The following is a 288,358-nucleotide window of genomic DNA, read 5'->3' on the forward strand; positions in this document are numbered from 1 at the left end:
GTTGATGACAAAGCTGATCCAGATCTACAACCCCCTCATCGACCGACCCCAACCTGTTGGACATGGAAGATAAATGAAGATGGATGATGGTATAAGTTGATTACCAATCAACCTCTAAAATCTTTAGCAAGCAGCAAAGGATCCGAAGATAACAAGGGTCTTCTACGGAAGCCAAGGGTGCTCCTGAGAAAGAAAATCCCTCACACTCACACGCTCGCAGAGGAAGCAGCTTAGAACTCTCCGGGAGAAGGGGAAATGACCGAATGAGGCCTTGTCCATAATTCTGAAGGTAAGGAGAGCTGAGCCCACTTCCTCAAAAACGCCTCGGAGAGAAACGAACCTAGACAAATCCAGCCACAGAGGACCAGCCAAACAAAAAGGGTGAAGCGCAACTATCTGATCCGAGAGAGCGCGTCCAGCCAGTCCCCAAACCGCGCGCCCTTAGAAAAACGTGTCTGGACAACAAAACCCATCACATGAGGAAAAACAGCTGGTATCAGCTACAAATGATATGGCTAAAAGCGTGAAGGTCGTGGATACATCACCCAAAGACTTCTCTTCCCACTGTCCAACTCATCTACAAGCCCAGCTAGACCTTCTCTCTACAAGTAAGCACTCCTGCTCAGAGTAGTTCAACAGCGAAATTATTTGTTTTGGGCCAATAAAACCCAAATTCTACCAAATAAACCTAATCTACAAGTCCGGTTACATGGTTCTTTAAATTCTGGTAAAGGATCGGAGAATCAGTTGAGTGAAGTTAAAGAGAATATCCCCATCCAAGGAAACCCTGGAAAGCGTAGAGTTGATGGCAATGACGAAGTGGCGATTCCACAGTCCAGAGGATGATCTGAGCATTCTTCCTGCTGTAAAGTTCTCCAGCCATGACATAATCGACTGAATTAAAGGCTCCCAATAGAAAGCCAAATGACATCACAACAACTTAATTGCGGTATTGCAGAAACGATCCATTCTGAAAGATAGTCTAAAAGTTGAAATGGATCTTCACAGAGGGTGCGTCGATGGAAAAGTTGAAGAAGTCCAAAGACACCCTCAACTACCGATTTGGTGAAATCCAACTAAGCAAGATTACAGGATCAACCGGATCGTTGGCCATCACAACAATCCGACTGGAAGGCAATGGACCCAAGAGCAATCTGAGGAGGCTCTCAGTTCAAGGAGGTTCGGCTTAACTGGAAGGCTGACCCAAGAGAAATCTGAGGAAGTTTCCGGTTCTGGAAGGAGGTTAGGTAAATCTCACCCTGCAAAAGCACCTGTTATATAGTGCTATAGTCTAGTCCGCTGCCTCTAAAGGAAAAGCCGAAGCTCAGTTTACATGCGACCTCCTGCTCTGAGTGGTACCAAACCAAAAGGTATCCAAACAGGGCAAAGGGGGGTAAGTAAAGCAAACAGTTTGATCAATAGAGGCGAAACTGGCGGTCAGGTTGGGCTACAGGAAGAGAGAGAAACCCAGACTGTAATAACCAAACGACAAACCTGATGATCTGCATGATCCAAAGCCGGACAAATGTCGTCCTGAAAAAGCGGGAACCACGGAAGATGGTTGACTAAAGTGCCTGGGTAAAGGTGAACTCTCCACCATGCTGAGGAAGGCTGCCACGGTGTGCTCTGCTCGGAGGTTCACCAAAGAGAATTTAACCGTGGCCCTCATTCAAAGAGCCATGCGGGTCAATACAACAACCAGAATACAAGGTATTCCACAACACCTCCATATAAGTTGGTATATGATGACAGCCAGCTTTCTCCTAGAGTGCCAGCTATTTTATTACATAACAATCTGTAAATACTTCAATTTTCAGGGAAATTCATAAAGGGACATCAAGGTGATCAGGGATGGAGGTACCTTCCGCCAGAGGGAGTAGAGAGATCTTGGTGGTCTCGGCATACTTCCCAGGTGACGTGGACAAAATCCCTCCTCCAGAAATAGCCTGCGCTCGGGAACAGCCTACAGCAACCGACACAACATCCCCTTCGTCATAGGGTGCGACGCAAATGCACATCACACCGTATGGGGAAGTACCAATATAAACACCAGAGGTGAGTACCTGTTACAGTTTCTCTCTTCCAAGAACATTGACATTTGTAATGTTGGTGACAAACCCCACGTTTGAAAACTCCATCTATCGTCAGGAAGTTTTGGACTTGATTCTATGTAGTCGGTCTATCCTTCTGATAAAATAAAAAAGCTGCATGTTTCTGAAGAAATATCAATGTCAGACCATAAACAACATCATCTTCGAATGGGAAGGGGTCTAATCGATGGAAAAACGTTTAAAGATCCTCAAGAAAACTGATTGGGAATCCTACTCAGCTATCCTACGATCCGAAGAGTACATCATAGAAAGTCACATCAAGTCCATATGCCCACACCATTGGAAGATGCGTCCAAATCCATTAAAAACAAAATCCTTAACGCCTACCAAAGAGAGCTGCGTCCAACTAAATCACAACTCAGTTCGGTAGAGACGTTCCATGGTGGAATAAAACTCTTGAGAAGCTTAGGAAACTGCGTAGGGGAGTTCAATCGTGCTAAGCATGAACCAGCGATTGAGCCTATACAGAAAGGCCCCTGACGAACTACAAACAAAAGAAATAAAGGTCAGCCAAATGAGCAGAAATCGTGGATTCTAATGTGTGAGAAGCACAGAGACATTACACCCGTAGTGGCCAGACTCCAAAAACTTTTTCAAAAGACCACTCCAATGGTGTGGGTAGCCCTCCGAAAGATGAGATGGTTCGCTTCCACTGCTATGAGCCCATAGCGATACACTTGGAGCGAATTGTTACAAGAATCCACTTCCTGATTCAATCCCTGGAGTTGAGCATCGGCGACCAAGGCACTGGAATTGCAAGGTCCTCAGATCCACAAGAGATCCAATCATGGGTTTCTAAGGGTCTAAAAAAAGACGCAATAAAGGTTGCAAAAGGAAGCTTTCACTCGGGCCAGGTTGAGGTAGGGCTGGGAGATCTTTTCGAGCCATTAGTCTCCTGGCATGGATGGAATATTTCCAGCGTTAACGATCCAAAAAAGAGGAGAAACACTGGTTCTCCACCCTTTGGTTGAGATTTTTAAGGCGGAGTCTGATTTTAGGGCACATACCTAACGATTGTCAAATCCAATGTCTTCATTTCCGAAGGCAGGCAAGAGAGATAAACCATTGAACTCCCAAAGCATTCAGGCTGATAAGTTTATCCTCTGTAATGCTCAAAATTATGGAAAAGGTACTATGCGAGTACATAAATCACAAATTTATGAAAGCAATGCCTTTGGTCAAAAAACCAATTCGCTTATCAAAGTGGAAAATCTACGATCTCGGCACCACATACGGTAGTTCAAAAATCGAAAAACACTTAATGCAAAAAGAAATTGCTCTTGTAGCATTTCTTGATATTGAGGGCGTATTCGATAACGCTTCTTATTCGTCTATAGGGCCAGCAATGTTGAGGAGAAAATTCGACCCATGCATTGTTACCTGGTACATGCTATGTTAGCTAATCGGAAAATCTCCTCTGAGCTTAGCGGTTCATACATCACTGTTAAAGCAACAAGGGGTGTCTGCAAGGCGGGAGGCTTTCTCCTTTGTTGTGGTCACTGGTGGTGGATGAGCTTCAGACAGCTTAGAGAGAAGAGGCTTCGAAGTGGTTGGATATGCTGATGACGTTGCTGTTATTGTACGAGGCAAATTCGAAAGTGTTATCGTGGAAAGAATGCAATCTGCCTAAATCACACTTTCTCCTGGTGTCAAAAGTATCAACTAGGCATAAATCCTACAAAATCCTTCCATTATCCCTTTCACCAAACGGAGAAAGGTACAACTGAAACCCCTTTTCTGTAATCAAACACAATTAGTTTATTCAAGGAAGCAAAATATCTAGGTGTCATACTCGACGCAAAGCTTAATTGGAACTCTCATCTCCAATCAGTTGTGCAGAAAAGGTCTCATTACACTTTGGGTTTGTTCAAACCCTTGGTAAAAAGATGGGGCCTAAAACCAAGTATGATCATGTGGATATATAAAACCATTGTCCGTCCCAGGACAACTTACGCTTCCCTTGTCTGGTGGCCTAAAACTAATGAGGCTGCTGCAAAGGGCTAAGCTCAACAAAATCCAACGCACCGCTTGCATTGCCATCACTGGTGCAGTTCGTAGTACACCCACTTTGGCCCTAGACGCAATGCTTCACCTGCCCCGGTTAGATCAATTCATAAAGCTGGAAGCGGAAAGTGCTCTAAGGTTAAAGAGAATAAAAACACTGCTGTCGGGAGACCTTACGGGTCACCTCAGCATATTAAATGAATTTGCCATAAATCCCGCAATAGGAATTTGTAGTGACTGGATGGAAACGGTAGTCAATTATGACTTACCCATGATGTGTGTTCATTCCTTCCCGCCAGGAGGGAAGGAGGTGGACCAGCGTTCCAACAGGTTTCATAAATTTCTTCACAGATGGTTCGAAAATGAATAATCTGACAGGATCCGGAATCTATGGCCCTACAACAAAATTTCTGTCCACTAGGACAGTGGCCTCCACAGTATTTCAGGCGGAAATATATGCAATATTAGAATGCGTGTTATTATGCCTGAGGAGAAAGTATAGATTTGCAAAATATGTATTTGCTGACAGCCAAGCGGCACTTAAGTCGCTTAATAACTACACTTGGAACTCAAAGCTAGTGTGGGAATGCATTCTGGCTTTGAAAACTTATCCATACGCAATCGAGTCTCCCTATATTGGATCCCAGGACATACGGGTATAGAGGGAAACGAGATTGCTGATGAGCTAGCCAGGAATGGATCTAATGAAAGGTTCATTGGCGCTGAGCCCTTCTGCAGGATCTCAGACTGCTCTGTAAAAATGGAACTGAACAAATATATGGTCAGTCAAATCACATCAAACTGGAATGCATTCTCCCCATACGAGCCAATCCAAAAGGCTCGTAACGATTAACCCCAAGAAAACCCAACAACTATTAGGTCTCAAATAAAAGGGATCTCAACATCTTCACCGGTCTAATAACTGGACACTGCCCCTGCAGATACCATCTACAAAAAGATCGGAGCAATCCAAACCTCAAATTGCCGCTTCTGTGGACGAGGAGAGAGAAACATCAGAACACATCCTCTGCTATTGCAGTGCACTCACCCAACGTAGGTTCGAAGTTCTCAGCAAGCCCTTTTAGGGCCTGCTGACATATGGATCTTATCCCCCAAGGACGTGGTTGGCTTCATAAAGCTAGTCTCGCCAGAATGGGGAGTCACATACTGTAACTCAGGATCTCTATTCATCAATAATAGATGGTCTTGAGTTCAGTCGATACCAAGGTATCTCAGTGACAAACATGTTACTGAGATAACTTATGTATTTCACAGTAAAAGGGTATATCACAATAGTCCTAAAATCTGGACGCAGTGATCTTTACCCGACAAACGAGGAAAAAAAAATATGTCCCTCTCGGCAGCATGTCGCTTTCAGGCATATGACATTTTCGACCAAATCATTTTGATTTAGTAGCCGTTTCGGACCAATGGAATTCAGTTAGATGACCAAATAGCTGAATGACATTCGGCCAAACGACGAGAGAGGCCATTTGGTTGACAGTCTTCGCCCGAAAACCATTAGACCGACGGCCACAAGGTCGAAAATTCGTTGGTTGAATATGTCATTTTGCCAAACAAAACCATTGGATCGAAACCCATCTGGTTGGAAATGTCCTTTGGCCGAAAAAGTCGTTAGGATATAAGGTTGTTTGTCCGAACTGGTTGACCTTTTGGCCATACTACCTGTTCAGCAATGACATTTTCAGCCAAAATGGCTCTTTCTAACAAACCAGCATATCAGCCAAATGTTATTCTTGGGCATTGGACCTATTTAGCTAAACGATTATTTCAGCCAAACGACTTGCTAGGGTAATGTGATTTTGGTCTAATGGGATTTGACAAGATAACTTTTTGTTTTACGTGTTATTCGGTTAAATAGCTTTCCGCCGAATGTCTTTCGACCATTTTGGACAATTTCCCGTGGAATTCAAAAAAAAATCTTCTGAAGAATACAGAAAATTTTCCGAAAAATCCATAGAAATTCTTTCCAGACTTCGAAAAGAATTTCCGTTGAAATTTCGAACAGTTTTCCATGAAATTAAAAAATTTTACTTAGAAATTCTGAAGAAATTTAGTAAGTTCCAAAGAATTTTCCATAGAAATAAAAATAATAGTGTAAATAAAGTGTAAAAGTGTAAATTACAAAAATCTTCCTGTGAAGCTTTTGAAGATTTTTCTTGAAAATTCTAAACAGTTTCCTTTGAAATTCAAAGAATTTCTAGTTAACATTCACATTTTGAAATAACTTTCCTATGAATGATGATGATGATGATGATGATGATTGTTACCATCTATTGTAGCAAGGCACCTGCCGATAGCACTGGCTATATATCTGACAAATAAACGATTTGATCATGATCATACTACTGTTTGTATTTCATCAGACTCCTGTATGAAGGGCCAAAATGGGTGGGGTGGTTCCATAAGCAGAGACACTTATGCGAATCCACGGGATGAATAGAGAATCTCCTTCCAGAAGAAAGTTCGTACATACAATAATATAATCTAGCCTCGTTTCAGATTGACCCAATAGATGGGGAGAAGAGCCTGCCTTTAACCACGAGATGTTATCAATAGGAAGTTGGCGATTCCACCTTCCTATCCAAATCGCTTCAATCAAGTGCCCTGATGGTATTTTTGACGTAAACTACGTCTAAGGGGAAGACTCGGATACAGGGTGACAAATGAAAATGTCCAAATTGAGACCGTCACGAAATCATGGAAGATTTCAAACGTTAATAGCTCCTTTATTTTCAATGGATTTTCGAGATTTTATAATCAATCAAATGGGAAACCTCCAGCAATTTTTCAAGTCCATTGAACTATTGATTATCAATGTAAAAACATTGAAAAATTCCAATTCTACCAACCCAGTAAAATTTCAGAGTTTGTTACGACCGTCGTCTGGTGCCGTTGGTTCTTGCGCTCTACTTTTGTGCGGTGAGTCGCAAAGAAAGTACAACAATAGAACCAGAGCAATGACCGCGGTTTGAGCAAAAAGTAGTGTTTATGAAAAAGTGCTACAGATGCTGACATGTTGATGTAAGCAAGAGGTGATCATTGAAATTGATTATCAACTATAAACAATTTTTTCATATTTAGGCAGCCCCTATATAATAACACTTCAAAAGTCACACAACAGTCGGAGAAAAGTAAAGGCATCATCACCACTGCGGAATAATAAATTTGGGGTTTTAAATGAGAATTTTAAATTGTCATATCCAACCATTTTCATATATTGAGTTACGCTAATTTTGTTCCAAACACAAATGAATTGTGTGCGATCGAACATGATTTGCGGAAAACTACACATTACACGTGGCAAAACGTTTACAAAACGAACCTCGCCACCTCCCAACCCCATACATCCAATGGTTACTCGTGGAAGTGCAGATGACTCTGTCGGCCTCTATTAATAAAAGTATCACGTCAAATGTCATGTTGGTTCTCTTTGTAATTACATCTGGCCTGGCAGAAACAGAGTAACAACCGTGGTAGCCAATCATGCTCATAAGAGTGGTTCAAAAATTTGACTTTTCGCTCCCTATGCTTAAACGGTGGCATCACTTGTCTTTCTAGAACTTCCCTAATTTTCAGCAGAATTGGTTGTAATTTGACTTAGTACGCGCGATTTGAAGTTTGAGAATTACTATGAAAACAGTAACTCTTTGGAAAACCGTTTTGCTATGTTGCTCATTAATATATAAAATTTATGAGTACGTTAACATAGGAAATTTAGCGAGCGAATAAATCGCTTTTGTTGCGAAACAATTTTCTGTTTGCAAGAAATCGGGAAATTCAATTGAGCACGTAAAAGAATAACATATCAATAAAAAGCATTTTTGCTTTCATTATAACTTTGCTTACGAAATCGATCGGTTCATAACAACAACTGTCTTACAGATTTGGAAATCATTCTTCGAAGTCTTCAAGTTGATTATATTTAGGAGAGATCCTCGAGACCGCATCGTGCTTTCGTGCTGTGTGCAAAGGTTCTTTCTCTTTGCGGAAGGAAGTTTTAATACTACCTGAAGCTATTTTAATTTCAACTGTGCTTCTTAGCGCTATTTGTACCCACTGATCCTGTTACGATCTTTGCAAGGACCCGTGCCTTCGTTTTACGTTGGACCCGTTTGCGGAAGTAAAATTCCGACAAGCGGTGGTAATCCTGCAGGGACACCGATCTGAGAAAAACCTCTTAGAAGGTCAGCGTCTCCACGCTCAGCCATGAGCATTAATAAAAACAAGAGGAAGGGGAGTCTCTGAATTCTCAACTTTCCTCTCAAAGAAACAAAGGTTTCAAGACCGTCCTGCCAAAGCGCGGAAAAATAGAAGGAAGCTGGAGAATTCAGATAGTCCTTCTAATTCTAATATCGGAAATAATTCTTTTCCAATCGAACTGAGCAATCAGTTCGACTTGATTAATGATGAAATTGAGCAAATCGAATATACCTCTAGCCCAGGTGATTCGATTCATGCGAAAAAACAAAGGATTCCGCCAATTGTGGTATCTGTTGCCGAGTTTTCTGGCTTCCGGAATGAGATTTTGAGTAACCTTCAGGGGATCAAGGTTTCATTTCAGATTGCTAGGAAGGGTGACTGCCGCGTTTTGCCGGCATTGTTACATGGATGCTAAATGCATGATTTGTGGTGGAACCTCTCACGCCAAGGACGCATATCCTGTGAGAGAAGATTCCAATAAATTTAAATGTGCAAATTGTGGAGGCAATCATAAATCCAATTTCTGGGAATGCCTTCACGCAAAAAGTTTTGAATTCCGTGCAAAATTGATGACGGGAAATTCAATCGAATCCCAGATTCGACGGGTAGAAATTTTTCAAACGCTCAAATTTCGAAACCGGTTACCGGTCGAGCAATTCATACCCACCACAATTCACAAACAAATTTTGCCGCTCGTCAACGGGTAGCAAGCACTTCAGTAAATTCCAATTTTTCGAATGTACCTACGTATGCAAACATCGCTGCTGGTAGACAAAATTTCTCTTCTCAAAATGAGGTTTATACCCATGTCCCAACGGAAAATAACGGTCATGTTGTTGATACAGGTAGTATGACTGCTTCCTGATTTTGATTTTTATCTGAACAATTGCATCACATGATTGATGCAATGTTCAAAGCAAATACCATTCCTGAAGCTGTTCAGGTTGGTATAAAGTACACACAAAAAATTGTTATCGGACTCCGTTTCAATGGATCTAAATAATTGTGAAAGTTCTAAATTGGAATGCCTGCTTTCTAAAGGGTAAGGAAGATGAATTATTCAACTTCCTAAAAGTTCATAATGCATATTGCCATTATAACAGAAACTTATTTAAAAACCAGGACTCTCCATTAAAAGAGATCCAAATTATTTTATCTACAGAAATGATCGTCTTGACAGCGCCTGTGGTGGGGTCGCCATTGTCATTAATAGACGTATCAAACATAAATTATTTTCTTCGTTTGAAACCAAAGTTTTGAAACCTTGGGAGTTTCTGTTGAAACAAATTTTGGTCAATTTTCCTTCATTGCAGCCTATTTGCCTTTTCAATCAAATGGGCAGCAAAAGAATTTGTTGAAAGCTGATCTTCAAATTCTGACTCGCAACAAATCAAAATTCTTCGTAATTGGTGACTTCAATGCCAAACACCGTTCATGGAATAATGCTCAAAGCAATTCCAACGGCAAAATTTTATTTGAAGATTGTTCTGCGGGATATTGTACTATTCAATATCCCAATGGCCCTACTTGTTTTTCTTCCGGTCGAAATTCTTCATACAATTGATTTAGTTTTAATGGATTCATGTCAGCTGTGTGGCCAATTGGTAACTCATGCTGACTTTGACTCTGATCACCTTCCCGTGACATTTGAAATCACACAAGAAGCCATTTATAATCCAATCAGCTCTACTTTTAATTATCATAGAGCTGATTGAGATTTATATAAAACGTATATCGATAGGAATTTTGATGTTAATATTCCTTGATACCAAAGTGAAATTGACAATGCGCTCGTATCTTTGACAAATTTAATTGTCGAAGCCAGAGGCATTGCAATTCCTAAATGTGAAATTAAATTCAACTCCATTATTATTGACGACGATCTTCAGCTACTGATCCGTCTTAAAAATGTGAGAAGAAGGCAATACTAAAGAACTCGCGATCCCGCGTTGAAAGTTATTTGGCGAGATTTGCAAAATGAAATTAAAAACGTTTCGCTATTCTGAGAAATACCAACTTTGAGAATAATGTCTCGAAGTTGGATCCCAGTTCGAAACCCTTTTGGAAATTAACGAAATTCTTAAAAACCTCAAAAGCCAATTCCAGCGCTTAAAGAGGGAAATAAAATTTTATTTACAAATGGCGAAAAGGCTCAAAACTTGCTCAGCAGTTCGAGAGTGCCCATAATTTTAGTCTAGGTCTCACTAGTCCAATTGAGGATCAGGTTACACGGAGCTTCGAAGACATTCTCAACCAAGATAATGTTTTGACCCTTCGTTGAAACTAATTTGGATGAAGTGAGATCTATTACTATAAAACTAAAAAATATGAAAGCCCCGGTGATGATGGTATTTTCTACATTCTTATCAAAAACTTCCTGAGAGCTCTTTATCCTTTTGGTTAATTTATTTAACAAATGTTTTCAATTGGCATACTTTCCAGATAAATGGAAAAACGCCAAAGTTGTTCCAATTTTGAAGCCGGACAAAATCCAACTGAGGCTTCTAGTTATCACCCAATCAGTTTGCTTTCTTCAATAAGCAAATTGTTTTTTAGATTATTTCAAACAGAATGATGGTTCATATTAATGACAATTCTATTTTTGCTGATGAGCAATTTGGTTTTCGCCATGGGCATTCAACCACTCATCAGTTATTAAGAGTTACGAACTTAATTCGGCTCAACAAATCTGAAGGATATTCGACTGGAGTTGCTCTTCTTGATATGGAGAAAGCATTTGACAGTGTTTGGCATGAAGGTTTGATTGTAAAATTGATGAATTTTAATTTTCCTCTGTACATTATTAAACTGATCCAGAATTATTTATCAGATCGCTCACTGCAGGTAAACTGGGGCCCATTTTGTATAACATTTTTACTTCTGACTTACCTGATTTACCACCAGGGTGTCAAAAATCTTTGTTTGCAGATGACACAGGTCTCTCAGCCAAAGGGCGTAGCCTTCGTGTCATTTGTAGTAGATTGCAAAAAAGTTTGGATATTTTCTCCACTTTCTTGCAAAAATGGAAAATTTCTCCGAATGCTTCAAAAATTCAGCTTATAATTTATATTTTTTTTCTAGCAGACATATTGTCACTATGAATGGAGTTCCAATTGATTGGTCTAGCGAAGCTAAATATTTAGGACTTCTGCTAGATAACAAATTAATTTTTAAAGTCACATCGAAGGCATTCAAGCCAAATGTAACAAGTTTATCAAGTGACTATATTCACTTATAAACAGAAAATCAAAAATTTGTCTTAAAAACAAACTTTTGATTTATAAACAAATTGATGCTGTGCCAATATGGATTAGTTGCTGCAATATCAGATAGAAGGTACTCCAGAGGATCTAAAATAAATTTTTTGAACATGATTCTGAAGTTGCCTCCGTGGTATAGTACCAATGAACTTCATAATAATTTCTATTATTGAGACATTGCAACAAATGTCCCACAAAATAATTTCCAATTATATACCAAAATCGTTGCAATCGTCTTTTGCAACGATTAACTCCTTGTACCCTTTAGTATAAAATAGGTTAAGATTAGTTTGGTTGAAAACATTGTAATTCCTACATGGTTCAATTCAACCAGAGGAAAAATTCTAACTGCCAGAGACAATTGAAATGTATTAATAATAACTACAAATATAACATAGCAAATAAGGATGATAGTGTTAAGAAAACACGGAACACCTAGTCTAAGAGATGAATGCATGTATTAGATAATTAGCAAATAAAAAAAATAAAAAAGGAGAGATCCTCCAGTGCCGGATACATAAGTCATTTTGACAAAAAACTTTAACTATCCGGATTATGTTTCCTTTTAAACCTTATAGGGTTACTGCTCCTGGACTTCATCTCATAGTCCTGATATTGGTCCTACGAAAACAAACCAATGAAGAGGTATTTGATTTGTTTCTTATTTTTGTGATTTTTTCAGCAGTGAGCACGCATGTTAACAAAAAGAAGCGACGAAATTGTTGCCGTATTTCTTTGTTTCGCGATGAGATGAATATATGTTCAGTGAGATTGAAAACGGAACAGTTCCCCTACATAAAATATGGCCATTGATGATTCATACAAGCTATATTTGATCATTTGAACACGTTTTACGACGATGAATTTTGGAGAAAAATTTCACGGTTTAGAAAAATGTCTTCTTGTACCGGACACTATTGCATCAAATGTTCAAATATTGTTCAAATGTGACTAAGTTCCTGTTACATGAGTAAAGACATCATTCAGTATAATTATATTTTTCACGTGCTTCAAGCTGTAAATATTAAAAATTGTTAGTAGAGCTTATTTGACTATTCAGCTAAATTTTTACTTAATCCAAATTCTCACCTTTTTGAATGTCCTCTTCAATTTTTGTTTCTGCTAATTTCTGTGGCTTTCTCAGGAAGAAGAAACAATTGAATTGAAGTAAGTGTAGCAAAACAGGTGTAAAAATGGCTATGAAAAATCTCAATGTCCGAACACCACAATTACATGGTACATCTAACAAATCGTCATCATTATTTAAAATATGGCTAATATGGACCATCTTCAAATAATCAGAATGCATTAGATTGATTTTAATATTGTTAATACTGTATTTAATAACGCGAAACATGAAAATTTTAAGCATTTTTATTCAATTTCAAATTTTGTACAAAACTTACCACATGAGGATCTGATATCCCATACCGTTAAAAGTCTTTCAATAGCTTCCTTTTGTATTTAATAAGTTGAAGGAGGGAGCTCTGCAAGCATCATTTTAAGAAGTGTCCGGTATTGGGAGGTGTCGTGCTCTGGGGATCTCCCCTAAATAGTTAATGAGCCGCCTCACGAAACGATCTTTCACATACAGGGGTGATTTCCATACAAACATCGAACTGCTCGTACTCAGTTGAATTACAACCAATTCAGTAAAAAAATAGGAGGTTCATCAAAACAGCAAATATTATTATTCATGCATAGGGGAGCGAAAAAGTCAAAATTTCAATCACTCTAAGCTCTAAGCAAATTAATTATTATCTTACGATCTGCTTTACGTATTTTACGTCGGGCGGTCGTATCTCGCATATAACCCTTCTGATTTTTTTTGTATATAATTTCAATATAATTTGGTAAATATATATATAATGGAATTTCATGTCCTCGACGAGAAAGGACCTTTCTTCAACGCCAGTTGATTTTAGATTTATGCCTCGAAATGGATCGAAATGGTTTTCAAAAGCTCTTCAAAAGATATTCTGGTTTAGATCGGAAAAATGTTTCATTCTGGTTCAAAGATCGAGAAATAGACTTCTTGATTTCTGAAAAGATGAAATAAAAAGACGGATGGCAGTATCATACATAATAACATAATTGTTTTGATTAACATGAATATGTATTCTGACTTGAACAACTTTCCTATGAAACTCCTAAAATATTTCTGTGGAATTTCCGTGGATTTTTTTTCTATAGAAAAAATACGAAAAATTTCTTTTGAAAAATTCTAAGAGTTTCTCGTAAAAGCTTCTAAAAGTTTCCCGCAGATATTTCAAAGAACTTTCTGTAAAAATTTTGAAGAATATCTGTTGGACATACTGAACAATTTCCAGTTAAAATTCGAAACAATTTTCCGTGGATATTTTGGGAAAACTTGTTAGAATTTCCTGTGGAAGTTCTTTAAATTGTTTCATAACTATAACTAAAACATGCAAAATAGGAAATGCTGTGTTTCTTTTTTCCTCATTAAATTAATATATATTTAAAATAATAAAAGTAAGAAAAAATTATAAACAAAATAAACCGTCAGTCTCCGTTTCAACTAGACTAGCAAAAGTTGCATAACCTAAGACCACTGATTTGGCTAGTTACCTCGTCAACCATCAGCCCGTATCGGTTCACCTCTCATCGTGTGCTCTCCAGTGCACCGTAGAGCAAACATGCACGACCTCGGTCAGTCCTCTTGCCTTCATGGTACGCGTAATCTCGCCTTAATATGGTCGGTGGATAGTTTGCCCCACAAAATGTTCACCAATTATTTCACCTTTATCGAATCGGAACGGGCCACGATCCAACCGAAACGGCAATGGTGCAAAGTTGAACCCAAACAGATCGAGAAAAACAATCTCGATCTGATCTGTCTGGGGAGGCAGACACCGATATACAGTTGGGCACTGGATACTGTACACCGGTCGTTAGTCCGATTTCTCGGGTGCACAAGGTTGACCTCAGAAACTTGTTCGGTTAACCAAGCCGTCCTACTGGTGACATTTTGACGTTCTTTTGTCTTACTTGCCGGTGGAGATTGTGCACCAAAAAGTGTGTCATAATACGTGCCTTGAATAGTTGATTGGAGTTTACTTTTTTTTTTGCGATCGTTGGTGGGATAGAAAAATCGCCAATCTGCTTCAATAGGAGTGGATCTCACTGTTCGCAACCAGTGCCCCTAACCACAGTAAATGAATCATCACCGGGGTGGTCATCATGATCATTAAGATTCGTTAGTTTTGTCCGTACATCCCATGTTTATGACGACTATACGCCTATGAGGAAGTGAGACTGGTGTTTATACGGTATATTATTTGTGTCTCTTGGGTTAGCCTAGAGGCTGAATTTTCTTCAAATGTGTTATTACATGACAGAGTTGTATAATAAATGCGCTTTATTGCTCACCGCTAATAAATTGTTATAGAAGCCCAAATGAATTGATACGTTTCGAAAGGGTGCTTTCGTTTATGTAATTTTCGACACATATTCGCGCAAAGACTCCATTTGAGTGACAGAGATACAGACGTCACTGATAGGTTTAGATGCTTTGTAAAATAGTATCATACACAATTGAAACGAACATATAAACGATCCTTATTTAGCTGAAGAATAAAAATAGAGATAATGATGTGATAATTTCATTCCTTTGAAAGAAAATAGTCCTAGATAAAAAAAAAACTAGGAGAGGTTATTTGGTTTGGCGTCTAGGCAATCCTTTTTTTTTTAGATATAGAGCAGATTGGGGATGAAAGTGCGTTTTTAGACTACGTTTTTAGATACTTCACGACATGGGTGTTCCGTGTTCAATTTATATATCATGTACTACCATCCTTATTTGTCAAGATATTTTATTTTTAGCTATTAAATATTAATTTGTACATTTCAATTGCCTCTGGCAGTTAGAATTGTTCGCCTAGTTGAATTGAAACATGTAGGAATTACAATGTGTTTTTTAATTAAGCTCAGGGCCGGATTAATGGGGGGGCCGTGGCCCCGGGCCCCCACAAATCTTATGTACCAAAACCAACCTTTTTTGTACATTTTGGGGCCCCCACATACTGTCGGCCCCGGGCCTCCTTCCTGCTAAATCCGGTCCTGAAGCTAAATTTATATTAATATATAAAGGGTACAAGAAGCTAATCGTTGCAATACAAAATTGCATTACCTTTTGTATAGCATTGGAAATTATTTTATTGACCATCTTTTGCCGGTTCTCCTTATTAAAAATACTATGAAGTTCAATGGTACTGTACCAATTTAAGAATAATTTTCAATGTTTTATGTTCAATCCTCCAGATTGATCAGCAAAAATTGAATTGTCCTTAAAATGAGCCATAATCCTATTCAAAATAATCTCTCCATTTAATTCCCAACGTAGTGGCATACTGATTAGAAACTATACTATAGATAACTAGAAACCTCAGCTGACTATCATAAGATGAATTTAGAACTGTTTAATTTAAAAATTAAAATTCAGAATAAGTGTAAGAAGATCCTCTTTTCGCAACTCTATATAATAGACTCTGAGTCGAATGAATGAGTTGGTGGAGTAGTCGTCCGCATATGTCATTCTATGTTTAGAATAATCATGCGATGTTTGTCAAGAATCTATGACAAAAGGTCGAAAGGACAAAAGGTCGAAAAGACAAAAGGTCAAAAGGACAAAAGGTCGAAAAGACAAAACGTCGAAAGGGACAAAAGGTCGAAAGGACAAAATGTAGAAAGGCACAAAAGGTCGAAAAGGACAAAAGGACAAAAAGGACAAAAGGTCGAAAAGGACAAGAGGTCGAAAAGGAAAAAAGGTCGAAAGGGACAAAAGGTCGATCAAGAACAAGTTGATAACAAGTGTATTCCGAAAGAATTTATGAAATGCATTTAACTTCGAGTAGAAATAACACACTCATCACATTAATCAAAGTTGTAGAATGAGCAATTTTCAAAGAAAGAGTAATTACTATGAAACAATATTATGAATATCTAGAAAGTTCTGTTAGAGATAAAAATATTGTTGATTTAGGAAATGAATAAAACCTGTATTGCGTGAGACAGAGTTGTCCTATACAGTTGGAAAAAAAAAGTTGCTCTTTTATTTTAAACTATTTTTAGCAAATATATAAAATTCATTCAATGAGTGCAAATAATAGATGAAAATATAGGTTTTCTGAATGTCGCTTCGATCTGTCAAAATAGTGCACTCCGCAGCCACGCAGGCGCACGCATTGAAAATACACCGGCGTGTAATATACGACGGTGTATTTGATGTGCGGCGTGCACCATTTTGACAGACGAAGTGACATTTAGAAAACTCAACATCCATCTATTAGTTGTACTCACTGAATGAATTTTATTTATTTGTTAAAAATTGTGAAAAATAAAAGAACAGAGTTTTTGCTAACTGTGAAAAGCAACTCTGCTGCTAGATTGACTCTCCGTTTCAGTTCCGTGTCCATTTCAACCTTTTGATCTTTAGTTTCTTCCGACTTTTTGGCCCGTTCGACGTTCTGTCTGTTTCGACCTTTTGTCCCGTTTGACGTTTTGTCCTTTCGACCTATTGTCCCTTTCGACCTTTTGTCCTTTTCGATCATTTGTCCCTTCGACCTTTTGTCTTTCGACCTTTTGTCCCTTTCGACCTTTTGTCCTTTCGACCTTTTGTCTTTCGACCTTTTGTCCCTAACCCGTTTGTCAATATTTGAGAATGGAAGTTGCTTCTTGAAGATGAATATTTTAAGCTCTGGTTCAATGAACATTTTTCATATGATGAATTGAAAAGTTTTCTCTGCCATCTTTCAATGAATATGTATTTTGAGTGGAAAGCGTAGAGGATGACACTCATCCGATTGCATTTTATGAATCTATGACAAAAGGTCGAAAGACAAAAGGTCGAAAGGACAAAAGGTCGAAAGACAAAAGGTCGAAAAGACAAAAGGTCGAAAGGACAAAAGGTCGAAAAGACAAAACGTCGAAAGGACAAAAGGTCGAAAGGCACAGAAGGTCGAACGGGACAAAAGGTCGAAAGGACAAAAGGTCGAAAGGGACAAAAGGTCGAAAAGGACAAAAGGTCTATCAAGAACAAGCTAATAATAATTTGGGTGTATTCCAAAAGAATTTATGAAATGCATTTAACTTTAAGCAGAAATAACGCACTCATCTAATCAATCAAAGTTGAAGAATGAGCAATTTTCTAAGAAGGAGTAATTACGACAATATTATGAATATCTAGATAGTTCTGAAATAGATAAAAAAGATTGTTATTAACAAATGAATAACGCTTGTATTTCGTGAGACAGAGTTGTCCTATACCACACGCAGGCGCATTGAAAATACACCGGAGTACAGTACAAGAAAACTCAAATATCCATCTATTAGTGGTACTTATTGAATGAATTTCATTTAATTGTTAAAATTTTAAATACAAAAGAACAGAGTTTTTGCTAACTGTGTAGGGCAACTCTGGTGCGAGATTGCTTCTCTTCGTTTCAGTTTCTTGTCAATTTCAAACTTTTGTCCCTTTCGACCTTTTGTCCCGTTCGAAGTTTTGACCTTTTGTCCCGTTCGACGTTTTGTCCTTTCGACGTTTTGTCCTTTCGACTTTTTGTCCCTTTCGACCTTTTGTCCTTTTCGACCTTTTGTCTTTCGACGTTTTGCCTTTCGACCTTTGTCCCTAACTTGCATTTTATTATGCTGCGCTTATCATTAGGGGTATGACTATTATTAGGAGATATTTCCGTTAAACTTAGTTACACCCATTTCCCCTAAATACACGCGACGCGATTCCATCACTTGGGTACTGCGATTATGTCGTCGTTGATATGGAAGCGTAAATGGAACATTGCCTGCAGCGAACCAACGATAGAATCTCGGCGACATCGATGAAATCGCTTAGGACAGGGGCAACCAAATATTTTTTCAAATATTTTGCAAAAAACTTTTATTTTTTTTTTTATTGTCTTTATTAATGAGGTTTTCGGCCCTTGACCGGTTCACCTCATAAACAAGAAAACTGGTTGTCATCAAGTGAACCCCTCCCCTTAAACAGTGGACGTCATTTTTGAACGACCCCAATCCATCGTGTTAGAACCTCTTTTCATCAATATAATTGATGGAAAATCTGTGGATAAGAATAACAAGAATCTCAACAAGGAAAGAACATTAATAAAACGTAATTTTATTTATTTCCATGTAAATAATTGACCTTTCCCGTCAACAATTCTATCCCGTTTCATGGTTTCAGTCGATTCTTTGGCTTATTTAAGGTTAACTTTTCCAAAGAAGCCATATGACGCAGTAAAGCTGAAATAATAAATATGACAGTTGTGCGTTGTTTCCTTATTGAGTGGTATGCCCTTGAAAACGCGAGTACTTTTAAATTTAGATTCCGCGAGGAGTGTCCTTAAATAATACAAAGAATAAAAAAAATTGACGGGAAAGGTCAATTGTCAAATCTAATCAATTCACAGTCCTTTTTGATCGAAATTGATAAAATGACGGCCTCACACCTCGGGAATCTTGTTCATTGATTTTGTTCCCATGTGCTTCTAAAAATCAAACTCAAAATGTTATAACACTGAAAACCGTAAAAAAGAAAAGTGCAGTTTTGTGCAAAGCTTAAATTAGTGCAGCTTGTGAGTAAGCAAAAAAAAGGAAATTAAGGATTTTCGTGCTTGTACGAAGTATCAAGCTCAGGATATGCTCCTGGAGCATTGCCTCATACACTCTATTGCAAATCTCAAGCATCTTTCGGAGGAATTTGATGGCGATATTAGGTGATTGTTCGGGTAACAAGCATTCGAAGGCATCCAAAGACCGCACATCCTCCAAACTACATGAAGTGGGAATGTCCTGGGAGATAGAATACCAAGGTCATAAAGACAGTAAGTCAAGTAATGGCAGAGGAAGGTAGGTCGCTTTAGGGCACACTAAAAAGTGAGTACACCTTCTTGTTTTACTAATATATTACACATAAATCTGCTAGGAATATTTTCCCTTTGTATACAATGATGCTAGGAATATTTTCTATTTGTATACAATGATACTGACTTTTTAACGTCCTAACACACATTTTGATATATTGTCAAGCATTCCCAAATATTGTAAATCGATCTCATTTGCTAATACATTCCTACATTGCCATATTGATACAGAAATATTTTCAAACGCTTATTCATACTGTCATATATATTCGTTCAATTTCTTATGTCGTCAGATATTTTCATAATATTTCATGTATTCAAAAATAATCGTATATCTTAATTTATTTTGAAGTATTTTAAAATATTTTCAAAAATTATAATTTATTTACGAATATTCCCATATATTTCCACATGTTTACTTTAATTTTCATTTAAGATTTGCAAAAAATAAATCACAATCTCATTTTTACATTGCTTACATTTACATATCAAATTATACTTTATTTTTTTACAAATATTTCCATATAGTATGAAATTATGTATTTCAAAACTATGTTCTCTTATACTAATGTATTTTTGATATATCTTCGAGTATTCTTACATAACTAGTATATTTTAATTTTTTTTTAATTCTGATTGTGGAGCGCCTGCGTCAACTGAGTTTAACTGTTGTGGTGTTCTTCATTATTTCCTCATATTTCAGCATACTTTAGTGACATATTTTTCTTCTTGGTAGCGCTGCTATTGACTCTTTCAAAAACCGAATTCTGACATTGTGGACATTGATGTTGAGAAACCAAATCCAGATATTATCTTTCAATACCTCGTGCAAGGTTGATCGCTATCATAGAGTGGCGACAATGATTAGTGTAGTCATAACAAGCTCATGCTCGAGCTCATGATCATATTTCCATGTCATAGTTCATTATATTTACATATTTTCATATTCTTATGTTTTTCCTTCTTATATTTTTATAATTCGATATTTTCATATCTATATAAGTATTCATTCATCATCTTCTTCAATAATTCTGTATTACAACTTGATCTTGACCTGCTTTTCAGCTCAGTGTTTTCCTGCTCTTTCCTTGGTTAATGATTAATGGAGCTTTTCTATGTCCGCCAATTGCTTGAGTATGTGTCTTGTGTGGCGGGTGGAGTGAAGGAGCTGTGCCCGAGAAGCTATTACTGGAGATTATTTCCCACCCATATATAAATTTTACATTTCCATATTTTCATATATTCTATTAAATTACAGCATTATTATGTTTTCATATTTTCATGATCCTTCTACAATATTTGTACATTCAGAACCGTTGCCGAAACTGTGTGTAATTCTTATGGAACTTTTAGAGAAATGTTTGAAAATATTTTATATAAGTTGCTTAATATAGATATTATATATAAATTATCAATATTATCACTATGTTCAAAAAACAAATCAGCAGTGGCAAGAACCCTAGTGGATGTACTCTAAGAGAGTAAAAAGTACACAGAGGATTTACTCGTTAACGTACATAGAATCGTACTCGATAATTCAATCGTGTAGGGGCTTTAGGGGCTTAACCATGCAGTAAGATGCGCGAATATAAAGGAATACCGTGTTGAAGGTGGACAGGTTCGATTTATCCTGGAGGCCGAGGTCCAGTAATAGCAGAATTCTACAACCGAAAAACCACCTTATTACGTAGTGCTTATACAGGAAGTATTTAGTCTGAGAAAATACAGGAAGTAGTTATTAACGATCAAATTGATGTTTCAGCGTAATATATTGGAGAACAGTAACCTTCCAGGATTATCTGCCATATCAATAATTTACATAGTCCCTACACATGCTTAAATTTCCCATAAAATATTACTGATTTGACTGTAAATATAGGTATGTGATGGGGTTGGGAGGGTGCATAAGGGCATCAATGAATTTACAACTGGACAATGAAATGGTAGCCAATGATTAGAGTCAAGGAGTCAAGGAAGGAAAATATTAGTCGTTCGCGTCTATTACTTTTATCTCCAACAGTTGTTAACCAGTTGACGCGCCCTTCTTCAAACAAACCATCCCGTGGAAATCTTGCCAAGTATAGCAAATTTCATTATTCTTTTTGTTGGATCATTTTGCTGGAAGGAGATTCTCATTTTCCCGTGGGTTTCGTGTAAGTGTCTCTGCTTACAGGTCCACCACCCCCATTTTTGGCCTTCATACAGCAATATGTTGAATTCAAAATCATATTGAAATTTGACCTTACTGTCAAGTGGAACCGCATGCAGAGCAAGACTCTAGCCAGGATGGTGGCTAACTACATACATACATACATACATACATACATGTGCTTCTAAAAATCAAACTCATGCAATTTCGTCGCGAAAAGTAAAACAAATCTTGGCTAATTTATAGGCTGGTTTTCAGATCGGACTACCGGAGAATTCCGACAGGATTGTATTTTAAATCGGGCCAGTTTTCTACAACGTAATCCCATAAATCGCGCCCACACATATGGAAGCGAAATTTGCTGACAAGCTCCTGATCTGTAAACACGCCTTAAAGTAAGTACGTGAGGAAATCCGAACAAATTTTCCTTCGGTTAGAAACTGTCTTAAACTCGATTTTGTTCAACGGATTTATAAATTATTTTTTAATGTCGTCGTTTTTTACAATGGATGATTTCGAAATATTCAGAATCATTCAAAAAGACTGTAAATGATTCTTAATGTTTCGAATAACTTGAGAATTAATCAAGCAAATGGAACCAAATCTGGCATGTGGAGGTTTTGGAAGGGAAGATATGTTTCTGTGAAGATGCAAAACCCTTCTCCCTTTTAGAAAGGGGTGCTCCCATACAAATGAACCAGACATTTCTGCATAACTCGAGAACTATTCAGAGAATAAATCAATTTTAGGCTTAACAAAGTTCGTCGGGTCTGCTAGTAAGTAAATAAAAGGCATGTGAATGGTGTTGTTATGTCAAACGAAAGGTTTCCTTTTCTGCTCCTTAGAACAAATGTGAAAACCGTAATCAAATACGTGTTAGTGACAAAAATTGCTTAATCCACAATAGGAACGCGTGTGCCAGTTGTAAAACTATTCTAAATTTTGGCTCCTATTATTGTAAATATCATTGTTTTCTTATAATATAACCACTAGTGCGACAACTGGTGCAAAGGATGCTAAAAAAATAAGCAAAATCAATTTTTACAGACAGATTATGACTATTGGAGAGTGCATTGTTTCCATCTAATAGATAATGATTAGTCCCAAATCGATATCTGTGATAACAATATGATGTGCCACTTAGTGTATAATGCTACTGTGGAACTCTGCTGTACATAATCTACAAAGAATCTGTTTTTAGATGTCCATAGTTCGTTATCGTTGTAGTTGCTAGGCCATATCACCGTGCGTCCATTGTGAATACTTGTCCACATGGTGAATCCAGTGATCGTTGCTTCGTTCGGTTACCATTAATCGAAGTACGTTGGAGGAATACCTCCGAGAAGATTTTGTCAGACGTCGCATCAGGCAGCCGTGTCTGTCAGGTGTGTCCCCAAAACGACACCGTACGGACTGCGCTTCTGGCGACAGACGAGGGTTTGGTGGAGGGGCTGGGAATCGAACCCATGTCCAGTCGCTTATAGGCGAATTTGAGTAAAGCTCATCGATCATTTCGACATCTGGTGGTCGTCACAAGAACCACGAAAAAAGTGTCCTTGGCCAAAAAAGTGCATTGGCAGCATATGGAGGGAGTACGATTTTCGCGTTTTCCGGTTAATCCAACCATTTATGAAAGCTGAAATAGTCGCAAATTAGAAGAAAATTTTGTTTTCTTTGGGATGAGCTTCCATCCGGTGGGTGCTTGCATATGATTTTTCCGATTAAATAGCACATCTCTTGCAGTGCCTCCACCGCACTATCTTGGTTATGTATTCTCGGATTTTTTTTATTCGCGGCCTATTTTGGTGGGATTCGTCTTCAACAGAAGCTCAAAGATTGTAAGAAGCCATTGCCAGTGGAAAACATGTGACCATATATCAAAAAGTGAAGTAATTTTATGAAGAAAATTTGATTTTGAATGTAAATAATCGCTTCTGACGACTTTTCTCCCGAACTCTCGCAGCGCACTCTACCACTGGATCCTTCTCGAATTCGCCTTAAGGCGAACGTGTAGCCAACTAAACCACGACATCCCCTTGTTCACTCAAACATTTAATGTGGCAACTCAGCCAAGCAAGCCTTTGGCACAGCAGAGTGTGATTGATTCGCACTCTATACAAATCCGCCCAGCCCGTTGTTGGGGGCATAGAGTGTGATGCTTTCGATTAATAAACAATGTGCACTCGCTTGACTGTGGATATACAACAGTGAAGCAATGTGAAGATTGGACAAATCAAGCATCCGAAAGATATTCAATTTGCAAAAAAGAGCTAACCGCGGTGGAGGTTGGTACTCGAATTCTGATGGCTTTTCCGCAAACGTGACTATAAGTGGTTTTGTTGTGTAGGGGTTATCACGCCTTTCTATAGAGTAGGAGGTTGAGGGTTCGAGTCCCTCCAAGACACGTGGATTCTTTTTCGCAAATTTTATATCAATTATTTAACCAAGATATTTAAAAAACATAGTTTTCGTACGGCCGAGTTGCCGAATAATATGCCATTAATTCAAAAAAAGGTTATCTTTCGACCCGAAAATCGCTTGTTCTCGTCTCACCGAAACGAAAAGTACGAATCCTGCAAATTATCTTAAATTGTTTTCAAAGTGCCTTTACAATAAGAATTTTGATAGCGGGGTCCAGTTCTTAACTTGGACGACTTGGACTTTTCGAATCAGTTGAATTATTTGAATTCACGATTAAGGCAAACAACCTCTTCGAATGTGACCTAAAAGGACATCTTAGTATTCTAAGCAAAATAAGTATCAACTCACTTATCACAAGCAATGATGATTGGATGAGGAGAAAATACAATTTTATCGATGCTTTGATGTACACAGGATTTTGTTTTTACACGATTTTTTTTCGCTCGTATTTTTGATCGTGTGACTTCAATTTACCACCAAACTCTTCGCAACATGTTTCAAAAATTGCAGAATAAATCGAAGAAAAATCACATGATAATTAATATGCGTTAAACATTTAGGATGAGTGGAAAATTGAGAAAATGTAATTCGCGTAAAAACAAAATCCAGTGTAATTAATCTTGAGCGAAATATATGGGCGAACGGTGGACCAACTCTTCGCTCAGGATCAATTGTATTTTACACCGATGGTTCAAAGCTGAACGATCAAGTTGGAGCAGGCTTAACTGGCCCAGGGATAAATAGCTCGATTACCATGGGCAAGTTGCCAACTGTTTTCCATGCTAAAGTTCAGGGCTATTCTTGAATGCTCTAATTTATGATTAAGCCGAAATTACAGGCATTCAAATATTTGCATAATGTGTGACAGTCAAGCAGCATTGAATGCTTTGAAATCAGCAACATGCACATCCAAACTCGTTTGGGAATGTGTTCAGTCACTCCAAACCTTGGGTAGTCGTAACAAAGTGAACCTGTATTGGGTTTCTGGTCATTATGGCATTGAATGCAATGAACAAGCTGATATGCTGGCCAGACTTGGTTCATCTCGACAATTCATAGGTCCCGAACCATTTTGTGGTGTATCTGCGTGTTCTCTTAGAATAGAACTTAAATCTTGGGAACATTCTAAAATAGAGGACATCTGGAAAAACACCTTGATTGCGAGGCAATCTAAACGTTTCATCGCACCAAACGCATTTATCACTCGCAAAATTTTAGATCTTTCAAAAAGATCTTAACACATATACAGGTCTTATAACAGGCCATTGCTTGAGCCGATATCACTTGAATCTGTTAGGAAAACTTCAAGATGATGTATGTCGTTTCTGCGGCACACATGTAGAAGACTCGGAACATCTGTTATGCCATTGTCCGGCAATTTTTAGAAAGAGATTACAGTTCTTCAATAGGGGGCTTATAGAACCCTCAGAAGTTTGGAGAACAAGTCCCAATATGGTAGTACGATTCATCAGAACCATAATACCGCATTGGGATAACGCTGGTAGTCAAGGAAATGCAATTGCTCTAAATAGTAATGATGCGTCAACTTGACAAAGCTAGATCAAATGGGGCATATATCACAATAGATCTAACAAATGGTCGCAGTGATTAAGATACCCAACAGGAAAAAAAAAGGCAAACAAAGAAAATTCGGAACGAAACGCGAGTATTGAAAACCCATAAGAGTTAAACAACGTTAATATACAGGGCAAGTTTGTGTCGCCAGTGCGTCTTTACTTCATATATAAGTGCAATAGAACAACTAACATGATAAAATAACTATGCGAATTTGAAGAATTAATCAAATTTTTTATTCAAAGTATCAAATCCACATTCAAATGAACTAACTGAGTGAGTAAAATACCAGGTCGATATGTAGTTCATTAAGGATTGACTGGAACTGTTCTTATCTTTATAGAGATATACGTATATTCTTATTATTATTTCTCGTATATGTTCTCTAATTGAAAACATCAATTAGCTAGCACCCTAGCGATGACAGGATTTCGCTTATTAACTGAACTAATTGTACACATTGATGTTTGAAAAAAAAAGTATCACTGATGGTCATCCCCATCAAACATGTGCTCATTACGTACATATACAGAAGTCGTTACCGGGTCTACATTACGATCGTTTCTGTTTTCTACTTGCTGGAACCCACTCGGGACCCAAATCAGAATCAATCGTAAATTCATAAAACTGGAAAGATTTCAACGACCGATATGGCAGCGAACCTTCTTCAAACCGCTCGCGCCTTCACGACTGCGGGGAATGCACACCTACCTACCATCGACGAGCTGAGAATAACAATGCTCGAAAGTGTTGCCAACACTATGCTGGCGGCAGGTGGAACGAGGCGGGGCGATGACAATGGATAGAGCACGATTCTTTCTTGGGTTTCACTTGATGAAGGCACCGATACTCTTCTTTTTAGGTCTTTCTGCATTTCACTTTGGTTTGTGCCATATTAGATGAAAGAAGAAAGTTTGATACATGGATAAGGGTTGCAAGGCTTGATGATTTGAAGCAGTGGGACTGTTCTTCTAAAGAATTGAAACCTTGGGCTTTTGGTCATCTTTTTTTCTAACTAAAAGAAATGACAATATAGATTTTTTGTATGGATGTAGCAAACAAATTAGTTCATTGAATGTACATCTTTTATTCTACTCCGGCTAATATTATAGTGAAATTTCTATCCAATGTTGACATGATGGAAGAGAATAAGAAATAATGGGTTTTGTTTTCAACACTAACTATTTTTCCATTTCTGATAACATATTTTTTTACGATCAACCATCAACTGTCCAGTTATTAACTTTGATACTTCAAATATATTCTTAAACAACATTAATGTACATTCCGTTGCTGTCCACCATTTCAGAATATCCTCTGCCATCAAAAATAACGACGAAGATGATGACGGCGATAAAAGCATACATCGTCATTCGAGAACATGGAACGGGCTTCTGCTTCACTCTGTCGCTTTGCTGAAGTTCGTGCTTATTGAAATGTAAACAGACGGTGCCGCAGACTGACAAACGAACAGACAGATAGATTTACCCACATAGCTGAAGAAAAACCTCGGCAATCAATGGCACGGCGGTGGCAGCAGCATCTAACGGTATGAGGTCAAAGTGGCCTCTACCAGGAGAAAGTTGTCTCTAATGATAGATGATCGATCAAGGGTTCCTTTTTCCCTTGGTGCTGCTTCATGGCGGCGCGGCACCGCCAATGTCGCTGGTGACCCACTTTCCAAGTGATGCACTAAGTGGCACTATTCTCAGACGTATGGGTATTCGAGACGGAATACAATGGTGAGAAGTTTGCCCTGAGGGTCTCGGAAAGAATGGGTTCGTTGTGGAAAAGTGGAACCATGATTTGAACTTTGGAATAATGTTTGAAGGAAATTGTGTATAGATAGCCGCGAGGTAGGTTTGAGATTGAGAGCTACCGGTAACATTTAGGTACAGTATCAACTTCGAATGAGAGCGTGAATTGCATTTACACGCTGATATTGTTTTGCTTTTTATACAGCTACTGTATTTTATTTAGGTTTATTTGTATGTAGGTTAGGGTGCCAATTGAAATCGTTTCATGGCTGTCTACAAACTGTATTACTTTGAGAAAAAAGACTTGGATAGTTAAATGTAGATGAATTTTCCCTCGGGAAGTAGTAGCGGCAAGAGCAGCAGAGCAATCGAGCTGGCGGATTTCCTTGAGGAAAGCATCACTGAAACGCATTTAAACCTGGATCGAACGTCACCTTTCCAGACATGAAAGCTCCGCGCTTCGACTATTTTCATCAATTTATAACCATTGCAGCACATTCTGAAAAAAAGATTTTTTTTACAGATTTTTATTTTTTTATCCAGGGCAAAAAAAATTTTTTTTTCGATAACTGTAGAATGCAATGGCCGTTAGAGCCAATTTTCAATAGGAAACAACTAGACCGTCGGCCCCAAATCGGATATTGCTATGTAGTATATCTGTTTCTTTATCAATAACAATAAGGCAACGTGCACATGAAATACATTGAATTCTCACCTAATAATCAAGAACCATGAGAATAATTATGCTCAGCTCACATAATTTTCAAATATAAACAATTTGGTGACTTCAAAAATGAAATTTATATCACATTTTTGAAGTATTAAACTAATAAACAGCATCACCACCATGCACCCATTCCAATAACATTCAAAAACAGTTAATCCTATGCCTGTTCCTATTTCAATAATACTATTTCCATGGGGCCACTAACTCTAAACTTTTGACAGTATTCAAAAATACTAACAAATACTAGCGAAAAATTACGTCGTATCTACGGTTAACTGATCGAAGAGCCCCAGTAGGGAAAGCATAAAACAAAATGCTACCAAGTCGATACAGTCCACACAGTTTAAGGCAACACATGATTTCAGTCTTCTTTAAATTCCTAAAAAAAACTGAAAAACTATTTCTATTACTATTACTTTTTGAGCAACCATTGGGGCCCACGTTTTGATTTGATGGTATTAGAAACATAAAATGCGATTTGAAAGTTTTCTAGAATCTGTGGAAGGTAGAAATCAGGTGTTTCATATACGGGGGAGCACTGTGTTTCATCAACTAACTGACAAACGCAATAATAACCGAACTAGCAACCGTTTCATTGTTTGACAAAAACCGTGGATACTAGAAATATCACGAAATATTATTACGAGACAATGAGTGATATTATCGCAAAGTGCAGAGTTACTTGCCCCTTGACTATTTCCAACATAAGATGCTCACATTCTTACTCGTGTGTGTACATGCGTAATTGTGGGTAGAACCGACACCAATTTCTGATTTCAAGTGATTATCGGACAGAATTTCGACACACTTTGAATAAACGTTTAATTTCTTGTGTTTCTAGTCATTTTGTAACTGGCGGAAACGTGTAAGAGTCATAATAAATAGACAACAGCGATGATCACAATTGCACAGTGTTGCTTTTTGCCTATTTTGAGCGCTTTTTTAATAGCACCGTTTCTGTTTATTTTTTGGATGTAGTTTGTTTGGAGAAAACGGTAGATATGAAAAAGGTCTTTTTTGAGAAAATCTGTAAAATGAATAATCCACCTAAAAGTGAGATAAACATTTTGCTTAACCATCGAATCCAGATTTGAACCTAGTGTCTTCAGGAAAGTTGTAGCGGATGATATTTCAAGCCACTTTGCTAAAGACACCCCATACCTCAGACTTATATAGCACCAAATATGTGATATTCTCTGTGGAAAGTCCCTGAAATCAGTTTTTTGAGAATAAGCAAAGTTGTTTGGCTAATAAAAATACACGTTTTTGTAGAACATTGCTAAGCTAAGCTAATATCTTAAAATTGAAAAGCTATTTGAGAAAATGTTTATTTTCTAGGGGTGTTCAAGAATCGTGTAACTTGTCCCGGCGCAAAATGGCGCATCTCGCGGTTGAAGCTTGAGTTTACACGAAATTAAACGTTATAAAAATTTCAAATGTCCCACTTTTTTCCTTACTTGTACACTAATTTTACATAAATGCTATAGGATCGCAATAAAAATTAACCTTTGATAGGCCCATAGTACATTTCAACACGATGAGCTGAGTTGATGTCTGTATATGTGTATATTCGTGTGCATGTGAAGACATTTTATAGAGCCATTTTTTGGAATCTAACAATTAACAATTTTTCGCAGAAAACTGCATGTAAACTCCCTTCCCCATTCCATGATTCATGCTCGAAGAAAGATTGGGTGCGTTCTAGAAAAAAACATTGTTTTCTAGATTAATCGCGATGCTCGAAATATTTACTTTGTTTGTCAATAGCAAACTACTTGATATGTCAATAGAAAACTTATTTTCACAAAATACTGCAAGAAGGTGATGTTTGGAGTTATAGAAAAGTTAAAAAAAAACAGAATACTACACAGATCGGTGAAGCTCCCTTTCTCGTTGACTATAATCCGCCAATGCGCCACCGTTCATCATTCACAAGTTTTCAGTGAAAATAATGGACTTAAATTCCTCATGCATTTCTGTGACCGATTGTTATTTGCTAATTTCCAAACAGTGTGTCTATAAAATGTCTATACATACACACATACACACGAATATACAGTATACACACATACATATTAGTGCGCCATTTTGGGCCGGAACAAGTTACACGATTCTTGAACACCCCTAGAAAAAAACAACATTTTCTCAAATAACTTTTCAATTATAAGAGATAGAGCTTCGCAATGTTCTTCAAAAACGTGTATCTGTGTTAGCCAAACAACTTTGAAGAAGATGGTAAAAATGCCTGAAACATAGAAAAAAAAGTTATGCTCAAAAAATTGATTTCAGGGACCTTCCACAGAAAATGTCACATATCCCGTGTTATATAAGTCATAGGTATGGGGTGTCTTTGGCAAAGTGGCTTGAAATATCATCCGCTACAACTTTCCTGAAGACGCTAGGCTCATATCTGGTTCTGATGGTTAAGCAAAATTTTTACCTCACTGTTAGGTGGATTAATCATTTTACAGATTTTCTCAAAAAAAGTACCCCTTTTCATATCTGACGTCTTCTCCGAACATACTACAGCGAAAAAGTAAACAGAAACGATGCTATTAAAAAAGCGCACAAAATCGGCATAAAGCAACACTGTGCATTGAGGAGATGAATTATGTAAAATTTTAGCATCGGTGTATAAACTTTTTCGACAATAATTTGTTGATTTTCAGTATTGAATCCATCCAGTCGTGGCTATAACACCAGTTGTCGCACTAGTGCATTATACATCAAGTGGCACATCACATCACCACAAAACGTTTTATGATCAGTGAACCATGTTCATATGACAGTATAACACCTTTAATCTCATCTAAATCAAGCAAACCATAATTGTAAAAAATTATTTTGCATAACTTTTATCGTCCTTTGCACCAGTTGCTACACTAGTATATGTGTGTGTGTATCTTCAATCTAACCCCCACTGTCCGGCAGTGGTATTATGGAAGAAAGCTGTCTTTAATAAAGTCAGCTTTAGCCCGGGAGTTAGAAGGTGCTAGCTTCATTGCAGCTCCAGTGACCCATTTCAGACTGCCTGGTAACTCACGTCCAGTCCGAGGTCACTTTCACTAGCGATAAGCCCTGCCTGTTTATGCTACCATTATCAATTGGATAATGGATCCATAAACAAACTTCCGGATTTTTTTTAATCCAGCGCGCATTTAATTTTGGAATCATATAAACATATATTGAAACAATCTCACCAAAATGATCCAATCACTTCCACGAACAATTTACTTCACTCTTTCAAAGCTATACGGAGTAATTCGATAAATAATGTATAAATAACCATCTATCTCTGGTATTATCACACAGCCACATATATTTCACCAAAAACATCCCCGTATACACAAACGACTTCGCGCACTCAATTAAGAAATACACTTTATTAAAGGTAAATTCCAAACTTCAAAACACTTTTCTAGTACATGCAAAATATAAACATCAGCCGAATCTGTTTCTTGCGAATACGAACAAAAACGTGACAGCAAATTCAAAACCAACCATCCGCGCGCATGGCTTGCTGCCACTTCATGTCACAAGACCATCTACCTGCACCAGTTGCTACACTAGTGGTCCCAATTTTGCCAATCTAGGGAAAACAATGGGATTAGCTATAATAGGAACCAAAATTAAGAATAGTGCCACAACTACATGCGTTCCTAATATGAATTAGGTAATTTTAGGTACTATCACGAATTTTAATGCGGTTTTCACATTTGTTCTAAGAAGCTAGGATAGGATGTGACAAGTAGTCAGTAAAAATCGTACCGATTTGCTGTCACAATCGTACCGGTTGCTGATTGGTTGAAAATGACAATCGATCACTTCGATTAATGGCGGCGCGTTTTCCGTAGGGCAGCATGTTGTTAGTTTGGCCGTGTTGCAGATTTTTAAAGTTGATATTAAGCAAAATACATAAATGTTTGAGTTCCAGTTTTTTGGTAAGAAATAAATTTATATTGAACTGCAAACGCCATATAAATTATTCTCAAGAGTTGTACAGGTTCAAAACTGTTGATTTTAAGCATTATCATTCACCTTTCCGTCATTTTCGATGTCAAAGTCATTTTTTCAGTAGCGAAAACTTTTCTCTGTTAGTCTTTTACTTCTCTTACATAAATAGTGGATGGAACGGGAAGAAAAACATCAAATTTTGATACATGATTTTTGGAAGATTTTGTACCAAATTACTTTGGCTGCACTGGCGACCACCTCGTCAGAGCAACCGACTAAAAAACAACAAGGCAGTCTCAATTGAGTTGTCACATCCTATCCTAGCTAAGAAGCAGGAAGGGAAACCTTCCGCATGGCATATCAACACCACCCACATGCCTTTTATTAATATAAAAAAAACTTAACTATGGCGACGATTGGTACACCCACCCTAACTTATTTAAAAATTTGGAATACGGACAAGGACAATTGAGACGTTGTTAGATCTAAACCTATATCAAACTATTGGAAACCGCGTTATTTTCTGAAAATAATTACAGTGTAAATGTATTACAGTGAAAATGTGATGTGCTCTATTTGTTGTGAAGTGGATTTCAAAAGGATACATTTGCTTTAGCTTGAAATTGAGTGGAAATCAATGTCGTGAAAAGATATTCGACTTCTAGTAATAATCAAGTAGTGCTTCAAACCAACAGTTCAGAGGTAGGAAAATGAAAATAAATGTGTTTCATAATTTGAGTCTTGTGAACTAAAACATTACTCAGGCAAAATTTTAAATATTATTCTAAACATTGGAAAATGTATTCCATTCGATGTAATATATGGTAAATATATTGATTTTCAATTTGGATTATCGACGGTTGACATGTAAGTGCTGCTACGGTGGCGACTGCACAAAATTGCAGTTCGTAGCGCGCGTCGGAGGGAAATGCAAAAAGGTATTCGCAGGGATTTGTTTTTGTCTTTATTAGCGAGACCTTCAGCCCTAGGCTGGCTCGTCTCGATTCGCAGGGATGACATCAGTATCTATTATTATTATTTATTCAGACTAAGGCCGAAGTGGCCTGTGCGGTATATAAGAGTCTTCTCCATTCGGCTCGGTCCATGGCTACACGTCGCCAACCACGCAGTCTACAGAGGGTCCGCAAATCATCTTCCACCTGATCGATCCACCTTGCCCGCTGCGCACCTCGCCTTCTTGTGCCCGTCGGATCGTTGTCGAGAACCATTTTCACCGGGTTACTGTCCGACATTCTGGCTACGTGCCCGGCCCATCGCAGTCGTCCGATTTTCGCGGTGTGAACGATGGATGGTTCTCCCAACAGCTGATGCAATTCGTGGTTCATTCGCCTCCTCCACGTACCGTCCGCCATCTGCACCCCACCATAGATGGTACGCAGCACTTTCCTTTCAAAAACTCCAAGTGCGCGTTGGTCCTCCACGAGCATCGTCCAGGTCTCGTGTCCGTAGAGGACTACCGGTCTAATTAGCGTTTTGTAGATTGTCAGTTTGGTACGGCGGCGAACTCTATTCGATCGGAGCGTCTTGCGGAGTCCAAAGTACGTACGATTTCCAGCCACTATGCGTCTCCGAATTTCTCTGCTGGTGTCATTTTCGGCAGTCACCAGTGAGCCCAAGTAATTCTTCTACCACCTCGATTTCGTCACCACCGATGCAAACTCGCGGTGGGTGGCTCACATTGTCTTCTCTTGAACCTCTTCCTATCATGTACTTCGTCTTCGTGTTGATGACTAGTCCGATTTACTTTGCTTCCTTTTCAGTCTGATGTATGCTTCTTCTTTCTTCTCAAAGTTTCGTGCCATAATATCAATGTTGTCGGCGAAACCCAATAGCTGAACGGACTTATTGAAAATTGTACCACCTGTGTTAATCCCTGCTCTTCGTATTACACCTTCCAAAGCGATGTTGAATAGCAAACACGAAAGACCATCACCTTGCCGTAACCCTCTGCGGGTTTCGAAGGGACTCGATAATGCCCCTGAAACTCGAACTACGCACATCACCCGATCCATCGTCGCTTTGATCAACCATTTCAGTTTATCCGGAAGTCCGTTTTCGTGCATTAGCTGCCATAGCTGGTCCCGATCGATTGGATCATATGCGGCTTTGAAGTCGATGAATAGTTGTATTCGCTGCATTTCTGCAGTACTTGGCGAATGGCGAACATCTGGTCCGTGGTGGAGCGTTCGCCCATAAAACCCGCCTGGTACTGCCCCACGAACTCCCTTGCAGTTGGTGCTAGTCGACGGCATAAAATTTGGGAGAGTACCTTGTAGGCAGCGTTCAGCAATGTGATTGCGCGGTAGTTGCTAAAATCCAGCTTATCGCCCTTTTTGTAGATGGGACACACGACACCTTCCATCCACTCCTGCGGCAAAACTTCCTCCTCCCAAATCTTGGTAATGACCCAGTGCAGCGCTCTAGCCAGTGCCTCACCACCGTGTTTAAATAGCTCTCCTGGTAGTTGGTCAACCCCAGGGGCTTTGTTGTTCTTGAGCCGGCCAATCTCCTCCTGGATTTCCTGGAGATCCGGAGCCGGTAGAATTATGTCCTGCGCGCGTTCTCCCAGGTCCATCACCATACCGCCATCTTCGTCTGCCACATCGCCATTCAGGTGTTCTTCGTAGTGCTGCCGCCACCTTTGGATCACCTCACGCTCGTTCGTAAGAAGGTTCCCGTTTATGTCCTTACACATATCGGGCTGTGGCACGTGGCCCTTACGTGAACGGTTTAACTTCTCATAGACCTTTCGTGTGTTATTAGCGCGGTACAGTTGCTCCGTTTCTTCACGGTCTCGATCTTCCTGCTGGCGCTTTTTCCTCCGGAAAATCGAGTTTTGTCTGTTCCGCGCCTGTTTATATCGTGCCTCGTTCGCCCTCGTGCGGTGTTGCAGCAATCTCGCCCATGCTGCATTCTTCTCTTCCACTAACTGCTCACATTCGCCGTCATACCAGTCGTTTCTCTGATCCGGGGGCACCGTGCCAAGTGCAGCGGTTGCGGTGCTACCAATGGCGGATCGAATATCTCTCCAGCCATCTTCAAGAGATGCTGCGCCTAGCTGCTCTTCCGTTGGAAGTGCCACTTCCAGCTGCTGCGCGTATTCTTGGGCTAGTCTACCGTCTTGTAGCCGCCCAATGTTAAGCCGCGGCGTCCGACTTCGACGCGTGTTGTACACCGTCGAGAGTTTTGAGCGCAGGCATACTGCAACGAGGTAGTGGTCGGATTCAATATTCGCACTGCGGTAAGTGCGGACGTTCGTGATGTCGGAGAAGAATTTACCGTCGATTAGAACGTGGTCGATTTGGTTTTCCGTTTCTTGGTTAGGTGATCTCCATGTGGCCTTGTGGATATTTTTGCGGGGAAAGAAGGTGCTTCGGACTACCATTCCGCGGGAGGCTGCGAAGTTTATGCATCGTTGGCCGTTGTCATTCGATACGGTGTGCAGACTATCCGGTCCGATGACCGGTCTATACATTTCCTCCCTTCCTATCTGTGCGTTCATGTCGCCGATGACGATTTTAACGTCCCGCAGTGGGCATCCATCGTATGTCTGCTCCAGCTGTGCGTAGAACGCTTCTTTCTCGTCGTCGGGTCTCCCTTCGTGTGGGCAGTGCACGTTGATGATGCTATAGTTGAAGAAACGGCCTTTAATCCTCAGCTTGCACATCCTTGCGTTGATTGGCTGCCACCCAATCACGCGTTGGCGCATCTTACCCAGCACTATGAAGCCGGTTCCCAGCTCGTTGGTGGTGCCACAGCTTTGGTAGAAGGTAGCCGCTCGATGCCCGCTTTTCCACACTTTCTGTCCTGTCCAGCAAATCTCCTGCAGCGCCACGACGTCGAAGTTGCGAGGATGTAATTCATCGTAGATCATCCTGTCGCAAGCTGCGAAACCTGCGACTTGCAATTCCATGTTCCAAGCTTCCAATCGTGATCCTGTATTCGTCGCCTAGGTCTTTGCCGATTAAATCGAGTCGCATTATCTCTTATATTGTTCGTAATGATTGGTTTTCTAGGCGGCTTATTGGGCCTGCGCAAACCTCCTGTCTCGTCGGAGGGCCGTCGTGTCAGGGCTGTTTAGCGTCCCACCTAACACCAGGACTTGGGCTTGTGCGCTTTGAGCGGCACACGGTCGCTTTGGTGGAGCCTACTTGCGGATACATGCAGCTTTTTATAGAGGTTTAACAGGGCCCACTGTCAAACCCCACCACATCCTAGGCAAGCCCCACAACTCGCAGATGGCCTGGAGAGGGATCGTCAAGCCCTTGGACATAGTCCCTGCTGCCCTGGACATCAGTATCTGTAATATGAAATTTGATATCTAGATTCTGATTTTGTTTTTTTGCTGGAAAGGCGCATTCGGTTCTATATTGTCCAACGTCAACCTTGCGGTCGTGTCTTGTACACAGCCCTTTTGATTTTTTCGGTATTTTTAGTGCAAAATCCATAGAAATCTCAGATGATAGCCGATTTGACCCCCGATAGAACATTTTATAAATGGCTATACTTTCGTGTAGTGGGTGCTTTAGAGATACTGAAATTATTGAAAATAAGCCTTTTTGTATGAAGACTCCGTGTTCTTCCAATGTTTACATTATACCCCGTTGATCTGGCAGCATAATACTTTAAATGTGTACATTACATAAATCAATGCAATATATAAATGTAATTCAATGAAAAAAAATAAGCCCGTCCATCTAAAGTGCTACTTTGGATCTTTTAAAGTGATTGTTTTCAAAATTTTCGTTAATGCACAATAAAGACATCATCACTGCTAGGTGGATTAATCGTGGTGTTTGGCTATTAAAATAAATAAATTATTTATTTCCTTTAAAACCAAGCCGTTTTTTCTTCATTCGTCTCCATGTTTAGCCAGCTTTTCGAGGGTATCCACAACCAAACCACAAAATTGATGTGTCCGAAAATGTCAAATTTGCAAAATTATTACTAAAATGTTTCGAATCGACGGGTACAAGTTAATTTTTTCGCTAGTAGTAAGGTTGTTCGTCTCGCCTTAAAATTCACTAAAAATCTGCAGAATTCTCATTTTACGTGATAATCAAGTAAGTCCTAAGTTTTCAGATTGAATTCACTGGACACGAAAATTTCACCAGAATTTTCTGGTGGATTTGCAGTTACATGTGCACGTAAAATGTATTTGGAAATTCTGGTGGAAACAAAGTTCAAATTATTTAGAGTGTGGTATATTAATGTTACTGAAAACTAAACTTACCGCTGATAGGGTTGTACTAAATATAATCGTTAACGTACCTGCAAAAGAGAAAAGATGTTGTAATGGTTACATCGAAGAAAATTTATATGTTGTGACAAATAAGGTGATTGATGATCTCCGTATAAGTAATAGATTCAATATAGTCTTTAATAATCGGATAATCGAATAATAAATATAAATATCCACTTTAGTCGTTCTGACGTCGGATACAGGGTTTGAAACGAAAAGTTTCAAATTCGAGACTGTCACAAGATCAGGAGAGTTTTCAAACTATTATAGCGACCTTATTTTTCGATGGATTTTCCCAAGCAGCTAAGCCATATTTTCGCTTCAAAAGTTTCATATTTATACTTCGTTACAAAGCTCTTAAACAGATCTACGCAATAGGCTTGATGACGTAATAATAGCTCCTTTCGAAATTTAGTTATTATTAGTCTTTAGAGTGGCTCAAAAAACACTTTTTCAAATTTTTTGATGGGCCGCCCTCTTATTCGGTTCTGTTTGGTGCCCTGATGCTCTGGACAAAATATCAGCCAAATCGGTCAACGTTTGGGCGGTGCTAAACTCATTGGAAGTTTATATGGAAAAATGTATGCAGAAACATCCCAAAACAGTGATTTGCAGTTGGACGGCACAAGTAACGATCAAGAACCATGATATTCATTCAGTTCTTGTAGAATTAAATACAGAATGTTATGCTGAAAACCGCGAGAAGATTAGAGTTTATTAGGCAAAGATATTAGCATTTTACTGGAGTGTAGTAGGGGTGAATTTATTTCTTTTCAAAGGTAAAAGAAACGAAATTTGCTCAAACCCCACTTCAGAGAAATGCTAATAACTAAGCCGGGCAAACTCCAATCTTCTCGCGGTTTTCTGCATTACATTCTGTATTAAATTCTCCAAGATCTGAATGAGTATCATAGTTCTTCATCGTAAGTTCTGCCGTCCAACTGCAATTCACTGTTTTTGGATGTTTCTGCATACATTTTTCCATATAAACTTCCAACGAGTTTAGCACCACCCAAACGTTGACCGATTTGGCTAAAATTTTGTCCAGAGCATCAGGGCATCAAATAGAATCGAATAAGAGGGCGGCCCATCACAAAAATTGAAAAAAGTTTTTCCCATACTAATTTGAGCCACCCTATTAGTCTTGTAAAAACACATTTACGCAATATTTAACGAACAACACAGTTCGGTACCCCGCCACAATGGTCGGATTCGTCAAATTTCACGACATAAATCGATAACTCGAAAACCATCAGTGCTAGAGTTCTAACGTCTTCAGAAGAAATGATCTACAAGAAGAGATCTATTTTTGGTGTAAGTTGTCATTAGGGTGGCCCTTCGGTGATTTTTTTTTTTGAAATTTATTTTTTTACCCTTCTGAGTTAGGAGTTCATATAATTCTACAAAGTTGTAGAGAATTTAATTCTAAGCATTTTTGCTTAATAAACATTGATGTTATATCATATAGGTGATGTTTTATGACAAAATTGCTAAATTTAGATAGGGTGGTCCCGAAAAAAATAGTTTTTAGCTTCCACTTTCATCAATACGGAATATTTTCAAAAACTGTCTTCGCATCGCTTCACGGTTTTAAGATGGCGCATCTTTTGGTTACATAAGATGATTGATAGCTTCATTTTCAAGCATATTATAAGCGTTTTTTCATGAAAAAGTGATATTTTTCTGAGCATTTTACTGCAGCTAGTAGCAAATATTAGCAAAAATTTCAATCGTAATCTGAAAGTATACATGCAGGCCCATCAAATCCATGGTATTTCATTTGTCCATCTTTGTCCACTTTTGTTTAAGATAGTATTATATTTGTACGAAAAATCAGGGTGAAATACATATATCATCTTTTGGATTTTCACAATATTTGGTAGAATAAACGAAAAGAACACCGTCTTCGACCAGAGGTCGTACAGACTGAACACTTAACACCTAGACAACTGACAGGACACATAATACCCAGTGGAGAATTTTTCGATCACGAAAAGTTTCCTTCTTACCGAGGCGGGAATCGAACCCACGCTCCATAGTCCATGCCTCTAGACGATTAACGGCGCTAACCGCACGGATACAAAGCCTACAAAGAATCGTTCTTTATCTAAAATATTTAAATCAACTCGTGTAAATAAGAAGTCGAAAAAATCATTTTGACATTTTAACTACTGGAACGATTTTCAAGGTGTTAATAAATGGTGAAATAAATGCTTAAGAGCGCTACTTTTGTGGCGAAATACAACATCATAAAATTCAAGTTGGTTTTTCATGGCTAATTCGCAGAATAATTTCATTTTCACAGTTTCTAAGTGAGGGTCGCCAATGACTACATATGATTCCATGAACATTGATAATTGATCCAGTAGTTCAAAAATAATGTTTTAAAATTTTTTTTCCCAAAAACCTTGATTTTTTCGACCAACCTGGATCGAAATCGGACAAAATTAAAAAGTGAGTTTATCTATTTTCGAAAAAAAAATGATTCTACCAAATATTGCGAAAATCAGAGATATGGTATATGTGTTTCCCATGGAATAGCTGATTTTCATACAAAAACTAATATGATTATCAAATAAAAGTGGAAAAACATGGACAAATGAAATACCATGGATTTGATGGGCCTGCATGTATAGTTTCAGATTACGATTAAAATTTTTGCTAATATTTGCTACTAGCTGCAGTAGAATGCTCAGAAAAATATCACTTTTTCTTGAAAAAACGATTATAATATGCTTGAAAATGAAGCTATCAACCATCTTATGTAACCAAAAGATGCGCCATCTTAAGACCGTGAAGCGATGCGAAGACAGTTTTTGAAAATATTCTGTATTGATGAAGGTGGAAGCTGAAAACTATTTTTTTCGGGACCACCCTATCTGAATTTATCAATTTTGTCATAAAACATCACCTATATGAGATAAAATCAATGTTTATTAAGCAAAAATGCTTAGAATTAAATTCTCTACAACTTTGTAGAATTATATGAACTCCTAACTCAAAAGGGTAAAAAAATACATTTCCAAAAAAATTTCACCGAAGGGCCACCCTAATGACAACTTACACCAAAAATAGATCTCTTCTTGTAGACCATTTCTTCTAAAGACGTCAAAACTCTAGCACTGATGGTTTTCGAGTTATCGATTTATGTCGTGAAATTTGACGAATCCGACCATTGTGCCCCGCAGTAAAGCATCATGCACTACACTGTTGAACTTTTAAGCTTTGAGGACCATGAATAAAAGTCTGCCCAAATTCAGCAATAAAATTTAATAGAAAGCCCGAACACCCATAGTGTTGAATACTGATCGACTCAGTTCGACGAAATAAGGTAATGTCTGTGTGTGCGTGTGTGTGAATGTTTGTATGTGTGCGAGCCAAAAAAAAAAATTTCAGGCACTTACCGTAAACTGATTTACTCGAAACATTATTCCAATCATGCTCATGCTCATTCTCATGCTCATGATTTACTCGAAACATTATTCCCAATTAAAAATGAGCTGAATCGGACTATGGGCTGAAAAGTTATGACCAAGATATATAATTTTTATAACGCACGAGAAAGGCAACATTACCGCTGGGGGGATTACTCAGGATTTTTGGTGTAATTTCTTTTGTTTCAAATTATATCACATCATTACATCATGTACCACGTTACACTTCAATAATGTCTCTTTAATTGAATTCGGCGACGAACAAAGTTTACGTAACATTTTGAAGGGACAATATGTCTTAATGTTATGCCTAATACAAAAAAAATCATCTTCCATACAAAAAGCGTTACGCAGTGAGAAGGAAAGGGGATTCAAAATTTACAATTTTGACATTACATGCTTCATAATAGAAGCGCATTATAGATCAAACACATAACGTGTTGGATGAATAGTGTGTTGAATACTTTCGTGCCATAATACCTTTTGTAATTATAAATGAAATCTGATTGAAACATCAAATAAATGAAATTCTATTTCGTTGATGTCACAATATGATGCTTAACTGAATCTGTTCTCCCTTTCTTTGTTAGTTTAATAAGTTCTACTCAGTGAATTTTCAACGCCAGAAGCTAATAGTGCCTTTTTTGATCATTTTAGGAAATCTGTGTGGCGTCAATTTGTCTGTGCTGCAATAAATTTATTCGGATGGTTCCTGAACAAAATTCTATGGTGTTAATAGGTATCGATCTGTGATTTTAACGCATTTTTTTTTAAATATGCTGGTTTTGTTCGAAACCAGCGACATAAGAAATTAAAACAATCATTCATGCTTGATGGCACTATATTCCCCCGGGCACAAAACTGTTTTACTGTTCTTTACACCATATACCAAGTCAAGATGTCGTTTTTTTCTGGTACAACGATTCCTCTCCCTTTGCAATCTTAGAACAGAAGTCGCTCGCCCATAGGATTTAAGAAAAGTCTTCTTCTTCTTCAATGGCTCTACCTTCAAACTGGAACTTTGCCGGCTTTTCATCTTAGTATTCTGTCAGCCCACAGTGTTGCTTTTTGTCGATTTCGTGCGCTTTTTTAATAGCATCGTTTCTGTTGATTTTTTCGCTGTAGTTTGTTTGGAGGAAACGTTAGATATCATAAAGGGCTTTTTTTGAGAAAATCTGTGAAATGATTAATCCACCTAAAAGTGAGATAAAAATTTTACTTTTTCACCTAAACCGTATATGCGCCTAGTGTCTTCGAGAAAGTTGTAGCGGATGGTATTTTAGGCCACTTTGCCAAAAATCATGTATCTGTGACTTATACTTTACTAGATATGTGACATTTATTGTGGAAGGCCCCTAAAATCAGTTTTTGAGCATAACTTTTTTATATGTTTCAGGCACTTTTACACCTTCTACAAAGTTTTTTGGCTAATAAAAATACACGATTCTGTAGAACAATTCGAATCTCTACCTCTTAAAATTAAGAAGTTATATGAAAAAATATATTAAATCTATGGGTAATTGAAAATCGTATAACTTGGTCCGGCGCAAAATGGCGCAGACAACTTTTTAGTTCTCTGAAGCTGCTGTATGTTGACTCTTGCCTAGCGATTGAAGCTTGTGTTTACACGAAATTACAAACGAGTTATATAGATTTTAAATTTTCTTGTTTTTGGCCTTACTCGTACACTAAGATTATGTATAGGCTATAGGATCGCACTAAAAACCAATATTTGATGGTGGCCCATAAGCCCATAGTTTTATATGGAAATTCGATAAACTGAGCTTATGTCTGTATGTGTGTATGAGTGTATGTGTGTATGTGTAGACATTTAAAAGACACCTTTTTTGCCTTTCTCGTACACTAAGTGCAAAACTAAAAGACTTTTTTATTAAGACTAGATATACACATAGTGTCTTCGGGAAAGCTGTAGCGGATAGTATTTTGAGCCATATTGCCAAAGACACCCCATGTCTAACTATTATACTTTAAAAAATATGTGACTTTTTCAATGGAAGATCCTAAAATCACATTTTTATCATAACTTTTTCTATTTTTCCAAGACTTTTCCAACCTTCTACAAAGTTATTTGTCAAACAAAACTACACGTTTTGTGGAACATTGCAAGCGCTATCTCTTAAAGCTTTAAAAGTTATAATGAAAAAGGTGTTTTTTCTAGGGGTGTTCAGAAATTAAATAGCCTGTTCCGGCGCAAAATGGCCCACAAAACTTTTTAGGATTCAGAAACTACTGTTCTTCTACTTTTCTCTAGTGATTGAAACTTATGTTTACACGAAATTACACGTGTGTTATATCGATTTCAAACTTCAAAAAGCAGAGATTTATAGAGGAAGTTTGAAATCGATATAACACACGTGTAAGAGAGATAGAGCTTCGCAATGTTCTACAAAAACGTGTATTTTTATTAGCCAAACAACTTTGTAGAAGGGTGTAAAAGTGCCTGAAACATATAAAAAAAGTTATGCTCAAAAAACTGATTTTAGGGGCTTTCCACGGTAAATGTCACATATCTAGTAAAGTATAAGTCACAGATACATGATTTTTGGCAAAGTGGCCTAAAATACCATCCGCTACAACTTTCTCGAAGACACTAGGCACATATACGGTTTAGGTGAAAAAGTAAAATTTTTATCTCACTTTTAGGTGGATTAATCATTTCACAGATTTTCTCAAAAAAAGCCCTTTATGATATCTAACGTTTCCTCCAAACAAACTACAGCGAAAAAATCAACAGAAACGATGCTATTAAAAAAGCGCACGAAATCGACAAAAAGCAACACTGTGCAGCCTTTTCTCAGTAGTTATTAATTGAAAGCTTTTCTTACTTTGGCTGAAGAAATACGACACCCACCATTGCATGAGTATCTTGTGTGGCAAGTACAATGGATACACTATGTCTAGGGAGTCGAGAAAGTTTCCAACCCGAAAACATCCAAAACCGAACCGAGCATCGAGCTCACCATCTCCGGATTGGCACTCCTACGTCTTTTCTCGCAAGGCTACTTGAGACCATTCCCTTATTATATTAGACGGATTGTATAACATTTCACCAAGAACTATTTCGCGGTTGAACATTTCGCGGAATAACATTTGGCGGTTTGTAACTTTTCACGGTACGACATTTGGCGGTTTGTACCTTTTCGCCGAATGACTTTTGGCGGAATGTACCATTTCGTGGAATGCACCATTTCGTGGAATGCACCATTTCGCGGAATATTAATAATAATAACCTTTGTTCATTCAGCATTCCCACAATTATTACCTGCGAGGTTTCTAAACCAAGTTACCATTTTTTTTTGCATTCGTTTAACACGAGATTAACACGTTGAAATTTTTATAAAAGCCGAAAATTCTTTTTCGATAAATATCCTAGAAGTTGAACCCAGCCTCCTTCAGCATAGTCTTGCTCGGTAACCACGCATCTTCCCGCATGGCTAAGGAAGGCCTCCCAGAATATTTAGAAGTAGTTTTAAAAATTTCAGTTGCCGCTTATACCGCGCAGATACATCCATTTAAAGAAGACGTTACCCCTCCTTTCGCCTTATACCGGGCAGACGCGTTCATTTAAAGAAGGCATTATCAACTCCTTTCACCTTATACCGAGCAGATGCATCCATTTAAAGAAGGCGTTACCCCTGTCTTCGCCTTATACCGGGAAGACGCGTTCTTTTAAAAAAGGCATTATTAACTCCTTTCGCCTTATACCGGACAGATGTAACCATTTCAAGAAGGCGTTACCCCTCCACTCGCCGTATATCGGACAGACGCGTTCTTTTAAAGAAGGCATTATCAACTCCTTTCGCCTTATATAGGGCGTTACCTCTCCCTTCGCCTTATACGGGGCAGACGCATTCTTTTAAAGAAGGCATTCTAAACTCCTTTCGCCTTATACCGGGTTCGGGTTTGAAAAATTAGTTGAATATCGGGGTCAGGTCGGGTACGGGTTTGTGAGATAAAAAAAATCGGGTCCGGGTCGGGTACGGGTTTAAGAAATATAATACTGTAAATTATTTTATTCAGTTTGTTAATTGTGAGGCTAGTTTGTTGTTTGGGCTTACATTTCTTTCAATTTAAAGAGAACCAGAAAATATCTAATTTGAATTTTTCGGGGAAAACTTTTGTGCAGGCCTTTTTAAATTATGTCGGGTTTGGGTCGAGTACGGGTTTACGAATGCAAAAATTCTCGGGTCGGGTTCGGGTTTGCATTGAATCCATTCCGCGAAATGTGTTTCGAAGAGTTAATACATTCCGCGGAATGTCGTACCGCGAAAAAAATTTCCGCAAAATGTTTTTCGACGAAATAGTATTCAACCTATTAGACGATGTTTTGAGCCTATAACTATTAAAAAAAAACTAATATTGGAAAAAGTGCTGAATGTAAACCGACTTGAATAATTGAATTGCTGGGAATTCAAAATCGAGAGAATTTCAGGCAAAAATTGAATTCAAGCACTTTTTCGTTTTTTGTTTTCAATTTTAAAAATAGTTAGAGGCGTCAAAAATATTGGTTCTTCGGTAAAGTTGACCGTTAATGAGTTAAATAATTGATTGAGCGAATACAATTTTTTTTATGAGAAAGGTCGATTAATTTCAACCTTCTAGACCTCAGTTCCCTCTTACAATACAAAGTTTTTGCCCGCAAATTATCCTAATTTCAGGTCACTTCGTTCATTCTGGCGCATAGATCCCTGCTGGAATTAAAACTACATTTTCACCAATGTATTCTTCTTTACTGCTTTCCCAAATGCAATGACCTTGCATTTATTTCCTTACTCAACGTAATACGAATTACCAATCCTACCCACGGCTAGCCAAAACATGACTCATTATAAGTCGCTTATGAGAAAGTCAAAGTTCAATGCCTACACATGTTGCATGTCATCGAAGTTCAATGATCCCGACTTGGTCCAACGCCTTTTGCGCTAGTGAAATTCAATTACTTCTAAATTCACTGCCTGTAAAAATGGACCTAACTCACCGACACCACTTTTTAATTATATCTCACAAAAATATGGCCTAATGGGTTTCCTGTTCGCCCATGATGGCTAACTCTCTCCGTGTCTTTTTTTTTTCTTAACTTTGGACTACAGAAGTTGTTCGTTGGTTAATGGCATCGTCCCTATCGCCATCGCCGTACCATCGTAAATCCCATTAGTCATCCACGCGTAGCGTTGTTCACGGAGAGCCACCCGGCTGGACCCGGATCAATGAAAACTGGCGGTCAACTCATCATCATCAAACAATTTGAACGACAAAACCCGAGTCAATCCACATAAGATGATGAGAAGCCTTTCCTACATTTCGGAAACAGAATAATACATGTTATGTTTGCATTAAATTCTAAAAATTTACAATGGAAGAAAAGCATACACACACCTGATCTTAAACAGTCGAACGTTCAATAAGCAATGTGAGAGTTTTCAAACGATGAGTGCATCTTTCTTAGTGTGTCACAAAAGTAAAAAGTCATTGGATCGCATGCATCATGAACATGAACAGCACCAGCGACAATGAGTAAATTAGTTATGTACATTTAGGAAAACGTGGTTGTAAAAAACACAGTCAGATTGCGATATGCCATTTGCCCATGTCTACGTTGTCAATACCCATGTTGTCATTCCCATGCTTAATCAAGAAAAGGAAGTCTCGGTAGAATAAATTGAAGGTGGGTATCTCCGGTTATTGTGATGTTTTGCGCTTTCAGAAGTAAGGAAACCAAATGGGCTCGGGTTAATTATTTTTGTGTAGGTTCATACGCACATTCTTCCGAGCACGACGTAAGAACATGGAAATGATCAAAGACCTCAAGCTACTCGTCATATCGACGAATATAGTCATGCTGGTGTGACGATGTGTAGGACGTTTGATGTTGCGGTTTTGCACGCAGTCTTGTACGTGATTGTGTTTCATGTCTTGCTTCGTCTGCCGCTATAAAATAAGTATTGCTCCATGTTTATTGAAAACGACTTCCACGAAACAATAAATCGTTGACTTTATTCGATCAATAAATTAGTCGCGCGTATAAATAATGGCAATATTTTACTTTGGAATAAGGAACATTATAACTTGAACTTTTTATTTATCATCGGAATTTTTGATCAGTCTGCATACATTGTTATTGCTTCAAATGCATCGGAATGCAAATATTTTTAAACGAAATTAAAATCCAATGCATTGTACATAAATAAATTCAACAATATAACTTGGGAGGAAGAGGTGTTATTGAAGAAATTTATGGAAGGAATCATAAGACCCATCAACATCAAAAACGATAAGTTTGGGGACTTGGACAGTAAGCAATTCCGGTTTTCGAATTACTCTTTAGTAAAACAAACGTGTAAGTAAACGGTGACTTCCCCGGAAACCGCGTAAAAATACCAAGTAAAAAAAACGACTTCATCGAAAATCGTTCTATAAAATTGTAAGAAAAAGGAACAAAATATCTATACCTATATCGAACAAAACCTGTAAATTTCCGTTGAAGTAGATGTAAAAAATTGACTCCATGTTTAACAACATAAAGTTATAGGTTGTTTTAAATTTACAGGTGCTGTAATTTCATGGTTTATATTTTCAATGGAAAATAAAAAAGTAGGACCAACTCGGGGAATCGAACCTTGGTCGCATAGTGAGAGCTTATCTCGTTAGCCACACGAGTGTTTCTGCTTTTTGAAAGCGAGCCGATCTAGGCATAACAGCGTATTGGTGATTCAATCAATCATCAGACTAGCTTTAATTTACATGACACGGAATCTCTTTCGAGACGGAACTGTTGGAGATTGAATTTGCTGAAATCACAGATTTCTCGTCGGAATAAGCAAAAACCATAAAGTTACAGCGATAAATTGCAGCGTCATAAAGGCTGCTTGGAGAAGGATACTCCATTCGGCGTAGGTTCATCGAAGAGCTGTAGCCCATCAAGTATCAAGTAAAGGCTGCTTTGCCTATACAAAAATATGCATTTTGGCTGATGTTTATATGAATAAAATAGGTGCCAGCTGCGGTTTGCATGAAAAGCAGTGAAGTTTGTTTCGATTTGTTTGGACAGTCACGTGCTCGCTCGCCAAGGTTTCGGATAGAATCATGTAATATTAAAACATATTGAATTGAAACTCCAATGATTTTATCATTTCTCGCGCTTAGTTTCATAGGGGCGTAACTGTATTGATCGATTTCTTTTAATCGATTTTATATTTTGCTAATAACTAATGTATTTGCTAATAACTTTTATATTTTGCTAATTGTTTCAAAAGCTACAATAATCAATTGATTCTGGTGCAAGATACAATCATCCTTTATCACATCAGGCCTTTAAATCATTGAAAAACTAGCGCAATTCGGTACAATATTAAAAAGAAAACATCGACGCAGAGAAATCGATCTATACAGTTACGCCCCTATGAAACTAAGCGCGAGATTTACATGTCAGAAAGTTAAAATTATGTTATCGAATCTTAAATTCAAATATGAATTCCGTCGGACCTAATTTTCATAATATTTTACTGTGTATAACAAACTTTTTTGTAGATTTAAGTGAAGAATTATTCATAGGATAGCACTTGATAAAACTCTCTAGAATTTGCAAACTTTTTGGAACTTATAATGATCTTCAAAACCCATATTCCTGATATTTTTTTCAACTCTTCATAGGAAAAGAGTTGTTTGTTTTAATGATTCAAACCGTTGATTATGGTAATAGTTTCGTTAGTCGTGGGTGTTCCTATAGTTGCTGTAGTGTTGTTTTTACCCAATCTACGTATTAAACACAGCAACCCATGCATTTTAGTAATTTGTAGAACTTTGATTACACGAAACAGAAGAAAAAATGTTGAGAATTGCATCAAAATCGGTAAAGTATCAATAAAATACCTTCTCGTTCTCGTAGGGTTGTACCAATAGTTGCGGTAGCGTTCCTATTGTGGCGAGTCTTATAGGAAAACATTCGGTATTCGCAGCCATAGGAACACGAATTAGGAGATACCGCAACTATTGAAACACTGCACTTATAATTGGAGGTATCACTTTAGGTATGAATGATGGATTTAGCAGTGATTGTATACATCTTCGTTAAAAATATAATTGATGAGCTTTTGAATGCGTACTTAAGGTAAGCGAAAAGAAACATACACGTGGTGTAAGCGAACAAATAGTGGTTTATCTTTTTTAGTTCCTCCACTATTGGGTATTTATCTATTGAATATGAACTAAATGCAGGCTTATAACTTTTGTTACATTCGCTAAGACAATGTTCCTGATGCAGCTTCTAATTAGAAATAAGGTTTTGTGATGCAGATGCCGTCTTCGATGTGATCGTGTTTATTTTCTAAATTTTTGTTTTCTGGATTTTTCAATAAAAAGTTATAACTTTTCTTAAGTTTCGTCGTATACACCCGAAAATAGAATAGTAATAGTGGACATAATAAATTCGTTTAATTAAGATCGTGACGCAAAATCTTAGCAAATCATTAAAGCAATATAAGTTCGGGTAATAGCGATTTTTGAAAAGAGCCTACAAAAAAAAAAAAGAATATTGGATTTTTCTGCCTCATGAAAGAACATGACTCTTAAAAAAAATGAAACTAGTTAGTAATCAATGAAGTTCAAAACGGTTGTAGTGCATTCCACATGGTCTGCTTGTCTGTGCTTCTACTATTGTACACGCCTTGGTAAATGCCACTTTAATCTAAGTTAACAAATTTTAAATAAGAAAAGATTAGTCACTGCTTAAGTAGATATTTTTTTTAAATATAATCATTTTTGGCGTAACTGTTTCATTTAAAATTAGGCTTCAGTAGTAAAAACTCTAATTGGAGACGTTAATCAGTCAAGCGATAAATCAGGTCAAAAGAAATTCAGACAGTTTCAAATATTAGAAAAATTTGTATTGCATTATATGGTCTACAATATACAATGCAATAAACTTATTTATTGAAAAGATTTCTAGAAATTCTTTGGAATGTTTTCCCAAAACCTGTTTCAGGTATTTCTTCGTATACCATCAAAAATTCCATTTCTTTGGAAATTTCTCCAGTAATTCCTCTGGAATATCCAGCAAGAATACTGTCCAAAATTCTAGAACAAAATTTGAAAAATTTCCTTAGGAGTTTCCTAACGAATTCCTAACAGACTTTTTAAAGGAACTTTTGATGGTATATACGAAATTTTTAGATTTTTCCAAGAATTCCTCTGGAAATCACTTTGGAGATAAATCACGAAATTCCTTTGGAAGACATTCCTATAAGTGTCCAAAAATTCATTTCTATGGAAATTTCGACAATTTCTTCGGAATTCTTTTAGGAATTTCTTCAGAAATTCTTTTAGAAATTTATTTTGAATTTCCTCTAGGAATTGCATCGAAATTCCTTCTACAGTTTCGTTGGGAATACCTAAGGTAAAACTTTCAGATATTCCTCAGGAATACCTATAGGAATTGTTTAAGGAATACCTTTGGAAATTCCTTTAGGAGAAATCCATCGGAAATTTCTGCAGGAATTTCCATGAAAACTCCTTTAGAAATTTGTTCGGAAATTGATTTAATCATTTCTTCGGAATATGTTCTAGATTTAGATAATCCTTCAAAATTTATTCCAAGAATTATTACAAAAAATACGCTAGGAATCCCTTTTGACAGAATTTCTGAATGATTCCTAAAAAAATCTGAATGAATTTCTGAAGTAAATAAAAAAAATCTTACAAGAATATACATAGGCCTTAAAGAATATCTAATTAAATTTCCGGAGGAATGTCCGAAGGAATCCCTAAAAAAATCTAAAGAATTCCTTGATAAAGTTCTGAAGAAATTTCAAAGGAACTCAAAAAAGATTTTTTTTCCTTTGAAAATTCCATCGGAAACTCCTTTGGAAATTTGGATAGAATTTTAATGGAAAATTCTTTGGAAAAACCTACGCAAATTGTTTCAGGAAAACCTTCCTAAAATCCCTTAGGAAAGCAGCGGAAAAATCACAAAGAATTTATTATTTTCCGCTCAGCCGGGTTTATCTGGCTGCCACGTAAAGTCAAAACTGTAAATGCTTCCAAGCTTGTTGAATCGTGGAAGCCAGCCAGATTATTATTTGCCGGGATTAGGATAAAACGACCACGGTGGATCGAAGAACCATAAAATACTTTTCAAATAAATCTTCATACAATTTAATATAAGTAAGAAAGACTCTTTTCTAGCCACTCCACAGTGGCTAAAGTCTTGGCTAAAGTCGTGTTTTTAGCGCGTTTATTTAATATTACCTTTATTATCCAATTTAGCGTAATTGTGTCTTAGAGACATTTTATCACCAAGTTAATACGCTTCTTTAGAGGTGTTCAGCTTACTGATCAATGTGAGATGATTTTTTTTTCATTTTTCCACTTAACAACATATAAGTTTTGATTCTTCATAAAAGTTGGAAAAAAGTTCGGAAATTTCTTTAAAATCGTTCGAGTCCCATCGAAGGAAAATGGTTACCTTCAATACATTTTTCAAATCAAATGCACATATTCATATCTGAGTTTTCAGAAGATTGAAAATTGATGTCTAAGTCGTGGTCCAATACTTTGAACATTTTGAAACAAGAATTATAACGAAAATTACTATGAAATTGCCATTATCATCATTCAGGTGTCTTGTACGTGGATGGTAACTTTCTGTTCCAAATTTAGTATTTTTTCGATTATTATTTTATAAAAACAAAAATCCAAAGTAGCCCCCGGAGTCAAAAGAAGATTTTCATATTGGAGTTTTTTCCGGATCTATCTCCGAAGTAATTTCCTGAAAATTTGCCGATAGAATCCCTGGAGAAAATTCCTAAAAGAATTCTTAGACAAATTTTTGCAGGTAATTTGTAAATTTTTTTATATTTTTATAAGGTATTTCTAGATTCATTTGCGGAGGATTTTCGAAGAAACTCCTTTAGGAAAGAGAGAAGAAATTTACGATGGAATCAGGAATTTTTGAAGGTATGCCTGAAATGATTTCTGGATGACAAGGGTATTCCTGAGGGTATTTTTAGGAAAACATGTCTACAGGATTTTCCGAACAAACTTTTGAATAAATTTATGGAATATCAATTTCTGAAGCATTTCCTGAAGTAAATTCCCAAGAAATTCTTGAGAGCTTCTGACGATATGCTGACCAGATCATTTCGGTGAATTAACGGAACAAACGCGCTTGCAAGACGGGACATGTCGAAAACCTTGTGCAAAATTCGAGAGCTGTGGAAATTTCAAAATGTATGGACTTAATTTTCATTTTCCGTGGTATAAGTTAGGAATATTTTAAAGTGAATCATTCACCACCATAACCTTAAGTTAGTTAGTTGTGAAAAAATATTAAACTACAAATATTTTACTCTTCAAAGGGATGCGGACAAAAACACGAAGGAACAGACAATGCATTTTTCTATATTTAAAAAAATATGTAATGTTGAAATGTAATTTTATTCCACTCTATAAGATCTGCATTTAGGATCTTTATATTGAATCAAAAACTTTTCCAATTCTGAACAATTGAAAATAACAAACAATAGTCAAAGTACCCTGACTAGGCCGGTTTTGGGCGCTAGACGCCAAGAAAAAAATATTATTAGAGAAAATTTTAAAACACAAATGCGAAAAGAGCGATAGGGTGGGATTATAAATTTCTCATGCAAGCAATTTCAAATATACAAGTTGGAAATAATTTGCAATAACAAGAATTTCATCAAAGAAAGAACATTAATAAGATGTAATTTTAATTATTTCCATGAATATGGTTGACGCATGAGAATTAATGTCAAATCTTATCGATTCACAGTGCTTTTTGATCGAAATTGGTTTTGATGTCGCTTTAAGTAGCATCACACCTCGGGATTCTTTTCAATTGATTTTGTTCCCATGTGCTCCCAAAAAAAGCAGGACTCATGCAATTTCGTCGCGAAAAGTAAAAAAATCTGTTCCGTCTGTTTTACAGCTCGGACTCTCGGAGATCTCCGCCGGATTGTGTTTTAAATCTGGTCGAAATGTAATTTTTTATAAAAGAGTCACATAAATCTCGTCCACACACATGGGAGCGAAATTTACAGAGGAACTCCTGATGTGTAAAGTATGTGAGGTACTTAAATTTAGCCTTTAATCCGACCAATTTTTCCCTCGGTTTGAAACTTGATTTTGCTCAGTTGATTTATAATTTAGTTTTTCATGCGGTCGTTTTTTTACAGTAGTTTATTTTGGAATATTCAGAATTATTCAGAAAGACTTTGAATGATTCTTAATGTTTCGAAAAGAATCAAATGATTGAAAAATATGTGGTAAAGCAGATTTGAAAAGAATAATCGAAAATGAACCGAATCTGAAAATTAGAATGTCAGTCGCTGCGCTTCATTTTATTGACATTGAGGAGTGACCAGGAAATACTTGCATTTCAAGCTACTAATTTCGTTCAATCCACTGATGAAAAATGGTTATGTTGTAATGCCTTCAGAAAAAGCAGAAAATAATCATTGAAATAGAACTGTATGAAAAAATCTCCCGGAGAAGCACCTGTTGTCATTAACTGTTAAAAACCTTAAGAAAAGTCGATCAATGGAAAATATTAAAAGGCATAGATAGCATTCTTTGAACAATAATAATATAACATCTCACTTTTTTATGAGTTTTGTCCAACTTCTTTGAAGAGAGATGAGCCAGCCGAGGGCTGCAAATCTCTCTAATGAAGACACAAGAAAAACACTTTCTATATGTTTGATTTTAGATTCTAGCCTAAAATATTGAATATGTTTGAATAATATTTTAAAGCTCTTTGGAAGAATTATTGAAAACAACGGGACAAATTGAGGATTTTTTAGATTACGACGGGACAGTACACAGAAGGTAAAAAAACGGGACAGTCCCGTTAAATACGGTACGTAAGGTCAGCCTATCTTCCCAACAAACAACGACAAGCTACAAATAAGCATGTAAGTTGAATTATTGTTTATTTGTAATCTTTATAGCTGAATGAAATAGATGCTGAATAATTCGCTAGACAGATTTCATCTCAGCATTTGATCCAACTAATATTCGACTTGGCCTATTTATTTGTTTACCACCTTTATTTGAGGTCGAACTAACGTTTTAATTTTATCACATTTCAGCACATTGAGGAAGTTTATCAATGTGCTGAACTAATGATTTTCAAAATTCTCTGTTCGACTATGCTGTAATGCTCTAAAAGGGTGGTCGAATTGAGTTTGAACAGTAGATTAATAAGCAAGCATTAGACATCCTTCTTAACCGTTGTTCTTCTTAACCATTGGATTTCACCTTTGCTGGATCTATCGCACAGTGGAAGAAAACATTATAATAGTTTATGCTTTTTTCCGTTTGAAAGAAAATCGCCATGGCTTGAATTGATGATATTTGTATAGGAAAATAATAATTCATTTTCAAGACATTGTTGGATTCATTGTCAAGAACACTCAGGCTTTTTATATTCTTGGGAAATACATAATTGGTTCGTGATACTTAAATAATTCCTGATCTTGGTATAAAGCTGTTGGAGATTATAACGAACAAAATTGCTGGAGCAATGAAGAAAATTCAATTGTTGTAAAGTTGTGCGGAAATGAACACAAACAAATTCATAAAAAATCGACCATATTGCATGTCTGTTACAGATTTCCTATGTACTAGTTGTTTTTCTATATGTAAATAAATGTCGATATGTGTAGTTATTTTCTCGCTACATGTGTGGTATTGATGGCACAATCATATCGCAACCGGTTATTCAGAGATTCAGAGCAAGGTCGAACATAAATTCATTACATTTTCATAAACCCCATCATTGAAGACGAATTTTATTTAATTGTTTTGACATTATTTTTTATATTTTTTCCCAGTGTTGAATGGTTATTACTGGCTGAACAATGGTTGAAATAAAAATTTTGCACAGTTATTACCAACTGTAGTTTGACAGATTGACTTGTTGATTAAGAGTCCAATCATGATTCGTATTCAGCCATACGATTATTTATGTTTTGCATTGAGTAAGCCATAACTCACAAATCAAGAATGGCGCGGATGGCAACGTTACCGGCGGATGATCAAATGTCAGCAGTTCGAGACCCGATATAGGAAAATTTTAAAATGATTATATGAAAATAGCAATTGCAATACGTTCAATGGAGATCTTGATGATGTTACTCTCAATTATTATTACGTTATTATTTTCAAAGAATTTACATGTAGCTGAATTAAGGCTCAGTAAAATACTTATTAAAGGTTTAACGAATTAGGTAATAAAGTTGTTTTTCAAAATGAGTTGTTGTAGCTGTATAACTTCTCCAAAATTGTGTGAACAATGCCTGAACAGAAGTTGTGATAAGAAATAGTACAGACATAATTCAACACAGTGCTGAACTGAATCATCACACTGATGCTAGTTAAACTAGTGAATGTTTGTTGGGTTAAGAAGTATTATGGATGGATCAACTGCAATCCCGATACTTTTGGTTTCTTTTTGGCATAAAACAGGGTGTTTTTACTAATGTCTGGAATTTTCTTAGATGATCCTGAATGAATTCTTGCAGGAGTTTCTTAAGTAATTTCCGAAGGTATACCTTCGAATATATTCCTGTAGAAATCTAGGAATTTGTATGAAAATTCAAATGGGTACATATTTGTTTGGAAATTTCATTGGAAATTTTTTCGTGGATCCCTTCAGCAATTTGTTTAGAAATTGTTGTTCAAAATCTTTTCAGATTGTTCTTTAGAAATTCCTTCTGAATTCATTCGGCAATTCCTTCTGAAATACATTTGGAAATTCCTCCAGGAATGTCTTCTAAAATTTCTCCAGAGTTTTTTTTCGGGATAATTAGAAGTTTCCCCCGTTCAGCAAAAAGGAAAAGAAATTTCAAAAGGAATCCCCGAAGAAATTACTGTAAGAGTTGCTAAAAAATCCATAATAAAAGACCAAAGGAATTCCTAAAAGAATTTTTGAAAGATATTTCTTGAGGAAGTTCCGAAGAAACTCCTGAGGAAAGTTTCGAAAGAATTTTCTTCCTAGAGTTTCCAAAGGGATTTCTTGAAAAACTACTGGCAGAATTCTGAATATATATTCCAAAGAAATTCCTTTAAAAATCCAAAGGTATTCCTAAAAAAATCGGAAGGATTTCAACGAAAGGAATTTTCGAAGGTGTTCCTAAAACAAGTTTCGTATGTGTTGTTGGTACTGAAGTAATTCCTAAAAGAATTCGTAAAGAAATAATTATTCGTAAAGTCATAATTATTTTTAAATTCCTTCTTTGAATTTTCGAAGGAATATTTTTAGGAATTTTGAAATGAATTGCCGGAATCAACTGGGGCCCTCCTTAGTCGTGTGGTAAGATGCGCGGCTACAAAGCAAAACCATGCTGAGGGTGGCTGGGTTCGATTCCCGGTGCCGGTCTAGGCAATTTTCGATTTGGAAATTGATTCGACTTTCCTCGGCATAAAAGTATCATCGTGTTAGCTTCATGATATACGAATGCAAAAATGGTAACTTAGACACCTCGTAGTTAATAACTGTGGAGTGGAAGTGCTTAATGAACACTAAGCTGCGAGGCGGCTTTGCCCAGTGTGGGGATGTAATGCCAATAAGAAGAAGAAGAACTCCGAAGTATTTTTTGGAAAAAAAAAAATCCCACGAAAATTTAAACAAATTCTTGGAGGAATGTCCAAAAAAAATATTACAAAAATTTAAGAATGTCGGAATTCCCCTAAGGATTTAATTTGGAAATTCCATTCGGAAATTCCTTTCCGAAACCTTTTAGAAATGCCTTTGGATATTTACTTTGGAATTATTTTGGAAAATTCTTAGGAAATACCTATGGAAAGTCCTTTGGAAAGTTTGTCAGGAATACCAAAAGAAAATATTTTAGGAATACCTTCGGAAGATGTTTTATGTAAAATCCTAGCCTAGCCTAGCCTAGCGATAACTTCCGGATTCCGTTCTTTCTCATCTAATTTAGCAAACACGCTTTTCCTTTCCACTCTACGAGTAGCATCGAGACCGATATGCCAATAATACTGAATTTGTTCAACAATTCCTTTGGAAATTGCTTTAGGAACACCTTTATTTTTTGCATCACGAATTATTTTAAGTTTTTATTAAACAAATTCTTAAGCTTAAGCTTGATTGACTGCTCGTTCTTGCACAGGGAACCAACAGATGTTTGCTTGGGACTAGCACACATCTTCAATGTGCAAGTACTGGTGATCTCATTTGTTAGGTCATACTGGCGCCTGCCACGTCAGAATGCAAGTCAATGTAGGGAAGGGGGGAAATGATGATGCAATTACTCGCCCACTGCAAGCCGAATATACCTCCGCACTTGCCACAAGATCATGCGGAATTTGTTGGAATTTTTGGGTTAGGTTCGAGAGGCAGAGGTCCGTCTTGGTTAACGAGCTGCCAATGTGATAGATAGGAGAAGGCAATTGATGGAATTTCTAATTGGATGTAGGAAACGAGCTCTATAGTTCATTTCCAATTCTAGCACATTACTGTTAGAATACTCAAGTTGAAAGTTTAGGAATAGTAATGGAAACGGTATGGAAGTTCATTTCCAGTTCTAGGGATTGCTAGACCATGAGAAATATAGAGAAAGATACAAAGTAGGAGGAATGGAACGGATTGTGATTGAACCCACGACCTCCTGCGTATGAGGCAGAAGCAGTAGCCATATGACTACCAAGCCCGCTAGATTTTTATTAAACAAATTCTACTAACAAATCAAACATTTCTCCAAAAAAAAATATTTAGAGATTCCTAAAGACCTTCGGATATTTTGGCCCTTCGGACCTTCGGAAATCTCTTCAGAAATTTATTCTTCTAGGAATCATTCAAAACTTTCTTCAAGAGTTCCTTCGGAAATTTAATTCTTTTATAAATTTCCAAAAAAAAAACATCCAATTATATTTCCGGAATAATTCCTATAGGAGAATTCTGTTCCTATGAAATTTTCAGAAGAATTCACAAAGGCCTTTTCAATGTCGTAATTTTCGTAATTATTCTGGAAGTGGAACGAATTTCTGAAGGATTTTTAGAATAAAATATCAAAGAAAATACTGGAGAAAACTCAGAATGAATTCCAAAACAAATTTCTAGTGAAAACCCTGAAAGATTTTGCAAAGGTATTTCTGAAGGAAATTTTACAGGCATTTACAAAAAAAACTTGTTACCTGTTAGAATTTCCAAAGAAATTCTTAGATCTCTAAAAAACTAGGGAAATCAGTTATTTTTAAGATCAATTTTAGCGTTAATGATAACATTTTAGAGAAAATAATCGATTTGGTGATTCACTTGCCCCATCGTCCCTCAGCTAAACTCCGCCAGTGATTATAAAAATTGGCGGAAAGTCAGTTTTTTAGAACAATTTTGGCGTATATTATTTCTGAGTTCAGTGCGTGATTTCTCTTGTTTCGGACTGCAGAACGATCGCGCGATCGGCCGAAATATTTGTTCTGAATTGCGTGGCCGGTAATAAAAATCAGTTCAGTGCGTGATTTCTCTTGTTTCGGACTGCAGAACGATAGAGCGATCGGCCGAAATATTTGTTCTGAATTGCGCGGCCGGTAATAAAAATCAGTTCAGTGCGTGATTTCTCTTGTTTCGGACTGCAGAACGATCGCGCGTTCGGACGAAATATTTGTTCTGCATTGCGCGGCCGGTAATAAAAATCAGTTCAGTGCGTGATTTCTCTTGTTTCGGACTGCAGAACGATCGCGCCATCGGCCGAAATATTTGTTCTGCATTGCGCGGCCGGTAATAAGAGTAACTATCGAACAAGTAAGTGCAGTGGGTGTTTTAGTCGTCGGGAAAGAAATAAAGTATCTATCTTTTGTTCGGTGGCTCATGCGCATGTCGCGCGTGGTCGAAAAAAGCGAGTTCTTCAATAGTTTGCTGTAGCCATCGAACAAGTGAGTACAGAGTGCTGCGCTTCCGTGCGGTCGTCCAAAACGCGAATCTCCTTAGCTTTCATATGCCACCGGGCGTGCATGTTTTTTAACTTTTAACTCGTACTAGTGTCATTTCCCATCCCATAGATCGCATCGCTTACCAAAGTGAATCCAGATAAATTATCCTTTGTAACTAAGACGATATCCTATCCCAAGACAATCGTGGAGATGCAGAGGTATACTCGGTCTCTAGTAGCAACGAAAGTCGGACTAACAATCCTTCCATTCCTATATGACCGTAAGGACGTGGCCGGCGCCGTTATTGACTTTAAATACTTGAGCTCCCGAAACGTGTACATTGAGAATGGGTAGCTAATCCCAAGCCCCATTCATTGTGTTCTCTGTACAATTTCGCAAGTTCAGTCAATCACGGAGTAGCAACTACGAATTGTGCGGTCATAATGCTCATGCTCATGCTCACAATTTTGGCGTATATTATTTCTAATTGAATTTTAGAGCTCAACTCCGTCAGTGGATCCATGATTGATCATCTTACAACTGAGCTTAAACAAATCTCGCCTAACTTTTCAAAAGGTCCTAAGTAACATTTTTTTCATGAATTAATTTAAATACAGCAATCAATAGCTTTCATGTTGTTCTATTGATTGCGCTAATCAAATTAATTCATGAAAAAAATGTTACTTAGGTCCTTTTGAAAAGTTAAGCGAGAAATTCTTTCTTTCGATATTTCGAAGTTCCAAGAGTGTAGCGCTAGATTGGTTGAAAATTGGGTAGTGTGTAAACACTGTTTAAAAAAGGAAGCCAATATTTTTTTTAGAAGGCGGCGATAACGAAGCGCATTTTAATTGCCTTCAGCAGAGAATTATAGCGCGCGGTTTGGGAATGATCATTGTCAGTGACATTCAGATACCCGTCTACTGCAGAATGATCCGGTTTTCGCACGCATTCGGGTACAACTGGTTGCTCTTTCAAGCAACTGTTATATGGAGAAGGAGAACCCATTCGAACGGAAAGTGGTGTTTTTGGTTCACGCCAACCGATCGTGTGCGGTCAAGGTTGTTGAATTTGATTAGCATTTCATGGTTTAAATGCCAGGTTTGTCTTAGTTAAATCGCGCTTTTGAATGACCTTCAAAATTGTTTTTTGTTATTTGAAGTGTATTATACGGTTCGATCTCATTAATTTTGTATATTTGGTATTGCCGAGGCTTGTATTGAATCAGATTACTGAAGTATAGTATGCATTTGTTGCGTATCAATTCGAAACATTAAAGAAAAGATTGTGCACTTCAAGAGCGAATTTGGTGTGACTCGTTTCCTTTGTTTCGTGTTATCAAATGATCTACCCTTTCAAAATATTTTTAATATAGTAATCCATGTTGAGTAGCACAGAATTTGTCCACGTATCAGTCCAGAATTACAATATCTTTCTCAAAAATATCTTTTTTATCAATATCTCGCAAAATAATGCGAGATAAAAATAAAGGATATCTACATAAACTCATACTTTGGTTGACACCGGAAGCTTTCAATTAATAACTGTGAAACAATGAACAAACGCCAAGGACAATGTTCAACGGAAACTGATTGGAAACTCGGTACTTGGACATTAGGACTCGATTGGAACCTACACGTGTTGCACTTCTTGCTCGATAGCTATCAAAGACGATGATGGAGATTACAGCGCTTCAGGAGGTCCCATGACGATGAAAAGGAGAACAGGAAATCTAAGCAGTGTACCTAATTGCGAGTCTCTCATTCGAGTATCACAACTACTACAATAATGGTAGCGAGAAGGCAGGAGGCCGATAAGTTATCGCATCTGCGTGTGGAAAATAAATGGCAAGTTCTTCCACTACAGTTTGATCAATGCATTGCATATGCATACTCACCAACCAACGACATACCCGGTGTATGAAGGATGAGTACTATGTGTGCCAAGGCAGGACTTACGGAGAAGGAACAAAAAACGACGTGAAACTCAAATCACTCATAACTTCAACGAACGAATCGAAGGATAACCAACTGAGCTAACTGTATCATATGTATGTGTACTTAAGGCCGCGTACGACTCAGTGAAACGGAACGAACTGTGGTACATAATGCTAGAACATTGTTTCCCCACAAAGATTAAAGACTAATTCGTGCGACGCTGAATGGGTCTAAATCAAGCGGCAAAATATCTGGCGAGACATCCGATTAGTTCGTAACGTTAGAAGGAATAAAGAAGGGAAGTATCACATGGTGCCAAAGGTACCATTATTAACAGTCTTTGTCTTACAGGCTCCTTGGTTTCGAGGATGACATCGATATCATTGGTGTAGTTCGCAGAGCAGTGGAAACGTCCTTCATGCCTTTCAAATGGTAGACTGGTAGAATATGGCCAATATTAGAGAATGTGGCAGTACAAACGGTGTTGGTCAGGAGATGGAAATGGTCTGCGAGGTTGTCGACGAGTTCATTTATCTTGGAACACTCGTTACAAGTGATATTGATGTTAGATACGAGGTAAAAAAAATGAAATTTGCCGCTACAAATAGGGTAAACGGTCCGATGGTTGTGGGTGTACCAATAGTTGCGGTAGTGCTCTTTACGCAAAAACTGCGGATTTAACGCAGCAACCTGCTTTGATGATCGATTTATTGACATACCATTACTCAAAACAACAAATTGCAGACGTGAAATTCGATAAAAATCGGTAAATATCATTGTATTACTTTATTATTTTATCACCTTTCCACCAATAGTTGCGGTAGTGTTCCTATAGTTGCGAGCTCCATGAGTGAACAATGGGATTCGCAACTATAGGAACACGAATTAAAAATTACCGCAACTATGGGAGCAGTGTACCAATACTTGGAGGACTCATTTTAGGTGTAACATTGACATCCTGGAGGAACCGATGTATTCTCACAGCAAAAAGGATTGAAAGAGGTTTGGAAATAATCTGTGAGGTTAGTGGAATGAGGTATCTTTAAATTATAAATGATTAAATAGTATTGGGGTGTGCTTAGTTCCTCCACTATTGGATCATTTACCCTAGGACTTTTTACGTTTTTTTGTAGCCAGCTAAAGTCTCGCAGCTAACATATACGGACAACACTAGGTTTGTACCCAACGTGCACTTTCAAGCAGCCTTTTGCAGTCATTAGGCATGGAGGTTAAAAGATGTTGACCATCGATTTATCGGAGTGTTTGAGCGGGAAACGAAGTATTCAGTACTAGGTGACATGGTGGAAATGGCGAATGACGCAGACGCATGAACTACGAGTTGTACCAAGTGTACAAAACTACAAAAATTGACAGGCCGAGAAATTATGGTGGATTATAGTGGACTGGACATGTAGTGCGTATGTTGGTACGATACGACCATCATATGTAGCGGAGTTTGGGGCCAAATGTACATGTACATATTCACATCTGAGTTTTCAGAACATTGTAAAAATCCTCTTTTGTTGCAATGAAACAACGTTTCCAATTGTCCCCCCCTTCTTCAAGCCTTCCGACATTTGAGCTCTTGCAAAAATAAGCATTATTGGTGAGACGAAAATTCCGTACACTGACATGGCCAAGTAGGCCGTTGCCATGACTCCGTGTTTCGCTTATGTTATTTCGCAAACTTTCTTTTAACCTCATAGCGCCAGAACCCGTGACTTCTTGGCTTTTAGAAGCATGAATTAACTAAAATACATCGTCAACCGTATTTGTATTACCTACAACTTGTGCCGGGCAAAAAGCTGTTTCGTCCACATTATAATATACAATACTCGGAGTGAACTTTTGTAGTCTTCCTGTTTCCCCAAGAAATAAAAAAAATTTCAGCAGCAACGCGAGCAGTTGACGTGGGTTCTGCAATCCTGAGAGAAGGTTCCTGGTATCTGGTTCGAAAGCGCTGAAACCAATCCCAACCAATCAGTTTGATATCTTAATTCAGCGGTTCTCAACCTTTTCTTTGTTCTCAACCATGCTGCAACACCGCACGAGGGCGAACGAGGCACGATACAAACGAGCGCGGAACAGACAAAACTCGATTTTCCGGAGGAAAAAGCGTCAGCAGGAAGATCGAGACCGTGAAGAGACGGAGGAACTGTACCGCGCTAATAACGCACGAAAGTTCTATGAGAAGTTGAACCGTTCACGTAAGGGCCACGTGCCACAGCCCGATATGTGTAAGGACATAAACGGGAACCTTCTTACGAACGAGCGTGAGGTGATCCAAAGGTGGCGGCAGCACTACGAAGAGCACCTGAATGGCGATATGGCAGACAACGGTGGCGGTATGGTAATGAACCAGGGAGCACGCGCGCAGGACATGCGACTTCTGGCTTCGAATCTCCAGGAAATCCAGGAGGAGATCGGCCGGCTGAAAAACAACAAAGCCCCTGGAGTTGACCAACTACCAGGAGAGCTGTTTTAACACGGTGGTGAAGCACTGGCTAGAGCGCTGCACTGGGTGATTACCAAGGTTTGGGAGGATGAGGTTCTGCCGCAAGAGCGGATGGAAGGTGTCGTGTGTCCCATCTACAAAAAGGGCGATAAGCTGGATTGTAGCAACTACCGCGCAATCACATTGCTGAACGCCGCCTACAAGGTACTCTCCCAAATTTTATGCCGTCGACTAACACTAACACTAACGTCGACTAACACCTTGATCCGACGGGAACAAGAAGGCAAGGTGCACAGCGGGCAAGGTGGATCGATCAGGTGGAGGACGACTTGCGGACCCTCCGCAGACTGCGTGGTTGGCGAAGTGCAGCCATGGACCGAGCTGAATGGAGAAGTCTTTTATGTGCAGCACAGGCCACTCCGACCTTAGTCTGATGATAAATAAAAATAACCTTTTTCTTGAGAAGTACCCCTTCGAACTTTTGCATTATTTGAGGTACCCCCTCTCGAAAGTAGGCTTCCAATCCTCTTGAAAACATAATTCCGAGCCCTTTTGAAGGAAGCTCCTTTAAGCTTTTGAGTCCTTTTAGAGTAGGCTTCCGCCTCTTTATTAGAGGCTTCTGAGCCTCTTGTAGAGAGGCTTCCGAGCCTCTTGAAGGCAGTTTTAGAGCCACTTAGAAGGAAGCTTCCGTTGCATCTTGAAAGAACGCTTCTGAGCCTCTTGATAGTATGCTTCCAAGGCTATTGAAACCTATTCTGAGCTTCTTGAAGCGAGGCTTCAAGAAGCCTCTTGAAAGGAGGCTGCCGAACCTCTTGAAAGAAGGCTTCCGAACCACTTGAAAGTAGACTTCCGAGGCTCTTGAAAACAGGCTTACGAGCCTCTTGTAAGAAGGCAACCTAACCACTTGAAAGAAGGCTTCCGAGCATCTTGAAAGAAGGTTTTTGAGTCTCTAGAAAAGGTGGCTTTTGAGCCTCTAGAAAAGAAGGATTTTGAGCTTCTTGAAAGGAGGCTTCCGAGCCTTTTGAAAGAAGGCTTCCAAGCCTCTTGAGAGGAGGCTTCCGAGCCTCTTGAGAGGAGGCTTCCGAGCCTCTTAAGAGAAGGCAGCCTAACCACTTGAAAGGAGGCAGCCTTCCAAGCCTCTTGGAAAGAGGCTTCGGGGCCTTTTGAGAGGAGGTTTCCGAGCATCTTGAGAGGAGGCTTCCGAGCTTCTTGAGAGGAGGCTTCCGAGCCTCTTGAAAGGAGGCTTCCGAGCCTCTTGAGAGGAGGCTTCCAAGCCTCTTGAGAGGAGGCTTCCGAGCCTCTTGAGAGGAGGCTTCCGAGCCTCTTGAGAGGAGGCTTCCGAGCCTCTTGAGAGGAGGCTTCCGAGCCTCTTGAGAAGAGGCTTCCGAGCCTCTTGAGAGGAGGCTTCCGAGCCTCTTGAGAGGAGGCTTCCGAGCCTCTTGAGAGGAGGCTTCCGAGCCTCTTGAGAGGAGGCTTCCGAGCCTCTTGAGAGACCACTTGAAAGGAGGCAGCCTAACCACTTGAAAGGAGGCTTCCGAGCTTCTTGAAAGGAAGCCTTCGAGCTGCTTGGAAGAAGGCTTCCGAGAGGCGTAAAAGGATGCTTCTAATCCTCTTGCAACGAAGCAACCGAGTTTCAGTGAAAAACAAAACATTTTGTTCATTCGACGTTTTGTTCGTTTGATCTTTTGTTCCGCAGCCCTCCATACATTGTGCTGGTTGTGGGAGGCAGGATTCAATTGGGATTCATTGATCGCATTACATATTATGTACAATATATTTTTTTTATTAGAAAATACACAATTATCAAACTTTATCAATGAATTTTGATTGAAATTGTAATATGTCCGCCATTACGCATTTTTGTCCGAGGTACCCCCTAGGGCCAGCGAAGGTACTCCCAGGGGTACATGTACCCCAGGTTGAGAACCGCTGTCTTAGTTGAACGAATGGGGTGACACGCTTGCCCACTAACTACCTATTTTCGTGAAAAAAAGGTTTTTCAATTATTGACCGCTCAAAACAACAACAATTCCATTCAGTTTCACATTACAATTATCATAATTATAATAAAAAAACCCTGATTAATCCACCTAGCGGTGATGGTACCTTTCTCGTTCGTTCAAAAGGGTTAAGAAATATAAAAAAAGCCTAAAATAACACTAATAAGTGGATAGGTACTATTTTTTTGTATTTGTTTATATGTATTATAAAATTTCTCGCTGAACGCAACAAATCGGATGAGCAATGAGTAATTTACCCAGCAAACCCAGCAAAGATGGGACAGATATGCGATTCACGACAGTTTAGTATTGTGGTTTTGAAATTAGTATTTTTGCCATAACTTTCGATCCCATAGTCCAATATGGCCAATTTTCAATAGAAAACAATGGGATAGGATACTGCGTCGAATGCAATTTGTTGCGAGCAAATCGCTTGATGATAAGTGCCTTAAAATTGGTGAGAGTTTTTGCGTACATACACACACATACACACAGACATCACCTCAATTCGTCGAACTGAGTCGATTGGTATATAACACTGTGGGTCTCCGGGCCTCATATAAAAAGTTAGTTTTTGGAGCGAATATATAGCCTTTACGTATACTTTGTATACGAGAAAGGCAAAAAGTGGAAATGCTGGGTTGTTTAAAAGATATTTTGTATACCGAAAAAAATGTCAGGTGGCACATCCTTCCTCAAATTCCGCTAGGTACAAATTTTTACACAAACTTAATTTCCAAGAGGGAAACGAGTAAGGCCTCCAATAAAAGTTCCAAAATTGAATACACCCAAAAAACAAATCACGCAATTATTGTACAAGATCTTGCCATATAATTCTGTAAGGTTTTAGTACAATGAATAAAACCTTTTTATACAGATACTGTAAGATTTCAATACAAAATTGTAAGGTTGTATTGAAATCTTCCGAAATTGTATATGCCAGCATTTTATACAGTCTCTGTAAGGTTTTTATGCAGAACTGTATGGAAATTTTCCATCTGCTGGTTGGGTGTATATAGCCTTTAAATACACTTAGTTTACGAGAGCAAAAACAAATTAAAAAAATCTCATCTATGGTACTAATCTCAAAACGACCTTCGAAAAAACCATGCCATTGCGATAAAAATAACCTTGGTTTAATGGAGAAACCATGTTTGTTGGATACATGAACCTACCAAGTTATCACCCAAATGGAATGCTTCCAAGGTCCGGTTGCACTGTTGCATGTATGATATAATGCCACATCGCTTCCTAGTCCCTGTACGTATCGGAGAACTGGTTATGGATCAACTACAAATGATCAAATTTTTCTTTTTGCACTTCTGTTGGCCAGCTAACGATCGTATCCAATATGCGCTCACATTTTCTATCAAACGGCATTTGCTTTATCCTACATGGCGCACGGGCCGCCTTTCTCGACAGATGGAGATGCGAATCGTCGGGTAATTGATACCGACTGAGGCAAAGAGCTGTGAACGGTGGGGTCCAGTCTAAAAAAAAGTTACAACGTGTGGGTATTGGAATTCTTTCGCTGGAAAACCGTGAAATGAGTCTCTTTGTTTGCACTCTCCTCTGCCGCCGCGTCGATCAACCGGCTCAGCTGTACCAACAAGGCACTGAGTCCGGCGATCCTACGTAGAACATGTGGTGAACTTCAGGTAAACGCAATGCAATACCTACACGGACTCCGCGACGGAGAAGAGTACCTTGTTGATATGTAGATCTTATACCGATGGCGAGGGGAGTGAGATCGCGCGCGGAGAAAACTAAGATGTCGAACCTCCCTCCGTCGTCGTCATTTCGCACAAAGATATTCAAACTTGTTTTGGTGCGGGTTCGTGAAGGCACAAATTTGCCATTTAGGGCATATGTTCCATTATTAACTAAACTCTCTTTATAATATTCATATTCTTAAACTGACAGATAATCGTCATCATCATTTGATTTTTTTTATCATGACCAAGTTTGAATAATTAAAAAAAAAAATGCACTTTAATTTTGTATTTTGAAGTAAAAATAGAACAATATGATTTAACGAGATGAAATCCAAGATCAACAACCCTATTTTGTTCTCTCTAAATGGGCACGGTGGTTTGCTATCGAAAGTGGATGGTGTTGCTACAAAATGCATTATGGGATGTTGCACACACGTCGTTTGAACGACGATTGTCATCTACCTTTGGTGATTGCAAAGAAATGTGCTTGAAAATTAATTCAGTTTTCATCTAAGGTGGTTGTTATGCAATACCTTCGGATGCATTGGTTGTTAGGCAAGTATACCGGCTATTGTGTGCCTGTCAAGGTGGTGCATATCAAGTAATGCAATGATATCTACATAGCGTTGCGAACATGGATATGTAATACGAACTAATCAAAATATTCAAAGAGTATTCAAAATCAGCTATCTATTGAATTTTCTATCTCATTGTTACGTTGATAAAATTGAAGGATACAATAGGTAGCATAACGCTGCTACATACATAATACTACTAAATCACACACAGGCCGGTTTCGAACAATCAATTGAAACGCTTTCATCTAATGATTGTTCAATTTTCAGTTCAACACACCAACTAATGAACGTTCGGCTAACCTTGAACTGATGCATGTGGGCTGCACATTTGCATATCAGCATCAATTTGATGATGCCGGTCCGGTGGGTTTCGCCGAGTCAGGTGCTAATGAGGTGATAAAAACCCACCAACTAGTGATAAACATTCGGCCGAAATCGACCTTGAAAAGGGCTCGTCATTTTGAATGCTTGTTAGCATACGCCTTTTTAAACCGGTTTCAAATGCTACGACAGAAGAGTATCGCCTCTACACTAAAGCAATCTCCACTAGTAGACGCTATTAGTGGTAGTAACTTCAGCAATCAATTAGCTATCAACATTGTCTGAAACCTACGACTTGACCAAGACGTTAAATTTCTGCTTTATGTCCGGGTTCTAGCGGAGCAGAGTTGTTCTCTCATGTATAATGACACGTCAAGCACCCACTAAGCTTGCACAAAAAAGGAAGTGGTAAAGCCATTGGCTATGACATTCAAAATATGAAGCTGAACCCCGTCGAACCGGTTTCCTTGTGTTTCGCAGCACGGTGCGCGGCAGCAGTCGGACCCAACCAGAAACGTGGAGTTAGGTTTTGTTCGTTCTTGACTCATAGGTTGAAGAACAAAGCTCGCATTACGAAATGGCTGGGGTACATCAAACACGTCACGCGAACATCTGTAGGACGCTGAGGTCAGCGAATCACCTCAGAACATCACTCCCACTGTTGAACTTGATTATAATATTGTAGGATTCTTTCAAGAATACTTCTCTCTGAACTCATGCATGAATCTATCCAATAAAACATGACGTAGAATTTATCATATTGTGTAGGACTTAGCTCCATAATTCCTAAACTGTTCACAACGCCCCCTTAATGCTGGAAAATGTTGTTATTGCCTTCTTTAACTGGTTTCAAATCTATTTGAAATGTAACATCTTTCTAATTGCTTATTTACAAATTAGATCATACACATTATGAGGTTACAAGAAAAGGCGTAGGATTTCTAAACCCGATACGGCGATTCATTCGGCCCATTAGAAGACCTTTTCAAGTGGGTAAGATTGTCATTGTGCTTGTGCTGTACATTAACATTGAATGTGATCTCATATTTTAGTAAAACGGAACTGTAGAGTAGGTAAAGTCGTTTCCTTGTGATCATTTCTAAATCGCTGCGTAGAGAACGTAGTGGACAAGTCAATACCAAATTTTTAAAACGACTTATCTGCTTTTGTAAGCCTTTTGCATAAGCCTTCACCCACGTGTTGATGGTGTTGGTTTGCGTGGGAGTGCTCTTAGATTCGTCAAATCGACGTTTGAGTTTTTCGTTTATGAAAGCAGCTAAGTCGTCTGAGTTAACAACAATGTGAACCTAAGTATAATATCGCTTAATATTTGAGTGTTCTTGTCTTAGTAAAAAGTAGTCCAATTTCTATGAAATTCTCCAAATATAAGCTGACCAGATCATTTCGGTGGAAAAACGGGACAAACACACTTGCAAAACGGGACATGACAAAAAACCTTGTGAATTCAAGAGCTGTGGAAATTTCAAAATGTATGGCCTAATTTTCATATTCCGTGTAAGAAGTTAGGGAAAAGTTTCAGAGCAAATTTTTCATCACCATAACCTTCTATTAAGTACTTCAACCAACCTTCTAAGTAATAAGTTAGTTGTGGAAAAATACTGAGCTACAAATATTTTACTCTTCAAAGAGGCGCGGACAAAAAACACGAAGGAACAAAAAATTACGCATTTTTCAATATTTTCAAAAAATAGTGGAATTTTTATTTATTTTAATCCACTCTTGAACATGCACTAAGGTCTAAGGATTTTATTACAGACCAATATCAAAAACTTTTCCAATTCTAAACAATTGAAAATAATAAAAAATAGTCAAAGTGTCCTTCCTGAAGGCTGGTTTACTGTTCGGAAAACGTGTCACGGGAGTTGGGCCCCCATGCATTTTGCATTTTTCAAGGGGTAAGTTTTCATAGCCCAAATCCACTAAATCCCGTCCCTTTAAAAATGCATGGGGAACCAGATCCCGTGATACGTTTTCCGAACTGTAAACCAGCCTTTAAAGCCAGTGTGGGCAAAAGACAAATTCGAAAAGAGTAGGTTGAGTTTATTAATTTCCCGTGGGGAAATCTGCGGATAAGAAAAACAAGAATCTCAACAAGGAAAGAACATTAATAAGAAATAATTTTTATTATTTCCATGAATATGGTTGGCGCATGTGAATAAAAATCAAATCTAATCAATTCACAGTCCTTTTTGATCGAAATTGATTTAAATGACGCTAAAAGTAGCCTCACATCTCGGGAATCTTGTCCATTGATTTTGTTCTCATGTGCTTCCAAATAGGCCCACACATGTGGAAGCTCCTGATCTGTAAACTAGCCTTAAAGTACGTATGGACCGAAATTCGACGAAATTTTCACTCGGTTTGAAACTGCCTTAAACTCGATTTTGTCCAGCTGATATATAATTTTTTTGTTATAAATTATATAAATTAAATTTATAAATTATTTTACAAATATTCTTTCATGTCGTCGTTTTTTTACAGTGGATGAATTCGAAATATTCAGAATTATTCAGAAAGACTTCGAATGCTTCTTAATGTTTCGAAAAGAACCAAACGAATAAAAATTATGTGGTAAAGCAGATTTGAAACAAATAGAATTACCCCACTTCGCAAGATTCAAAAAAATCAATCCACTAATAAAATTGGCCAAATTTTAATGCCATTTTGGAGATCTTTGGAAAAATCAATGAAAAAACGGGACAAATTGAGGATTTTTTAAATTACGACGGGACAGCACATTAATGTCTAAAAAACGGGACTGTCCCGTTAAATACGGTACGTATGGTTACTTCAATATTGGCTTCCGAAAAACATCAACAACCCTGAAGTTTAGTTCTCTATTTTTAATAAACCAGTTGCGATTTGGACTAAAAAATAAAAATCACTAATTCAATGTTATTTGTCTACCTCAACTGCGTAAATCTCGGTATGAACATTATAACCAAGGTTCAGTAGAACAAACTATTTGGTTGCATGGTCCATGCAATATTCTGTGGTTCGAAAAAATCTAGATTGCATACATTCCTGCATATAAACTTCCAACGAGTTTAGCACCGCCTAAACGTTGACCGATTTGACTGAAATTTTGTCCAGAGCATCAGGACATCAAATAAAAACGAATTAGACCCATAAAAAAAATTGAAAAAGGTTTTTTTTATACTAATTTGAGTACCCCCGCTCCTATCCTCCTCATGGGGGATATGAACGCGCATCATCCAGCCTGGGGTGATCGTAGGTCTGATCCCCGTGGTATTGCTCTTCTCGAATCTTTCGAGAACGCGGACCTAGTAACGCTGAACAACGGTTCGCCCACCTTCTTCAATGGCCACTCGGCCACCGCCATCGACGTGACCGCTGCCAGTCGGTCCATACTTCCATCTCTTAAATGGGAAGTGTCCACTGACCTATTCGGGAGCAATCATTATCCGATTTCGGTCACTGTACACGCTTCGCCCCCTGACATCACACGGAGGCCAAGATGGCGCTACGATGCCGCCGACTGGGAGGCATATGTCCAGCACCTTCGACGCAAATTTGAACGAAACACACCCACAACATTTCCCGACTTCACCAAAGCCGTTCTCGATGCAGCCGTCGCCTGCATACCACAAACTAGCACTCGACCAGGACGAAAGGCACTCCGTTGGTGGTCGGACGACACGCGCCGTGTGGTTAAGGCGAGGAGGAAGGCTCTCCGAGCGCTCCGGAGACTTCCCGCTGATCATCCTAACAAGGCAACTGCCCTACAGGACTATCAAGAAAAACACTATGAATGTAGGTCTGTGATTCTTGAAGCAAAGAGAAAACAGTGGGAGGATTTTCTCGACTCGGTCAACCCCGGCCAATCTGCGGCCGAACTCTGGGGAAAAGTGAACGCACTTAGCGGTAAGCGAAGATTTTCCCCCATCCATCTCGATACACCGGATCGTACCATCACCGATCCCCCGGAGGTGGCCAATGCCCTCGGGGAATATTTTGCTGGTCTAGTCTCCGTCGACGACTATCCAGCTCACTTTCAGCGGACTGTTGCCAGCAGATCTTCTTCTCTCTCGAACTTTCGAGTCCCTCAGGATTCACAAAATTCCGCTTTTAATTCTCCGTTTTCCGCCCCTGAACTGTCGTTCGCCCTTTCAAGGAGTAACGGAAAATCATCAGGTCCCGATGGGATTGGTTATCCCATGATCAAAAACCTCCCTCCATGCGCCAAAATCCGCTTTCTGGAGTTGATCAACGAAGCATGGTCTGATCAAACCTTTCCGGACGAGTGGCGGAAAAGCCTCGTTGTACCTATCCCCAAGAACAACATTTCCTCCCGAGATGTCACAAAGTACCGGCCTATTTCACTAACATCTTGTGTCTCCAAGGTCGTGCAGAGGTTAGTGAATCAGCGACTGAGGGATAAATTAGAAGCCGATGCTTCCGCCAATACGCGTTCCGACCGGGATACGGCACGGGAACGGGAACATACTTCGCATACTTGGGAGATGTACTACAGAACGCCTACAATGACGGCAAGCACGCGGATCTAGTTTCCTTGGATATCTCCAAGGCCTTCAACAAGACTTGGACCCCCTACGTCCTCCAGCAGTTAAAAGAGTGGGGATTTTCCGGCAACATCCTTGCTTTTGTCCGGAATTTTCTCACAGGGCGCTCTTTTCAAGTTTTGATTGGTAATCAAAGCTCGAGGACCTTTCCGGAGGAAACAGGAGTTCCACAGGGATCCGTTCTAGCCGTCACGTTGTTCCTCGTGGCTATGAACGGGGTGTTTCGTTCCCTCCCCGCCAACATATATATCTACGTATATGCAGACGACATTCTGCTGGTTGTCGTTGGCGACACGCCCGGTCGCACACGGATCAAGGCACAATCCGCGGCTAGTGCCGTCCTTCGTTGGGCTAACTCGGTAGGTTTTACTATGACAGCCAGCAAATGTGTAAGAGGACACGTCTGCAGATGGAGGCATCAACTGTCCGGACCGAGCCTTAAGCTGGGTGACCAGCGCATCCCCAACAAAAAAATTGTGAAAGTTCTCGGAGTCTCCATTGACAGGAGCCTCTCGTTCCTCCCGCACTTCCGCGAAATCAAAGTAAGTTGTCGGACCAGAGTCAACCTGGTTCAGACCTTGTCTAAGCCTCATCGAATCAACAACAGGAGGCTCCGGTTAAAGATCGGGGAGGCTATCATTGATAGCCGCCTATTCTACGGCCTGGAACTGACCTGTATCGCCCACCGCAACCTCGTCGAAACTCTGTCACCGACTTTCAATTCCTACGTTCGTGCTGCCTCAGGACTGTTACCCTCAACACCAGCCGAGTCTGCCTGTGCCGAGGCAGGCATCTTGCCTTTTCGCCACCGTGCGCTGGCGGCCATCTGCCGCAAAGCCGCCTCTTTCGCCGCAGCCACCACCGGAGAATATAGGATCCCTCTCCTCACTGAAGGGGACCGGATTCTGCGCACGATGGCCGGCGTCGGTCTCCCCCCAGTGGCGCGAGTCCACTGGCATGGAGCGAGGAGCTGGCACTCCTCAACAGCCACTATAAATAGCTCCATAGCTAGCAACTTCCGCAGGGGTGACAATTCAATGGCTCTTAGAAGGTCGGTGGCCGAGCTCCTTAACAGAGATTTTCCCAACCACGAACACAGGTTTACGGATGGGTCGGTTTCGGGCCGTGGAGTCGGCATCGGGGTCACTGGGACCGACTTCACTGTATCAAAAAGCCTCCAGGATATGTGCACCATTTTTCGGCCGAAGCAGCCGCGGCTTTCATCGCCGCCACCTATCCATCCAGGAAACCCATCCTCGTCCTGTCTGACTCTGCCAGCGTCATTTCCGCACTCCAGAGCGACGAGCCTAAGCACCCCTGGATCCAAAGCATCCTAGCAAACATGCTCCCGAACACGATCTTCGCTTGGATTCCGGGGCACTGCGGAGTGCCTGGAAACATCAGGGCAGATCTCCTTGCCGGAGTCGGATATCAGGGCCAGCGTTTTAGGTCATCCGTCCCGTTGGGTGACGTAAAAACCTGGATAAGGAAAACCGTACGAGAAAACTGGGAAAGTTCCTGGTTTGCCACAACTTCCGGATACCTTCGGAAAATTAAGGGGACCACATTGGCATGGACAGACCTATCCAACCTCAAAGAACAGCAAATCATCTCCCGGCTACGAACCGGACACACACGGCTCTCGCATAACTTCGACGGGAGCCCTTTTCATACAACCTGCGACGTCTGTGATGTTCACAACTCCGTCGAACACTATGTCTGTCGATGCCCCAAATATCAGGCTCTCAGGGATACCTACGGGATACCTGTTAGCATTAGGGATGCACTATCCGACGACGCTGCAAGCACCGCCGCCCTCATATCTTTCTTAAAAGATGGGGGCCTATACAAACTAATTTAACGGCTCCACTGGTCCCATCCCGAGTTCAATCTTGGGAGCAAATTTCCACAACTCGAGGCTTTCGGGCGTTCCTTGGTTATTCCAAGGCTATAAGTCCCCACCCCTCCAGTGACCGGTCAGTCCGGGAACCCAAACCCGGGTTTCTAAGTCCCTCGCAACATTAACCTCCGATTTAAACAAGCAATGCAAGAACGAATATGCTGCTTTCAACAATTTCAGTGCTCTGAGGCTGTTATCCAGCGTTCTGATGTTGTTTGATTTATTTCCCGACGTTCTGTATACTTGTTACTATGGTCGGGTATATTGGAATTTTCGGAATTTAATTTCCGTTCTGAATTTGGAAGACCAGAGGGAATAAGAGGCTTGACCGCGACAATTGGGGTAAGTCTTCTGCCACAAGCCGTTTCAATTATCTCCGGAGAGTAGCGCACTCAACGTCACCTGGACCTATATCATTACTACCTAGGATTATCCGGACTTTCCTGTAGTCGGATGTTTAAACCTTATCGTTTGTTATGTTACTCCATAGTTTCCTTTTCGTCGTCGATTTTTAGTCATTAACCATTCAAATTTTTAAGTGTTACTATTAAGTTTTAAAATGTTCATATATTAAGTCTATTTGTATTAAAATTGGTCAATGGAAGGTCCCACGGTTGGACCTGAGGGTGTCAATCCTGCCCCCTCCCCCTACCAAGTGCCCCTGGCCTTGGTATTCTCGACGAGTGAAGAACTTAAAAATTTAAAAATTCACATAAATAAAGGAAAAAAAAAAAAAAAAAAAAAAAAAATACTAATTTGAGTCACCCTAATGTATAGAAAGATATTTGTCTCGCCACAATCCACTGGGAAACGAAAGCTGCAAAGATTCACCCAAGATTCTCAACCGGCTTGTTTTTGGGATACGCACCCGATCTATGAAATGCTGTTGCCAAACTGACACGTGACAACCGTCTGTCTCTGCTGGCAGTCGCAAAACTGTTTTATGGTATTGGACTAGTGAGTATTGGAGGACCTTCTACCCAGCAGACCTTAACCTTGGCTTACAGCAGAATAGTTCACTACCCATGGTTACTAGTTACCAGTCCTATAAATTCGGCATGGCTGAGGCCACATCTTTCACGGCTATACCAAAGACACCTCAAAAGAAGGAGCTTTTCCAAATCTAACGTCTTCTCCAAACAAACTACAGCGAAAAAATCAACAGAAACGATGTTATTAACCTTCTGTCTGTGCTCAAAAAAACTTACGTTGTCTGTGCTCTGGGGTCAAATTGACCCCAAATTGAAATTGCTATAACTTTTTTAATGTTTGGCCAATTTTGGATTTATGGGGCTGTTTCGAAAGATAATTTAATCATCTTTCAGGTCGTTACCAAAGATTGACTATTGGTGGGCGGGTACATCGCGGGGAGGGGTTTTAGTGAACAAGGGTATAAAACCAGTGAATTTTCATGATTATTTTACTAATATCCGAAAATCCTACCCATTTTGAACTGCACCTTTTTTAAAAAGGTTTTGCAGGAAGGCATGTACTCTGGCATGAGGCGTTGATAAGTTTAGAACTCGGCCGCCAGGTGGTGGTATATTTGAATTCATTATTTTGTACTACTTAAGATATTTCGATATATAGAATTCTCCTCAGTCTAAATATTCTTAACGCACAAATTTAAAAATTGGAAGACGTACTCATTATATTGAGCACCGCTTTGTAGTGCTGACATCCTGAACAATATTGCCGAATACAACTTGAGTGTAGGTATGAGGGATCTCAAGCTAAAGCAATATTTCATATATGCAAGAATATTGCAAGTACGCTAGCGCCGCCTATTTGTAAATTTCCTAATTATTTATTCCGTCACATGACAGTCCATTCCCACCAGACGAACTTTATTAAAGACGTCATCTTTACAAATTTCAAATTTGTGCGATAAGAATATTTACAATGAGGAAAATTTCATATATCGGAAATACTTGAGTAGTCTAAATTAATGAATTCAAATATACCGCCACCTAGCGACCAAGCTCTAAACTAATCAATGCCTCATATCAAAGCACACGCCTTTCTGCATAACCTTTTTGAAAAGGTGCAGTTCAAAATGGGTAGAATTTTCAGATATAAGTAAAATAAGCATGAAAAATCACTGTTTTTGTACCTTTTTTACGAAAACCCCTCCCCGCGATGTACCCGCCCACCTATAGTCAATCTTTGGTAACGACCTGAAAGATGATTAAATTATCTTTCGAAACAGCCCCAGAAATCCATAATTGGCCAAGCATTAAAAAAGTTATAGCAATTTCAATTTGGGGTCAATTTGACCCCAGAGCACAGACAACGTAAGTTTTTTGAAAAAAGTACACTGTAGCGCATATTTTCAAGATTTTTTAAGTGAATTTGCACCTAGGAGACAGATCTCGGCGAGTTTTACCAAACTACCAAAAATTAGGAGAATCGGTTGAAAAATTAAAAAATGGCAGCTATTCAAAGTGGCCTGGGGTCATATTGACCCCAGAGCACAGACAAAAGGTTAAAAAGTACATGAAATCGGCAAAAAGCAACACTGTGATCGGTTTGTTGTCGTTTACACCGCAGTTTCAAAGGCACCAACCGTTCCATAGTAGGTGCCGCATTCTTCAACAATGGAGTTTCGGAAACTTAAAGACTTCCGAAAGAATATAGTATTTTCTCTGCAGAAACCCTTGACTTTCGAATGGCCGCTCACTTTCATAACTTCAATATTGATCTTGTAATCCTAGCGGACTCGGCCAGCTGTATGGTGGCTCTGAAGGCAGATAATTCTCTACACCCTTGGCTACATGATGTGAAGCAAATAGCGCAAAGGCTTTGCGGCAAAGCAAATTAATTCGTGTCTCCTGGATATCCGGGCACGCCAGCATCAACGGCCAGAAAACAACCGGCCGTCGACGTTCCAATTTCTTCAGAGGATGATGTTGAAGCCACCAAAAAAGTGATACTTTGTCATTGGGACAACCAGTAGTTGATGATGCTGGAAGGAATATAACATTTTTAAAAAATGCAGAAAAACAGAGCTTTAATTGGTGTTATCACAAGAAAGGTAAACAAATTTAATAAACTGGGCAAATCCCAACAATGTTTAACCCGTAGGAAATCGGTAATCGAAACGGCTGCTTCAGGTTACGATACAATCCACAAACTGTCTCGAAGGTCTTTTGGCAGTTGCAGATTCTGATAAGTTTTTTAGAAAAATACAAGCAGAGCTCATGCTGAACGTAAATAGTAGAGCTCCAGCAATCGTTTTCGAAAATTTGGTTTACAGAGGTACATTTGTTTGATATAAAATTAGATGCGAAGGTATAGTTTCATTAGGATATGGTACGACCGGAGGGTAATTTTGAAGAAGATACAGTAATATCCCGATTTTATCACCCCCCTTGTGAATTTTGGGGTGATAAAACAGGGTATGTGACAAAATCGGGAAAAAAATTATTTTACATTTTTTAATTCATTTCACAAATATGAATCATTTTATGTCTTGGAAAGGCAAAATGCGTGAAAGGTACCCGTTATTTCTTGTCGAAAATACTTACAGAATCCTTCCCAGGTACTCAGAAGTCATTTATAATAAACTACAGGCGGTAAAAGATATTGCATGGGAATCAACGTTATTTGCAGTATTATTTACGAAAATAAAATAAATGATTAAAATTTTCAAATTTTTTTGGGGTGACAAAATCGGGTCGAAAACGTGACAAAATCGGGACGTGATAAAATCGGGTCGAAAACGTGATAAAATCGGGGGTAGGCAAAATCGGGGGTAGACAAAATCGGGGAGTGACAAAATCGGGTCAATACTGTATACATAAAACGTATGACTATATTTCGACCAAGCTTTAAATTGGAACGAAAGAGCAGAGTACTAGCGTGAAGCTGATCTCTCTTCACTGGAAGTTCTGTTTCACGTGTGAATACTGGAAGAGAATCGGCAACCATCGATCAATCGCAGCTTAATTTACAATAGCTTGGGAACATTTTCGCACGTGATAATGATCCGAAACATGTCCAAAGTCTCAAAGGAAAGCAAAAAAAAATAGCAACCGTCTAAGATGAATTAAGTACTGTACTTAATTCGTCATAGACGGTTGAATACATTCCACTAAAAGAGCTTTATATATTTTTCTGAAAAATTGATATGTTTATCATTCTTGTGATATTTCCAGCAATGAGCACGCATGTTAGCAAAAAAGCGCCAAAATTTGCGGTGTTTTTTGTTTCGTAACAAAATTAACACTAAATTTTAATGACTTTTCAGCGACTTCGAGTGAAAACTGTGCCGAAATGATTGAAGGCTTCCGAGCGCATTGAAAGAAGGATCCCGAGTCTCTTGAAAGTACTATTCCGCGCCTCTTCCGAGAGAACCTTCCGAGCCTCTTAAAGCAATGCTTCCGAATCTCTGGAAGGCTGTTTTCAAGCCACTTAAATCTTGAAAGGACGCCTCTGCACTGCTTGAAAGTACTGCTTGAAAGAGGGTTCCGAGTCTCATGAAAGAAGGCTTCTAAACACCTTCAAGGGAGGCTTTTGAGCGTCTTGAAATTAGGCTTCCGAGCCTCTTGAAAGACCTTACGGGCCATTTTATGGAAGCCTCCGAGCCACTTGAAAGAAGGATTCTGAGAGCCTCTTGAAAATATGCATCCAAGCGTCTTAAAAAGAATTCTGAGCATCTTCATAGGAGGTTTTCGAGCTCTTGAAAGGAGGATTCCAAGCCTCTTGAAAATTCTTCCGAGCCTATTGCATGGCGGCTTTTGAGCCCTCTGAAAGGAGGCTTCGGAGTATCTTGAATAAACACTTTTGAGCCTTCTGAGCCTCTTAAATGGCGGCTTTTAGCCACTTAGAAGGAAGCATTGGAGTATTTTGAATGGACGCTTACAAGCCTCTTGAAGGAACGAATCCGAGCCTCCTAAAAGCAGGCTTTTGAAAGGAGGCTTCCGAACCACTCGAAAGAAGGCTTCCGAGCTTCTTGAAAGGAACCTTCCGAGCCTTTTTAAAAGAGTTCCGAGCCTTTTAAAAAAAGGCTTCCTAGCCTATTGAAAGTAGGTTTTTGAGCCTCTTGAAAGGAGGCTTTCGAGCTTTTCAAAAGAGCCCGAGTAGTATACTTGTCATACACGAATTTATGTAACTCATATACGACCAAATCGAGTCACATAAATGTTGCTGCAACCAAAGCAGTAAGATTTGTGCAGCTAGGTAGTCTTCCGAGCCTTTAAAAGACTTCGGAGTATCTTAAATGGACACTTCCAATCCTCTTGAAAATAAGAATTCCGAGCCTCTTAGAAGGAACCTTTCGAGTCTTTTTTTTGTTTTTTTTTTCTAAAAAGAGCTTTCCGAACCTTTTGGATGAAAGAATGCTTCCAAACCACTTTAAAAGAGGTTCCTAAGCTACGGTTACGGTTCTAAGCCTCTTGAAAGAAAAAACTCCGAGAATTGCCAAGGCAGAGCTTCCGAGCCTCTTGAAAGGAGCCTTACGAGCCTTTTGAAAAGTGCTTTCCGAGGCTTTTAAAAGAAACAGAAAAAAAAAACAAGAAAGTGTAGAGAAAAAAGCTTAAAAGAAGGATTCCGGGCCTCTTGAGAGTAAGTTTCCGAGCCTCTTAGAATGAGGCTTCCGGTTCTCTTGAAAAACGGCTTCTGAATCTTTTGAAAGGAGTCCTCCGAGCTGCTTGGAAGGAGGCTTACGAGAAGCGTATTAGGATGCTTCCAATGTTCTTGCAACGAAGCAGCTGAGCTTTTCGGGAAAAATCCTTCATGTCTCTCAAATGGAGGCTTCTGAATCTGTAGACTCTGGGTTTTAATTAAGAATCATATTGTTAACATATTATTCAACATTCTGTTTTGATCAGGTAAATTGCATAGAAGATTTTTAAAATTTGTTCATTCGAGGTTTAGCCCTTTTGATATTTGGTCCCACAGTCCTTCATCCATTGTACTGGTTGTGGAGGGCAGGATTCAATAGGCCATGATTTACTGATCGCCATGCATATTATGTACAAGACAAAGTTTTGAAATAAAAAAATATAAAATTATTATAACTTCATCAATAAGTATTTATTAAAATTGTAATTCATCCGCCATTACGCATTTTGTCCGAGGTACCCCCTGGGCCCGGCGAAGGTACCCCCAGGGGTACATGTACCCCAGGTTGAGAACCGCTGGCCTAGGTTAAACATAGAAAGAAAAGAATTTCTAGAGAAATATGAAGACTTATATGGTTTAAATCACTGGTTAAAAGGTTAGGCTGCAGAGAGATGGGCTTCGTGACCGTGCGGTTAGCGACGTCAATCGTTTAGACGCATGTGCTAGGGAGTGTGGGTTCGATTCCCGCCCCTGTAAGAAGGCAACTTTTCGTGATCGAAAAATTCTCCACTGGTTCACTGGGTGTTATGTGTTCTGTCCATTGTCTCTAGGTGTTAAATGTTCAGTCTGTACGACCTCTGGTCGAAGACGGTGTTCCTGTCATTTTTAGACTTTTAGTTAGTAATAAATTTCCAATTCTATATTGACCTACAGGGATCAGCTACATAAGTGAGTAAAAATAATATAATACAAAATATGTATTGAGAACTAGTTCCACAAAACGTCGTTGTTTTGATATCAGGGGTTGGGCTTTCGACAGGATTAGACATCGGCTCAAAAAGTGAGGTAAACCCAACTAAGTGGTTTTCAGGGTTTATTTCGAGCTAAGACTGGCCAGACTGTAGTATGTTGAGTACTCAGTACTCTGAAGTACGTTGGAGGCCGCGTCTTATCTAAATCATCATGTTTTTTGTGCAGGCCATGAACCGACATCAGGTGGCATGCGGGCTCGTACGATGCGTTCCTCGATCGTCTGTGACGAATGGTTAAGCTTAAGGACGATAAAGATGAACTGGTCAAACTTTAAAAAAGTGATATGTTTTCTTGTGCAATGCAATTTTTTGAATACGTTACTAGCGTGATTTTTTATTATTATGTATAAGTTCATCAAGTACAATTGAATGCAATTGAAATGAAATGTTTTTGTTTTAATCAATTTATTTGTTCATTCTAATGTAGCACTTCAATTGCCGGAGCCTGTAATATATTTAACTTTTCAAAATCTCTGATATTGCAACATATTTAACCCTGGGTCTTCAAGGTCGCTGATTAAAGTGATTTCAATCTCTACAAAACTACCACACAGCAAACAAGCTTCTGTTATTCTATGTATATGGGGAAGGACCGTTTGGTCGAATTCCGTTCTTTCGAATGCCATTTGGCCGAAGGCCACTAGGCCGAAAGTTGTTTGACCGAAAATACCATTTGGCCGAACAGACCATTAGGCCGAAAGTCATTTGGCCGAATAGGACATTTGACCGAATAGGTCATTTGGCCGAATAGGATCATTTGACCGAACATGTCATTTGGCCGAGCAGGACATTTGGCCGAATAGGTCATTTGAAAAGTAAAAAATGAGGTGTAAAAAGTGAGACGTCTCAATTTTCACACCTCATTTCTCACTTTTCACAGTGAAAAGTAGGAAATGAGGAGTTAGAAGTGACAAATCTCACTTCTCACTCCTCATTTATTACTTCTCACTGTAAAAAGTGAGAAGCGTGAAGTGAGTATTGAGACGTCTCACTACCACCTTCACGGTTCTCACTTTCAACAGTGAGAAGTGAGAAGTGACACGTCTCCCTTCTCACTCTTCAATTCTAACTTCTCACTGTGAAAAAAGAAGAAAGAAGTGAGACGTCTCACTGTTTACAGTGAGAAGTGAGAAGTAAAAAGTAAGTCTCACTTCTCACTTCGCCCTACTCACTTTTCACAGTGAGAAGTGAGACATAAGTAGTGAGAAGTGAGACGTCTCATTTTACAAACCTCATTTCTCACTTTTCATTTTACCTATTCGGCCAATTGACATGTTCGGAAAATGACTTATTCAGCCAAATGATCTGTTCGGCAAGAAAACCTATTCAGCAGAATGTCCTATTCGGCTAAATGTCGTTTCCGACCAAATGTCCTATCTAATCTCCCGACCAAACGTGCTATCTGACCAAATGTGCTATTCAGCCAAATGTCCTATTCGGTCAAATGTCCTATTCAGCCAACCCAGACAACCACACATCGCATAAGAATGCACGATTAAAATCGTTTACCGATCCAAATTTCATAAAAATCACATTGTGGTGCAAAGCTCATCAGTTTATTTATAAATTTTCCCGCACAGTAGGCTATTTTACGAGTTTATTCCAGCTTCATTTGTTGTCATCGCATACCCCTGCAAACAAAATCAAATGAAATCGGATTATCTGTCAAACGGAGTTTGTTATCACAAACTACATCGCAATGTGTAACGAACAAACTCGCATAAAATTCGTGCACTCCGCATACACTACCGTGCAACGTCGGATAAGAAATACACATATATCGCCTCCACTTTTGTACGTAAAAATCGTTTTCGCGACTGGTGTGCGATGAAAATTGTGCGCATAGGCATCGCATAACAGAAAAACAATTCTATTAAGCATGCATTCTGGTTGTCTGGGAAATGACCAAATGACTCTAGTCAGGAGTCAGCATAAGCTAAGCTAAGCTAAGCTAAAAGAAAAACAAAAGGGTTATTGAGAAACAAAAAAAAATAGGCAATGATCCGAATAGAAAATAACCATTTACAGGTGATTCTCTTGTTGAAATTCATAAGAACTTCCATTGGATCAAACATATTTCCAGTAGAAAATAAAAGAAATTTCCGTTGAAATTCAGAAGAATTTTCGTAAAAATAAACATAAATTACCCCCTTACACCACACCACCTAGATACGTCTCATTTTGTTGAAATAATCATATCGTATATTAAAATATTGAAAAAAAAGTTAAAATTTTAAAAAATCACTGAGAGAAATACTCCGGATAATTGAATCTAAAATTCAGACTAATCGACACAACGAATAATCGAGTCCGACCTGTACTAACCGTCTAAAATATTGAGCGCAAGCATATAGCAACTAGCTGGCTTTTGCCGATTTAATTCTGCTTTTATCTTCGTGTCTCCATACAACCCACAGGAAAGAATGTTGGTTAAATAGCAGTTAATGTTGGATTTCATTCACTCTTATTAGTAGCTGACTGTGCAAGTTTTTTTTCTACCCAATGATATTAACGACATCACGGCATGATTTGCCCGATGGTTTGAAAATTCAAAAATATCGGGCTTTTCTTGAAGTAATATAAGTTTACGACCCACCAAACAATATAAAGTGTACTATCCACCAAGCACAAATTAAAAAAAATCGGCATACATCAATAAATAATACACCCAACTAGTAGCTTTGGCATTTCTGTGTAAAATTATGACATACATTTATTTAAGGCTTTTAGATTCTCATACAAAAAATGTAATCTTGTTAATTCTATGCTGATCTAGTAATTTTGTGCATAATAAAATTAAACAAGATTTTGAATGAAAAGGACAATAGCTCTCATGAACGGTCACTATGAGGTTTCAGGTTTGTCAAAAGAGCCTTAGAAGAAAAACATTTGCAATCACCCTTTCGTGCACATAAAATGTATAACAATGTCGTCCCTCTACTTAAATAATCACCCCACAAACAGCGCAATATTATTTCCCCAGACAGCTTACCGTTTCGATGGGCATCGTGTTGCAGCTCTTGAGCGGCAATTTGTAGCGCAGCGGTCCCTCCTGGTCCCGGTACTCGGTGAGGCAGGTGGAGTTTTTCGCCAACCCCTTCGGATACACCATCCCGCTGAACTGACCGTTGAGGTTAGCGGGTGCATCCTTGATTGTGATCAGCATCGAACCCGACAGACATTGTATCCGCACGGTGGGTTCTTTGGTGAATATCGTGGCGGATCCTGGATGGGGAAGACATGAAAGAAGAAAAAACACATATTAGTTCTCGGTTTCGTCTTTCGTTTTATCTGCTGGCCGCTAGATTGGACGGGGTTCAGTACTTTGCCGCGAACGTTGAACTCCCGCGCATGCAAGACTGGAGATCCTGAAGCTATATTAGGGTGGAGAACAGCGGAAAGGTAAGATTAAACGTCTTGTCTCTCATGAACATTGTTGAAAATTGCTTCAATTCTTGCAGCTTCCCTCTGCCTCGGCACAGTATCAACCGCTTCGTTTGAGCTGTTGGTTGGCGTGATGCTACGGGTAGTTGGGTCGTTGCATGATGTTGCTAGTTCTTGAAAAACAGCTAGCTCGTGATCATATAAATCTTGGCCGTGATACACAGCCAATAATCGTTTGCCATGAGCCAATGTGTTCAGAGTATCACGTTACTTATTATTTGATGCCGTCTGCTACATTCCTGGCAGACTTTCCGCATTCAGGCCTGTTGTAGCGGCTTAGACTTTTTACGTGCCGGAATGGATCGGTAAAGACCATCTTGGTATGAGCCTTGTCCTAGATAATGTGCGAAAACTATGTACCCGTATAGATGCTTTTAATATAGAATGTGATATTGTACCATTGATCTCATTATCAATATAAAGATTAAAAGACAAAATAAGTCACAAGACGTATCTAATTACTTTTATCGTTTTCTTGCAGTTTACTATATTCAGTATTAGCAGACCCGTCGAACTTAGTCTCGCCTAAAATTAATTAATTAGCTTAGCATAGAAACATTTCTTGCCTTCAAAAATCTACACATTCGGTTCCATTTGCTTGATTAATTCTCGAGTTATGCAGAATTTTTTTAATCATTCGTAAGGGAACACTCCCTTGAACTCTGCGTTCAGATCATGAATTTGAACGTGTTCAAAATTATGCTTAAGTGAGTTGTATTACGAAGAGTTGATATTTCAGTAAGGATGTCTTGCGAGTGAATTAAAATAGGTATAAATTAAAGTATTGTTTGACATTATTGTATATACTTCAATATATAATGCTTCAGTCATTTTTTTTTACAAACGCTTGGATTTAAATTCAATTCTGGACATAGCATATTTATTATTTATAATAGCATCATTGAGGAAATAAATATTGTAGTTTCAGGTGGTAGATATACTTTTGCGGTATCGCTACTCTATTACTAAGCGGTGGTTGAATCAAAAGACGTACAATATCTTCAAGTAATAGAATTGATTTCAACAGTTCGTCAAACCATTAGATTTCTTGTACATTTTTTATCTTTCTTAGAGAGACTTGCAGCCCTAGGCTGTCTCATCTCTTTCTCGTACATCTTAGGTAAACGGCAGGAGTCAAAACATACTTAAAATGAAATTATTTTAATTCACCCCGGTAGGTGATTGATTTTAAAGTTGTAAATATTCAGCATCTATCTGTATTATTGATATCACCCAGCCATATTTGGCGGATAAGGATCCTGCATGTTTAAATTATAATGTATAATTTAGGAAACTTAAATTGAAAACACGTGGAATATGTCATGTGACATAATCAAGAACACTAGAATTTATAGGGCATAAAACATATTTTTGTTAGAAACGGTATGATTTTTTTTAATTGTTATTATTTTTTAAATTCAACAATCAAAATCTTTTCAGTTGACCCTCTGCTACCGAGTAGATCGGATCGTTTGATCTTCGCTCTTGAAGCTACCGTAGTTTCAGCACACAAAGTTGTTGTTTATCCCATACAATGGAAAAAGTTCCTCTAACAGCCAAAATAATTAGGACATATCCTAAAACGGCTATAGCACCGTATATTGTGTATATTCGACGGGTTGAATGCCCAATCAATGTGTTTGATATTGCTGATTTGTTAAACAGCAAATACAAGTCTATCAGTGAAACGAAGTATCTTAACGAAAATAAGATACTGATCACGCTTGAAAATCGAAGAGAAGCTAACGACTTATTGCAGTTCTCATCTTTACGTTCATCATACCATCTCTATGCACCAGCCCAACGTGTTGAGATCGATGGAGTGATTTATTGCCAACATGTAGACCCCGCCGAGATTAGACGAAACGGTTTTGGTGTTTATAAAAATAAAAGTATACCATCTGCATTCATATCGAACGTTCGCTGCCTCACAAAGGGCCCAAGCGATATTTGTGAAAATAAAGCCTTACCGGCTATACGTATTACTTTTGCCACTACAGTCCTACCGGACTACCTACAGATACAAAATGTGTTATTGCCAGTACGCTTGTTTTATCACAAGCCAATGCTATGTGCTCTCTGTAAACAATATGGACACACAGCACGATTCTGTTGCAACAGAATGTATTGTCTTAAGTGTGGAAGTAATCATACCAACGAATCGTGTACAATCCGTTCCACCGAATGTTTTAAATGTAAAACGGAACATGCACTCCTCCAAGACTGTTCAGTGCTTCAGAAGAAGCATGAGAAATTTCTGACTAGTCAACGGAAAATTCGGAAAACAATGTATGCCAATCTCATGGAGAAATTCTCTTCGCGTAAGCAGCTTTCGCCGCAGCATCTTCATGGAAATCTCATCAATGAATCAAGTTCTACTCAGCCACGCACCACAGGAAAGCAACAAAAGCAAAAAAACTACTTCTATTTCTGCTAAATATAAACCAATTTGTTCTATTTCATTTTTAGTTGAATTTATCTCTAAAACATTTGTTAAGAATACCATGGTTAAAAAAATAATCACTGCATTTCTCCCAGTTATTAGTCAATATTGGGAAAGCCTAATTGTAAAGTTTCCTCCTTTAAAACAGTTCATTACAGCAACCTGAAATATGATTATTATTAATTATTATGTAAGCATTCACAAACTCTGTAAATTATGATATCGGCCCCGTAAAACTTCACGGTGACTGGGCCTTAATAAACGAACCAAATGAAAAAAAAAAAATCAAAATCTTTTCATAGTTTTCATAGGCTCTTTCTTCGGTTTATTTCTTGAATCCGGGTAATGTAGAGTTCCCTCAACCAGAGTGTAAAATAATCGAAATTTTTTGGTGAAGTCCATTTTTCTTCATTTGTCAGTTCACTTCCGACACATTCATAGTCAGCTCTGGACAGTCAATATTCAGTTGAATATTAGCCATTGAATATTTATGCACATTTTACAAATTGATAAATTATCTGAAATCTGAACACGTTTCAAATGAGTAAAATGATTTATCACATAGGACTGAATCCGATTTTCATCCGCGAGGCACTTTCAACGGCAAACATCAACATAAACAATGCTAATTATGGGTTACATAGTAAACACACTCAGTGACAGTCGAATGAATGAGTTCGTAGAGTAGTCGTCTGACTATGTCATTCTATGTGTTGAATATTCATACGATGTTTGTCAAAATTCGGACCGAAGTTGCTTCATGAAGATGAATATTTTAAGCTCTGCCCTCTAATCTAATCTAATCTAATCTAATCGAACACAAACGCAGCCAGTACAAAGAAAGCATCCTGGAAAATCATTGAGTTAGATGACGCCCAATAATTTTTCTTGTCAATATTGAGGCTTACAGCATACCAGTGGTATGACATAAACTTCAAAGCGGCCAGGCCCACTGCGTTGTGTTTGCCGCAGAGATGATTCTTCGAGATGTATCGTGTTCAAGTAGTCACTTCAACATGATATGTATCACGAATCTACAGTGGTTGAAGGATGCGTGGACATACCGTACCATACGCACCGCGTTCTTTTTAAGTTCTTATTTTGGTAGTTTTTATATAAATATGTAGTGAAATGAATAACATTATAATAAGAAATTATATCAAATTTTATATATATATATATATATATATATATATATATATATATATATATATATATATATATATATATATATATATATATATATATATATATATATATTTGTAGAAAATAACATCAATTGGGAGCCAAAGTTAACTCGGGATGTACATCTCTTGTAGAAGAACCTGGAAATTGTAAAGAATTTGATTATTATTTAGAATGTTATGAGTATCAGATAGCAGGTCATGTGCCAGGACCTCGTCTGCATAAAAATTAAAAATTACATGGCAGGTTGTGAAGCTTTCATTCCTGGGATGTTTTGTAGTGTACTATGAAAATGTTATATCATGAAAATATGAAGATACATAATACAATAATATAAATATATAAAAGCATGAAATTATGAAAATTTTATAATATGAAAATAAGAAACATAAAAATATAATGTAACAAGAGAATAAAAATTGCTATATGAAATGAAAAAATATGAAAACATGAAATTAAAAAATGAAGATACAAAAATATGAGTACAAAAAAAACCTAAAAGCATGAGAATATGAAATTATTGAAAAATTTGAAAATATAAAAAGTGATATTGAAAATATGACAATATGAAGATCTGAAAATAAGATAGTATGAAAATATTTAAACACAAAAATATATAACATGGAAATATGAAAGTATAAAAACATTTGAAAACATAAAAACATAAACATAAAAATTATAACAACATGAAAGTATAAAGATATAAGAAATACAAAAAATTTAAATATGAAAATTAAATATACGAAATTATAACAATATGAAAATATAATGGCATAAAAAACGAAAATACAAATATATGAAAATACAAAAGATTAAAATATGGAATTTGAAATTAAAAATACAAAGACATAAAAATATGAACATATACAGGAATAACAAATGTGAAAGCATGAAAACATAAAAATATAAAAGCGTCATAATGTGAGCACATAAAAGTATAAAAATGGGAAAAATATAAGAATATGGAAAATATAATAATATTATAATATGAAAGTGTAATAACATGAAATTATATAAATTTGAAAATACAAAAATACAAAATATAAAAGTTTAAAAATATTAAATCATTAAATATCAAAAAAACAAAGTGTAATGTTAAATTTAAATAGGTATAAAAATATGATAATATAAAAACATAATAAAATTAAAATTTTAATGCACAGAAATAATATACATAAAAGTGTTAGATTAGGAAGGTATAAAATACGTAATTAAAAAAATATACAATGTTAAAATATAAAATTATAAAAATATGAAAACTTAAAAAATAAAATGTAAAAATATGAAAAAGAAATATAGTGAAATATAAAAAATAAGTATAATGAAATATGGAAAATAAATAAATTACTATAAATTATTTCGTGGACTGGAAACTAGTGATACTCATGTTTCCTTTGAAATCTCTGTCCAGATTGCTATCAGAAATCAAGGTGGGTGTAGTCCTTAATTTCAATCTATGACAAAAATGATGAAAGCATTAGAATAACTATTTCTGGCCACGCTTATCTGTACCGTCACTAGGGAGAGAAGGAAGAAGTACCACGGAGTTGGATATTGGGAAGGTATTCGTTGGATCAGGATGTGCCTGTAGCTGGCAATGTGACCATGGTAGAACTTACCCCGTAACACACCACGAAGAGGTATCTACCCAGCGTTACGGGTAGAATATTTTAAGCTCTGCCCTCAACTAAAAAAGGTAAATATTATTATTTACATTATAAATAGATTTGAAATGCGAATGAGTACATATACAATATTATTCAACCTAAATTTTTAATTGGGTTTGCTTGGGAGAAAGTCCGAGTAGAAAACCGAAGAAAGCACACAGCGCATTGGCAAGATTCTGAGCAAGTGACAGAATTCATTTTTATTTGAGCAAAGCCTCCTCGGAGTTCAGATTTTTGATCAGAACGCGCGTTCTGTTCGTTAGCTCACAGGTTCAGTACATTTTTTTTTTAACACAAACTGAACGCGTTCAAATGCAACACTGTTGGGTGTATAGATTCACTCCTAATCTGTTGGAATAAACCTCAATTATTTGGAAGAACAATGTACTATTTATCTCCAATTAGCAATAAGAATGGTTTGTCAATTGTTGAATGCCTTTTTTCAATTCAATTTTGATTATAGAATGCGTGTATCACTTCTGCGTGATATGCAAATGCTAAAATCATCTTCCAAACATAGACGTATAAATAGAGGCCAAAGTATAAGAGAGACAGTGCGGGGACCATACAAGTGCGGGTGACAATAAAGATCGGACGACCTTCATTATGTTCCAAAAAAAAATTTTGTCTTTTGCCTAATCACTTGAATGAAGTGGCCAAATAGGATTCTAAGCAACCTTCTTTATTAAAAATAGTCGAACGAAAGTTCTTTCTCCAAGTTGTAGAGCCTTCTAATCAACTTCTTAAAGAACATGAGGACATTTTATTTCAGAGTACAACTTATATATTTTTCTGTGTGTGCACGTGCCCCTTCGTATAATATCAAAGTTCATTTTTGAACTGCAAAGTTTCTAAGCCAAGTTACCATTTCTGCTTTCGTATATCATGAGGCTAACACGATGATACTTTTATGCCCAGGGAAGTCGAGACAATTTACAATCCGAGAATTGTCTAGACCGGTACCGGGATTCTAACCCAGCCACCCTCAGCATGGTCTTGCTTTGTAGCCGCGCGTCTTACCGCACGGTTAAGGATGTACAATGTACATCCAAACCAACAATAAAACATATTAATTAGGTGGATGAATAGGAGTGTCTTTTTCAGGTATTAATCCTTTTCAGGTCAATGAATTATTATGAGTTTATACGCTCAAGTAGGATGCGAAAGAAATTGGAAGCTGAAATTTCATCATGCGTCATCATACGAAAATTTAATTTTCGTTTTAAAAATGTATCCAACCTCGACCTTGAGTAGTAGTCGCAGGCTTCGCTGCAAGAAGTTATGAACGGTTTCGGTGATGAAATGGTGGAATTTTGATGGATGCAGCCTTCGTACTACACAGCAAATAATGTTGAAAATTCAACGACGTGTAAAATTGCAACCAATCCGATCAAACGAACTAACATTCAATATTAAATTAAATTTTATTGACTTTTTCAAGCAAGCCCAGTTTAAATTTATTTCGATTTAAAAGAACAGTGAGATCGATTGAATGTTACGTTTATATGCATGCTCCAAATAAGTACATGGAAATACATTTAAAACCACAACATATTTTTATCTGTGTAGCCAGTCAGTAAGAACAACTTCACTAACAGAACCAATCCTGGTAGCCACTATAGATAGTAGAATCTATAGATGAGCGGAAGCATGGGTGGGTTCGTTTTTTGACCGTGTACCAGCTACATATGGCATATTTTCATTGAAATCGTCATGATCGTTTGGAGACACGTTTCACAGATCGTTTGGAGACAGAGAATTTGTCTTTGCTCATCTATATATTCTATCTATAGTAGCCACATGACGGCTACAGCGGTGATAATGACGACGAAGACAACAAGCAGTGGTGGCGGTGATCACAAAGGCGGCTGCCTTACCTCCGTTTAAAACAGAATGCTGTCTCGCAGAAATACATTCCCTTTGTCGATGCCTCATGTCACTCAGCAATCCGACGTCCGGATGTATCTTAACTCACATCGCACAAATTTCAAGAAATTATAAGTCAATGTGAATGAAGTAAAGCACGTCATGGTTTTAGGACAGATGAGTACAAATTTACATCATTTTATTTTATTTTCACAAGTTTAAGCTTATTTGAGATTTAAATTTGCCATCTTACTTGAACTTTGAAACAATGTAAGTGAGCAAAACAATAATTGATTAGGGTGTAGTAGCGGAAAGAGTTGTAGCATTTTCTTTAAAAAAAATCATGAAGATGTATTTGCACAAACAAACTATGAAACGGATTTTACGGATTATTTTTGGGGCTTCGGCTTAATATTTCTATTCAGAAGATCTTACGTTTTTGGCCTACATATTCGTAATATTTATTGTAAAATAAACTATAAGAAAATATTTATATAAAACTAATAATCAATATTTATAGACGAAACAAGGAATGACGGTTAAAAGTTACAAAACTATACTTGACGAAAAAACAACCTAAATTTCGGTAATGTGTTAATGTTCTACTATGTTGTAAATGTTTGTAATGTTGAAATTAAATCTAGACCAACATTTGAAAAGGGCGTAACAGCCAAAATTTATTCCTTCTGATTCCTCGTCTATATATATAGCTTTATATGTAGACAAAGAATCAGAAGGAATAAATTTTGGCTGTTACGCCCTTTTCAAATGTTAGTCTAGAAATTACAGAATCCTTGAAAAAGATCCAATAAGGATCGAAACGTTGGAGAAAGAAAACATGTAGTTGTTTTTCATTCAAAATATTGACTGAAGCGCCAAATAATCACCGAAAAGTACATTGCTAACAGTCGACATAATTAAAACTGTATTGACCACATTATTTATTTATTTACTAAGATTAAGGCCTCCATTCAGCTCGGTCCATGGCTGCACGTCGTCAACCACACAGTCTACGGAGGGTCCGCAAATCGTCTTCCACCTGATCGATCCATTTCGCTCACTGCGCACCTCGCCTTCTTGTGCCCGTCGGATTGTTGTCGAGAGCCATCTTAACCGGAATGCTATCTGACATACTGGCCGGGTCTCATGGCTTCTGCCCGGGTTAAGATCAAGTCCACTGGAGAATGATATTCAATTTGGCGTAGGCTTATCGAGCAGGAGCAGTAGCTCGGGGCACTAGCCGGGGATATCTTCAACATATTTTCTACGAAATACATAAATACGTTTGGCCGAAAGGTCGAAACCCATTAAGCCGAATAACACGTCAGGCTGAAAGTCAACTAGCCAAATTGAACATGTGGCCGAAATGGTTATTAGGCTAAAAATTAAATATTCGACGGTCAAATAAGACGTTTGGCAAAAGAAGCCATTTAGCCAGACAAGTCATTTGGCCGAAAATATCGCTCGACCCAACAGATCATACATACGGCCAAATATGTAATTTAGTCAAAAAAATATTTCAGTCGAATGGATCAGAAGTTAGGACTGCTCACTGTGCAGTGAGAAAAGAAAAATAAGAAGTAAGAAGTTTGATGTGAGAAACGAGAAAAATGAACGAGACATCTCACATCCCACTTTACACTTCTCTCTTATCATTTATCACTTGTGAGCGGGCCTTCCGATGCCTTCCGAAAACTAGATGGCTGAATATTTCGGACGGTCGTGCAAGTCATTTGTCCGAAAGAGAGGTTTGTCGAAACAAACATATATCACTTATCGTTTATCAACTATTCAGTGAAACAGCATTCGAACAAATGGCCCTCAGGCACATAAACAAATCGATGCTAATATTAAACCGTACTTTGCGATAAACAATGCACAAAAGTGCAATAGGGCAATTTTTTCCCATAATTTACAACACATTAGCACCATGTGTTCTTTTTTTCTCCCAGTGATGTCAATTTTATTTTTAAAATGTTGGCTGAACAAAAATGAAAATTTGCTGAAACGCCGTAGTTATTGAAAAATGGAATGTCAATCTGGAGAATAAAAAAAGAAACGGTCAGCTAAAACCACCAGAGAGACGAGCGAAAACTGTAAACAGCATCGATGCTCAACGAAAGAAACGGGAAGCTGCTGAAATAGGGTAAGACGGTATAATGCGCCCCACCTGGCCAATACGCCCCCCTTTGATTTCTAGAAAACTATAACTAATTAAAGGTCAAAAACAGTTGGTACCTATAAGTATTTGTAAACCCATCATACTATGTGAATGTGGAAGTATTTTTGTATTACACAATGAAAATAATAGCAAAATACAAAAAGTTACAGTTTTGATGTAACTTTTCATGTTTGTTTGCTCAACATTCTGGAGCGACTCTGGCATACTGTCCGCAAAACTTGCACTGGAACCCTCAGTTGGGCAACAAAATTACTTTTCTCAGTGGTTAATATGATATAAAATTGCTTCCATCTTCAAAAATGTAACGATTTTCGAAAACATGTTTCACTGGCCAAAACGCCCCAGTGTAGGCAGGACGATATGCCCTTACCAACTGGACACAAGCGCAGCGAGCTTGCAGCAGTTGCTTCCAAATTGTATGGACAATATTGAAATGTAACTCACACCTGCTTGAATGGACCTATGTTGGTTTTTTAATGTCAAGCGCATAAGGATTTGTAGCCTTTTTGTTATGAGAATGATATAATACTAATGAAGGGCAATTAAACGTCTTTGGTTGAGGTGGGGCGTATTACCCAGGCACTTTTTAAAATTCATTTTTTCACGACTTTTCAAAAAAGCTTTATTACGTGTTAACTGAAATATTTTTATATAACTACTCACGGGCAATGCATTTGCGACTTCCTGGACTACCAAATAACATAAAGTTTGCATAAATTGCGTTGAAAAGTAAAAAGTTATCAAGGAGTAGCCTTAGGGGGGGCGTATTATACCGTCTTACCCTACTTTTCACGCCTGGCTAGAAACACACAAATTGAAATCACCTTCGCTGTAGACGGAAATCAACACAACGATAAGAGTGGCGGTGTGAGCTGTCCTACAAATAACGATTTCGTATCGGATTCCGCAACAGATCTATGAGCCTGAAGCCTGGGTCTCGGTGGCATTTTTTTAAAGAAATACTATGCTTATAAGAAACGGAATGAGTGAATGAGTGAAAATAACGATAAAGGTGCCTAGAACCTCTCCCTTTCCACCGAGAAGCCCCCAGGTAAGACACATAAGTCAGCTAATTACAGCAAATGAAGACAAGGACTTACTAAGAAATTTAGTAGTCAAATGTGGGTAAGACTACTACAACTGCGTTGGGTTGAATCCCGGATTGCCACACCGAAATGTTTCAACTTCTGTTTCCAATATTTTGTTGATTTCTAATACTGATAAGAAAATTATTTTGAGCATTTTAGTGGAATGTTTTCACCTGTCATAAGACGAGTTTATACAATCCCATTGAATTCCACCACTTAATTGTATCTTGACAGATACGTATTTCGACCTCAAAAGTAAGGCCAAAAGTAAGACTTAAGTCGAGTCAAGTACGACACACTGAAGACGGCCTTACTTTTGAGGTCGAAATACGTATCTGCCAAGATACAATTAAGTGGTGGAATTCAATGGGATTGTATAAACTCGTCTTATGACAGGTTTCTAATACTGTTTAAATAGACCTTCATGGGTGAATTTAACACGTTCAATATCCTGGGATCCTTGGATCTATCCTCTTACGTTCCTTTTGCCTCGTAGTTAACTGTTCGGCTAGTGTTGTTTCGCTATTTACCGCCATTAGGCGGCTTTTTAACGTTACACGTTTATAACGAATACACGGCGGTAGAAGTCACTTGCTGCTTCCACGGAGCGTTTCATAGATTATGAGTAGCTGCAAACGTAATATGTATGTATGGTCTTAGCTGTTAATACTAGACCAACATTTGAAAAGGACGTAATTGACAGAAATTATTCCTTCTGATTCTATATCTACATATAGCTGTAATATGTAGACGAATTATCAGAAGGAATCAATTTTGGCTGTTACACCCTTTTCAAATGTTGCTCTATGCATGCATTATTGTATAAGGTACGATTTGTGCTCCTGAGCACCACTGTTGGAGACAGATGTGGGGCACCACACGATGCAATCACACCATTGTTCTCAACGGCTATTATTCTTGCACCAAGCGGTGCCCCACCAAATAACAATAGCTGGCTGCGCCAGTGCTGAGCATCCTTAGATATACGTGTCAACATAATAAATATCTACCCGAGTAGCACGCATGTTACACATAGATCACAGTAATATATGACCAGATGCAGTCACAATGGAGTTGCTGAAAGCAGATTACATGATATTGTGCTGCTTGGATATGCTAGTCGGCTCCTAGCTTCAGACTAGATCTGGTCCCATTATGATCTATCCTGCATGTTATATACTCGTCTGTGAAGGCTGGTTCGGATCCGAGCGCTTTTTCAGCAGAAGATAGGACAATTATAACATAAAAACACCTTTAAGGACGTAGCCAGGTGTGTGGAGAAAATCGGGTCCATCTAATTGTAGATTGTGGCAGAATCTACAATGACCGTGGATATCTTTATCTCTGCAGCTCTTTCTACAATATGTGTAAGGGTTCATGCTGTGCTATGCTATGTCAGTAACACATTGTCAAGGGAATACTTCAAAATGACCAGTGCAAGGACCACAACAAACTGAAATGGAATATTTTGTAAATCGATCTCTTTGTTCAAATGTATGGTCTATGTCATATTTTTTTTCTTCGGAAAACGAGTTTTTCTATCAAATGGTTGCATGGATCGGATCACTTACTGTTTGCACTCCGGCAAAAATTATAAACTTGCAAATTGTTAGTGTCCAATTAACGTTCTTTTCGTAGCTCTATTCCTAGGCTCCAAACGACACCCAAACTGTTCTTATCGTTGCGGTATGTCTTATCACAGAAATTATAAGCACTCAACTTCCGTACATTTCACACGAAACAGTTTATTTATACTTAAAACACAACAACGTGCACTTAAACTTTATTTTGGTCTTAAAACTAAGCGAACAAACAAAACATACACTACATATTAAAATTTGATAGAACTTAATTTATCACACGAGATTGAAGAGTCGTGGTGCCCGTTGGTCGACCGAGATTGCACTAACTACGTCTCAACAAACCGATCGGTGGCTAGTGGTGATCATCTCGCATGCTGTGATCATCTCGCATGATGTGAATCTCTCTCCCTTCTATGGTTTGACCATAGTCGGTGCAGATGTGGATGCCTAAGCGATTATATCCAGTGGATGTGTGCGATGTCCATTCGATCATTGATGACTGCTTACTGGACACGTATGTGGAAAGGTGATGACGTTGATAACCACACATCTGAGGACAGATGTAGTATTTGCCACAAACATTTACCAAGGTGAATCCTGATCCGTGCAACTACTTACCCCGTCCCAAAATCATAAATCCCTCCTTTGGCAACTGTGGAGATGCAAAGGGGATCTCGGCCTCTAAGATGTCACACCAACATTCGCAAGGACGTGGCCGGCGCCATTATTGATCCTTTATTTCCTGAACTCTCAATCTGTGCACAATAAAGTTGGAAGGCTAATCGAAAGAAGAGCTATGCTAGACGTTTGCGGTCGGGACACACTCCCGGATACCCTTATCCAGAGGATGTGCCAAGCGGTGGAGAAGTGGAACGCAGTTTTGACTGCAACCACTCAGATTGCCTGCAGCTTGCAGAGAATCTGCCGCGCCGAGCAGCAGTCGACAAGCATAACTAACTTGTGATTGGTTAGTTAGTGCGAAAACATGATGAGCGCGGGGAAGTGAATGAGAGGTTTGCACATGTTGAGGAAAGAGTGTCGCAGCGAGTGGAAACCTCAGTCGCCACTACGAGGCATGGCAGAAGAGTGAGTGCATAGGTGTTAGCATGGACTGCACATGCCAAGGAAGGAGGGTCGTAGCGTAGAAAAGTTGGTACCTATCGCTATTGACACCTCGAAACATGGCAGAGGAGAGTAGAGAGAGCATCCAAGTCTGCCTCACGTGGCATGTCAGAAGTGAGAACCTAAGTAAGTCCCACATGGTGTGTCAGAGCGTGTGTCAGGAGGAGTGGCAGGGTATGCTGGAGTGAGCACCCAAATAAGTCTCAGATTGGTGTGCTAGAGCGTGAATCAGGTAGTAGGGTGACATCCAAGTTAGTCTCATATGGTGCGTAAAGGGTGAGCACCCAAGTTAGACTCACATGGTATGTCAGTGGTGAGCACCCATGTGAGTCAGTGGTGAGTGTTAGAGTGTGCCTATTTGGAAACACATGAGAACAAAATCAATGGACAAGATTCCCGAGATGTGAGGCTACTTTTAACGTCATTTAAATCAATTTCGATCAAAAAGGACTGTGAATTGATTAGATTTTATTTTTATTCACATGTGCCAACCATTTGCGTAACTACCACCGATGCCTAGGGGGGCTATAGCCCCTTTATATTTTTTCTCGAAATTGACCCTCTTTTAAAAAATTCTCGAACATTTTAACACCTCATCAAATTATCAGCGGTAATGTCATTCATATTATTCTCTTTTCTCAAGCACGTGCACGTGTGGACGTGTGAGCACAACTCACAGTCTATGTTTAATTGCGCTCGATTAGCGTCAGGCAGTGGATATATTTGCATACTTCATAAATATTCTATCTATCTCAAATGAAAAAAAATAGTGCAACTTTCCATGGATTCCGCCGAGAATCTTCCAAGAATTCTGATGAGAATCCTTTAGTGATCCTGACTGGAATGTTCCAGGGACTCCGATGGGAATCTCTAGATATTTCGACAGGGATCCTTCAAGAATACCGATGGGAGCCTCCAGGGATCATGAAGAGAATCCACCAGGAATTTCGACGGGAATATTTCAGGAATTTGAAGGGGAATATTCCAGGGATTTCGTCTAAAACCCTCCGTCGATGTATTCCGGAACGAAACGTCGAATGATTCTGAAGCAATTCTTCGCGGGATTTCGAAGCTAATCATCAGCCGGATTCCTTATCGTCTAGAGATCCCAGCGCAGATCATTTGCAAAACATCGAGAGACTCCGAATTAAATCTTCAAAGGATTACGAAGCAAATCGCCGAAGGGTTCTGATTTGTCAAGAAATTCTTAAATCAATCTCAAAACAAATCTGGAGATATTTCGGAGCAAATCAACGAGAGATTCTAAAGCAAATCCTCCATGGATTTTAAAAAGTATTTTTCACAGATTCCCAAGGGTATTGCTTAACAATACTGGAAAGAATCCAGTAGGATTTCTTCTGGATTACGATTGGAATACTTCGATGAATCCGAAAAGATTGAAGTGAGAATTCTTCCCGGATTCTGATGAGAATCCTTCACGGATGCTGATGGGAATCTTTCTCAGAATTCAGAATTCATTCATGGAAATAATAAAAATAATTTCTTCTTAATGTTCTTTCCTTGTTGAGATTCTTGTTTTTCTTATCCGCAGATTTCCCCACGGAAAATCAATATACTCAACCTGTTACTCTTTTCGAATTTGTCTTTTGACATTTTTCCTCATTATTTTTTTCTCTCTGATGCCCACACTGGCTTTAAAGGCTGGTTTACAGTTCGGAAAACGTGTCACGGGATTTGGTTCCCCATGCATTTTTAAAGGGACGGGGTTTAGTGGATTTGGGCTATGAAAACGAGCCCCTTGAAAAATGCAAAATGCATGGAGGATCAACTCCCGTGACACGTTTTCCGAACTGTAAACCAGCCTTCAGGAAGAGGGTTAGGATAGGGTTTCTTACCCCATTCCCGGCCTAACATGCGTACGACTGCATTATTTAATTGATATTTTTGACTAGGAGCTACTTTTCCTGAATTTTGTGGGCCGTGTAATATTGCGATGGGGTTCACCTATGCTTAAAAAATAGTTATTCTTGCTAAAAACCGCTCGAAAAAACTTTTATTTGCTTTAAATTAACATGGTGCAGCACTCATTTCAGTCATAGGCGATTCCTTATCCGGCATACCCCAAGTCGCTTCGGCATACGCAATATTTTACTCAATCTCTCAACATCTTACTCTCATTCTCTCTCTCGCGACGGTAGAAAATGCGACGTAAACAAAAATATGCACGTTCCACGATAACGTGATGCCAGATGGTATTATTCATAATAATTTTTATTTGGGTGAGAAGATATATGCACTCATCCAAATTCCTTCCAAATACTTGAAAAAATATTGTTTTTTAGTCTTTGAAATTGAGATAATTATAAATAACATAAAAGCGTCAACGTTTTAGACAATTTTCTTATTAACGATGAAGGATTATCTTCATACTAAAATAAGACTCATGGCCTTTTGGCAGCACTGTACAGCTAGAAGTTCTTGGGCCGAGGTGATTTTTTATTCGGTTTGAGGATACATTTTTAAATGTATTCTAATATGTTTATATAAGATTTAGAGATACGAACAATTAGAAAAGGTTTATGTGCGTGATTTTAGCATTATTGTGTGGTGATAAACAGCCTGAAGCAATGGTTGTATCGAGCACTGTGACGATTTTCAGGTAGGTGTTTATTTGATGATACCGTTTTGTAAAAGTGGAAAGAATCACTCCGGCTCAGTGGTGTTGCAACGAAGAGCAAAAGTTTGAAATCTACATTTTTATTTTCTATAATTGGATCGATTAGGAGTGAAATAAATGGTTGAAAAATATTGAGTATTGTGCGCGATAAATAGGAGACTTTTTATAAATTATCAATCATAAACCTACGGCTACCAAACAGTATAAATCATTAGTTTTCTGTGCAGTGAGCCGGGAATGGGGTCCATAGGCCCAAGTAGTGATTTACCCTACTTTGACTATTTTTTGTTATTTTCAATTGTTCAGAATTGGAAAAGTTTTTGATATTGGTCAGTAATAAAATCCTTAGACCTTCGTGCATGTTTAACAGTGGATTAAAATAAAATAAAAAAATTCTACATTTTTTTGAAAATATTGAAAAATGCGTAATTTTTTGTCCGCGCCTCTTTGAATAGTAAAATATTTGTAGTTCAGTATTTTTCCACAACTAACTTATTACTTAGAAGGTTGGTTGAAGTACTTAAGGTCACTCCTGACAGAATCCAAGTTTCAAAGTGCTCGCGTTTTCGGGGGCACACCACTCGATACGGAAGCAACGCACAACTGTCATTTTTATTTTTTCACGCACGCACGCAGCAAAGCTGAATCAACAAAAATGACAGTTGTCCGCCGCCTCCGTATCAAGTGGTGTGCCCCCGAAAACGCGAGCACTTTGAAACTTGGATTCTGTCAGGAGTGACCTTAATAGAGGGTTATGGTGAGGAAAAATTTACTCTGAAACTTTTCTCTAACTTCTTATACGGAATATGAAAATTAGGCCACACATTTTGAAATTTCCACAGCTCTTGAATTTTGTCACAAGGTTTTTTGTCATGTCCCGTTTTGCAAGTGTGTTTGTCCCGTTTTTCCACCAAAATGATCTGGTCAGCCTACCCAAAAGTAATGCTGGGAGGCAGTTCCTGGGGGAACCAGGGTATTAGTAGAGAGGTTAACTCAAGTAAACTTCCGTTCCGGGTGGGTTTACTGGGTCCGGCGTTCCGTCGACCCCACTCCTTGAGTGCTAATTTCAGGTGCCTGTTTGCAGATTTGCCTTCACCCCTCTATAAATAAAAGTTTGATAGATATTGCGATTGTTGTGAAATAAATTTTAAGAAAAGTTTTATCGAATAAACAATTTGTTTTACTTACGCGAGTAGAAGTTATTTGGTTTATGCATCGTATTTCGTTCGCAGTGACAATTTCGGCCAAATGATCTGTGAAGCCGTATGACACGGTTGGCCAGTAACATTTTTGGCCAAATTACCTTTTTATTTCTTAACATGTCTGTTTCACTCACAAACGCTGTACAATACAATCAAAAATTTTTCGTCGGAAACTTATCAGCCAGATTTCCACTATCAATAAGGCATCAAAGTTGATTATTTTCACTGCATAGAATTCAAGTCATCCAAGTGCTTGAGTAGAAGAGTTATGTAAGGGGTTTATTTACTTGGTCCTCCAGAAAATCTAAAGATTCATTGAACTCACGAGATGGAAGTTTCATGGTTAAACTCACAGCTAACGTCCCCGAAAAAAAACAGGGGATCATTATACCCTCCGACAAAACGACTTCTTGGTTCAATGCTCGTTCTTCACGAATATTGAATTACTGAAGTCATTTTCACCTTTTTTCTTATGATTGTTCTTTCTAAAGATGCAAAAAAAAAAGAACACATAGGCTCAAGCGAACTCTGTTGAAAAGAGCACAGTCTAAAAGCATATTCATTTAACAGTCAAGGTACATATCCCGACTGAGGTGCGCAATAATGGATTATTCTGTCAGATTTACCGGAACGGTCGGTGCTCCACCTTTGATACCGCATCGCCTCCGTTTCATACGTTCCGGGTGCTTGTTTCGACACCTTTTGTTAGTAAGTGAACTCTACACCATAATCGACCGTTTAAAGTATAGAACCTTATTTTGGGTAGGCTACAACAATAAAGTTTTATTTAATTTATTTTGCCTTTTTTTCAATTCAACATTCTTTGAACAGACAGCTGAAAGACTCAAAAATCTAAACTACCCGCGAAACGTGCCATGCTATTTTGGAAGCGGGATCGCAGTTTTTACTAAGTAAAAATAGAATGTTTTCATACTTTCGTTACTACATGCATGTGATTGAAACAGACATGGTTCTTGCTAAACAAATATGTTTTTAGGCTTATTACACAACAGCTACTTCCTTGTTATGTAGCTGACTATATCGCTTGATGATACACTTACGTTTGATGGAAGGAATCTGAGCACATCGCGTGAAAGTGGCTATTGTCTGAAAGAAGAAAATGGAAAGAAAATGTTTTATTAGTGTTGGCAACTAATTAAATTATGGTGAGGAAGATATGGATTGCAATTATCGCCTTTTCTTTGGTATCGCGAAATAACAGCATGTACTACCTACAAAAATACAAATAGTAATAATTCGCAACGGACGCCCATTTGTAACGCCACCGCCACCAGGGCACTCAAAAGTTCGTTTGCCTTCCACTCCCACGAGTGGTAGCAGCGGTCATTGATTTCTTTGGATCGTGGCTTACTGCCAATCCGCTCATTATTCAAAATGATTGGTTTGCCGCGAATGCCGCACCGACCATGGTTGGTTGGTTGGACTACACGGAACGGCCTTCTCTCAAATTCGCACCCTTGACGGCGCCCAATTTAGGCGATTGGTATAACGCAAAAAAGCTGAATTGGCACCTTCAAAAACTTTAATTATTCCAGGCACTGTCGGAATTCACATTTAGTTTAATTCAAACGCTCAAAGTTGCACGTTACCATTGATGGTGTTCCATATGAGCTAGCTTCGGCTTGAACTGCATGGAATGCCCCTGAAAATTAGATCATGCTACAACGACGAGTGTTTATGATAGCGCCTGCCGAGTGCCAACGCAGGGCAAAATCGTGACTGTGCTGAATTGTTTAACGGCTGGTGAAAAAAGTCTGTTCCAAGGTACTATTCTCGGTGTCGTAATTATAAGGGAAGATAAATTAAACACACCACCTCCCCGTTTCGTCACGTTAGTTTTGATGTGAAACTTCCATTTTATTCTGTGGACCGTCATGGTACTCGCAAACCTCACATTATTACAATAAGTTGCAAATACTTGTTATAGATTTTACATAGCTCGTCAGAAATGGTTTTGATAAAGCCAATTTTTAATATGATGTGATTAATGCTCGTACATATTGATTGTCATCGATCCTAGACAAATCGAATTTGTATGCCAATACCGCCCACTTTCAACATATTCAGTTCACGTACCCACGCCAAATTAAAAATTTAGTACTTCTGCGTCGTTTATGCGCATGCTAGTAGGCAGCCGCTTTTCCCTCTCAAGATTTGCACATTTAATGGTTCGCTTGCTTGAGGAGGGCTCGCGCTCGTGACCAACCATGCGCTTGAGGCTTATTTCTGGTGGCCGCATCCGATCAATCGGTGTGAGTTTAAAGACCTTTCGATGAAGCGTGCTGGACAGACGAATTTGATTCCGATAGTCGTGTTAACGTTTCTTGCACTAAATATTGTGTGCGATGGAATCAGTTTATGAAGAGTATGTTAAACTAAATTTAAATCATCGCTGGCAGGGGTGTTTATTTTCAGAAAACGTATGCCTTTTTGCGTGTTTACTTAAAACAAAATCGAACTTTTGATAGAAGGCTTTGAGACCCATAGTCTTATATACTAATCGACTCAGCTCGACGAATAGAAGTGACGTCTGTATGTGTGTATGTATGTATGAGTGTTTACAAAAAATGTGAGACACAGCCTTAGGGAACGTCTACAAACTACGTAACGCTAGGAGGGGGGGTGGGGTGGGGTTAAAGCGAAGTGTGACGATCCAAACAAAATTTTCAAACGTTTCATACAAAAAGTGTGACATAGGGGGAGGGGGCTTAAAATAGCCAATTTTTGCGTTACGTTATCTTATCCGATTTGCTTGCTTTTAGGGTCGAATTAAGGTGTCAAAATTGAGATAGCTGGATCACAAATCACAATAAAACTGCGCATGCGACTGCTCAAACTTCATGAAAACACATAAGGAGCTCGAAGAATTCTTTTTCCAATTGAAATTGTCCTTCTGAATCTTCGACCAGGGCTGGATTTAGGGGACAATATGGGGAGTGCAGTGGCCATAACACCAGTTACAATGAAACTAGGCATGCGACTACTCAAACTTTATGAAAATACATTAGTAGCTCAAAAAATGCTATTTGAACTTGAAATTGTCTTTCTGAAATTTCGGCGCGCTAAAACATTATTTACAATCTTTATAACTGTTATTAATTAACGACTGGGAAAGCTGTTGCACTAAGGATCTGGCTTTCTCAGTTTCTGGGTTGTTCAAAACGGATATATTTCGAATTGCCCGACGTTTCGGCAGGATGTATTCTGCTTTTTTTCAAGGGAAAATTATCAGTCAACCGTTTTTCGTTTTAAAAAATATGTCTGTTTCATGTTTTTGGGCATTTTGTATATTTTTTAAAACGGTTGACTGATAATTTTCCCTTGAAAAAGGCAGAATACATCCTGCCACGAGGTTTCTTTCAGCTCCCTATGTATTTTCATGAAATTTGAGCATACGCATGCCCAGTTTCATTGTAATTGGTCCCCTAAATCCGACCCTGATCGAAATTCCAGAAGGTCACTTTCGATAGCAAACAGAGTTCTTTGAATTTCTGAGGTGTTTCCAGAAATCTGAGCAGTCGCATGCCCACTTTCATTGTAAATATTATGGCCCCGGCTCTCCCCATTTTGTCCCCTAAATGCGGCTCTGGCTGAAATTTCAGAAGGTCTATTTCAATTTCAAATTCAAACAGAGTTCTTTGAGCTCTTTATGTTGGCTCATGAAGTTTGAGCGCCGCAGGCTTAGTTCCATTGTAATTGGTGTTACGGCCCCTGCTCTCCCCATTTGACCCCTAGATGCGGTCTTGGTAAGAGTTTCAGAAGGTCAATGTCAATTGAAAATGAAATTTTTAAAACTTCTGATTTGTAAAGTTTGAGCAGCCACATGCCCATTTCCGCATGCATATTTCATTGCGAGCCATTTAAAAAAAAAACCATTCGTCTTGGGTCTTTGAGGGTTAAGGTCAGCTTTCCCAAAAAAAAATATATATTTTTAGTGCCTCTAAGTATTTTCAAAATTAAAAAAAAAAAAAATCGAAAAAGTTATGTTTTTAAAGATTGGCCTAACACTTACTCGATTTTGAACGAACATCGAGTACATTTTTTAGGCTGGTTCACACGTGCAGCACATTTTCAGTTTTTGTTTTTGATTTTTAAAATAGTTAGAGGCTTAAAAAAATATGGATTCTTTTGGAAGGTTGACCTCAATTAAGCCAAATAATCGAATAAGACAATGAAACGAGATACAATTTTTGACGTGAAAAGTTAATTTCCGTCAAAGGACTATCTTTTCGGAATCAGATGTTTTTCATCTCTCGTTTACACGTTATCAATAATGAAACAACGAGCAACTGTCATGTTTTTATTCATGACAGCTCTCCGTTGCTTCTTTGATTAGATTGGTGCCTCTGAAAATGCGAGGTAAAATTTATTTGAATTCTGGACAGTTTCACCTTAACATTCCTACAGTGCTAAACAAATCTCACACTTACGGTGTTCGGTTCATATTGTCCCGGATTTGCAATATTTCAGGCATTTCTCAGCCAAATTACCAAGTTTATATACCAAAAATAATCGTCAGCTCATAAATTATCCGTGCTCTTTATGTGCTTTCTTGAATATTGAGCAGCCACATGTCCAGTTTCGATGTAACTGATATTATGACCCCTGCTCTCCTCATTTTGACCCCTGAATCCGGCCCTTGTCGAAATCCCAGAAGGTCAAATTCAAATTTAAACAGAATTCTTTGAGCTCCTGATGTATTTTCATGATGTTTGAGCAGTCGCATCCCCAGTTTCATTGCAATTGGTGTTAATACCCCTGTTGTCCCCATTTTGTCCCCTAAATCCGGCCTTGGCCGAAATTTCAGGAGGTCATTTTCAAACAGAGTTCTTTGAGTTCCTTATGTGCTTTAATGAAGTTTGATCAGTCGTATGCCCAGTATCATTTTAACTGATGTCGTGGCCCCTGGATCCGGCCCTTGTCAAAATCTTAGAAGGTAAATTTCAAATTCAAACAGAATTCTTTGAGCTTTTGATGTGTTTTCATGAAGTTTGAGCAGTCGCATGGTCAGTTTAATTGAAATTAGTGTTATGACCCCTGCTCTCCCTATTTGACCCCTAGATGCGGCCCTGTTAAGAGTTTCAGAAGGTAAATGAAGGTAAATGGTAAATTGAAAATGAAATTTTTTAAATTTATGTTTTGTAAAGTTTGAGAAGAAGCATGCCCATTTCCGCATGCAATTTGAAAAAATCCGTCCGTCCTGGGTCTTTGAGGGTTAAGGTCAGCTTTTCCAAAGAACCCATATTTTTGGGGCCTCTAAGTATTTTTGAAATAAAAAAAAATCGAAAAAGTTGCTATAGATTGGCCTAACATCTACTCGATTTTAAACGAACATCGGGTGAATTTATCAGGTCGGTTCATACGTACAGAACTTTTTCGGTTTTTGTTTTTGATTTTTTAAATAGTTGGATACTTAAAAAAACATGGGTTCTTTGGGAAAGTTATTTATTTATTTATTTATTTATTGATCAATATTTTGTAACTTAAGACTACAGTCTTTTTCATGCTACATCGAGTAATTTTCTAGTAGAATCAGCGCCAATACATTTAAACATAAATTTCAACTTTTAACTTTAATCCAACTACTTAAAATGCTCTTTACATCCTCTCTTAAAAACTATAAACGATTTTTCATTGGAAATATATGTAGGCAAAGAATTCCAGTGTACTACACCTCGCACAAAAAATGAATTCCCGTATTTAGTCGTACAGTAACGCGGTAGTATATATTTTTTGTAACGATTGCTTCGTGCCATATTTAGTTTGCTGTGTAAATAATCTGGTTGTTTTGAGCTTGACAGTTTGTGCAAAATTAAACAACAACGGAGTTTACTATAATTTTCAAATCGGCACCCTACTAATAAGAACTGCAGTTGAGAAACGCTTGTGAACCTATTTATGTTGTAAATATATCTAATACATGAATTTAAAGCAACCTTCAACTTATTAAACGTAAAAACTGAAATGGAATCTAGTAGGAAATCGCAACCAATGAAGTAAGGAAGCATAAGGCTTTTGAATAATTTTAATTTTATAGCGGAAGTTAAAAATGTTGATAATCTGTACAGCGTTCTTAAACAAGCGTAAATTTTCCCACATTGTATCATAACGTGTTTGTCCCATTCAAATTTTGAATCAACGCGGATACCTAAACTTGTTGCATTATCAACAAACTCAATAACGTCGTCGTTCAGTTTCAATAATGGTTTAATCGAATTATGGAAAGAGCTATTCGAAATGAAAATAGCTTTTGTTTTACTAGCATTTAATGATAGCATATTACGTTTAGACCATTCGTGAATTTGTTGTAAATCGGTGTTAATATCCTCAGCGATATCTGCAGCTGACTTTTTCAAACATGCGTAATATATCTGTGCATCATCCGCAAACAGATGGATTTTGCAGTGCTTTACTATGCACGGTAGATCGTTAATATACAGTGAGAACAAAATTGGCCCTAATAGGGGCCCTCCTTAGCCGTGCGGTAAGATGCGCGGCTATAAAGCAAGACCATGCTGAGGGTGGCTGGGTTCGATTCCCGGTGCCAGTATAGGTAACTTGGCTTAGAAACCTCGCAGTTAATAACTGTGGAAGTGCTTAATGAACACTAATCTGCGAGGCGGCAATGTCCCAGTAGGGGATGTAATGCCAATGAAGAAGAAGAAGAAGATGGATCCTTGAGGAACTCCTGATATTATAGGACAAAAATTTGACAAGAAACCATCATGAAAGACAGCCTGGGATCTTGCACTTAAATAAGATTTAATTAGGGCAACAGCATGATCCGAAAAAGCGAATTGTGTTTTCAATTTGCGACATAATATACTGTGAGAGACGGTATCGAATGCTTTTGAGAAATCTAAAAGAATGAGAACAACTGGACGTCCGTTGTCGATCACAAAACCAATATCGTCGAGTATTTTAATCATCGCCGTTTTAGTGCTATGTTTTGAACGGTATCCCTATTGAAATTGATTCAGAAGGTTATGACTGGCTATGAAATTGCAAATGTCAGTTTTAATATTTTTTTCAAACACCTTCGATATTGCACAAAGGATACTGATCGGTCTGAGGTTTTCCATAGAGGATAAATTTGTTTTTTTCCTTATTGGTAATATTTTCGACTTTTTCCATGATTCCGGAAAAACACTGGTAGTAACAATGGAATTGAAGAGGAAAGTGAAGGGTTCAATCAATATTGGACAAATAGCTTTCAAAAACTTTATCGGTAACATGTCAAGTCCGATGGCGTTTGATTTGATGGAATTCATTGCAAAAATCACATCTTCTTGATTAATTCTATTGAAGTAGAAAAGATCACGTTCTGCAACAATTGATTCAGTAATATGATCGTTAGTTCTAATATCATTTGTGAAACTGTTACAGAAATGTGTGTTGATTTCATTAGCCGAATAATTGATAAACGTCTGTCTTTCGTTTGTCGTTATTCCTAACTTCCTAATGTTTTTCCACAAATCTTTAGTCGGGAGGTTAAGATCCAGCTTAGAAGCAAAATAGTCTCGTTTTGCAGATCGAATAAGCTTATTTACAATGTTTCTAGCTTTTTTTAAATCCAACAAGGTATGAAGGATTTTTGAAATATTTCCATTTTTTATACAGCAAATCTCGATCAACAATTGCTTTACTAATCGTGTGATTGAACCAAAGATTTCTTCTTTTATTGGATGAAATGCTACGAATAGGCACAAAAGTATTATGTAATGCTATCAACAAAGTAGTAATAAACTCTAGCTGCTGATTGGAATCAATGGAATTGTAAAATATGCTCCAATCTGCTGAACAAAAAGCATTTACCAGCCCGTCCACCTGTAATGCGTTGTAATCACGAAACTCTAACATTTTTGGATGTATTTTGAGATCGAAATCAAGAGATGCAAACACCAGATCGTGATTAGACAATACAGGGACTTCTATCTGACTAAATCTCAACACTTTAGAGGTATCATTAGTTAAAATTTTTTTTTTTTTTTTTTTGTGTCTTTATTAAAGAGACTTTCAGCCCGAGGCTGGCTCGTCTCCGTACTAGTTAAAATTAAATCTAATTGCGAGGCTCCATTGTTATAAAAAAAACGTTGGTTCACTACCTAAACATTGCACAGATAGTGTAGATAAGACGTTACGCAACCTTTCTGATTTTGAGGAGTTTATCAACATATTTGTGTTGAAATCGCCTAAAAAGTAAAAGTGGCTGTAATTAGCTCCATACGATGACAACAAACATCGGAGACGAGCCAGCCTCGGGCTGAAAGTCTCTTTAATAAAGACACAAAAAAAAAAAAAAAACAACAAACATTCCAAAGATTCAGTACATTCAATTCCAGGTGGATTGTTAAGACCAATTAATAATAGTTTTTCATTATGTAGAATTAGTTCAATTGTGATGAATTCTGTATTAGAAACACCACTTAGATTGCGTGACTTGGTAATAAAGTTGAATGGAATTCCTTCTTTAATATACATCATTACTCCTCCTCCTAGACGACCCACTCTATCATGCCTTACTATTTCATAACCGTCAATAGCTAAAACCGAATTATTAACACTTTCATTCAACCACGTTTCACTTACACATACGATGTCAACGTTACTAATTCTAATGATCTGACGTAGTTCCTCAATTTTGCAGAGTTTACGAGCACAAATACTTTGACAATTCACACAACATACAGAAAGCTTATTTTCAAATAGTACGGACTTCATCACAGTACCTGGAATGCACCAGTTTGTCGAGGTGTAGAAATTTGGATTACTAGCCATTGGAAAAATAAAAATAGTTAGCAATTAAAAGAGGATGATAAAAGAGCATTTCATTTAAGATAACATTCTTCATCAAAATAATATTTTTATAAACTAATCTATCTATCTATCTGGCGCAAACAGAAAACAAAAACCATATCTTGTATCTCCATCATATCGTGTCCATCACCAATAGCGCAGCAGCAGCATCACAGCATCTCGAACAAACTTTTAGGAGAGGAATCATGGAATACTGGGAAAGGCGAGGAAGGACAAACAATATCTTAATAGGAAAAGGTTAACGTTGTAAATCATTTTCGGTTGAAACAGCAATCTCCTTTTCGTCGGCAATCTTCTTCACAAATAGAATACCGTTCCGTGTAAACACCCCCCGCAGTTTACCATCCTTCTTCAGCTGGAGTGCCTTGGATCGTAGATTTCTGACGGCTGGTCCGAGGTTTTCGTTGATGAAAAAACGTTTATCCGTTGAAAAGCCAAGTCCCAAAAGCGACAGCGAACGAGAGCGAAGGTATCGAGTGTAGAAATCATTGCGCTGACCAGTGATGGCAAATTGTACCAGGATCGTGTAAACATTTCCAGCCGTGAACGTTCCCTTGTGAAGTCGACGGACGTCGACGAGTGGAAATTCGCTCTGAGAATATCCGAACGTTTTACACCATGTGTGAAAGTAACACAACAAGTCTTCTCCAACCACGAATGGTATGCCGCTCACTATGAGATCGTTAATACGAACGGATCTATCCAAAGCCAACGATGTGTTCTCCCGTACGGTGTCAATAGAGACGGATAGGTTGTCGAACGTGCGTTTGGTTTCCTTCCGTAGTTTTTCGATATCCAAAGCAATATCTTCACGTAGCTTGCCCATTTGTGCTGTGAGAGAATCACCAAGTTTCTTGAAATCATCTTTCACCGACCGTTGGTATGTTGCCAGTTGAGACTGCATGAGGTTTGCGAGATCCGCCACAGTCATTTCGTTATCATTACTCTTAGCTGCTGACTTCACAAGTGAGTTACTTCGTAGACGTGTTTGATGATCTTTATCAGCCATGGTGAGATATCGAAAGTGTTGAACTGCTCGAAAAACTGGTCCTTTGTTCCCAAAAAGTTGTTTGATTGGAATATCACCATGAATTTATTTTCGCACTTTGTCACGTATTAGCGTATATTTAGTTAAAAAACTGCACGGTTATAGATTCCTAAGCACATAATTGATATGCTACACAGAGTTTTTTGTATTTAAACCATGGAAAATAGACTTATTTTTCCGTTTGCACCGAGACACAGAAATATTACGTGTACTGCATTCTACGTTCGGTTCGACTCGAGTTAACCTCAAATAAGCCAAAGAATCGTCTGAGACAATGAAACGAGATACAATTTTTGACGGGAAAGGTCAAATTACGTCTAACTTTTCGTAATCCAATATTTTTTCATCTCACGTTTCCAAAGGCACTATCAGTACTGAAACAACGAGCAACTATAAGCTTTTTATTTATTACAGCTATCCGTCGCTTCTTTGGGTAGATTGGTGCCTCTGAAAATGCGAGGTTAAATTTATTTGGATTCTGGGCCGTTTCACCTTAACATTACTACAGTGCTCAAAAAATCTCATACTTACGGGTCATATTGTCCCGGATTTACTCAGCAATATCTCAGGCATTTCTCAGCCAAATTCACATGTCTATATACCCAAAGTAATCGTCAGCTCATAAATTTCCCGAAACTGACCTCACACCTAAATTCTGTAATCGTTGGTGGAAGGATCATCAGTTGGCCACTTTTATATGGATGAAAATTGCACACGTAGGGTTACTGCTCCTGGACTTTATCTCATAGGTCCGATATTACATCCCACGAAAAACAAAGCATTGAAAAGGAATTTGATTTGTTACTTATTTTTGTGATTTTTTTTAGCAGTGAGTACGCATGTTACAAAAAAGAAGCGACGAAATTGGTGCCGTATTTCTTTGTTTCGCGATGCGATATTCTGGATTTCAGGACTTTGGTCTACCAGGTCAATGACAGTTGGTTCGAAACCAACATCAATCCATGAGGTCCATACATGCCATTAGAGGTCATGCGCATGATTAACGATTTGGATATGTCCTGTTCTCCAAGTCATTCTGGAGTTGAGACCAATTGATCTACCAAATCAAATGGGCTGAATACAAAGCCAGTAGCAATCCATGGTGTCCATGCAGACTTTTAGAGGCCATGCGCATGTTTTATGATTTAGATATGTTCCAAGTTCTCCAAATCATTCTGAATTTCAGACCAATAACTCTACTAAGTCAAATGGGCTCAATATAAAGCCAATAGCATCCCATGGTATCCGCACAGGCCCTTAGAAGCCATGCGCATGATAAACAATTTAGATATGGTCAAAGCGGATATTCTTAGTTCTCCAAATAATTCTGGAGTTCAGCTATCCATGTTCTCCACACAGGCCGTTAGAGGTCATGCGCATAGTCTTCTATTTAGATATGTTCAAATAAGATGTTTTAAGTTCTTTAAATGTTTTGATACTTATCTATCTTACACACAAATCACTCACACTATCAATTGGAATTGCGTCACCTTAGGTCTAGCGCCTTGGGGTGTACTTGCGCTCATCGTGGTCCTCCTAACCGGCACCAATCTGAAAGTTCCAGAGCGAGCAATCGGCAAGAGAAAGGTATCGTTGATCATAAACTTATGACACCATGGATTACCCCTCTTATGATTGCTGCCTCGATTCGTTATAGCGGCGAAATGACGCGTACAGTGCCGATTTGCACCAAAAACTCCACTATCCAGGTGCGGATCTCGGTAGGTGGATGTTTGATGTGGCGATTGGAATCGGAAACGTCAGTGTGGTGATCGATACAATTGGATGGGATTTACTTTGCAGGCGGATCCAACGTCTTCTTCGACGACGGTTATCTTAGGAATCAGTAACTTCTTCATTGAAACGGGCTTCAGAGTGGTGTTTGCAGTGCTAGAAGAAGTTGTCCCACTAAAGGCCCGTTTGCCGGCTATCGGTATGTTCCTGTTTGTGATTGGAATACTGGAGGTAATATGTCAATTTTGGTCGATCCTCTATCCAAGACGACATGGTCAGTGATGTTTTTCTAAGCTTGATACTAAGGTTGTCTTCTTCTTCTTCTTATTGGCATTACATCCCCACACTGGGACAGAGCCGCCTCGCAGCTTAGTGTTCATTAAGCATTTCCACAGTTATTAACTGCGAGGTTTCTAAGCCAGGTAACCATTTTTGCATTCGTATATCATGAGGCTAACACGATGATACTTTTATGCCCAGGGAAGTCGAGCCAATTTCCAATCCGAAAATTGCCTAGACCGGCACTGGGAATCGAACCCAGCCACCCTCAGCATGGTCTTGCTTTGTAGCCACGCGTCTTACCGCACGGCTAAGGAGGGCCCTACGGTTGTAGTTTCCTTCAATTCTTGATACTACGATTGTAGTTTCCTTCAATTCTCCACCAAATCCCAAATCAATCACTGAAGTGTACCGGAGTCAGATGAAGATCGAAAAGACAATTTCATCAATGGATATAACATTACAATTAGGCTTCGGATTTTTCACTCATATGAATAAAAACCCAGGATTGATCCAAACAGCGGAGTGCAACTTTTCCATGTTCTCCTGTTAGCAAGTGTTCTCAAACAGTATTTTATCCGGATAGAAAGACGGGTGATAAACTGGTGAACGCCGGCTTGCCAGATAATTTAATTTTACTCATCCAAATTCTCCATCATGCCATTTCTCTAGATAATTTTTACAAGCATATTCGCAAAAATGTTGATCCGTGGCTGTATTCGAACCCAAAACATTTTTAAAATGTTTAGACCGCCCACTTCAACCTTATTCACTTATTCGTTAACTTCAAACGTATCGTGGCGCTGGCGCATTGGCAAATGCAATCACTTTGGAAAGTAAACTGAGCGGCATATGCCCCCGACCCCCAACAAATCAAATTGCTATCCATTGCTTTGTTTTTTTTTATGGGATGAATATCGGAGCCGTGAGATGAATTCCAGAAGCTGTTCCCCTATATGAAGCATACCAAGAAGAGTAATCTGAAGGACAACTAATTTAAATAATAATTTAAACTAGGATATTCAAAAACGACACCAATGAATCCACTGGGCAGAAAACACACAATCGTTAGAATTGACAAGTGACTATGCAGGACGGACTAGTCTACTTTTGCCAAATGAACACTGAAGTAGGAATCAGCTCACATAAACCAAGGAGCTAAACTTTAAGTAAAGTCTAGCTGATTGCATATAAACTTTCTTCAGGAACATGTTTTGGTCAGAATCAGTCCAGTCAGTTGGATGGATTATATGTTTATATGCCGTAAAATAACATCTATACTCAGTATTCTGTTTGTTTTTATTTAGTTAGGATTCAATACGACTTATATGAAGTTGTTTAAACCTCATTTCTCTCTGCCTTTTTGTACCGTAGAGCTCCATAGCTCTTGCCATCCGGAAGATGCTTCCAGTCGAACCATTCCTCGAGAACGACGACACGCCACATCGTCCCTGACGCCAATGCCCGGATGAGAAGCTGAAATTTCCTGATCCCAAATCCTAAGCCCCGTCCATCCTTGAACATTGTAAAAAATCCTCGAGTCACCACGAGTACGCTGGCTTCTCCCCCCCTCTTACTAACCGTATAATAAAATGTTGTTGTTTCACTTTCAGTTTAAGGTCTTTCATTTATTTCATTTCGTTTCTTCAAATACTAGAGCTCCGCCTGTTGTCTGATATCCAGCGTTCCAAGACGCTGATTTTCCGAGTTCTGGCTAGAAAATCAATAAAGTTCCGGGGAAAATGTATGCGCATCAAATACGAATATATAGATAACCGTATATATGAAGGTAAATAGTGTAGATAATAATTAAGCAATTTTGCATATTATTTAAGCAAACTATAACACGAAGAAAACTATTTCAGCAAAATGTCCTCGTTTTTCATACCAAAAGCCTTTGGCTCAAATTTTTTTTCGCGCTCCCTATTTCCAACATTCCTAAAAACCTCGAGGAAGAAAATAAGGAAATGAATAACTATCGATCGCACATGAATCCCATTAAACCTGATTAAACCCATCTCCACGCGTAATGCGATAATTCCACGGTGCTTAAGCGCATTTGCGCACCGTAGGCAAGAATTCCGTGTCGTTTACGACGTCGTCGTCTCCAAGAAAGAAAATCTAACGGGGCATATAATAGCGAGTGCGATGCGCAGTGACTCCCTTTAAGACCAGCTAATCAGTAGCCCATTCCGGAGAGCCCGCGAAGTCATACCACCAGCAGCAGCAGCAGCCGGTAAATAGGAAGTCCGCTGGACTAGTAGGTCATTGTGGTCAGCTGTATAACGGCAATTCCACGTACTCGCGATGGGCATGTGCGACTCTTGGAGGCTGTTGATTGCATTAAAATTACAATAAAATATAGGAAATGCACGAACAGCGGGATATGGATGGCGCCGTTGCTTCTCCCATGCCGCTGTATTGTGGAAGCAAACTGACCATCAACCAAACAAGGAAAGGTCATGCGCAATTTAAAAAGGAAGAATCGCAACAAAAAAAATGCTTCGCCACTGTAGATTGTTCTGACTGGTGCTTACACACAATGGCAAACACTAATCTAATCAGACAGCAGCGGACGAGCAGAAAAGCTTTAACGCTGAAGAACGTGTGGGGGCGAGTGAGCATCAATGGCCAGTGGCTAAATGACTCTGACATGACTCATCAGATTAGCCCGACAGAATCCGTCGGAAAAACGTGTGCAACCTTCTCCACATCAGTTTAACTTGTGGTCTTAACGCTTCCAACCAAGCGGACAACGATGATTTGTTGCAGTGCTTTGATGCGCATGTACCTACCTACTGCAATTATGCAATCGTCGTCGTGTTTGCATCTTGGCACGCAAAAGCTTTGTCTAACTGTTGCCGAGATTAGAAGTTCAACAAATGCAGGTTATACCGTTTCGTTCGCAGGGCGGGTAACTTTTATTGTTTCAGCTGAAGAGGAAAGAACATTTTTCAAGCAAAGCCATTTGTTATGGGTTTCATTCAATGTTAATGGTAATTGTTTGGAAATTGTTGGTATGCAGTTGGTAATAGATCCACTTACATGGAAGAGTAGCTTATTAGTTCCGTAATAAGGAAGGTAGCGCCTGTTATTTATTTGAATTTGGACTAATGAAGAAACGGCATCGATATGCAGGAGTTTATTCTTCGCTAACTTCGAGTTTTTATAAAATGACTAGTAAGGCAGATACAAATATTTTTATAAATTTATGTCTCCCTCTTGAATTCTTTTCGTCAAACATACCAATCGTCAATGAAAAAATGAAAAAATGAAAATGAAAAAATGAAAAAAAAAGAAATGTAAAAAATAAATTAATGTGAAATAACTTTAAAAACCCAGATTAATCCAACTAGCGGTGACGATGCCTTTCTCGATTCAATCGATTGGCTTCGCCTCAGTGTGATACACATCATAAATGATTGCCTACATTACGGCTCTTGCAAATGCTGTATAGCGAATCAACCAACCAAGCTTATATGGTTCAACACACCATTTACTTCATAACTTTTGAACGCAATGGCCGATCGTGATTAAATTCACTAGTGACTAGGGTTTGTCCCCCGTCGAATGCAACTTGTTGCGAGAAAATCGGTTAAGAATTACTATATGAAAAAGTAAAAAGTGTTCGACTAGCTGATTCGATTGATATTTAACATCATGGGTCTCCGAGACTTCTGTGACGAAAGTTGAGGCTTGGAAAACAATCTCGAAAAATTAGAGACAACTACCCTTTCAAGACGACTTTTTTTTACGAAGATTTTACGAACAAATTTGAATTTTTTCACTGGTTTCTGCCAAAATTAGTACCTATAAATATAACTGAAAAAGCGTTGAAATATTTTTTTCGGATGTCCTGGCCGTCCAACCTGTTCTGGAGTACATATCCTTCAATGTATCAGGAAATACAGGTAAACTTCGATATAACGTACATATTGATTTCAAAGTTTGTACGTTATATCGAATTGTACGTTATATCGAAGCATGAGTAATCATCCTTATTTTGAAAGTTGCATCGTTTGCATGAATATTCATTATTTTTAGTATCCGCGATTTCTAGTCGATTTAAACTGGGGCACGATGGGGCACGTGACTCGCTAAATGGAATATTATCACCTAAAAAAAATTATATACGCCAACATTATAGGGGAAACCGCCAAATGTTGAACGGCTAATTTTGTCGCCTATTGTTGAACTCCCATAAGAAATGCACGTGCGCTCAACAATAGGCGAAGAAATTAGCCGTTCAACATTTGGCGAATTACCCTACTGAAAAAAAATCTGATATCACGCCAATTTTGATCGATGGAATTTCTGGAGAAGCACCTGAATGAAAGTCTGGAGAAATGTAGCATTTTTTCATCGGAAATTTCTTTGATAATTCTCGCTTAACTTTTCAAAAGGACCTAAGTAACATTTTTTTCATTAATTAATTTGAATAGCGCAATCAACAGAACAACATGAAAGCTATTGATTGCAGTATTCAAATTAATTCATGAAAAAAATGTTACTTAGGTCCTTTTGAAAAGGTGAGCGAGAATTATTTCAGAGATTCTTTTAGGAATTATATTCTTCAATAAAGCCATACAAAATACTTGAGTTCTATCCAATTCTTCCAGAAATTTTAATACTTCCTTGAAGGTATTTCCAACAGAATGTTTGATGGAATTTTCAATGAAATACACAGGATTTTGTTTTTACACGATTTTTTTTCGCTCGTAAATTTGTTCGTGTGACTTCAATTTGCCACCAAAATCTTTGCAACATGTTTCAAAAAATCCTAAATAATTCAAAGAAAAATCACATGGTAATTACTATGCGTTAAGCATTTAGGATGGGTGAAAAATTAAGAAAGTGTAAATCGTGTAAAAACAAAATCCAGTGTAGTCAAAGATTTCCCAAGAAATTCCAAATGGTATTTCCAAATTATTTCCCAAAGGAACTCCTAAAAAATTGAAAGAAATCTCCGAAGGATTTTCTCGGCAACACTCATCGCATAACATAACCAATACTTACAAATTCGTTTAGAAATTTCCCTTGAGTTTCTTTAAATTTGATTCTAGAATTTTTTGAGAAATTCCTGGGACAATTTCTAAAAGTATTGCTCAAAGATTTTCCGAAGAATTTCTTGAAGGAATTTCCAGAGGTTTTCTTGAAAGAAATCAAAGAAAGAATTCAATATGGCTATATTGACCTAATATCTAAGCCAGTAGTTCCCAACCTTTTCAGCTTTTCACGATCCCCTCGACGATCAGTCCAGTGGAGCACGGCAGAAGGAATTCTTGTAGAAATCTTCAAATGATTTTTTGGAGAAATTTTAGGATAAATTATTGGTGAATTTTCCGGAAGAACAACAACCTGGGGCTATTTTCGAAGGAAATCTAAAAGAAAGTCCAGATGGAACAATTCCAGAAGGAGTTCCTGAAGGACTTTCCGAAGAAATTCCTGTAGAAATCTAGTAATATCTTCGCAAATCCCTTCCTAAATTCCTTTTGGAATTGCTTAAAAATGGATTCAGGAAACTCATTCGGAAGTTCTTTTAGGAATTCCTTCAAAAATTCTTTAAAATATTCCTCCAGAAATTACTTTACAAAACCGTTTCAAAAATTTCTCCAGTTTTTTTTTTAATTCCTTCATGAATTGAATCAGATTTTTTTTTCAAGAATTGATTCGAAAATTCTTTTTGGAACTCTTTTAGAATTTCCTACAGGAATTCCTCTACAAAATTCGCCAGAAATTATTTTGGGAGCTCCCTCAGGAATTTCCCCTAGGATTGAATAAAAAATAATCTGGTATACATTTCAAACCTTGATCTACAATACCAATACTTTACTCGACATTGGCTGACTCAGACCTGAAAAAAACCGTCACCAATTCTGACTTTGACAATATCAACTAGACATTTGTCCGTAGAACATGCCTAAAACCTCATTAACTAATATCATCCAATACCTCGGTAGAATTCTGAGGATACAAACTGGGGAAAACAGTAATGTCTCTAGCTGATAAAATTAGACTCCATAAAATAATATCATCCCTACATGAATGTTCTTAACTATTTAGTAAATTCTTTTGTAATAACTACCCAAATTAAAATTATTTTTAAAAGTGTACGTTAAAACGGGAAAAAATGTACGCTATATCGAGTGACGTTATATCGAATGTACGTTATATCGAAGATTACCTGTATGTCTAGAAACAAAATGTCCTAAGATGAAATATGTGTCCAAAAACATCTATGTGATCATAAGAAATAGATTGATCGAGTTCTGAATAACCACAAACTATTTCAGGGTCTCCAAAACGTACTGGAGTTCAGAACATGCGATCTATCCGGTAAACCAAGTCCTGAACGATGTATTTGTGCATCGCTGAACATCCCAACAGGTGCGTTGTGCTGATAGGATGTCACTCATTACTTTCAAAAGCTACTACATGCCTTTTCGGTTCTCCAGAACATCCTGTACTTCAGAATATGTGATCTACCCGATCAACTAAGTACTGCATGATGCATTAGAGCATCGATGAACATCCCAGCTGACCCATTGAGCCGATAGGATTTCACTCATTACTTTCACAAGCGAGTACAGTCCTGTTTGGTCCTCCAAACCGTCCTAGAGCTCAGAACATGCGACCTACTCGATGAACCAAGCCCTGAATGAGATCACGAATGTCCGCACCCAGCGCAGTACGAATATTGCGTCCGACCACTACCTCGTTGCAGTATGCCTGCGCTTAAAGACTTGCTACGGTGTACAAATACGCGTTGAAATCGAACGCCATGGCTTAACATTGGGCGGCTAAAAGACGGTAGACTAGTCCAAGACTACACACAACAGCTGGAAGTGGCACTTTCAACGGAAGAACAACGGAGACGAGCCAGCCTCGGGCTGAAAGTCTCTTTAATAAAGACACAAAAAAAAAACGGAAGAACAACGAGGCGCAGCTGGAGAGATATTTGATCCACCATTGGTAGCACCGCAACAGCTGCACTTTGCACGGTGCCCCCGAATCAGTCGAACGACTGGTATGTTGGCAAATGTGAACAGTTAGAGAAGGAGAAGAATGCAGCATAGGCGAGGTTGTTGCAACACCGCACGAGAACTAACGAGACACGATACAAACGGGCGCGGAACAGACAATACTCGATTTTCGGAGGAAAAAACGCCAGCATGAAGATTGAGACCGTGAACCATATATTGGGATTTGGAATCGGACCAGAATCAAGTGAGACATGGCCATTTCTTTATAATCGGTTCCGATCGATCTGCCACAACTTCATTTGAATCTCGCTTTTTGATAGATCGTCCACTATAATTTTATTCCAGAAGGCTTCTAATGTGTCAAGAATGAAAAACCAATTGAATAAACGGATCCTGGAATCGCTGGGATGCCCCCGGGGAACCTGTGAATGGGGACATTAAGTGGTTAACACCAAAACCAGTCATTCGACTGCTCTTTTTCTATGGTTTTCGATCAGGAAGCGAAGTATGAATATAAAATGGTCCATTGACGGCTCTGACCACTTCCTGGACCTACGGATTGGCCCCGGGGAACCTGTGGAAAGGAACATTTTAGCTTCAACACCAAAACTAGTCAATCGACGGTTCTTTTTTCATGGTTTTCGATCAGGAAGCGAAGTATGGCTATAAAATCGTCCATTGACGGCTCTGGCCGTTTCTTGGACCTACGGATTGGCCCCGAGGAACCTGTGCAAGGGGACAGCTTAGCTTCAGCACCTCCGGTGTTGAACTTAATCTAGAATTAAAAAAACACCTAAATAAAGAATAAAAAAAAATTCAGCACCAAAACCAGTCATTCGACGCCACTTTTTTCATGGTTTTCGATGAGCAAGCGAAGTATGAATATAAAATGGTCCATTAACGGCTCTGACCGCTTCCTGGCACAAGCTTTTTTTTTTCGTGATTTTTGATCACGAAGTGGAGTATGAGTATAAAATGGACCATTGATGGATCTGACCGCTTCCAGGACCTACGGATTGCCCCCGGGGAACTGTGGAAGGGGACATTTTAGTTCTAGCACCAAAACCAGTCATTCTACAGCTCTTCTATTAAGCATTTTGATCAGGAAGCGAAGCATGTTTTTTTTTCATTCTTGGCACACTAGAAGCCATTTGGAATAAAATTATAGTGGACGATCTATCAAAAAGCGAGATTCAAATGAAGTTGTGGCCTGACCCCTTTGATAAGTATCGATCGGAACCGATTATAAAGAAATGGCAATATCTCACTTGATTCTGGTCCGATTCCAAATCCCAATATATGGTTCCAATCGGCAAGAGCCCTAATTCATTTATGGTTACTGATATTATTCAATTTTTAACCACAGCATTATCCTAATATCCACCTCAAATTTACGCTCTTGAACACACCTCCAAAAAACCCAGAATATCTCCGGAATCCGGTGGCCATAGTCGGTCAGGCATGCCTGAATTGTCAAAATCGGATGATAATTGCCATAGTTACAACACGTCTAATTTTACCAAAAATTTGCCTATCCTACTTATTTTGTCCATCCCCTGTAAATGGCGTTGTGGCATGAAACGAGGATGGTATGCTGACGGACCTTGGAGAACGCACGAAAGACATACGTTTTCCAGCTCTGGAATATGAATATAACTCATGAATTCATCATTTATTTTTGTGTAACGCAACTGAAAGTTGAGATTGAAAAATTACAAAAAAAAGTTCATCACAGGGATCGAACTCGAATCCACTGAGAGAGAGTCCGACGTGATACTTCTCAGCCGCTATTGTTTCTTAGGGATGGAGTGTTCTATACTTCGAACTACTATGTTCGATGGGGATTGCATAGTCCCTTGGATAATATTCCTGGAATCAGAATTTATAATCATGATTATGAACTGACAACTTTCGGGTATGCATTTTTTTCCGTGTAGCCTTGGAATTGTAAAAACAAAAATTTCATAAACATTTCATGAAATCAAGATATTTGTGGTCTATCACGATTTGTTTAAAAATATCCACTGGCCAAACAACAGGATTGAACTAAATTGGCCTTGAAATCGTCAACACCGCATTTTCATCTTTATTTAACAAAATCGTGAATATCATCTATCAAATATAGACACAAGCCCTCTCAGGCACTCCAAATCCTTGCCAATATGATTGATCCAGAGTGGCAATTTCTTCAATTCTTTTTCTTTTTTACTGCGCTGAATCATAAAAAATTATGCCGTCAAATGACTTGTTTAGATCCAACTTTGGGAAATGTTAACTTTACTGGAACCCCGGATCCTGGCCAATATGACCGGAATGAACTGAAGTGGTCTTGGCACTATTAACACCCCAGTTTCATCTTTATTTAGCAAAATCATAAAATTTGAGCCGTCATGAGACCTGTTTTTACTCAAAATTGAAAATGGCCTATTTGCCGAGGGAAAGACTTCTGTACCATATTACGTACGAAACATGGGAGGAAAAACTGGCTGTTAACTGGTGTCATCTGCCCTCTCATTAAGAAAGGGCTCAAACTGGAGCTTGGACTGGGGTTACCAATTGCCGAGAAATACCCCCCCCCCCCCCACTCCCATACACTCGGCATACAAAATCATGGCCCCTGACTGACTAACAGACCGCTTTTAAAAATCTTTCGTTGGCAAATACCAAACCAGATTCCAACGCTAGATCAAATGATTACCCTGAAACAAATTCTCGGTGTAAGATTTAGTGAAACAAAATTAATTATGAAAATTTTGAGCGCTAGAGCATAATTTTTCGCTAAAGTACGGTTAAACCGTGTAACGCTGGATAGACCGAAATCAATAGTAAGGGTTGCGGATGAGATTTCGACAATCTTCGTAGCCTCGAATTCACTAGGGGAAATGACGGCTTCGGCAGGTTTTGTTCTATTATTGTCAGGGTTTTTTTTTTATAACTAATTATGCTCAAATTTGACCTAAACATTCTTTGCATATCAAAGAATATTTTGGTCGAATTTCATAAAATTTTGTCAACAAAAACCCCCCTGATAATAATAGAACAAAACCTGCCAAAGCCGTCATTTCCCCTATTTGATATAAAAGCGCTCGAAATAGCGATCAGGAGAGCATGTGTGCGAAAGGGAGGAACCATTATCACACGACCGCATATGCTCTTGGAGGTTTGTATACTATCAGGTCTGTATACTATCATAATTCTTCCACCCGAGCAAGAGAAATTGGCTCAATAATACCTTATTCTGTTATCGACACCACACTATGTTATGAACTAGCCCTGCATAAAGAGGTAAAATACCAAAGGAATATTGCCAAAAACTGTTATGCAGAATACTTGAGACATAACATACTCAGTTATAAAATTGAATTTAAATACTAAATGCATAACCAATTATTATTTGCTTGGTATTGAAATACCTAAGCATGTTATGCCTCAAGTATTCTGCATATAAGTTTTTGGTATTATTTTTTTTGGTATTTTACCTCTTATGCAAAGCTAGTTCATACCTATTTCTGTTATCGAGGTCGTCGCTCTTGCTCGGGCAGTTGCTTTATACGGGTATGTAACTTGAACGTTAAGGTCAAGTATCAAGAATTCGAAACCTACACATAATCACTCTATTCTTATACAAAAACCGCGTTTGCTATCAGCTTTTCTTTACTCATACTTTAAACTATACAGAAAGCAACATTAGTTCCATAAAATTGATATTAAGTGAAAGTGAAATTCTTATTAAAATATTCACCACACTCTCCCTCAAATTCACTTTCGAAATCATGTCGAATTGTAAAAGCTGAACCGGCCCCTGTCTGTAATCGCCTTTCCGACCGGGAGTTCGTGGCGCAATCCTTGTGTTCGCTTGTCTGATCATTAATGCACTCGTTTATTATTATTTTACCCCCTATTTGCGCACATACGTACTTCTGCGCCAGCAATGGTAAAAGACGCTTTAATGACCTCGTTGTAGAACTACTCACTATGTCTACCCGATCCACACCGCTATTAGCAACGGACTTTCACTGCTACCGGGGGCAACATCATCATGCTGGCGGGTGTGCTCTCGATCTCGATCGAAACCGAACGGCACTGACTCTGCCCGCCAAATTCTTCTCACCCTCTACAACGGCAACTGAGTCAATTTTCGCTCATCAAAATCCTCTGCCGTCACGCACTCAACCTTGTTGGTGACGGTCGAGAGTAGAAAACGAAAAGCAAAACTAATAAACACGAACATGAAAACAAGCGACGAGCCCACTTCCTCAATATCAAAATTAGGCCTTTATTGCCGTTCCACCAGCGCAGCGCCAGCGTTATGCATCTGACTGCTAAGCTTCGTCGCAGTTAAATGACTCAAGATATGAATGAACCCTCGTCCAACGATCGCGTCGATATGGTACACTTGACCTACTTTGCGAAGATTTCTCCTTTTTCGGACAGCCATGGATACCTATGTTGATTATTGTATCGCAGCAAAACGACGACGACGACGGCGGCGGCGTTGTGTCCCATGCGTTCATCCAGTGAGCAAATCTGGACCCATCACGTGCTTCCCCGATCTCCCACTCTTCTACAGACTATCAATTTAAATGTTTTGATGATTACTACCAGATAAATAAGCACGGGCACCTTATTGCAACAGCCCACGTTTTCTCTTTCGTGCTTTGTGGGAATGTGCTTTTTTTTCTTATTGACGGTAATCATGAATGCAACGTGACCCACTATCTTTACATGGGATAAAAAAAGACCCAGATATGGCTGCGACCCGAGTAATTCAAGTTTGTAGAAAGCGATACAAATTTAATGCGAGGTCTCGTTTATTGCTGGATGTGAATCCACATTATGCGCGTCAACCTGGTAGATTAACAATACTCAATTTGAATAGATTAAAGTTTTGAAGTCCTTTCAAGCAGAGATTTCGTTATTTCACTTATTATTCCCCTACTACTGGATAGAGTTTGTTTAATCTGAAAAACAAAAAGATACCGAACACCATTGAAACATTGGCTGTATGCTTCCCTCAGCAGCTAGAAAATCTAGCTCTTTTTAGGACTTCATGTATTGATGGCAGTAATGTTAGATTTATTTTCCATTATAACATTGTGGGCAGAGAATATGAATCACTTACTACACCCACCCAACGACTGTTAGATTCTCTAACAATTTTAAACAAGAACCTACCAAAACCTTTAGAAGAACTGGACATATGCGAAATTGTTAGATTCTTATACAAAAAATGTAAGCTCACAAACAAATATTGTAAGAAAAGCTTGCAAAATTGTAAGGTCTCATGCAATATTTGTATAAGAATCTAGCATTTTCGCATATGCCCAGTTCTTATACAGGTTTTGGAAGGTTCTTATACAGAATTGTTAAAAAAAAAACTAACAATCACCGTTTGGGGTATGAGCTATTACATAGGTCTGCGTTTTTTAGGCACGTTTGTGGATTATTCGTATGGATAAAATTTCATTCGAATTCAAAAAATGAACCATTTTAACCTACAAAAAGATATAATAATTCTCTCCCAGTCGAATGGAATGGTACAAAAACGTATTGCATTCTAGAGTAATACAGATTGTATTACTTTCTTACTAAAAACCTATAAAATCGATTTTGATAAAAGCGAGTCATCTTACTATGTAAATAAATATTCATTCACTCAAATCGGTCAAGTCCATCTGTATGAAAAAAAAATAAGACTGAAAAGAGTACATACACACCAAGATCAAACAATTTCTCATTTTTCGACCCTAAAAAGAAAATGTTTTGGAGTGGAATTATACTTTGTTGCACGAGAAAGGCGACACTTCTCGAAGTTTTGGTTCTAAGACCGAAAAACAGAACGCATATGCAAAGTAAGCACAGTGACCTTGTCGAATGCTTCTTATTAGCAGGTTTAATCTTAAACCAAATCAAACCTCTTCCAGCTTTCCAGCAGTTGGGGGAACAATGGAGAATGTTGACAGCTTCCAACATGCTAAAGTGGTGGTACATATTGTATGGGAAAATACCTATATGGCTTTCACTTTAGCATCTTATGTGGCATCTTATACGATCTTTTGTTAACTGGGTGGTGTATGTACCTAGATCGACCAGGATAAAGATGGTGAGGACTGCACGGGTAAAAAACAAGAGCTGAAAAGTGGCTAAACGAGTCATAATTTTGGGAAAAAAAAAGGAATTTTCATGTTATGAAAATACACCATGAAAAAAGGTCATGACATCATGACCAATTTTGCCGAAACGTAACCCTGGCGTTACGTTTTCGGAATTAGATGACAAAAAGTGGCAAACTGAGTCATGATATCATGAAGCATGAGCTCCGGAACCATGAACTATAGTCATGAAAACAGAATCATATAGCTCATGAAACTGATAACTGTCATTTATGATTTCGATTGATCCGACGGAATTTTTTATATCTTTATTAACGAGACTTTCAGGCCAAGGCTGGCTCGACTCGTAACCGACGGATTTGATATATTTTGTTTTTGGACATATTGACAAGTCAATGTTCGAATCAACAATTATGCAGGATAACTTATAAGTATATAAATTACAAATAAATTACAAATTGCAATCAATATAGCAAAATCAGCAGAATGAAACTCATAGGGATTGCTTCTCAAGATGCGTATTGAACTATTTACACTGGTAGTCTGGTCAATCGGTCTGCTTCAAATTAAATATTTAGTTGGAAAATAGCTGTACGGATTATGATCCTATGATTCGAATTCCGTTCACAATGGACGGATTTCGAATCAGAATGTATTAATTTTATTCATCTTTTTATCATATTTTTCGTTGTTATCAATGCAGTACAGTGAGGCACATAAAGGCCCTCGCGCACCTGTTAACGAGCGTTCTATTTGAATTCGTATTTTCTAGAGCCTATATAAAATCGGTTATAACAATTATTATAAAAATCCTGCATTCTTCCATAAGTTTAAGAAAACTAGAACCATACATCTGAATTTCTAAACAAATCCTCTCTGAAATAATATTCATTATAAAATAGGCAGAAAAATCAATATGCAAGCTTTCTCCAGGAATTCCTTCGACAATTGAAGTTTGTTTGAGAAACTGCATATGTAACATTTTTGGCCAAAATGAGATTTTTATATATTCTGAATCGTCGTCCAAAAATACGTATTCTGGCAAAAAATAAGAAAAAAAAATTGTTCAGGAATGTATGTTTTTTTCGTTTGTTCGAGAAACTACATATGTCCACGCATTTTGAAGAGCAATTGTGGAGTACTGCTTACAGTTTTTGCACCAAAAGTGCCCCAGGGTGTTGAGTTTTGCTAAAAACTATTGATCTGTATCGAAGAAATCGAAAGATTCGATGCCAATTTGTTCAAAAACAGTTTTTCGTTGTTTTCTCGAAATTGTGTAAAATGGACTTATGCAGTTTCTTAAACAAATGATTCAATTGCTCCTGGCATTCTATCCGAAATTCTATCAGGGATTCTTTAGGAATGCCTCCAGAAACTTCTTCGGCAGTGTCTTCAGGAATTCCACCATAAATTTTGACGGGAATTGATCTGAAAATTCCACCATTATTTACTCCAAGAAAATCTTCACGAACTTCTTTATAAGTTCTGCAGAACTCCTTGCAATAATTCAAATAATTTCGTGCTGTTTCCCATAATTTTTAAGAATAGGACTATTCCGTGGAAATTCCGCAGAATTGCCAGTAAACATTCCTGTGAATTTGACGAAAAATCTTCGAATTTCTTGTGTAAATTCCATAAAATTTTCCGTGAATTGTTTCGAATAATTTCTTGTAAAAATTTCAAAGAATTTCTCCAGGAATTCCACCGGAAATTTATACAGAAATTATACCGAAAATGAAATCAACAATAGAATTTTCGGAGGAATTCCTAGATTAATTCGCAATGAAATCCTGAAAGAATACCGGCGGAAACTTCAAGATTTCTACTGGGAGATCCTCCAGGAGTTTCTCCGAAAATTCCTCCTGGAATTCTTCCAGGAGTTCCACCGGCATTTCCACCAAGAATTTCTCTAGGATTTCCTTCGAGAATTATTCTTGTAGTTCTATTGGCAGTTCCTCTGAAAATTCTTCCGGGAATTTCGGCAGAATTGGAATTTATTTAGGCTTCTTCAGTAATTTATATAGATTTTTCACCAGAAGCTCCTCCGAGAATTTCTCTGCGAGGAGCTCAGGGAATTCTCCGGGAGGTCCCCTGATGATGATGATGGTCCAGCTACAAACCCCAACAAAGGTTTCAGCTAGACGAGATTTGTCTATACGATGAATTCTGTTGTTTGCGAGAATGCTTCTGGTAGCTTCCCCGGGGTTCCTTTGAAAATTCTCCCGGGAGTTTCTTCAGAAATTCTTCCAGAAAATTCCTTCGAGAGTTCCTCCGGGAATTCCACCAGCAATTCATCCGGGAGTTTCTACGGAAATTCCTCCGGGAGTTCCACCAGAAGCTATTCCAGGAATTTATTCAGGCTTTTTTCAGGATATCATTTAGGCTTTGTTCAGAAATTAAGCTGGAAATTCCTCCCGAAGTTCTTCCGAGGTCCTCTAGGAATTCTTCTAGGATTTCCTCCTGAAATTCCTCCGGGAGTTCTTACGGGAGATCTTAGGTGAGCTCCTCCGGCAGTTCCTTCGGGAATTCCTCCGGGAGATCCACCAGCAGTTTCTACGAGAATCCCTCCGGGAGTTTCAACGGCAGTTTCTCCGGGTGTTTCTCTGAAAAGGAACTCCCGGAGGAACTCCCAGAGTAATTTCCGGAGGAGCTCCCGGGGGATTTTCTATAGGAATTTCCGGAGAAATTATCAGAGGAATTCTCGGAGGAACTGCCAATAGAACTTCTGGAGGAATTTATTGAAGAACTACAGGAAGAATTTCCGGAAGAAATTCTGGAGGAACTCTCGTAAGAATTCTAGGATGAACTAGGAGGAGTTCCTGAAAGAATTCTTAAAAGAACCTCCCGGAGGAATTTCCGTAAGAACTCCCAGAGAAATTCTCCGAGGAACTTCTGGAGGAATTTGTAGATAAATGCATAAAGAAATGCTAAATGAATTCCTGGAAGAAAGCCTGATTGAATTCCCGAAGGAACTACTGGTGGAACTTCAGAGGAACATCCGGTGGAGTATCCCTAGAGGAAGAGAAAAAATATTTCTGATGGAACTTCCGAAATCCCATTTCCCGTGAAATTCCTGCCAAATATCGTCCAGGAATTCCCTGTAAAGTTCCTGGAGGTATTACCGGAGAATTTCTTGGAAAAACTTCTGGAAGAACTCCCGGAGGATCTCCCACAAGCACTTTCGGAGGAATTCCCACATGGAAATCCTGAAATAATTCTTAGAGAAGTTCCTAAAGGAATTTCCGAAAAAATATCTGAAGGAATTCCCAGAAAAATACCAGGAGGAGTTAATGCAGAAATTCCCAGATGAAATCCTGAAAGTATTCCCAGATGAATTGCTGAAGAAAATCCCTGCGGATTGTTCCGAAGAAATTTCTGGAAGAACTCTTGGCAGATATCCGAGTAAATTCCGAGTGAAGTCCGGAAGGAGTTCTAGTACACTTCCGCGGAAAATCTCCCGGAGAAATTCCTGAAGGAATTCCTGGATAAGTACCTGAAGAAACTCCCGAAAAAATACCTGTAAGAATTTCTGGGGAAATACTTGGACGAATTCCAGGAGAAATTCATGAAGATATTTCTAGAGGATTTCTTGAAGGATATTCTGAAGAATTCCAGATTGAAATGCTAGATGATTTCGCTATTGAATGTTTGGAGGTATTCCCGGAAAATTTCCTGGAAGTAATCCTGGAGGAATTAAAGGAAGAGTTCCGAGAGGAATTCCCGGAGAAGTTCCTAGAAGAATGCCCGAAGGAATTACTTATAGATTTACAAGTGAAATTATGGAGCTAAATCGTAGGATTTCCGTCATAAATTTTTGAAGAAACTTCTGGTAGAATTTTGGGAAGAAATTCCGTATGTTTTCTTGACGGAACTCTCGAATGCATGCCTGAAGGAAATGCCGGATTCTTCTTGAAGAGAGAATAGCCGAAGAAATATCTAGAAGTAAATCTTGGAAAGAAAAAAATAAATCTTCAAGGAATTTCGTCGTGAATTTCCTAAAAAAAAAATTTAGTGGGGGGTTTCTAGATGAGGAGGAATTACAATTACATGAGAAGGATTTTCAAACGATTTTCAGAGGAATTTGTGGATAACTTTCCGGAGGAATTCAGAAGTTCCCAGGGGTGCCCGAAATGTTTCGAGTTGTTTTGAACTTTCATACATTATGGATCCTGGATGCCCTAATAAGTTTTGGGAATCTTTTGAATTTCAACCACCTATTTCTGTATATGAATGGATCGTAAGGTGCACATGTTTGAGGGAATTCATTTCAGTAGCCGTTCAATCTTTCCACAATTTAGGGGGGGCGACGGCCCCTCCATGCCCCTCCATGTAAGTATGGGACTGAAGACGGCCTTACAGTTGAGGTAGAAGTCGAAATACGTGATTAAAATGTGGTGGAATTGAATGGAAAAGTACTAAACTCGTCTTGTGACGGGGAAAACTTTAATTGAGCTTGAGCTTAAGCTTGACTGACCTCCCGTAGTTGACCAGATCAGCTGTTCTTGCTCAGAGAGTCAATAGATGTTTGCATGGAGCCAGTACGCATTGTACAAGTGCTGGTGATTTCATTTGTTTAACCTAACAGCGCCTGCAACGTTGGAATGCAAGTCAATGTAAGGAAGGGGAGGAAATGATGACGCTATCTCTCGCCCAGCGTAAGACGAATACACCCCTGTACTTGCCACAAGGTCCGAAAGGCAGAGGTTCGTCTTGGTTAACGAATTGCCAATGTGATAGAAAAACAAGTGATGGATTTCTGTTGGAGGTATAGGTGATAGAAAATATGGCAACCGTCCATTTTCAGATCTAGCGATTGCTAGACACATGAAAGATATAGAAAAGAATACAAATTAGAAGAATGGAACGAGCTCAGGATTGAACCCACGACCTCCTGCGCAAGAGCCAGAAACGGAAGCCATCTCCAGTAACATTTGGGTTCTATACTGGTTTTAAAAGACTCTTATAGAACAAAAATGGGTTACAAGACCGTTACAAAACCAATAATGTTATTTGGGATATGACTACCAAGCCCGTCTTATGAATTAAAAATTTATCTAGAACAATAATAAAGAAGTACATTATTCCAAAAACTTATGTTTGAAATCAAGTAAGTTTTGCGATTTTATTTACTTTTTATTTTAGAAATCATTCATTATTCAAAGACTGATAGGATATTGAATTCAGCAAAAAAAAAAAAATTCAAAGGATTTTTGAATTTTTCGTGCAAATGGTGGAATTTCAGTTGAAATTTCGGTGAACTTCTCTTGAAAATTTTAAATAATTTTCTATGAAAACTACCAATGCTGCCCTGCGAATATTTCAAATTATTTTTAGTGTAAAAGAAGTTCTAAATAAGTTCTTGTGAATACTGAATATAATATGATTCATATTCCGAACGCTTGAATTTAAATAGCTATTTCAACAACGTGGTTCTTTCCATAGGTTCAAAAGATTAGTTTCAGAGCTCTAAAACGTGTTCGGAATATGAGTCATGTTCTGTATTTGAGTCAAAACGGTAGATTTTTGCTAAACCCAGAGGGATTTCCTGGAAAAAATCAGGAAGTCAAAATTCAGACTATTACTTCAGTTGAGAAAAATCTACTTTGGAAACATGAAAGATTTAGCAAAAAATCTTGAAAAAAATCTTTAAAGAAATAAAAATCACAGAAATAAACGCCTTCGTCATATGATTGTCGGACCGGCACTTACCTCTAATACCTCTAATCATCTGTTTCCACAAATCTTGAATCAACCCAGAATACGTCTTTAATCACGTTGTAAATAAAATTGAGAAATCTCTTTCAATAAAAGAAATAGCTCTTTGCTCTTTCCTTGATATTGAAGGAGCTTTTGACAACACTTCATACTCGTCGATGACTACAGCTATGAAGAAAAGGAAGTTTAACAAAAGTATTATAAACTGGATTCATACTATGCTTGCAGAAAGAGAAATCACTTCAGAGCTCGGGGGATCGTCTATAACCGTGAGGGCAACAAAAGGCTGCCCACAGGGAGGAGTGCTTTCACCACTTTTGTGGTCGTTAGTAGTTGACGATCTTGTAAGAAGCTTGGAAGCTAAAGGTTTCGAAGTTGTAAGCTTTGCAGATGATATTGTCATCATAGTAAGAGGAAGTTTGATAACGTAGTTGCGGAGATAATGCAGCAGGCTCTGATGTTCACATATTTGTGGTGCATGGAAGAGGGTCTAAGCATTAATCCTTCAAAGATCACTATAGTTCCTTTTACTAAAATAAGGAAATATAACTTGAAACCTCTCAGAATTGAGGAAAAGATAATTCCATTCAGTAAAGAGGTAAAATTCTTAGGAGTGATTTTAGATGCCAAACTGAATTGGAATAAACACTTGGACGCTACGATAAATAAGTCAATCAGTGCGTTTTGGGTGTGCTCCAGTACTGTAGGGAGAAAATGGGGTCTTAAACCAAAAATGATTATGTGGATATTTACTTCCATTATAAGACCAAAAGTAACGTATGCTTCGCTAGTGTGGTGGCCAAAAACCAAGGAGGCCACTGCAGCATCAGCATCAAACTTCAACGACTTGGATGTATTGCTATTACGGGAGCGATGCGCAGCACTCCATCGAAAGCACTAGAGGCAATCCTAAATCTGCTACCGTTGCATGAGCACGTACAACTGGAAGCGGAGAAGAGTGCGCTGAGGCTTAAAAGATCCATGAATGTTCTACCAGGAGACCTTATCGGAGGTCACTTGAGCATTCTACAACATTTTAAAAGAGGACCAGTGTTGAACATGATCGGAGATTGGATAAATGCGGAGGACAACTACGACATTCCCTATATGGTGCACGCAACGACGCGTACGGATTGGGATGCCGGTGGTCCTATAGTTCGTCAAGGTTCAATTGTATTCTTCACTGACGGCTCAAAAATCAGTACGAAAACTGGTGCAGGAATCTCTGGACCTGGAATATCTATTTCAGTAGCCATGGGCCACTGGCCAACTGTATTCCAAGCAGAAATTTTTGCAATTATAGAGTGTGTAAATGTTTGCTTGAGAAGAAAATATAGACATGCAAATATCTGCATTTTTTCTGACAGCCAAGCTGCACTAAAAGCATTGAGTTCCTAAAAAATGCACATCAAGAATTGTCTGGGAATGTATTCTCTCCTTGCGGCTCCTGTGTCAACTAAACTCTGTATGTTTGTATTGGGTTCCTGGACACTGTGGTATTGAAGGGAATGAAATAGCAGACCATCTCGCAAAGCAGGGCTCCAACTTGCAGCTTGTTGGCCCTGAACCATTTTGTGGTGTATCGAACAGTGCAATTAAAATGGAACTTAAAAGTTGGGAATCACAAAGGGTAATAACCAACTGGTTGGCAGCCACAAAGTGTTACCAAAAAGATTTAATATTCCAAATGCAATTGTCACTAAAAAGCTCTTAGAGCTGAACGAGCGAGCTCTTTGTACATATACTGGTCTAGTAACTGGGCACTGTCCGTGCAGATATCATTTGACAAAAAAAACATTGGACAAGTTCATAATAATATCCGTCGCTTTTGTAATATTGAAAGCGAAACATCGGACCATCTGATTTGCAGTTGTAGTGCATTACATAGACGCAGACCGAAATTTATCGATAGCAGCTGTATACAGCCCAGAGAGATTTGGTTTGCTCAGCCAGGGAAAGTGATTGGTTTTATAATCCACATCATTCCTGGTTGGTAACGTGTCGTGGCACATGACTGACCATATACTAAGTTGTGGTCAGTAATAAACGACACGTACATAAAACAGGGATATACTACAATAGTTCTAATTAATGGACGCAGTAGTTCTAATCCCCCAAAAAAAAAAAAAAAAAATCACGTTAGCTTCAACGGAATCTCCAAAACAAAACAAGAAAAAAATCAAGGAAAAGAGTCTTCGTAGGCTCTAGATATACCAACCTTTCCTCCTTCGTAGATAAACGTAGACTTTTCCGAAACCCGTAATCATAAACACCACCATCACCGCACCACCCCAAAAGGGTCTACGCGAACAGAAATGTCCAATTCGTGTCTTTGTTAATTGGCCAGATACCACATTTCGTTGACCTTGTATAATGGATCATCGATTGACACCTTATCAAAGTTTATGAAGTAACAACAAACGCCAAACAACGCCCCGTTGGGCGTTGACATTTACAATTTGCGAGCCATAATACATCGAGATGATCGAATGCCCGGTCGTGGTCATAACTCTGTCCGTTGGATATGAAGAAGGATCTTGCGTCACCGTCGTCATATCGGTCTGATGTGAAGCTTTCATTAAAGTTGGCCGTAAATATCACGATTGTACCCTACCGTTTAGCCCCGTAAGAGCTGTTATTGGTCGACTGCTGCCGTAGCACTAAATGCTCGTTTGTACAGCAAAAGTGGTGAACCGAACCGTGCCAACTACATACGGCTGGACACTGCTCGTATCGCAGGAGGCGCAAAACAGCTTAAACCAGTTTCAATAACCTCGAATCGGGGTGGTTGCCAATACGAGGGTTTAACCACTTTTTCCTGAATGAGCTTTTGCTGTACTCAAAGACTGCTTCGTGTACGGCGCGATACTACGGATAGGTTTTTAGGATGCTGGAGCTGCATGGGATTTCTATTTAGGTGGTGGAGAAGGGACATAGTACACGACAAATATTTTGCAATGTTTTGATATCCAGATACAAAGTAAATCCAAATCTGCAAAACCTTACAAATAAGAACAATTTTACAATTACAATTTTAGTAATAGCACATGCAGCACAAATTCATACTTCAAAAAATTAGAATTCAGAATCTTTTATACAACTATAGACTACAATTATAAATAAAATGAATAATTTGTGGATCAATTTGTATGATAATTTTTAATGAAACATATTTTTGTATTCGTGAATCAGTAATGCCACGATCATTGGCATTTATCAGCTTTTCTTTTTGCTAAAATTAAGGGCTCTTAAGAGAATTATACAAAACCAAAGTGCCCCTATTCCATCATTTAAATATCAAACCATGTGAGAAATAAGTCGCACTCTGTTGTGCAGCTTGGTCTATTCAAAGCTAGCGTACTTACAATACAGTCGACAACAGTGCTGCATAAAATAGCCACGAACACATCAAGTCACCACGTCGAGGACGTTGAAGGCATGACCACGACAACAACGTTTCCTTTCACCGCTTCACAACCATAACCAGGCGGTTTGGATCGGCTTTTTCATTTTTCTATTTTGTAGGACCATTAATCGTTCGCCAGTTTATAACTCTTCCGGTTTCAGAGTGTTATGATCTGCGAGCATTGTTCAAGTCCAGTCCAAGCTATAAATATTATTTCTCGGCTACCGTTAGGGAACAAAGATAATCCGGCATCATAACTGCGGTTAATGGTTATGCATTTTCTTGTTAAAGAAAGATGCAGCTTCACAGTGCGCCGCCCAGGTACTTACCAGAAAGTGTGCTAAAATAAAAACTATCGCCTGCAATTCCATGGTGCTCTCATTGGAATGCCTGAAAAGAAACCAGAAAACAAGCAACAATTAATTAATGTTCCACTGCCGGGGGTGGGAAGTGTGTCATAATTTATGGACTTTGGGATGGTAAATGACACGGTGCGAATGTAGGAAGCAGACTTGGATATAATAATTGATCATTTGTTCTTAAACAGCGTAAAGTAGATACTCATGTTCATTCTTTTGAAAATTTAATTAGAACTTGTATCTACAAAAAATATGCATTTGTGCATAATGCAGTTTGTTTAGTACAAACGAATTAAAAATTGAAACATTTCAAATTCCTATTTAGGTATATGGTATCATACTTTAATTTCGTCTTAAATCGGGAAAAATAGTAAGATTTCCATTCAGTAATAGTAGTAAAAATAAACCAAAAGGACAGGATGTTGATTGGATTAGGGCTGGTTCAGATTGGAATTGGATTAGATTTGCATTGGATTCATTACATATTGTACCTATGCTTAAAATATCATTTCAAAACGATTCAGACTTAAAATGCCAAAAGCTAAATGCAAATGAGCTTCCAATAGTTTGATTCCCTGTTTATTTTGCAAATAAATGACATTTCTTCACTCTTTGTATCGCCATAAAATTGTAGTCGGAGGTCAGTGATGTAACATATTTGAAACGCACCAAACAATTGTGCAGAAGCTAAGATAAATCCCACGTATGGCAGATAAAAAAAACACGAGGTTACCTGCCACTGTTGGGAGGAGTCAGTGGACTAACTCAATTACGTAATAAAGCGTTACACCCTCGACCACCAAAGCCAAATTTTTGCCAAATAACCTGGTCACGATTTTATCTACACTCATTTGTGTGCCACTACTAGCCTACATTTCCCTCGTTCCGCTGAAAATTCCGCCACTATGATGACGATGATGGCCAAAAATGAAAGTGCACGGTACGGGTGAAAAATTTAAATGCGAAATGACATCACACAACACCATCTAATCTGCCCCCCAAACAAACTCGCCGGGGAGAACTGGAGTTCATGTGCGCGGCGTTGCGCATCCGACTCGTCACTCACTGCTGCGCTGTACCGTGAATGGTGAATACCACATCAGCTGGCCGTGGTGCTGCATCTTCCATATATACGTTCCGTGAAAAACAAAATTATCCGCAACGATCACGTTGCGGCTTTGTTGTTGAGTATTATGCAACGCTATTTATTTCCTTCCATCAATTTTTGCTCTTACTTGCGGCTGTTGTTGATTTTCTCGATGGTCGATGATGATGACGCTCCGCTTTGAAAAAAAAAATGACGAAGCTGAGATCGCAAGCCGGCCGTAACAGCATTCCTACCTTTCTTCATGGGGTGGCGATTGTCACTATTGCTGTATAGAGTCCCAGTCAAGACAAAACCGTATTTGACGATTCACAAGCTTAGCTTAGACTGACTGTACATATCAATGGTTTCTACTCCAAGATTGATCAGAACTGGTGCAAATTTGACGATTCACAAGGCAAAAAAAGTAAAGGTTTTTACTGACTATTTTGCTTTTGCATTTTTGGTCGCGTGGCCGTGTACCGTCACTTATTTTATTTATTGTCGTCAAATTTGTAGATCGTGCTCATATTTCATCATTATGCCTCGACGTTTACTATTGTCGTTCATATGACCGGGTAAAAAAAAATCAAAATTAAACTAGAAGTTCTCAACAACCTATAAACATTTTGCATGAGTTCAAAATTGGGAAAATTCAGAACAAACATTTTGTGTATACAATTTGTATAGAGATGTTCGTATGACGCTGCTAGGTTGGTATGTTGTAATACATAACATACAATCTTGTGGAGTACACGACGTTGAGGGTTAGACTAATTACGTTAAAAACTTTGAAGGTTTTTTCAACCCTTCCTCACAACTAAATAGGATTTTTTCATATAGTTTTGAAAGGCATAAATGGCAGACCATCCTCATGCATTTAGCATAATACATGACCTTTTATACAAGCGGCTCTCAACCTGGGGTACATGTACCCCCCAGAGATACCTTCGCTGGCCTAAGGGGGTACCTCGGACAAAAATGCGTAATGGCGGACGAATTACAATTCCAATCCAAACTTATTGATAAAGTTTTGATAATTGTGTTTTTTTTTATTTCAAAACTTTGTCTTGTACATAATATGCATGGCGATCAGTGAATCAAAGCCAATTGAATCCACAGTCCTCCATAACCAGCACAGTGCATGAAGGGCTGTGGAACAAAAGATCAAACGGAAAACCTTCGAATGAGCAAACTTTAAAAATCTTGAATGCAATCTATCTGATCTAAACAAAATGTTGAATAATGTGTAAAATCTAGAATCTGAAGTTTTGGAAGCCTCCGTTTAACAGGTATGAAGGTTTTGCCTTTCTCGTATACTAAGTATACGTAAAGGCTATAATTTCACTCCAAAACCAAACTTTATGGTGAGATGGACCAACCCTGGCAACCCTGGTGGCATTGTGCATCTCGATTCGAACGTAATTCTATCGAGTCGAACATGATTGGCATTACGGGTTTCGATTCGATCTCGAAAACGACTCATCGTTCGAGTATGCTCGAGGAGGTACAAGAATAACGAAATGTTTTGGCATTACGGAAACTTGTTAGCACACTGAAAAACGACTCAAGTCGAATGAAAAACACTCGTCACCTTTATAGCTTTCGAATGTTGTTCGAGAGTTTTTTCTTGCTGAAAGTTTTTAATTATATTTGTTATTATTTCTCTACGGGAAGAGAATAAATGTTTTATTATTGTCTCTTGAGGAAAAGAATGTCATTAGTATACCTACTTTTATAGTTTCCAGACAATATGCAATCTCTAATTATCCCGAAATCCGCGTAAAAACGACTTCAACTAAAATCGTATTTTTGACGATTTCGATAAATCGCGTTATAAATCTATGAGGAAAATCTGCGTAAAAACGTGTATATTTCAAAATCTACGTAAAAATAGATGAGTTAAATAAAAAAAAACGCACATGAGAAGACCCAAGTACATTTAACTAAAATACATGGAAACATCAAAGTAATTTATTATCGAATCATTTTTTAACTTTAAATTATTTAGCTCAAATTTGGATCTGTGGCATACACTCGAATAAACATAAAATTTATAATTTGTATCGTAACAGTATCACAATTTACAGAACATGTCGTTTTAATTGGTTGCAACTGCTCAATAAATAATATTGCTTTTTAAAGTCATTGAGCACAATTTGCTTGTTTATAAATTAACTGCCAATTCATGCCCTGAAGGATGCCTTTCCAACAGGCAACATGCTACACGCAGATGAAATTACTCTTATTCTCTCTGTTTACTCACATTCGCCATGCGCTGAAGGTTGTCTCTCCAGCGGGCGGCATACTAAACACGGAGACAGCTATCTCTTATTCTCTCTGTTTACATTTCGTTTGACAGAACATACTCGATTGCACTAGTACAGCATTATTCGAAATCTTGTACTGCGACTGAATGAAGTCGAACGAAATAGATAATGCCGCAATTTTTTCTAAACGAATCCAAAAACTTACGAATCGAGTGATTCGATTCGAGATGCGCAATGTCACCCCTGGTCTTAACCAAGCAATCGAGAAAAAGCAAAAAAAAAAAAAACCAAACTTTTGATAAAAGGCTCGGAGACCCATAGTGTTATATACCAATTGACTCAGCTCGACGAATTGAGGTGATGTCTGTTTGTGTGTATGTATGTATGTGTGTGTGTGTATGTGTGTATGTGTACAAATTTTGTAGACACACTTTTTGGAACTTAGCATTACCCGATTTACTCGCAACAAGTTGCATTCCCATTGTTTGCTATTGAAAATTGACCTAATCGGACATTGCATATCGGAATTATTGAAAAATCATTGTTTTGGAAAAAAAATTTCAAAATCGAAAAAAAAATTTTTTTTTCAAGAATGGTGGAAATGCATAGTAATTAATGCAAAAACATGCAAAATAATAGAAAATATGCGATCTATCCCCTAAAGTGCTTTTTTGACCTTTCCTATGTGTTTTTTTCACGAGAAAGGCATCATCGCCGCTAGGTGGATTAATCTGGTTTTTTTTTAGAAAAAGCTGCGTTGCTTTGTTGCTCTTCTACGCTTCTTGGAAGCCTTCTCCCAAGCAGCTCGAAGGCCTCCTTTCAAGATGTGCAGAAGCCTTCTTTCAAAAGGTTCGGAAACCTCCTTTAAAGAGGCTTAGAAGCCTTCTTCCTTCGGAATTTTCTTTGAAATTCCTTTGATTTTTTTTCTAAGGAAAATCGTTTGGATATTCCTTGAATATCTATAATAGAAAATGTTTAAGGGACCACTTCGGATTTTTTTAAAGAGTTTCTTTGGAAATTCATTTAGCAATTTGTGTGAAAATTTCTTCTGAATATGTTGAAAATCCTTCAAAAATTGTTTTAATAACTCCTCCCAGAATTCTCTGAAAATTCCTTAGAAAGTTCTTTCGGGAATTTCTTTTATTAAAACCTAATGGATTTTTTTACAAAATTCATGCAGGCACGGTGCTTCATTTACCGTTATTATGAAAAAAAGTATACCATTTAATCGGAAGCCGCCATTCGATTCCTACTATAATTATACGCTTCTGGACAAATTTTCAAAAAAATCGTTGGTGAGATTTCGAGTTATGCCGTTTTTAAGTTTTTCGATGGAAAACTCCTTGTTAACCATTTTCGGCCCGGGCTACTATTTCAAATTTTAAAATTCCCTGTTTCCTTGTTTTTCAACCAATTTGCATGAAATTTTGAGGAAAGATGCATTATACCCTATATTTTTGTGTAGATGTATTGATCAGGTGACTAAGTCCATGGGGACGGTTTAAGGTGGTTATACAACAAAGCCACAAATCGGCCATCTTGGAAACCACGTGCTTTTTCTAGTGATTTTCCAAGAGCACATTGGGAGAACCACAGCGCTTATGGAGATGAAACATCCGTAAATCGTTTGCTTACTTATGCTAAAAAATCGACTTTAATTTCAGCATTGTACGAAAATTATTACGCTTAGATTTGAGATTTTGATTACAAGAGTAGAAAACCGTGTGGTGAATTTAAAATTCACCACATGGCTTGATTGTATAATCACCTTAATCGAGGGGGTCTTCTGGGTCAAATGGGCTTAAAATAGGTCAACTTCTTTTTAATAGCAGATAACTAGTAGTAAATGCTCCCAATAATGATGCAATCGGTTTTATTTATCATTTTGAAATACGGGAAATTGAAAACTGAACGTTTGGACCCTCAGATTTGGGTTATAGGAGTTCCAAGAACCTGGATCGTTCAGGAAAGATGTCAATTTTTAGGTTCTGAATCCTAGCTTGCGATACATCCTGATTTTTCAACACAAATACAATAGGATACATTTGCAGATCATCTGGACACATTGGCCACTTCCGGAAGTACACTGGGAAACTGGTGCTCCCAAGGGAAGGGGTGACTTTTTGATAAAAAATCCATAGCACATCGTAATAACTTTGTTACGAAACGTAGGCTTGATTTGAGCGCATGTAACCGAAACAATAGCACCCCTAGTAATTTCAAAGTCCATTCTGTAAACCAAGTAAGAGAACTTAGAGAAGTAGTGCGATGATGTTTGTCAACGAAGGAACAGACACACCGAATTTGTAAGTAGTTAAAATATTTTGTAAAGCAGTTTTCAATTAATAAAACTATAGTTGATGCATTATTGTATAAATATGATGTTAAATACAACTTATCCTAAAATGATTTGTTCAATAAAATTAATTCCCCTGCACCTATAGTAGAACAACCGTGCATATGTAGCTCTGGAAGGTGCAATTCGAAGATCTGGTGTGCCAAGAGACGGAACCATCATCAACAAGTTTTACATGCTTACATGCTTACATAAACTTTGTCAAAACTATGTACCTGGTGGCTGGCAGAGCACGTGGCAGTTCAAAAGGTGTTGGTCCCGAGGTGGAAATGGATGGAACACTCGTTACATGTGATAATGACGTTAGCCGTGAGGTGGTTACAAGTGGGTTTTTTTTTTGGGTTTGTGTAACCAGCTAAAGTCTCGCAGCCTACAACCAGGGACAAAACTAGCTCTGCACACATCGTTTATTCGTCCAGTCGTCGCCCTGTACGCTCATGAAGCATGGACGGTAAAATATGCAGACTATCGAATTCTCGGAGGGCTTGAATGAAAAATACTGCGCTCAATACTTGACGGTGTGATGGAAAATGGTGAATGGCGCAGAACCATGAATCACGAGTCTACCAAGTGTACAAAAGTACAGACATCGGCAGGCTGATAGAATACGGCAGATTACAGTGGGCTGGACATGTAGTGCGTATGCCGGAAGAGAGACCAGCAAGTCATGGTTAGCCGAGAACCTGAAAGAGAACGTTGGCTCCGGAATAGACCCCAGATTCGCTGGCTATGTGCAATCGAGGAAGATGCGCGTGCGGTCGCCTTGCAGGGAGATTTTTTTTTTAATCTTTATTAGAGTGATTTTTAAGATAATACAAAGTTCATCACTTGCCTTGCAGGGAGACTGCTGACTGGCGGTCCAAGAACGAGCCACCTGGAACAAGACATTACATTCGGTTTTGCTTCGGACCACACGGAGTGTACGACTATCATCGGCACATGTAGGTAGAGATTCAATTGATTTTGCATAAAAAATCGTTTTCAAGTTTTTACGTTGTGCTATGTATTTTTAACTGATTTGCAATGCGTTTTCCATCGAAAAACTTAAAAACGGCATAACTCGAAAATCTCACCCACATTTTTTTTTTGGAAATTTGTCCAGGAGCGTAGAATTATAGTAGGAATCGAATGGCGGCTTCCGATTGGATGGTATTTTTTTTCATAATAACGGTAAATGAAGCAACGTGGCAGGAACTATTTCGGAAATTTTGATGGTAGATTTTTTTTCCGAAAATTTATTAAAGTATGAAATAGGAAATACTAAAAGAAGTTTTTGAAGTAATTTAGGAAAGAACTCTTAAAGTAATTTCCGAATGATGGCTATAATAATTTCTGAATGAATTTCAGAAGTGATATTTGAAAAATATTCTTAAGGAATATTCGAATGCCTCAAGGAATTTCTAATTAAGTGGAATGTCCGAAGGAATTTCTAAGGAAAAATCGAAAGAAGTCCTCAATAAGGTTTTGACGAAACCTCGTAAGAACTCAAAATTTTATTCCTAGAGCTTCGGAAGGGATTTCATAACGTATACTGGAAGAATATCTTTTTGAAATTCCGGAAATAGTTGCTGAAGCAATCTCTTGAAAAAAGTTGGAAGGAATAAACCAATTTCCGCAGAAATTCCTGGAGCAATTACCAAAAGAAACCATGAAGAAATTTCCTAAAGAATTCTCTTAAGGGAGTTTCTTAAGGTTTTCCTGAAACAATTTCCATGGGTAATTTCAAAGAATTTTCCGTAGAAATTTCGACCAAATTTCCAGAGCTATTTTCGATGAAATTTCCAAATGAATTTCAGAAGAAACTCCTAAAAAAACTTCGTTAAGGAATTTTCGAAGAAACTTCGGAAGGAATTTCCGTAGAAATGCTCAAGATGCAAGTATTCCTCAAGATTTTTTTTCCTGTAGGAAGGTTTTCCTGTAGGAATTTTTGAAGGAATATCTTGTAGCAACTGCAGAAGAATTTCTGGATATATCTCCATAGTAATTTCCTGAGAATTTGCCGAAATAATCTCTGGAGGAAATTCCGAAGAAATTATTGGAGGAAAACACAAAGAAATTCAAGAATTTTGAAAATTACTTTTGGAATTAGTTCGGAAATTCTAGCGAAATTACGAGAGCCGAGGTGTGGAATTTTCGATGGAACACCTGGAAGAATGTCTGAAAGTATTGTTAAAGGGATTCCTGAAGGAAATTCCGGAGGGGTTTCTAAAAGACAGGGGCGTCTCGTGGACTTTTGCTACACCTGTTCTACCATGCTGATAAAAAAACATATTCATCAAGCTGTGTGGTTTTGAATGAAAGTTGTACATTTAATCTAATATTACAACCTTTTCTTGTACAACTTAACCAAATATTAGAAGATAAAAAAACAATTTAAATAGAAAGGATTTACAAAACAATAATTAGGTTATTAATCTCTTCTGTTTCAACAATGTTTTCAATTTAGATGCACTTAAAATTTTAAACTCTCGCAAATCGTCCAAAATCTAACTTGGTAACAGTTGGCAATAACTGGATATTGCTCAGAATAGAGATCTTTAAAATCGGCTCATTCCACCATTCGGGGTATACGGGCCGCTAATATTTAAACTCTCACATATTTTTTTTTTTGCTATGAAAGAAATGTTATTAACCATTATTAGTATAATAATTATAGTATATAATCAGTATATCAAGCTCTATCTGGTAAAAGGGCGAATGTCGCAAGAGAGGATTCTCTTCGTTGACTTCCCCTCTTTTAAATAAAAGTGACAAGCAGTGGATTTCATCGCGGTTTATCACCTCAGAATGCAAGTTTTTATTGTTTTCTATCGTTCTGAGGGAAAAAACGCAACGAAATCATCTGCTTGTCACTTTATTTTAAAAGAGGGGAAGTAGGCGAAGAAAATTCTCTCTTGCGACATTCGCCCTTATTCCAGATAGAGCTTGTTATAATTACGTGACGACCAATGAGTCACATTTAGAAGCTGAAATGTGTTCCAGTTATTTAATTCTTCAAATTTAGTGAAAACTATACCTTTTTCTATCGGGGAAACAAACATTTAGCTGCAATTTGATTATACGCCAAGCATGTGGCGTTTACTTGATCTGCCTACGAAATATTTTGTTTGTTTAGATGTTAAAATTATTGGAAATATTACGTGAAACTTTGTTTAAAAAATTTACTGAGTAAATTATTTGCCCTAATAATTAATTGACAAGACATTAATTTCCTACTTCTGACCTAAAAATGGTTACCTGTTCCATGAACAGGTAGAACGTATGGACGAGTCGCCACTGCTAAAAGAATTCTTAGACAAGGAAAGGAATTTGAAAAGAATTTTCGAAAGAATTCCTTAAAGGATTCTCGGATACTTATTGAAAAGTGATTACTGAAGTAATTTTCGAAGCAACTTCTGAAATAAATTCTAAAAGAGTTCTCCAGAATATTCGAAGAAGTATGATGATAAATTGAATGCAATCCACATATTTTTGGTTTTTTTTTTAGCAAGTCTCAATACCAGATACAAAACAGGATTTTGTTTTACTACTTTCTGGATTTTCGAAGGAATTTCTGAGATGTTCCTGAAGGGCTTCTTTTAGAAAGCTAAAGATATATGAAAATTGCTATTAGTATTTGTTTGGAAATTCCATTGAAAATTTATTCGAGGATTCTTTCAATAATTGTTTAGGAAATTCCATCAACAATTCCTTCAGAAATTCGTTTAGAATTTCTTGTCCAAAATCTATTCAGGTTGTCCGTCGGAAATTCCTCCTGAAATAGATTTGGAAATTCCTCCAGGAATTTCTTCAAAAATATATGAAATTTCTTCAAAAAATTCTTGGAGGAATTTTGTGAGACATTTCTAAAGAATTCTCGAAGGAATTCCCATCATAAGTTCGGAAGGATACATAAAAGAATTTCTAACGGATTTTCTAAAGAGATTCCCAAGATGAATTCCGAAGAAATTTCAAAAAGAAACTGCGAAGGTCTAAAGGCGTTTCTGTAAGAATTTCCAAAGGAATTTCTGGATTTATCCCCTAAATAATTTCCAGGGGATTTTCAGAAGAAGTTCCAAGAAATTCCGAAAGAATTCTTGAAGGAATGTCCAAAGAAATTGTTGTAGAATTTTAAGAATGTCGGAAATTCCTTCAGAATTCAATTTGGAAATTCCGTTCGAAAATTCCTTTACGAATTATTTCAGAAATTCCTTTGGAAATTTTTTTGAAAACACCGTAAGGAATACCTGTGAAATTTGTTTCATGAGAACCTTCGGAAGTTGTTTTAAGGGAAATCCTTCGGGAATTTCTCTGTCACCCTTATTCGTGTTTACGTACGAACGCGCTTTCGAACGAAAACTGATGCGCATTCTCGTTTACGCCAGCAAAATCAAATGGGGAAACGATTCAAACGAACTGCATTCGTTCGAAAGTTTCGGTCGTCCGTAAACAAGAATAGGGGTGTATGATTTTTTTGGAAATTCTTTCGGAAATTATGCTACGGATTCCTTCCTTTCTTTATTAGCTTAGCTTAGCTTGATTGACTGTACACATTGTAGTTGCTAGTCGTGATTGGCTGAGAAACAAGAAATATGCACATCTCACGAAATGAATAGTTTTCTTGTGACCAGAAAGCTGTTCTTACTGTACATGCTTTGGACTTTCTTAAATTCAAGACCAATAACGATGCTGGCCACGTCCTCACAGGCAATTAGGATTAGTGGAAGAAAATTAGTTTGACACTCATTGCTGCTAAACAACGAGAAATCCTCCGCATCTCCATGAGCGCACTGGAAGGGAATAGTATGTTAGCGACGAACCGCAATATAAGTGCGCGATTCACCGAACGCTATAGAGATATCTTATCGTTTTCGCTAAAAATAAAACATCCGATGACTACTGCAAGCTATGGAAGATCGCGCTTGTCTCGATCCGAGATTTTCGTTACCTAATTTAAGAATTTCCTCTGAAATTCTTCGGAAAATCCTTCAGGAATTTCTTTGAAATTCCATTGGAAATTGGTTTTGAATTTCTACGGAAAACCCTTCAGATATTCTATTAAAAATACCCACGGAAATTGTTCAAAAACCTTCCTGTGGAGTTTATTCTAGTTGTAGGCAAGCGGGAGCCTCTGAAACACCTTATGTCACTAATGGCTAACTACGTGTGACTGACGATACATTTCCCGAATGCTTTGATTGCTTACTTTCAGTTCTGGTTCACATTAAGCCTACTCAGATGGTTTACTGCCGCTAACCGTAAGTCGAGCACATCTGTATATGGGCCTCCATATACAGATGTGCTCGACTTGCGGTTAGCGGCAGTTTAGGAGTTATTGAATATTTGCTTTATATAGTAGCAAGTGCAGCAAGTGCCATTTCGCTGCCACACACTTCCACAATGTCTTTTGAAGAATTCCTGTTATGAATTCCTTTGGAAATTGTTTTAGGAATTCTTGCCGTAATAGGAATTAGGAACTCCCACACTTTTGTTTAATGAATTGCATCAGTAGTTATTTCAGGTTTTTCTCAAATAAATTCTTCTAGTAATTCCTTAAGAAAACCATTCAGAAAATCTAGGTAGATATTCTTGGAATTCCTTCGAAATTCCTTCAAGGATTTCCTCCAGAATTTTGTCTAAGACATTTCTCCTGAAATTTAATCAGAAATTCCATAAGACCCTTGGATATTCCATGAGATTTTTTTTCGGAAATCAGGAACTCATTCAGAAATTATTTAAGGAATCAGAAATTACTGCAAGAGTTCCTTCGGAAATTTCATTTGGAAATTCCATGGACATTCTTGTTTGAAACCCTTTCCAAAATTCCTTTAGGATTTTTTATTTCATTCTTAAATAAAGTTCCGGAAAAAAAATTCATTGAAATTTCCGGAATAATTCCTGCAGGAATTGCAGATGAAATTTTTTAATGGAATTTTCAAACAAATTTTCAAAGGAAAACCTGAAAGATTTTCGGAAAGATTTCGCAAAAGAATTTCGGAAGGAATTGTTAAAGGTACTTCTGAAGGAATCCTTACATAAATTTACAAAGGAATTTCCAATAGAATTTTCTAAGAAATTCCTAGTCGAAATTCCAAAGAAATTACAAGATTTATTCTATAATTCCCTTGAAAAAAAAAACTCAAAAAAAAACAATTTTGGTGTACCTATATATTTAAATTTCAGGGAAAATATTCGATTGGGAGAGCACGATGGAGCATGTGCTCCAGCTTAACTCAATCAGTGTTCATAAAAAAAATCAGAACAAATTTGGCGTATTTTAATTAGATTTCAGGGAAAATATTCGATTTGGTGGGTCACGCTCCCCAGATTAACTTCGCCAGTGATTAGAAAAATTTGGGCGTAATTACGCTTGTAAATAAACATTTATGATACCGTTTTCGTCGAATAGTAGCGGAATTTATTCCCATATTTGGAATGAAGGCTTTTTTGCTTGTTTCGGCAGAATTTTACATTTTGTATATTTGTTCACAAAAGCATGTAGGGCCAAACCGTAAATCACTCCGAATATATCCATTCTGGAATATGCGCATCATGTAAAACCAATTTTCTTGAATACGAGAAGTTCCAGGTTCTACAAAACGTTCTTGAGTTCAACCCAAGGTATCTGCCAGATATATAATGACTACATATATACCCAATATTCTCTGCTCCAGGATGTTTTGAAGAACCAAAAATGGTTTGTAATATGAATGAAGCCAATGAAAGGACCATTTATTCAAGAATATATCGAGATGTGGAATAGAAGTTCCTTGAAAGATTGTTTGAATGGACCATCCGAGTATAACTTGCTTCCATGAGTCGATATTCAGGGGTTGAACAGGATGATCGGGACAGGCAAAATTTTATCGAAATTCAAATGACCATAACTCTGTGAAAAATCAACCGATTTCTTTGGCTCTTTCAGTGTTCGACTGGAAAATTATTCAAGTTTTGGGAAACTGTTTTAAATCCATTTTCAGATCGCTAGATAGAGGAGATAATCCGGATTATTTGAGGGCATGTCAAAAATGCAATTTTTCGAGCGATTGTATTTTTTGCTTGGGTGAAATGATGACTCTTTTTTATATTTTTTACATAAACTAGAGCTTTTCCTGAGTTGATTGATATATGGATGTCACAGATCGGACACCAAAAACCTGAGATATGGTCGTTTCCTTGAAATCTGTTTAATCGGTTCCACCCATTGTCGCATGCACGCTATTGTTCTAGTAGGCAGCGTTCTTGCACAAGTGGTATCCTGTGTTTCTGAGCAAATATTTAAATCACAATTGTCCTAGACTGCCGTCATACGAATATTTGTACCATGTTTGCTGAGATTTCCTTTGTACATGGGACAATCATGCGTAGAACGGCAGTTGAGGTGAGCGTCGGTCCGAAAATCGTCGGAGGGGACAGTGCACAATGGTCGGATTCGTCAAATTTCACGACATAATTCGATAACTCGAAAACCATCAGCGCTAAAGTTTTTACGTCTTCAGACGAAATAATCTACAAGAAAATATCTATTTTTGGTGCAAGTTGTCATTAGGGTGGCCTTTTTGTGACAATTTTTGTAAAAATATTTTTTTTAATCCTTCATCTTAGGGGGTCGGGCAAAGTTGTAGAAAATTGAATTTTAAGCATTTTTAAGCATATTAATTTTATTTCATACAGGTAATGTTTTATAACAAAATTACTAAATTTAGATAGGGTGGTCCTGAAAACAAAAATTAGTTTCTACTTTTTTCAATTCAAATTATTCTCAAAAACTGTCAAAGCATCGCTTCACGGTCTTTGGATTGCGCGTCTTTTGGTTATATAATATGGTTGCTTCATTTTCAAGCATGTTATTTATTTTTGGGATTTTTTTGTTTTTTAATTTATTTTTTGTACAAAATTAAAATGTTTTGAATTGTTAAATTGTTAAAAGGTTTTAAATTGTTTATATCTTATTTTTGCTGCTTCTACTCTGATTTCTTTATTGGCAATTTCTGATTTTTGAATGATTTTTTTAGTTTGGAGGAGGATACGTAATTTAGTGGAGGATACGTACCGCGGAAATAAAAACCGGGTAAAATACCAGGTTAATTCCAGAATCTGCGTAAAAACTACTTCATCAAAAAATAATTTTACATGGTTTTCACGTGCTTCTGGACATTTTATAAATACTACATAAAAACAACTTTTAGATATCCGCATAAAAACTGTAGTAATCCTCAATGGCTTTCATATGCTTCCTGGAAAGCTCAAATCGTACTAGTAGCTGAGATATAGTGGAAATACTATTTTTGGGGGAGTGAACCCAAACTTTTGGCCGAAGCAAATCATATCCATTTATCACTACTTCAGTGATATGTTTTATCTTCATTAAAGAGAATAAATTTAAATATCAATAAAATACATTTCATTTAATATTTCTCAACATGTTTGATTGTTTTCTTGATAAAGAACTTGTTTTTTTTTTCTGAAGCCAATCAATCTATTTTTCAGGATCTTCATCGTAATCCGGTTCTTCTTCTTCTGACTTCAGTCATTAAAAAATCCGGATTTTTACCAAACATTCTGAAAATTGCTATTGAAAGTATATACTTCCCACACTTGCTATGACAAAAAATCGGCTCATTTTCCAAGAATGCAAGTTTTAACATTTAGGTTTATTTTAGACAAAAACTGCGTAAATAATGCGTTCTGTAAAACACTTCAAGTTCATAATTCGTGAAGATCACAAATCGGACATAAGATTAAATAAATATGAAAGGGTGTTTTTTGACTGGATAAGATTTAATACTCGGAAGTTTGCTGTCTTAGTCTGAAGAATCAGAACGATAGTTTGTAACAGGACGGGTTTTATAATCAGAATAAGGATAATCACAACATCCACTTAAGCGCCAGACAACGAAGCTGTCGTGGAGGTGCACGATCTCAAGTGTGAGTTCCCGTTCCGGCTATGAGACCTCAGGGTGAGTTCACCAAAACTACGGTGGCAGCGATACCACTTGGAACCCAACAACTAAATAACCGTTAAAACCATCTAAAGGGGCATAATATAAATGAACGAGGGAATAACCGAACTAATTCGAACGACGACTGTCTTACTTTTCCATCTTACAGTTGGACGATATTCTCTGGCTTATATCGCAAAACTCCTATCGCATGTTCGTTTGAATTTTACAAAATTTATTGCTACGCATGGGGGTTAGTAGTCTTACTTGGAGTTCTTCACTTTTTCTTCGGGATGGCTTTCATGCGACGAATTTGCTGCTTCATGTTGCGCGCGATTGTGGTCGGAGTTCGGGTTGCGTCTTCGGATTGAGCTTTCTGCCGGCGTGCAACATATGTTGACGGATGTTGCACTTTCGGGCGGTTCGTTGCAGAAGCTCAGACGTCGGCGACAAACGATCAGTTGCCAGAGCTTTTATACACGGGGCGGCGATAGCCGCCGAGGAGCGATTCCAGAATGTTGGTCACCGATATCGGCTGAAGGGGTGACCGACGAACAGGGGGTTTCACTCGGACTACCTACACCTGGGTAGCGACTCTTAAGGGCATTCCCACCATGGTTCGGGCCTAAGAGTAGGACCTTCGTTTGAAGGAATATGCTTCAAACGAAATTAAAGATTGCTGTCAGTATGGTCACTTGTGTCGTATTTACAGTAGTTACCTGTTTTTGTCAGTTTTGCGTACACGTGCTACCCTAACGTCTAGTCCTGCTAATCTGTCTCCCTCTTTTGTCTCCTTTCTGTAAACCAATTTTATGTTAAACTAGCTTTTCTTTTCTCGCTTAACTTTTCAAAAGGTCCTAAGTAACATTTTTCATGAATTAATTTGAGTAGCGCAATCAACAGAACAACGTGAAAGCTATTGTTTGCAGTATTCAAATTAATTCATGAAAAAATGTTACTTAGGTCCTTTTGACAAGTTAAGCGAGTTTTATTCGTTCCACTCTACAAACCCGATATACTTTTCACGTTCCGCAACTCAATCTTCTGTCTCACTAACTTGTATTGTACTGTTCTTAGTGCCTTAAGTCCGCGTGTCTAATTGTCGAACTACTTTTATGGTACCGTCTTCACTGCTTGATGGTTAGCATTCTCATCGTCTTCGAAAAAGTGTGCTTCTCAACATCGAGCTATAACGAACTATCCCGAGGTCAATTGGTGGTCAAGTTCGCATTCGGCTGACTTCATCCGGTGGTCTTATTGTGCTGTCTTTTTTTTGTTTTTGATTTGACAACTCCATCTTAAGACCAACTACCAAAACGAGAATTAGTGACTGAGAACTGTTCTTGCTCAAATTTGGCCATGATTGAAATAGGGAAGGGTGGGGTGTTTTTTGTAACCCTGTTACAAGTTTTACTTGCCCGATGTTTCGTTCGGCGGATTCTGACCTTTTTCAATGGTCGTATAGTCTATCGTCTATTGTAAATAAATGTAAACAACGTTCTATCAGTGGTAGAGAAAGTGTTTTACATGCTTGCTTTTTGTACTTTTCCAAAATTTCACGTATCGTATAACCCTTAAAAAATACCTTCACCTATCGGCCGAAACGTCGGGCAAGTAAAAAGCTATCGTCCTGATTCTTTAGACTGAGAAAGCCAACTTCCGTGTCAATAAATAAAAACAGTTGATAAAAATAGAAGCAAAGGCATGACATGAAATTTTTGTCGATTTTGAGCTGAGCGTAGCAAAATATTTTTCAGCCTTGTTTTTTAACGGCAATATGTCGATTTAGCTTTCAAGTTGATCTTAAAGAATGTGTGTATTTTATTCCATGCTTACTTTTCATTTTTCATTATTTTATTACATTTTTTTCTTTCCACTCCCAATACCTATGCAATATGGTTTCTAGCTTTAAAACTAGTGATCTAATTCACATAACACAGTGAACTGCATTGCTCTCACACGATACGCCCCTATTTGATACTCTAACCGACCAAAACAATAAAGATTTCTTATTCAGCATTCATTCCGCAGAAACCAAAACCATATCTGTTCACTTTTCTCAAGCTTCAGGTTAACGTTTCCTATTTCCCATAGCAACCTTTATGCACTTGTAAGAAAAACCGCCAGCACCGACCGACCTACAGTGCATCTGATTTCCACCTCATCAACCGACTTCCCACATCATTATTACCTACTTACGCACCCGACCCCCGCAGTGCCTCGATCGGCTTAGAGACACGATACGACGGCAATCGAAAGTGTACCAAGCCAGGCCCGCCACCAAACCCATGAACGGCGGCTTCCGCAGCTTCACCGCCGCGGAGACGATTTCCCGCGCAAGTGCAACCATCCGATGCAGACCAAACCGGCGAAAGGAAGTGATAGATCTTAATTTCCCGATAAGTTAGTTTTGCTGTGCTTTCGCGTAGTTTGACATGCGCCCTTGTCGGAGGAAGAAAAAGCTTACCACCTAACATGTTGTCATCAACGTTTTACGCAGAGGAAAAAGTAGTTTAGCAGCATTGGTCTCATGGCGGTAAAAATGCCAACCTCGGCCCTCCTCAGAGATGATGCGATAAATGCGATAGTTATCGCAACTCGTTCTTCGAGTGGAAGTGGTCCATTTGAACCACCACACTGTCGGGTTTTACTATCTTGATGGACACATTCACCGATTTCAGTCAATTTAAACTGGTTCGATTTAAACCATGTCATAGTTATAGCGGATGAAGCCCGTAAGTTAGATAATGTGTTTTATACTTGGACTTGGAAAATGCATTTGTACTTTTTAAACATGAGACACCGATGGATAAAATGTTACTACATAGAGGATGTTTTTCTTTCGATTGGCACTGCATCCAGAAACAGAACAGTATTGCCTCTATGTTTAGTGTTTATTAAATACTTCTACTGTTAACAACTGCATTTTCTAGTCAAAAAATACTCGGACTTTTGTAAGCATGGTCTTGCTTTATGAGCATGATTAGTGGTACTGAAGCTGAGAAAGTACTTGGTTAAATGATGACGACTGTTATCTAATTTATGACTAATAATTTATTTTTGACAATGTAGGGACAATGCATGATTATGAAAATCAACTAAGCAAGATATATTGCTCCAAGGCTAAGGCTTTATCGCTGTTTTACAGAGGTTATTTTAACTCTTCTAACTTGCTTCGCGTAAACGTCACATCATGGGCCCTACTTAGCCGTGCGGAGAGATGCGCGACCACAAAGCAAGACCATACTGAGAGTGGCTGGGTTCGATTCCCGATGCCGGCCTAGGCAATTTTCGGTTTGGAAATTGTCTCGACTTCCCTGGGCATAAAAGTATCATCGTGTTAGCCTCATGATATACGAATGCAGAAACGGTAACTTGGCTTAGAAACCTCTAAGTGTGGAAGTGCTTAATGAACACTAAGCTGCGAGGCGGCAATTTCCCAGTGGGGGATGTAATGCCAATGCTGAAGAAGAAAAAGAAACGTTGCATCATACGCAAGATATCCACCTCCTTATCTTATTTTCGGGATTTCCTCGAAGCACGTAATTCAGGATGATGCACGCTTTGCTAGAAAATAAATAAAAAAAACTAATAATAGAACAAAATTCTCCAATCAAAATTCTGACAGAATACCCAAATGTAGCAAGAATACATTCTTGTGAAGAGTGCTGTTATCCAGCCGACGGCATCGAAGAATGCACCTAGCAGCAATGGAAATCGTCGCATTCTAATAATCGATCGACCTATCGTTTGACCGGTTTGTCTTTGATAGAAAATCAGGCTTCTCCACCGTTACGATCACTAAATTAATATTATTATCTGCTTGCAACGAGATCGCCGGTGATTGGGTTCCGCAAGAAAAAAGTTCCGCAAGCTCGCAGTCTAAGGACCGGGTACATATCTTCAATTATGCAACAATCAATTCAAGCATGCTGTCTCGAGACCAGAAACGACAAGCCATGCCGTAGAGCAATTAGCTTACTTCAACTGATGATGCAGCAGCAGCATCAACAGCGGATCTCTCGACCGTTTGAAGATGTTGGTGCTGCTGCGGTTGCAGTGATGCATCTCATCAAAAAAGGAGTAATAGCTCGGCCGGTGGCGGTGGCGTCATCCAGCGAAAATTTGCCGACCACAACAGCAGACCGGATTGTTGCTTACTAGTCATGTCCAGTCAGTCTTTATTTCAGGAATGTACGTGCATGTTGCTGTACGACGGGTAGCGCAAAACATTAACGGCAAAAAATATTCGAATTATCATCTTCGCATGTAAAAAGGCACTACTCCGACGAGTGAGAAGCAGCTGAGATCATCCTAATCAGTGTTGGACGATTCGCAGTCGTAATCGAATGTCTTATCGGATTTGCTTGATCACAAACATTCAACAACTGAGTAATTCGATATTCGTGTTTGATTTTTTTTATTTAGAAAATTTAATTGATGAGTTGCATATTTTGGTTCTTTTTTTAGCAAATCGAATTTGTAATTCCGATTCAAAAAATTCTTCCAGAAAAATTAATCAAACTTGCTACAAATCTAAACCGATTAAAAAGATCGAATTTGCTGCCAAAATTGCCCAATGCTAAGCCCAAGCGCCAGATTTATCGTCATGATTGCACGATTGCAAATATGAGCCACGACAGCGGAACGCACAACCTGGAAGTTTGCTGCTTCCAAACTATGAGCTCACTGACTGGCAAAACACGTCAAGCACCGTAACGAAAGAGTCTGGCAGTTTGAAGATGCTTGCTTGTTGGAGTATCGTGTTCGTTCGAAGTATGTCTTCCCACTTAAATGGCAAAACCCATTTATTGGTGGAAGAAAAACACGAACTGACTCAAATTAAAACTCAACAATGTGAGAATAGCTATGTGGGGCCTAGACTGTATTCGTGGGTTCGTATTGAAGAAAAAAATGACATTGAAAGTCTAATTCCGCGAGGGTTGAGGCAAAGGCGCTGAATAGTGTGGAGGCTTGTTAGGTGTGTTTATTACTATAATGGTGCTATGCCGCACAAAGTGAGTGATTAGTCTGCGCTGAATTGGAGGCCTACTAACTTACATCCAATGATCCCAAAGCACGATTTTTCACTGACGAGATTTATATCAGAATGCGATAGATTCTGGGTGTAAGTAGGTGAGTGTGGATCAAGGTCGTTCAATTTAAAATGTTTCTGTTGGATGATATAGGGTAAATCACTACTTGGGCACATGGACCCATTTCCATCACACTGTACATAAAATTAATTCTACTACTTAAGTTCAGGTTAGGCATTTATTTTATCAGCCCATGGGTCTTATTGGGAACTGCACCTACCAAATTGTATGTGCCAACAATCTGTTCAAATACATGTTGGTCGAGGAAAGCAGATCGATTCCGTTTACACCGATCTGAAGGCTGCTTTTGATCGTGTAAGCCACACGATTCTTTTAGCAAAACTCGAAAAATTGGGCTTTTCTTCTCGGCTTGTTTGTTGGTTCAGATCCTATTTGTGTGATAGAAAACTGGCTGAGAAAATAGGCTCATCTGTTTCGGATTGGTTCACAAACGGGTTTGGTGTACCACAGGGAAGCAATCTTGGGCTGTTGCTTTTCTCCCTCTGCTTCAACGATGTAGTCCTGGACATTGGCGAAGGCTACTGCATTTTATATGCTGACGACATGGAAAGCTACTTTTTTTTTGCCAAAGTTCTGGTTGGAGAAGCGGATACCCCCAATATTTTGGCGCTAATGGACATCAATGTGCCTGCGTATACTTTCCGTTCTAGTGCCTTCTTCCGTTTGCCTCGACTACACCATGACTACGATCTGAATAGAACCAATTTGATCAATGATGATCGTATTTAACGAGACGTATTCGAATTTTGACTTCGACTGACAAAGTGATCTTCTTAGAATTTAGATTTTTAGAGTTAAGATTCACTGTCGGATGATCATTATAACGAAAATAAAATTACTTAGTCTTCTAATTCTTGGTTGTCCAAACACAATACCTTTCGTATTATTTGTTTTTTTATCATTTTAGTGATGAAACCAATTGAATACCCGCTTTTTTCGACAATTTTTCTGTATGTTAAATTTCATCCGTCTTTATCGATGAACGATTTACACATATTTTGCCTTTGATGAACTATTTTCTGAACATTAATAAAATAATAAATAAACAATATATAGCTCGATCTTGTGTTTTATAACAGCTCAATAACTTTCAGGACAGAAAATGAAAATTTACTTAATTTATCGACAGAAAAAGTTTGTTAATTCACAATTCGTATGAGTAACTGTGTTGTTTACTTTTTTTTATTTCAAAACCTTCAGTTCCATGGTCACAGAAAGATACCAAAAACTCTTGAGCTGAATTTGGAAAACTGCACATTAGTAGTTGTAACATGAAAATGATACATTGTCCTTGTATAGGATTGCTCAAAAATGTTTTAAACGTGCAGAATACACAATTTGTAATAAATAACTTTGTTTACTTTTTTATGCTTCCAGAGAGTACAGCGAAGTCCACACATGTCCGTGGGAAGGGGTATGACAAATGTTCACGTAAACTTTTTCTTTAAGAAGTAATTTCGAATAAATTTCAAATAAATTTACCCTAAAATAGTGAGACATTCTCTTTTTTGGTTGGGTTAAGAGTTGTTGTTTTTGGACAAGTTATAAATGTTTGTTTGGTGTTGGGCCTTTTAGCAGAATGCCGTTTGGTCAAACAACGTTTGGCCGAACGGATCATTTGACCGAATGCCGTTTTGCCGAATAGTCGAAAAAACTCTTGGATTGCGAGTAGTTAAAGTGAGTATATATTATATTTATTCAGACTAAGGCCGAAGTGGCCTGTGCGGTATATAAGAGTCTGCTCCATTCGGCTCGGTCCATGGCTACGTCGCCAACCACGCAGTCTACGGAGGGTCCGTGTCATCTTCCACCTGATCGAGCCACCTTGCCCGCTGCGCACCTCGCCTTCTTGTGCCGGTCGGATCGTTGTCGAGAACCATTTTCACCGGGTTACTGTCCGACATTCTGGCCCGGCCCACCGCAGTCGTCCGATTTTCGCAATGTGAACGATGGATGGTTCTCCCAATAGCTGTTGCAACTCGTGGTTCATTTGCCTCTTCCACGTACCGTCCGCCATCTGCACCCCACCATAGATGGTAAATACGCAGCACTTTCGTTTCGAAAACTCCAAGTGCGCGTTGGTCCTTAAAGAGCATCGTCCAGGTCTCGTGTCCGTAGAAGACTACCGGTCTAATTAGCGTTTTGTAGATTGTCAGTTTGGTACGGCGGCGAACTCTATTCGATCGGAGCGTCTTGCGGAGTCAAAGTACGTACGATTTCCAGCCACTATGCGTCTCCGAATTTCTCTGCTGGTGTCATTTTCGGCAGTCACCAGTGAGCCCAAGTACACAAATTCTTCTACCACCTCGATTTCGTCACCACCGATGCAAACTCGCGGTGGGTGGCTCATTATCTTCTCTTGAACCTCTTCCTATCATGTACTTCGTCTTCGACGTGTTGATGACTAGTCCGATCCGCTTAGCTTCCCTCTTCAGTCTGATGTAGGCTTCCTCCATCTTCTCACGAAAAGTGAGTAATTAGAAGTGATTAACGAGAAGTGAGTAACATGAAGTGTGCAGCGAGAAGTGAGGAATGTGACATTTCTCGCATATCAAAGATATAAGACATAAGAAGTGAAAAGTGAGAAGTGAGTAGTGAGAACTGAGAAGTGAAAAACAAGAAGTGAGAAAAGACAAGTGAGAAGTGGGGAGCAAGAAGATAGTGATTCAAATATGACGTCCACTACTTTTTGAGATTTTTAGACACCCCTCCCCCTCTGTCTCGCTTTTTTGTATACCGAGTGTACGCACTGTCAAAAAGTCTTGACCCCCTCCCCTCCTGAAACTGTGGACGTCATTTTTGAATGACCCCAGAAATGAAATGTAAAAAGTGAGAAATGGGAAGTGAAAAATGCGAACTGAGAAATGAAAAGTGAAAAGTAAGCATTGAGAAGTGAGAAGTAAGAAGTCAGACGTGAGAAATGAGAAGTGAGATGTAACAAATGAGAAGTGAGGAGTAAAAAGTAAGATGTGAGAACGAGAAATTGTGAAATTATTTTTATTCCTTCCACTTCCATTTTTTTTCTTCCATCTCTCTTCTTTTTTTCCTTCTTCGTTCTTTATTCTTCTTTTGTCTTTCTTAATTCTTCCTTTATCTTTTATCTTATTTCCTTCTTCCTTCTTTCTTTTTCCATCTCCTTACTGACTCAAATCTCACTACTCACTGCTCAATATCTAGTTTCTCACCTCTTGCTTCTGTTTTGCTCAGAGCTCCCTCCTACTTCTCACATCTCATCACTCACTTCTCACTTCTTATTTCTCACTTGTTACTACACACATCTCACTACTCAGCACTTCCCTTCTTAGTTCTAGTTTTTCACTATTCACTTCTCACATAGAACATTTCATTTCTCACTTCACTTAGTAATATCACCTGTCATAAGACGAGTTTGGTATTATTCAATTTAATTCCACCATGTTGTAATCTTTCTGTGGTGGAAATAAAGGGAATAGTACTAAACTCTTCTTATAACAGGTGAAGACATTGCACATTGGCCCAGGTAGCAGACAAAGTGGAAATAAGTATTTCAAGTCGAAAATAGCAGAGAAAGAAAAAAAACCTTGTTCTACAAAGATGCTCCTAACGGAAAGATGCTTATTGGGGTTTCCATAAAAAATAAAGCTTTTTTATTTGCAGAGATACGGGTATACAATGATCCGCAAGATTGTATACCATTTTGCCGAAAGCTATTTCACGTAATTCATTTTCGTGGTTGAGCATTTCGTGGAATAACATTTGGCGGTTTGTAACTTTTTGCGGTACGACATTTTCTCGGTTTGTACCTGTTCGCTGAATGACTTTTGGCGGGATATACCATTTCGCGGAATAATAATAATAATAGCTTAGTGTTCAGCATTTCCACAATTATTACCTGCGAAGTTTATAAGCCAAGTTACCATTTTTTTGCATTCGTATAACACGTTAAAACTTTTACTCGAGTAGACGAAAATAGCTCAATAATATCAAATGTTGATTAGATAGCAAAATGAGATATGGACATGATTGATATAAGAGATAAAAGACGACAATATCAATATTTTGCACTTAAATATCATGAGGAGATCAAGTTATGCTATTTGTAAGAAGTAATCAATATCATGTGCCATTAGTTTGTTCTTATCCATAGCATATCTTGATATTTAAATGATATTTTGGTGCAAATGTTTGATATTATTGCCTGTTCTTTTATCTCTTATATCAATCAAGTCCATATCATGTTTTGTTATTCTGTTCATGGCTTCTGCCCGGGTATACCTAAAAAAGCCGATTTTTTTTTCGATAAATTTCCTAGACCGGGGCAGAAGTTGAACCCAGCCTCCTTCAGCATAGTCTTTCTTGGCAGCCACGCAACTTCCCGCACATGTAAGGAAGGCCTCCCAGAATATGTAGAAGTAAGGTTCAATCAAAGGTAATTGCCTATTTTCCGGGTATTAGACCACCCGACTTGAACATTAGTTTACAATGTTCTGAAAAACTCAGATGTGAATATGTACATTATGTGGAAGATTATGATTTGAAAAAGGTATTGGAGGTAACTAATTTATTTCGATGGGACTCGAACCCACGAACCTCAGTACTAAAGGTCGTGGGTTCGAGTCCCATCGAAGGAAAGTAGTTACCTCCAATACATTTTTCAAAGCATAATTTTTCACATAATGTACCTATTGACATCTGAGTTTTTCAGAACAATGTAGAAGTAGATTCCAAAATTTCAATTGCCCCTCACAAATTCTTTATTATATATAGCAGACGGACCAGATATAATGAAGGGGTTATCTCCTCTGTTTACCTTGTTAGGGATATACGTTTTTATGACTAATCCTTTATTTCTTCCTTTCGCCTTATACCGAGAAAACGTATTCATTTAAATATGGCATTATATCCTCTCTTCGCTTTGTAGCGGACAGAAGCTACCATTTAAAGAAGGCATTACGTCTTCCTTCGTCTTATATCGGGTAGATTCGTTTTTTAAGAAGGTTTTATTAATTCCTTTCGCCTTATATCGGGCAGATGCATCCATTTAAAGAAGGCGTTACTCCTCTTTTCCCCTAATACCGAAAAAAAGTATTCATTTATATATATATATATATCATTATATCCTCGCTTTGTTTTGTAGCGGACAGAAGCTGTTATTTAAAGAAGGCATTACTCCTTCCTTCGCCTTATACCGGGAAAATTCGTTCTTTTAAAGAAGGTTTCATCGACTCCTTTCGCCTTATACCAGGCAGACGCATTTATTCAAAGAAGGCATTATCAACTCCTTTCGCCTTAAACCGTGCAAATACATCCATTTAAAGATAGCGTTACTCCTCCCTTCGCCTTATACTGTGGAGACGCGTTCTTTTAAAAAAGGTATTATCGACTCTTTTCGCCTTATACCGGGCAGATGCATCCATTTAAAGATGGCGTTACTCCTCCCTACGCGTTATATCGGGCAGATGCGTTCTTTTGGAAAAGGCATTATAAACTCGTTTCGCCTTATACTGGGCAGACTAGAGATGGTCAGGTTTCGGGTTTTGAAACCCTTAACCCGACGGGTTCGGGTCGGGTTCGGGTTTGAAAAATTAGTACAATATCGGGTTCGGGTCGGGTACGGGTTTGTGAGAAAAAAAAATCGTGTCCGGTTGCGTTATACCGACTGGATGCGGTTATTCAAGGAAAGCATTACCTTCTTTCAATTTTTTAATCGCAATCCAAAAGAATTTAGCCCAGATTGTATGTTGTATTCGAACTGAATTCCGTCAAATGGCATTCCTCGGAATGATTTTCGGTGAAAAGGTACATTCCGCAAAATGTGTTTCGGAGATTTGGTACATTCTGCGGAATGTCGTACCGCGAAAAAAATTCCACGAAGTGTTTTTCGGCGAAATAGTATACAACCGTTCCGCAATGTTGTAGTTCAGCCAGTTTCCAAGAATTTTGTTACAAAAATATTTCTCTAGCCTCAAATTGACAGATTTAGAGCAATTTTCCCAAGTTTACTTAGGGTGACCCTTAAAAAGCAGTTTTTTTGCTCTAACTTTTTTTTCAAATTTATTAGCTATGTGGTGTTCTCTTTTAGAGCTTTACAGGACGCAACTTTTCGTGTACTTAGCATTGCCATATCTCATGCGGATCAAAAGTTATTTAGGTTTCCCTTTGAAAAAAAAACGTGTTCTTTTTAAGGCTTTTTTTGCACCTCGGGAAAATTTTCCGTCGGATTTTGGTCCCCGTGTATTTTAAATAAGGCCAGGATTTTGATTTTCCGTACTCAAATCCCGGAACATCGCATATGTAAAAACACATGGGGAAAAAATCCGCGGACCAACTTCCCGAGGTGTGAGGCTACCTTAACGGCTGTATCCATGAATGGTGCAAACATTTTTTTCAATCTGCTTTCTCGACCTTATTCTACCACTTACCAAAATTGACTATATATCCAAAGTTATGTGAAAATTACAACGAAATCGATTTTTCCGCTACTGAGAACCAGACTGTCAAACTCGATATTTTGTTTATGGAAAATGGCCACTTATTATATTGTCCAGCAGTGTAGCAAGGCCATGCTTCAGCTGGGATCCTAAGCAGAAGAAATTAACTCAATAATACTTAATTCTGTTATTGATTCTCAACACTATTATGGACTTGTAATAACAAAATATGATATCTAAAACTAATATGCAAAATATTCCAGGCATAACATATTTTGGTTTTTACAATATCAAGGGCATAAACAAATATTTTTCGTATATTAAAATATTTTAGTTTTGCGGATATTTTGCCTTTCTCGTATACTAAGTATACGGTAAAGGCTATATAATCGCTCCAAAATCAAACTTTTTATAGAAGGTGGGGAGACCCATAGTGTTATATACCGATCGACTCAGCTCGACGGATTGAGGTGATGTCTGTGTGTATGTGTGTGTGTGTGTGTGTGTGTGTGTGTGTGTGTGTGTGTGTGTGTGTGTGTGTGTGTGTGTGTGTGTGTGTGTGTGTGTGTGTGTGTGTGTGTGTGTGTGTGTGTGTGTGTGTGCGTCTGTGCACCACCAAATATATGTCACTCATTTTTCAGGTACTTATCCTTAACCGATTTACTCGCAACAAGTTGCATTCGACGCAGGACACTCTACCATTGTTTCCTATTGAAAATTGGTCAGATCGGACTATGGGCTTGGAAGTTATGGCCAAAATACCACTTTTATTACAGAAAAAAATGTCACTCATTTTTCATGCACTTATCCTTAACCGATTTACTCGCAACAAGTTGCATTCGACGCAGGATACTCTGCCATTGTTTCCTATTGAAAATTGGTCAGATCGGACTATGGGCTCGGAAGTTATGGCCAAAATACCACTTTTATAGAAAATTGAGTAAAAAATGTCACTCGTTTTTCATGCACTTATCATAACCGATTTACTCGCAACAAATTGCATTCGACGCAAGATACTCTACCATTGCTTCCTCCTGAAAATTGGGAAGAGCAGACGATGGGCACAAGAGTATTGGCCAAAATACGTTATTTATAATGCACGAGGAAGGCACCATTACCGCTAAGGTGGATTAATCAGGGTTTTTATTATTTTTTTGTCATATTACAAAAAAGTTAGAGCAAAAAAACTGCTTTTTTTAAGGTTACCCTAAGTTAACTTGGGAAAATTACTCTAAATCGATCAATTTAAGAGCTAGAGAAATATTTTTTTAACGAAGACCTTGGAAACAGGCTGAACTACAACTTCTCGCGTGTAGAAAAATCAAGTTTACACCGAAGACGGATGGATTTTTATAATATTAACACAAATTTATTCAATTTGGATATTTGATTCTTGAATTTATTTTACCAAATTATTTGGACTATAACCTATAGGTAAAATTAAAATATGAATAAATCCTGGCGAAGCTCATAATTTGTTACAAAAACGTCATTAAACACACCGTGATGCGTTTGTTTTCGTTACAATTTCCTAGAGATTAAGAGAACGAGAGAAAAATTGGGTTTGGTGTGTCTGCCGATGTAACTTGAAGTATGCCGGAAAAGCAATCAAAGTGACAATTGGAGACACATGAAGCGCTTAACTCAAAATAGTCCTCTTCAGCTAAAAACAAGCCTAAATTGTTTGTGGGATTGCTTATTTTCAAACAGGTGATAAACCCATTGGAATATTACATGGCATAAAACATTCAGGTAATGGATCTCTACGGGTGTTCTACCGGGATTTAAGAAACCCTATGTTTTTATAAAATATTCGATGTATTAATTTTACTTCCCATTACTCCGGGAATGCTTTTATGGAGGAAACATGTCCATTACATCTATTTATGGATACATGTCATACCCATAGATGAAAATATGTTGACCCCTTATAAAGTTCTACTGTGCAGCCAAAGGCCCTTGTTGCAAAAAGTTTAATCCTTTTCTTGTGTAATTTTCACCACAGCAAGCATCGCAAGGATACATGCAATGTATTTACACTTCCGGTTCAAAATAAAGATCTTTGATTCTGGCGCGTAATAAGCATGAAACGAGCTCACCATAATTGCAGCTTGAGCGGTAGGCCCTTACGCATGATTTGAAAGTTAATTTTTGTTCGTCAGTAACGACGTGAAATACCGCCCAGATCAGCTGCTCCAGCATAAAATCTCATCCTTAAAAACACCTGAAGCTCGATCCAATTCCAATCGTCCGAAATGTTCGTCCTTATTTTGAGAACACCTGATTCCTGTTTCGTTTTCTCTCAGAATCCAGTAGACGAACTTGTTTTGTAATAAGCATTAAGACAAGTTATCGATTATGAAGGATATATGCTCTCGGTCAAAATATTTAAACAATAAATAGAATGCTGACCATATTCGCGGAATTTCAACAATTGTGCTGATTTACTTTTCTTTTACTTTATTCCTTCGAACTTGTAACTAGTAAATCTCAAGTTGATCGTTGATCGTCTAAGCAAGTCTACAATATCGCATATTAATTCGACTGCCCAAAAACAAACATTTTGTTTTTCATTGTTTTTCAAACATTTCTTCTACATTTTTCATAGTCAGAATAATTGTGAATAATGGAAACTATTCTTTAAATAGTTTTTTGATTACCTATTTTAATTCACAGGGAAGAAACCACCAACCGTAGGTTGATGTGTGGTCAATTGGTCATGCTGCCAAAAATAAATCGTGTGAATACGAGTAAATGAGTTCAACCTCTTTAATTTAATTTGATAATGACCGCATCCATTGAATACAAAACCCTTCAAAACACACAGAAACATCTGATAAAGTCGAACGGTTTACGTACGACCTCCATGTATTAAAAAAAAACCTCCGTCACGTCGTCGGCTAGGCCACCAAAGCTCAAAGCACGACTGTCATTGGAACGATTCGACATTTATGGGCATGGCAACAATTTTAAGCTCACTTTACTTCACGTTCTTTTCGCGTTCCCCTCTCGACACCGCTCCTTTGGCGAGCGCATTAAATTTTGTGGTTAAACCGAACTGAGGGCGGGCTGCGGTATACAGCAACGGAATTACCAAGTGTCTGGCGTCGCGTCGCAGGCTTCAGCCAGCTGCCGGAGATGATGAATCTAGGACAAAAAATGATATATTGAAAGCGTACTTAAAGGGAGGCACAAATTTGTCTGGGTCGTAATTTGTATTTCGCCGTGGTTTTATGTAGCATGTACATGGTGGTTGAGATATCGGTAAAAGTAATGGATGTTTGAGCATGTATTGAGCCTAGATTTAAGCCAACACTTCAGTTGTACCGTTTTAGTACATATTACGAGCTCATATGAGAGCAATCATACTGAAAGGGCTGACCCAGACCCCATACTTACGTTCACGCTGTGAATTATAACATTAAATTTGTGAGTCTGTGTGTGCATTTTATGATACTTCAAAACGAAAACAAAAATATTGAAATTGAAGACTGAATCAACTCAGTTTTAATGCTTTTTTTTGCTGAAAAGTCCATTCGGAATATAGTAACGAAAGGGAGAAGACTAAATTACATTTATTATTACGGGCGCATTGTGTGAAACAACAGAACAGCAAGCGCAGCAATGGTTCTAGCAGTTAGTTTTTATTGATTTTCTTCAATATTTTTCCTGGAAACCGTGGCGTGGGCTATGCTTCGCTTCTCCAGTGCCAATGTCATTAGGTAATAAAAACAGATTTATAACCCTCTGTAGTCTGTTTCTCCATTATGTTATCGTTGGCAGTCGTCTATGTCGGCTCTGTCTGGGCGGTCACGTCGTGCAGAGCTCCTCTTTGCCATCTTGATAACAGACGATGTAGTAGGATTTTGACGTTGATTAATGTTTCTATGGCGGCTATTCTTGATTGTCTTCTCAGGTTGCATCGCCTGAATTAACTTTGAAATGTATTTCAATCTATGAAAGAAATATATAGCTCTGATGATATAAATGATATGGCCACCCATTGGACAATTCTTCATGCCATTAACCGTTGGGGGCTGCAATAAGTCGTCATTGTGATCCAACCAAGGTATGTGGTCAGCAAAAATAAACCAATGAGAAGCCACAATAAAATTCAACTCAATTAATTCCAATTCGCAAGGCATTTTTTAGTAAAATTGAATTTCTTATACCCACGTGCTCGAGCCTAATATTTTAGAGCTTAAGCTTAGGGAAAGAATATAGGACTGGCAAAAAATATGGATTGTTATGGATCGTTATTCGTTACACTTCTCGAAACCTCTTTTCCCTTTAAAGCATGACATATAGGTACTCGCAGATTGTGATGCTTATTTCTGCGTTGACAATGATTGCATTGTGTCGTCACCGGCTGGTTGGGTTGTGAAGGTTGCCGATCCGTTAAATGTGCTAGTCCTACCGACTGAAGTTCATCGGGAGGACAATCGTCCCTAGCGGAAGGTTATCAGCCCTAGAAAGTTAAGAAGACAAACAAAGAGAGCCGTAGAACAATCGGCAGAGAAGTAGCGATTGCAGAGAAAAAGGGCATTCGTCGAAGGAAGCATGCGTCTTCTAAAGGTTGCGGCAAGAAATGGGACAAATGCGAGGCTATCTTCCTTAAAGCTGATGGAAATAGCTACGTCCTGAAGGCCATGAGAGAAGAGGAGAGGTCTGAGAGAAGACGTCATTGCAACCGTAGGGCGCAGAAAGTGCGAAATGTTTTACGTCCTGAAGCGCTCTGCGTACAAATAAATAACTGATGGTGTGATGGGATTCATTTCAGAGCCCTATGTTCAATTGAAGTCATCCAATGTAAGGGCTTGGATGAAGTAATTGAAGCCGGTAAACTGGTTGAAGCAATAACAGATCTGTGCGAAGTCGACTTCCAGGACAGCGCGATTCGATAACGAAAGAGCTATGCCGACACGCTGGTACCCTCATTACAGATACCTCTGGCGGAAGCCAAAAAGGTGCTTGGCAAGACCAAGTTGAAGGTTGGCTAGAACCAAAAGTTCACCTACTGAAAATCCCCTTTGGTTCACCTACTGAAAATTATTTATTTATCTTGTTGTGACTTGAACCAACGAACTGAAATTGAGCGAAACTTCATGCTACTTATTCGCGGCATGAATAAGTAGATCATGTGGAAGTTCAGCAGATCATGTGGAAGTTGCCGCGTCGATGGTGTAATGAACAACAAACGGCTGCATTAGAGACTACGACGGCGTTGTGGACATTACGCTCGCTCGCCCTTCAACTTAGGAAAGGAGTAAGAATTCATTGTGTTTCAAACATAATCAGATAACTTCATTCTTTGAGAATCCACATATTATTCAAACGAATATCTAATAGCTAATATCTCCAATCCAATTGAAATATTAGTTGGCTCAGTTAGAAGACAGCTTTACAGATGCATATCCAACCTTGGTTTGGGCAAATGATCTTGTGGCGCCAGCGCGCCATAATATACATATATCGACGGTTTCGTGCAATACTGGCGCAGCTAGAAAACTTTTGTTTTTCACATTATTGTGGAAAAGCACGGAAAATAGTATAAATTTAGACATGACAATGATCCAGGTCAAAATTTACAATATATCAGTTATGCTTAATTTTAAATATGACATTTTTTCTGATTTTTTGGCACATCCGCAATGATTAACTGTGAGGTTTCTAAGCCAAGCTACCATTTTTGCATTCGTATATCATGAGGCTAGCATGATGATACTTTTAAGCTGAGGGTAGTCGAGAAAATTTCCAACCGAAGGTTTCCAAGACCGGACCAGGAATCGAACCCAGCCACCTTCAGTATGGTCTTGCTTTGTAGCCGTGCATTTTATCGCACGGCTATGGAAGACTCCTATCGATAAGCAGCAATAGTTTTTATAAGACTTCCATTTAGATATGATATCTCAGAATCTACAAAAATTAGAAACACAATTTTTTGTAGGTTGCTCGAAAATTCAAAACCGATAAGTTGAAGGTTTTGGTGCTACATGAGGATCAAATTTTGATTAAATATAGGAAATCAGATATCTAGAATGTTGCTGCAATCCAGCATGCTTCTCGCGAGCTAAATATCATAAAACTGATCACCAATTCAGATCAAAATTCCATCTCATGAAGCTGTCAGTTGGGTTCGACATATTGCATTCTGTGAGAACCATGAAGTTATAGACTTGTAGCACGTTGTTTAGGGATTGGAAATAATGATTTTGAGACTGGCTTAGATTGGAATTTAGCTTTAAAAGGAATATATCAAGTTTCTCAAATGTAACTGATTTTGTTATTGTATACATTTAGGCTATAGGGGAAGTAACCCACTCATAGGGTTCATGACGCGCCACCTCTGAATAAAGCAAAATAGCCAAACTGTGATGATTTTTAACATTCTGTATGATGAACAATAGATAAGGGGCCCTCCGTAGCCGTGCGGAAAGACGCGCGGTTACACAGCAAGACCATGCTGAGGGTGGCTGGGTTCGATTCCCGGTGCCGGTCTAGGCAATTTTCGGATTGGAAATTGTCTCGACTCCCCTGGGCATAAAAGTATCATCGTGCTAGCCTCATGATATACGAATGCACAAATGGTAACCTAGCTTAGAGACCTTGCAGTAATAACTGTGGAAAAGTGCTTAATGGGGAAGGGTCATTTGTCCGAAACCTATTCGGCCGAAAGCCATCTGGCCGAATGCCACTAGGCCGAAAGTTGTCGAATATCCCATTTGGCCGAACAGGCCATTAGGCCGAAGATCATTTGGCCGAAAGGGTCATTAGGCCGAAAGGGTAATTTAGCCGAAAGGGTCGTTTGGCCGAATAGGACATTCGGCCGAATGGATCATTTAGCCGAAAGGGTTGTTTTCCCGAAAGGGTCGTTTGGTCGAAAGGATCATTTGAAATGATATGGAAATGCTAATATCATCTTCCAAACTTAGACGTACATGTTCATGATAGAATTAGAGGCGAAAGTATAGAGTTGATAGTTCCGTTAGGATACGGCAGGCATGAAGAATGTTTTTGTAGAAGTCGATTTGAAAGCGAGCGGAGGGCAATATTTGTGATGGCACATATCACAATACCTTCCTTCTGCCAAGCTCCTGTATGAAGGGGGAGGGAAGAATATCAGTGTGGAAGCTGATATATCTCCACTGGCTTCATAGCCTTCACGACCCTTTCGGCCAAACGACCCTTTCGGCCAAACGACCCTTTCGGCCAAACGACCCTTTCGGTCAAACGACCCTTTCGGTCAAACGACCCTTTCGGCCGAACGACCCTTTCGGCCAAATGATCCTTCCGGCCAAATGACCCTTCCGGCCAAACGACCATTTCGGCCAAACCACCTTTTCAGCCAAACGACTCTTTCGGCCAAACAACACATTCGGCCAAACGACCTATTCGGCCAAATGATCCTTTCGACCAAACAACCCTTTCGGCCAAACGACCCTTCGGCCAAATGACTTTCGGCCAGATGGGTTTCGGCCTAATGGTCTGTTTGGCCTAGTGGCATTAGGCCAAATGGCTTACGGCCGAATGGGTTTCGGCCAAATGACCCTTCCCCGTGCTTAATGAACACTAAGCTGCGAGGCGGCTCTGTCCAAGTGTGGGGATGTAATGCCAATAAGAAGAAGAAGAATGATTAACAATGAACTTTTTAATATTCTGAAATTTTTAATATTCTGTACAATGAACGTTGAACTGAATACAAATAGTTTATGATTTTATTCTGATTATACATGAAAAACTCGAAAAATTGTTATCTGTTGTCAGTAGCAAATATGCTTATCTTCGATTTGAGCTGAAGAAAAATTGCGGGTATATATTTTTTGATAAAATCAACATTTTCCGTAACGTGGGCGACGATAATAGCGTTAAATTTATGTGCATGATTCTTAGTGTATATTACAGTGGATTTTTCTATCTGTGTGTGGATTAAACCTCTCAAATAAAGACGATAATAATAATTATCCGTCTTATATCACAAATTATGTTGCATTGTGTAGCAGTATAATTGACCTTTCCTGTCAACAATTTTTATTCGCTCAATCGACTCTTTGGTTTACTTATGGTCAACTTTCCCAAAGAACCTATATTTTTTGAAGCCTCTAACTATTTTTAAAATTTAAAACAAAAACCAAAAAAGTGCTGGTGTGAACAGGCCTGAAAATTCACTCGATGTAAGTTCAAGATCGGGCCCATCTTAAAAAACAGCACTTTTTCGATTTTTGTTTTGGATTTTAAAAATAGTTAGGGGCTTAAAAAATATGGGTTATTTGGGAAAGTTGACCTTAAATAAGCCAAAGAATCGAGTGAGACAATAAAATTTGACAGGAAAGGTCAATTCGAATTCAAATCGTGAGCATTGAGCGTGGATCGTCAATATTGCATGCAATTTGTAAGCAAACTTGTAGAAATAGGTCAGTTCCAATAAGGTCAGTTCAAACACATGGGGCACTGGTTCTGATGATGCATTTAAGATTGTTCTACTCAGCTGTGGGAAAAAATATAGTTCCTATGATACTATCAGCGAATTTATCAAACCCCCTAGGCGGGGGCCACCTATCCAAATCAGTTTTGTTCCAACTTGTCTACAAGTGCGATAGTTTTGTTTTCATGGCTTGTTATGATTCGAAGAAGTTTTGCCTCTCTTTTATAGTTGTTTGTTATATATTGAGAGCGATATCTGCAAACCCTGACAGAGAAAGATTGTCGCTGTCGTCGCTGTCTGGAACATCTTTTGCTGGCTGGGATAGGGATTATGAAAAAAACCCATACGATTTTACAGTTCTGTACTAAGGTGGACCACACTTATATGAAAAAATCCAAAATATTTTTTTCTAGACATATACCTCCTAAAAATAAAGTTTTTTGCTCCCAGAAGCTACTGTAAACATTTCAGCCAGAACCGTCAAGTCTAAGTGGATGCTCAACGAACATGAAGTTTATATGGGGAAAATCGACAAAATATATGGGAAAATGCATACGTTCCACTTTTTTACCTCTAGGTGGCGCTGTAGTCATTTAATTCCCTTCATAAGTGACAATTGTTATCTTCACATCATTACGAAAAAGCTCAATCGATCCGATTGATTCTGCATTTAGAATAGCTGCGTGGCGCGTTTCCTCCAGCTGAAAAACCAACGTTACTCTATATTTAATGACTACAGTGCCACATAGAGGTAAAAAGTAAAAATTATGCATTTTCTCATATATTTTGTCGATTTTGCCCAAGGTTAGTACTCCGTTGTTGGTTGGTGATCGCCCACGGTTGGTACTCCGTTATTACCAGGCAGGTATAATTACACAGAGAACCAAAAGATGGAGTTTGGAACTAACATCATCTTCAATGTGTAAGAACTGGTGACCCAAAATAAGCAATACCAGCGCCGGCCGTGTCCGAATGCAGGTCAATTAAGGAATAGGTAGAAAAATGTTGACGTGATTCGTTTTGGTAAACGGTCTGTCATGCATAGAGTGTGATTTGATTTAAAACAAAACAATCGAACGAATACTAATTATTTTAATTATCGACCGCACTGTACAGCGGACTAAATTTTGACTTTCTGATTAATTTACTCACCCGCACAATGCAGAACAAAATTTCGGTGACCAGCCGATCGTTTTGCTTTCCGCACAAAGCAGAAACACGACTGGACAAGAATCAAATTTCCACTTTCTTCCATATATTTTGTCGATTTTGCCTATATACACTTCATGCTCGTTGAGCATCCGCTTAGACTTGACGGATCTAGCTGAAATTTTTACAGTAGCTTCTTTATAAAAACTTTATTTCCAGGGGTATACGTCTCGGAAATGATTTTGATTTTTTATATAAGTATGGTCTATCCTATTCTGTACCCAACTTTTTTTCGTAAAGCAGAGCAAAGGAACCGGAGTGATAATCAGCGATGCCAGATTGCTTCAACATCAATGCATAGAAATTAGATAACAACCAGACCACTAACCATCAAAATTTATAGTTCCCCGTCTTGTTATATTCTAACTTTCATGAAAACAAAAAGAAAGAGATTCAGTTGCTGTACATTTTTGATAGTAACTGTTTCCAACGCTGATACTAACATTTTTGCATTTTATTTATTTAACTGTATTGAAAATTACAATATGGAATCAGTTTATTATTATGAATTTCCCTTTTTTCAGAACATTTTAAAATAATAGGCTTATTACTTGGCTTTTTAGTGCTAATATGTTTGAGCGCTTTTGAATATCGACCCTACATGGGAACAATCCCGAGAAAAGTCCTGAAGACGGAAATGTTGCGATTACAATCAGTCATTACGAAATAAGCAAGGATAGCGTTGGACCGAGCCCAACGCAATTCCTAAATTGGATTGCTTCACAAGGTGGTGTGGTGTGAGGAGCAGCAATATAAAATTTCCATGAAGAATATTTTTTAGATATTCCTTTGAAAGTTCAAAGAAGGACTTCTAATAATTCTTTCCGAATTCCCTTAGAAATTTCTTCAGAACTGCCTCCAGCATCTTGGAGAATTTTATGTGGGTTCCCTAGAATTTTCAGAGGATTTCCCGGAGAAACTTTAGAAAAGCTTCTGGTGGAATTTACTTCTGAATGAATCCTTGAAGGAATTTACGATGGAATGTATCATGGAATTTCCTAAAAAAATGCTTAGATTTCACCGGAATTTTTTTCGGGATTTACGTCAGGATTTCCTCCAGAAATTCCTTCGAAAATTCCACCAAGAATTCTTTTGAAAGTTGTCAGGGATTTATAAAAATTGACGAAAAATCATTTTCAAGAACAATGTTGGCGTTAATAAACAAATTTGAGGGAGAATATTCAATTCGGTGGGTCGCGTGCCCCATCGTGCCGCAGTCTAACTCCGCCAGTATACATAAGTTAGCTCTGAATTATCGTGGAAGAAATTTGAAGTATAGCTAAGACGAATTCAATGTGTTCAATGTTACATGTTCATGGTCCTATAACTTAAGCAATGAGGTATATGTATAAACGTGTTTAATAACGGCTGGGTTTGCTTGAGCCCTTGGAATCAGTCACGTTTATGGCAGCGTCCTCTAATTACCTCTCTCTATACTGAAGAGGATCCGGTAACCCAACATGATGGTCCTTCGAACCGGATTATTAGGATACTATGCAGATCGAAGGACCGAATTCACTCAGAGGGACCTTCCTTTACTGACTTCCAACTGGTTGAGGCTGATTCCTAAATTCCCCAAAGATTGCACACACGGCTGTTCAAACTCATTTCCAGGATAAGAACACAAGACTGTTCTTCAATAATTTAAATAAGAGGTTTGATTTTACTGAGTGAATTGGACACAAGGTTATTTGCAATCAGCTTTATGGATCGTAAACAAGAATTGTTTTCAATGTAATTCTTTATTGGAGTTTAGGTAGTATAGTAATCGCGGTGATTGATAAAACCATAAAAAATATTTCAAGATTACTTTCATGAGAGAGAGAGGAATGGGGAGGAATGAGCAGAGAAATGAGGAGAGAGGAGGAAGGGAACGGCGATTTTCATTTGGCCTTTTTTCAAACTACTTTCAGCAAACTACTGGCATAGTTTACTGAATATAAACACTGCATAAAGTTAGAATGTTGTGAAATGCACAGAGGAGCCGATAATGCCAAACCCCTGGTCGGGGTTCAGCCAAGCCACACCAAGCGGCTTTTTAACTGGCTTGTCGTATTTTGTTCACAAAAAGAAAACGGAAATCATGTCATACCAATTCGTACGCACATTTGTTGAAGGATATCCACAGTTATGAAATTGAGGGTATTCGATACTATCTGTGATTAATTCAATCTTATAACCGACAGTTTGGACAGAAAAATAGGCATTTTTTGTTGGCGCTTGGTGCGATTTTGGTAGAACCCCGGCCAATTTTTTCTCCTCATCAACAGTGCTTCTCCTCAGCTCAGAATTATTAATTATTTATCAGCACATTTCGCGCAAGAAATGACGCGAGAACACTACATTTTGACGCATTTTGATCATTTTTGTTCGTAGCATTTGTGCGTTCGAAACAACTCTTTCTCTTGTAAAAATGGTAGCGGAACTGTACCGGCTTTGGCAACCTTAGTACCTAATTTGACCAACCCTGTAAAATGCATATTTTACAAAAACTATCGATCAGATTCCACAGCGAAGAAGCGTAAGGGATATATCTTCTGTTACAGCTAATAAAATCCTCGGAAATTGCTTTATTTTTGGAGTTATGCGAGAAACTGGCCAAATCATAAATATGGCCAAAACTGGTATAGTGTCCCTAAACAATACAAATTTTAACTAATACACACGGCAAAACATGAAAGTATAGGAGCATTTTAACATTGGAGAATAAATTTATGCATCAATTAATAAAATTTTACTGTCATATTTTCCAACATTCATATAGAAAATATAAGTTATTCCCCCATTGAACCAAATTGTTTAGAACCAGGGTTAAATAATATAGTGAAGAAGTTACAATAAAGTATGCAAAGAAAATCAGCTTTAATTTGCCGAGAAGATGGAATCGGACTCGTGGGAGTACATAAATGGAGCGGAGCTGCTGTCGGGAAATTTTTGCGCCATAAATTTAGACCGGAATAATTTTCTTCTTCTTCTGTCTCCACCCCTCGATTTTTTGTGGCTTTGGAAAAAAAAATAATAAAATATTGAGCTTTCCCTGAGAATTCTTTAAGAAAACTGATGATTTTTTGCGATTTTATCGATTGATTCATTCATTTTTTATTTCTCATCCCCTTCGTTAATGAAAGACGTTAAACAGGACAAAAGAAGGAATTCATATTTGTTCCGGCCTTATTTGAAAGTCCAAACTTCGTCAATTGAAGTACTGATGGACAACCATGACTGCATTAAGAAGTTATTCGTGTCTTCGCTCAAAGGTCCTAATTGTGGAACGTGCCAAGTGGATATGAATTTATGCATTATTACTGAAATTCATTACGAAATTGATTATGTCCCGATCATAAAAAGATGAGTAACGAATATAAGCTTTTTAGAAGAGTTATTATCAACACACTTAATTTTATTTAACGGGTTTGGTAAATGAATTACCGATATCTCAAAGCTGGCGGTCAGCTCAGTAAAAAGTTCAACAGTTTACCAAGTCCTCGGTTCTGCCCTCCCGATGACGAAATGTCAAATATTGCTTAGCTGATTTGTTATGATTATCAATCTCTCGGTAAAAAAAACTGGTATATCTGTAAAAAAAATACGGACTTCTGTAATATCAATTACCGAATAAAATGTAGTTTCACGTTCTTTTTGTTAAGAAGAACAATTTATTTTTCATTGTAACTTATTTATTTATTTAATACGAAGTGAGAATAACAAGGAGTTGTATTGGCAGGGCTTTTCCATACATCTTGTGCTACTTAATTGTAGACTTTTTCCGCCCGAGGCAAAAAAATAGACCGAACTCAGCAGAACTCGATTTCCTGAAAATTTAAATTGATTTCAATTGTTTTGTTGGTTGCGAGTTTTTAGCTGCAACTTACCGAAGTATAAAATATAAAATTTGATGTCGATGAACTATCAGTGCACAATGAACGAATTCCTTGAACAGGAGAGAAAATCGTAATAATTAAAATACAAATACATATGCCAAAAATGTTAACTCAGAATTCACTTTCATATCCTTTTTATGAAAACTTACGGAAAATACTCATCTTTTTATTGTAATTCACCGGCAGCGTAGATTTAAGGCTATTGTTTCCATTACAAATGGATCAAATTTTCTAATTTTGATGAACGAAACGCGCAGAAAGAATGCCTCGAAGAAAACTTACAACTTTAGAGAATAAATATGGCGGCACATCGTCATAAAATGCTTTCAGAATCTAAGAGGTCGATAAATATAGGCTACCATATGATCAGTAAAAATTTATTATTTTTACCGAGTGCTGGGTAGAATTATTTGACAGAATTCGAAGTTACAATAAAATAATTCGAGTAATTCGGAAATTTACAGTTACTGTAGAGTTCTGAGGCATCAGTATAACCTACTACGGAAATCGATAAATTGTGAATTTGTGTACTGAACTTTCGGTTTTAGAATTACTGGACACACTCGTTAAAAATCAGTACCGAGGTGAAATTTGGGATTTATGTGTGAACGTTATAATTTCGTCATTTGCACAAACAGATGCATAATCCCAAAAAGTTCTTTGAAATTGAAATTTCAAACAAAAATCGTTATTTTTTAGAGTCTCTACCAAATTTTACCGTCGTTGTTTTTATTGTTAACGTTACGAAACCATGTAAGCATTGCTTCTCCAGGTCCTGTAGCCATAAAGGACAATCGGTCTAATCAGTGTTTTGTACATAACTAATAGGCTGCCTTTGCACTTTTGGAGCCATCGCTCGGCTTTTTGTGTAGAAAATCGGACAAAGTTTTTAATTATTGAGTCCGACTTCTCGCAAACCATTCCAGCATTTGTTACCAATTCGTTAGCCACTCATCCCATCCTATAAACAAAAACGTCTGCTGTTTATTTAAAGCTCACGATTCTCTAGTTCCCACCCCTTCACGCACCACATACAAGCCTAATAATTCGGCACCAACATCAGAATTGATGAAGAACCGCAATAAACGAAACAGTTACAAGCGGTAGTTGATAGGCCCCATATGAGGAGAATTCTTAAGAAGCACATATCCCTCTAAATAGGCATAGCGCACGTGAGCAAGCAAAAGCCGCACCTAAGCACCGCATCGATACACCACCAAAACAAATTCCCAGCCGTAGACGCCCCTCGTGCACAGTCCGCTAGATTTTTTCTTCAAATTTTTGGTGCTGCTCTGCTTGTTGCTCTCCTCAACCTTTCATTAGTGTAGCTACATTCTTCTCTAGGCCCGAAGGCAGCCGGAGCTTCTGGAACGCACACGTGTGAAACTGATCCGGCCCCATAGTGCGAGCAAAGTCAGCTGATTCAAGGTGGAAACCGGATAAAGCGCGCACTTACCCACAATTAGCACACAATTAGCTTGAAGAAGTCGGTCTTGGTCTAACTTCTCAGAGTTTCGGTATCCGACTGGAGCATCCAGTTCGGTTAGTTCGTTGCGCTGCACTAGATTTCGATGCCGGCGTGCGCTCGCGCGGCTATTTTCGACTGTAGGTAATTGTGGGAGAATGCGAAGCCTTGGCAAGGGAACTGTGCTTTTCGGTGCGGCAGATGGGGAAAGGCAACAAAGCTTTGCACTGTTGAATAGAGGGCGGATTTAGGTCGGTAGGTAATTGGAGATTGGCGAAGCTGTGCGTTGGCGTAGTGGGACTCGCTGTTTCGGAAAGTGTAAATGGGAATGATGGAGAACTTATAGGGCATAAATGGAAAATTATTAGTTCCTGTTGGGGTGTTCGTTTACAGGGTCATTATCTAATAAGCATAGTCAATTTTCTTATTATTCAAAGCAACAATCATTAGTAGGATTTAATGTTTAAGACAATTATTTTCCATATGATAGTTGATAAAACAGAATGACAAAACTCCAACAGTGTCAATTGAAATGTCGATTGAGGGGGTCAAACGCAAAGGGGTGTAAGTTTTGAGTTTTGAGAAAAAAATGAGGTTTTAGAAAGTTTTTGAATATTTTTTTCGTTCCTTACAATTCCTATTACAAACAGCGTACAAACTATATCAATATGTTAACGCATAGCTTTAAAAACAAACATTTTTGCTGCAGTCAACTGGTTTGTGCCAATTGCCAATTGAAGTTGGATTTGTGGATAAAGAGGCTTGAAAAAGCGTAGAAACATGGGATGAGTTTTGTTTTACATTGGGTGGCGCTGTTTGGAAATGGCGGAAAATGAGAACATGTTGCTCTATTTCGTTCGGAGTTTTGGAGTTTATGTAGCAGGATTCCTCCACTATCAAACTCGCTTTCGAAATTTAGGAATAACGTATTGTGTGACCTGTTATGGAACTTCTGACGAAATTCGACAAACTTGAAAGAAATATTGAAGCAATTCGGTGATAGATAGCCTGATAAAAGTTGGTGCTGATTTCCTGCTCCTGCTTGGCCAAATCGTCACTACACCCCTCTGATTCTAACTCCCTCAATTGTAAAATAGGATGTCCAATTTGCGTCCCTATGAATATTTTTAGCGATTCACGCATATTTGTTGAACTCTGTCAGTAGTTTGATCCATTATTCAAAATACAGTAGCAAGGTAATTTTAGTATATTCCAGATAATTGCAGGGTTGGTCTTCTTTTGCATTATAGCTTACAGTAGACACTGCTTTTCGTTTAGCTCAAATCTTGATGCAAAGTCATAATTGAAGGTTGCTTCGTCTATATTTTCAACGCAAAGATTATTATTTATACCATGAATAAAGCAAATAACAGTTCCTTCCCACCGCAATATGTACGATCTATTAAAAAATATGCCAAATCATTTAATATCAAATGTGCCGCATTACCACATCCGTTCAATTGCTTCAACCGGGAAAAGGCAATTAACATACATACCAAATGACAAACAGCGACATCGAAATGCTAATTCATCATCATTCCACTGCGCGCCTTTCCAACCGTTCATCCCGTAAACCGACGTCGCTTTTTATTCCCTGACTGCCGCGCAATGGTCGAATCGTAACCGGAAGCCATTTCTCTGTCGCCGCAGACCAAGTCTGTGGCATCGGAAACCTACTTTCGGTTCGCAGAACATCTCTTTTTTTCCCCCGCTGCAGGCGTCTTGCGCATCGCGCGTTGCCAGAAACCACGATCGACAGCGAATGAGCACGGATAAATAGACGTTACAGACCACTGACATCGAATCAAAGGGTCTCTTCACTATACAAACTGTGAAGAACTCGAGTATCAACATTTCTGGGGTAATTTTGAAATAATTGCATATCTTTTAAAATTTCAATTCAAAAGAATTATTTTCTCATTTGAAAATAATAGCTGACGTCGGTTTGTCTGTGAAGCAACTAAAATACATTCACAAGAGATACGAAGAAAGGGGAAAACTGCTTGCATCGCTATCGAAGGGAGACAAAAAAGAAACCTGGAGCGCGTAACCCCATTTCCACCTGCATTAGCAGCAGCAGCAGTAGCAATAGCAAGAAGGCAGATTAAAACCGACCTGTTCAGCTGTTGAAGCTTGGCGGACTGTTTTTTTACGATTTCCCGCATGGTTTCCATCGGGGGAGGAAGGAAGTAGGGCGCGCGCGCTCGTTGGGTGACTTATTAGAGCTTGGCGGTTGAGATAGGTTGGATGGAAAACAGGCTAAATGGGTTTGTGCCAATTGCCAATTGAAGTTGGATTTGTGGATAAAGAGGCTTGAAAAAGCGTAGAAACACGGGATGAGTTTTGTTTTACATTGAGTGGCGCGAAAAAAGCGAAAAATGGGACTATGTTGCTCTATTTCGTTCGGAGGAAGCTTTGGAGTTCATGTAGCATGATTCTTCCGCTATCAAACTCGCTTTCGAAATGTAGAAAGAACGTATTGTGAGACTTGTTATGGAACTCCTGATGAAATTCGACGAACTTGAAAGAAATAGTAATGGAATTCGGTGATAGAGAGCCTGATAAAAATTGGTGCTGATTTCCTGCTCGAACTCTGTGGATTCCTGATAGATATTTAGTGAGTTCCTGCCTGATGGATGTTGGTGAATTGCTGGGGGAATGTCGTATAGACTATTAGGCCAAAAGTCATTTGGGCAAAAAGCCGAAAGCGTCATTTGGCTGAAAGGGTCAGTTGGCCGAAAGGGTCGTTTGGCCGAAAGGGTCATATGGTCGGCCTTTCGGCCAGATGGGTTTCGGCCCAATGGTTTGTTCGGCCTAGTGGCATTCAGCCAAATGGCTTTCAGCCAAATGGCTTTCGGCCGAATGGGTTTCGGCCAAACGATCCTTTCCCGAATTCCTGATGGAAAAAAATGGTGAATTTCTGACGGAATTCGAGGAACTCCTGATGGTATTTGGTAAATTCCTGCTGTAATAAGGTGAGGTCCTGTTGGAGTGCGGTCAATTCCTGATGGGATTAGTGAATTCGGTGTACTTATTCTGGAGTTCGATTAATTTCTAGAGAAATCCAGTATATTTCTGATGAGAATGGTGAACTTGGTGAATTCAGGATGAAGTTAGATGATGGAACTCGATGTACTCCTGATGGAACTCGATGAATTCCTCATAAAATCTAATGAATTTCTAATGCTATTTGTTCACGCGTAAGATATTCGATTGGACATTTTCAATTCAATTTGAAAGTTAAGGGCTCGGAAGCGTCGCAGAAACCGTATTATTCTGTAACGGAAGCCTTGGTGATTCCAACCCATCGAGAAACTTACAAACCATCTAGACCGGCAAGATTCCGGCTGTACTCTTTCCATTTCGCTTGAAACTTCGTGCTGAGTGGGTCATCCTATCCACATTTCAGCTTCCATACACGCTGAACGTAAATCTTTGCTATAATTATGGCTGGCCCCACCAGGCCTACTGGGTCGAAGAGTCGCGAAGCGTCAGAGAAAACAGATCGTTTTGTAATTGCTGAAGAATTGTCCCAAGTCGGAGAATTGAAGCGAAAACTATCTGAATCGGGTTCCCAAAGTAGACCTAACGTTTCAACGGTTGATTTCGATGAATCTAGCTGAAAAATTGTACGATCGTCTCGCAGATGTTCTGGAACGTTCAGAAAAATCTCCCGACTGTTTGAGTTCCCCTTGCGTAGAGTAAAACCCGCTGATTCCATCAGGTCAACCATTTCATCAATCGATATTCTCCCGTCTTTAGGGTCGTCTACTCCGTCCAGCATTTCATCTACATTATAGAAGCCCTTCTTTAGTACAGCTGCAGCGATAGGACGTGTATGCTCTTCCTTTTTATCTAGAGTCTGCAGGCACTTAGTTGCCAAGTATGGCGCATATGCCGTGCCATAAGTAACTGTAGTGAGCAGGTATCTCTCCAAACGATTAGCTGTAGATGCTGGTCGGATTCTTGAACTCACACCATGCGGTACATTTTAGCAATGTCTACAACGATGGCGAAGCGATGCAAACGAAAACGCAAGATAATGTCCAGCAGGTCATCCTAAAGCACAGGCCCAACCATGAGTGCATCGTTCAGTGAAACTCCAGAGTTTGTTATACATGATGCGTCGAAAACCACACGAAGTTTCGTAGTAGTGCTGTCCGGCTGGAGAACGCAATGGTGTGGTAAATAATAGACCTTAGCCATGCTGGAGAAGCCAATAAATGGCTTTCCAGACAAGTGAAACGCTTTAGTGCTGTTTCTCGTGATTCAACAAGTTGGTTGACGAGTTGATCTCTTTTTGGTAATGTGACGACAAACCTGCCAGTTTCGTCGCGAACTGTTGTCTTCTTGAAGATTTCTCGCTTAACTTTTCAAAAGGACCTAAGTGACATTTTTTCAAGAATTAATTTGAATAGCGCAATCATTGAATTGATTGCAGTACTCAAATTAATTCATGAAAAAAATATTACTTAGGTCCTTTTGAAAAGTTAAGCGAGATTTCTTCACAAGCAGTTTCTTCAACGGAGTACGTGCATTGTTTCCGACAAGTCTCAAGCGCCCAAAATCTGGTGAGCTGTTCCTGAATATCCGCCGTGCAGGATACATGGACGACAGAGCTGGTCTTGCTGGTAAGGCTGAAGGATATTCGTCCTGACATGATCCATCCTAACACAGTGTTCTTGAGAGTTGGTCCATCATCCGTTACCTTTAAACGCCCGTCAGTGAGCAGGTCGAGGTAGTATTCTGCTCCGATAATCACATCGATTGGTCCTGCTTCAAAGAAACATGAATCTGCCAAATCGCTGCCTCTGGAAAATCCCACTCGGATGGACTAAAGCTTGCCGTAGGCAACTAAACCGTTAGTTTCGGCAGCACATAGAAGGGAATGTCTTCTGCAAATGGCAAAATTGGACCAAGTCGTGGACGTGCGCGTCGAATGAGCGCAGTCGACAATATAATGTGTTGTGTGTTGGTGTCGTGGGAAGTGCTACGTAGTTGTGGCTTATCGAATATTGTGTGTTTGTGCTATGCGAGATGGCCGGTGTGTTGCCTGTTTGTGTATGTTGGTTCGGATCATGTGGCAAGAATTGTGGCTGTCGATGATGAACTTGGCGATGGCGTAGAAGGTCATGTCGGCGGTTGTGGAACGGAGGATCTGTCTTAATTAGTGTGCAAAAGTGAATGATGAGTTTGTTGACAATGCTTGCAGACTCCCTTTCCACAGTGTTGTGTAACGTGTCCAGGCTGAAGACAATTGCGACACAACTGACCTCTCATTGTGAATTCGATTCGCTCAGGAACCTGAATTCCTTGAAACCTACGGAAAAAGTATATAGGATTCCAGGTAATCCGGCAGGCGGGACATGTTCTTGCTACCTTGGTCATTGCATGACAAACTGGCGACTGTTGATGAGATAGACGCTGATCCGGTAGTGACGCCTTAGTTGGAGCCACAGACTGCAACACAGAACAGTGGTTGCGAAGAATATCCATATTGTTAAAAATCGGGAGTTGTGGTGTGTTTTCATATGCGAAACGTCGTCGAATTCAATCTAGCACATATCATGTATGCCAGCATGGTACTCCAGTTGGCGGTTTTCTCTTCAATCTTCTCAAGCATTTGCAAATTTTTATCGAACTAGCCGATAAGAAAGTTCAAGGCCTCATATGGTTCCCGCTTTAAGGATTCAACGGCAAAAATAGCGTCCAGATGGGCCTTTACAATTAGCTTTTTTTCGTATTTTTTCTCAATCGCTCAATCGCAGACGTGATTTATTGCAAGGCACGTCCTGAAAGAGAAGACTGGAGATACGAAAACTTGTTAATTTCTGTGAGCTGTACAATACTGTGAATAAGGCTCCGGAAAGTATCACAAAACGTCATCCATTGCGGTATTCGTTAAATTCTTGACTGAATATTTTTTCATTGAATGCTGGGAGCTTGATCTCCGGCAGCTTAACTCTCGAGATCGTAGCCAGTTGGCCACTGGGCTGTAAGTCGACCCTTTTTTTGTGGATCTCTGCGCGTCAGCAGCTCCAAGATTTTGCCGTTCAACAAACAAAAATGGTATTTAAACTCTTTTATCGCCTCGTAACCCTTAGCTCGGCCTCCGTGTCCGAGAGTTCCTTCGTCGCTGTGTTCTCTACGATCAACTGTATCTTGGCTCGAACCATGTAGAACTAGTCATACACCTTATTCAAAGACTGTTGCCGAATTTTGTGTTGACATGAATCTTTCGTCTCATCATACCTCCTGAGAAACTCATCGAGGACGACAAGCGTATTCAACAGCTGACGTTCCCGCTTCGTAAGCATACGCAAATCACTACTCATCGCACAGACGATCAGGTGGTACAGATGACGATCTGAGACTCGACAGCCAACTTATTCAGCAGTATTCCGACTTTATATTACCAACAGGGACACGATACAACAAAGTAAAAACTCGCATGCACTTTAATCTTTATTGTAGTTATAACCAGTCAAATCTGTGCCACATGCAGCAGGCAGGTTCGTACGTGCACTATACTCAAATAATTTCATCCGGTTCTACTCATCCTTATCAGATGTCTTCTGGCACCATGAATCCTCGTAGAAATCCAGTGAATATTTTCGCAATTCGATGTCTCGAACGGTGGCGAACTTCCACTGCATTTCTACACCACGATTGTGCACTAAGTGTCCTCGAATCTGGCCAATATTTGGCTCGAAGGACCAAAATGTTCACACGCGAGATTTTTATTCCCGGGTCCCGTAGCGTAGTTGGCTACACGTTCGCCTTACAAGCGAATGGTCATAGGTTCGATTCCCAGCCCCTCCACCAAACTAGGGTGACCATATGAAAATTTTCCAAAGGAGGACAATTCCTTCAAATCGTGCCAAAAAGGAGGACATTTGGTTGAAAAAGGAGGACATGTGAAAGAAATTAGTAAACCGAAAATTTCCTGTATTTGATATTATATTTACTGATTTTCGAGGCGTCAAGTGAAATACGACATACAAATTTATTAAAATAAAAAAAAAGAAAGAACGAACTCACTATCTTTATAGTGAGATTCTATTAAACAAGCTTCAACCTATCTGAAAAATAGTACACAAATGTTTGGTGTATCAATATGCTGGGCATTTATTTTAGGCAGCAATGAACAGAATTTTAGCAAGAAAATCTGAAATATTATTTTTCAAATGACGTAACCATCGCATACATCGCAACGTTGAGCAATAAACAACTGATTGTATATTACTTAAGACACCCAAAAGACCAGCAGAGGTTATTCCTTGAATACCAACAAGTTCATGGCATGCGAATACACCTAATGCACGGTGTACACCATGACCACGATGCTTTCAATAGTTGTTCGTGGAAATTCAAATATGTTTTCAAGCTGGACACAACTACGGAGATTTTCATGACGATTTTGAAGATTTGCGGGGTATTATAAATAAATTTTGGAACTTGTTGATTAAAGAACATCGTTGACTAGGGAATATATTTTTGCATCCATCTTTGCAATGGGGTTATAAGTTTGAGTCCCATGTTTTCTCCAATACATTTTATCTAGCTCTTATTCAAAATTTCGTGAAATTATCAAACTATTATTCCAAAACATTTCAAAACATCTTCTAATACGCTCATCTAATGTTTGGTATATTGACATTGATTTGGAAAGGGTTCCAAGTAGGAAAGGAATCAAACGCAAGTGTATATTTATAATCGTATGTTTTACTTGCAAATGGATCTTTGTTGTAATATTTTCTTCAGCGATAGCAACAAAAAAAAACTCTCCAGAAATTAATGTCTAGCATTGTTAAGGTGATTATAGAATGAAGCCAGAAATCGGCCATTTTGTAAACCACGTGCTTTTCCAATATTTTTTTCAAGAGCACGAGATGAAAGAACTATAACGCGTATGGGGCTGAAATAATGGTAGATCGTTTGCTTAGTTATGCTGAACAATCATAATTTAAGTTTCGGCACTGTACGAGAACCATTACGCCAGATTTGGGCTTTTTGAAATGTATGTAGATAAACGTGTGGTGAATTTGAAATTCACCACGGGCTTCATTCTATAATCACCTTAATTGTTTCTCAATATTTACAAAATGGAGGACATTTCAGCGCAAAAGGAGGACATCCAATTTTAATCGAAAAAGGAGGACATGTCCTCCTTTAGGATACCATATGGTCACCCTACACCAAACCCTCGTCAATCGCCAGATGCGCAGCCACCGTATAGGTGGCGTATTGGGGAGCGCTCTTACCGTTACGACTGCCCGATGACGACTGACAAATTGTTCTTCTAGGAGGCATTCCTTCAACGTACTCGGATAAATGGCAACCGAACAATGAGAGATGGGCCAGCAACGACAACAACAATGAATAATGTAAAAATCTAAAAATAGATTCTGTGTGGATTCTGGCAGCAGAATACCACAGTAGATTCCGGCACAGTAGCGGTTAAGTAACACAGAATGCCTACCAAATAAAGAAAGGAATAAAAAAAACAACACAATACAACAAAATAACTGGATGAAAAGTTTGCAACAAAATTGTCTTCTTTCTTGTTGCTAATAAAAATTTAGGATCTTTGTCATTATTATCTCCGATAAAAACAAAGCTTTGTCGTTGGTTCTCTTTTGTCGCTTGTTTTGCATGCGTATACAAGAAAAATTGATTCCCTGCTGCTCGGTGAATTCCTGATGAAATTCTGTGAATTCCTTCTAGAATCCTGCTAGAACTTGGTGAATTTCTGATGGAATTACAGTCAAACCTCTATAGGTCGATATTGATCGACCATCGACCCATGTAAATATCGAGATGTGGAATAAAAAATCCTTGGAAAGCTGTTCGAAGGGACCATCACAATAACCCAGAATATATGTTTTTTTAATATGACTTAATTTGCTTTCATAAGTCAATATGGAGTCATAGAACATCGACTCATAGAGGTTCGACTGTAAAGGAAGTCGTGGTGAAATTCGATGAATTTCTAATGGCGTCCGGTGAATTTTTCATAGAATTCGTTGAGTTACATAGAATTAGCGAATTCCTGATGGAGTTCGGTGAATTCCTTACAAAATCCGGTGGATTCCTGATGGAATTTGGTGATTTTCTGATGAAATTGGATGTTCCTAATAAAATTCGGTGAATTCCTCAATGAATTCCTGACGGAATTCAGTGGATCCCTGATAGAACTCGGAGAATTCCTGATGGAATTCGGCGAACTCTGTTGGAATTCAGTAAATTCTACAGGAAATCGGTGAATTACTGAAGCAATTCGATAATTTTTGGTGAAATTGGGTGAATTTACTGCTGGAAATTGGTGAACTCTTGCTGGAATTCGGTAAATTCCTGATGGAATTAAGTAAATCCCTGCTGAAGCTCGGTGAGCTCCTAATAAAATTCGTTGGAATCCTGATGAAATTCGGGGAGTTCCTGCTGGAATTTTGTGAATTCAGTGAGTTTCTGATTGAATTAAGTAAATCCTGGTGGAATTCAATAAATTCTTGATGAAATCCGATGAATTCCTGATAAGTTTCTTGTATTTCTGTTGGAATTTGGTGATTTCCTGCTGGAATGCGGTGAATGTCTGCTGATATTTGATGAATGCTTGCTGGAATTCAGTTTTTTTTCTGGAATTCGGTGAACTGCTTCTGAAACTCGGTATTCATTGAATTCTTGCTGATATTAGATGGCTTTCTGAAGGAGTCCGATGAATTCCTGATGGAATTCAGTGAATTTCTGTTGGAATTCAGTAAATTACTAATAGAATTTGTTGAATTCCTGATGGAATGTTGGAAATTGCTGATGAAATGTGGTTAAGTCCCGGAGTTTGGTAAATTCCTGCTTACGGTATTCGTTGAATTCTTGACTGAATTCGGTGCATTCATGTCGCAATTCGTTAAACTGATAAAATTGGGTGAATTTTATATATTGAATTCAATGAGATCCTGAAGAAGTTCGATGATTTTCGGATGGGGAGATTCTAATGTAATTCGGTGAATTCGTGATGGAACGAATTCGTAGAATCCCTGTTGGAATTCAAGCGATGAAATTCTGTGATTTATTGAACTCTTTCTGGTGATCTGAGCAGAATATGATCTACTAAGAGCACATTGACCTAAGCATTCGCATATCGATGAAAAAAAATAACGACGAAATTTTCATTCATAGCTTATAAAATTCTCTTCCCTAAAAAAATTGTTAATTTTCTCAAGTTCGGTTCAAATAGATTTTTCGCCTTTTTTTACGTTCGCCCATTTTTGTTTTCTTCACGGTTGAAAATTTCGTAGAAAATCTGTTTTCAGTTCAAAATGTTTCGGATTGCTGAAAAGATTTGCTTGCATGTTCGACAAGAAACTTTGTTTCTACAATGCTCCATTTCCATACCCACTTGAGTTTTGATTTCCAAAGTTCAAATATCAGGGTCAACTATCTCCCCGGAAATCTCTAGTGGATTTTTTTTGGTTTCCTTGAATATTTTCCTTGGTGGTGTCAAGGAAAACCAAAAATATTCCTCTTGAGATTACAGGGGAAATAGTCGACCCAGATATTTAAATTTGTGTTCATATATTTATAAGCCCTGTTTATGGAAAACAAATCATGAAAATTTAAGTCCTTTTACCCAACTTGTACGATAATAAATAAAAATCTCCATATTTAGCACTTCAATAATTAAAAAAAAAAGCTTATAATAAATTTAATTTATTTCTTGGCTCATCAGTTCATTTCTCAGACTGTTCTAATATTGCAAGTGCAAGTGTGAATTTTTTATTTTGGTGTTAGTGGATTAAACTAATCATTCTGAATGCTAAAATTCAATAAAGTACCCATCTGGAATGAGCTTTTTTAAGAACCGTGAAAGGTGATCAAAAGTATGTTGACAGTACATGCAATGTAATAAAAGAAAACGGGAAAGCAGACAGAGCAGGACAATGATGAATGTCACATTTGAATCACTCCACATCGCAGTTAATCGTGAATAAATTCGCCAATTCACAGCACTTATTTTTTCCAAAAACTAATTTCAGTTTAGAACAAATTAGGCCCGTTGCTTTTTGCTGTAATTAGCAACTCTTTATGCTGCCTTCCACCCACGCCCGGAACAAAACAGCTGTGGACGGTCAAAGGAGTTAAAAAATCAACAGTTAATCAACTATAAACCTGAGCTCAAAGAATCTTAGGCGGTTGTTGGGGAGACGTTGCGTTCTCAACTTTGGCGAGGTTGAATAACCTGTTTTCTGTATTAGTCGCGCCACCATGGATGGCGGCTGACGACACAGCGATATCGAGAACGATCAACGTGCCACTATACTTACCCGGAGTGCGAGGTGGAGGAAGTTGTATCGTTCGTACTCAACTATTCGAACTTGTGGGCGGATATGATGCCAAGCCAATCCAACAGCCGAAGTGTAGGAATAAATGCTTACATTACACCTCCTCGAGAAGGAATGATGGCCGACCCGGGGGCGGGGGTTGTCCGTTTTATTGTTAGCACACGGTGACATCATTGGAGCTGACTAACGTTCACTCCAAGATTGTATTGACTCATTATATCATGGCGGCTTTGGCGGAATGAATTTATTCAAGCATTTTGAAGGTTAGACGGCCGATGCTAATTAGGTTGTGTGGCAGTTGTGCAACTGTGCTGCGAGTGGAATTGGGGGAGTCGAGTGAGTATGTGATTAACGCATCGGTTCTCGCAGGTATTGTGGGTGTAATGGTGTTCGAAGTTTAAGGTTTGAATCTAAGGTGAATTGTTATTTTTAAGTTGTTACTTCCGTGTCGAGATCTTCGGAATCAACATTAAATTAATGCAATGCCATTACAAATCTCGATGTGTTACCATAACGTAGTTGATAGTATATCCCTTTACCAATGAAATTACAACCACTATGTCTGACATTTTAACGATATGTATTTCATTGTTGCAATTTCGGCCTATGACCTATAGCTTGCAAATTTGGCCAGAAGATTCTATTAATTTCAAATAATTTAGCTGATGAGTATCAACATGTTTGATCTTAAAAATTTCATTGAACGAAACCTTTGAAGCTTATCATTTTCCTTTCCGCTTAACCTTCATAGTGCTAGCTAGCGAGATTTAAGTAAAATTATGTTAAGCTCACAAACAAATATTGTAAGAAAAGCTTGCAAAATTGTAAGGTCGCATACAATAATTGTATAGGAATCTAGCATTTTCGCATATGCTTCTAGATTCTTAATTTTCCTGCTAAAGCAAGCAATTCCTGAGAAAACCACGGTATTTATCCGACAGAATAAGCTTTCATCTATCAGATAAGGGAAGATCCATGAAGTACGTCACATTTTTGAACCCCCCTCCCCCTTTCGTCACATTTTTTGTATTAAACCCCTAGAATTTTTGTATAAATAGTCACGCTGCTCAGAACTCCCCTCCCCCCCACGAACGAGACATACTTTGTGGATGGCCCCAAAAAGTTTTTATAGAAAAACGCGGGCATTCTACACGCAAAAAAATATTGCAGTCGAAACTACCATTCCGAGGGTTATTTTAAGAATACGCACCGATGATTTTCAGCAGATAACAATCCCGTTTAATTTTACCATGCGCGCAGTAAAAATCTACTGTGGCCCATGCGGAATGTTGTCACATGAACTGAAACAGATGTGAATTTCTCTGGAACCATGGTAAAATTTACTGAAATTTCATTTCAAATTTTTAAAAACAAAGCGTAGTCTACAAAATAGTAGTTTTAACCACGGAATTTTTTTCTGTGTACGGAACCCATAAAACAATGTTTGTTTACAAAATATATTACGCCCTAATCCCAAATCGGTCCCGAATTGTGATCCAAAGAGTTCAATTGGATCAACGCGCACTTGGAGTTTCGCTATCTCTGGCGGGGTGCCGATGGAAGACGGTACATGGAGGAAGCAAATAAATCACGAGTTGTAACAAAACCATTCATCGTTTACACGGCGAAAATCGGAATATTGTGGTGGGCCGAGCACGTAGCTAGAATGTTGGATAGTAATCCGGTGAAGATGGTTCTCGACAACGATACGACGGGAACAAGAAGGCTAGGTGCACAGCGAGCAAGGTGGATCGATCAGGTGGATGACGATTTGCAGACCTTCCGCAGACTGCGTGGTTGGCAACGTGCAGCAATGGAGCGAGTTGAATGAAGTAGACCAGAGTCTATTATACAGAGTTGCGCAAAGAGGATCTTCTTACACTTATTCTGAATGATATTCTTGTTATTCTGTTTGCATCTTTCATTTTTGTTCAACCCTTAAAGTCACGGGAGTGTTCACTGCTAAAGCTTTTTAAATCGATAACCAAGTCACCCACAGAGTGCAAACACGTGAATTTCTTGTTGCTACTTTATTGGGGGGTGTATTGAAGTTTTTTGAAGCTGTTTCTAGAACAAATCTAATACATTTCAATTCATGCGTTTTAATTCGCCATTATAAACATTCGGCGATAACAATACTTCCGCCTTACCAACAAGCATTTGTTTACTTTGCTCGATAGGTAGACGGTTTGACAGTTCAATAGGTAGATTTGGCTTCACTCTTTGCGTAACTCTATATATAATAGACTCTGGAGTAGACTTTTATTTACTGCACAAGGCACTCCTTAGGGAAATAAATAAATCAATAGGTAAATAATGAATTCAATTGGAAATGCTTTATTCTACTATGGGCCGAGCTGTCAACCTGTGAGCTATCTGCCAAACAGTCAAATTTCCAAAAACTTTTAAAATTAATTTTGAACATCAAATTTAGGGTCTACGAGTGCGAAAAAATACGTTGTAGCTCAGAAAAAGGTTTTCTTGAGAATGAATGATAGAAACCAACATTTTTTACAAAATTAAAACAAAAGCAATTGTAAGTTTTAAGAAATGTCAGTTACTGCAAAAAACCGCCTGCAGCATTTAGATTGTGCCGTGTAATGTTTCAGTCGAAGAGTAACACGGAGAGAAATGAAAATTTGAAAACCAAAACGACAAATTGTAAAAATACAAAACCATTGATTCAAAATGAAAAAGTTTAGTTGGTAAAGACGCTTCGAGTAGGTGAGGCAACATGCCTCTCAAAGGCCTATACGATTTTTATTCCATGCGCCTGATTCCTGTCGTCGTTAATTTTCAACACAACGTACGGCAAAGCTCCATTCTAGAACCGAACTTTTCTTCTAACAAATTGAGGGAGGTGGATTTACCTTCAAAACCAGGCTTAGGCACTAACATTATTTCAACGGCGCGACTAAAATTCACTGGAGGCGAGGTAAACAATTTGCAGCAGCGCACGCCGGTTCAAAATGGAAGCGGTGCTTAGAAATCGTCAGCAGCCGCGCACAGCTCTTTCCAAAAAAAAAAACGTGTTCTGCCAAAAAACATGGAAACATTCTTTATTTGGAAATGTATGTTTTTTTTTCGTTCGTTTGAGAAACTACATATGTACAGTACCTATATGCACATTATGTTCAGAAAAATTGATAAAATAATTGACGAACATTACACTAATTTTATCGAAAATATTGTGTAAACTTTTGGATTGAAGCTCCTTGACTCACTACTGCCATCTACTCAACTGTTTGCGGAAGTATATACGGACGAAAGTGATAAGAAACCGTCGAACGCAGCCAATACGTTTGACAGTCGCAGTCGGGCTGCGTTCTTTGCGTAATTGATTATCGCGCTATCTCCAAACGATTGCCAATTGTGTTCCTAATGTTCAATTCATTTAAATAATCGGTTTCGGATTATTACACTCGTATCGGATGCAAACCTACATACCTGTTAACTGGAAGTAAATCTAGGAAATTTTCCCGAATGGGTGTAATTGATTCCTTGACCTTGATTTTTTAAATAGTGATTGTGCTCTTTATTCTAACTATTTCCATCAACTAATGTACCCAACAGATAGAATAGATGCTATCTATCTGGTAGTAAAGTCAGTTGAACGAAATATGCTGAATAGAAAGAGTATGAGTCGTTTCGAAAATCAAGGTCAAAGTTACGCTTATTTGATAGAAAAAAAAGTTCCTAGAAATATCAATTTGCGTTAGGGATGGACAGGATTGAACTTATCATTTCATTATCATTTAGTATTCAGCCAATAACTCATTCCAGAGGCGGAATTCCGAAAAGTGTTGTATGGCGGACTTCTAACGCTGATTCCCCTCTACAACTTTGTCTACGGGTACATCGCTCTATATCTAATATTAACAGCATGAAACGCTAGGAACACTCAATATACTAAATGATAATAAGTGTTATTATCATTTAGTATATAAAATGATACTAGCGCTTCCTGCGGTGAATATTAGACATAGAGCAATGTACCCTTAGACAAAGTTGTAGAGGGAATCAGCGTTGAAGTCCGCCATACAACACTTTTCAATTCCGCCTCTGGAATGAGTTATTGGCTGAATAATAAATTATAATAAAAGGAGAAGTTCAACCTCTGGTGATGAACTCTACCCAAGCAACCAAAAGTTCAGTTCAGTTCCAAGCACCGGAACTTCAAAGTTCATTTGTGCGCTCCAACCATACAAAAAACACTTAAATTGCGAGCTGATTAACCCGAAACATACCTTCTTATCCGAACTTTTGGTTGCTAACTAATGCGATAGCAAAAGCATTGATAAAATATGAATCACGCATTGTTTCATGAAAAAAAATATAATAAGGGGGTCCCGAGCATGTTTGGATACACTTTCGCCTTATAAGCGGACGGCCATGGGTTCGATTCCCAGCCTCTCCATCAAGCCCTTGTCAGTCGCTAGAGGTGCAGACAAAACGTTGGCGTTTTGGGGTTCACGCCCAATGACGACTGATAATTTGTTCTTCTTGGAGGCATTTCTCCAACGAACCCGGTTAAATGCCAACCAATAGTCTATAAATAGATTCTATATATGGATTCTGTACAGCAGAATACCATAGTAGATCATGGCAGAATAGCCTACAATCAGAAAATCTACGTAGCGGTGATGGTGCTTGTCTCGTGTATTACTGCACTTTAGGGATATATAGTCGATAACAAAACACTGAAGAAGTTTTCAAGTAGAAAATGAAATACGTATCTGCTTGATACATAAAAATTAATAAGTGGAAGTAAATGGAAGAATAATAGTATTTTAACCGTGTAACATTTCCCCTAAGACGCTCGCAAATAACTAATCACGACATTATTAAATTATTTGTACAGGGTTTCGACTTTTCGTTTCAATGAGACCAAAGCAAGCATTCTTCGGGCCAAGGGAAAATCTTGGTTGGTTGTTTATGTTGAGGATCATCTTTCACCCATTAATCTTTTCTCTAGAATTAGCATTGGAAGATGAACGAAAATCATGCCTTTTAGATGAAAAACCTTTTCGTTTCATTAATTTCACCTCTCACTCACTTTTTGTGAGAATTATCGCAGAACAATAACAAAATTGTATGGCCGCGCAGATTCGAACCCAGAATAGTAACAATACTAGCTGTGAAGATGCGCTTACTTTAGCCACACCACCACGCTATCTGTATGAAAGCGTTAAGTTATTTGTTCCACATAAGCTACTACCATTTGCATTGATGATGCCATGAAAAGACTCGAATATGAAAGAAAAAGAGCAAACCAACGTTTAGCGGCAATCGAAGTAAGCGAAAAATTGTTATCACTCTCCAGGCTGTTTTTCTTTCCCGAAAAGCGATTTCTCCCGAAAACTATCGTGAGGAAAATCATGTGCTCCTGAAATTGAGTGAGCATTATGAACCCTGAATTTGTATCATTTCACATTTATTTGCGTTCATTTGAATGCATTACAGTAGTTTTGAGCATTTTTTTCAAGGGTACAGGGAAAAATGTTTCTAAATAGCTCCAGAATACAATGGCCGATCGTGTCAATTTTCAATAGCGAAAAACTATGCCGCATTCTATGTCGACTGCAACCTGTTGCGAGCGATCCTGATCAGGGTTTGAATTCAAAAGAGAATTACAAAGCCATGATAAAAAACTGATTCGGGAGGCTATACTCCATGATAAATTTCTTTTAAAAAGCTCCAAATGCGGGGAGAAATGGCTCTGAAGATGCATTTCAACTTGGTCTACACAGCTGTGCGGTCTGCAACACAAAATGACCGAAAGCAAAGCGAAAAATCATCACTTCTGTACGGGGGCTGCCTATCCGATTTTGTTTCCTCGCACTTGTATACAAGTTTGATAAATTTAGTATCATGGCTTGTTATGATTCGGAACAGTTTTTGCCTTTCTTTTATCGTTGTTCGTTATCTATTGAGAGCGTTTTATGCAATCCCTGATCCTGATAATGATAAGTACCAAAAAGTGTGTCGTGGTGTGTCTTACTTTTTTGTATACAGACAGACATCACCTCAATTTGTCGAGCTAAGTAGATTGTTATATAACACTGTGGGTCTCCTAACATTTTATCAAAAGTTCGGGTTTGGAGTGATCATATAGAAAGGTAAAAAGACAGACACCAGCGAACCTGAGAAGCTCATTCATAAATGTTAGTACTGTTAAAAAGTGCCTCAACAAGGCATGTTAAAGGCTTCATTGTGGTCATAAATAGCTGATGATATTCTCAAAGCACTGATAGAACAAGGTTTCGAAATTATCGGCTTTACTGATTCAGTCATAATTATACGAGGAATATATGATTTTATCATCACTAATAGAACGCAAACAGCTTGCAATTACGTTTTATCGCGGTGCGATAGAGAAGGACTGAGCATAAAACCTTCTGAAACCACAATTGTAATATAGTAATATCCCGATTTTATCACCCCCTGGTGAATTTCGGGGTGATAAAACAGTGTATGTGACAAAATTGGAAAAAAAATATTTCCAATTTTTTTATTCATTCCACAACTATGAATCATTTGGCCAAATGCGTGAACGGTACCCGTTATTTCTTGTCGAAATTGCTTACAGAATATTTCCCAGGTACTCAGAAGTCGTTCGTAATAAGCTACAGGCGGTGAAAGTTATTTCATGAAAATTAATGTTGTTTGTGGTATTATTTACGAAAATAAAAAGAATGTCAAAATTTTTTGGAGTGACAAAATCGGGTCGAAAACGTGATAAAACATTTTGAGAACTTTTAATACAACCAAATACCTTGGGGTATATCTCGTCAGTAAACTAAACTGGAATTTCGCACCTGAAGCAATTTCATTAACTTATGAATGTTATTAGCTTTTTGAAAACCATTATGTGAAAGAGAAGATTGAACCCAATTTTTTTTCATAGGGCATAACATAGTGTTTGACGACGATGGAATGTAATTCAGTGCTTTTCAGATCAATCATTTTACATTAGAGAGGATAGACTTGCTCACCCGACACTCACCCAATGATTGCGCAATTATTAAATTATTTTCTTCAATTTTCTTTTAAGTGACAAGATTTCCATTGGACTAATCCGGGACACATTATACCAGTGGCTTCCAACCTTTTTGGGATCGCGATCCCTTCTATGATTAGCCAAACGCTGAAGTCAAAAACAAACATATTCAAGTCATTAAATTTCAATATCTTCTCTCATTCTAATATGACATTCTTCAGCAATAACTCATTTAGTGTGATTTTCATACTTGGATTTGTGATACCAGCTTCGGCAGACGAGTTTGCGTGTTTGATAGGGTCGATCTCAAATTGTAATCAATGTTCAATCTGCTTCTCGCTTTGGTCTTCATCTGAAGATGTGTTGAAAAACCACTCTCACATAAGTAAGCAGAGGCAAACGTTTTTAGACTCTACAAAGCTTGGAACGCTGATATGGAATACGCTTCGTATATTCCACACCAAAACTGGCTCAAGTTTTTTCTTTTCACTGAATAAATCACGAGATAACAAACCATTTCGCCAAATATTCAAAATCATTATGGATTCAATTCATTATGGATTTCATCGGAAAGGAAGCATCTTCTTGAGCCAGCTCAGGAAAATATCTATCAAACTGTTACTCCAGTGAGTCAAGATGAGTCATAATTTGAGATATCCATCTAATTTAGTTAATCCTTTCTCAATCGAAATGCCCAGTTCATCAAACATTGTAATATTTCCGACACTTACTCTGCATTGGCAGTTTTAAGCCTTTGCTTGCAAATTGTCTCTGAACTGAATCCAGCGAGTTTAGATGATGTCTGAAAGACTGCCATTCTTCTTCATTGAGCAAAACATGATTATGTGGACTTTCTAAGAAAATTAATTTCATCCCTCAATTCCTAAACGTTAAGATTTCTGCCTTCGATATCCAACAAAACGGCAGTGTAGGAAAGGAGTACCTCATGATCGGCATTCATTTAGTTATTTGCAAAAATTTTAGTACATCGTACAAACATGTGTTGTGAGCTTCAGATTTATTCAGCTTTTTGTAATTGTTGCTTTACAAGCAAGGACTAATCGATGAATCATGCAATGAACACCTTTGGCATGTCGAGTAAGCTATTTTCTCTTCTCTGAAATCCTGATTTCGATCCAAGCACGGAGCACCATCCCCACACTGGGACAGAGCCACCTCGCAGCTTAGTGTTCATTAAGCACTTCCACAGTTATTAACTGCGAGGTTTCTAAGCCAGGTTACCATTTTTGCATTCGTATATCATGAGGCTAGCACGATGATACTTTTATGCCCAGGGAAGTCGAGACAATTTCCAATTCGAAAATTGCCTAGACCGGCACCGGGAATCGAACCCAGCCACCCTCAGCATGGTCTTGCTTTGTAGCCGCGGCGTCGTACCGCACGGCTAAGGAGGGCCCCCTACTTGCCACCAGATAGGAAAAAGTATTATTGCAGCGTAGCTTTTAATTGTAGTTTTAAAATCACTACAAAAAAGGTCCCCAGGGGCTCGCGGACCACCGGTTGGGAAACACTGCGTTGTACAGTATTTATTTAAAAAGCGTATTAAATCGTTTCAAAAGAGATTTTTTTCTCTCAAGCTTCAACACTGAGAATGATGGTAACCACTTAATTTCATTGAAACCAAACCATTACCCTGGAAACTTTGGATTTTAAAAATGTTTATTAAATAAAAAATAGGCCGTGTAGTCGTACGGTTAGCGACGCTGGTCCTGTATTATGTGTATTATGAGATAAGGGTTTTATTCCCGTTCAAGTCGTAGAAACTCTTCGATAAGTGAAACATTCTTCAATGATCAACTAAGTATTGTCCAATGTCTAAAGCAAGAGTTTATTCTGAAAAGAAACATTGGTTGAACACGGTGTATTTTTCGATCTTCCTAGATTTTAAGTTCTTGATGCTCCAAATTTTAGATATTTTCTGATATCTCATGTTCACAAATTCCTTTTTTTAACATATTCTGGAGCTTGCTCATATTCTTGCTTATCAAGTCATTTTCATGATCTAAACTTTTCTTACTTCCACAATGATGAATTTTATATCGATAGATAAGAAATTCCTTTTTTCTACCTGAAAACTTCTTCAGTGTTTTGTTATCGACACTAAACAAGATACAAGATACAGAGCAAGGCCATGCAGAAGGTTGATTGAGCTCAATTCATGGTGCCGTCCAGGAAATTATTTTAAAAAAATCGAGATTTCCTAGAGAAGCCCAGACGTAAGAGTTTCATCGTAATATCCCCATTGATATAGTTGCCATTCCAAAAATAGTTGTCCAGAAAGTTCGCAGTAAACAATATAAATACAATATAAACGACAATGTTCCAGTCGAGAATGTAATACAAACAAAGAAGAAGAATGCTTTAGATTTCTTTTATCTGAAAGCAAGTTTTCTGAGACTAGTCGAGAATTACGACGAAAATCGTGTGATATGCCGCTTACGAATAAATTTCTTTTGAGAAGTGATATTTATTATTCAACTGATTTGTTTTCATAATTTAAGTATCCAGAAAGGCTATTTAACGTGACTTCTAGTCTGATGAAGGGAATATCCCAGAAAAAATATTTTTTAGTGGAATGTATTCAATCGTTTAAGACGAGTTTAGTACTCTCCATTTATTCCACCAATTTTTTTGATATATTTGCAGATACGTATTTCGACCACAACTGTTTGGTCGTCTTCAGTGTCTCATACTTGACTCGACGAAGTTGAAAGGAACATATTTTTTAATTCGAAGGTACATTTCTTCTATTCTAATGTAATGTGCAAGCCCAAATACATCATACTAAATTTGTATACGTTCCCGCATTATTCGTTTGTTAAAACTTTACTATGTTTCCTTTAATATGCAATGCCGGTAAATAGCTGATAATTTCTATTCTGAAGATTAATGAAGGGATTGAAAAATGGTTCTATAAACAATCTGAAGAAGTCTAACATTTTCATTCATCAAAACTATACGAGCTCTAAGAAATTAAATTTGATTGCCCAGAATGATTCCATCAAAACGTTTATGTTCTTTTGATCCAAAATCAAAAAGCCGCATTACAGATATCAAGGCAAGTCAATCATAAACTTTTGGATTGTCCGTTGAACCGGTTTCGAAATGGATCGTGCACGAAAAATGATCATTTCTAGTCAGGCAATCAAATTATAGAGTGGATGAAGGAGTAATTTAACGCCCTTCCAAATGCATTGCAGCAGGAGGTATAGCAATTAGTCGGGCCTAAAAATGAAGCGATTAGCACTCGCCGGGGCTTCTATTTGTAACGAAACGTACAAACCTGTACAGATTGGGCTCTATAAAAGGAAGGTTAAAAGCCAAATAGCTGCGATGAAAGACCGCAGCGGCTGGGCTTGGGTCAGCGATCTTCGCTACCAGAGTGGTAACCTTGATGCCGGATTAGGAGTAATTGATTCAACACGTTCATTTACTGCCCTACACCTACAACGGCTACCGTCATCCGGTCAGAGTCTGTATTGGAGACAGATTGATGAATAGGGAGATGAGCAAATTGCAGCAGGTTAAGAAAGAAATTTAAGGTAATTAATTTGGTAGCACTGTTCAATTTCAAATTGACTTCGTTTATTTGCGTGTTGGTAGCAGGGGATGCCTACTTGCCCCTTAACAAATTTGATCCGACCTTAGTAGGGAATATGATCACCAACCAAGTCCAACAGTTATTCATACTGCAGTAATGCCGTACCGTGAGAGATCCCTTTTCGCACAACTACTGACAGTTTTCTCGCGTTGCCATTCACGGAGATTAAAGATCGAATGCAGGCAAAAAAGTGAGGCACAAAAACAGCCATAAAACTCGCGAGTTGAAAGAGCAAACCATGTCTAGTTGTAGTCGTCAGCGTCATTGCAGCCGTTCCAAGGGTTCCAAGTCCAGTTCAGTGGCGCATGATGGATGCAAGAGGGAAAAAATAAAACACGGACATCTGAAACAGTGTTGCCACAAGGTTTGATAAAGAGTCTTGAAATGAACAATTTTCCTAAAAATGCTCCGCTTCGTAATACTTAAAATTAGTAATTTATTCGCCAAATGTGAACGAAAGTTAGTAATTCAATGACCAAAATAGGATTAAATCAACAGACAATGAGGTTCGTATTTGAAAATTGAGCAGAAGATTTTATTTCTTGATCTAATTGCTTCGAATAAGATATAAGTTATCAAATACTCAAAAAATGCAGCAAAAATAAGTTTAATTTCAATACACTTTTGGCTTATTTTCTCTTTGTGCTGAAGAAAAACTTTCAGATTTAAAAAAATTAGTTGAAGTTTTTTTCAAATTAGTAATATTCTCATTCCATGAAAACATTTATTTGGACAAAACGCCAACTGGAAAGTGCCGTATCGTCCTTCACGGGACAACGGTATAGAAAATAATGTGGCAGCACGGTACACAGTGCATTATTTCTTGCACCGCAGAGTAGAGGTAGGTATAGCAATTTATTATTATTGAGTGATAAAGCTTACAGACTAGCAAAAATTGCATGTCTCGGGTGCACTTACTTTCAGGCTGGTGTTGCAAAAGTTATGTAACTTGACGACAGGAGTGCGACGTCAGATGATCCGCCAAGTCTGTTGGAAGTTTTGAACGTTCTCGGTTCAAGGCAGGTCAATCGCTAATCCTTCGGGTTAACACACTGCATTCAATCCAACCAATTGATTTTTCTACACTATTTCTGATTGGATCATCACTCAATTTTTTCCTTTTTGTTATTCACTCCAGACACTTTTATTTTCCAATTCACCTAATCAACGCCAATTTTCATTCTTCTGCACTGTAAAAAATGAAATCAATTACAGTAAACGTGCTAAAATCAAGATCCCTTCGCACATAAATAGACAAATATCCCGAACACCTTCACTGGAATCCAACCAAATATGGTGAATTTGACTCCCTATCCCTGAATTCCTGATTGAATATTTGCATCGCAAAAAAACTGAAGAAACCGAAAATAGAAATCACACAAAACGAAACAGGAGGTAAAACAGCAACAAGTCCTCTTCGCACCAGGACAAAAACCCGCGAGCTGCGAAACAAGATCCAGCGACGAGAGGATCGATGGGTGGTCGGGTCGGTCAAGAGTGATCGACATTCGACCGCGATCCAACGAACGAACGAACCAACGGACGGAGCAACTTACATCAACCGCAGGCCTCTTTGGGTAAAGCAAAACGACACACACGCGAGTCAGTCCGAAGCGCGAAACATACTGATGGAGCTCGGTCCGTGTGCTGCGCTGGCTGCTGCTGGTGACTTCAACTCGTCCGCAGACAGGAATACCTTGAATCCGCTCGATTTGGTTGTTGTTGCCGCGGCATTGTGAGCGAACAACGGAGAAACAGCGATGCAGTGCGCGGTTAGCGGAGGTTGGATGAACGGGTTGGAAGTTGGGCTAATCGAACGGGTTTGTAGCTCGAGCGGCAGTGTGCGTGCTTGGCCTTTCCGTCTACAACGTGGGTCGTGTTTCGGTATGTTGGTGATGTGGGAGCAAGCGATGATGATGATGATGATGATGGCGGAACATTGGTGTTGTTGTTTGCTTTTAAATTGCATTTTGTATGCACCGATAGGTGGTGTTCGTGAGTTTATTCATAAGTTGATAGAGATGCTTATTTTTCCTCCTAAAAACTTTATTATAGGGCAAAATTCGGCATTGGTAGTATGCAATTTTTGGTAGGCAATTTTTGTTAGCAGTCTCAATAAGGCCGTTACAAATATTTAATTAAAATTATGCCCTACTGGTCTTCGGAAAGGAAAGGGGGGGGAGGGGGGTATAACAAAAAATAAATATTAAAATAAAAATAAGCAAAAAGACTACTCCGATTTGTTAAGAATGTTTTGTAATTCTTTAGAAATATCCTAATTTTATTTTGTTGCCCCCTCAAAATATTATTTTTGAGCAAAAAAGTCCGAGGGGTTTCTTTCATCGGTTCTCACTTCTCACTTTTCACTTCTCACTTTTCTCTTCTCACTTTTCACTTCTTACTTCTCACATTTCACTTCTTACTTCTAGTTTCCCACTTCTTACTTTTAACCTTACACTTCTCAATTCTCACTACAATGTTGATCCGATTTAGTCACTTCCCAATTTTGTCTAACCTAGATTTTATCACGTTTTTGACCCGATTTTATCGCGTCCCGATTTTGTCCCGTTTTGACCAGACCCAAGCAGCACACTTGTCATATACGAGTTACTACGACGTATATACGACCAAATAAGGTTATATATGAGTTGCTGCAACTAAATCGTTCTTTTTATTTTCGTAAATAAAACCGCAAACAACAATGATTTTCATGAAATAACTTCGGTTATTCCGTCTGGTTCCATCCCCGGACTGGAAGGAGGTAGGTATCGTTCCAATCGATACTATTTGTATTCGGGTAGATCATCTATTTTTTCCTTTGTAGGTGCTGGTCGCCTGATGAAAGAATTCCGGGCAGGTCTGGTTTCTAGATTACCTAGGACTAAGCCTGTGCGCCGATTGAAATTTTACGTGATTTTACGACGGCAGCGTGGTAGATCATTTTCAGCCAGCGGCGGCGTGGCAGCGTCACGCCGTTGATAATCGGTGGCGGCGTTGGTCGGCGTGGACTAATTTCAAGCATCAAAAATTCTCCAGATTCTTCCGAAGTATCCAATGAATTCCTCAGGATTTTTTTTTCAGGGGTTCGATTTAAAGTTCATCAAAAAATCCTCTGGCTATTCCTCCGGCCATTCTACCGGAAGTTCCTCCAGGATTTCTTCCGAGAGTTCCTCCAGGATGTCGTTCCGTAGTTCCTCTAGGATCTCGTCCGGAAGTTTCTAAAGGATTTCGTCCGGAAGTTTATTCAGGACTTCGTCCGGAAGATTCTCCAGGATTTCGTCCGGAAGTTCCTCCAGGATTTCGTACGGAAATTTTCTTTAGGATTTCGTCAGTAAGTTCCTTCGGGATTTCATCAGGAAGTTCCTCCTCAGTTGCGGTAACTTATATAAATTCAGTCATATCATGTGTGTTGCTCGGGTCATGACTTCGATTGAAGCTCCTCCAGGATTTTGTGTGGAAGTTCCTCCAAGATTTCATCCGGAAGATCCTCCAGGATTTCGTCCGAAAGTTTCTCTAGGATTTTGTTCGCAAGTTCCTCCAGGATTTTGTCTAAAATTTCCTCCAGAGTTTCGTCCGGAAGTTCCTCCAAGATGTCGTCCGGAAGTTTCTCCAGGATTTCGTCCGGTAGTTCCTTCAGGATTTCGTTCAGAAGTTCCTCCAGGGTTTCGTCCGGAGGTTCCTCCAGGATTTCATCTGAAAGTTCCTCCAGGATGTCATCTGGAAGTTCCTTCAGGATTTCGTTCATAAGTTCATCCTGGATTTCATCTGTAAATGGGGATTCTAGATGAATCGACATTGGCGAAAGTGTAGTTGTTGTTGCGAACTTCGTAAACCCTCCTAGCTGCGGGGTATGATAGACCTTGGTCGACCACGATTCTCTGAATCTCATTTTCTATTCTGCATCCAAGACAGCTCTGTTCGAATATCGAGTACTTTGCCGGACCGGCAGCGGGAGCAATACTTTTCAGCTGAGCAGCTTCGATCTTCGGTGATTTGGTGCGAACCGGAACATTTACTACTTGGCTTCCTTTGCCCGACAACGTTTGGCCTTGTGGCCTAGTTCGACAACGGATATACCCAAAATCGGTGAAAATAGGCATTGCTGTTCGGCTACAGGTGATGATTATAGTGATAGTGTTCTCCCTGGTTATTCATTCTTCCTTGTGATGTGTCTAGCTTCGCGAACTCCTTGTTCTTTTAGCACCTCCTTCCATCCCTACAGCTTACTACACATCAAGTGGTATTGAGACTCTGGTGCTCAGTTATAGTAACCGGCGTGCCGTCGACTAGGTAAGTCATCATGAGTAGGGCCTTGACTTGTGGCATGCTGCGGCCCTTTAACGCTTTTGATGTGCCTTGGGACTCTGGAAAAGCGCCTTCAATTCTTCCACGGAAATGTTGCCGGACCGATTTTGGAATTTTTGGGAGTAAGCCGCTTACCACAGACAACCGAAGAATGTGCAGGGAGCCATGCATACACGCTAACTTTCACCTACTCAGAGACTGAGTAAAACTGTATTGCCCTCTCTTTTTTTTCACGGAAATTTTACTCAATTTTATTTTCACTTTACTTAAATTTTACTTTCCGTCAAAAGCGGGACTACTCATAACTATGAGTATAGTCCTGCGTTTGTTGGTAACTGAGTAAAATTTTCGTGGGAAGATAAGAGATGGGAATACAATTTTACTCAGTCACTGAGTAGGTGAAAGTGAGCGTGTATTGTCTTCGTCTATGTATGGAGGGAAGGTTGGACCAATGGGAGCAGGATCATTCTACTACGGGGGATCATCCCCGCTTGAGGCTGCCATTTCCATCCCAATTATTATGAAATGCAGGACATTTTCCGGGACGCCTGTCAATGCGGGACTAGTAGGACAATGGGAGATGTAGAAAAAAGAAAGGTCTAGAGCGAAGCTGTATTGTGGGAACATTTACATCCAAACTTGATAAACGACCAGGGCAATCAATTTGAGAATTAAAAAAAGACTCTATCCCACATAGCCGACGTTATTTTCGTCGTAGTTACTGGCTGCTTCAATTGTACTCCAGCATTCCTCGAGAGCGGCCCCAATCGAGCTCACCCTTTTCTGGTAACACTGCAAGATGTCGGAGATGTGCCGATCATCAATCAGAATGCTATTGATTTGTGACTTTGTCTGCAGTGGTGATCTCCAGGTTTAACAATACGGAAGCTGTGCTGTGGGTTGCTGTTGCGAATGGTCATATTCTTGGAGGCAGCTGTGGTATCCTGATAGGACCGTTTGGGATGTTGAGCTAGACAAGCCTGCGGGAGATGTCAGACAGATGTCAGATGTCAGTTGGTTAATAAAGAGAAGCATTAATTCCTGGATATCACATTGGCGATCCTGCCATGATAGTGTTTATTGTGTGATTGTGAATAGGAAGATAAGTGTCTCGTAAGTATCAATATGTTTGAGATAGATTGCAAGATTTCTTAAACTCGCAAAGGCAGCCTTTGCTTTCTTGGTCCGTGCGTCTATGTCGATCTTGGTACCGCCGTCTGACGCCATTTGGCTATCAAGATATTGGAAGCTTTCAATATTCTCCACTGGTTGCCCGGCTACTGTGAAACTGGAAGGAGTCACCATGTTTACATCCAACGATTTGGTTTTGTTGACGTTGATGACTAAACCTGCCGAAGAGCTGCGCTCGGCAAGGTCGTTGAGCTTACTCTGCATATCAGAGCGCCGTTGCGCGAGGAGTGCATCATCATCAGCCAATTCAAAGTCGTTTAGGTGCTCCATGGTTATAGGCTGCCATAACAGCCCGCGGTTTGGTTCACGGTCAATCGCATCTACCAGAATCTCGTCGATTACGATGATGAACAGTAACGGTGATAGAATACATCCTTGCCTCACACCAGCTACGACCCGGATAGGGTCGGACAAGACCCCATTGTGCAGCATTCTACACGAGAAGGCTTCGTACTGTGCCTCGATTAGGCCGATGATTTTCTCAGGAACTCCCTTGCGTCTCAGTGCGCCCTACATATTCTCGTGATTGAGACGGTCGAAAGCTTTTTCGTAGTTAATGAATACCAAGTAAAGGGACTCTTGGAATTCGTTGACCTGCTCCAGAATGATGCGGAGCGTGACAATATGGTCCACACAGGATCTTCCGGCACGGAATCCGGCTTGCTGCCACCGGAGAGTCGCATCGATCTTCTCCTGAATCTGGGCTAGGATAATTTTGCACAGAACTTTGAGAACGGTACACAGCAACATAATGCCTCGCCAGTTATCGCATACAGTCAGGTCACACTTTTTGGGCACCTTCACTAAGATACCTTGCATCCAGTCGACCGGGAAAGTTGCGGTGTCCAAGAAATTACGAAATAAACGATGCAGTAGTTGAGCGGATGTCATGGGGTCAGCTTTGAGCATCTCGGCTGATATGCGGTCGACCCCTGGGGCTTTATTCGATTTCATGCTTCGGAGCTTCGGTATTGACGCGTGTTATACGTCGGATCCTAGGCAGATCATGCCGAGGTGGTGATGGCCTGGCTGGCACTTGAAAAAGTTGTTTGAAGTGCTCGAACTAGCGTTTTAGCCGGTCTGTTGGGTCGATCAATAACTGATCATTCGCGTCTTTCACAGGCATCGTTGCATTCATCTTCGCCCCGCTTAAGCGTCGTGAGATATCGTAGAGGAGGCGTATGTCCCCGGTTGCGGCGGCTCTCTCTCTTTCGTCAGCCAGAGAGTCTGCCCACGCTCGCTTGTCCCGTCGACATGAGCGTTTTACTTCCTTCTTAAGAGCCGTGTATCGTTGACGGGCTAAGACTTTGGCTCCTCTGGTTTTTGATCGCTCTATCGCGGCTTTGGCTTCTCTTCGCTCCTCTATCTTTCTCCAGGTCTCATCGGTGATCCATTGTTTTTTTTGGGTGCGTAGTTCGCCCAGATTGTTCTCGCTGGTGGTGATGAAGGCATTCTTGATGGCGGTCCATTGGTCTTCCACGCTGCCATCTTCCGGAATATCTGCAGCACGCGTCTCCAGTTCTTCAACGAAGGACCGTTTCGCCACATCTTCCAGTCGGCGTGTGTTGAATGGTCGTCCAACTATTTCCTCCTGCCGACGAATCCGCGCAATGCGCAGACATTTTTCGCCGATGAGGAGGTGATGATCAGACGCGATATCGGCACTACGTTTATTTCGTACATCAAGAAGGCTCCGTTTCCATTTTCGGCTGATGCAGATGTGGTCGATTTGATTTTCTGTAAAGCCGTCACGAGAGACCCACGTGACCTTGTGAACCGGTCGATGAGGGAAAAGCGATTCCCTGATCACCATGTCGTTATTACCACAATATTCTGCGAACAGTTCTCCGTTTTCGCTCATTTCTCCGAGACCATGGCGTCCCATAATGCGCTCATGGTTCGAGTTGTCGGATCCGATCTTCGCATTGAAGTCGCCCAAACAGATCTTGATATCACCCTTCGGAATTATATCTACGACGGCATTGAGTTGACTGTAGAAGTTCTCTTTGACTTGCAGATCGGCAGCATCGGTTGGCGCATAACATTGGATTATAGTAAGGTTTCGGACCCGTGTTCTAAATCTGGTAACGATTATCCTTTCACTTATAGGTTCCCACTTCATAAGCGCAGAGTGTGCCTGAGTGCTTAGTAGGAAGCTAACTCCGCGATGCCGGGGAGCGTGTTCACCTTGTAAACCAGAGTATAGCAGAACTTGTCCCGACGGCGTTCTGTGTTCTCCAAAGTTTGGCCAACGGACTTCACTCAGTCCCAGGATCTCAAGCTTCATGCGGCTTAATATAAATGAATTAATGGAAATAGTGGAATTTATCCTTCTAAAGAGTTTTTTCGACCTCTTTAATATGTTTTTTTTTCGTTTTTATAACGCACGAGAAAGGCACCTAGTGTTGATGGTGGATGATGGATGGATGGATCGAGTTTTTTTTAATAAAGCTTTTTATGATATTGCAGTCTTTATTCTACCAGTTACTTCGTTTTGATACGATGCTGATCTTCAAGTGGGTGTATGCTTCAAGTGGTATGATCACACCAACATCACTCTATAAAGCAAAACAAATCTGACACTGTGGCTGTAAGGTCGATCAAATATGGCGCCCGTGGTTGCACACCACCGAGATCTCCAACACAGTATCATGGGTGCACCATATGGTCATCATTAAAATCCACAATCTCATTCATCAATTAATGTACACGAATGCGCTGATGGTGATGATCATGATGATGATATCAACAGAGTGAGATGTTCATGAACGTCCGAGCTTATGGGAAGGTGCGCGGGTGGCGGCATTCGGCCGCATCATAAACCGTGCCCGAGCGAAGCATAGAAAAACAAACATGAAAAACAGCGAGAATAAATACGTAGAACGATTGCATTGTCGGAACGAAAGCGATATGAACGAAAGCCGCATGACTTATGTGTAGTCAGGTTCGGTATGACACCTTGATGACCGAGAAGGTTCAAACGGGAAATGGTGGTGTTAGCCGACACTGCGCACGGTGGCCGGATGAAGGACGAATTTTATATGTTTTTGCTTCAACGTTTTTTAAAATTATTTTTCATATAACAAACGACTCCCCAAGTATGAATTTCACAGTTACGAATTTCCGTGATTAAATGGAAGCTAGTTGGTTATATGAAATCAGTATTGTAATAGAGTTTACAAATTCTCGATAGTTCGTCAACAGAATCCTGCGCATGATTATTTCACAACGTCCTGCGCCCTTTAAAAATCAAAATTTTATGCAGTTTTTTCGGCTTTTGTGCAGAGACTCACCACTGTGCCGCACCGCCAACATCGCGCATTAGTATGACATCGGCAGACGGCAGTTGACTTTACCAAGAAATTGAAGGTGCATATTTTCATGGAGAGTTGTGTCTGCATAGGATGTCAGTTCATACAAATTTGCAAGTGGGAAGCGTTGATTGAGTCATGATTGAATGAATACACTCACGTCCGTAGGTTAATTTTTATTTGCAGGAGAATATTTTCGATCTGTGAAATATTTTTATCAAAAATAACTTAAAGCACTCTTAGTTTCAAACCACAAATCCACCACGTGCCTCAAATGTTCTACTAGTATTGTGTGTATAGTTTCACGCGATATTGTTTTTCGCACACCTAATTCTAAAATACTATTTGTATGCTTTTGAAACTAGTTTCAGCATGAGAATATTTATATAATCCACACTACTTAGTAGTTAGACCACTCTTAAAACCACAAACAATTATACGACTCAGAGTTGAAATAGCATGCATGCTTTTCTCATTGTGGCATCGAACATGACGAAACATCGTCCAAGTGACGGAAGTAATCTCGCTCGAAATCAGTGATAAGACGGGCCTGGTCCGATTGGAAATTCTGTTTCTTCATGTGGTCAAAAGCCATCAACATTTTCTTGTAATCTGCTAGTACCTCACTTCTTTGTTTTCTCAGTTGCTTAATTTGTTTCTCATATGTCAGTCGCTCTTGACGAGCTCCGTCGCGGGTCTCCTGCGAAAAATGTAATCATGGATTATAATTTGTTTTACAGAGGCGAAATACTGTTTCAGCATTCCACGTTGAATGTAATAAATCTCAACTGGAGTCAAACATAACTTATAACATACCTTTTCAGCATCACTGGCAATATTCAGCTTGATCTTGTAGTTATCGATGTCTTCCTGTGCCTTGAACAGACGTTTCTCCAGGTTTTGGTTGTTCAAGGTCAGACAGCGGATTTCGGTGCGGGCTGTCGATAACTCTTTAGCTCCGTTTGTTAACTGGGTTTCTTTATCCTGTGAAAAAGATGGTCATATAAGCATTACTCCTCGAATGTAGCAGCGTCAAAATAAAAAAAATACAAAAATAAGCCTATCAGTTTGTAATTCCTTCGTGTTGTACCCTAAGTGTATGTAAATGCTATAGGTTCAGTCAAAATACAAATTTTCTAAAGGAGGCTACCCATAGTATTATGTTTCAATTGACTCAGCTTGATGAACTGGAGTGCGCAAACTTATTCAATTTTTGGCACTCTTTCTAATAATTTCCACCTGATTTTTATTTGCACTTTTTGATGTTTGTATGGAATTTTATTCGTACATTTTACTAAATTTACCTTAACTTGCTTGTCCAACTCCAAATTGCGTTCTTCAAACTTTTTCACCGTACGTTCCAGTGCTGCGTTTTTTGTCAACAGTTGCTCCTTAAAGTTTTCCATTTGCTTCAGCCGATCCAATGCCAGATTCAAATCCTTGACGTTGGCTTCATTCTGCTTCTGCACCGATTCTAGCTCGGTTTGAATGATGGCAACCTTCGATTTTAAAAACCTGCAAACCAGTATAAATCACACCAATCAAATAACTTGTTTGTGTGTAACTTTTAGACAGTCATACTTAATCAACCCTTCCGAACTGATGTTCTTCTTTTCGAGCACCTTCGGTACCACATCGGCCATATTCTTGTTCACATTCTTGCCGTCGACCGACGCACCCTGCTTGGCAACGGATTTATTATTTATCTTTTTCTCACCCACCTTCACGAGCTGCAGCTCTTCCTTCGGAAAAGCTATTGACGCTGGGGCGTCCTTTTCGCTATCCAGAGACTTTTCCTCCGTACATAGCGTCGCACTGTCGTTGAACTCGGTTTCAGCATCCGACGGGCTCATCTGATCGCAGTCGTTTTCCTTGTTGTTGCCCCCATCACTGGAACCACCCGTCGAACAATCCGACGGCATCGGTTGGGGATTGCTCAGCTTCCTGATGTTGTTCTTCATTCGTCTTTTGGTGTTCATCCATGTGGCATTTTCATTCAACTCGAACAAACCACGTGATTTAGCGTTGATTTCCTCATTCATACGAAAGAGGACCCGCTCACGTTCCAACAAAACTGCATCCATGTTCTTCATCGAATAAAGCTCAGTTGTTCACAATAAAAGCAAGGAGAAACTCTGTCACCTTCAACTTTAGAGTTCAATGGTTAACCGTCGAATGCAACGGGGGTGAATTATTCACCCTTGTCAAGTGGTGCAACTCTTAATGTTTGCCGGTGAAGTGCGAACGACGCCGTTTCCATGCTAACAAACGAAAAAAACTGTTCGGTGTCAGGAATAGTTATGTTGTTTTCGGGTTAAATGAACTGTTGTCTGTTGAAATGGGCTACGGCATAACGCAAACACTGTCCAATATTATGCCTAGTTATGCAAGGGTGATTTCAATAGTTGTATTTTCATGAAACTGTTATGCCATCTCTATCATGTTTTCGGTGAAAAGTACCACATTACCCTAGTCGTGGCGGGTTCTTGATGGCGCTGATTGCATTCCTTTTCCCATTCCAAATATTAAAACATGGACCATTGTGTGTTTTTGAAGTTTACTTATATTCGTAAGTTTCGTATTGTAGATTTAGAATGTCGCGACTACTAGGTAAGACACCCAGAAATCGCCCTCCCCCCAGTTTTCGCCCACCCATTTTAAAATCTTCATTTCTCGTAAACTAGTAGTTGAAAACAGTTACAGTTAAGGTTTTTCCATACAAGCATCAATCAATCATGAAAAAAACCTGAACTTCAACTGTTTCCAACAATTAGTTTTCGAGAAATGAAGGTTTTAAAATAGGTGGGTGAAAACTGGGGGGAGGGCGATTTCTGGGTGTCTTACCCTAGCAGTGATCATGAGAAAGTTGGAACGTTCATATACACTAGGGTCGCAACCCGCATATTGCTGTTCTGGTTTTTGGATTCAATGAAACAATGTGCTGAGTCCATGTCAAAGAAATATCAGGTGATATTTAAAAAATTGTGGACATTGAGGTTGGCTGTAATATTGATCAGATATTGATGTAAAAAACGATCCCAGTGTATACCTTAACATGAACATACATAACATCTTTAAGAAATAACCTTTAATTAAAATAGCTTGAAAAAAGCATAATGATGAGATTAGAAGCTGCCTGGATCAATTTTACGTAAATTACAAATGTTCCAAGTTGCTGTAAGTTTTCCAAATGAGTTTACTAATTATTTTTTGTTTTTGAAATATTAAATTGTTATGTTTTGCTGATCATTTGGTTCGGTAACATGTGTCGTGAAAAATGATTTTCAAAATGTTGTATAACTCTAATCAGAATGAGCAAATAAATGTATATGTATAAATGTATAAATGTATAAATGTATAATGGAGTATCAAAAAAAAAACATTGGATTTTGACAACATGAAAATTTTGAGCTTTTTGCCAAAATAAAATGGACCGTACTTTTTAATTTTTCGATGACATATGACAGGGAAAATCTTTATATTTACAGGAAGGTATTGCACAGAAAGCGTCTGGACTACTTAATTGTTGAGTCAAACCTTGCTTTTTCAAGTTGTGTGCCCTTTCAACATCCTTTATTCCCAAATTTTCTGGAATAACACAAAGGTAAATTCACATAAATAATGGAAAATTCCATAAATAATCCACCTATTAATGCATTTCCCGTGCATTATATAAAAAGGTAGAGCCCTTTGCTTTGGCCTATTTTCAATAGGACAAAATGAGACAAAGGATTCCCCGTCGAATGCAATATGTAATCGGTTAAGGATAAGTGTTATATGTGTTATATAAGCTATACTTTTTAGGTGATGTTATCAATAAAAAATAACGTATATAAACTTTCTTAATTGGTTCGACTAATTGAATGGAAACATGCCAAGCCCCAAGCTGTTTTTCTGGCGCATCTAACGCCCCTATCGACAGCCAACCCAGTGTGCGGTCAGATGCTATGCTATGCTATTTTGGTTAAGAACGGATTTTCTTCAAATTGTATTTACTATTAGAGTCCTGATTACCATGATATGTGTTGGACTATTCTTAGCAGTAGGGGAGACTGGGGAGACTTGATCCCCTTTTCTGATTTCCGATGTATTACAGCCAAAAATAAATAAGCATACGCGATACCCATACAGACTCTCTAAGACAGTGGTCCCCAGCCTGCTTACTATTAGGGGCCGCACAGCAATTTTGAACTGTTGAAACGGGCCACAGTATATTTGCAAAAAAAAAATTTCTTATTCAATTTTGAATATATTTCAAATAACATACTAAGGGTCTTACATTCTACGGATTTGCATAACAAATTTAAAGCCCATCTGACCAAATGATCATCTGATGACCAATTCTTATTTTCTGACTTTTTCAGTCTGAGGTATTCAAACGGGATTATATCTGCATTGCCCGACGTTTCGGTTCGTTCATTTGGTCTTGTTCAATACTTAATAAACGAGCCGAAACGTCGGGCAATGCAGATATAAACCCGTTTGAATATCTCAGACTAAAAAACCAAAAGATAAGAACAAATACCCCAGTTGAACTGTAACCACTTATATTTATTTATTTATCATCAGACTAAGGCCGGAGTGGCCTGTGCTGCATATAAAAGACTTCTCCATTCAGCTCGGTTCATGGCTGCACTTCGCCAACCACGCAGTCTGCGGAGGGTCCGCAAGTCGTCCTCCACCTGATCGATCCACCTTGCCCGCTGTGCACCTCGCCTTCTTGTTGCCGTCGGATCGTTGTCGAGAACCATTTTTACCGGTTTACTGTCCGAAATTATAGCTACGTGACTGGCCCACCGCAGTCTTCCGATTCTCGCGGTGTGAACGATGGATGGTTCTCCCAACAGATGATGCAACCCGTGGTTCATTCGCCTCCTCCACGTACCGTCCGCCATCTGCAACCCACCATAGATGGTACGCAACACTTTCCTTTCGAAGACTCCCAGTGCGCGTTGGTCCTCCACGAGCATCGTCCAGGTCTCGTGTCCGTAGAGAACTACCGGTCTTATAAGCGTTTTGTAGATAGTCAGTTTGGTACGGCGGCGAACTCTATTCGATCGAAGCGTCTTGCGGAGTCCAAAGTACGTACGATTTCCAGCCACTATGCGTCTCCGAATTTCTCTGCTGGTATCGTTATCGGCGGTCACCAGTGAGCCCAAGTACACGAATTCTTCAACCACCTCGATTTCGTCACCACCGATAGAAACTCGTGGTAGGTGGCTCACATTGACCTCTCTTGAGCCTCTTCCTATCATGTACTTCGTCTTCAACGTGTTGATGACTAGTCCAATCCGTTTAGCTTCGCTTTTCAGTCTGATGTAGGCTTCCTCCATCCTCTCAAAGTTACGTGCCATGATATCAATGTCGTCGGCGAAACCAAATAACTGGGCGGACTTCGTGAAAATCGTACCACTCGTGTCAATCCCTGCCCTTCGTATTACTCCCTCCAAAGCGATGTTGAATAGCAGACACGAAAGACCATCACCTTGCCGGGTTTCGAAGGGACTCGAGAATGCCCCTGAAACTCGAACTACGCACATCACCCGATCCATCGTCGCCTTGATCAACCGTATCAGTTTATCCGGAAATCCGTTTTCGTGCATTAGCTGCCATAGCTGGTCCCGATCGATTGTATCATATGCGGCTTTGAAGTCGACAAATAGATGATGTGTGGGCACGTTGTATTCGCGGCATTTCTGCAATACCTGACGTATGGCGAACACCTGGTCTGTGGTAGAGCGTTCACCCATAAATCCCGCCTGGTACTGCCCCACGAACTCTCTTGCAATTGGTGTTAGTCGGCGGCATAAAATTTGGGAGAGTACCTTGTAGGCGGCGTTCAGCAATGTGATTGCGCGGTAGTTGCTACAATCCAGCTTATCGCCCTTTTGTGGATGGGACACGACACCTTCCATCCACTCCTGCGGCAGAACCTCATCCTCCCAAACCTTGGTAATCACCCAATGCAGCGCTCTAGCCAGTGCTTCACCACCGTGTTTAAACAGCTCTCCTGGTAGTTGGTCAACTCCAGGGCTTTTTGTTTTTCAGCCGGCCGATCTCCTCCTGGATTTCCTGGAGATTCGGAGCCGGAAGTCGCATGTCCTGCGCGCGTGCTCCTAGGTGCATTACCATACCGCCACCGTTGTCTGCCATATCGCCATTCAGGTGCTCTTCGTAGGGTTGCCGCCACCTTTGGATCACCTCACGCTCGTTCGTAAGAAGTAGGGTGGTCGGTATTGGCCATTTTTGAAAAATACCGGTATTCGGTATTGGTGGAGTCAATACCGGTAGTACCGGTATAATACCGGTATTGGTGAAAATTTCATATTAAAAAAAAACGTTTGTTTTGTACTTTTGGAGAAAACACAACATTTTTTAACAAACTTCAAAAATTAAAATCATTGCTAATGAGCTGGACAAAGTGAAACTTAAGTAGAAATAACATACTGAGCGTTTCATCGTGCTGATGAGAATACCCTGGTTCAACCGAAGTCGGACTAATGGTTTCAACAGCGTCGAAAATCAGTGTCAAGTACTTGGCGTCAACGTACTTGTCACCGGCAACGCAAATGTTTTGCTCTGCTACAGTCTCTTCACAAGTTGTTTTTTATCCGATGAAAAAAAGTGACTCTGGATGTCTTGAAGAAAGTGCCAAAAACGTTTCTGAACGATTGCTTTACAGCAGAGTTATTCAAAAAAGTCTCTCTTGGATTCGTTCTTTGAGAGCATCGAACAAGTCTTGGCTTGATTTGATAATTGCTACACATAAATTAAAGCGCCACATCGACTTCATATAGAGTGCATAACTGTCGTCAAAGTAGTTCTACAGCAGCTTGAACAGGTTCGATGGCTTGAATTATTTCACCTACTGCTAAAAAATCCTCATCATTTAATTTGAATTTGAATTAAAGCTCCAAATTTATCAGACTTTTTTGAATAAGCCATTTCAACTCATAGAATCATTTGAGCACGGATAACATGCTGTCCCAGCGTGTCTCGGTAGAACTCCCTCAAATGCTGCTCCAAAAATGCAACACAGTCCACGTTTTCTTATAATCATGAACAGTCACGTTCATAAATTGGGGATTTTTGATAGAAGTTCATTTTTCAGTTGGTGCAGATTTTTCGTTGCCCTTTTTGAATGTCATCGAAGTCAGCTCGGATCCCATCACAACGAAAATATGATTATTTTAAACTTTTTGTCTGATCCCTTCGTGGGTTTTTGGAATTCCACTGAAACGATTCAAGCGGATGCCCTCAGATTAGGTAAGTGGCCTGTATGATATGCCGTCCTCCAAATCCATTCGGGCTAGAGCAGTTTCAAGAGGGGAGACCATTGATGGAAAATATTGCATACCTGTTTGTACCTGTTTTTGGAGTTTTTGTTGAATTTTTTTGTTGGTAGTTGATTTCCAAATCTGGAGAAGCAGCATGTTTCAGGATAATGTTATGCAATGTATGATGTGTTTTATTCTGCTTGTGCTGGAGCCTTCGCACATAATTACATTTGAGCACTTCATGCACTTGGCTAAGTGTTTGTTGCACGCCAAATCTTTAGCTGATATATGTAGCTGAAAACTATTTATAGATTTTTTTTAAACTGGCAGCAAAATTTGAAATACCGAAAATACCGGTATTTTCCGTCTCTAATACCGGTATTTTCGGTACTCTAAATTGGCCGGTAATACCGGTATTACCGGTTTCAGTACTACCGGTTAGACCACCCTAGTAAGAAGGTTCCCGTTTATGTCCTCACACATATCAGGCTGTGGCACGTGCCCCTTACGTGAACGGTTCAACTTCTCATAGAACTTTCGTGCGTTTTTAGCGCGGTACAGTTGCTCTCTTCACGGTCTCGATCTTCCTGCTGGCGCTTTTTCCTCCGGAAAATCGAGTTTTGTCTGTTCCGCGCCCGTTTGTATCGTGCCTTGTTCGCCCTCGTGCGGTGTTGCAGCAATCTCGCCCATGCTGCATTCTTCTCCTCAACTAACTGCTCACATTCGCCGTCATACCAGTCGTTTCTCTGATCCGGAGCCACCGTGCCTAGTGCAGCGGTTGCGGTGCTTCCAATGGCGGATCGAATATCTCTCCAGCCATCTTCAAGAGATGCTGCGCCTAGCTGCTCTTTCGTTGGGAGTGCCACTTCCAGCTGCTGCGGGTAGTCTTGGGCTTGTCTACTGTCTTGCAGCCGCCCAATGTTAAGCCGCGGCGGACGACTCCGACGCGTGTTGATCACCGTCGAGAGTTTTGAGCGCAGACATACTGCGACGAAGTAGTGGTCGGATTCAATATTCGCACTGCGGTAAGTGCGTACGTTCGTGATGTCGGAGAAGAATTTACCGTCGATTAGAACGTGGTCGATTTGGTTTTCCGTTACTTGATTAGGTGATTTCCATGTGGCCTTGTGGATATTCTTACGGGGGAAGAAAGTGCTTCGGACTACCATTCCGCGGGAGGCTGCAAAGTTTATGCATCGTTGGCCGTTGTCGTTCGATACGGTATGCAGACTATCCGGTCCGGTCTATACATTTCCTCCCTTCCTACCTGAGCGTTCATGTCACCGATGACGATTTTGACGTCCCGCAGTGGGCATCCATCGTATGTCTGCTCCAGCTGCGCATAGAACGCTTCTTTCTCGTCGTCGGATCTCCCTTCGTGTGGGCAGTGCACGTTGATGATGCTATAGTTGAAGAAACGGCCTTTTATCCTCAGCTTGCACATCCTTGCGTTGATTGGCTGCCACCCAATCACGCGTTGGCGCATCTTTCCCAGCACTATGAAGCCGGCTCCCAGCTCGTTGGTGGTGCCACAGCTTTGGTAGAAGGTAGCCGCTCGATGCCCGCTTTTCCACACTTTCTGTCCTGTCCAGCAGATTTCCTGCAGCGCTACGACATCGAAGTTGCGGGGATGTAATTCATCGTAGATTATCCTGTCGCAACCTGCGAAGCCTAGCGACTTGCAGTTCCATGTTCCAAGCTTCCAATCGTGATCCTTTATTCGTCGCCTAGGTCGTCGCCGATTGTATCGAGTCGTATTATCTTCTATGTCGTTCGTAATAGTTGTTTTTAAAGGCGGCTTATTGGGCCTGCGCAAACCTCCTGTCTCGTCGGAGGGCCGTCGTGTCAGGGCTGTTTAGCGTCCCACCTAACACCAGGACTTGGGCTTATAAGCCCGCGGGCCGCACTTTGGGGACCACTGCTCTAAGAAATATAGTTTAACTTCACTGATGTATGACAGTCGTTAAATTATTGTTGTTATTGATAAACAATCGATTTTTTGGAGTGCTGTCAAAAATCGACTTTTTTTTAAGTTCAGTGCGTGTTGGCTCTTGTTTCGGACAACAGAACGATCGCGCGAGTGACCGAAATATTGTGTTCTGCATTGCGCGGCCGTCAGTGCCTGTTTTGTAGTGTTTCTGCTCAGTAAGCAGATAGTTCGCGCGGCCGAGTGAGTAAACAATTGGTGCGTGTTCGGACGTGTTTCAGGTAGGATTTAGAACATTCGTAAAATTTTTGATTCTGTTTTTAACGCCCGGTGAATAAGTGTGCGGTTGAACGTGTTTTGTACATTTGTAAGATCCGGGTTACTTTGTCCTGCTTTGGACGGTTCGTAAGTAAATTGATGAATATATTTTGATAATTTTTCAGCATATACTGTTATTGACAAACGCTCTATATTGTCGATCAGAGCTCCCTATTATTCACCTTACCCACTAACAATAATTTTCCGTCCCGACATCTATGAAGGTAGTATGGGTTCCCTGCATCTTCACTAGTAGACGTTGAACTAACATTCCTTCCCTTCCTTCCGTGATTGTAAGAACGTGGCCAGGTATACAACTGCTACTGTATAGGAAAAGGTATTAGTATCCAAGTATCAATTTGCGACAATATACAGTAGATTGCTCAATTGAGCATTGTATAGCCACCCACGATTTGTACAATCACATATGCCTTGCTATTAGAATTGATTTTATTAATGCAAATATTAACTTTCTCGAAACCTCAAATGACAGCTCCAGCGTTAACTGTGTTAGAGTATGTATATTATTAGTGAAAACATAAAAGTATAATTTTGCACAATGTTATGGTGTGCCTAAAACTGTAAAATATGTAAAATTCCAACTTTTCGAGTCGATTTTTACACTCACCCCCTTTTTCCACTTCCCCTAGTGTATCTTATAAACTTCACATAAAAAAATAAAAAAAATATCTATACAAAAAAGGAAGAAGCAAGTCATAAATATAGAACTTCCATGAATAATGCAAAATGACAATAAAAGATACTTTCAGAAATCTAAAATAGTAGTTTGTGCAACTAGTTGCAAAAAGATGATTTTTTCAGCACGAGTTGTACGTTTATCAAACGAGGCTTGCCGAGTTGTATAAATACTACGAGTGCTGAAAAATCGAGTTTTGCAACGAGTTGCACACGCTTTTTTGCAATGACGAAAAATGGGCTTTAATGTGATAAATCTGTACCAAAATGTACAATTGTATTTACTTCACATGATCAATCTTACCAAAATGTCATGCTGCTGCAGAAAACAAACATATTCCATGTTATCGTGCCACATTGTATGCTCGACAGACCATAAAGCAATAGATGAACCTGCTTTTAGAGAAATTGATGTCATGTCCATTTAATTATTCCATTAATTACGTGACACAGAAAATACACTGTTTGAACACACAACCAAGTTAATTGAGCTACATCTGGTCATATAACTATTGTTCTTATGCTGGTTTTTCATTATAGCACCCAAATGAGTGCTATAATGGATATTATGCAACCCATTTGAGTTGCATTATGTTCATTAAAGCACCCATTTCAATGGTATGGAAAAGTAGGCCGTTTTATCACTCAAACGACAACTGTAAACCAGGTATTATGATCAGGAATTGCAAAAAAAAAATTTTTTTCTTATATTATTTGGTTTTTTGAAAATTATTTTTGGTTATTAAAAATAATGTTTTATTAAAAATTTATTTTCATTAATTGCTACTATAATAATCTTTTTGTCGCAATTTCTAACCTTTTATGAAAAATTTCTTATTTTTCAACTAAAGTATTCATTTTGATCATTAATTAAATAATAATGTATCCTAATTAAATATATTTAAGCAGTTGCGCATGGATCCACGGCATCATAACATTCTAGCTGGTCCATGTGCTTCGCTGGTTTTTCTATTCCAAGTTGATTTCCGTCCTCATCGACGCAGTAACATTGACCTCTTCGGCACGCCAATGGTTTATAGTTTCCATTAGGGCAGCATTCCGGGAGCTCCAAGCTATTATTCTCCATGAGAAGCTTTCGTGCTCGTGCACATTCTGAAAATAAAATTCCAAAATATAAGAAGTGTTTTTTGTGTGTTTTTTTTGTTGTTTGCACTACTTACTGCAGTTCATTTTCGCAGCTCCCGGTGAATGTCGACTGATACTATATGGCTCTAGTGCGCTTCCATCCCGGTTAGCACAGTATTTACTGAAAATAATCAGCTGTTAGCATTCAGTTTACGAATTGGAAAAGGATATCTGTTCCATTGCTTGTAATATGTCCCTTAGTTAATTGTACTCTAAAACAGATGCTTGAATTTGATGTTTGCTGAATTGCTACAATAATAAGAAACAAAACAAATTGCACGTCGATTCTATGTTCTAGACAATCATTTGAATGGATGTCGGAACTGAAGTCCAGGAACAATAATCCTACAACTTTTAATTCTTACTGAGTTTCATTCACTTGAACTATGTTGAACCATCCATCCGGTTGGCATATGTCCGTATCGAACTCCAAAACGTTGAAGCCCAGGGTCTCGTACTCGTGAATCTCACGCAGCTGATTTAGTTTCACCAATTCACATTCTCTCAGATATGTCGAATTATCATGATAGCGCTTGTTAACTAAGAAGGGGAATTAGAGTTTTATTAATAAATAAAATTGTTTCACCTACAACAAGGTAGTCCTGCAAGCCCCCGAGTAATATTCTTCCGATCGGAGGTGGGCTCTCCGCTGTGCATATCAACACAAGTGCAAATGTCATCGACGCATTGCAGTTGATCAAAAGAACCTTTGTAATCGCATCGTGATGTCAGAATTGGGTAACGTGAGTTAAGTAACTTCTGTGCCTTCGCCGCCAGTCTAGAGCATTCTGAAACAGATAATTCTTATGTTAAAATTGATTATGGTATAAAGTTTCTAGCTAGCACACCGCATCGCATCGATATCTGAATACCAGCTGTGTGAACTGCTTCCCCGAAAATACGATTTCCGTCTTCATCGATACAGTAACAACTGTAAGCCAATTCAATTCTATCATTATAAATATCTTTTATCGTATTCGACTACTCACGTTTGTCCAGGAATACAGACAACGGGTCCAAATAATCCATCTGCATCACATTCGGGTCTTTGCATTAAATGACCGATGGTGCCGTCTTGTCGTTTCTCGTCAAATGTTTTCTGTGCCTTGAAGCATTCACTGGAGTGATGCACTTAAAAAGAACTCGTAAATTGACGTTAACAAGTTATAACCAATCTTCGAAAACATAACTCACTTGGCTGACATGTAGGATGCTCCTCCCCCTCAACCACGGTACAGTACAGCCCTGCACCGCATATTCCTGTGGGCACGGGCGAACCCAATCCACCTACAGAACAATCATCTCCCAGCTTCAGGTTCTCGATACACATTTGACAACACGAGCAGGGACTAATTGATGGCATAATGATGCCATTGTGAGTTGCGTTCTGTGCTTTGCAAGCGGTTTTCATACCCTCACATGGATTGTTTTCGAGGTAGTTCTGTGAATTGGTTAAACATATTTCTTTGCTTTCGAAGGAATGAGTCGAACAGCAAGCCACTTACATCGCAGAAGTCCTCTGTACAAATGTAGTTATTGGGAATTCCCAGCTGTGCGTCAACCGGCAACGAGGAGTAATAACATGCCACAAAGACAACACACCACTTCCAATCCATCGCCAAATATTTACCCCCGAGATGGATTATCTTAGGTTCGCACAAAAAAAAATCACTGCCTCACAGCAATGGTAAATGATTGCCTTTCACTCAATTGATGTCAAAGTGACAATAAATCGGCTCTAAAAGATGCAATCAGCGACACTTGATTGCGCCCAATGACTAATGGCTTATCAACTCCGTGGGTGACAAGCTGATAACAGGCAGCTATCTAAGGTTGGTCGTATAACAAGCCATAAGACATTTTTTGTTCTTGTAGGTGGGTTTCTATTTGGTATTTATTTAAAAATAAAACACTTCTTACTATGGTCTTGTAAAAAGACAATCAATGGATTATGGAGCCAACGCCAGTAACGAGACCCCGCTAAGAATTTCTGTTCACTCAATTTGTTTTTATTTTACCTAATTGTTATTATTTTACTCAATACCTACTTAAGGCGCATTCTCTATAGGCCCAGAATCAAACCCACCGTTATTTGGTTGGTGATAAAGATAAGGCTAATGTGAAGCTCACATATTTCTAAAAGCCTGCTACAGGATCGTCTTAAATTACCATTCAATTAGTTTAAAGTCATTTCGTGGTACGTGAGGTTTTCAAGGGGTAGGGTTCATTACCTCAAACCCCAATATGATCGTAACTGTATGTAATAATCGATCAATGATAACTACTCACACTGTATTCACTCATCCTTCTTTCTAACATGTAATTTGTGGTTAAAATAAAATAAACTAAGTTCCAGCATAAAATTCAATTAGTTTTCCAAAAATTTCCTCGTACTAGTTCAGTGATCCCCAAGTGCGGCCCGCGGCCGCATGCGGCCCTCGAGGCCTTTTCCTGCGGCCCGCGAAGGGTTTCAGAATATACACTACATGTGGCCCATTGACAAATATCACATCCAGGAAAAGCTTTCATCGTGTCCAGTTTTTCGTTGTACTCTGGCTGGGCATACATACTTAATTTTTTACCGGGATCTCAGCAATTTGTTCAACTTTTACCGGGATTCGCACAGCCGAGCCCTAGCAAACATGTTTTTCGCCGAGATATCGGTCAAAGTTGCTTAAAATCAGCGAATAATTTGCCGAAACCCAGCTAACAAACCTCACCTCACCTTTTGACGAGATATCAGTTTTTTTTATTTTGCTGGGCACACGGCTGTGCGGATTTTGATGAGCTGCAGAAATGAAAACTGAGTGTGTATGTCTAGTTCACATTATTTTGATATTCAAGAAACATATAAACCAAGTATCTTTTTATCATCAAGATTAAATAAATTTCTCACTTCATACATGCTATGTAGTCTAATGGCAACATACTTTGATGGTATTTTTGGCGCTTTAACCAAGCTGAATATATAACGTTCTTAGGTAAAAATAATGTTGTCATACATTGCACCCTTATATGACTTCTTTCATTCTTATAAATAAGGTAAGTTGTGGCAAAATTCGATTGAAAATTTCTTGATTTATAATTCCTGAAAATGCGTCATGTTAACGTACTTCACACTAAGAAAATGTTCAACGAAATCAAGATTTTGTCATGCTGCGATTAGTTGGGATGATGAAGAAAAAGGTTTCCAGAAAATTTAATTACTTGAAAATAATAAAAAACACGGTAAATAGTTCAGAGTAAAGATTTACTCAGATTTACTCTATTCAATAATTCTGGTAAGTGGTTGTAGTTCGACTGGGATAATTGTTCTTATTTTCTGAATTTGTTAGTTTGAGATATTCAAACGGGTTTATGTTTGCAGAGTCCGAAGTTTCGGCCCGTTATTGAGTCTTTTTCCTGATGAGCATTTTCTTTGAAAAAAGATCAAATAAACGAGTCGACACGTCGGGCAATGCAGGTATAATCCTGTTGGTATATCTCAGATCGAAAAAAGTCAGAAAATAAGTACATGGCACCTGGCTTCAAAAACACGACCTGGCTTCAACGACTTTCATTGAACAATAATCATCGAGGATAAAAAAAAACACTTAGAATCGGTCGACAGATGTTTATTTGGTAAAATAGTTTTGCCAACAAAGCCGAGGAGATTTTGTTAGGAAAGTAATTTTATGCTAAGTCTACTATCGCAGACGTGTGTAACAATATGAACTAAAACTCAGCTACGCTGTAGTATGTAATGCCCTTACAAGTGCGTTTTTTAAACAGATTTTTTGATTACTTTGTATTATACTTCAAAATTCATTTCGAAATGATAAACATATATTGCAAATATACCGCGGCCCGCTTCAACAGTTCAAAATTGCTGTGTGGCCCTCGATAGCAAGCAGGCTGGGGACCACTGTACTAGTTGATTCATTTGATTTTTTTTATGCAGAGAGTTGGGGTTGTCTCATGTGGCTGGATCGTGACTGTATTACTAAACAATTGCAGTTTTTTTGACGTTGGCCAACGTCTTACCCGAAGGTACTGGGTGGCAAATTAGCATCTAAAATGGGGACCGTCTCGAAATCATGTAATATTTTGAACGTTAATAGCGCCTTCATCTTTCGATGGATTTTGAAAATTTATGCGTCTCCTGCTAGCCGAGCTGGTCAAGCACGCCATCTGAGGGAATCGAAGCCGTCACCAAGTCCACCAGGTTCAGCTTCAGCTGAACATGAACAACGACGAAAAATACACCAAAGCGGCTTTTTTAGTGTCAGAAGAAAGGGGTTCGTTAAGGATATGCGATAACACACTCAGACAGAGATTCATTTTAATGTATAAAGAAGAAGAAGATTATCACAAAAATTAATACAAATAACACACAACTATGGTTTCTTCAGCAAAGTACACAGGATTCTGTTTTTACATGATTTTTTTCGTTCGTAATTTGGATCGTTTGACTTCAATTTGCCACCAAAGTCTTTGCAACATGTTTCAAAGAATCCTAAATAATTCAAAGAAAAATCAAATGGTAATTAATATGCGTTAAACTTTTAGGATGAGTGCAAATTGAGAAAATGTTAATCGTGTAAATACAGATTCCAGTGTATCTCAAAATTCTATAAATAATAAATTTCTAGAACATCGTACAACCCAAGTAACATTTTGAGTTTTATGATTTGCTACAAGAGTATTTGAATCCTATGACAATAAAACCCTAGCCAAGGTATTTGCTTCTTGATCGCTTACACCAAAACCTCTTGAAGTGTAGTATCTGCCCAGTTGGCCCACTCTTGCAATGGTTTTTAAGTGTAAATGTAAGACGGAGCTCAAGATCAGAATCCGACAAAACAAAAAACGACATCAAGAACCTTTAGAAATCCATTTGCAAACTGTTATAAATGAAAGTTGGCATTATTTGAAATCTTTTCTAAGCTACTTAATCTCGATGCCTGTGGAATTCTCTAAATCTATCTTTATTTGAACAATCACATGAAATAATAAAAAATGTTCAGTCTCAACAAAATCAATTAAAATTTCTTTCATATGAAACCATAATATGCCATATTCAAATGTGAACAAAATAATCTGAATCATCGATAAAATAATTGAAGCAGATTTGATGTATGGTGCATAATTTGTTGGTGCCGAATCAGATTTATTGTGTCATATGGCGCAAAACATTGATATAACTGATGCGCTCTCAAAAAACTCCGATTTTACAATAATTTTTCAAAAAACTAATTTCTCGACAAACAAAAAAAAATCGTTTTTGACAAATTATTGTTATTTGTATATTTTTGAATGTTCGTAGGAAATTTGTTTATAAAATACGATGAATGTAATGCAGTATACCTACATATTTGGATGCAAAGTCTCCACTGACGCTAAGTGGAAGATAATATGGCGATGGCATCTGAGATGATTTTTCGAGGTCCATTTGTTCAAATAATTGTTTTGCTTCGATGTAATCAACTACAAAATCATAATGTTTAAATGTGACCTTAAAAAAAGCTTTTTCCATGCGTAATTGCTTATGTAATATTATTGAATAGCTGTTACAAATTCCGATTGGTCATTTTTCAACATATATGATGACCCTAATAAGAGGGGATTTGACAGTTCAAAATTTCCTAACAAAACTAAACAAACGACATGAAAGGAAGTTTTCGGCACGGATCCGAATAAATCAATCAATACAAGTAAGTAAAAAATAAAATACTATACTATTTGTGGCTTGTGACGGCACTTAATCGGAAACAGAAATGCACATTACCGTGCACCGTTATAGAAAATGTGAAACGTTTAAGGTGGCTGAGGCAGGTACGCGCACCATGTTATTTCTTCTATCGTTGGTGTCTTTCCACCTTAGCCACCTTGCGATTTCAGAAACATAAATTTCGATACCGAGATAATTGTCGTAGCTGAAAATATGTCAGCATGCATATTGTGAGTAAGCACGCAGCATAGTCATATCTAAAGGCTATATTTGTTGTGAGAATGAAGTTCTCAGCTATTATTACTCGTCTTCAATTCGCGATTTTTTTTTTCAATCAATCAGCAAAGTTTGTAGCATTTATAAATGCCAAAGTAAAGCCAAATTGTTTTGAAAGTATAATTTGTAGTTACGAAACAACTTTAATAAGTATTTCATAATAACAAATAAAACAAAACTCAAAGAGCTTTATTGTTATTTTTCGAATGGTTTAATAAAGGCATGGAATGCCTCAATAAATTCATACTTAAAATTTCGCACCATACGGAATTTATAACCTGCTTCGAAAGGTTTTGAAAACAGCCTATAGAAGGACCATAATTCATGCATGTTAAATGCTTTTTCTAAACTGAAGAGCATGACTATTGTTGCAATAAAACCGCAATAAATAACAACGAATGCCAAAGAGCTGTTGGAATGTTACTTGGGAATGCTAATGTGAGAAATACAGAGGTTCAAAATTATCTCAAAATGTAGTGGGAAAACAATTTAAAAATGAACTTGTCATAAGACGAGTTTGTACCATCCCTTTTAATTCCACCACTTGATTGTACCTTGACAGATACTTCGTCGAGTCAAGTCAAGTACGAGACACTGAAGACGACCTTACTGTTGAGGTCGAAATACGTATCTGTCAAGGTACAATCATTCATTCATTTATTTAGTCTACATCTATACAGATAACACTGAATCAACAATTTGACGCCACAATACACGGTTCGAGGCCGCATCTCTCCATCCTCGAATACGCCCCACGCTCGCCAAGTCGTTTTGCACACGGTCTGCCCACCTCACTCGCTGCGCTCCACGTCGTCTCGTACCTGCCGGATCGGAAGCGAACACCATCTTTGCAGGGTTGCTGTCCGGCATTCTTGCAACATGCCCTGCCCATCGTACCCGTCCGGCTTTAGCTACCTTCTGGATACTGAGTTCGCCGTAGAGCTGGGCGAGCTCATGGTTCATTCTTCGCCGCCACACACCGTCTTCTTTGTACACCGCCAAAGATGGTCCTAAGCACCCGTCTCGAATACTCCGAGTGCTTGCAAGTCCTCCTCGAGCATAGTCCATGTTTCATGTCCGTATAGGACTACCGGTCCTAATAACGTCTTGTACATGCCACATTTGGTGCGGTGGCGAATCATTTTCGACCGCAGTTTCTTCTGGAGCCCGTAGTAGGCCCGACTTCCACAGATGATGCGCCTTCGTATTTCACGACAAACGTTGTTGTCAGCCGTTAGTAAGGATCCGAGGTAGACGAATTCCTCGAATTCCTCCTGTCGTATGCCGCCTTGAAATCAACGAACAGATGGTGCGTTGGGACCTGGTATTCACGGCATTTTTGAAGGATTTGCCGTACAGTAAAGATCTAGTCCGTTGTCGAGCGGCCGTCAACGAAGCCGGCTTGATAACTTCCCACGAACTCGTTCACTAATGGTGACAGACGACGGAAGATGATCTGGGATATCACTTTGTAGGTGGCATTAAGGATGGTGATCGCTCGAAAGTTCTCACACTCCAGTTTGTCGCCTTTCTTGTAGATGGGGCATATAACCCCTTCCTTCCACTCCTCCGGTAGCTGTTCATTTTCCCAGATTCTGACTATCAGTTTGTGCAGGCAAGTGGCCAGCTTTTCCGGGCCCATCTTGATGAGCTCAGCTCCGATACCATCCTTACCAGCTGCTTTATTGGTCTTTAGCTGTTGAATGGCATCCTTAGCTTCCCTCAAGGTGGGGGCTGGTTGGCTTCCATCGTCCGCTGAGCTGACGTAGTCATCTCCTCCACTGCCTTGACTTTCACTGCCTGTACTCTCAGCGCCATTCAGATGTTCCTCGTAGTGCTGCTTCCATCTTTCGATCACCACACGTTCGTCCGTCAAGATGCTCCCATCCTTATCCCGGCACATTTCGGCTCGCGGCACGAAGCCTTTGCGGGATGCGTTGAGCTTCTGATAGAACTTGCGTGTATCTTGAGAACGGCACAGCTGTTCCATCTCCTCGCACTCCGCTTCTTCCAGGCGGCGTTTCTTCTCCTGAAAAAGGCGGGTCTGCTGTCTCCGCTTCCGTCTATAACGTTCCACGTTCTGCCGGGTACCTTGCTGCAGCGCGACCGCCCGCGCTGCGTCCTTCTTCTCCAGAATCTGTCTGCACTCTTCGTCGAACCAATCGTTCCGTCGACTTCGACCCATATACCCGACGTTGTTCTCCGCTGCGTCGTTAATGGCTGCTTTGACTGTATTCCAGCAGTCCTCAAGAGGGGCCCCATCGAGCTCACCCTCTTCCGGCAACGCTGCCTCGAGATGCTGCGAGTATGCAGTGGCGACATCAGGTTGCTTCAGTCGCTCTAGGTCGTACCGCGGCGGTCGTCGGTACCGAACATTGTTGATGACGGATAGTTTTGGGCGCAGTTTAACCATCACCAGATAGTGGTCAGAGTCGATGTTAGCGCCACGATATGTCCTGACGTCGATAATGTCGGAGAAGTGCCGTCCATCAATCAGAACGTGGTCGATTTGTGATTCTGTCTGCAGTGGCGATCTCCAGGTGTACCGATACGGGAGGCTGTGTTGGAAGTAGGTGCTGCGAATGGCCATATTCTTGGAGGCGGCGAAATCAATTAGTCGTAGGCCGTTTCGTTCGTCAGCCGGTGAGCGCTGAACTTTCCAATAGTCGGTCTAAACTCCTCCTCTTGGCCAACCTGAGCGTTCAAATCTCCTATGATGATTTTGACGTCGTGGCTTGGGCAGCTGTCGTACTCACGTTCCAGCTGCGCGTAGAGTGCGTCCTTATCATCATCAGTGCTTCCGGAGTGTGGGCTATGGACGTTGATTATGCTGAAGTTGAAGAACCGGCCTTTGATCCTCAACCTGCACATTCTCTCGTTGATCGGCCACCACCCGATCACGCACCTTTGCATGTCGCCCATCACTATGAAAGCTGTTCCCAGCTCGTGTTGTCGCAGCTCTGGTAGATGGTATGATTACCTCTAAACGTTCGCACCATTGATCCCTTCCAACAAACCTCTTGCAGCGCTACGATGCTGAATCCACGGTCCTTGAGCACATTGGCGACTATGCGTGTGTTCCCGATAAAGTTAAGAGATTTGCACTTTCACGAACCGAGTTTCCAATCGCTAGTACCTTTTCGTCGCAGTGGTCTTCGCCGATGGTTCCGGTCCATACTCTCTTGTTGATTGTTCGTTGCTTATGATTTTTAAAGGCTGGCTTGCAGGGCCTGACACCAAACCCCTAAATTTCCGGAGGACCATTCCTCCTTATTTCCGGTGGACCATGGTGCACAGTTTCACTTAGAGTCCCTCGCTGGCACTCGGACGATGATCAGCCGCCCCTAACATGGAGAACAGACGCTGTTGTGAGCCGATCCTGACATGGAGAACAGACGCTCAATAAGATTTGCACCTCCGGAGAGGAGCAAATCCCCCTTCCCTGTCAGCATACGACCATAGTTCCCACCGGGGTTGGTTACCCGATCTTCCCTAAGGTTGCTCGTATCCCGGCCAGCACCGCGGGGAGGTAGGGAAAGGAGTTGCTGGGTAAGAGGCTAAGGACCGCGAGATGGGGTCTATTTTATTCCTTCAGGTACGCGAAGTACCAATGGTACGCTTTACCCAGCATTTGCCGTGCCCAAGGTACAATCAAGTGGAGGAATTAAAAGGGATGGTACAAACTCGTCTTATGACAAGTGAAGTCATTCCACTAAAAAGCTCAAAATAATTTTCTTAACAATGAAGCTTGAACAATAAGCTTTGACTTTACTGAAGACATTTCGTTGCTAAATTATCATCTTCAATGTGAAAATATTTTTTCCCTACTATTTTCCCGGCGTAGAGCATTGTGCATATTTTATTATTATTATTTATTCAGACTGAGGCCGAAGTGGCCTGTGCGGTATATAAGAGTCTTCTCCATTCGGCTCGGTCCATGGCTACACGTCGCCAGCCACGCAGTCTACGGAGGGTCCGCAAGTCATCTTCCACCTGATCGATCCACCCTGCCCGCTGCGCACCTCGCCTTCTTGTGCCCGTCGGATCGTTGTCGAGAACCATTTTCACCGGGTTACTGTCCGACATTCTGGCTACGTGCCCGGCCCACCGCAGTCGTCCGATTTTCGCGGTGTGAACGATGAATGGTTCTCCCAACAGCTGATGCAACTCGTGGTTCATTCGCCTCCTCCACGTACCATCCGCCATCAGCACCCCACCATAGATGGTACGCAGCACTTTCCTTTCGAAAACTCCAAGTGCGCGTTGGTCCTTCACGAGCATCGTCCAGGTCTCGTGTCCGTAGAGGACTACCGGTCTAATGAGCGTTTTGTAGATTGTCAGTTTGGTACGGCGGCGAACTCTATTCGATCGGAGCGTCTTGCGGAGTCCAAAGTATGTACGATTTCCAGCCACTATGCGTCTCCGAATTTCTCTGCTGGTATCATTTTCGGCAGTCACCAGTGAGCCCAAGTACACAAATTCTTCTACCACCTCGATTTCGTCACCACCGATGCCAACTCGCGGTGGGTGGCTTACATATTCTTCTCTTGAACCTCTTCCTATCATGTACTTCGTCTTCGACGTGTTGATGACTAGTCCGATCCGCTTGGCTTCCCTCTTCAGTCTGATGTAGGCTTCCTCCATCTTCTCAAAGTTACGTGCCATAATATCTATGTCGTCGGCGAAGCCAAATAGCTGGACGGACTTATTGAAAATTGTACCACTCGTGTTAATCCCTGCTCTTCGTATTACCCCTTCCAAAGCGATGTTGAATAGCAGACACGAAAGACCATCACCTTGCCGTAACCCTCTGCGGGTTTCGAAGGGACTCGAGAATGCCCCTGAAACTCGAACTACGCACATCACCCGATCCATCGTCGCTTTGATCAACCGTGTCAGTTTATCCGGAAAACCGTGTTCGTGCATTAGCTGACATAACAGGTCCCGATCGATTGTATCATATGCGGCTTTGAAGTCGATGAATAGATGATGTGTGGGCACGTTGTATTCGCGGCACTTCTGCAGTACTTGGCAATTGTGCATATTTGCTATTGATAATTGGACGGATCGAACACTCCGAAGTTTTTGAAAAGTCATCGTTTTCTTCCGACATTAACAAAAGATGATTTGTGAAATCATTTTTGTGATTTCTGAATGATCGCTTTAGAACCAAACTTTTTATAGGAGCCCGTGAGACCCACAGTGGTACATACCAATCGACTCAGTTCGACAAATTGAGGTGATTTCTGCTGTGTATGTATGTGCTTATGAGCAAAAAGTCTCGCTCATTTTTCAGGCACTTGTCCTTAACCGGTTTGCTCGCAAGAAGTTGCATTTGACGGAAATTTCTGTCCCATCCTATTGAAAATTTACTGATTTACTATCGCCCATTTTTCAGGCAGTTACTCTCTATCGATCTACTCGCAACAAGTTGCATTCGACGGGGAGTCTTCTTCCATTGTTTCCTGTTGAAAGTTGGTCGGATCGGACTATGGGATCAGAAGTTATGATCAAAATAGATTTTTATGGCAAAAACTGCCCAAAAAGTCTCGCCCATTTTCAGGCACTTCGTTTTAGCCGTTTTCCTCGCAACAAGTTGCTTTCAACTCGGAATATTGTCCCATTATTTGTAATTAAAAATTAGGCTTATCGGACAATGGGATCAGAAGTTATGGCCAAAATCTTCTTCTTATTGGCATTACATCCCCACACTGGGACAGAGCCGCCTCGCAGCTTAGTGTTCATTAAGCACTTCCACAATTATTAACTGCGAGGTTTCTAAGCCAAGTTACAATTTTTGCATTCGTATATCATGAGGCTAACACGATGCTACTTTTTATGCCCAGGAAGTCGAGACAATTTTCAATCCGAAAATTGTCTAGACCGGCACCGGGAATCGAACCCATCCACCCTCACCATCGTCTTGCTGTGTAGCCGCGCGCCTTACCCCACGCCTAAGGAGGGCCCCTTATGGCCAAAATACTAATTTTAAAACTGATATTCATCCGATTTGTTCGTAACAAGTGTATTTTTTCAATGAAGTTTATTTTTTATATCGCCCGAGAAAGGCACTAACACCGCTAGGTTTATTTACCTTTTTTGTGATTATATTATATTATATATTATAAAGGGCTGCAAAATGGTGGGTTGACATCAAGGAAGGAGCGCCCAACAGAGCTCTGGTCCCCACAAGTCCCTAATACTCACGCTTCCCGAGTCTTCCGATGACAAAGACCGCCAGCTAAGGGTTGTGTACTTAGCTGGTAGTGCAGCCTGGGCACTGTTGTCCTTCTGACATCAGCTAGAGTGAGAAGGTACGTCTCGAGCGTCTGTTCACCAGGAGGTGCGGCTCAAACAGCGTCTGCCTGGTACCCAGCGGCTGATTAACGAAATGCTGTATCGCGTCAGCTATACCTAAGGTGGCAGCCCCATCATCGCGATGTAGGTAACGCGACCCCGGTAAGGTAGCTTACTGAAGCCTCTCAAATACCACGAAAAATGGAGATAGAAGAAAAAGACAACGTTTATTTTGGTAACCGACCCGGGAACGAAATAAGGACTATGATTGGAATCTCGGTACCTGGAATGTCAGGACCCTAAATGAACCTGGACGAGTGAGCCTTCTGGCTCGTGAACTACAAAAGGTTGGAGCGAGCGTGGCCGCTATTCCAGAAGTCAGATGGCCCAGATCCGGAGAACATGAATTCCGAGCCGTGGACCCCACGACCAACACTGCATTCAAGTATAACATCTATCACAGCGGCGGTGAAAAAGCAGAGCACGGAGTTGGTCTAGAATAGGACACGAATAGGAACATGGAACGTTTTAACCCTAGCCCAGCAGGGTAAATTGGCACAACTTGCCAATGAGGCACGCCGCATGAAGCTTGAGATCCTGGGACTGAGTGAAGTCCGTTGGCCAAACTTTGGAGAACACAGAACGCCATCGGGACAAGTTCTGCTATACTCTGGTTTACGAGGTGAACACGCTCCCCGGCATCGCGGAGTTGGCTTCCTACTAAGCGCTCAGGCACACTCTGCGCTTATGAAGTGGGAACCTTTAAGTGAAAGGATAATCGTTGCCAGATTTAGAACACGGGTCCGAAACCTTACTATAATCCAATGTTATGCGCCAACCGATGCTGCCGATCTGCAAGACAAAGAGAACTTCTACAGTCAACTCAATGCCGTCGTAGATAGAATTCCGAAGGGTGATATCAAGATCTGTTTGGGCGACTTCAATGCGAAGATCGGATCCGACAACTCGAACCATGAGCGCATTATGGGACGCCATGGTCTCGGAGAAATGAGCGAAAACGGAGAGCTGTTCGCAGAATTTTGTGGTAATAACGACATGGTGATCGGGGATCGCTCTTCCCTCATCGACCGGTTCACAAGGTCAAGGACGGCTTTACAGAAAATCAAATCGACCACATCTGCATCAGCCGAAAATGGAAACGGAGCCTTCTTGATGTACGGAATAAACGTAGTGCCGATATCGCGTCTGATCATCACCTCCTCATCGGCGAAATACGCCTGCGCATTGCGCGGATTCGTCGGCAGGAGGAAAGAGTTGGACAACGATTCAACACACGCCGACTGGAAGATGCCACGGTGAAACGGTCCTTCGTTGAAGAACTGGAGACGCGTGCTGCAGATATTCCGGAAGGTGGCAGCGTGGAAGACCAATGGACCGCCATCAAGAATGCCTTCATCGCCACCAGCGAGAACAATCTGGGTGAACTACGCACCCAGAGAAAACAATGGATCACCGATGAGACCTGGAGGAAGATAGAGGAGCGAAGAGAAGCCAAAGCCGCGATAGAGCGATCGAAAACCAGAGGCGCCAAAGTCTTAGCCCGTCAACGATACACGGCTCTTGAGCAGGAAGTAAGACGCTCATGTCGACGGGACAAGCGAGCGTGGGCCGACTCTCTGGCCGACGAAGGAGAGAGAGCCGCCGCAACCGGGACATTCGCCTCCTCTACGATATCTCACGACGCTTAAGCGGGGCGAAGATGAATGCAACGATGCCTGTGAAAGACGCGAATGATCAGTTATTGACCGACCCAACTGACCAGCTGAAACGCTGGTTCGAGCACTTCGAACAACTTTTTCAAGTGCCAACCAGGCCATCACCACCTCGGCATGATCTGCCTAGGATCCGACGTATAACACGTGTCAATACCGAAGCTCCATCACTGCTAGAGATTCAAACAGCCATCCAAAGCATGAAATCGAATAAAGCCCCAGGGTCGACCGCATATCAGCCGAGATGCTCAAAGCTGACCCCATGACATCCGCTCAACTACTGCATCGTTTATTTTGTAATATCTGGGACACCGCAACTTTCCCGGTTGACTGGATGCAAGGTATCTTAATGAAGGTGACCTGACTGTATGCGATAACTGGCAAGGCATTATGTTGCTGTGTACCGTTCTCAAAGTTCTGTGCAAAATTATCCTAGCCCGGATTCAGGAGATGATCGGTGCGACTCTCCGGCGCCAGCAAGCCGGATTCCGTGCCGGAAGATCCTGTGTGGACCATATTGTCACGCTCCGCATCATTCTGGAGCAGGTCAACGAATTCCAAGAGTCCCTTTACTTGGTATTCATTGACTACGAAAAAGCTTTCGACCGTCTCAATCACGAGAATATGTGGGGTGCCCTGAGACGCAAGGGGGTTCCTGAGAAAATCATCGGCCTCATCGAAGCACAGTACGAGGCCTTTTCGTGTAGAGTGCTGCACAATGGGGTCCTGTCCGACCCTATCCGGGTCGTAGCTGGTGTGAGGCAAGGATGTATTCTATCACCGTTACTGTTCCTCATCGTAATCGATGAGATTCTGGTAGATGCGATTGACCGTGAACCAAACCGCGGGCTGTTATGGCAGCCTATAACCATGGAGCACCTAAACGACTTCGAATTGCCTGATGACGGTGTACTTCTCGCGCACCGGCGCTCTGATATGAGTAAGCTCAACGACCTTGCCGATCGCTCCTCCTCGGCAGGTTTAGTCATCAACGTCAACAAAACCAAATCGTTGGATGTAAACACGGTGACTCCTTCCAGTTTCACAGTAGCCGGGCAACCAGTGGAGAATGTTGAAAGCTTCCAATATCTTGGTAGCCAAATGGCGTCAGACGGCGGTACCAAGATCGACATAGGCGCACGGATCAAGAAAGCAAGGGCTGCCTTTGCGAGTTTAAGAAATATTTGGAAAAACAGGCAGATAAGTGAACGCACCAAAATACGAATTTTCAATTCTAACGTGAAATCTGTGCTGTTATACGCTAGCGAAACATGGTGTGTATCAGTGGAGAACACTCAACGGCTGCAGGTGTTCATTAACAGATGCCTGCGGTATATAATTCGGGCCTGGTGGCCTCACAACTGGATCTCAAACAACGAGTTCCATCGTCGTTGTCACCAGAGGCCGATAGCAACAGAAATTCGGGATCGGAAGTGGGGCTGGGTCGGCCACACTCTACGTAGGGGCGGAAACGAAATCTGTAAGCAAGCATTAGACTGGAACCCAGCGGGACATCGCAGCAGAGGCAGACCCAGAGGCTCATGGCGGCGAAGCCTCAATAAAGAAATAAAAGAAGTCGACCGAAATCTAACCTGGCAACAGGTTAAAGCGATAGCCGGGCATCGCTCAGGATGGAGATCTTTCAAGTCGGCCCTTTGCACCACCGGAGGTGTACAGGATCCATAAGTAAGTAAGTAAGGAGTTGGTTTCGTAGTGATCGGCAAGCAGATGAAGCGAGTGATGCGGTGGAAACCCATTAGCGAAGGAGTATCGGCTGAGTACCGCCGCTGTCGATCCATGGAGCGGTGAGCACAACAGCACGAGAAGTGGTAGGCATTGCACAGAGGCGACCCAGGAGCAGCCGAAAAACGAACCCACCGCAGGAAGAAAAAAGAGTACGAAGAACAAGTTATTAGTGAGGCGCAGAAAAAATGGAGCAGAACGATATGCGGAGGTTTTATAAGTCTGTCAATGGCGTGCGGAGAAAGACAGCGCCATCTCTCGTCATGTGCAACGACCAAAAAGGACATTTGCCGACAGATAAAAAAAAATTGGCTGCCAGGTGGAAGCAACACTTCGAGACTTTGTTAAACAGTGGAAGTGACGGTGCATTGGTGAACAGAATAAATATTAGCGACGATGGACAAGCGATGGAGTCACCTACACTAGATGAGGTTAAAAAAGCTGATAAAGAGCTGAAAAACAATAAGGTTGCGGGGGAGGCTCAGCTCCCGGCTGAATTGTTCACACACGGAAGTGAGCAGCTTTATGAAGTTCTGCACCATATTATGTCGAAAATATGGGATAACGAGGAAATGCCTGCAAGCTGGTTGGACGGCCTTATTTGCCCTCTCTTTAAGAAAGGGCACAGACTGGAGTGCGCCAATTACCGAGGAATAACTCCTTAATTCGGCGTACAAAATTATGTCCCGTATTCTGTTCAACAGATTGAGACCGCTTGAAGAGTCCTTCGTCGGTGAATACCAAGCAGGTTTTCGTGAGGGCCGATCAACGACGGATCAAATGTTTACCCTGAGACAAATCCTTGATAAATTCCGGGAGTACAACTTGCAGACACATCATCTGTTTATTGATTTCAAGGCGGCGTACGATTCAGTGAAACGGAATGAATTATGGCAAATTATGCTTGAACATGGTTTTCCGACGAAACTGATACGGCTGATTCGTATAACATTGAACGGATCGAAATCAAGTGTAATGAGCCAAGCATAATGGATACGTTTGCGTGGGTTTGTTTTGACAGTTTTTTCCATGGGAAAACTGTCAAAACGTACGCAAACGTACCAATTCTGCGTGGCTCTTAAGAGTTGCAGATGAAATATCGACGTAATTTGTTACCTTAGATGGATTAAAGCAGGGTGATGCACTCTCGAATCTTCTGCTCAATATGTATAGCGCTCGAGGGAGCGATTAGGAAAGCTGGTGTGCAAAGAAACGGTACCATTATCACAAAATTGCATATGCTCCTGGGATTTGCGGACGATATCGATATTATCGGAATTGATCGCCGTGCCGTGGAAGAGGCTTTTGTGCCTTTTAAGAGGGAGACAGCGAGGATTGGACTCACGATCAATATCAGCAAAACGAAGTACATGGTCGCTGGCAATCAACGTGGGTTCATTAGTGGTGGTAGTAGCGTAGTGGTGCTGGATGGTGAAAAATTTGAAGTGGTAGAAGAATTTGTGTATCTTGGAACATTAGTGACGTGCGATAATGATGGTGAAAAGGCGAGGTGAAAAGGCGTATTGCAGCTGCAAATAGGGCTTATTACGGACTTCGTAACCAGCTTAAGTCCCGTAGTCTGCAAACGAAAACAAAACTCGCGCTGTATACTACTCTGATTCTTCCAGTGGCTTTATACGGCCATGAGACATGGACGTTAAAGGAGGCTGATCGGAGAGCTTTCGGAGTGTTTGAGCGTAAGGTGCTGCGGACAATACTCGGCGGTAAACAGGATAACGGTATCTGGCGGCGTCACATGAATCACGAGTTGTACCACGTGTATAAAGGGTTGGATATTATTAAGCTTATACAACACGACAGATTACGGTTGACTAGATACATTGTTTGTGTGCCGAAAGAACGTCAAGCGAAGATAATATTTAGTAGAGAACCCGGAAGAGGCCGCAGGCTTCGTGAAAGGCCGCGTACACGATGGCTTTTTGCAGTTGAATAGGACCTGAGGGCGCTCAATGTTCAGGGCGACTGGAAGCGATTGGCCCAGGATCGAGTTCAGTGGAGAATGATACTCCATTCGGCGTAGGTTCATCGAAGAGCTCTAGCCCATCAAGTATCAAGTAAGTATATTATAAACAATGAATGCAATAAATGTAAATCAATGGAAAATTAAACCGTCTACCAAATTTGCTACCTTTGACCTCTCCTATGTGATATGTTTCATTATATTCCTAATGTATGAGAAAGGCATAATTACTGCTAGGTGGATTGATCAAGGTTTCTAGTGCCTCATTGCTATTGAAATAGTTAAATTACTCCTTTTCTTTAAATCTGAATGGTTTTCAAGTTTCGAATACCACCTTAAAAACACTAAAATGTAAATTTCAACGTCATCCAATTATTGGATAATTATAATTTCCTTGGTCGGTACGACTGTCGAGAAAATTCGTTCATTTATGCAATGATAACGAAATATTTCAGATAAATTACCATGCAATGAGTGTTCGGCATATGGATCTGCATTACCTTTGATAAAAAAAACGATGCCCATATCGGAACCTCTTCCCTTACATATATGTATATACATTATATTACATCTATAATACTGAAGAAAATTATCTACGAAAAAAATCACATGGATATAAACACAAGTGAAGTTGCTTAACTAAAGATAACATATTTCAATGAAGTGACACATTTGCCATCTCATGTATTGCCCAATCCGGGAACGTATTGATCTCAGGATACACAACGACACCCCATGTGGGAAGTCCAACCCACATCACTAGCAAAGTGATCAAAGCTGGCCCAATCCCAGCCAGTGCCATATCCTTGATGCGAATGTGTCCTGCTCCGGCTACAATAGCATTTCCTGGTGTTCCTACGGGCATGTGGAACGCGTAACTGCAACACATCGTCGCCGGAAGCATCAGATACAGAGGATGAATTTTGATTACGATGGCCTGAAAAGGGAACACATGTGATTGAAAGTACGATGGCGGCCAACAGAGCAAACATACCATTTCTGCCAATACCGGTAGTATAATATTACTAACGGCAACGTTGGAGGTGAATTCAGTAATCATTGTAGTCACGAGGCACACAACGAATAATGTTGCTAACGGTGGGAGGCTTTGTAATCCAGACAGCGATTCTCCTAGCAGTGCCGACATTCCGGTAACCTGACCTGCCTCGGCTAGTGCAAAACCACCTCCAAGTAGGAAAATGAGACCCCAGTGCAGTTTCTGGTTGACATACTTCCACGTGATGAGTGCCGGAGATGGTTCCGTGGGCAGTGGTCCTTTAGAAACCAAAATAAGCTGCTTTAGAATTCCTTTCGACGAAACTTATTATAAATATATTATTGGATTTTTTGTCAATCTAAACTAGTTTTCACAGCTTTTCAAATACCTGTGGCGACCCTACCTGCCTTAGTTCTGCTAGGGAGATTTGTCTCAGATACCATTTTCTGCTAACGCGGATCAGATCAGTTTAACACAAGTTTGCCATACAGAGCATGTTTTTCGGAAATTTTCTTGACCTGACTTGAGCCTGATATTATGTCTTACTAGTCACATATACAAATGCACAAATGGATTAGAAAACTTATTGCTGATAATTGTGGAAGTGTTTATGAACACAAAACTGCGAGGCGGCAACACCCCGTTTGTGAGATGCGATGTCAATACGAGAAAAAAATGTCATTGAACATTGAAACTGTATCACCGTAATCAATTCTATTTTTGTAATTTTGACTGCTTTTGTATATCGCTTGTTTATGATCATTCATAACAAACTTGTTATCAGTTGGAGGCTCGTTCATTCCTATTTTGAAATATGGCGGGACTATTATTGATTTAGTTAGATTAAGTATGTCCCTCAGGCAATTGTGTGCTATCTTTACTACTTAACACTAACCTGAGTTTGTTTTGAAATACGCCAGCCAACGCCAATCAGATGGAACTATAAATAAAACGATAACAATCATTATCGCTGGTGTGGCATCCTTAATTTTCCTGTGAATGTTAGATGGATTGAATTAGGACTAACGAAAATAAGATTTGCAATAGTGCAAGTTAGTACTACTTGCTTTCACTACTTGGTTATAACTTTACAAATACGTATGCCGAAATTATCGTTGAGGTTCAAATACGAATCGGTCTAGTTACAACCTAGTTGTGGAAAAGCAAAAGTTTTACTAGATTTAAGTTAAGACATTTTACGGAAAGCTCTTAGAATAATTTTATATGTTACTCACACATCAGGAAAAATATCCGACCAACCACTGATAAATCCGGGGCTTCGAGTGAAAAACAACATTATCGACAGTATGAACAACAAAGCAACGCTGATTTCATCGGATTTCATTGGTCCCATTTCTTGGTAACGAGTTTCAATGACTCGCTTTGCCACGGCTTCCCCTTCACGACCAATGGCTGATTGTTTGGCAGCCTCACTATGAATACTAAACAATCCCATGAAGTGCCACTGAAGAAAGGCCCAAACTAGAACCACATCGAGGAGCATCAGCGGCACACTGAAGAACATAAAATCAGGAAAGTTGATTCCATTAGCTTCTGGAAAGCGATTCTCGTAGACACCTTTGAAGGTGAGATTGGTTCCTGTTCCAATGAGTGTTCCACAACCTGTTGAGATATCAATAAAATTCAAATATGATGTTTGGAAGTTTGAATCATCTTGAGTTACCGCCAATACTAGATGCGTACGCTGTTCCCAATAAGTAGCAAATCGTAGTTTGAGACGGTTTTTTATGTCTGTCAAAGAACGTCCGATTTATAAAAATTGAAGATATTAAAATTGTTTGTACATACTCGTCTTTATTTTCCGATGTTTTACCTTTGATGGACTCATCACTTTCGTACATTTGACAAAGTCCTTGCTGAAATTAATCAATTTTAATTCAATACCTTCAAGCGATTGATATTTCTTAGCATTACTAACAGATTCCAACTCCTGCAGTACAGCTTGAACAATTGGGCACATCATGGCAACCGCAGCGGTGTTTGAAATCCACATGGACAAGAACATAGCGACGATCATCAATCCGAAGTGCAGTTTCCGCTGACTACATCCAATCAAGCTGATCACTTTCAACGCGACTCGCTTATGAAGATTACAATGTTCAATAGCCAGTGCAAGAACGATTCCTCCGATGAACATCATCACCGGCTCCTCCATGTAGACCTTACAGGTTTCTCCTGTACTGAGAATTCCCATCAGCGGAAATAGTACAATGGGCAGCATGGATGTGATTGGTAGCGGCAGGGCTTCCGTTACCCAAAAGAGACCCATCACTATCACCACATAGAGACATCGGAAAGCCGGTGAAGATTCAACTAGAAACAACATGGAAGCCACTGTTGGAACCAACAGCACGAATATCGTTCTCCAGTACACATTGACGAACTGGAGAGCTCGCTTACAGCATCCCAATTGAGTGTCATCTGGGACCGTTCTACGGGAGAACTCAGAATTGAATATTTGTATTTGATACCAAAGTATTTTTTCTTACGTTTCCGACATTTGCAAGTCAAACACGCTTCGTTCAAACATTTTTTTTATCACTTATTGACTACAATAGTAATTCACACCATAAGCTAATCGTTTCTGGATGCTTGATATTTAAAGTATTTCATTCTATCTATCTTGTAATCAAACTATCTATTGCAATTTTGTCGGTAATTTACTGACAGAAACCACCTTTGTCCCACATTCCACTCGACAGCACATGAACGACTAAAACTATCGCGCATTTCTGTTACAAGTTTACAAAGACGATGCGTATCGCCAGAAGATATGGTCAGTAATCAGTATTCAATAATAGCCCTACACAATTCCCATTCATGGGCAATCTACAGATTGGCATTTATAAACATCAGGATTCATAAAAATCAAAGGCCTTAGATAATAGTGTGATCAGTTGATACAGGTGGAATGCTTTAACTTCTTTGTTTGTGATGTATGCCAAACAAATGTGAAAATTTGTATATTGTATTTCTTTTTCCTTCAGCGAATATGCTTATTATAAGAAAAGTTAAAGTAAAGAATTGGTGCTTCATGCTATTCTTTCCAAAGGTAGATTCAAATATATAAGCATGAGTAAAACATGAAACGGATTCCCTATAGGGGAAGATCCCCCAGTGCCGGACACATAAGCCATTTAACAAAAAACTCTCCAATTATCCGGATTATGTTTACTTGTATACAAAATATGATCATTGATGATTCATACAAATTATATTTTGAACACGTTTCTGGACGATGTATTTTTATGATTTAATGATTTTTGGAAAAATTTTCACGGGTCAGAAAAGTGTCCCCGAGTACCGGACATTACTGCATCATGTTGAAATATGACCAAGTTTCAATTACACAAGTAAAGACATCATCTAGAATAGTAATATTTTTCACTTGCTTCAAGCTGTAGGTATTAAAATGTGTTAGTAGAGCTTATTTGACTCTTTATCTTAAATTTTTGTTCCTGCTTATTTCTGAGGCTTTCTGATAACTCAACAAGAAAAAGCAATTGAATAGAAGTAAGTTTAACAAAACAGGTGCATTGTGACTTGTTCCCGCTTGTGCGGTATTGCAGCAATCTCACCCATGCTGCATTCTTCTCTTTCACTCACTGTTCACACTCGTCATAATACCGGTTGTTTCTTTGACCCGAGGACACCGTGCCTAGTGCAGCGGTTCCGGTGCTACTTATGGCGGATCAAATATCTCTCCAACCATCTTCAAGAGAAGAAGTGCCTAGCTGCTTTTACGTTGGAAGTGCCACTTCCAGCTGCTTCGTGTAGTCTTGAGCTAGTATATCGTCTTGTTGTTGCCCAATGTTAAGTGTTCAACTTTGACGCGTGTTGTTTATTTATTTATTTTCACACAAGTCTTTCACATTCAGCTCGGTCCATGGCTGCACGTCGCCAACCACGCAGTCTGCGGAGAGTCCGCAAATCGTCCTCCACCTGATCGATCTACCTTGCCCGCTGTGCACCTCGCCGTCGGATTGTTGTCGAGAACCATTTTCACCGGATTACTGTCCGATATTCTGACTACGTGCCCAGCACACTGCAATCTTCCAATGTGAACGATGAATGGTTCTCCCAACAGCTGATGCAACTCGTGGTTCATTAGCCTCCTCCTCGTACCGTCTGCCATCTGCACCCCACCGTAGATGGTACGCAGCACTTTCCTTTCGAAAACTCCCAGTGCGCGTTGGTCCTCCACGAGCATCGTCCAGGTCTCGTGTCCGTAGAGAACTACCGGTCTAATAAGCGTTTTGTAGATTGTCAGTTTGGTACGGCGGCGAATTCTATTCGATCGGAACGTTTTGCGGAGTCCAAAGTACGTACGATTTCCTACCATAATGCGTCTCCGAATTTATCTGCTGGTATTGTTGACGGAGGTCACCAGTGAGCCCAAGAACACGAATTCTTCAAACACCTCGATTTCGTCACCACCAATACAAACTCAAGGTGGGTGGCTTACGTTGTCCTCTATTGAGCCTCTTCCTATCATGTACTTCGTCTTTGGCGTGCTGTGGACTAGTCCAATCCGTTTAGCTTCACTTTCCAGTCTGATGTAGACTTCATCCATCCTCTCAAAGTTACGTGCCATGATATCAATGTCGTCGGCGAAATCAAATAACTAGACGGACTTCGTGAAAATCATACCACTCGTGTCAATCCCTGCCCTTCGTATTACCTTGCCGTAACCCTCTGCGCGTTTCGAAGGGACTCGAGAATGCCCCTGAAACTCGAACTACGCACATCACCCGATCAATCGTCGCTTTGATCAACCGTATCAGCTTATCCGGAAATCCGTTTACGTGCATTAGCTGCCATTGCTGGTCCCGATCAATTGTATCATATGCGGCTTTGAAGTCGATAAATATGTAGATGATGTTGTATTCACGGCATTTCTGCAATACCTGACGTACGGCGAACACCTGATCGGTGGTAGAGCGTTCGCCCATAAATCCCGCCTGGTACTGCCCCACGAACTCTCTTGCAATTGGTGCTAGTCGACGATATAACATTTGGGAGAGTACCTTGTAGGCGGCGTTCAGCAATGTATTTGCGCAGTAGTTGCTACAATCCAGATTATCATTTTTTTTGTAGATGGGACACACGACACCTTCCATCCACTCCTGCGGCAGAACCTCATCCTCCCAAACCTTGGTAATTACCCAGTGCGGTGTTTAAACAGCTCTCCTGGTAGTTAGTCAACTTCAGGGGCTTTGTTGTTTTTCAGCCGGCCGATCTCATCCTGGATTTCATGGAGATTTGGGGAAGGAAGACGTATGTCCTGTGCGCGTGCTCCAAGGTGCATTACCATATCGCCACCGTTGTCGCCATTCAGGTGCTCTTCGTAGTACTGCCGCTACCTTTGGATCACCTCACGCTCGTTCGAAAGAAGGTTCCCGTTTATGTCCTCACACATATCAGGCTGTGGCACGTAACCCTTACGTGAACGGTTCAACTTCTCATATAACTTTCGTGTGTTATTAGCGCGTACACTTGCTCCGTCTCTTCACGGTCTCGATCTTTCTGCTGGCGCTTTTTCCTCCCTGATTCTGTCACTCCCCGCTTTTGTCTACCTGCGATGTTATCACATTTTCGACCCGATTTTATCACGTTCCACTTTTGTCCCGACTGTTTCGGAGGCTTGGTTGTTGGAGTGTTGAGACTGCTCTCACCAAAATACTAACTTGATACTTGATGGGCTACAGCTCTTCGATGAACCTACGCCGAATGGAGTATCCTTCTCCACTGGACTCGATCCTGGGCCAATCGTTTCCAGTCGCCCTGAACATTGAGCGCCCTCAGGTCCTCTTCAACTGCAAAAAGCCATCGTGAACGCGGCCTTCCACGAAGCCTGCGACCTCTTCCGGGTTCTCTACTAAATATTATCTTCACTTGACGTTCTTCCGGCATAAAAACAGCGTGTCCACCCCACCGTAGTCTGCCGTGCTGGATGAGCTTAAAATTATACCGCCCTTTATGTATCTGGTACAACTCGTGATTCATGCGACGTCACCAGATACCGTTCTCCTGTTTACCGCCGAGTATTGTCCGCAGCACCTTATGCTCAAACACTCCGAAAGCTATCCGATCAGCCTCCTTTAACGTTCATGTTTCATGGCCGTATAAAGCCACGGGAAGAATCAGAATAGTATACAGCGCGAGTTTTGTTTTTGTTTGCAGACCACGGGACTTTAAGCTGGTTACGAAGTACGTAATAAGCCCAATTTGCAGCTGTAGTACGCCTTTTCACCTCGCGGGTAACATCATTATCGCACGTCACTAATATTCCAAGATACACAAATTGTTTTACCACTTCAAATTTTTCACCATCCAGCACCATTTCGCTACCACCACCACTAGACTGGCCAAGATGACTAGGCGGAGAAAAAAATCTTGTCGCATTCCCTGGGGCACCCCCCAGCATTGTGTCTTTGGGTGAGCAAATCAATCTCTGAAAATTTCAGCTCAATCGCTTGTTGCATAAGCTGGCGCATTTGATTTGAAGTTTGTATGGGGCTTCAGCCAAAATGTATAAGAAAATACACCTCCGTCACTCATTCGATCTGGAAATTGGTTCTGATTGCTCAAATTGACCTCAGAATTGCAGAAACGACAGTTGGTATGCTTCAGAACAATTTCACAGCATGCATGATGATGAAATGAACTTTATATAATTTTCGGCTGATTTATTAGGAGCTGATTTGTGTATTTTTGGTTTTTGATTGAATCGCATCAGCCGAAACCTATATAACAGTTCATTTAATCATCATACAATGTTCTGTGAAATTGTTCTGTAGCATACCAACTGCCGTTTTTGCAATTCTGAGGTCAATCGAGCAATCAGAACCAATTTCCAGATCGAATAAGTGACGGAGGTGTATTTTCCTATACATTTTGGCTGAAATCCCCATACAAACTTCAAATCAAATGCGCCAGCTTATGCAACAAGCGATTGAGCTGAAATTTTCAGAGATTGATTTTCTCACCCAAAGACACAATCCAGGGGGGTGCTCCGTGGAATTAGGCAACTTTTTGTTTCCTGGGCCAGTCTAACCACCACTAATGAACCCACGTTGATTGCCAGCGACCATGTACTTCGTTGTACTGGTATGTCTTCGTGTACTGGTATTGATCGTGAGTCCAATCCTCGCTGTCTCCCTCTTAAAAGGCACAAAAGCCTCTTTCACGGCACGGCGATCAATACCGATAATATCAATATCGTCCGCAAATCCCAGGAGCATATGCGATTTTGTGATAATGGTACCGCTTCTTTGCACAACAGCTCCCTCGAGCGCTATATTGAACAGTAGGTTCGAGAGTGCATCACCCTGCTTTAATCCATCTAAGGTAACAAATGACGTCGATATTTCATCCGCAACCCTTACACTTGATTTCGATCCGTCCAACGTTATACGAATCAGCCGTATCAGTTTCGCCGAAAACCATGTTCAAGCATAATTTGCCATAATTCATTCCGTTTCACTGAATTGTACGCCGCCTTGAAATCAATAAACAGATGATGTGTCTGCAAGTTGTATTTCCGGAATTTATCAAGGATTTGTCTCAAAGTAAACATTTGATCCGTCGTTGATTGGCCCTCACGAAAACCTGCTTGGTATTTGTCGACGAAGGACTCTTCAAGCGGTCCCAAACTGTTGAACAGAATAAAGGACATAATTTTGTACTTCGAATTAAGGAGGGTTATCCCTCGGTAATTGGCCCACTCCAGTATGCGCCCTTTCTTAAAAAGCGGGCAAATGAGGCCGGCGAACCAGCTAGCAGGCAATTCCTCGTCTTCCTATTTTCGACATAATATGGCGCAGGACTTTATAAAGATGCTCATCGCCATGTTTGAATAGTTCAGCTGGGAGCTGGTCCACCCCGCAGCCTTATGGTTTTTAGCTCTTTAACAGCTTTTTAACCTCATCTAATGTAGGTGACTCCACAGCTTGTCCATCGTCGCTAATGTTTATTCTGTTCACCGATGCATCGTCACTTCCTCCATTCAACAAAGTCCCGAATTGTTGCTTCTACCTGGCAGCCCTTTAGTTTTATCTGTTAGCAAATTCCCTTGTTGGTCGTTGCACATGACGGGAGATGGCGCTGTCTTTCTCCGCACGCCATTGACAGACTCGTAAAACCTCCGCATATCGTTCTGCTCCATTTTTTCCTGCGCCTCGCTAATCACTCGTTCTTCATGTTCTTTCTTCTTCCTGGGGTGGGTTCGTTTTTCGGCTGCTCTTGCTTCCTTGTACCGATCTCTATTCGATCGGGTACCCGACACAAACATCCGGCTTCGGGCAACGTTCTTCTCGTCTGTCACTCTCTGACACTCCACATCGAACCAACCCGTCCTGGGTCGCCTCTGTGCAGTACCTAGCACTTCTCGTGCTGTTGTGCTCACCGCTCCATGGATTGACTCCAATAGATCGTTGACGTTGTCGCTAACGTTGATTGCACTTATCCGATCAGCGAGCTTCTGGCGATACTCAGCCGATATTCCCTCCTTCGACAATCACTGGATATTGTAACGCATCGTTCTATACAGTTGATAACCGTGTCGAATTTTACTGACAACGAGGTAGTGATCAGAGTCAATGTTAGGACCACTGAATTCCCGCACATCGATAACATCCGAGAAATGGCGCCCATTCACCAGAACATGGTCTATCTGGTTGTAAGTTTCACCATTTGGGTGTCTCCAGGTGTGCTTTCGGATGTTCTTTCGTGCAAAGTAGGTGCTACTGATGGCCATCCCTCTGGCAGCAGCAAAATTTACTAGCCGTAGGCCGCTGTCATTTATTTCAATCCTAATAGTACAACTTCAGTCGGCAATCAACTGATAATTTTAAAGGAACATTTGAAAAAAGATATTGATAAAAATTAAATAGAGCTTCTGAGCAACCGATAATCTTAGGATTCTCTTCGGAAAATTGTTTACCCCTGAAATTTTAACGGTTGCAATTATCATTCACATTTTGAAGAAACTTATGTGAATGATTTCAGAGAAATCCAAAATAAGAAGGAAGTTATAACAAGGATTGTTTCCGATTGAATTCAGGGTTTATGAAGATCCCCTTGAGAACCAATACAAATAATGACAGTTTACTAAAATTGATACTTGAAGTTGTTGTACGAAGTGTTCAGTATTCCCCAACTAGTGGTACGCGACCCCCTGGGGGGTCCCCCAAGGGGGACATGTAACTTTTCCAAAGAATGCAACGTTTTTGTGGTTCAACTATCATTGATGTAATTATATTAATTTTTGTTATTTAGTTTTACTGAAAATTAGTAAATTTGAAAGAAGAGTTTTTTTTACTGAATTAAATTGAAAACTCCAACCACAGCTACTACATCATAGCTACAATACACGCATTTTTTATCTGGTGGCTTGCAGTAGGAAAATGTTGAGTGAGTTTGTGCGGCATGTGTCTGTTCCACATATTTGACTGCAACTCATATGTAACCAGATTCAGTCACAATCAAGTTTCTGTGTTTTCTTTTCTAGTCTGACTTGTTATGCTCGAGGATGATGCACCAGCAATGCTTGAGATAAAATCAGGCTTTCAGATTAGAATAAAAGAATCGTACTTTACTGATCCGGCATCGCCTGTACGTGAGAATCGTGAGCTTCAAAAATCGCGAAGAATCAAGAACTTTCGACTGTACGCTTCAATTATATTTGTCACTTTGTATTTTTTAATATTTTCACCTTGAAAAAGACACAATTCCCGTGTTGAAACGTCGGGTAAATAAAAAAAAAACTTGTTGTAAAAATTAAGGACTGAGTAGCCGTTTAATAAATATGAGAACTGTAAGCTACATCAAATCTGGAACTTTCAACACGTGTTTGTTGAAAGAACTCTGCAAAGAAATGCATGCAGATCACCAGGTCCGTCTTTCCTTCTCTGCCGTACTGCCGTCTAAAGGCAATGTTCTTCATCGCGCTTCTGAATTCAGCGATGGGATTAAGATTTTTTTTTTTTGGAAAAGTTATGGAAGGAATGATTTGCTGACAATGAAGAAGGATGGTAGAAATGTCTCGTTTACCAATTGAACAATTTTGACCAACTAACTCGCTGAACTTGCAGTTACATGCAATGCAAATCAATCTGATTCAATTCAGAGGCAATTTACAAGCCCTCGGCAATGCTGAAAAACTGGAAAAAAATTAATAAGAAAATTATTTTGAGCTTTTTAGTGGAATGTTTTCACCTGTCATAAGACGAGTTTATACAATCCCATTGAATTCCACCACTTAATTGTATCTTTGCAGATACGTATTTCGACCTCAACAGTAAGGCCGTCTTCAGTGTCTCGTACTTGACTCGACATGAAAGTCGAGTCAAGTACGAGACACTGAAGACGGCCTTACTGTTGAGGTCCAAATACGTATCTGTCAAGATACAATTAAGTGGTGGAATTCAATGGGATTGTATAAACTCGTCTTATGACAGGTGGAAAAAAATTACAATATTTAATAAACTTTGCAATCAACTTAGATTCGGATCTCGAATTGAATCTCAGGGCTCATCTTAACTCACTGGATCAATAATTTTAAAGATATTTTCATGAGCTTAGTCAAGGAGATGCTTCATTAGTTCGCAAAATTGTTTTCGTTTACATTGGCTAGATTTCCAGAATGGATAGGAATGAATTTAATGGATTCAGAATGAATATTTGGATTTGCGGAATGGTTCATCATCACGTGAATTCGGTAAAAAATGAGTCAGTTTTGATGTGATTTGGAGCAAATTCCAATGTCGCGTTATAAGTTTGCAAGATTCTAATAACGTTTGCTTTTATATAACTTTGCGAGAGTGGATTTTCAACACATCTCCAGATAAATACCAAAGGAAGAAACAGATTAAACAATGAGGACGATTTGAAATTTTCCTTTGTCAGACGCGCAATCTCGTATATCGAAGCTGGTAGGTACTACAAATGCAAGTACAAATATCGTACTGAATGAATCACTGCTATTCTTTAGCATTCTTTATCAGAATGATAAAAAATATTGAAAACAAATGATAAAATAATATATGTTTGTTCTTGATTTTAGCAAATCGTAAAGGGGGTAGCGAACCCGAAAAGGTTGGGAACCACTCTTTTAGATGATCAGTTGGGTCGGTAAGGGGCTTTGTCGCGTCTTTTACTTGCATCAATGAATTTATGTTTCTGCCACTTAGGCGTCATGTCTTTCTATCAGCGATCAGCAAAAAATACAGTGCACAATACAAGCCATCATACTATGCAAGGATTACTTGAGATTTTGAAGCAATTTCAAAAGAAAACTTGACGAAGCTTGTTGAGTTTTCCACGAATTATTTGTGATGATGCCACATCTTTAGGATTATATATCCAATTGAAAATGACAGCAAATGATCTATCTATTCTCTAAAATTCAATCACATACACTGGGGTCTCTTTTTACGCGACTTTTTTTACGCGGATTTTGGGATTTACGCGTTTTTTTTACGCGGTTTTTGGGATTTACGCGATTTTCGAAAAAGTCTTGAGATCACGTGAAAATTGTAAAAAGTTGATTTTTTATCGATTTTAGCAAAAGTCGTTTTTTACGCGGATTTCGGATTTTACGCGGTTTTCAAAAAAATATTCTAAGTCTTTTTCAAGGGAAAACACTTAGAGTATTTAATGGAGGTACGATGCTGGGTCATTAGAGCGAAGGCCATCAGTCCCGAAGGTCATTTGGTCACAGCCGTCAGGCCGAATGAGAAGTGAGAAGGAAGAAGTGAGAAGTGAGAAATGAGAAATGTGATATGTAATATGTGAGATGTGAGAAGTGAGTAGCAAGAAGGGAGAAGTGAGAAGGGAGAAGTAAGAAGTAAGAAGCGAGAAGTGTGAAGTGAGAAGCGAGAAGTGAGGAAGTGAGAAGCGAGAAGTGAATAGTGAGAAGTGAGATGTGAGAGGTGACAAGTGAGAATTGAAAAGTGATATGTGAGAAATGAGAAGTGAGAAATGAGAAATAATTTGTGAGATGTGAGAAGTGATAAGTGAGAAATGAAAAATAATTTGTGAGAAGTGAGAAGCAAGAAGGGAGAAGTGAGGAGAGTGAAGTGAGAGAACGAGAAGTTATAAATAAGAAGGAATAAATGAGAAGTGACAAGTGAGAGCCGAGAAGTGAATAGTGAGAAGTGAGTAATGAGATAAACATGTGAGATGTGGGAAGGGAAAACTGTGAAGCGAGAAGCTGTAGGTAATAAGAGAAAAGTGACGTGGGAAGTCAGAAGTGAGAGGCAAGAAGTGAATAGTGTGAAGTGAGGAATGAGATAAATATGTGAGATTTAAAAATGAGAAGTGAGAAACAAGAAGTGATAAGTAAGAGCCGAGAAATGAGAAGCTATAAGTGAGAAGTAAGATTTAGAAGTGCGAAATTCGATAAGAGAAATGAGGTGTAAGATGTGAGAAGCGAGAAGTGATAAATGAGAGCTGAGAAATGGGTTGGAAGGGACAAATGAGAAGTGAAATTGAAAAGTGAGAAATTCAATACAAGAAGTGAGATGTAAGATGTGAGAAGTGAGAAACGAGAAGTGAGAGCCGAGAAATAGGTTGGAGGCGACAAATAAGAAGTGAGAAATTCAATACGAGAAGTAATATATGAGAAGTGAGAAGCGAGAAGTGAGAAGTAAGAAGTCAGAATTGAATGGAGAGAACTGGGTTGTAAGATGGGAGAAGTGAGGAGCGAGAAATGAAAAGCAAGATATGAGAAGAAAATGAAAGAAGGGTGAAGTTAGAAGATAGAAGTGGGGAGTGGGAAGTAAGAAGTGAGAAGTGAGAATTGAGGAGCGAGAAGTGCAAAGTGAGAGGTGAGAAGTGAATAGTGAGAAGTGAGAAATGAGATAAAGATGTGATATGTTAAAAGTGAGAAGTTATAAGTGAGAGCCGAGAAATGAGAAGCTACAAGTGAGAAGTGAGATTTAGAAGTGAGAAGTGAGACATTTGATACGAGTAGTGAGATGTAAGAAGTGAGAAGTGAGAAACGAGAAGTGGTAAGTGGAAGCCGAGAAGTGAATGGAGAGAAGTGAGTTGTGAGAAGTGAGTTATGAGAAGTGAAGAGTGAGAAATAAAAAGCAATTTGTGAGATGTGAGAAGTGAGATGGGACAAGAGAGAAGTTAGAAGGGAGAAGTGAGGTGTGTGAAGTGTGATGTGAGAGATGAGAAGCAAAAAGTTGAGAAGTGAGAAGTGAGAAGTGAGAGGCGAGAAATGAAAAGTGGAAGTGAGATGTAAAATGTGAAAAAATGAGATAAAGATGGGAGATGTGAGAAGTGAGAATGGAGAAGTGTACCAAGCGAATTTGACGTCACACGTTTCATTGCTTGGATTGTAATCGTGGCGTCATGCTCGTTTAGCTACACTAGTTGAGAGTTCGTTTGGCTACCCTCGTCTTCGCCTCAGCTCAACTATAGAACCTACAGTGTCTATTGTCAGATTTTCTGGATATGATACACTGCGCGGCGTTTGTAATGTTCCCAAATGGGTACTTGCACAAAACTTCACGCGGCGAATGACTGTCGAAAGGTATGGCCGCGCCAAACGATACACCGCAATGCTATTCACCCATAAGAATCATGTAAACGGGGTGCAGAAAGCGCGGCGGTACTTTTCATGAAGGGTTTGCCGCGTGCAATTTTGAGAAAATCAGGCAATATAATCCAGACTTTCCGATTTGGGTACAATATTTAGACCACTACCCGGGATGTGGATGGTCGTCGAGTAACTCGATAATATTATTGAGTTCGCAAGCGAAAGGCAGAACATCATCAATGAACTGAAACAGAACCTGCTGGCGTTCGAGTCGTAAGACAAGAACAAGACGCTTTTATCAGCCACTCGGGAGAAGCGAGAAGGCCGACAAAGGTGCCACAACTGAGGCCTTCTCCTTCCTTGGAACATCGACTATGGCAGAAGAGGCGATTGATTTCGCCCTGACGGCCAACGAGGAAGCCATGGTTGAATCGGTAGACCATTTGATTCAAACTCCAGGACAATTTGGAGATCTTACAACATCTCATATGTCTGGATTTGAGACGTAAGTGAAAGACAAATACTCGGAGGACATAATTGGGATCATACTGCGGCTGGGTCATCATGGAAGCCTTGGTTGATTCGGTAGACCATTTGATTCAAATTCCAGTACAGTTCGGAGATCCTAGAACATCATAATTTATTATCACACATGTTTCGTATATAGTTTACATTTATTTCAACAAGTTCACAGTAGAGAACATGCTTGGAAACATTTTGGTTCCTAAAGGCACCGAATTATCATCGTATGCATAGTAGGGATGCTCAAAATGTGTTCTTATGTTCCAGGTGATGTCTTTTATGTGTTATTTTATCATTTCCATCATCACTATATGGATAAATATCATTTTTGGTAATGAATTATAAGTATATCTCCAAAATCGCATTTTTCTAAATTCGTTGCTTTACTCCCACAGATCTAGTGAAAAATTGAAGAGATGACTAAGAGGTTGGTGAAAAAACTGAGAAAATCGGTTGAAAAACCACTGAGATATAGCCATTTGAAAATTTAGTTACAACGATTTTCTGAACGAATGAAACCTAGTGTTAATGGAGCGAGGGATGTTGAAATCGGCTGGTCAGTAAGCCCAATAAGCAAACTGGACTGGTACTATTGGTGCTTATAGTCGGGACATAAGTCCTACGACTTTAAGGGCCCAGACCGTAGCAACCTGCGTCGTAATTGTGGTTGAGAAGGGCACAAGGCGCAGGAATGCGATAAGTTACCAAAGTGTCTATTTGCGCCAGCAAAACGCAGGCATGTAATCACGTTATGGGTGGAACTCCGTGTCCCATCGAAAGAGGAAAACAATAAGAAGCCACGCAAGCACAGTTGAATCTTAACCTGTGGCGGTCGGTCTCGAAGTCGAGGACCGATGTCGCTCTCCTATCCGACCCGTACAATGTCCCTAACTTGGGTTGTTATTTACGTGATTATTTTCACTCGGAATTTATTCCATTATTTGCTGCAGGAATTTCTTGGAGAGACAAGAAACTATGCTGGTCGACTGGAAACAGGTCGACAGACCTTTGGTTACGCGTGAAGATCTTAAAGCCTTAATGAAGGATTTTTTTCGATAGCCAAGAAGTTATTCTTCATACATATTCTATGCTATGTACCACAAAGAGCATGCATCATATTTGAAATAGGTCGACAGACCTTTGGTTACGCGTGTAGATCAAAAGGCCTTACTTTGGGAATTTCTTGGATGGCCAAGAAGTTATTTTTTATTCACATTCTATTCTATGAACCACAAAGAGCATGCACCATATTTGAAACAAGTCAACAGACCTTTGGTTACGCGTGTAGATCAAAAGGCCTTACTCCAGGAATTTCTTGGATGGCCAAGAAGTTATTCTTCATACACATTCTATTCTATGTAGCACAAGGAGCATGCACCATATTTGAAACAGGTCGATAGACCTTTGGTTACCCGTGAAAATAGCGAAAAACCGTTTTTTATTAAAAGTCGTTTTTTACGCGGTTTTCGGGATTTACGCGGTTTTATTTTACGCGATTTTCGGGATTTACGCGGATTTTTTCAAAAGTTTTTTTTACGTGGTTTTTAAAAAAGGTTCGGAAACACGTGAAAACCACACAAAAAACGATTTTTAGTGAAGTCGTTTTTTACGCGGTTTTTTTACGCGGTTTTGATTTACGCGGAACGTATCCCCCGCGTAAAAACCGACTCCAGTGTATACAATTTTATTATTCGCACCTTTAAAAAAAATATGATTTGCAAATAATCTTGTCTTTTTGCGATTAGGACGAGAATGTCATCAAAGGTAATACAATTGATTGGTTTTCTCTAATAATATAGGAATTTTTACAAATGAAAACTAACAACACTCTTACCTGTCCTTAGTTGTAGAAATCACATGAAATAATTTAACGCAATGAAATAATTTATTAAAATGATTTGTATAAATGCCTAAAACTATAAACAATAATTTCCCTTCAGTGATGAATTGACGAATTGACTGCATCCTGTGCAGCCCAATCCGGAAACGTATTGACCTCCGGATAAACAATAGAGCCCCATGTGGGGAAACCGAGCCACATCACAACCAGTGTGATTAGGGTTGGACCGATTCCGGCAAGTGCCATGTCTTTGGTGGCAATCCGGCCAACTCCGGCCACGATTGCATTCGGAGGTGTACCCACGGGCATGTGGAAAGCATAACTGCAGGACATCGCAGCTGGGAGCATCAGGTACAGGGGGTGCGTTTTGATGACGAGTGCCTGAGATAATGAAATCGATAGTCAAATGCAGTTATAATTAAATTTCAATTCGGTTTACCATTTCAGCCAACACAGGAAGCAATATGTTACATATGGCAACATTGGACGTAAATTCGGTTAGAATTTGGGCTGCTAGGCATACAACGAAAAGCAGGGCCAACGGTGGAAGACTCTGTAGGCCGGACAGAGATTTTCCCAAAAGAGCTGACATACCGGATACTTGGCCGGCTTCGGCCAGCGCGAATCCTCCTCCGAGTAGAAATATAAGACTCCAATGAACTTTCTGGTTTACATATTTCCACGTGATAAGCGCTTGAGATGGTTCCTTGGGAAGTGCCCCTGTTGGGTAAGAATTTCATTTGATTATAGAACGCATTGTTATGGTTTATTCGCAATCTCGTTTAATTACAACATCCCTGATCAGAGTAGTTCATTGTCATTGGCTTGATCATGACCAAGGCTAGGCACAAACTACAATACTGATACGTTATCTGTTGTGCGCACTAACCTGAATTCTTCCCGAAGTAGTTCAACCACCGCCAATCGGCTGGTATTACAAAGAGAGCAATGACAATCAATATGGCCGGTGTACCATCCTTGATTTTGCTAAAATAAATAAACATAATATGTATCACGGTGGAATCGTTAGTTAACGTCAATACTCACACTCCAGGGAAAATATCCGACCACCCACTGATGAACCCAGGACTTCGGGTGAAAAACAGGACAATCGACAGAATAAACAAACAGGCGACGCTTATCTCGTGTGACGTCATTGGTCCCATCTCTTTGTAGCGAGATTCAATAACCCTCTTGGCCACGGCTTCCCCTTCTCTACCAATCTCGGACTGCTTCGCTTGTTCACTATTTGGTCGGAACAATCCCATGAAGTGCCACTGGAGATAAATCCATACGAGCACTACGTTCAGCAGCATCAACGGTACGTTGAAAAACATGAAACTCGGGAAATCGATCCCCGGTGCATGCGGGAAACGATTTTCATAGAGTCCTTTGAAGGTAAGATTCGTTCCGGATCCAACGATTGTACCACATCCTACGAATAAGAAAAAAATTGTTTTACCAACGTCTTCCTTAATGGGATAATCCCAATTTTTGTTCAATCCGCATGAAATTTAGCAGAACGTTACTAACATAAGGTGATTTACATGACGAGTGCCATATACCAATGACATGATTACACAAAATGTTGTTTTATGGGAATCCGAAGTCAATTTTCAGTAGTAACAAATATACTTCGTCTGCTTAAGTGCTTACTGATACCTAAAAGACTTACCACCGATGCTTGATGCATAAGCTGTGCCTAAGAAGTAACAAAGCGTCGTTTGTGAAGGTTTTTTGCGTCTGAAATATGAATAAATTTCAGTCAATAAGTAATATTTTGAACATAAAACTTACTCATCTTTCGATTTGTCTTTACTCACGACATCGTCTGCTTCCTCTATACAATCAGTACCCTCGTACATCTGGCACAAGCCTTGCTGCAACAGAAACAACTAAATTTAAACATCCGAATCTACTCATAATTGAAACTCTTACAGATTCCAGCTCTTCAAGTACAGCTTGTACAATGGGGCACATCATCGCAACGGCGGCCGTATTGGAAATCCACATGGACATAAACATAGTGACAACGATCAGCCCGAAATGCAATCTCCGTTGACTGCATCCAATCAGTGCAATCACCTTTAGTGCAACCCGTTTATGCAAATTGCAATACTCGATGGCCAGTGCGAGAACAATTCCTCCAATGAACATTATAACTGGTTCTTTCATGTACACGGTGCAGGCGTTGGCGGTGCTGAGAATTCCCATCAGAGGAAATAGTACGATGGGCAACATGGACGTGATTGGCAGCGGTAGCGCTTCCGTCACCCAAAGCATGGACATCACAATCACTACGTAGAGACATCGGAAGGCGGGCGAGGTGTCGACAGCGAACAGCAATGCACCTACCGTTGGCACGAGCAGAACAAACAATGATTTCCAATACACTTTGACGAATAGGACGGAACGCTGGCAGCGTCCCAAGTTGGCGTCATTGTTTGGTTTTCTGTGAAATTTGTGTAAATTATTAGTTCTAATGAATGATAGTACCTTCAAGAAATTAATTATATCGAAATATTTTGCTGTACATGTTTAAACCTATTTTTACTTTACAATGTTCTGAAAACTCATATGTAAATATGTACAATATGTGGAAGACATTGATTTGAAAAATGTATTGGAGGTAACCACTTTCCATTCGACTCCCATCGAAGGGAAAGTGGTTACCACTAATACATTTTTCAAATCAATATCTTCCACATAATGTACATATTCACATACGAGTTTTCAGAACATTGTAAATTAATGTCAAAGTCGGGTCGTTTTATCCCCGGAATATTGGCAATTAACTTTGATTGAACTATTTTTACTTCTGAGTCAAAAAAACTGACGCGTTTGGAATGACTAGCTTTATCGTTCCCTGGAATAAAATCAAAAATCGATTCTTTATTTTAGTACCCAATTTAAACAACTATTAGTTGAAGACGGAAAAAATGTCTTTTTCAATCTTCAGATGTTTCAAGCGTTTTCCTGATTTTGCAGATTTAAGGATGCTCCAGATTTCTTGTTATCCCATTTTTTCCAAAGTCTGGAGATGATTCAGAAATTTTTCAAAATATCTGCATCCCATTTCCCACGGATCTCAGGATTTCATAGATATACCAGAGCAGACATTACGGATGCATCATGAAATGCGGGACGTTTTCCGGGACGCTTGGCACTGCGAGGCAAGTAGACTGAATCCGGAACGCCTGGTCATTTTAGTTTACGGACAACCAAACTTTCAAACAAATCTGATTCGTTCGAATTGTTGATTTATTTTATTTTATTGCATTTATTTCGCCGTCTCGGGACAAGTTTCCTACAGTCTGTTACTATCTTAAATTTTTATTCTTTTGTTAAAAGGTCATTTTGATAGACCAAAATAAAAAATGGACTATTCAATTGAACCAAACGAATTTATGACAAAAGGTCAAAAGACAAAAGGTCGAAAAGGACAGAAGGTCGAACGGACAAAAGGTCGAAAAGGACAAAAGTTCAAAAGAGACAAAAGGTATAACGAAAATAAATTAATAACACGTTGGGTGTATTCAAACAAAAAATGTGAAATGCATTTAACATAGCAGATAGTAATACACTTATCTAAGCAATCAAAGTTGAAAAAATGAGCAATATTCAAAGAAGGAATAACAACTTTGAAACAATATTATGAATATCTGGATAGTTCTGTAAAAGATAAAAAAAGATTGTTGGTTTAAGAAATGAATAAAACTTGTATTGTGCGAGATTGATTCTCTCCGTTTCAGTTTCTTGTCTATTTTGCCCTTTTATCCCTTTCGACCTTTTGTTCTTGTGTGGTCTCTAAATTCATTCATTTCATTCATTCATTTATTTAGTTAACATCTAAACAGATAACACTGAATCAACAATTTGACGCCACAATACACGGTTCGAGGCCGCATCTCTCCATCCTCGGATACGCCCCACGCTCGCCAAGTCGTTCTGCACCTGGTCAGCCCACCTCGCTCGCTGCGCACAACGTCTTCTTGTACATGTCGGGTCGGAAGCGAACACCATCTTTGCGGAGTTGCTGTTTGGCATTCTTACAACATGACCTGCCCATCTTACCCTCCCAGCTTATGAATACTGGATTCGCCGTAGAGTTGGGCGAGCTCGTAGTTCATCCTTCGCCACCACACACCGATATCTTGCACACCGCAAAAGATGGTCCTAAGCACCCGTCTCTCGAATATTCCGAGTGCTTGCATGTCCTCCTCGAGCATTGTCCATGTTTCATGTCCGTAGAGGACAACCGGTCTTATAAGCGTCTTGTACATGACACATTTGGTGCGGTGGCGAATCTTTTTCGACCGCAGTTTCTTCTGGAGCCCGTAGTAGGCCCGACTTCCACAGATGATGCGCCTTCGTATTTCTCGACTAACGTTGTTGTCAGCCGTTAGCAAGGATCCGAGGTAGACGAATTCCTCGACCACCTCGAAGGTATCCCCGTCTATCGTAACACTGCTTCCCCAGGCGGGCCCTGTTGCGCTTCGGTTCCGCCCAGAAGCATGTACTTTGTCTTTGACGCTTTCACCACTAGTCCCACTTTTGTTGCTTCACGTTTCAGGCGGGTGTACAGTTCTGCCACCTTTGCAAATGTTCGGCCGACAATGTCCATGTCATCCGCGAAGCAAATAAATTGACTGGATCTGTTGAAAATCGTACCCCGGCTGTTACACCCGGCTCTCCGCATGACACCTTCTAGCGCAATGTTGAACAATAGGCACGAAAGTCCATCACCTTGTCTTAGTCCCCGGCGCGATTCGAACGAACTGGAGTGTTCGCCCGAAATCTTCACACAGTTTTGCACACCATCCACCGTTGCTTTGATCAGTCTGGTAAGCTTCCCAGGGAAGCTGTTCTCGTCCATAATTTTCCATAGCTCTACGCGGTCTATACTGTCGTATGCCGCCTTGAAATCAACGAACAGATGGTGCGTTGGGACCTGGTATTCACGGCATTTTTAAAGGATTTGCCGTACAGTAAAGATCTGGTCCGTTGTCGAGCGGGCATCAACGAAGCCGGCTTGATAACTTCCCACGAACTCGTTCACTAATGGTGATAGACGACGGAAGATGATCTGGGATATCACTTTGTAGGCGGCATTAAGGATGGTGATCGCTCGAAAGTTCTCACACTCCAGTTTGTCGCCTTTCTTGTAGATGGGGCATATAACCCCTTCCTTCCACTCCTCCGGTAGCTGTTCGGTTTCCCAGATTCTGACTATCAGTTTGTGCAGGCAAGTGGCCAGCTTTTCCGGGCCCATCTTGATGAGCTCAGCTCCGATACCATCCTTACCAGCTGCTTTATTGGTCTTTAGCTGTTGAATGGCATCCTTAACTTCCCTCAAGGTGGGAAGCCTTTGCGGGATGCGTTGAGCTTCTGATAGAACTTGCGTGTATCTTGAGAACGGCACAGCTGTTCCATCTCCTCGCACTCCGCTTCTTTCAGGCGGCGTTTCTTCTCCTGAAAAAGGCGGGTCTGCTGTCTCCGCTTCCGTCTATAACGTTCCACGTTCTGCCGGGTACCTTGCTGCAGCGCGACCGCCCGCGCTGCGTCCTTCTCCTCCAGAATCTGTCTGCACTCTTCGTCAGAACCAATCGTTCCGTCGACTTCTGACCCATATACCCGACGTTGTTCTCCGCTGCGTCGTTAATGCCTGCTTTGACTGTACTCCAGCGTGATCCTCAAGAGGGGCCCCATCGAGCTCACCCTCTTCCGGTAACGCTGCCTTGAGATACTGCGCGTATGCAGTGGCGACATCAGGTTGCTTCAGTCGCTCTGGGTCGTACCGCGGCGGTCGTCGGTACGGAACATTGTTGATGACGGATAGTTTTGGGCGCAGTTTAACCATCACCAGATAGTGGTCAGAGTCGATGTTAGCGCCACGATATGTCCTGACGTCGATAATGTCGGAGAAGTGCCGTCCATCAATCAGAACGTGGTCGATTTGTGATTCTGTCTGCAGTGGCGATCTCCAGGTGTACCGATACGGGAGGCTGTGTTGGAAGTAGGTGCTGCGAATGGCCATATTCTTGGAGGCGGCGAAATCAATTAGTCGTAGGCCGTTTTCGTTCGTCAGCCGGTGGGCGCTGCACTTTCCAATAGTCGGTCTAAACTCCTCCTCTTGGCCAACCTGAGCGTTCAAATCTCCTATGATGATTTTGACGTCGTGGCTTGGGCAGCTGTCGTACTCACGTTCCAGCTGCGCGTAGAATGCGTCCTTATCATCATCAGTGCTTCCGGAGTGTGGGCTATGGACGTTGATTATGCTGAAATTGAAGAACCGGTCTTTGATCCTCAACCTGCACATTCTTTCATTGATCGGCCACCACCCGATCACGCGCCTTTGCATATCGCCCATCACTATGAAAGCTGTTCCCAGCTCATGTGTGTTGCCGCAGCTCTGGTAGATGGTATGATTACCTCTAAACGTTCGCACCATTGATCCCTTCCAACAAACCTCCTGCAGCGCTACGATGCCGAATCCACGGTCCTTAAGCACATCGGCGAGTATGCGTGTGCTCCCGATGAAGTTGAGAGATTTGCAGTTCCACGAACCGAGTTTCCAATCGCTAGTCCCTTCTCGTCGCACTGGTCTTCGCCTATGGTTCCAGTCCGTACTCTCTTGTTGATTGTTCGTTGCTTACGACTTTTTAAAGGCTGGCTTGCAGGGCCTGACACTAAGCCCCCTAAATTTCCGGAGGACCATTCCTCCTTATTTCCGGTGGACCATGGTGCACTGTTTCATTTTAGAGTCCCTCGTTGGCACTCGGGCGATGATCAGCAGCCCCTAACATGGAGAACAGACGCTGTAGTGAGCCGATCCTGACATGGAGAACAGACGCTCAATAAGATTTGCACCTCTGGAGAGGAGCAAACCCCCCCTTCCCTGTCAGCATACGGCCATAGTTCCCACCGAGGATGGTTACCCGATCTTCCATTAGGTTGCTCGCATCCCAGCCGGCACCGCGAGGAGGTAGGGATAGGAGTTGCTGGGTAAGAGGCTAAGGACCGCGAGATGGGGTCTATTTTATTCCTTCAGGTACGCGAAGTACCAATGGTACGCTTTACCCAGCATTTGCCGTGCCATTTGTGACAGTAAACAGTAGCAATTTAAAAAATATATTTTATCCTTATCGCATTCGTCATCACCGAAATCAAGCACATAGTTTGATATGCGAAAAAAAAAGCGCAAATATTGTATTTCACGACAGAACAGCCCCGCAAAGCTGTTTGAATGGTCTTGGTCACAAATTCTATTTTCGTTTCTGCTAGCTGCATTCTTAATGCCCTTGGTTTTTAATCATGTGTCGTTTCTATTCTAAAAGTGTTAAAAAAATACCAAAACCCACATGCTTCAGTGAGGGGAAAAATGTGCATTTAAAATATTCACAGTTATACGTTATACGGTGGAGGGAGGGGTACCAAAAATGTTACTTTTTGTTACGAGGGGGAGGGAGGGGGTCAAAAACTCGGATTTCTGCGTTACGAATTTGTGAACAGACCCTAGAGGAAACCGCCAAATGATGAACGGCTAATTTTGTCGCCTATTGTTGAACTCCCATAAGAAATGCACGTGCGTTCAACAATAGGCGACGAAATTAGCCGTACAACATTTGGCGAATTACCTTACAAAAAAGAAAGAAAATTCTGAATCAAAATTGAAAGAAAACAAGGGGTTGTAAGGACTGTTTATTAAAGTAAGTGGACACTTTTTTATGAATGGTTGAAGGTTAAAACTTAACGAAAAATTCGTAATTTTCGCTCTGTGTGTAAAGAAATTGTTTACTTTTGCAGAGGTGAACCAGTTAAGAGCTGAAAGCCTCTTTAATAAAGAAGAAAAAAAATTGTTTACTTTTGCAGCACACCTGAAAAATTTGGAAAAACCTTAGAAATTCCGAACGATAGGTCGGATCAGTTTATCTTCTCGCAGATTAATTCTGCACAAATGGTACAGTGCATTTTGATGGACGACGAGATATACGTCAAATTGGACACCAGTACACTTCCAGGGCCACATTTTTTCAACGCTGAACAGAGGACAGATGTGCCTGATGACGTGCGATGTATCCTAATCGAAAAAATTGGGGAGAATGTTTTGGTATGGCTAGCAATTTACTCTTGTGACTCCGTATTTCATAAACAACGGTGAAAATTGAAGAAAATAATGTATCAAAAAACGACTTCTAACCATCTACCGAAAGCATACGGATCCTTTATTGTTTTGGCCGGTTTCGGCTCACTACGTTTCTGCTACGTTAGAGATGCTGAAGAAGGAAAAAGTCGATTTTGTCGAAAAATGCCTAAATCCACCAAACTGCCCTGAATTGCGTCCTATCGAAAAATACTGGGCAATAATTACGCGGCATCTTAAGGTAGATGGGAGAGAAGCAAGCTCTGTTGACTGCTTCATAAAAATTTGGTCTGCGACACAATGAAAAGTTACGGAAGAAGTTGTGCAGAATCTAATGAGAGCTGTCAAGAGAAAAGTCCGAGCATTCTTCAGAAAAGAGAAGTAAGTATTCGAAATCACGTGAATTCGTTCATATGTATGCTTATTGTCATTTATATAAAGCAACCTTATGAATTTATTCCAAAATAAACATGTTCCTTTGAAAAACAGGTGTCCACTTTCTTTAATGAACAGTCCTTAAGAAGAGTTCTGTTTGTGCCTTCATTTACGGCAAGTGTGGATTCTGCCCTTAAAATCAGTTTCTCGCGATTTTCAGTCTTTTGTTATTTCAGCCTTATGTAAGATTTTTACCTTTTCAACCTTTCGTGTTCAGCCTCATAAGTTGTCAGCCTTATGTATAAGTCCCTCGAGTCAAATCAAAATCTTCCACATAATGTACATATCCACATCAGAGTTTTTCAGAACATTGTAAACTGGAAAGTATGCCATTTGGAAGCTTTTGTTGTATAAATTAGTCAGAAAGGATAAACAACTCTGAGGAAGTTTTTTGATAAGTAGAAAATACCATTGTCATGCGGGATATTATATTTTAGTAATTAGTATTAAGAAATAAATAAATTCAAATCAGTTCCCAGCTCTTGATTGAGAATGCGTTTAATGCTTAGCGGTGTGGCGGAAAATATTTAATGGCTTGGACGCATGAATCACGAATTGCATACGGATACGGCTGATTACAGTGGGCTGAATACGTAGTGATGTTATGTTAAGCAGAGGATCTGGAAGAGGGCGTCGGATTCGGGTTAGAGTTCTGAATTTATTTGGATTTTAGGAGATTATGGAAATATGCAAAGGGGTACGAGAAACCCAGGTTACCATGTACATTATAGTGATTCAAATTTTGACTTTTTTGCTCCCCTATGCTTAAACGATGGCATTTGCTTTTTAACCTTCTGTCTGTGCTCAAAAAAACTTACGTTGTCTGTGCTCTGTGGTCAAATTGACCTCAAATGAGGCGTTGATAATTTTAGAACTAGGCCGCCACGTGGTGGTATATTTGAATTCATTATTTTAGACTACTCAAAATATTCCGATATATAGAATTCTTCTCATTGTAAATATTCTTATCGCACAAATTTGAAATTTGTTAAAATGGCGTCTTGATCAAAGGTCGTCTAGTGGGAATGGACTGTCTTGTGACGGAAGTAATAATTGGGAATTTTACAAATAGGCGGCAAATTGGCTAATCTTTGGTTACGCACGTAGACCCAAAGGCCAGATTTCCAATGTTTTCTTTGATGACCTAAAACATATTCTGTGAACACATTCTATTATTTGCAGCATCGCTGGAGTAGGTTGAATACAAAGAAAACTTTTGATGAACTCTACCACAACATTCATGTTTGCCAAAAATGCTACAAACCAAAATACATCAGATATCACATGGAACAATATACTCAAATATAACAGCTCACTAGTGCCGTATCTTGGAAGAAGTGCTCATTATGTTGAGCACCGCTTTGTAGTCCTGAACATCCTGAACAATGTTGTCGAATATAACTTGGGTGTAGGTATGAGGGATCTCAAGCTCAAGCAATATTTCAAACATGCAAGAATATTGCAAATACACCAGCGCCGCCTATTTGTAAATTTCCCAATTATTTATTCCATCACATGACAGTCCATCCTCACCAGCTGATTTTTAAAACGTCATCTTTACAAATTTCAAATTTGTACGATAAGAATATTTACAATGAGGAAAATTTTATATATCGAAATTACTTGAGTAGTATAAAATAATGAATTCAAATTTTTTAAAAAGGTGCAGTTAAAAATGGGTAGGATTTTCAGATATAAGTAAAATAAGCATGAAAAATCACTGTTTTTGTACCATTTTTACGAAAACCCTCCCCGCGATATACCCGCCCACCTATAGTCAATCTTTGGTAACGATGGCAGCCACAGCAGCAAAAATGGCAGCCACAGCCCAAATACCCAAGTATGTTATGCCTAAAGTATTTTATAAATTTTTGGTATTATTTTGTGGTATTTTACCTCTTATGCAAGGCTAGTTCATAACAGAGTATGATATCGAGGTCGTCGCTCCTGCTGGGGCAGGGGAGCGAAAAGTCAAAATTTGATACACTCTAATGTACATCATGCCCGATCCATTAAAACCAACTCCCTCTTCTTCGAATCGGATCCTCTATCCAACAATAAAGCAATATCAGGGGACAATGGATATTATAAAACGGTCCAAGTGAACATCCAAGTAAACAAATTCTGCCGGGTTCCCAGATAGGATTTTCTCACCAAGTCTCCCCACTACGTGCACGCTGTCCTGGATCACTCATGCAGCTTTGTTTAGGATGATATTTCATTAGTTTTGTGCTAAATATCACAGCGCGCGTATTCGACTGTTAACCCAATGTTGCATATATTTGATACCAAAAATACGTAAAATTGTTCCAGTGATACAACACCCATTCCGGTGTGCATCCACACTTCCAAAACACAACTATTCGTATATATAGTAAATGTAGTTCACATGTAGCACTATTCCGACACTAATTACTAATAAAACCATCTACTTACACGACACCTTCTTTTTTCACGTTTTCCGCAGTCATGTCGCGCTCCGATCCAACCCGACTTGATGATCGTCTTTCCACTATGTGACACAGTACTATACTCTCACTATGTTTTCGTAGCCCGCCAAAGCCATCGATCTTGTCTCGGAATCAGATACACGGTGTCGTTTACGAATCGCACAATGTACCGTTCTCGATCGATCCGGATCGTATCATGCGGGTCCTCTACCTCGAACGGCGGCTGTCAAGCTATAATGCTGATTCTATCCTTGATCGGTCACCGTGCAGTTTTGCTCGGAATTGCAATTGTTCAGCGATGCTTTCAATCTGGACGGCAATATGTGAATGATGATATGAGGAATTCGCAATGACAAGATCTATTTTGAGAATGGGATTTTCGGCCTTTTTGTTTGCTCTTCGACTTTTCAAGATTACCATACGATGATGCAACACGGAATGTTAACCAAACAATATGGCTTCTTATCATTTAATGGTCAATAAAGCCAAATACTTGATATGCGGCTAAATCAATGAACAGTAAACATTCATCATACCACCCCATAAAAAAAATCTATCCGTTATAATCTAGAACTGCAAGCTATCAACAAAATGTGTCACCTTCAACTTCACTATGATCCTAAACTACGCAACAGGATTTGAATAGCGTTATGTTTCAGAATACGCAATTTGCTGGCCAAACTTTGAAGGACGTCACGTTCAACCGTCTTCTCTACTTCCGTCGTTGGGGCAATGTACCAGTTAAAAGCTGCTTGACCTCCATTCGCAAAACATGAAGCGAGTTGTAAATATTAATTTGTATTAGTCGTGTGATCGATAGTCTGTACGTTATTGTCACAGGACCGCGATAGTTGATAATGCGCCTAATGGGTTAATTATTAACAGCTGACGCGTGTTTGACGTCATTACAGTTAGTAGTTGCTCAAAGCGCAATGCACTCGATGTCGGCATTTATTTCGATGGTCCAGTGATTTCAACAGTGCCAGTTGTTGGTCAAGATTCAGGAGAACTGATTTTATTTACTTGTCTTTCTGGTATTACAATTCCTCTAGATCAACGCAACGGGCAGACATACGAGAGCTACCGGCTCTAGTTCGTTTGGAAGCTTTATTTTTTGGATCCCGTAGTATCCACAGGTTAAAGATTATACGAGACTGGGTAAACTACTATGGAAAAAATGCAGCAGTGATGCGAATCAGTTAAGAAATCATGAAAGGTGATAAATAAATAATGGAAAGCCTCTCGATTCGAATGACGATCTTTTGAAAAGATACTCCAGAGATGAAGTCTATTCCATCCCGCTTAACGGCGACCAGCAGCGTTTGTCAAGCACGTGCTGTACCGATAAAGCTTAAGCGTGGTTAATGTGAAGTCACTATTGATATATTGTGGCTGCTGTGAACTACTATCTAGCGTTTGTCGTGCTGAAAGTTACAGCTAAATAATCTTTACAGCCTGTTCGTGCCGATTACATCTTGTCGCTAGCATTCAATAGTGTTACCGATGCCTAATAAAATTCCTTACCCCAGACTGTTAATGATTTATTTCTAAGTTTACGATTCAATCTGGGAAGTGAGCTTCGCTGGAAACAATATATGTATTTAGTTTACACTGTTACACAACACAACCATTAATCTTCTGAATCCTTTGTGATAAAATAACATTCATTGCTTATTTGATTGGGAAAAAATCTGTGCTTTATTTACTGATTACGAGCAGTCGAATAAAAAAAACGATATAGTTATTGTTATGGTTGATTAGAATATCATATAGAATATCAATATCATAATAATCAAAATCAATACAATTTGTTTACCCCAAGTCGAGCAAATCTGTATATGGCATCTATATACAGATGTGCTAGTTTACTGGTTAGCGGCAGTCCAGATTCAATGTGCAAATGACTTCGTGGAAATCAAAGATCCTTTATAAAGCAACGAAGTATGTTTGAAAAAATCACCCCATAAGCGGATGCTAGATATTCTTATAATTCTGCATAAAATACTATCAGAACCTGTACAAGAACTCGGCATATGCGAAATTGCTAAATATTTATACAGAAAATTAAGGTCTTTTACAGGGATTGCTGAAATCGCTCTCAATGAATCAGATACAGTGGTTGGTTTCCTACCCGACGCTGCCGTATCCAGGCGCTAACGTATATGTAAAATTAGCCAGCATGAGTTAACCACCTGAAGTTTGTATGGCGAAAGACATCTAACGCAAGTTTTCTCAACAACAGGAACTTTTCACGAAAATCTATTTGGTACCAGTTATGTAGGAAGGTGTCTGCTACTACGCCTACCAAATATTTTTTCGATTAAGATGATTATTTTCGAGAAATTAGATTTTAGATGCCACGGCAAAACAAAACGAATCGTTTTGACTAAATTAGACTGAGAAAGCCACACAATAAATCATTTAAAATTTATTTGTTTGCTCTACGTTTTCCAGGGAAATGGAAATGCCATTTAACAACCTCGGGACGGTTGGGTCATATATACCCAGCGTTTTAGATTGGCTGTGGAAAATCACAGAAGAGAGCTAGGTCCACCTTTCTTCAGCAAAGTTGTTCATCAGGATGTTGTCTTTACAGGTAAAATATCGGAGGTCAAGTGTGACTATAGCTAACAAGACCCAAATATCCAAAATACTTGGAAAGATTTTGCCTCTGAGAGCATGCAAATGAATCTTAAAAATTGAGTGCTATACCGCATTGTTTGATTATTTTGAACACTCACTCAAGGTCCTGAACGTCAAGCCAGTGATCAATATACAGGAATACGAGTTATTCAAGATTCTCCAAAACATTCTCGAGTTCAGCCCACGTTATCTACCAGATCAACGAAGCCTTTGGCAATATCATCATGATTGGCATATACCCAATCCAATTCAATAAGCATATGCGCATCGTGTAAACTGCATTCACTTGAATGCAAGATGTTCAAGGTACTCCAAAACGTTCTCAAGCTCAGCTCACGGTATCTAACAGATCAGAAATGTCATAATCATCGGTATACATCATATCCTGTTCAATAAGCATATGATTCAAATATCCTTGAACATGGGATGTTCAAGGTCTTCCAAAATTACGTAAGATCAAGGTATCTATCAGATGCACATGAACTAATAAGGTGGTTGTGTCGAGCAACCTCAATTCGAATGTAGCAACGGATTTTTTTTTTGTGGGGCGTAGAACGGCCTTCAAAAGTTTAGAACTGTGAACAAAAGTTCTTTGGAATATTGTTCGAAAGGAACTGCTCTTTCGGCTCAATGGACCTGCTGGGATGGACGGATGCGTCGTTCAGGACTTGGTTGATAGGGTAGATCATGTGTTCTTAACTCCAGGACGTGTTGGAGCACTAAAAAGACCTACAGTAGCCTGTAAAAGTAATCAGTGAAATTCTATCGGCTCAATGGTCCTGCTGGGATATTTAGCGACTCACGGATGCGCCGTTCAGGACTTGTTTGATCGAGTATATCGCATGTTTTTAACTCCAGGACGAACAATGGCGGAAACCCGGACAAAACCTTTTTTTTTTGTTCGTTTCATAAAGCTCGTATTTTTCAATTTCACACATATATTAACTGATCTGATTCTAAAATTTGATGATTGTAGCTTGTAAGTTTAATTTTTGGTGGCTTGTTGAAGTTAATGCTGTAACAACAAGCGATAAACAGGAGGAAAATATTCCCAAAAGATCGTGCGGTGATGTTATTGCTTATGATGCTGGCAATAGTGGAAAAAATGTCATTCGGACTGGAAAGTATGCAACACACGATCCAAGAAAAAATAATTGATTTTATTCAGAATGCATTGTATTTTATTATTGTGAAATATTATCTCATGAGATGAGCCAGCCGCGGGCTGAAAATCTCAAAAATAAAGATAAAAAAAAGTTAATGCTGTAAAGCATCTTCCTAACAAAATTTGAAAGGTAGGTAACAGAAAATTTTACTAATCTTTTTTCGGGAAAGACTCGGAGCGATCTGGTATCATGTATTCTATTTTTTGTTTACTTTTCGGTGCTTAGTGTGGTGATTTGGTCCTAGCTGCTCCAAAGCTGGAAATTGACTGTTACAATGTTATAATGATGACGCTGTTAATGCTTCGGACCTTAAGGCGTAGGCATTCAGAAGTACATGAGTAACATAGTATCCAGCTTTTTACGCGATTGTGCCATAATGCAGTGAATCATCCCTTTTGACGTATGCTGCGTCCACTTTAATTTTTATATAGATAGATCTCAGCAATCTATGACTTATTAGGTTTGAAATGAAAACATAAAGTTGTCAAAATGGCCTGAAGTTCGAAACGTGAAATATGGTTTTAAATTTCAATCAAATATTGCTTTAAAATTTATACCTTTACAATTTCTCTACTTTTCAGGTGTCTATAAAAATCTGGAGCACGCATTCGTATATTCTCATTGTCGCAGCAATGTTCTCAGGCATATTTGGTGTCTGCGAAGCAATATTGGTGGGGACACTATTACCACGATGGACAGAAAGCTGTAACCTACAAATATCTTGCAAAACACGAATTACACGTCATACGCTCTGGACTGATAAATTTTGTTAAACCATAATAGCTAATATTGATTTGACAATAAAGTACACTGCTTCCCATCAATGACTAAGCGGTCACAGGATCGTCATTTGGCATATCCATGAAATAATGACATGTTCCTGTCATTGAAACAAACAATGAACGTATCAAATTGTTGTGTTTGGGAAATATTGGTGAGGGAATTGACATACCAAGAGAATATCCTTAAGTATATATAAGACATACTAAGTAGCGAATTTCCAAAACTGACTTTTGTTTTGCTAATGTGTATCCTATATTTTTCAATCTTGTCCACAAACCACGTAGACCGAAATTTCACATCTTCAAACCACCCCTCCCCCCTTGTAGACGTTCGTAGACTTTTCCGAATTTTATAAAACATCATATGTGATTGGAAAAATATGGAAATCAACCACGTTTTCAGCAATTCAGCTATTCAAATTCATTTCCATATCTATTGTGAACATTTCAGTAAAATACAAATTTCAAACATAACGAAATCATATTAAACAAAATCTAACAATTAACAAAAATCAATTCAAAACGAAATTAAATTTAATCCTCTGTCTATAGATCCTGATACCAAATCTCAAAGCCAATTAATTTATTTGTTGTTGAATTCGATTCCTCCTAGAGGTGTGCGCCACCGCCGCTGACACTTGCATCGGCGCGCCACTGCTTAAAATTTGTCACGCATCTGACCTATAATGCTCCATGCTGACAGTTCAAATTTGTAGAAACCAAAGAATTTTCATAATTTAGAAAACTTTCGAGTTGAAATTCCGAGAATGTCAAGTCTACATTCCAATAAGTTTTTCTTGGAAAATCTGTAGAATTTTCTGATTGGTTAAAGTTTCCAGGTAATACTCCAAAGAACTCTTCGAGAGAATTCCGATGTTTTTCTGAAATCCCATGCAATATCCCTCCAAATAATCATCCGTTGAAAAACCAAGATTTTTTTTTTAATTCCAAAAGTTTTCCCGTTCAAATGCCGAGTAATGTGTGGGTTTTGTGACCGTACGGTTAGCGACGTCAATTGTCTCTAGACGCATGTGCTATGTAGTGTGGGTTCGATTCCCGCCCCGGTAAGGAGAAACTTTTCGTGATCGAAAAATTCTCCACTGGTCCACTGGGTGTTATATGTCCGTTGTCTCAGTTTAAGTGTTTAAGTGTTAAGTCTGTACGACCTCTGCTGGTCGAAGACGGTGTTCATGTCTTTCTCTTTTAATTTTCCGTGAAAACTTAAAATTATTTCCCGTGGAATTTCATAATGGTTACCTACCGTTTTGGCTCAAATTCCGAATATGGCTCATATCCCGAACACTGGCGTTTTAGTTTTCCATACTGAGGATTAATATTGCAAAAGAATTCAAGCTTCTATGGAGAAAATTACATAAATAACGCCAAAATGGCAATTTAAAAGCGATTGTTCGGGATATGAGCCAAAACGGTACAATATTTTGAAATTTCTCTTGCAATATAGGAGCGATATCCTGAGGAAATTTGAAAAAAAAACCTATGGACATTCCAAAGAATTTTCCGAATAGTTTTTGGTGGAAATTATGGAGAATTTTCAGTTGCATTTTTGAATTTATTGAATTTATCGTAAAAATTTCGAATAAATTTTCATAAAAATTACAAATGCCTTCTTACAAGAATTGCAATATTTTTTTTTTTGTGCAAACTCAAATAGTTTTTGGTAGGAAATTCAAATAATTTCTTCGGAAAGTTTTCAACAATTTCTTTAAAAAATGTTGAAGATTTTCCATCGATATTTCCAAATAATCTGCATTAGAACTGCCGAAGAAATTGTCGAGAAATTTTCTAAGACATGGACATTTCGAAGAATTTCGTTTATATGTATAGTGTATGTATGGAGGAAATTTCGGAGAATATCGCTTACAAGTTCCAAAGAATGTCTTTTGGAAATTCCAAAGGCTTTTTGTTGGATATGCCAAAATGCTTCCTTTGTAAATTCTAAAGAATTTTCCGTGCAAATTTTAAAGAATTATTTGTAGTTTCTTAAGAAGCTCCTGCCGAGAATCAAAAGATATTTAGGTAAAATCTGTAATACTTATAATTCAAGCGGAAATTTTGAAAAAATTTCGAAAGTTTTTATAGAATTTTCAACACAGAAAAATTTTGAGAAATTCGAGAGATTATTTCGGTAAAATCTTGCAAAAAAACGGAAAAATCTAAAAAAATCAAACAAGTGAACTTTGCACAAAGCTGCTGTATGAATTGTTTTCAAAAAAATAAAAATAAAATGAAAAAGTCTACGTAGACTTTTAGTTTACCCCCCCCCCCGTCCCCCTTCGTAGACTAACGTAGACTTTTCCGAAACCCCTCCCTCCCCCCCCCCCCAAGAGTCTACGTGGTTTTGGACAGCCCCTATCATTAGTTCAACTATCAGTCAGGAAGATCTTACGGTCTTATGGTGTCCTGAATTGTTCTTAACTATATTATAATGGAATGTGCTATTCACACGTGGTAGGGGAAGATGATCTAAATTGAATACCTAGTACCGTCGTGACGTCGTCGACGCGTCGTCGGGGCTGACAATGGGTCTGGGGGTAAGAAAGGGTCAGCGCCCTCACTGACAGTCTGGAGGTCGGATAACAAAATCGTTCAAAAAGTTCTCTTATAAATCAGTCTTATCCTCAGATACATTAAATCTCTTCTACAAGCATTCTGTTTAGTTGGAACAATGACCCATTATCACCCCCATTTGACCCAATGTCATCCCCGACAGCGGTACTTTACAAAAATGAAGTAATTTGAAACGTAAAACATTACTAGAAAACCAAATTCATTTTATATTTTCTGGTTTGTTGATTTTTATCGGATTTTTATCACCGATAAAAATCAACAAACCAGAAAATATAAAGTTTTACGGTGACCGAAACCCCACCAAAACAAATTCAGTTTAATTTAACTGTGGATCAGGTGGTAGTATCCTGGAGTAACTTAAAACGACTATTTTCCATCCCTTTCTCAGTGCACAGGCTACTACAGGATCAAATCCAGACAGTTCTGTGCTTCAATGGCGCTGTATTCGATATAATCGAGTAAAACGATGTGAAAACTACAATTTTTAAATGCCGTTGGCTATTGATTGCCTTTACAAAAACCGGTAAGCAACGAAAAGGAGCCATTCTTATCTTTTATTGTGTATTAAGAAAACAATATCCTGTCAGACAGACGGACAGACAGACATTTGCTCAGCTCTTAGATCTGAGTTGATTGGTATATAACACTATGGGTCTCCGAGGCTTCTATAAAAAGCTCGTTTTCGTTAAAGGGGCTTGGGCTTTCATGGCTTGTAATGATTTGATGAGTTTTTTCCTCTCTTTCATCAATGTTCGTTATCTAATGAGAGCGATATCTGCAAACCCTGATTAGGAGCAATCCCTGTGTAGGGTGAAGTGATCAGTTATCGGCTACTTAGATGACAAATGGCGAAAATAATAACAAAGTATTCACAGTATAATACAAGGATGTTCTATTCTTGCCGGCCTTGGTTAAATTGTCCATTCAGAAAATATTTTTGCAAAAGGATATTTAGATGTCGTCCTATATTATCTATATATCTTCTTATATACATAAAAATGATTTTTTTTCAAGCAAATGGAACCAAATCTGGAGGTTTTGGAAGGGAAGATTTATTTCTGTGGTGGTTCGCAACCTCTCCCCCTTCTGGAAAGGGGGGCTCCCACACAAATGAAACTAAAATATCTGCATAACTCGAAAACTAATCAGAGAATACATCAGTTTTAGGCGAAACGAAGTTCGTCGGGTCTGCTAGTATCACATAAAAGGGCCTCGGAGGAATGGCAGCACTCTGTGGAAGCCCTTTCCAAACATGGAAAAGACCTTTCAGTCATTTTGGTCAATAGTTATATTTTTTTGCGATACTCGCACAAAGTCCTATACGCCAAATCGGCCAATCAACGTTTAAATGTAAAGTTTATTAGGGGAAGTTGTTTGTCACTCAATTCTGAAGAGGAATGCCATGTCGAAACGTCAGGTAAATGACATACAGAATGATCAGGACAGGCAAAATGTTGTCAAAAGAAAAATGACCATAACCATAACTGTGAATTATCAACCAATTCATTCGATTCTACGACGAGAAAGTTGTTTTGGAAAATATGGGCAACGATTGATTGTTTAGGAGCATATCAAAAATGCTATTTTGGGTCGCATATTTTTCATATTTTTCACATGAGTTGGACATTTTTTCGTGACTTTTTAATAAAGCGTGTGTGTTCTCTGTTATATTTTCATATAGTAACTCACAGGCAATACATTTACGGCTTTTTGTACTACGAAAACACAAAGTTTGCATAAATTGAGTTAAAAAGTAATAAATTATTCAAGTATTGCCTTAAGGGGGAATATTATACCGTCTTATCCTCCTTCGATAAACACTGTAAAACTTGTAGTGCAGTTTTCTTGGGTTTGATAGTTTCATTCAAGCCAATTTATTCGGATTCACCATCTTTATATGAAAATGACACATGTTAATGGAAGTATCTGGGCATCACTAACAATTGGTGCTTCACAATATATGGTTTGCATCATCTATATATAAATCGCCTCAGTGTTTTTCTAAGTTTTCAATTTCCATTTTAGGCTATTAGCTAATGGAGAAAATCCCGTGGTTTATTTGCATGATATTAAAGGCTTCCGTCGTATATACTGGATAGACATATTGTCTATTTAAGATTTTTAAATTAAAATTCACGAGTTATCTGTTCTACTGTTTTCTAAAAAAGTGACGCAATCCACATGTTTTCTATTTTTCAATTAAATGGTAATTTTCTGTTATTCTGTTAAATAGGAGAATCGCGAATACGTCATTTTTTCTAATTACGGCAGTGTGTAACTACGATACTTCTTGTGCAATACTTACGTTCACAATTAAATTTTAGTTTTTTAACCAAGTTTTGCCATTCACTCACACCCATGGGGATCAAATTGTTATAATCGATTGCAGAAATCTATGATAACCAAACCGTGAATGATCAGAATAAGTGAAATTGCGTCAACAGAATGTCTGACGTTTCACTTTACTGGTTTCAGTGCCTTAAACATTCAAATGATCCATAAAGTTGCCGGTCACGTTCATAGAAAAAAGAAACGACAATTAGTGGGCCAATTTTGCAATGCATACCAAAAATCAAGATCTCTGATTATGAGGTTTATTCGCATTGCAAGAAAAATTTGGAATCCTGGAAAATTCATAGCGCCACCAATGAATATTTTCCGGACTAATGATGAAAGGCAGGTAATGCTAAATTTGCGATGTTTTGTTTATATTTCTATTTTTGAAATTGTTGTATTTAACATAATCTGAAGAAAAACAAGGACGAGAGGCTCAACGACCCCTCCCTTAGCCTCTGCGTGTTGTGGAACATGCCCAGCATGTGTTGAGATTTTGACAGAGAGTTATGGTAAAATCTCCATGTATAAGCAGGCAGGACCTACCAAAGCGATCGTTTTCCATAAGAAACGTACTGGCCTAAATCATGGTGCTTGGATGGGAGTCTTAAGGTCACTCCTGACGGAATCCAAGTTTAAAAGTGCTCGCGTTTTCGGGGGCACACCACTCGATGCGGAAGCAACGCACAACTGTCATTTTTATTATTTCACGCATGCTGCGAAGCAGCAAAGCTAAATCAGCAAAAATGACAGTTGTGCGCCGCCTCTGAATCGAGTGGTGTGCCCCCGAAAACGCGAGCACTTTGGAACTTGGATTCCATCAGGAGTGACCTTAACGAAATAGACCCGATACGATGGTCGGTGAGACAGGAAGTCTGCCCATTCTCAATAAGTTGCCGATATAAACAATCATTACCAACAAAACGAGTGTTTTAGGACATGAAACTGCATGAAATTCTTCTCAATTTGATAGAAACTATAGATAGTGGAATATATAGATGAGCGAAGATAAATCCACTGTCTCCAAACGAACTGTCAAACGTGTCTCCAAACGAGCATGACGTCACGATTTCAATGGAAACGTTAAGGGCTGTGACGTCATATGCGCGTGTGCACGGGCAAAAAAATCGACTCAGCCATGCTTTCGCTCATCTATAGATTCTACTATAGATAGTAGAGGCGCATTATTACTGCAACATTATTTCTTCGTTAAGATTATAAATTTCCAAAAGGATTTTTTTTTAAATTGCAATAATGACTACATGAACCCAAGTTAAATATTTTTTGATTTATTAAACCAATCGTAACTAATTTGATATGGAATGTACGTGTAATGAATATTTTTTATAGTATACTAGCAGACCCGTCGAACTTCGTTTCGCCTAAAATTGAATGATTCTCTAAATTGTTTTACATTCGCCAGTTTATTTAGAAGACGGTTCCCAACAAACAATTCAAGCTCTACTAGCTTCAATGTATGTTGGATTAATTATTCGATTTTTCAGGTGATTGTTCTCGAATCCCCACAGGAACATTTTTTGCCTTCCAAAACTTCCACATGCTAAATTTGATTCCGTTTTCATGATTAATTCTCGAGTTTCATTTGTATTTTATTTGTATGAGAAGGGGGGAAGGTCTCAAACCATCTTAACAATTTTCCCGGCCCCAAAAACAACTTCATGCAAATTTTCACGCCGATTGGTTCAATAGAATCTGAGTCTACGAGGATCAGATAGACAGAAATACTTGTTTATGTATATATGCAAAAGAAGAAGATTTTCATAACATGATTCATAAATTTATTATTTGTTTTCTAATTTTGCGAAACACGAAATTGTTTCTGAGTTAACAGTGAAAAAAAAGTTTTCCTATTAGGTACTTGTCTCATTGACTGCTGAAGCTAATCTGATCAATTAGATTAGTAGAGAACACAAAAAATAGAAGCGACATTTGTAATAAGCTGCCACAGCCACTGTGCTCACTAATGCCTAGAGAGCAGTCGAGCAAATCGGCTCGTGTAACAACATCGGGTTTCTTGCTTAAGGGGGTAGTACACTATATTAAGGTGGAGGATGGTTGAGCCCCCAAAACAAAACTTTGGAAGTATTGGTGCAATAAAAACATTGGAAAAAAAATGTAGTAGTATTGGTGTCGTATTTCCCCGTAACTCTGGGTAGACACCCTTGCGTGCTGTGTAGGATCTACCATGGTCACATTGTCGGCTACAGGCATATCCTGAGCCAACGAATACCTTCCCCAATATCCAACTCCGTGGTACTTATGAGGGTGTCGCTGAGTCGGGGGCCTCTCGTTAAGTAAGTACTACACCAACACTTCCTTCTAGTAGTAATCCTCATGCTTTTGTGATTTTTATCCTAGATTGAAATCAAGGACCACACCCACCTTGATTTTTGATAGCAATCTGAATAAGGATTTCAAAAGAAAAACATGAGTATCACTAGTGTCCAATCTACGAAGTACATCGTAACTATGCTATGCTATGCTATGCTATGCTATGCTAATAAAAACATTGGAAAAAAATGTAGTAGTATTGGTGTCGTATTTATCAAAACAAAAATATTATTTTGATAAGAAAATTATTTTGAGCTTTTTAGTGGAATGCTTTCACCTGTCATAAGACGAGTTTAAACAATCCCATTGAATTCCACCACTTAAGTGGTGGAATTCAATGGGATTGTTTAAACTCGTCTTATGACAGGGGAAAAATATTAGTAGGGTGGCTCAAAAAAATGGCACTGCTCCACCACGCCCAATCGACTCCGTCCCAGGCGTCGAGTGTGCTCCGAAAACCTTAGCCAATTTAACTGACTCGGCACAAGCCGTTTCAAGTTTGCATAAAAGTTAGTATGATGAAATAATTCTTTTTCATAACACTGACTACTGCGTCTCACCACCGTCAAGCACCAGCGAAAAGAGAACCCATATAACTAAAAGCAAAACTCCAAAGCCTTCACTCAACGAAAACCACACCTTAATTAATCAGTAATCGATTCCGGAGGACACTCAGAATATGCAACAGAATCGACTAAGCGTGGAGGAGCAAAATATATTTTTGAACCACCCTAATTATAAAGTTGCTGCTACCAGTGCACTGCTACTGCTCTGCCGTAATCTGGAAAAGTGACGTAACAGCCATTTTACAACATGCATGTTTTCCATTTTTCTGTTAAAGAGCTCGATGAGTAGTACTCGTTAACACCATTTTTGGAAAATGGCGTATACGTCACTTTTTCAGATTACGGCAGTGCTGTGGTTTAAATTCGGTTAGTTTTTACTTCAAACAAGTGAATAATTTGAAAAAGTGAAGTTTGAAAAGCATCCATTCATTCATCCATTTTCAAGCATTTTTGCATTCGTATATCATGAGGCTAACACGATAATACTTTTATGCCCAGGGAAGTCGAGTCGAGTTCAACCCGAAAATTGCCTAGACTGGCACCGGGAATCGAACCCAGTCACCCTCAGTATGGTCTTGTTTTGTAGCCACGCGTTTTACCGCACGGCTAAGGAGGGCCCACCAAATTTCGAAGGGATTTTGAATTGGCACAAAACTGCCGATTCATGACAAAATTTGTGCCGAGGTACATGGAGTCCAATGGAGAAATATGTACATTATAACGGGAAGTAATCTCATCAACTTTGTACAGATTAGTAATTTGAATATTGATCTTTTGTTCGACGCTATTCGTAGCATTCGAATGTTGGTGGGAGAGACCCGGTAGTGGACGGGTGCCATCGCGGTACTCTTTCAAATATGTCCTTAAGAGTGCGCGATCAAACGTGTTTCATATCGGACGCAAAACTTTTACGAGATACGGGTGCAGAACTGTGGTGCGCGACAGAGCGTAAGAATGTAAGTATGTATCTCGTGGTATGGAAAATGCTGGATAATGCGTATCCGAAGGAATGAAATAGACCCTGGCCCTGAATTAGCTGGCCGGAATACGAGCTACCTTAGAAAAGATCGTGTAGCTAACCCCGGTGGAAATCATGATCGTATGTTGACAGCGAAGGAGTAGGTTTGCTCCGCTTCGGAGGTGCAAATCTGTTCTCCATGTTAGGGGCGGCGGATCATCATACGAGTGCCAGTGAGGCAAACAAAACAAAACAGTGCCGTGTCAGCATCTAGAAGGCAGCCCCTTCAACGCGATGTAGGTAGCGCAACCCTGGTAAGGTAGCTTACCGAAGATTCTAGAGGTTACTAAGAAAGGCAAGCAAACGGATGGATTCAACGGCGACAGAGCCGGCAACGAATAAAGGACAACTATTGGAAAGTCGGATCTTGGAACATGAGAACTTTGAATGAACCCGCACGTGCTGGGCTCCTGGCTCGTGGAAGGTCGGCGTGTGCATGGCGGCAATCCATGAAATACGGTGGCCCAGAACTGAAGAACGTGAATTCCGGGTGGTGGATCCCATAGCTAACACTTCATTCAAGTACCACATCTACTATAGCGGCGGTGAAAAGAGCAGAACGTGGCTTCTTGGTGATCGGGAAGCAGATGAAGCGTGTTATCCGGAGGAAGCCGATAAGCGACCGCATTTGCTTGTAGAGAATGAAGGGCAAAATTTTCAACTACAGTCTGATCAGCATTTATGCCCCAACGAACGATAAGCCTGATGACGTGATGGATGCGTTCTATAAGAGCCTTGATAAGGCCTACGAAGAGTTTCCTAAACACGATGTAAAGATTGTCATCGGGAATGCAAACGCGCTGATCGGAAGAGCTTTCATTTTGCTACCAACGATAATGGTCGGCGACTAGTGACCTTTGCTAGAGGGATGGCAAACAGCAGTACCTACTTCGCACATAAGAATATCCGCAAACACACCTGACAACATCCGAATGGCGACACTTACTCACAAATAATAATTATAAATGGAATCTAGCCCATCAGAAAGTTATTTAGTAGGGGGAAAGACGGCTTTGGCAGGTTTATACTTTGATTTGAAAAAAATGTTTAGACCAAATTTGAGCATATCAGTCATAAAAAAAACCCCTGACAATAATAGAACAAAACCTGCCAAGGCCGTCATTCCCCATAGTTAACTTGAAGGATTTTATTCGATGCATAGATTATCGTTCTGTATGCTGTTCAACCCAGAATCGACTATTTTTACCCTACAGGGTATAAAAAGGTATACCACACCGGTAGGACATTTTCCCAAATATCTTGATATTTTATTTTATTTATCACTCTCTCGACCTCGTAGAGCACATAGAAAATTTTTTCAAAAATATTTGTGTCTATCCATATTTTTGTCATCATTGAGTATTTACTTGACAGTTTTCTTTAACACTTTAATTTTGATTTTGAATCTAGGAAACGGTTTCAACTTTCTATCCCAACACATTTTAACAGCAAACGCATATCTAAATACTACCAATATCACTATCAAAATCCCATTCTCAAACAAAATGTCACCAACGGAATGGCCGGGCTCTATTATCGACCAAATTAGCAACGAATTCCGTACTTCCGAATTAGCACTCGCCAAACTTTCCGATTCCGGTTTTTTTTCGCGCCCGTTCAAACGTTCTTGCTTATCCACTCCACCTCTTGGTTGGAACTGATTCGACTAAATCAAATCACAATCCGCTCTCCGACGGTGCTGGTCAGTGCCCATTCGTCTAGCGATCGTTCATATTGTATATGCCTACTTAACAACAACAAAGGCAAGCATAAGTGTACACAAGCTATTCTTCAAATTAAATACGCGAAAGGAAAACCGCGCGCAGCGTCGTCGTCGTCGTCGGCTTCGGCTACCGCAAAATAACTTTACCTAATACCGGGAATAGGGGACACCCGTTCATCTGGTTTTTCTGGGACAATATTCACAAGATTCGTTAGCAATAATTGGGCACAATTATTATAGATGATATATTTGTGTTCTTTTCACATGTGCACACACAACCAGCGTGTGTTAGATTTTAATACAGTTTTGCATAAGAACCTTACAGAAACTGAATAATTTGACATATACAATATCGGAAAATTTTAATAAAATCATTGTACAGAAATCTCACAATTTTGTATTATTTTAATTGGGGTAAGGCAGGCACTTTTGCCTCAGCTCAGGAGAAACTTTCTGCTAATTCTGCCCATGATCACATAGTTGACGTATAAGCCAAAATGACCAAAACACACTTTTTTGCGGATATGGATTCTTCGTACGGTTATACATATGCTCCATGAAAAAATATTCATGTTTTGTTCGGAAATATTCGAGTTATGGCGATAATTGTTTTTGGGAAAATGATTATTTGATCGCATAAGTTGACGTACCTCCATTACCTGCTGCAATATGGAGCAAAAACCTGTCTCATATTTTTTCGACATTCACAATCCACTAATTAAGCACAACATAGGTTTTCGTTTTACTTTGTCGTATTTCAAGACTACTTTATGATTTGGGCGTAACTGATCTTGTAATCAAAAATTAGTATGCAAGTTCCTGCTAAAGCAAGCATTTCTTGTGAAATCCACGGTATAATCCGCCAAAAGCTTATCCTTCGAGGTGTGGCTCTGGAGATAAACGTTTACATTCTTTTGAATAAATAAAATAATGTTTGTTTGCTAAATATTGTCGCCAAAAGTTTTGATTTAAGACAATCGCGATCATTGAAAAGGAAGTATAATGTAAAAGAAGAATGAAAATTCATTAATTATGTAACGCAATGATTAGCCATTTGTGTCATACTTTTTTAGACGCATATCAAAATTGTGTAGGGGAAATCACACTTATCAAAATCCTCATTCGTCCTCTAAAGTGTAGTAATTTATGGGTATTTTCTAAAAGTGCATATCAGAACCAAAATCTAGCATAATTTTTTGCGTGATAGGAGAGGTCTGCCACTGAGGACTTAACACATAAGAATTAGTGCGTGTTAAATGGCTTTCTTCTTGTTCCTCAGCTTGATAATATTGGTTTGTATATTTCGAGCACATTTACCGGGAAGGATTCTAATATATTCCACGGCTGTTATTTTAGTTTTTACAATTGTAATGCAATTCTTATTCATGTTTTTCATTACCTTACCCGGACAGAACTGAATTATAAAACATGATATGGTCTTTGATGTAAGATTCAAAAGAGCAGGCAAAATATCAACAAAAAAATGCACCGAAGTGTTATTTAAATATTAAAATGTGTTATGGACAAAAACAAACTAATAGCTCGAGATATTAATCACTTCTTCCAAATACCATTAATTGATTACCTCATGATATTTCAGAGCAAATTTGGATATTGTCGTCTGATATTTTGTGCTTTTATATCCTACATATGAATCTAGCCCATATATAATTTTGCAATCTAATCACGATTGATTTTCTTCTAATCCATTGGAAGCATTTTTGCTTAAAATTTGGTTGGAACGAGGTCTTTGGCCAATACATGAAAAACGGTAACTGTTTGCACACTTGTTACAGAACCATTCTAATGCTGTAATAGTGCAAAAATCCCCGTTCGGTACTGATTAAATTCTTTGCAACACGAACCCTTCAACACATAATTTTATCTTTACCACATAATTTTAATTTTCACGGAAAGAGCTATCCGAAAAACCTTCACCGGAAACTCGAACTTTTCAAAATGTTTCCCTTCTTAATCAATAAATCGTTGGAAGTAACTACAATTATTCTCTAGCGCTATATAACCACACGTAGTAGCCTGGTTTTTACGCCGTGTTATGGGAACAAACATTTCACAAAACGTTTGTTTGATCGCATAAACTGTCGTATGCATATTTTGACCACTTCAATCAAAGGAATAATAATTAATTACCCGCGGCCTTAAAATTACTACTAATATTGTCCATTTAGACAGATTAGTTCATGTATTTTGTTGATTGATAAGATGATTCGGGTAAAATTAATAAAAATGCATTTTCCCAACATCGATGGTGCTGGTTGTTACGTCAACTATGAAATCATGGGCAGTAAAGTGGAGTTCTAGCAAATGAACGTTGCTTCCGTTGATTTTAGCCCCTACGACAACGGACGGAAATACTTGCCGTGTCCCTATATGGAAAAATAGCTTGCATTCTTTGTAATAAAACCTTGCAAAATTGTATATGCCGAGATTCTATACACTAATTGTAAGATTTGCTTTTTTGGTGCACGGTTGTGGTATCGACTATGGAAATAGCTGGGACAACAAAATTGAAAAATTGTATGAGAATGCTTTATAATTAATCAGATTTTACGAAGTATGCATCATTGAATTCTGATACAATTTGTTGAATACATTTTTATTCTCTGCTTGTGCTTTATTATTTACTTTTGTTTCAGACGATTTATTTATTGATGTTTGGGAAGACTTATGTTTAGTAACGTGTATCTTATGCAAAGCATATGATTGTCATAAAGATTGCCATCTGAAAGTCTTTCCACACAGAATTTATTTATTTTTTTGTTAATGTATTACTTACATCGCGCCACTATGTGATTTTGGGACTGCCTATGATTTGTTTCCGTTTGAGCATTTATGCTTCAGTCATACTCTTATAGGCTACCATGCTTTTGCAGTCTTTCGATAACTTATCTGCTTGATTGCTACAAACCTGAAGGAGGTTGGAATATTGTCGGCAAACCATATCACATAATTCCAAATGCATTCAAAATCATTTCTGAAGTACTGATTGAGCAATGCCGTGAATAGTGTGAACGGTGGCCGATTTTATTTGATTCGATACGCATTGTCGTACTTTCACAGCCGTACCGAGATATGGTCGATTACAAGAGGGATGTTTGTACGGCAGTCCATGTCAAGTACTCGGCTTGGCGCACTTAAATTAGATCAAGTTCAACTAGCTATTCATGGTCTTGAAAAAAATATTATTCTACTCATCTATCAATAGGGTAACCACGAACACATCTTGCACAAATACTTGAAACTTACAATTCAACGATTATTAAGTTAGTGCATATGGAAGACAGAGTCGTTCTGCGGCGGGGTCTCGCTTACGTTTTCCATTGGCCGTGCCCATTGGGGAAACTCGTTGATTTCCGGATACACCAACGGTCCGTAGATAGGAAATATTCCCCAAATGATTAGCAGCATAATGACCTTCACCCCGACGCCCGCCTTCATCAGATCTTTGGTTTGAATGTGTCCTAGGCCGGCTACCAGCGCCAAGGGAGGTGTTCCAACGGGCATCATGAATGCGTAGCTGCACGAGATCGCCACCGGGAGCATCAGATACAAGGGATGTAGCTCGATCGCTAGGGACTGATTAAACATTTATGCAAAACGGATACTTGCTTCAGATTAGTATTTTAATTATTTTAATAAATAAAACTCACCATTTCGGCCATCACCGGAAGAACGATATTGCAAATAGCAACATTGGACGCGAATTCAGTTAGTATTTGTACTACAAAGCAAACGATGAATAGCAGTAGAAGCAAAGGCAAATGCTTCAATACGGACAACCACTGGCCAATCATTTCGGACATTCCGGAAGCTTTTCCGCCTTCGGCCAAGGCAAATCCACCGCCAAGAAGAAATATCAAACTCCACGGTGTTTTATCGTTGATGTACTTCCATGTTATAAGACTTGGCGTTCGTTGTGTTGGAAGATATGCTATAGAAAATATTCCAATAAGGATGAATGTCATTGATAATGTAAATATGAGTCAAAAAACATATTATAAGATCATTACTTAGATTAAGTAAAAACAAAACACAAAAACAATTTACACAATTAGACAAAAAAGACTAGGAAAACTGAGACATCCCTTAGACAAAGAAGACAAAGAAGAAAAAAAAGACAAAGAAGACAAAGAAGACAAAGAAGACAAAAAAGACAAAGAAGACAAAGAAGACAAGAAAAGACAAAGAAGACATAGAAGACATCGAATATAATTGGACAAGGAAGTCAAAGAAAACAAATAGGCCAAGAAGACAAAAAAGACAAAGAAGGCTAAGGCGGCAAAGAATATAAAGAAGACAAAGAAGACAAAGAAGATAAATAAGACAAAGAAGATAAAAAAGACAAAAAACACAAAGAATGCTACACTTACTTGGGTTAATCTTGAGGAAATTCAACCACTGCCAATTAGCAGGAAATATGAATAGTGCGATCAATGTAAAAATTGCAGGGGTTGCGTCTTGAATTTTCCTAAAATATAAAATACACATTTCATCATTTATCCCAAACAACACAAATCAGCTCCATACTTTTCTGGTAACAGATCAGCCCATCCAGTGGTAAACCCAGGCTTCCGAGTGAAAAACAATGCAATGGATGTAAGAAACAAAATGGCCACACTTATTTCGTGGGACGTTATCGGTCCCAATTCCCCGTACCGATTCATAATAACTCCATGTGCGATAACCTCCCCTTCCTTACTAATGTTCGACTCTTGAGCGGCTTTGCTCTTCGGCCGAAACATACCCATATAGACCACCTGCAGGTAGATCCACACCAAGAACGTTCCCAACAACATGCCAGGGGTGTTGAAGATAGTGAATCGGAAAAAGTCTATCGTGTTTCCTTCGGGAAAGCGGTTTTCGTATATTCCTTTGTAGGTCAGATTCGTTCCTGTTCCCAGCAGAGTGCCACAGCCTCCAATGCTGGCTGCATAGGCTGCTCCAGTGTAATAACAAATTGTAATTCTGCTCGGAACTGGTATCCTTTGAAATAAATGAAGTTTGATGAATTGATGAAATTTAACTAAATTATGTGCACATACTCATTGCTGTGCTTCTCAGCGTCATCCGGTTTGCCTTTGATGTACATTTGACATAACCCTTGCTAAAACAGTTACAAAATGAAAATAATTAAATTGTATCAAATATTACGAAGCACATACCGACTCCAGTTCCTCCAGAACAGCTTTCATAATCGGACACATCATAGCCACCGTGGCAGTGTTGGAGATCCACATCGAAACAAACATCGTTACCGACAGCAATCCAAAGTTTAGCTTCCGCTGGCTGCATCCTATCGAACAGATCACCTTCAATGCAATCCGCTTGTGCAAGTTGCAGTGCTCAATAGCCAGAGCCAAAAATATTCCGCCCATGAACATCAGCAAAGTTTCTCTCATGTACATCATGCAGGTACGGTCGGTGTCCAAGATTCCCAGCAGCGGAAATAGAACCACCGGAATCAAGGAAGTTATGGGAAGGGGAAGCGCTTCCGTTATCCAAAAAATAGCCATCATCAGTACGACAAACATGCATCTGTAGGCTGGGCTGGTATCCACCAGGAATACTAACGCAGCTAAGCTGGGGGTGGCGATAAGAACCAGGACCCGCCAATACAGGGCGAAAAATCTACCGGTGCGATTGGCACACGAGATCGGTTGGGATGGGTCCATTATTTTGTTTAAAACTTGGTAGTTTTTTTTATTTTGAAGAATGGGAACTGTCACCTTTCAAAAATAACGCTGTACTTGCCACGCCTACTTTCACATGTTCTGGTAATTATGGTTTTGGTTCATTTTCAGTTTAAAAAAAAGGAGCACGTTCATAGACAAAAAGATAAATACAAAGATGAATATTTTAAGCTGTGCATAATAACTGATACTGCATCATTTGGTGAAAACATGACATCCGCTTAACTAATGGATAATTTATTTCACAATATCTGAGACACGGTAGCATTCTCATTCAACTGGATGCTGGGTGTTTTAGTGAAGGTTTAAAAAAAGGTTACCTGACGTATGCTAGGATAAGGATACTGTATGCGATAACTGGCGTGGCATTATGTTGCTGTATACCGTTTTCAAATTCCTATGCAAACTTATTTATCCTAGTTCAGATTCAGGATAAGATCGATGCGAATTCCAAGAGTCCCTTTATTTGATTTCAATTTCAATTTGGTTTGATTTCGTCAACCGTCGTAGACTAGTACACTAAATATACATAATTTTACATTTCTTTATGCTAACATACATATAGATTATGAATTATAACATATATTTATAACTAGTTGACCCGGCAGACTTTAGCCTGCATAGTAGGCGAAAATGCGCGTGTGAACTTCCCATGCGGAATTTCCATACGAATCTTTATTTTATTAATTTTTCACGTTTTACTCAACCATACACATAATTTTTACATGAGGAAATATCATATAAACGGCAGCAAAATAAAATTTCCATTAAAAATTAAAAATTTTCCATAAACAATTAGGAAATTGTCTATAAAGAGATCAGAGTATGAGCAATAAATGAATATAAAATTTCCAAAAATAAAACAAAATTTCCATAAACAATTAAGAATTTCCCACAAAACAAAAATAAATAAGCACTTTTAAAAGCAAAAATTGCAATTATAAATAAAGAATTTTCCATAAAGAAATGAAAATTTTCCTCGAAAAAATTCAAAATTTCCATAAATAAATCAATACTAGCAATAAACAATTACAAAAGTTTTCCACAAATTAAATATTTTTTCCATAAAAATTAAAATTTTCCACAGAATAGTCAATGAAGAGCAAAAATAAAAAAAATACAAGAAAGCAATAAAGCTGATGAAAAATTTAAATTGAACTTTAAACACTTTTAAAGAAAGGGTCATCTATGGAAAAAAAAAGTACAGTTTGATTGCTTTGTTATACTTATTTATCGAATTTTTAAAAAAAAATTATTGCTCTTTATTGATCATTTTGTGGAATTTTTTACTTTTTGTGGAGAAAAATATATTTATTTTGTGGAAAGTTTTGTAATTTTTTATTGCTAATATTGATTTATCTATGGAAATTTTGTATTTTTTTAGTGGAACATTTTGATTTTTTTTATGGAAATTTTTTTAATAATTGCAATTTTTGCTTTTAAAAGTGATTATTTATTTTTGTTTTGAGGAAAATTCTTAATTGTTTATGGAAATTTTGTTTGTTTGTTTGTGGAAATTTTATATTTATTTATTGCTCATACCCTGTTTTCTATATTGGAAATTTTCTATTTCTTTATGGAATTTTCTAATTGTTTAGGGGGAGTATTTATTTTAGTCTCATATAAACCCGTCAGAAACGATAACGAACATATCTGCTGAAGGAATGAAGAAAATCCATCCATAAATAGTGCAGAAAAAAACAGTTTTATATTTTTTGCCTTATGTATTGTGATTTTGAATTGTTTTAAGATTCTGCTGAGACATTGAAAAATCAATGGTATCAAAGTGTAGATTGTGTAACAAGTGGTGTGTCTGTCGTTTCGAGGTGTGTGAGATTTTCGCGTTTTTTATTCCGTGTAATAAATATATGTATTGACAAACCAAGAACATGTTTGAATATGCGCCATTGCTTGGAATCATTTTGAGAGCGATATCCAAACACGACCAGACGTCTAAACATTTATAGAAAGCATCAATTAGAAGCAAGTGGAAGGAAAACCCTGTGATACAGTGGAAGCTGTGAAGTTGAAGAAGCCATCCAGGTAAAAACCCTCGACCAGAACTCTAACCCCTCCCAAAACTAAAACGGTACCACTTTCCCTAATGTGATCGCAGGACCCCTTTTTGTTCTTCGGTTGGATTTTCCTTACTTGTTACCTGTGTCTCCGGACCGTGTGGACTCGAAGAACGTCCAGTGACGCGTTAGGGTTCCGGCCACAAGTGCGGTAGTAAGTTCCGAGCCGCTATTCTTGCTCGAGAAGGCCCGCAGAATCGTTGTCCGTGGGAGCCGCCATTTTGCTTGAAGGGCTGTGACGCCGTCGAACCCATCCGCCAGCGACTCGGTCAAGGAGCAGCTCCGCTGCGAAGAGACAAGCGATCATCGCTTGCTTGCTGGAGAAACGGAGGAAAGGCGTGTGAAGGTGAAGGGGCCCGTCAACAGAAAAAACGTAGCAAGAAAAGATAGTGAGAAGGTAGGAGATAGCCGAATAAGAAAATGGGAGTGAAGGTACCTGTGTGCTGAATAAAGTGGGTGAAGTTGCTAACGGTATTCAGGTGTTTTCTTGGTCGCGAGAGAATCAAGCGCGTATGCCGACCCTGAGGTTATGAGGAGGGAGTCTCATGTGTGCCGAAGTGAGGGCTGCCCCATTAGTTACAATTGTAAATGTCCATTATTCGATTAAAAGGTCCAAATTTGGCATAATCTGTTCGATGATAGTTTGTTATTTATAAGGTACGATTTCGTAGTTGCCTTGATGGAATATAAAAGTTCAATTGTGATAAAATTGCAGGTGAATCAATATGTTGCGAAACAATATCATTTACGAATGAAACCATGGCTATTTCACGTCGC

The 288,358-nt window shown here is 39.3% G+C and overlaps 6 protein-coding genes across 9 annotated transcripts; all 6 read right to left on the reverse strand.

Moving 5' to 3' along the window:
• Window positions 1–77,063: 77,063 nt before the first annotated feature.
• LOC134209342 (uncharacterized) lies at window positions 77,064–200,390 on the reverse strand. Its single transcript, XM_062685331.1, has 5 exons — window positions 199,673–200,390; window positions 135,629–135,689; window positions 102,245–102,290; window positions 83,756–83,988; window positions 77,064–77,132 (listed from the first exon to the last, which is right to left on the reverse strand). Exons 2-5 carry the CDS (start codon window positions 135,668–135,670, stop codon window positions 77,064–77,066), a joined length of 390 nt encoding a protein of 129 aa, XP_062541315.1. The 5' UTR covers window positions 135,671–135,689; window positions 199,673–200,390.
• Window positions 200,391–207,722: 7,332 nt separating this feature from the next.
• LOC134215402 (uncharacterized) lies at window positions 207,723–209,766 on the reverse strand. The gene is made up of 4 exons (XM_062694602.1): window positions 209,143–209,766; window positions 208,866–209,076; window positions 208,378–208,545; window positions 207,723–208,261 (listed from the first exon to the last, which is right to left on the reverse strand). Exons 1-4 carry the CDS (start codon window positions 209,652–209,654, stop codon window positions 208,034–208,036), a joined length of 1,119 nt encoding a protein of 372 aa, XP_062550586.1. The 5' UTR covers window positions 209,655–209,766; the 3' UTR covers window positions 207,723–208,033.
• Window positions 209,767–218,551: 8,785 nt separating this feature from the next.
• LOC134215403 (uncharacterized) lies at window positions 218,552–220,677 on the reverse strand. The gene is made up of 8 exons (XM_062694603.1): window positions 220,431–220,677; window positions 220,120–220,366; window positions 219,915–220,056; window positions 219,774–219,856; window positions 219,516–219,713; window positions 219,291–219,465; window positions 218,961–219,046; window positions 218,552–218,892 (listed from the first exon to the last, which is right to left on the reverse strand). The coding sequence occupies exons 1-8, from the start codon at window positions 220,539–220,541 to the stop codon at window positions 218,681–218,683; spliced, it is 1,254 nt and encodes a 417-aa protein (XP_062550587.1). The 5' UTR covers window positions 220,542–220,677; the 3' UTR covers window positions 218,552–218,680.
• A 16,152-nt stretch (window positions 220,678–236,829) lies between these two features.
• LOC134215404 (protein I'm not dead yet-like) lies at window positions 236,830–240,377 on the reverse strand. Of its 2 annotated transcripts, XM_062694606.1 has the most exons (8): window positions 240,173–240,377; window positions 239,602–240,115; window positions 239,472–239,539; window positions 239,347–239,414; window positions 238,898–239,285; window positions 238,558–238,655; window positions 237,660–237,940; window positions 236,830–237,602 (listed from the first exon to the last, which is right to left on the reverse strand). In XM_062694606.1, exons 1-8 carry the CDS (start codon window positions 240,211–240,213, stop codon window positions 237,321–237,323), a joined length of 1,740 nt encoding a protein of 579 aa, XP_062550590.1. In that variant the 5' UTR covers window positions 240,214–240,377; the 3' UTR covers window positions 236,830–237,320. The 2 variants fall into 2 exon arrangements, with proteins under 2 accessions (XP_062550590.1, XP_062550589.1); XM_062694605.1 differs by having other exon boundaries at window positions 239,347–239,539.
• Window positions 240,378–253,620: 13,243 nt separating this feature from the next.
• On the reverse strand, window positions 253,621–279,734 carry LOC134215405 (protein I'm not dead yet-like). Of its 3 annotated transcripts, none has more exons than XM_062694607.1 (9): window positions 279,637–279,734; window positions 264,609–264,931; window positions 255,533–256,046; window positions 255,392–255,474; window positions 255,270–255,337; window positions 254,642–255,029; window positions 254,484–254,581; window positions 254,034–254,314; window positions 253,621–253,975 (listed from the first exon to the last, which is right to left on the reverse strand). In XM_062694607.1, exons 2-9 carry the CDS (start codon window positions 264,641–264,643, stop codon window positions 253,691–253,693), a joined length of 1,752 nt encoding a protein of 583 aa, XP_062550591.1. In that variant the 5' UTR covers window positions 264,644–264,931; window positions 279,637–279,734; the 3' UTR covers window positions 253,621–253,690. The 3 variants fall into 3 exon arrangements, with proteins under 3 accessions (XP_062550591.1, XP_062550593.1, XP_062550592.1); XM_062694609.1 differs by having other exon boundaries at window positions 279,589–279,684; XM_062694608.1 differs by having other exon boundaries at window positions 279,544–279,680.
• A 2,835-nt stretch (window positions 279,735–282,569) lies between these two features.
• LOC134215406 (protein I'm not dead yet-like) lies at window positions 282,570–285,556 on the reverse strand. The gene is made up of 6 exons (XM_062694610.1): window positions 284,979–285,556; window positions 284,859–284,920; window positions 284,344–284,799; window positions 284,187–284,284; window positions 283,467–283,747; window positions 282,570–283,392 (listed from the first exon to the last, which is right to left on the reverse strand). Exons 1-6 carry the CDS (start codon window positions 285,486–285,488, stop codon window positions 283,081–283,083), a joined length of 1,719 nt encoding a protein of 572 aa, XP_062550594.1. The 5' UTR covers window positions 285,489–285,556; the 3' UTR covers window positions 282,570–283,080.
• Between the last annotated feature and the right edge of the window lie 2,802 nt (window positions 285,557–288,358).

Source organism: Armigeres subalbatus, chromosome 2 (assembly GCF_024139115.2).
Source record: "Armigeres subalbatus isolate Guangzhou_Male chromosome 2, GZ_Asu_2, whole genome shotgun sequence".
In the NCBI taxonomy this organism is placed as follows: Eukaryota; Metazoa; Arthropoda; class Insecta; order Diptera; family Culicidae; genus Armigeres; species Armigeres subalbatus.

What these genes read in the sequence shown, in the direction of transcription:
- LOC134209342 (XM_062685331.1), bottom strand. Translation starts at nt 135,670, where the DNA reads ATGGAATTGCAGGCGATAGTTTTTATTTTAGCACACTTTCTG. An exon ending in TTATTTTAGCACACTTTCTG is followed by an intron (nt 102,291 to 135,628) that starts GTAAGTACCTGG and finishes TTCTTCTTTCAG; the next exon opens with ACAATAGCCACTTTCACGCG. An exon ending in TCAGATTCCTTCCATCAAAC is followed by an intron (nt 83,989 to 102,244) that starts GTAAGTGTATCA and finishes TTCCCCATCCAG; the next exon opens with GATCCGCCACGATATTCACC.
- LOC134215402 (XM_062694602.1), bottom strand. Translation starts at nt 209,654, where the DNA reads ATGAAGAACATGGATGCAGTTTTGTTGGAACGTGAGCGGGTCCTCTTT. An exon ending in AGTTCGGAAGGGTTGATTAA is followed by an intron (nt 209,077 to 209,142) that starts GTATGACTGTCT and finishes ACTGGTTTGCAG; the next exon opens with GTTTTTAAAATCGAAGGTTG. An exon ending in TTGCCAGTGATGCTGAAAAG is followed by an intron (nt 208,262 to 208,377) that starts GTATGTTATAAG and finishes CATTTTTCGCAG; the next exon opens with GAGACCCGCGACGGAGCTCG.
- LOC134215403 (XM_062694603.1), bottom strand. Translation starts at nt 220,541, where the DNA reads ATGGATTGGAAGTGGTGTGTTGTCTTTGTGGCATGTTATTACTCCTCG. An exon ending in GTACAGAGGACTTCTGCGAT is followed by an intron (nt 220,367 to 220,430) that starts GTAAGTGGCTTG and finishes ACCAATTCACAG; the next exon opens with AACTACCTCGAAAACAATCC. An exon ending in AGCTGCGAAAATGAACTGCA is followed by an intron (nt 218,893 to 218,960) that starts GTAAGTAGTGCA and finishes TTTTATTTTCAG; the next exon opens with AATGTGCACGAGCACGAAAG.
- LOC134215404 (XM_062694605.1), bottom strand. Translation starts at nt 240,213, where the DNA reads ATGTTTGAACGAAGCGTGTTTGACTTGCAAATGTCGGAAAC. An exon ending in GTACGCATCTAGTATTGGCG is followed by an intron (nt 239,286 to 239,346) that starts GTAACTCAAGAT and finishes ATATCTCAACAG; the next exon opens with GTTGTGGAACACTCATTGGA. An exon ending in GTATTTCAAAACAAACTCAG is followed by an intron (nt 237,941 to 238,557) that starts GTTAGTGTTAAG and finishes TGGTTTCTAAAG; the next exon opens with GACCACTGCCCACGGAACCA.
- LOC134215405 (XM_062694607.1), bottom strand. Translation starts at nt 264,643, where the DNA reads ATGACTGCGGAAAACGTGAAAAAAGAAGGTGTCGT. An exon ending in TTATGCATCAAGCATCGGTG is followed by an intron (nt 255,030 to 255,269) that starts GTAAGTCTTTTA and finishes TCTTATTCGTAG; the next exon opens with GATGTGGTACAATCGTTGGA. An exon ending in TCGGATATTTTCCCTGGAGT is followed by an intron (nt 254,582 to 254,641) that starts GTGAGTATTGAC and finishes TATTTATTTTAG; the next exon opens with CAAAATCAAGGATGGTACAC.
- LOC134215406 (XM_062694610.1), bottom strand. Translation starts at nt 285,488, where the DNA reads ATGGACCCATCCCAACCGATCTCGTGTGCCAATCGCACCGGTAGATTT. An exon ending in GCTGAGAAGCACAGCAATGA is followed by an intron (nt 284,800 to 284,858) that starts GTATGTGCACAT and finishes TTTATTTCAAAG; the next exon opens with GATACCAGTTCCGAGCAGAA. An exon ending in TTTCCTCAAGATTAACCCAA is followed by an intron (nt 283,748 to 284,186) that starts GTAAGTGTAGCA and finishes TATTTTCTATAG; the next exon opens with CATATCTTCCAACACAACGA.